Source organism: Falco cherrug, chromosome 12 (assembly GCF_023634085.1).
Source record: "Falco cherrug isolate bFalChe1 chromosome 12, bFalChe1.pri, whole genome shotgun sequence".
Lineage (NCBI taxonomy): Eukaryota > Metazoa > Chordata > Aves > Falconiformes > Falconidae > Falco > Falco cherrug.
Window position 1 is genome coordinate 13,127,684 of NC_073708.1, and position 252,787 is coordinate 13,380,470.

General features: G+C 36.7%; 1 protein-coding gene across 4 annotated transcripts; it reads left to right on the plus strand.

The window, feature by feature from the left end:
* Window positions 1-78,359: 78,359 nt before the first annotated feature.
* On the plus strand, window positions 78,360-238,664 carry COL11A1 (collagen type XI alpha 1 chain). 4 transcript variants are annotated; one of them, XM_014287417.3, is made up of 68 exons: window positions 78,360-78,806; window positions 95,669-95,836; window positions 100,877-101,090; window positions 103,525-103,687; window positions 116,391-116,519; window positions 129,741-129,857; window positions 130,129-130,275; window positions 130,478-130,573; window positions 132,769-133,014; window positions 135,574-135,636; window positions 137,225-137,266; window positions 137,626-137,688; window positions 141,632-141,706; window positions 143,846-143,929; window positions 144,181-144,237; window positions 148,229-148,282; window positions 149,675-149,728; window positions 149,844-149,897; window positions 150,480-150,533; window positions 153,630-153,683; window positions 153,796-153,840; window positions 155,154-155,207; window positions 155,296-155,340; window positions 155,782-155,835; window positions 156,304-156,348; window positions 157,701-157,754; window positions 160,953-160,997; window positions 162,422-162,475; window positions 162,553-162,597; window positions 165,903-165,956; window positions 166,890-166,997; window positions 169,786-169,839; window positions 172,803-172,856; window positions 174,992-175,036; window positions 175,167-175,220; window positions 175,314-175,358; window positions 179,280-179,333; window positions 180,196-180,249; window positions 184,386-184,439; window positions 185,370-185,477; window positions 186,234-186,323; window positions 186,616-186,669; window positions 195,078-195,185; window positions 195,650-195,757; window positions 196,815-196,868; window positions 201,000-201,053; window positions 201,796-201,903; window positions 205,432-205,485; window positions 206,398-206,451; window positions 206,551-206,604; window positions 214,249-214,302; window positions 214,787-214,894; window positions 215,083-215,136; window positions 215,426-215,479; window positions 216,698-216,751; window positions 221,769-221,822; window positions 222,820-222,927; window positions 223,012-223,065; window positions 227,693-227,746; window positions 228,956-229,063; window positions 229,642-229,695; window positions 229,783-229,818; window positions 229,928-229,981; window positions 230,806-231,055; window positions 233,276-233,388; window positions 234,216-234,284; window positions 234,934-235,167; window positions 236,913-238,664. In XM_014287417.3, the coding sequence occupies exons 1-68, from the start codon at window positions 78,692-78,694 to the stop codon at window positions 237,057-237,059; spliced, it is 5,571 nt and encodes a 1,856-aa protein (XP_014142892.2). In that variant the 5' UTR covers window positions 78,360-78,691; the 3' UTR covers window positions 237,060-238,664. The 4 variants fall into 4 exon arrangements, with proteins under 4 accessions (XP_014142892.2, XP_027653972.2, XP_027653971.2 ...); XM_027798171.2 differs by lacking the exon at window positions 132,769-133,014 and having other exon boundaries at window positions 78,361-78,806; XM_027798170.2 differs by lacking the exon at window positions 129,741-129,857 and having other exon boundaries at window positions 78,361-78,806.
* The last annotated feature ends 14,123 nt before the right edge of the window (window positions 238,665-252,787 follow it).

The window sequence follows — 252,787 nt, forward strand, 5'->3', positions numbered from 1 at the left end:
TGGTATCATAAATACACACAGAGCTATTCAAAACATTAAACTAAACGTCCCAAAAAGCCTACAGCTGAGTTCATGCAGACCAGACAAAAAATGGGAAGTTCGGTTACTAAAGGGTGAAGAGCAACATTAGCTTTCTTTAGGAAGATTGTAAAAAAGAATTGAGTTTAAAAAGAAGAGAAACAATTGCCCCAAAATTATGTTTTCTTCCCTCTGTATTTCATTTCAGGTGTTTCCAAGAAACAGGGGTGGTAAGCAACAAAGCTGAGACAGAAAAGGATAGGCAAAGGGAGCAGCAATGAGAAGTATTAAGAAACAGAAAAGGAAATGGAAGAAAAAGAAGGTGTAGGCCAAAGCAAATTCTGTTTTGTGCAGCATCTTGAAGGCAAAAGCAAGGAGAATGATGTGGGGAGTAGGTGGGAAGTCAATAAATGGGTTCAAGATGCTGAAAGGAAAAGTATTTAGAACAGAAGATTATGGTGATGATTTTAGCAGCAACACCTTAGACTTGAACGAGAAAGAACCTAGCCAGGGGAAGGCAAGAGTTGTCAAGGAGATGATGAGGATGAACTAGCAGCACAGGAAAACTAGAGAGTAATAAGACTAAGTCTCCAAAAATCCATACACTGGCCAGATTTGAATCTACTTTACTGGGATGTATCCTTTGGCTTTTCTGGCTAATGTGGGTCTATGTCAGGGCAAAAGACATTATTCTTTAGTAATACCCAGATTTATGCTTTTATAAAAAAATATGTCTTTTGGTTGTGCCTCAGTACTTTGTGAAAATGAAGACAAAGAACTGGGAAAATTATATTTTATATTATATTGGTTAGTGGATAGATTTCCAATAGGACAGATACATATAGGTTTCCTATTCGCTCAACGGAATGAAATATCACCACATTTACAACAAAATCTCATTTTGCAAAAAAGTTACATTTTTTGCAAATGCACCAAAATTAGTAGGTTAGAACAACTGTTGCTGTCACCCACATTTCTTCCCTTACTTTAGTCACTGTCATTCCAGAGGTGCCAAATAAGCCCTTCTGGCTAAAAATTCAAAGCATGCAAGCAAAAAAATAAAATAAAACCAACAAAAAACAAACAAAAAAACCACCCCAAACAAAAAAACCCTTACAGCTAATCATTAATGTCTTGGGTCTAATTCTACAAACATGCATGTAGGTGATTTACTTTTCTGGGATTATTTCTGTTACTAAAACTCCTCATGTATGTAGCTTAGAAGCCTGGACCTGTTCTTCACTTTTTCTGCCATGTGCTGGCAGTGTTTTAGTAAGGGAGACACTTAAAAAAGATCCCAGACAGGCGTATAAAGAAGTCCAAAGGGAGCAATTAAGAAATGGCCCAAGCACTGTAACAATTAGGACAGCAAGGTTTGTTCTATAACTAAAGCTGGTGACTTCTGTAGGAGCTATATAAATGCACTGAGAGCCCTTTTAAAATTGCTCAGCCCTTTCCCTCCTTTTCGCAGATGAATAGAGCTATTCATTTCAATGGAACTTTTGTCTGTGTGGGTCTGGAAAGCTGTCTGAGCAACTCGCACAGCTCCAGGTAGCAAATGTTTGTAGAATCCCAAACGTTAGACAGCCTGTAATACTAATCTGGATGGCCTCAGCGCAAAATAAAGTGGCTCAGTAGAGATCACCCACTACAAAGACTAAACCAAAGTGATTTGCCATACCAAATAATTAGACACTTCTAACAGATTAGAAAAAAGAATCAAAGAAGAATTTATATTCCTTTGCCTAGGGCAACATACAGCAGTATTGGCAGAGATTAAAAAAGGCACATGGCTTTTAAGTGTTGATGTCAAAAGAGAAAATGCAGGTAAGGAAGTCCATCATTAAAGATTCAATGTGGTCTTCACTAAACCAACAAAACCAATAAAACTAAGTGTTGATGCACTTTCAGATGCACAGTCAAATTGGAAGATCTAACTCCTTTGCCACCATATGTACTTTATTTCCACAGACTCACTTATATCTACAGTATATCAGTTATAAGCAGGATTTGATGAAATACTCTTTAGTATCCAAAAAGACATGTCAAGGATTAACATGACTAACTCATGCAGTGGAACACAGGACATCTGTAAATTTATGTCATCTATTTGTCTAACAGCTTCTTCCTCACAAGCTCTGCCTGTCTCCCATGTAGTTAAGATTTCATCATGCTTTTACAGCCATGAATAACTCCCTCTCATCTATCCATCATTGCCTCTATTCATTTTGTCCCTTTCTGGTCCCATCTCTTTTGGCAGCCTCTACACAACGTTTGCCACTTCAACTCAGGCGAGCCAGGGGGTTTTGTTTTTCTTTTCTATGCAGCTCCCAGTTCTTAAGAATTACCCATGAAGATAGTTCCTCCCTGACATACCCTTCAGCAAGGCTGATAATTAGTGAAGAAGTAGAGACACAACTACGGAATAGTTGTTTTGTTTTTTTTTAAAAGCGCCTGTGACAAATCATAGCAAGGTCAATGCCAACTTAATCATTCAACTTACATGTTGAATTAACCTTTTTTCCTTTCTGTATCCCACAGTTTCCCTTCTGCCTGTGTAGTTCCTGATACATTGCTGACCTTATCAGAGAAAATTATCAAGAGCACATTTTGGAATTGCTACAGTTCTTGAACTGTTCCTTTGCATAGGAATAATTCCCCTGATACTTGATTGCCCTTGAGGAGGTGCATTTAAGACCCACAGAGCACACAATTTTATATCCACATTGAAATAGCAAAAATAAAGATTTGTTTTCTCAGTAGACCTTTGTTACATGGGTACTGTATGTGACTATCTCTTTCTAATATAGAAAGGTACCTGTTTGCAGTGAGAAATGATGCATTTTATTTACAGCTGGATTTTAATGGAACAGGTTTAAGTAGCTTCCAGCTGTCTTTGTAAGGACCTGTCAGAACTTTCCTCTGAAAGGAATCTGGAGATATTCAGGAAATAGCAATAGCTTTAATAAATCATAAACTGAAACCTGTGAAAGCTGAAAATACTCAGTACATGAGGTTGGAGGAGGAGGGAGAGAGAGAGAAGCAACGGACAGAATACGATTTAGGTTTAAAAAAGCATTTTGAAATATTACACCTCCTGTTGTGCAAAATTACTCAGAAAGGCAACAATTATTTCAAAACTTGTGCTGGGGCACAAAGGTGATGACAAAAAACATCCATCTTTGCCACAGGTGAGTAGGTCATGTTTTGCCTGACACATCTCCCACTCAGTGCCTCTTTGGATATGTACAGATACTTTCATACACAGATATATGTACTGGAGAAAATACAGGTATTTACAGAAAATGTACTGTAAAAAAACCCCAAATCAGTCGGAATAGTCATCCTATAAAAAAAATAACTTATATGTTTTAGGGATACGTTTTGCCTGCACCTCTTACTTTCAAATTTCCTCGCTCTCCCGCTGGCTCAGGAACCTCTTACAGCACAGGAAATAGCTACAGTTCCTAGGGAGAGACCAGAGCTAGTTCACAGAGTACACACGAAGTGAGTGCTACAGCTTTTTCTGGACTCTTTTGCAGTCCCATTTCCACATTATGAAGGGAAAAGCAATTTGTTGCTGGGGTACTCCAGAATACCTGATAAAATATCATTGCTTAATACCAACAACTTGCTTTTAACATTCTCTACTGGTATGCTCAGAATATGAATTAAGTTCCTTAGAGTAGTTTTAAAAAAACTTAATGAAAATGGACCTTTATCAACCAAATAAGAAAATTATTTTCCTGTTTATTATAATGACACTCAGGAGGTCAGATTCAGTTATCCCCACATAACCCCACTGAACTTGCTCAGTGGGGTCACAGTGCTGCAAGCCAGGGCAGAGCTTAGCCCAATGTGTAAATTTCAGGAAGAACAAACCTTCGTTACAGAGCTCAAAAGAATCCTTGTGCTCTCTGAAGGAAAGGTATAAAGGGGTGTTTGTTAATACTAGTCAACACAGTCCACTTTCTGGAAAAAGAGGGGGGATCTTGGTAAGAACCTGTGGATCTCATACCCAGCAAGGCAAAATTTCTCAACAGAAAAAATAGCCAACTAGAATTTTAAAAAACACTACGTGCTCTGTATATCTTTATAATTGTATGACACATTCCTATGGGATAGACTTCCTGCAGGAAAAATCAACAGCTCAGTAACTGACACTGTTGTGTAGGGCTTTTAACTCTTGATCATATTTTTCCTCTTTAATACAAATTTTATTCTTTTCAGAACTCAACATGCAGCGTATTTTTCTTTTTTTTTTACCAAACCTTATGTCGTGCTAGTATCTCATTATCTGTGCAAGTCCTGTTTACTCCAAATCCTAGAAATTGCTTTAAACTTATCTCCTGGTATATCACTCCAGAGGAAGAAAGAAACAGAGAGAAAAAGAGGAGAGAGATCTTTTGTATGGCTTTGAAGAGAAAATTAGATTTATTTAAAGAATATTGAAGTCATCTTACACCTGTGGGTGTCTGTAGGTCTGACATAAAACCAGAAGTGGAGGATACACTATTTTATTTAGTATTTTGCCACCCTCACAAATAAAGCCCATGTTCTCACCATATCAGTCATTTGGTCTTGATTACTGCCTGGAGAACATGCAGGTGAGACCCCCTCATAGGTGAGATAGCACAGCCCCTGGGCACCCCGCAGTGACCATGCAGGACACTGGACCACGGACAAGGATTCCAGTTTGTCGCAGCTACTGCCCTTGCTCCCATTTGCCTAAGAGCTTATTGTCAGGAGATCTCTTTCCCTCCTCCGACCCATCAGCACCGAGTTAATAGGCTTCATGGTTTTGTGACATGCAGAACATAGGTGGGTTTGTAGGCTTGCATGGAAGGTCTTTTTTTTTTCTCCCCATATTGTCCCAGTGTAGACACAGCATGACATTTGCATTGTTTCTTGGGCTCTGCATGCCTGCAGAGGGGGCCAGAGAATTTAGCAGCCTCCGACTACCTTCCAGCGAACGTCTCATTTTAGAAAACCTGTGAACTATACAATACTTTGAACAGAGACAATGGGAAACACAATGTAACTCAATGTTTTGATAAGGTATTGTCCTCTAAGGCAATCTGCTCATCACAGTTTTTACTTTGGTAAAAAAAGTAAACCACTTTCAGTGCTCCTGACTTTAAAAAAAACACTAGTTTTTCTTGTTATCAGTGGTTTGCATTTTTCACTTCAGCTTTTGTGGAATGTGTACCAATAAAGTCTTAATGATCTTTGTATTTTTAAAGAATTTTGTCAGAAGTTAAATGCAATATGTCTTTCCCGAACAGTATGGAAAACAGAAAAGAGAAATCATGATCCATCTGTAAATTCTCTGTGTACCACAGTCATTTATTACTTCATACTGAAATTTGAAATATGAGAACAAAGCAGAGTCAAAGCCAAATAAAAAAGCCACACCAGAAAGGAACATCTGCAAAATTCTATGAAAAAATGCACAAATGTTATGAATTAAACCTTTTCTGGCTTTCCTTACAGCTGCACAACCTCACACTCAGCAAGACAGGAAGGACTATCGAAATATTTTCTATTCAATCTTAAGAAGCAGAAGCTCATACCATTTATTTGAAACATTAAATAAAAGTCTGTGTGCTGGCGTACTCAAGAAAATATAACAGCTGATAAAGAATAAAAATGGGAATCATAAAATGCAATATAAAGTGCAAGTAATTTCAACTTTCATCTTTAACACAGTTTTTACTATGCCTACAGTTGATTTTGCTAACAAGTGGTAAGGACCAGTGGAGAAGATGGTGCATCTCATACCGAGAGGGCATACGGAAACTTTTGCAAAAAACATTTTTTTGATTGGAAAACACCAGCTTGTGGAAAATGAAAGTACTTATAAGAACAGGCATGTTTCTGTGAGTTTTGATTTTGGTAAAGAATCCTACAGAATTTCAAAAATAATGACGTGCTTTTTCAAACACTTCTTTGGACATACCAAGTCATAAATTTAGGGGGAAAAAAACCCAACACCACCACCCCCCCAAAAAAAAAACCAAACTGAAAACCCACCAAAGAAACAATAAGGTTGAAATGGTAAAAAATCAGAAGTCATTTACATTCATTCGTAAACTCTTTCAGTCTGTTGGTTTATGGACCTTTTCCAAAGAAAAAGCTTGTCTTAGTGTTTAGGAAAGGAAACCTTAAAAATCTGGAGAAATATCACAGATAAACTGCTTAACAATCAGAAACTAGCTGCTTACACTGAAATATGGTCTGCACCACTGAAGACAGTGTGAGAAGGATTGGGACTCAAATAAGGCAAAAATTTCTAACCACAGAGCAGATATTACAGGGCAAAGCACATTTCAGGAAGATTTTTGGTGGTAAAATTTTAGATTCCACACTTGCTCATTCGTGGATTAGTGTAAGAAATCTAGTACAGATATTTATGTTACCAAGCACTTAACATTCCTTAATGCATTTCTAATATCAGCATAATAATAATTTAATTTTGACAAATATTAATTTGAAACTCTTCTTGTCCAATATATTATCTACTGTACTGTAGCACTTTTCAGGCAGATATTGTGTAAGTGGATATGACCACACTGCATCCAGAAGAAAGGAGTTTGAAAAGGAATGACATCACTGAAATATGCTATGAAACCTTTCTGCAGTGGAGAATGAAAAGTTGCTCATACAAAGTCTTCTACCAAAGGACCTCTCAGACATCACAGCTGTCATGCCATTTCCCTTGTGAAATGCCCTGTGAAATTGAACTTTGAGTTTTTCTTCATTACACATTGCTTTAGGGACTCTTAAGCAAGAAAATATCTTGTTTCCAGAAAATGGGTGGATACTGCAAAGATGTCTGCAATCTTTCTAGGTAGATGCACAATCTCTAAGGAAAGCTATAATGGAAAATAAATGCTGATGCTAGGGAGACATTTACCAGTAGACAGAAACATTTCCTTATGCTTACCTATACTCTCACTTATAGTTTTGTGGGTGAAACCACAATTTATGTATAAATAAAATAGATGACTTTTCTAAAAGGTAAAGGTTATCCCAAAAGAGTTTGGATATTTCTACAACTGACACTGAAATAAGAAGCAACAAGAAGAAAAAGCCCCAACCATCAGATAAACTTTATACAAGGCAAATATTATGTGTTTGTGATAAGTATTTTATACCTAAACCATTGCTATTAAATATAGTGAATGATGTATTTGTATATAGGTTTATGCTTTTGACAAAAATAGATTTCTGTAAGGTTGGATATTACGTTTACAAAGTCTATGCTGCTACTGAAATGGGAAGTACCTGCCCATGTCAGAGAGTAAGAATCTTTCTTGAAAAATAAGCTGATAAATAATTCATCAAGTATGCGTCAAGTGAAACCAAAGATTTGCAGGATCAAAATAACTAAACACAGAGAGAGCGCACCAAGTATTTTTTACAGCATGTTAAAGTCATGCATAGAAATGAGCTGCTTCAGAGGACACAAGCTGTGTTGTATCACTGCCCTTTTCACCACATAAAGATGGAAGAGACTGTTCATAAGTAGTTATCAACACGCTAAAGAAAACCCAGCTCCCTGTTTCTTACCTCTGACTTACTGTTTCTTCAAACCTAAAATCACTGGGGTATAGCACCACAGTGATCCTGTGTCGCTTAGCCCACAGGAGGAATGGAAATGCTAACTGACAATGACAGTTACATTCAAGCCTACAAAGAACCGCACGTCAAAGCTGCAAATAGTAGTGACTCCTTGGTCACCGGCTGCATAGCCATGTTCCAGCCTTTAAACCGTTGCACATACAGCCAGGGTTGCAGTTTCATGATATTAAGATATTTCTAAAATCCTGGAGGAGAGTTCTACATTAAAAACAAGAACATGTGTATAGACTGCATAAATTGAAATGTTCACATTAATTTTCACAGATAGGGACTTCCCTTAGCTGGCTCAAGGGTTTATGTGCTTTGCGGTCAGGGTAAAGAGAATTGCTGTCTGTATTTGCAGTTCAACTTGGCACTGAAGTAGCAAATAAACTTTGCTTGTGGCTGCTTTCCAAAGTAAACAGAACTTTTATCTCTACTTGAAACTTTTATTAAAACAGTGAATATCACATCTAGTATTTATAAATTCCTTCTGTCCTGCACTAAAATGGACTATACAGTAGGATAATTTGGGTAATTAGTCCAAACTGAAACCCAGGTCAGAGGAAAATTTGTGCATAGTGCAATGTGTTAGGGTGGAGGGGTGATCAGATCTTGTGCTTCTCTGTTCACCCTCTTAACTCTACAGTCTCCAGAAAAAGAAACTTGACCCAGCTACAGTTCTCCTGGGAACCCTGCTCTGGCATAGCTCCTTTTCTTCCATTCACAGTGAACCTCCTTTTAAAAGTCATAATCTGCCCTGGAATCTGGTTTTGTATTTTGGGTCAGAAAAATACTAGCTCATTCTTCTATTTATTCCACAATATGTGATATACAATTTTTCTGGTGCCATCAAGTATATTTAACACCCAAATAAAGGTATTGGGACCAACTTTTTGAATATCTAACTCTTACATAAAGCTTGGACTCTTCCGTGTATAGAAAGAGCATTTAGTTAAAGTTGGATCCTTGATATTCAACACTGGTAATACAATGTTCACTGTTTCCAGCCATTCATGGATGGGCTCCAGATATTTCCCTGACACATAAAAGACTTTTATTTTATTTGAATCTCTTATAGTAGCTGGAAGTATTTTTCAACAAAGGACCTCACTCAGGGTGATATATTTGGTGAACAGGCTTTCCAAATAATTTTTCATGAGCCTGTACTGTACTATTGCATACTGATAATGTACATGGTTAGAGCTGATGCACTCAGCACAGATGTTCCACCAACAGAAGTACTTCAAGCTGAGAAATTGCATGTGATTAGTCATACATTATTAAAAGAGACCCCCATTTTACCTACCAATCTACTGAAAACCTGTTTATATATCTAGTTACTGTGAGAAAGTGGTGAAGATGAAATAAATATTACCATGCTATGAAACTGAAGTAAAAAGCAAACTCCCGTTTTGTGGAGAAAAAGAGGAAAGATTTTAGAGAATGCCAGTTGTAACTCCTTGGCTTCTGTTCCTTTGACAAAACAAAACCAGACATTTTGAGTGTAGGCGGGCATCGATTTGCATTGGGGGGATAGATGGTTTGAGCAATACTCGGTTTTGTAGCACATGTTCTCCCTTTCACATGTTAGAGGAACTGCAGCAGCCCTATGCAGTAGCCCTGTCACACTGTAGCCATATCATCCCCTGTCAAACCACAGTATCCTGGAAATTAGGGGTGGAAAGATGCACCAGGTCTATTGGTTTGTCAGTGCATTTTTTTCTTCTTTTTCCATATTGTTTCCTATTTTTCCTTCATTCATTGTCCAGGTGATCTGGAAGGACAAGAAAATTTCCAGAATGGCACATTTTTCTCCCGAATGCTCTATTATTTTCATCTGTCACTATCACTTTTCTCCTATTTGTGCAAAAAAGTAGTGGTTTTATTCCAGCTATTGCCCACAGTAGCAGAGTCAGCTCAGAGTCTTTAATGATACAGTACTCCTCTGCTTTTATTACAAAATATCATTTTTTCAGCATGGCACATTCTTACATCTGTGCTACCATTTCTCTGTTGCCACAAGTCATCTGAGAAGAACACTATGTTACAGAAGACGAGAGGTAGGCAGAAGCACGGCCACACTGATCTGGGCATTTCTGTCTACGTAGCCATGGCAAAACTGAAGGACCTACATGAAAAGCTAGTCAGATAACTGGATGTCAGCCTGAGGTGGTATCTGTGCTGCCATGACAGCATAGGCAGCTCAAGACTGGCATTTTTCTTTCAAACATGACTTATTTGAAATTCCTTCCATTAGTGACAACACTGTAACAAGCCCTTATGAATCAAACCGTTACTTACATCAGTTGGATAATGTCTGCTCCCCGTTCATGATGAAGTTTTTTAAGCTAGAGAATATTTTCCTCATATAATGGCTCCTGTGGAGCACCTGCCTTTAGTCTTTCTGTCCTGTAGGCTAGGAAGAAGGGCAGCTTGCAGAAGCATGTGTTTTGCCTTATCTGCAGCCTGAGTAGATTCTCCAGGAGGAACTGAGAAACAGAAAGAGGCCCAGGGGTCATCACTCAATACCCCCATGCCTCTCTGCATTAACACACTTGATTTCAGATGTCTGTTCAGGACTGGATTTATAAGGATGTTCCAGCCCTTTGGATCTTAACTAAAAATAACTAGAAGATTCACAGAATGAGACAGAAATAATATAGGAGTGACACAACTTCCATTAGAAATCTTTAACATAAAAGAGTTTGTGAAGAGAGGCATTCTCTTTCCACTAACATGGAGCCAATCGCACCTCTTTCATCATCCTGTGGTTAATGCAATCAGAAATTACCACTGAATGTCATGCATGGATATATAGAAACAACAAAAGGCATTGGCTCAGCTTCCCTTTTGTGCAGAAACTGACAACTTCTGATGTCTTTTTTCCTTTTTGTTATGGTATTGCCAATCCTGAATGAAAGAGCTTACGGATATATAAAAAGATTTGGATGGAAATATAATACCTGCAGTTTTGTAGTTTGTTATTTCTAAAAACCAAAACCACCATGCTTAGACTTTTTAAATTGAAATCTTCAGTTATGCCCCAACCACAAAAACATGCCTATGCTATCATGTGGATCCCAGCAATTACAGTTTGTTTCTATGATCTTAACTGTATAAAATCTCCAAACAGCTATTTTGGACAAAACATATTTCTATGTTGTTATTAAACCTTTTAAGATCACTTTCTATGAATTCTATTATTTCAAATAAACAGGATGGTATTTCAGAGTGGATTAAAAAGCAGGCAATTTAAACAAGTTGATAATACCTGATTGGCTTTGTTTCGAAGACTGGATTAGTAGGTGACAGTCTCAAATTAATGCAAGTATCTAGTCAAGGTCTGGCAAGCCTGTGGCTGTTTATGTCCTGCCCATATCGGTATTTCCTCTCTAAGCTGCTCTAAACATGAATCCCTAGTGCTATGAAGTATGCCAGGCTCCCCTGTCTCTGGATTCAGCTTGGATGCATTGGGGTTTGTCATGCTTCTGCCAGCTAAGACTAGAGACTTCTGTTATTAAGCATTTTTATTCACTGTATATGCTACACTTTCTTGTCACTTACTATTATTCCTTACGCAGCACTGAGTTCCTGGTGATGTCTGGGTCATCAGAGGGATATTTGTTAATGTATCTGCTTACACATAAACCATGTATTGAACAGAACAGTGGTAAATTTTTTGGAAAATATTATTTTAAAATTACATGTGCTTCAAACCATGGCAGGATATAAGAAAATTGGAAATAAGCCATAGGGAAAGTAGTTTAACTGGATGCTTGGGTATCTACCTAGCATTATACATTAATGGTTTGAGAAAAAAATAAATTATTTGAGGAAAAGTTTAAGAAACTCAGAAAATATTCTTTCATTCATACAACCATGTTTCACTAGGCAAGGATTTCAGGTAAAAACAAATGGAAATTAAAATTTGTATCATCCTAACTTTAGGTTGGTGTGGCATGGAAGCAAAAGCAGAACATAGCAGCAATAGAAAAGATACCCAGTGTCTCTTCTAACAAAAATTATGTCTGCTAATATTTATGGCATGAATTTTTCTTTCTTATGAAATTTGTATCTATTCACCCCATTTTTCCCTGAGGGAATCTTGCTTTAGTGATGACATTTGTTTAAAGAAAGATTTCACCTCAGATTGCAAACAAAATCTGCATTTCATAGAATCATAGAATGGTTTAGGTTGGAAAAATACCTTTAAAGGTCATCTAGTTCCACCCTCCTTGCCATGGGCAGGAACACCTTCTACTAGACCAGGTTGCTCAAAGCCATATCCATTTGATAGGGACAATACAAGAAAGCTGGGAAGACTTATTTTCTTGGTCTTGGCAATGAGCTTCTCATACGAAAAAATGATACATTTTTCTTTGACCAGAGTGCTTGTATTTATTATTGCTTACTCAAGTGCTTGAATAAATGTGAATATCAATGAACAAACCTAGGATAAATATGAAGCTATGCTTTTTTCATGTAGAGTAATATTAGCTCATATGTTAACCTGTATTCTTTTTTTTTCACAGAGTTTAGCTGTAAGCAGCTGTCTACATTTCATCCTAATTATTTTTTAACTTGTATTACCATAAATCAGCCTTGATACATTTATTCAGTCTAGAGTATTCCATAATGCTTTCTTATCAAACAATGTCTTCTTCAAACAGGCCTGAATTTTGCTTCAGTACTGTAAATAAATTCAGCTCAATGTTACATTTAAGCAGTATAAAATTTCATATATAAACAAAAGGCATGCAGCAACACATGATGGATAAGGTTTTCGAATGGCAATGTATTCCTTCATGTATCTCTTTAGTAAAGATTAATACATCTTTCGTTTAAAGGTTTTCAACATACTGTCTTCTGTTTGAAGTTGATTCCCACCAAAATGAAATTAGTGTCTGTTTTGTACTTTGGTGTATAGAAGATGATAAAAGCAGGATTCCACCTAACCCCGCGATTCCCATCCCATTAAAGATGGGCTACTGGAAACTCTGGCTTCCTGATTACTGACAAAATCATTCAGATCACAGAATGTGTTCTGGGTCAGTCTCTTTTCTTGGTTGAAAGGAAGTGACAGAGGTCTGTACAAAACTATGGTACTCTGAGTTATGGATCCAAACCTAGGAGCACAGTATTCACATGTGTAAGTGAAATAAAGGAAGAAGATTTATGAAAACTGGTTGAGTGACATAGGGCCATAAATTCATTTAACTTCCAGTATCAGAAAGCTCATTAAATAGAGATACATTCTGTTGGTATCCAATTCCATAGGTTTCCATAAGTATACAATTTCTGGAGGCAATTGTGTTTAAACAATATGAATGGTATTGACAAATAGCTGAAAGTAATAAATTCTAATACAAATAGGAGACAGTTTTTCCATAATTTTGATGGTTCTGACTCAGCTGTTTTTTGCTGAGACACTTCTTGGCCTATTTCTTTCAGCAACAAATTCACATTACAAATCCTAGGCATCTGAAAAGTGCAGGTATGTCAGATTTGGTGGCCTTGGTCTTAGATTCCATTGTCAGCCATGTTTCAGACAGAGATATAAATGTAATGGCAGTGCCATGGTGGTGTAGCACAGTAATGACCTATCTAGTCAGTCAAAAGTGGTATAAGAACACTATATGGTAAAGTAAGCACACCAGGTTAATTAGATCAGATCCTCAAATGCAATTTGTCTTTTAAGAAATGCCTCTGTCTTCCTCATTAAGCAATGGTAGGAGAACCTATTTCAGATGGTAGTGTGGTTAATGTGTACTTTCTTAGTGTAGTAGCTGTTCTGTCTTTCCTGTCATGAGGATATATGGATTTTGTCACTCTACTCAAGACAGAGTAGTAGGGATGTTCTACCTGTTTTTGTGGAGGCAGGACAAGGTCTTTATGGGAAAAAGGAACCTTATATTTGCACCTTAAAAAAAAAAAAAATCTAAATAAATTGCAGAACATAAAATTCTAGTTAAACTCCTCTTAGTCTTTGACACTTTGTCTACATTTCCCTCATCTTCCAAGACAGATTTAATCAATAGTCCTCTTAGCCGTCTACTGGTAAATGTCTGCATAACTTATAAGCCACAAGCATTCAGGACAGATGAAGGAACAAGCAGTACCTGGTTAAGACAGAAAATAGCAAGTGTTTATGAAAGGTACGATGAAGGTTTTCATGCAGAACAGTTTATCCAACTGTGAAAATATTAGCTGGGATATTACTGAGCGGGTGCTCCAAGCAATTTTGGCCACTGACCAGGATAAATGGTCCAAGCAGAGAAGCTGCCTGCAGATTAGTTACATATGGACAAGACACAAAGAAAGAAGAGAAACATGACTTGAAAAAGCAGCATGTGGGTTGAGAGATTAATCCAGCATTTCCTGAATTATATTTTCCTGTGCCCTGCTCTTCAGTGAACTCTACTCTTCTTCCGACCTTCTCAACTAATCCCACCTTGCACTGTTGTATGCGTTTACACCATCTACAGTCACTAATGTTACCACATCACTTTCTTTAGGATGCTGTCTGGTTTGAGACGCAATGGTATAATTGCTAAGGAAAATTATCACAACACAAGGAAGGCACAGGGTTCAACTATATCACCACATTTTTTCACTGAATATACTATCTTGAAATCCCAGACAACAAAAACAAAAAAAAGGCTTTTCTCCTTCATATGACATCTCCCTCAATAGCATTTTCATGCCTTTTTCCACACTTTGAATGTAATTCTTACATTTGATTCAATTGTAAGTTTATATCTCGGTCTTTCTGCACTCATCAGTACTTCAGACTCTCCACTGAAGGCCCCTCTGAGACCTTGTCAAGCATCCCATTGCCATTCTGCAGTGTGCTCAAAGAACAGTTTGAGTGAGGTTTATTTCAGACAAAGTAAGAATGAGTTTGTTTAGCTATCCTGACAGGCTGGAAAGACCTCTGTGTTCTAGGATACTCCTTTGTGTATTGGCTTTTCACTTGAGGTTTGGGTCTGGCTGAACACCTTTACACAAAGCCAATATTTTGTCACAATCTAGCAAGCAGTATTTAAAATCACTGTAAAAAAATTATATCCTAAATCCAAAAGAAAACTGACATATCCTGAAATCCATACAGAATTAGATGGTCTTGATTTTATACGCAAACTGCTCAGGTACCGTTCAAGGTACAACAATGTGAAACATGAGGTACCTTTGGGTTATTTTCATTGACATGTATTAGAATATTCTTTTGTGGCTGATAATTTCAGAAGCAATCTGGAGATCCTTCATTACTGTTTCCAATACATCCATCATCTCTAAAATATTGGGTATAGCATCCTTAACTGCTGAAGTAATATTGCACAGAAACCACTGAAATATAAACCTACCACAAAGACAGCTGAAGTTTTGCAGCATTCAGGACACACTCTGCTCAGCGCTTTTCATATCACAGAAATACAGAACTCTAAGAGGTCTTCCTTGCAGAACTCACCCCTTAGTGCAATGAAGCATTATCAGCTACACATAGACGGGGATTTTGTTTGGCCTTACTCCCAAATGAGAAGGATTACATGTCCTCAAAGGGGTAGCCTGGTGTAGCATTTGTTTCCCATTAAGGTATTCTTAATAGTTTTCCTAATTGGGATTTCCTACTTAGTTTTCCTGACATATAAACTAAATAATCCTGTTGTAAATTAAAGATCGGTGTTATGATTTTGTAGTTAAAAGACAGATGATCAGCTCTTTAAAAAACTTTTGAATATTGCTGGATCTCACACTGTAACATAACATTTGATGACCTTTTTCACAAATCTTTAATAATTTTGATTTTGTCAACATGTGATCACATTTTCAACTGTGCCAACTGCAGTATGTTGTAGCTTCTCAGCAGCCTCTAATATTCTCCTATGGAAAGCCTGATTTATGGTTTTCATACACAATAAATTCAGTTTATTATTGCTAACAGTTGTATGCACACTGGTATCTCCATCAGTATGATATACTGTCTCCTTGCTATCTCATCTTTTAAATATTTCTATAAAGTAATTAACAAAGTGTTTGAAACCTGCTCCATACACCCCCACTTACATACCTACATCATCACACAGACTTCCATGTTACATTCCAGCCTATGTACAACCTTCTGCTCTGTAAAATAAACCTAACCAGTTCAAATGTACTGTCTATTTCTATATGTTATTTAATTCCCAAAACAGTACGACTGCAAGGCACTTCTGACTCTATCAAGGATTTTCTATTATTCATTCTTGCTTTATTTATTTTAATTTGTAGAAACAAGTAACAAACTTATTTAATTAGCAGCAGCACTGATTACTTCTACTTAGTATTTTTTTTTAATGCAGTTCTGTACTTCACAGTTCATCATGCTTACAACATGTTTTTGTAGATGGTTGCTTTGCTATATGCATGCTGTGCTTCACACAACCATTTTAATGTGGTGTTTTTATTACAAACAAATCTGTTCTCTGCTGAGCATTTATCACTTTTTATGATCAGTTCATATTTCTTAAGTAGATACTCTTTTAACTCTTCAATTGCAAAACACTATTTTAAAATTCACGTTCCTGTCCTGTAGTAATGATGACAGAACAGAAATGGAGTTGTAATTCTCTGTCAGAATGATAAAAAAATTACAAAGGTAAGGATTTCAGTGGGACTGTAACTGTTAAAATTCCACTTTCATTCCCTAATTAGCCCCTGCATTTCTTAAAATTCAAGTATTTGTTTTACTTTCCAGTTCTATACCATAGTGGTTAATGCTCTCCTCTGTGGACCATTTTTAGTAGGTATGCTATACCTTTCTCACATCATAATTCTGGGTGGCTTTCCCAAGTGATTAGAAAAATTGCAACTCCCTATTCTCATTCTTTGCCAGGTTTCTATTTAGAAAGAATACTTTGATTACTCCATTCTTTCCAAACACTACATTTTTCATTTACTAAAGATACAATAATAAGATATAACAGTAGAAGACTGGTATAAGAACCTTTCAGCTAGCCTAATTTTATACTAAGTGCCAAAGCTATACAAAGTTATAATTCCAGCCTGGATAAAGGCTATATATGTTGATCTTAATGACAACTGCAACCGAGTTTTAGGTATAATTATGTCAAACTCCTTTCAAAAGTGATTCTTTTTATTTATCTATTTGTTCTGAGACTTTGGGGGGTGGGGGTGGTCAGTGTGGGTGTATGGATGTTTTTGGTTTGTTTTTTCTTGTTTGTTTGTTTACTCTCCACAAAACTGCATGTCTAGTGGATGTTATTCGCAAAGGTCATTTGAGAGGCCCACAGGACTTTGAATTCCTTCAAGCTTCTTCTCTGACATTAAATCTCTCTTGCCAAATGCAAGCATAGAGTTATATTTCTACTTAGTGAAGCATTTTAGGCATTAAATTGTTGGTTACTAAATATTAAACTTAAAAAAGGAAGTGGTCCTTTTACATTTAGCTAAGGTTAGTCAGTGAAAATTGTAGATTTGAAAGGTGTAGTTCTATATTTATTCTAAGCTGAATCCACTAAACCACAAACAAATGGTTTTATAGTCTCCTGCTTCTAGAAAATCAAATAGAAGCTTGCAATTACTTGAACTGGTCACCATCTGCCCCAACATATCTGCCACCTTCAGCAGGAGTCAGAGGAGCCAGAGGAATAGGTATGTCTGTGAAGTAGATTAGCATCCTCGAGGCTTAACTTATTTCAGAATAAATTTCCTTATTTAAAATCTTGTTCACAGTGGTATGAGGAATTGAGAAGCATTCATGATGTGCTCCTACTTGAGCTCCTACTGTCAAAAACATTGGCTTATAGCACTAACAGGGAATCTTTCCATTAATTTATTTGATTTGGAGCAGGTCTTGGAAAAAAAAAAAATAATTTCTCAGTTCCCCATAGATTTGGAATTGTATATGGTTGTAACAGTTTGTTTCTCTTTATCCAATTAAATGTCCATGGAAACCTATTTAAACAGGTTCATCAGTAACACAAGTCAAACCGTATAAAATGTAGAACAAGAACTGGCATCTTTTAGCAGCTTGGAAAATTCAGAAGCTTTAGAGCCGCATAGAAACCAGTTCTGTGGGAGAATGCTGAACATTTAAATCAGAGGAATCATTCTCAATGGCACAAAAAGGCAACAAAATATCCTATCATCAGGATTATATATATATATATGCGTATGTGTATATAAGCAGTTGTATGCTTATTTTCTGTTGGACACTACTGAAAACTTATCTATCTTCTGTATAATCAACTTCCAGTAAAAAAACTGGAAAGAGCAGCTTTTGTCTCTGTGAGGAATATTTATCACAAAAATATTTTTACCCACACATAAAATGTTTCAGCACATTTTTGCAGGCCCTTTAGATAAATCACAAGAATTTGATTACTTTGTTAGAAACACTTGTTTAAACTAATACCAAATCCTGACAATGTCAAATGATTAAACACCCAATAAAGGCCTGAACTCAAAATGTACCATACTTCGGGTGTAGTCTTGTGGATAGATTGTTTTCTTCTCCTTCAGTTAATCTGTACTATATATAATGCATAATTACTTCCGTCTGACATACCATTTGTGTATGTATTCATATGCAGATTTACCTAGTGAAATCAAAATAAAACGTGAAAAATTTGGAAGAAAAATTAATTAGATTAATGAAAGCTCTTTTTTCAGAATACACAACTATTAACATTCATGGAAGGATTAATAAGGTGTATTTCTATCACTTACCACATGCTGGGTTTTCTTAAGTGATTGGTATGCTGACTGCTCAATTTTTTTCGTTTATTCTAACAAACTTTTATTGTCAATTAGTTTATGAGCATATCCCATACAGTTCCATGATAATTCTTCATGCAATTTGCATTTTCTTTTTAACTGAATTTGTGAGATCTCACATATTAGCAACAATGTTCAAGAATTGGAGAATTAAAAATCTTAACTGCCTGAGAAATTCCAGCATTTCAACACCTAAATTGCTCCATCTCAATATAGATTATAGAAGAAAATAGTTTCAAAATGGCAATTCTGAAAAAATCAACTTCAAAATATTTTTCTTTCATGTTATTTTTGTGGTATTTCTAGAACTGAATGACATTTACTTCAGCTTGCAAAAGTGACCTGAAATGTTTTGGGTTTATTAAACTCATTTTTACACTAAAATTAAAACTGCAGCATTACACTTGCAGTAGTAGTGCAGCTCCAGATCTTGCAAATCTTTATATAAATTATGGCAGCTTTAGGCCACCAGGGAGTCCTCTTTAAGATGATAAAGAATCAAAGCAATGTACTGAAAGCACAACACAGTTACTATATTAAAGTCTTTTGAAATAGCAGTTTAATTCAGATCAGAAATAATAAGCTCTGATCTTTTAAAGAGTTTAAATCATTTTGAGTTTCCTCATCTGAAAAAAAATTGCTTAAAAATATTAACATCCATTAAAAAGTCTCGCTTGTAGAAACTACATTATTGATTGAAAGTGTATTGTCACATGACATTTCCACCCATTTCTAGTTTAAGCATTGTATAAAATGCTGCCTCTGCCAATTAGGCATGCATCAGTCCTTCAGCACAAAGTCATTTTACCATAAGATGTTCTAATGTAAAAGGCACGACATTCATGAAAAGAACACTGGGTTTGGCAGAGTGAATATTTAGTTATTCTTTAGGCTGTCATTTGTGGGTTTATGAAAGAACAAACATTAAAAAAGAAAGGCGTTCTCTTGCAAGTAGAGAGGGATACAGATGATTACAATACAAAGTACAACATAATCATATATTTACTGCACAAACCCAGCCACAGAAATATATAACAGAAATATATACATCCATTTTGAGAGTTACAACAGATGTTCACCTATTTGAAGGCCAACAGCTTTCCCCACCCCCTTAAAGCCCCGCCTAAGAAAAAAACCCAAAAAAAACAACAAACAACAAAATCAAAACAGATGCACAGACACTTTTCCTGTATAAGGATCTCCGTTCCCCAGCTACTCAATTTGAGGTGTTTGGGTTATAGATTGACTTAAAAGACCTGAAAATGTTCATGAGGTGCAGGTAACTGCTTTATAACTTATTTCAACCATTGTGTTGTAACAGTTTTGAAAACTGCCAAGCTGCAGTAAAAGCCACCCCCACCACATCTTTTCAAATATCACATGCAAAGCAAAAAAAAAAAAGTTTTCCCTTTTTACTACCCAATGATTAGGTTATTTGCCTGTGAAATTCCAACCAGGTTCCTCTTCAGCCTGACAGGATTCAAATGTATATTCCCAAGTGAGAGACGTGGATGTTGGAGCCCATTGCCATGACCAGGAATGCATTTTCCATTAAACAGACATAGGCTAAAATTCAAAAAAACATCTGGAGAGAGATGAAGTAGAGGAAGGACTGCACCAGCACAGAATAGGTTATGGACAGGCAATACATCCCCTGCAAGGCAGGCAAGGAGGGGAGTGCGCTCAGGAAAAGAGGGGAAAGCACTCACTTCCTAGGTAAATACTATTAACAGTTTGCTCATCTGCAAAAAGGAGCTAGACCTGAGACTTTGCAAAGTACCTATGCTTGAACGGCCTAGCTCCAGACTATAAAATCCCAAGTCACCTCTAAGTAAACTGTCTGCAAAACAGGAATTAAGATTTATATCTGCCTTCTGCATTTGTTGTAACTCTAAACAGCTGCACACTAAGCTAATTCAGGTAAAACATTCACAGATTTCAGTTGGAAAAAATAATTTTTAAACATATAAATTGTCATATAATACACATTTACAAAAGGGCACTTGAGTCTGAAATATATATCAAATATTCAAGAAGTCTGAGTCTATGATTCTAACTCTAGTGAAAAGTACCACTGACATCAGTAGGGTTGTTCATCTCAATGCTGCTACCACTAAAATTGTCAGTGATGTATTTAGAGTCAGTAGATTCCTCCAGAACTCATATCTAAATCAAGCTCCTGAGGGAAGGAACATTTGTGGTTCTGGGCAGAGTGAAAAATGGTGAGAACACACTCTTAGATACTAAATGTGGCTACCAAATAAATTAAAAAAAGGAAATTATTAGATTTTTAGAGCATGTTATTTGATAGAACCTAATAATGGGCTTTTCAACTGTGATTCTGAAAAAAAGTATTAATAATCACACAAGAAATTGCACAGATACTTGAAGTTAGGCATATGTGCAAGTGCCTTAGAGACAATTCATTGTACTCTTGCTCATGTTAAATAATTCCTTTACCTTTTAACTCTGCCTGGAGGAATATTCTTTAGCTAATCTTTCTCCCACCTCAGTATTGTCTCAATATCAGTTCCATGATGAAGTATTTATTACTGATTAAATAATGACTTTGGGGCAGACTGTGAACCAACAATCACAGAAAAAGCTCTTAACTTTGCCTACACTCTGGAAAAATATTTTTTACTGCACCTTAGGATACAGTTCTCCAGGGGTGCACCATGACTAGATTCCCCAGCAGTGGGTGATAACCCCCGTTTGCAGTCTGTATCTACCAAACTACGCTACAGAACTCTACTGCCTGCCCCCCTCTATTACCTCTGAAAGGACACCAGGCCAGGCTCAGGGAATACTACATGCCCAGGTGGCATGGTTTAACCCCTTCTGGCAACCAAGTACCACACAGCCACTTGCCCACTCCCCTCTGCCCCACGCCACAGGGGGATGGGGAGTCAGATAAAGGTAAAACATTTGGGTTGAGATAAGAACAGTTTAATAACTGAATTAAGTAAAATATAATAATAATAATAATTGTAGTGAAAGGGGGGTAACAAAAAGAGAAATAAAACTCAAGAAAAAAACCCAAGTGATGCACAATTGCTCACCACCCACTCACTGATGCCCAGCCAGTCACCCAGCAGCAATCCCTGCCTCCAGCCAACTCCCCCAAGTTTATATACTGAGCATGACATCATATGGTATAGAATATCCCTTCAGCAGCTTGGGTCAGCTGTCCTAGCTGTCTCCCCTCACAACTTCTTGTGCCTCTCCAGCCTTCTTGCTGGCAGGATCTAGAAGAAGCCGAAAAGTCCTTGACTTAGGGTAAGTGCTACTTAGCAACAACTGAAAACATCAGTGTGTTATCAACATTATTGTCACACTAAATCAAAAAAACAGCACTGTACCAACTACTAGGAAGAAAATTAATTCTACCCCCGTCAAAACCAGGACATCAGGTTTATAGATATGAACAAAGATTAGTTCATTTGAATCGCAGGGACTCACCCAAGGAAGTTACAACCTTGCTCTAGAATTAATTCAGAATTCTTTTATCCTTAGTATTTCTTTTTCACATTTAATAGTGGTATGGAGCATGATATGAACAGCAAACAAGGGTTCCCTAGCCAAATACCTTGAAAATGTTGCTTTGAAAAATCTAATTCTTCAGAAAAGAAGGATGCAACTTCTACAGCAAGTGCACTTCTACATGATCAAAGACTATATTTTTGTTTCTGATTCAGAAAAAGGATTGTTCAACTAAGAATAAACTGTAAAAAAAAACATTAATTTGAATTGAAAGGAAAAAAAATATTTTTTTTCCAAAATAAGATATTGAGTCTTAACAGTTTTATTTTAATGAAACCTTCATGAAATGTGATAAACAGGCATTTTTAAATTAAAAAATATTGTAATAAAAGGTCCTGAATAGTTCAAAATCATATATTGTGCTATACCTAAGGTTCTGAATCAATACCTCCCACTACAGTATTGAGAGCTAAAATAGCAGAACATTTCACAATGTTGCTTAGCTATGAATAAAGTGTTTCCTAATTTATAGTTAATGGAAGGGCTGGAGGAACAGGGGGAAAGTAATAAATATCCAGTTATGAATTATCGTTAGGTAGGAATGATCCTTTCTTTCCATGTTTCAATATTAAGGTCTATTCTCAAAGGACAGAGATTTTGAATTAGTCTGAAGAAAAAAACCCCCCACAATAAAAAAAGTAGATTTATCTCCCGTTGTTATATTCCATAGTTATCACAACAATTTTCAATACACCTAGCAGAGCTGGGCTACCTGACAGTTTCAGGGGAAAAATCTCTGCTTAAGTCTCCAGAAGATAAATACTGGAAGATTTTAAGAATTAAGTCTAGTTATTCCAGAGCTACTGGGTGATAAAATAACAAAGAGCCCATCTCATTTCCTGCCACTTTTTCACCGAGTCGATCCCTTCCTTGTAAGAAGGAAGTCCTTCTGAAACTAGGGAGGGTATTTTAGAAATTAAGTACAATTTGACATACAGAAAGGGTGGCAAAACTAGACCTGTTCCAACCAGGTAAATAAATATTGTGTGCCAGCATGGAAAACATGTATTGGTAATTTACTTCGTTTATCAGTTGTTCAAGCAAACCACTGAAATTCTGGAAGTACTACCTTCAAGCAACTCACCCTACAAATCTTCCTTATCATGTACAGGACTCAGCTGCCTTTTGTAGGAGAACCTTCACTGTTAAAGGTTGCTTATCTGAGTAAAAGTGAAAAAATATTTTATTTATCCTTTTGTTTTTTAGGACCAGACTTTACATGAAGTCATGAACAAGAAGGACCTTACAGGGTTTGTCCTGTAAAATGCAGCACAAAAAGCTGGTCTTAGAGTTTACAGCCCTAGCTTTCTGCCACAAAGTAGAGCCACATACATGTAAAAAACACACATGAAACTGTAAAGGAAGTAAAATTAAAGAAATAATAGTGTGGGGTCAATTCAGGTTTAAGCATGACTGCAAGCTAGAAGAATTTTTGCTCGCTGTCTCAATAGGCAAACTGCAATTCACACACTGTCCTCATTCCTTAGCTCTGAGTCAGTAATTCACCAGTACAATTTCCCATGGTTTGCAAGCAACTAAGAGATAGCCTATTCTTCTCTGTCCCTATCACTCTTACCCCAGAGCTCAGGTATGCTGAAACAGGTCACTCTGATGCCTGTTCATACCAAAGCCTGGCTATAAAAAGCACAGAACAGCCATTCACATCACTTAGTCAACAATTCCCTCCAAATCTGCAGAGACAAAACACTTATTCTCCAAAAGCAATATATTCCTGTTAAGAAGTGTGAATGAATTGAATAATTGTAGGGGTTTTTTATTTGAGGGGGCTGGAAATAAAGGGTGAGGGCACCACTCCTGCCTTGTCACTGCTGCTGTTTACTTGCTACTGTTGAGAATGTTGGTAATGCCTCAGCTTCTCAGATGTGTCTATATAGGAATACAAGAACAAGAATTTCTTTGTGTTGTTTTCTACTTTTCCTGTTTGCCTTGATAGCTTTATTTCATTATTTTTAAACCCAGTGTGCATTCCCACAAGTTTTTCCCATGTCTGCAGTTATTTACTCATTTTCCCATAAGAGGAGACTTAAAGAACTCTAGAAATTAATTGGACTCAGTTCATGTACTAGTCATTATATATATATATATATAAGATTTTTAAAAATGGCTTTGCTGTTGCCAGTATCGACACAATCAATAAACAGATTCTCAGGCATGGAAATAAATTTACCTGAAGGAAAGAAAAAAAAAAGTTGCCATGTTTCTATTGTTCTTTTAACATACTCAAACGACTTTGAGAGGGAAAAAAAAAGAATAATGCTCTAGATGCAATTGATGTTCTGGTCCAGCTAGTGAAAATATGCTGTGTAAGTCCAGTTCCAGTTTTCCTTTTTTTCACACTGAAAAAGCCTTCTATTTCTGTAACTAAATACTGCTGTTCACCTTATTCTTGGATACATAAAATGGTGTCTTCCTCACTAAAAATTAATTAGGAGCTACCAATTGCACCACCTGAAAATTCCCTACTTTACAATTCAAGGAGAGATACTTACTTTTAAGAGCAACAAATTCTTTCAGAAAAAACATAATTTTTGGAGGTGTTATTCTAGGAATACTGATGGAATCCTCTTATTAAATATGGATATATGTTTGCATTCACACTCAGCTAGATTCAGCTAACTTGCCACAATGAATTATTTTAAAGGTCAAGGAGCAAGCAGTTTCTATCTACAGAATTGAATAATGATTGAATAATCTTTTTGGATGTTGCCAGTATTAAGTGTTTCCAGATTTTGGCTCACATCTCTTTTTCTTAAGGTCTAAGGTGACAAGTAAATTCAGCTTGAAAGACATATGAAATACCAGTGCCAGCAAATAAAGTCAGTAGTCTCAGCACATCCATCAACACCATGTGTTGGTTCTCAAAATTGGATTATGTATATTTTCTGCTTTAGGTCTCCTACTGTCCATTTCTAAACAAAGGAGTGGGAAACAAGACTGTAGTTCTCTTCCTAGGAATCTTTTTTTTCTTCTTTGTTTTATAAAGCTATTTCTTGTTCACCCATTTCACTTAGATTATTATCAAGTATTCAATCTGATGGTAGTGACCATGTCATATCCTTTAGCAACAGTGAAAGGATTTTAAGCAATGGAATGGCTCATAGGAATGGTAGGGATCCTGCCACCATGTATTTTCAGTTAAAAGAGACAACACAGGCTCAGATACAATAAAAAAAAACCCGCAAACAAACAAACAACATATGTCATTCAGTTTCGCTCTACTTTTTACACATATCTTATGTCTGAGTTATTATTATCAACCATTTTATGAATCCAATGTTTACTCCTCAAGATGGGCTGGGGGGAATTTGCAAATAAAAACATGTATTTCAGGTAGAGAAAAATTAAAAATTTAGACTATATGCAACAAGGTCTAATTTTAGAGGTCTAACATTAGGGAAGTCAAATGGGATTTTTTTAAAATTAATGTTGCACATTTATTTGGCTCTAAACCTTAAAGCTGTAGCTTTATATATATATATATTATTATATATATATATTAGCCTTTGGAGGGTGATTAGATGGAATCTGCCTTGTTTTAGCTCCTTGCAAGACCCCAGTCTGTAGATGAGTTTTGTACAGATCAATGCTGCCTGTCTGCAAACACAGTCTCTTCTTTTGTATTTCTCAATTGGTATACACTCTAATTCAATGTACATGAGCTTCAAGGAAAAGAACTATTAAAGAATTTATGATAATGAAATTTCTAGCATAAGGGGAAAAGTAAGACACATGCTTTCATATTGACAAATAGGTTATACAATGAGTACAGTTTTGCTTAGGGAGGTAAATATGCTTGTATTGTAAACGATTAGGTCCAACAGCAAAATAACATGTCTGGGTCTCTCTCGTGACAGTCTGGAGACTGGAAGGAATAACCACAGTAATACGTAGTAGTCATTCCATGGACTGACATTTGCTGTTAAAGCAATCACTTTAACACAAAACATTGCATTTGGACACAGGAAACATTTTGCAACAGGTAAATCAGAAACTATTTTTACAGACTGGAAATATTTATTGTCAATATGTTATGCATCTATGTAGACTTATTGTATTTCCATCCAGGATCAACATGGGATGCCAGATAATATGGTGTGTGAAGGCAAAATATTGTTACAGAATTCAGTGCAACAGTTCCACTTCTGAGACTCTCTGTGTATTAACTATGAAAACTGCTTATTTCAGTTGCATCTGAAGTATTGCCTCTACCAGAAATCTCTCAATTTACTAAAATTAGTCTTTAGAACATATAAAAATATACTATTACAATGTCTGTGAACTCATTTACATAGGTAGCATGAATGAATCTAACAAAGAAAAATGTGATTTACCCAGATCACAATTAATAATATTTTAGTTTCATCAGGAAGTGATAAATATGTTATGTTGTACCTCAAAGCTTGTATTTTTTACAGAGGCAGAATATTCTTCAACAGAACCTGAGAACCGCCGTACCAACCTATATATATCCCTCAGATTCTATACTAATCAAAGTATTGGTGTCAAGAAACATGGTCTCAAAACAGTTACAATTTCAGTATAATTTAATTTTAGTCTGGATACTTTCTAATTTTGGGCAAGCAATATCATTGTATGCTGTTAAGGAACTGCAAAGTGCTTACCTCCAGTGAGATACAGACAGGATAAAAGCCAATGGGAAATCTGGTTCCTAGCCTACTTTTGCTTGAGATGAAATCCCACCCCCTCTGGAAGTTAAGGGGAGTTTCACTCTTGACTTTAGTAGGAAGGATTTAATATCTGTTAATAAAAGAAGACTTCATTATTGAGCTCCTTTTATTTTGTATCCTTTTGGCGGATACCTTTTTAAAAAGGAAATAAGATCCGTTCAGCCACAGTCCTTAGTTTTGCAAAGCTCAGGGGATCCAATTAGAAGTAGAGAGAAATTTAAACAGCTGTATTTTGCCACTTAACCAAGGAAAGCTATTTTGTACCAGACACATAAAAAAGCACATTTAATTATAACAATGAATCTGCCAGCATGAAGGAAGTTGAAGTAGCATGGTTAAAAAGTAAAATTCTCTAATACAGTACTGTTCAGTTTCATGGGCTTTTAAACTCTTATCTGAATTATTCACATTAGCCAACTGAACCATATAATAATTTATCATGATTTTCCCTTTCTAAGTATGGAAAAAGCAATATCTATTTATACTTGTTCTACTCATTCACCTGTTAATTACACTAATTGTGAAATCCAACAGAATTTCAGTATTTAATGACTGAGATCAAATACAGAAAAGCATTTGATAATTCTTTCTGCTAGAGTCCTTCTAAATTACAAAAGGAACAAAGTTCAGTGCTGTTATTTAGTTACACCTGAAAATGTGTCTTGGACTCTCTACAATCATTTTCTTCTCATAGACTGGATGATGTTTCCAGCAAGACGAGTCCAGACTCTGGATGCATACTCTCCTGACTTTATAAAAAATACTGGCTCTCTGCCAAACTCAGCTTGCTAGGGCTCCATCCACACTCTAATTGGAAAGGGAAAAGCCAAGATCTCCAAGCAGAATTTGCTACAGGAGAACACACTAACTCACAAGGTAGCCAATAAAGGCACTTAAAAGATACCACAAACTTTTAGGGGAGAAGCTCAGCTGAGCCGAGTTCAGAATATGAGAAAAAGTTGAAAAGGAATCAAACATCAATTGTCAAGTGGCTCTACTTTTAATATGCCTGTACCTGACAGATTGTGTCCTTCCAGGAGAAAAACCAAAATACAATCAAAGTTAGTATTTACATTAAACAAGAAAAAGTTATCATGAACCACCATGATGGACAGGAGAGGAAGACCAGAGACTATGATGAGCAGAAGTACTAAGTGAAGTAAGTTTTTGGACATGATCACTAGCAGAGTCCACTTCTCTCCCATTCTCCTGGTACTACTGTTCTTTACTTCTAAGCAGGTCACTTTTGTAAAGTCAAATATCCAATGTGTGGAAATAATTGTGTGCAAAGTATCTTTTTGGCAGTTCACTTTTCCTCAGAATGATCCCTCCAGAGTTTTCATGCCATCATTCACTTCTTATCTACTTTTACTGGTTTCTTTCTCTTTGCTGAAAAAATTCCTTCAATCATTTTTGCCAGCATTGTCCAGCAAATGTTATGGTGATCCCTGAAGTGTGTGACAATTTACATGAAATGTTTCATGCTGATTAATTTAATTATTTTTTTGAAATGAGAAAACTGGAGACTAGTATGGGATGTTTTCTGCCAAAAATGAATCTGACTCCCTGGACTAAGTTTTCATGAGAAAAATAGTGGCTAGCTCAGACTCAGGCATTAGATGAAAAGAGATAACCTCTCAGGTAAAAAAGAATTTCAAACCCTTCTATTGCTTTATTTGTGAAGCATTAATTAAGTAAAATATGTCAAAACAGAAGAGCTGGAAATAAGCAGTGATAAGCAAATGGCCAAGTGTGTAATTTTTGGTATAGACTGTTGAACTGTTACTTTTGCACTTCTCTCAGAAGTCTGATCTGGGCAAAGCATAACAGCCAAGTGTGCAGAGTTGGGACAAAGCAGAAATAATGAAGTGTTACAGCCCAGTAGGGAATATAGGTTAAGGATTTAAACAGGCAAAAAAAGAAAAATGGGAAGGGCTGATGTAGAACAGTCTGTCTGCCAGAAAAGGGAGTAGTCAAGAGGGAAAGGCACCTGCAGTAGTCATGTCAGAAGAGGCTAGCCAGACTTCCAGTTAGGACAGTGGCCAATCATTTATTAGTATTTTGAAAGTGGATTTCTGTTTAAACTACTGTAAAGCCAAATCAAATGTTGGAACAAATCCTGTTCACTGGATTGAACAGTGAATTTGAAAAACTCTGAAGTGATCTGGACAAGAAAAAAGACAATGTGGAGCTGTGGATATCCCACAGGGAACTTTTAAAGATAGCAACAATAACAACAACAAAAACAACAACAACAAAAAACCCACAACAAAAAACCCCACATAAATGTATGCACTACAAAACTGCAGAAGAGTTACTTATATCCTGAAAAAAGTAATGACCTAAAATTATTCAAGCACTGTAGTAATAATTATGCAGATCCAGTATAGGATAGTTAAAAGAATGACAAACTGCTTACAATAACATCTAGAGCAACATGAGGGGTATGAAAATATTTTTCTTTGGATCATTTAATCTGCAGAATTATTTCCTTTCTTCCTGTTAGAAACTGTATACTGAACTGAATGAAGCCATGATGCAGAACTTTGCAGAAAGCAAGCAGGAAGGAAATTAAGATCCCTAAGGTAAATAGGTGCAATATGGAGAGAAAAATATAAGATTTAGATCTGCAGTCTTACTTTCCAGTCAACTAAAGAAAATGCAGCCATTTTTTCCTACCTTTATTACCCTTCCCCCAGCCCTAAGGTTTTAAATGGGTTCCTGATAAGCACAGAAATGTTTGATGCATTTGAAGAATGCACTGAAGAATCTGAAGTTATTGAAACTAGGCATTAAAAAGACAGGTGATTCTGCCTGAGAGTGATAGCTGTTAAGTGTACTAAAAAACATCACACAAAAATTTAGGCATAAACAGAGAGGTTTGCATGCAAGAATGAACAAGACTGCGAAATAAAGGAAGTGTGGTACTACAAAATTATGTTGCCTCATTTCATGAGTGTAACGACCCAGAGTCAAAGACCAATGTCAGGTTTTGGGCAGAGTGGCACTAGGTAAACACATCATAAAATGGCCATTTATCTGAGCCTATAGACAGCTCAGCTACCCTAGATCAATATATTCTGCTGTGAAGGGCAGCCTGCCAGATTAACTTGTAGAAAAGCTGGGGAAAATTTAAACAAGGCAACAAAAATCTATGTATAATTGTGTATGAAAGCTGGGATCTTGTAATGATATAACTAAAGTGCTTGGGATTTGTGAGCCTAGCAGTGTGCTAGAAAAATAGTCTCTTGTTACACTAAAGCTAAGGATGGAATTGGTTCAATTGGCTGCTGCAAGGGCATTATTAAAACCCCCCTTTTTTTTGTTATGGGCATTATTTTCATAAGTTGGCTTGCTGCATTTTTATCTCCCAAAATGAACAGGGTAGGGTCATACAGACGTATAAGAGATAAATTACTCTAATTAGGACACCCTGTGATTAAAAATTGAATAACAATAAAACCCCATAAATATCAGCTGTTGAGAGCAGTCCAAGAGGTAGGTATTATTACAGGAGTAACTGAAACATTTTGCTACTCTACCGGAACATCAGAACCGTGAGCCCTTTCTGTTCAACTTTCAGATCTTCCAGATAGCTCAGCATACAGAAATTGTCTGCTTCTAACATTGTTTCCAGATGTATTCTTGGCCAACTTTCTTCTTCTATTTGGACTAATCTGAATGACCCGAACCTTGGGAACACAATTATACTCTGGGATAAAAATGCTATTCTCTGCTAATAAAGAACAAAAGTTTGGAAGGCAAATATATGTGGTGACTTAACATCTAAGATGCTCTTCATCCCAGAATAAAGGGCAGGAGGAATTTTGATTACTCCACCCATACTTGAGTTTCTATGCATGTACACATTCAAAAATATTCAAGGGGTTAATTAGACAGCTTCTGACTCAGTCTTACAGCAATGAATGTCCACTGAATCACAGATTAGCAATTGTGTTATTATCATATTCTATCTTATTGGAGAAAAATAGACTAATTGGAATAAATATGACTGAGGTAAATAATTAAATCAAAGCTATAGACTTTGCATTTCAACAATGGTAACTAATCTCTATGGCAGAGCAAGCAGGACATATTGATATTATCAGTATGTGGACAATAACTCTAGTATGATGCTAGTGTGTGTGACACATGCTGGTCCGTGAGCAGTACAACCAATATGCAATAGATCTGCCCAGAGTCTACTTTCAGCCCACATCAAAAACGCTTTGGCCTAACAGTGACAGGAGGCTGGAAATGGGCTGCAAGAGCCAGGGCAAATAAACATGGCCAGATCCCAACAGCTGTCATTCCCCAGAGCCCCATGATTGCCTTCTGGCCAGACTGCCTCCTTCATAAAGCCAGACCTGCAGCCAGTACTTAACAGGAGGGGACTGGTGGCTTCCTAGGGAAAAACATCACTGTTAGTATATCACAGATCCCAGAAACTATTCCACTGACCCACAAAAACTTCAGAAGCTTTAGTTTAAGCAATATTGCTTTAGACTAAATTCAAATTTCAAGCAACTGGATTCCATCTTCCAATGAACCACTAAGCTAAGAAATCTATTGTTAGTTCAGTGGGAGAATATTTCTTTGGACCAAACGGATAAATGAGTAGCCAGCTATAGTAAAAGGAATTCTCTGCTGAACTCATGTCACATACCAGGTACACATCTTTCATCTAATATGAAGTATATTTCACCATTACACAAGAAACTATGTCAAAAAAGAGAATAACACAATACCAACTGCTAACCAGTTTTATGTCAGCCAGTCCAGCCCAACAAAGTAGTGAAATCTAGATAGCACAACACTGCTCACTTAGCAGCATCCCAAGCCTTACCAGTGTCTACTTTCATTACACAGTTAATTTGTACCATTCATATTTCAGTTCTCAATTTACAATTATTTTACAATTTACTTTTGGTTTAGGTCTTTTACTGTATTAATTATGTGGGCAATTATTCCAAACAAAATTCATTCAAGCTACGCAACCTATGCATGAACTTAATTCAACCCACTTGATGTACTACAGGAATAAAATGCTGAGAAAAGGCTTCATCTTGCTGATGGACACCAGGCTGTTCAGAGTGAGTGTTCACTGGGAAGAAACCAGTCCCAGTTTGCACTAGAACCAGCAATCTTGCAGTGAGCTCAGAAGCAGTTTGACTCTCTTCTTTATAAGAACTGTTCTTATAAAACGTTTCTTTCTACTCTTGATGCTGGATTCCGTGGATCTGTTCCTCATGGAAGAACCATTCAAATGCAGCTCTCAGAAAACTATAACTATTAAGATCATTGTCTGCAATTTCCAGCTTCCCTCACATATGATTAAATATCAAGTCAGTGTTACATAAACACATAAAATGAACCCTCCTCAGCATTCACAAGCAGCATATTAAAATCATTTGATATTTTCAATTTAAGGCGATACACTAGCTTTTTGAAAATTAACTTGAAAAGGTACAGCATCTTTTACTGTAAATACATCCAATTTGGTTATTCAAGTAATTATCCTACATAGGAACCAGAATCACTGGTTCCCATTTATTCAGAAGTGTTGCTCCTTCCAGTGGAAGGCTACTATGAGGTCAAACACATTTCACATCTCCTTTTAAAAATTGATGTTTTCTTTTCCCTTAAGGGTCAAGTTAGTTTGCAAGCAGTATAACTATTTAGCTCACTAGGAAAATGCACAGAATTTGCTTTTGCGAGCACTTGAAAAAAACCAATTCAGATAATATAGCTACTGAAAGTGAGCATCATTATTCAACTTTATAATAAATACCTGTATGGTTGCATTTCTCAGGTATAATTTGAAAATAGCTTTCCCTCTTAATGTCTGATTTCTGCACCACAATTATTTTTTCCCTTCTTGAGAAGGTAAAGGTGAAAAGACATGAGCTCTCAGTAATCTGTATCCCATCAAGAATGAAGTTGGCTGTTTACAGCTGTGGAGTCAAGTATTGCTCTTTCAGAAATACTCCCTAAGTATTCTTGTTTTTTGGTTGGCTTGTTGGTTGGGGTTTTGGGGGTCATTTGGGGGTGTCTCTCTCTCTCTCTTTTTTTTTATTTTATTTTTTTTTTTTTTATAGGGAGCAGTATTTTTTAAAGTCAAGAAAGTAAGTTGCATCACCATAGGGGGATGTTTTGCCCCAGGAAAAGTTTAGCAAGTATTTGAGAGGGTATGAAAATTTGCTATAGCCTGACACAGAGACTGATGATAACTGAAGTCATGCATCAGTCAGCTCCCATAGCATTTTACCTGGCTATCTGAACTACTTTTGCCAAAAATAAAGCCATGAAAAAGTATCAGAGGGCAGTGCTTTAAGTTGATTGTTTCATGCCCACACAGCTAGAGTGCTTATATTGGTTTGTTTTTAGAAATGAAATAGGCTGATACATTTTCAGTAGGGGGGCAATCAAACACACTAGACCAAAAAATCAGTGAGTTGGATAAGTAAACAAAATATATCAATGAAACTTAACTCTTTGGCAGTGGTACCGGTGGATTCCAATGGAGCTGTGTCTGGAAAATTGGACTCCAGGGCCTAAAGGAATTAATTTTTCGTATTTATTTTACTTTCCTGTTGTAGATCTGGAAGTTTGTGTTGTTAGATCTCCCACTCATTTTCTTTCTTCCCCTAAGAACTGGATAGCAAGTCAGGAAAAAATAGAAAATATGTACTAATTACACCGTAGGTTGGAAGACTTCCTTTCAACTTGCTACTATAAATAGAACAACAAACAGCTATTGGCATTATTCACTGTCAGAAAGGAAATTATTTCTGTGATTATTCTACATATACTTTTTTCTAAATGCACAAAGTTACTACAATACATAATGAGTTAATTTTATGTCACATTACTGTTATGGAATATCATTTCACAGCATTATAAGAGTACTTGCAAACACTCCTAAAAAAGAGAATGTGAACACTTACATGTGGTAAGGCCATTTACTAACAAGGACCTGATAACAACACCCTTCTGGGACACAGCCCATTGTTTTGGGAAAGTAGTAATCCTAAATCCAAACTACAAATTACAATCACTGTTGGCACTGCATCAAAGTGAAGTCTTTGTTTGCAAGCATAGCTATTTTATTTTTGTCTATTGAATTATCAGAAGAAATGAGCCCTGGATCCTCTGTGCAAAAGCTAATCAGAAGAAACATGACAACTTTCAGATTGACAACCTTTAGAGAAATATGTAAGGCTTACAGTATGTTTTTTCACTTTTTATTTGAATGTGTGGGCTTCTAAGCACCTAAGCAACTCTCAAGTTTAAAGTGGAGTTTTACTTTTAAAAATCCTCTCTAGCCATTTTATAGAATCATAGAATGGTTTGGGTTGACAGAGACCTTGAAGATCATCAGGTTCCAATCCCCCTGCCATAGGCAGGGACACCTTCCACTAGACCAGGTTTTTAATGTGCAAAGACAGATAAACTGTCTAGAACCCAAAAATAAATGTTTCTCTTTAAGGACTTCATTCAGCTCATCTAAAGCAAAGGGGGAAATCCTCATTTACTTCCTAATATTCTGAATGCAGCTTAAATGAGTACAAGCTAGCAGATAAAAGTCAAATACTACCACCTCATACTAAAAACAGTCAAAAAATCCTACAGATGGCTTGTGCATATTTATATTACTTTAACTAAGGTACGATTTTTAAGTTGAAATTGGTCTATTTGTAGACAGGTCTTTCATCATGAAGAGGTATTTTAAGGCAACACACATTATTACATTGTGCCAATTCTCTGTCATGGACATGATTTGTTCTGATTTGACTAAAATTTTAATCACTCTCCAGGAAAGCAGGTCCTTCACTGATGGCATTCAAAACCAGTTCTAATACCCAAGCTGCCTTGTGAATTAGAATTGACATTATTTTTCTAGCTCTGAACACAAATACAAAGCATTTTTATCTTGCACAGCTGAAAATGCCAGTTTTCTATGCCTTGAAAATTAACAGAGATCAATCTCAAGAAACAACTTCAAACTGTATTTACTTTTAAATGGGTAAAGTGCTACACGTAGATGCAGATAAGCAATGACTTGAACTGAGCTGAGAGGCTTTCAGAGCAGCAATTATGCTAAAAATTCTAGATCGAACCTAAATCAAAGAGTTTGAGAAAATTTTGTTTGAAGACGACATATCCTATTTGGTGTACATACAGGGATGCCAGACAACAAAATTATATCCTTCCATTCAACAAAGCACAGGTAAAGACTTGGCCAGAAGGCTGTATCACAGTGGGCATCCCACTTCATGTACAATGTGTGAAGAGAATCCAGAAGGGAGAAGTACAAGCTTTTCAGATGTGCAGAAAGCTTGAAAGAACTGGATTTATTCTCTGAAGAGCAGACTGAGGAAAAGGTGCATCGAAGGACTCTAAAGCATGCTGAAAAAGCAAGCAAGTTACTCTTCATATCCACAGTAAGACCAGATAGCTCATTTTTAACCTGTGAGGGAACTTTCTAGTGGTAAAGCCAATGACACTGACAAAAAATGAAGATTGCAGGGTATGTTCAGAACTTGTAATTTTCCTCCCTTGGGACAGAGATGAACTACAGCATTCTAGGTCCTTCAAGCCTTATTCATCGCAGACCTCATAATAAAACAAGATCGGACTCAAACATGTGTGAGCCTGAGATAACGTATATAAATACAAATACATATATAGGTATGAAAATTATTCTCCTGGACAGGCATCACAAAGCTAGTCTATTGCTACTTCTTCACAGAATGTGACTTGCAGCTCACACCTAAGTGTGAATTACTCCACTTTTAGGTCTGTACTCCCTTAAGTCTAGGATAATAACATAATTTAGTTTACAAGGAACCCCCAGTTCCAGAGATCATTTAGTCCAACCTCATGCTCAGAACAGGCCAATTTAGATCAGGTTCCTGGAGGTCTTGTATACTTGCATCTTGATTATCTCCGAAGACAGAGATCCCGTCACCACTCTGGGCAGCATATTCCAGTATTTAACCACCCTCATGTTAAAAACTTTTTGCCTAATATAAAACTGGAACTCCACATGTTCCAACTTGTGCTCATTGCTTCTCATCCTATCGCTATGCACCTCTAAGTCTAGTGCCATCATTTCTATATCCCAACTTAACAACTACAGTCAAAACACATAAGCAGGAAGATAATAATCTAGACTGCTAATCTAGTCCATGTGGCATGCTTGGTTATTCCAGACTGAGACACCACTAGCATTCTGGTAAGTAACAGAATATAACCAACTTTGCTATTAAGTAAAGATACATCCACTTTTATTATATCGGCTTTTATTCACACATTAAGCAGAGAGGGAATTTCACAGGACCTAGTTCCTCTTCTGAAAGCTTCTTCATTGACAGCCTTCACTAGATCCATCTTCTCTTTCATTGCAACCATTTTTTTCAAGCCTTCCTGACAACCTGAGACTAGACCTTTAACTATTATAGGGCTTTTTATGAATTTCACTTGCTTTTCTTACTTTGATAGAGGTTACAAACCATTATATGTATATATCCTTAAACTTAACTTCAGAGGAGTCAACACCAAATATCAAGAGATGTAGTGATGGCTTTTTTGCATGTCTAGCAACACTGCTAATGAGGTAGTTTTACTAGGCCCATTATAACATTACTATGATAAAAATGGCAGATGCTTGATGAATTATTCATAAACGAGTATTTCAATGGGTAAGCATGACCAAGCTTGTCCTGCAGTAAGAATCATATGTTAAGCTTTCCTGGGGTTTGCAAGTTTAATTTTTCTAAAAGTATTGCCTTTAATAAATTTATTAGTCAATGTTGCTAATGTGTTCTAGAAGCAATTGGATATTCTCTTACATAATAAATACATTTATTCTTCTCAGCATTTGTCAGGTCTATTTAGGTACAGTTTATTATGATTTATTGGATCATACAATTACCCCCAAACTGGATTAGGGAATCCTTAAACACTACATGAAAGATGCAATCCAACTTCCAGTCAGTCTGGCATGAAATTGGTAAAGTCTGGGAATTGTAAATCTAAGCTTTTATACTGCACAATTAGAGAATTTTTGAAACAAAAACTTAGCTTTGTTTCCAAATCTCACATGTGAAGCTTCTACTTGGTTATTTAAGATGATCATAGTAAGTTTCTTGTATGTGCATCTGTGGCTTATTACCAAAAGCTAGTAGGATTGAGTTAGTATGGGATGTACCCAATTTCTTTCCCTAGTTAACATATTTCACGCCTCCTGCCCACGCACAAGCACAGCCTGAATATTCTATAACTAGTGATATTCATGCCACTTGCCCGTGTCCAGCCATACTCCTAACTATAGAGACATTTTCTGCTTTGGGTCTGAATTCTTATCTTTCTATAGCCTGAAAAAGTAGAATCCTGTAAAGGTAAAAATAAGCATTTTGTAAAATATACACCAGCTTCAGTGTCTGCCAACTTTATGGGCCAATATACTCATTAGTAAGGTAAAATAAAAAAAGAGTAACTGCTGGTAAGATTTTGTCACTAACTTTATTATGTAACAAAGACATTACAACACCATCCTAAAAGGAAAGTATGTATTTTTCTGGGTTCTCACACATGGGATATAACAGGGGCATATGTGAAGGAGTTAAATAACCTTCATTCCTGGAATTCTTAAATCTTTAATCATGTTTTAAAAAAAAAAAAAAAAGAAGAAGAAGAAGAAGAATTTAAGTTGCATTTTGTTTTCCTAAAATATCTACCTTAGTCATTATTGCAATGAGGAACACTACAATCTTAGATACAGTTGAAATAGCCATGCAGCAAACTATGGAAATAGATTTTTAAGTACCAGATTTTGTTCATACATTTTTCTTTCAGTGATTTATTTAAAACAGTTGAAAGATACAGCAGTGGTTTTGCAGTAATGAAAATTCCACTTCTTGTAGCACTTGTGTCTTGGCTCAATAGTTGCTGATTTGCTCCCAAATATATTACATAATAAAATGGAATTTCCAGACAGAAGTCAGTACTTTACAGCTAGATATATATCAGAGGAAACCCTTCTACATTTTGACTGCTAATTATATGCTAATGGTTCTTGACAGAAATACTTTCTGGGTTACATTTATTTTTTTGTTCCTGTGAAGACATTTAGAGAAGACTTTATGGCATACTTCCATTTTGTTTTTCACACAGTTTCTAATGTAAAATCTATTAATCTTTTACTGGGACAAAGTGAAACTTTATAATAAGCAAGTAAATTTAGACTCCAGAAGTCTTTTTTTTATTATTAAACATTTTTTCCTAATGTTGACAATTTGGGGTTTAAAAGGTGAATTCTGAGGATGGTGTACATCAGAAGTAGCAGAAGCAGCATGTTTAGCAACCAAAACAATTACTGTTTGATGGTGAAGCAAGGAAGAATCATCATCTCGGAGGTACGGTGGTTTAGTATTCAAGCTTAAATATTGGATCCATATGAAATCCAATATTATAAACAAATGATCCACAAAGAATTAGTAGAACTTAATCAAACTTACTATATTGAATTTATCTCAGAAATTAAAGGGAGGAAGTGGAGGGAAATCCCAATTTTATTTCACGCGAAAAAAGCAATTAAGTTTTCAAGAGACAGTTGTATTGATCACAGAAACTACCACTCCATTTTCAAAATATGTTCCTTCTAGTGGATAATCTAACAAGTAACATGGCAGAGCTTGAGTGAATTAATGTCAGCATAAACCATTATGTGATGATCTAAATTGTATGAAACGTGATGGTAAAAATATAGTAGCCTGAACATAGTCTAGTGAAATCACAGATGTTCCAAACTGAGTAGAAGATCGATTTGTAAACTTGGGTAATCAGACTGCCATAATGCAATTAAAATGTAAATAAGCCCACTACCAAATGCTCAGGTTCATTGCATAGCAAAAGTTATAAAACATGCAATCTATCATATATCAAAGTCTACAGACGTAGAACATTACATAAAAGAAAGTTAACCAGCAACACTTGAATCTTCCACATCACCCCTTGAAATTAAGTGTATTGGGTTTGCATGGCAAGGTTTTGGTAGCAGGGGGGCTACAGGGGTGGATTCCGTAAGAAGCTGCTAGAAGCTTCCCCTATGCCCAGCAGAGCCAGTGCCAACCAGCTCCAAGACAGAGGCTGGCTGAGGCCAAACCCATCAGCAATGGTGGTATCACCTCTGTGATAAAGTATTTAAGAAAGGGAAGAAAATAAAAACTGTGCAATTGCAGCCAGGGAGAAGAGTGAGACTATGAGAGAGAAAAAAATCTGCAGATGCTAAAATCAGTGAAGAAAGAGGGTGAGGAGGTGCTCAGGTGCCAGAACAGAGATTCCCCTGCAGCCCATGGTGGGAACCATGGGGAGGCAGGCTGTGCCCCTGTAGCCTGTGGACGTTAATGGTGGAGCAAATATCCACCTGCAACCCATGGAGGACCCCACACCAGAGCAGGTAGATGCCAGAGGGAGGCTATGACCCATGGGAAGCACACAGTGGAGCAGGACTTGTGACCCCACAGGGAACACACTGGAGCATCCTGTTCCTGAAGGACTGCACCCCATGGAATGGACCCACACTAGAGCAGTTTGTAAAGAACTGCAGCTGTGGGAAGGACCCACACTGGGGAATTTCATGGAGGACTGTCTCCCATGGGAGAGAGTGCACGTGGCAGCAGGGAAGGATGTGAGGAGTCCTCCACCTGAGGAGGAAGGAGCAGCAAAAACATGTGATGAACTGACCACAGTCCTCATTCTCCGTACCCCTGTGCCACAGGGCAGGGAGGACATAGAGAAAATTAGGAGTACAGTTTAGCCTGAGAATAAGGGAGGGGTGGGCTGAAGGTGTTTTTAAGGTTTGGTTTTATTTCTCATTATCCTATTCTGATTTAATTGGCAATAAACTAATTTTTTTCTCCCCAAGTCAAGACTGTTTTGCCCATGACTAATTGGTGAATGAGCTCTCCCTGTCCTTATCTCGACCATGAGCCTGTCTTTAAATTTTCTCTCCCCTGTCCGGCTGAGGAAAAGGAGTGATAGAGCAGCTTTGGTGGGAACCTGGTGTCCAGCCAGGGTCAACCCATCACATTAAGCAAGATGTAGCAGCAGATGTAACTTAAAGAAGTCTAAGCAAGCAATAGATCTATCTGCGGGGAAAAAAACACCTCTCAGCCAAAGTTAATGATAAAAATAAAAAAGAAATTAATTTTAACTGAAATTGAGTTTTACACAGAAATGGTGACCTTTTGATTAAAAACTGTAAACAAATGATTCAGTTTGTCAAAAGTAGCATGATTTACTTTTCATTGGATGCTTCAAAAAACAGAGGTACTTTCTTCAACATCATAATATCACCAAAAGGTTTAATTTTACCTACCAAAGAAGAAAACCCCATGACATGCAGAAGTTTGTCAACAAATAGGTTGTGATTATCCATCAAAACAGACAAAATATCTGTCCTCTGCAACGATACTGTTGGATGGCCAGTTAAACAAAAACTTAACAATAAAGGCATTAGAGCTAATTTTATTATATGAAATAAAAATAAATGAAATTAAAGGATATTTGTGAAAATATATTAATAATAAATAGTTCACAAGTTTTCATCAAGTAGTTACCTCTGTACAAATATTAAAACAGTGAAAAATTTAGGTGATATATGCCCGGTAGAAAGAAAGCCAAGATATCTACAACAGAAACAAAGCAGCGTTAAGTAGAAGAAAAACATGAATGCTAAAGTTTCAAGACATCTTGCTTCACGACAGAACTTTATAAATGCTTTTGCATCATGACTATTCATCGATCATGTATGAAATTTAGTATTTTAACTTTTCTAGTGTTTAAAAACAATTACATCTTCATGGGCTCAGTATTAGGTCTCTTTAGATCTAAACAGAGGAAAAAACAGAAAAGTACACATCAGCAGTTGATATCATTAGGCTAATTGGTTTCCCTTGTTTGCATTTTCTTCAAGAAATGAATTTTTTCCCTCTCCTATTGTTTTAAGTTAAAAATAAATATATTGTCATAATCTTGCTTCAGCTTCTTTTTTCTATACAAAACACGTCAGAGATGTCTTTCAGGAGATTCCTCCTGTGCAAGATACAAGCCTGGCACCACATCCTACCCTTGGTTTCCTACGGGGACAAGATACCGGAATGCTGAAAAGTTAATAAAGAAATTGTCCATATATCCAGTCTACCTCCTTACATTCCTTCTCAGTAAATGCAGAAGAATCAGACTAATTTAGTTAGGCCTCGTCTAACAGCTGAGTTAAAATATACTTCCAAAATTAATTTAGAAGGCAACTATGTATTGAGCAACAAACATTCATCCATATTTTTGACCATTAGTTTAAATTAAAAAACAGTCATTCTAAATAGAGAAATTGGATCAATTACTATCTCTTGGACTAAGGTATTTTATCAAGTAAATATTTGCCCTCCTTTTACTTGTATTTGCTAAAACAAAAAGCTCCATCCCTTTTATCCAAAATAATACCACTTGGAACGGCTGGCATAAGATGCAATATAAACATTTAATGTAATAAATATATCTCAGTTATAGGAGGAGCTCTTAAGCAACATTTATTTTTTGTGGGGGAAAAAAAATAATCTAGTATTGCAATGCAGTGCAATTCAGGGAGTAAAGTAACAGGGTAAAACTAGCAAAATATATTATTCAAGTGATCTTGTACACAAATGATACAGTTCTTGAATACTTTAGTGCTTTGTCTTGATGTGTATTAAGTCAGAACCATAGTGTTACCAGCACCACAGGCAGTATGGGTGCTTTGACACACCACCAGGCAGGCTCAGGCTGCAGGGGACAGCGAGGGCCAGAGGAACACAGCCCCTCCTGCTCACACAGCTGCTGGCACAGCCTCAAAGCTAGTCAGTCCCTGGCTCATGCTGGTGCTCAGAGCCACAGCTCCAGCAACACAATTAATACCTCCAAAAGACATGTTCTGCCAAGGAACTTTCTCACTGGGCATTTATTTCACTCTCCATTAAAAGGTGAATCTTTTTTGAAGAAGATTTTAAAAGCTTGGAAAGGTTGTTTGGTTTGATTTTGTGGTATTTGTTTTTGTTTTCACAGGCTCTAAAAAAAATAAATTAATTCTTTCCAGCAAATGCCAAAGGAAATAATTTGTCCTTCCCAGACTGCTTCCTTCAGTCTTCTCATTCTTCTCCACCTTTCAGTTAGCTCTCCAGATACCACCTTCACCACAGGTAGCTCCTAGCTCTCCTGTCCTACACTGCAGTACTGATATCTACAATTTAATTAAGAGATCTAGCTACAGTTGTATGTTCATGGTGGCTGTGAAATAAATAAGAATATTCCTCTAGCTATAATTTTTCACACACACAAAGTTTAGTTTTTCAATCCTTTCTTTAGCATTTTCCATAAACACAGAGTACCTTAAGGTCTTTATGTATGAAACTAAGACATAAAAAACTCTTATTTTCACTAATAATTAAACTTAACCTATCTACTAGCACTCTGATTGTTTTTTGAAAGCTTCCCTTTTTATAACCAGAATCCTGGATCTCCTTCTCCCAGAAGCGTGAACCAAATGGAAAGACTTTATTTTGAACCTAACCCAACTCCAATTCCTCCTTCACATATGAGAAAGCTATCAAGCAGTCCACATGGTGTTCCCTGAAAAAAGTGAACTTTAAACACCTTTATGGGACCCAAATGTTTAATTCAAAAGAGTATTAAAAATGAAAAAAATCCACAAACCAAGGGATTTTCCATACTCGTTCCCAATCTCTTTTTCTCTCTTCTTCCATCATAAAGCCCCACAGGAAGAACAGTTATGCTGACAACAGTGCACAGAATAATAGAAGTGCATATACTTAGCATTGGTCATGAATTTAAAGTCTGAACTGAGCAAGTGGCATCATGTTTTGTGAAACCTCTGAATATCCCAAAAGGAAGAGCCACCATTCCCTCCTAGGCCTTTTTTAATTTTCTGTCCCTCAGAGTCCACTCTGTAGACCTCCAATCTGCAGTTGGTATAATGTTAATTTGTCAGAAGTGCTTAAAGGCATTTCACAGATGTAGTGAAAATAAAATTTTGCTTCTCTGTGTATGAGCCAGAGGTGATCATGCCAGTGGATGAGGTAAAGCGAGCTATTACTGTAAGAAGAAACTAATTGCAACAGATACTGCATTACACATCTTTACATCCTTTACCTGCACCAGCAACAAGCTCTGGACTAGACCATGGATGTTTTGTCTGAGGTAGGTATCTACTTAGACCACACCTAAATTCAGTTCTCACCTCTTATTTCTGGCACTTAAACTAGTTGGACATTACAAGGTGAGTCAATAGCCTGTATATTCTCCACTCACCTGGCAAAAATGAGTAAACAAAAGAAGCAAAAGAATAGTGCTTTAAGAATATTTTCAAGGCAATTACAAAATCATCAGCAGACAAATGTTTTCAGCTGAAGCATTTCCTTGGGAAAATACAGGTTTGGATCAAACAAAAGTCATGATAGTTTTTGAGATTCCAGAGCTAGAAGGCCAAATGGTCCACTAAGCAAACTATGAATGGGAAAACAAGGAAAATTGGTATCAGTGGGAAGATGAAGAAAATCTCCTAGGTATCAAAGGAAAGGCAAAAATATACACACACACACCTTTTTTTTTTAATAAATTAAAAACAAACAAAGAAACAATAAGATTGGGCATCCAAGAATGTGTAACTGGAGACATTCACACATAACTCCATAGTTTTCCCCCAACACTACACAAAGCCACCTCTTGAGTGAGTTGTAGGATCCTTCTTGAACCTCAGGACTAATTTACTCTTGATAGGTCCAATTTTAAAACAGAAATAGAACTTTAAGATTCCAACAGTAAATATTAATTGATCTTTATACCCAAGTGTCACAGGTTTTTTCTAAGTTCTTGGAATAATCTACTTGTTCAATTGGTGGCACAGAATGTGTCCTCATTTGCAGAGATTTGTTTCTCTTTTCACTCAAGCAAGACATATTTCTAGAGAACTTTGGATTTCATAGATTGTAAGTAACAAAGCCAAGGTTTTAGGTAAACCATTCACACTGGTATATATATGAGCAGTGTCCTACAAAAATTAAGAATATTTTGCCTTCAAGGAATGATTCCTCAAGTGATAGTCAAACTTATTTCTTTAAACTGCTGTGAACTAAAAATCTCGCTTACTTTCTGCTACTTCAGTTCTTCTGGAGCAAACAAGTCCTGTAGAAGGGTACCAGCTGGTTCACTCATGCTTGCCCATTATGTAATGTTGGCACTAAGCTGGCAAGAATCATGGAAGGACAGATGTCATGAGACTTACCCTGACTGTAGCTAGAAGTCAGATGACGTTCACTGTTACCTAGCTTGCAGGTCTCAGGCAACTCTGCTGATCACTTATCCCTAACATTACCCATGACTGTTTCCTATAAAGTAATTCCTATTGCCCATTCCCTTCCTGAGGTGTCTCAGCTAAAGTAACAGAAACAGCTGTCAAACTACTTAGTATTGTTAAAAAAAAAAATCAGCCAAAGCCTCCTGTCTGTTCCAATGAATCAGCTAGATTTTAGCATGCCCCATGGTGTTCATATCTCATTCTAAATTTCTAAACATGGCCAAAGTTTTCTGAAGAAACAAAACCCCAAACTCAACACACTAAATTCTCTGTTCATCTCTGCTTGTATTAGCCAGTGTCCCAAACTGCATTTTCTCACTTGGATTACATACATTTGACAGCAAGGTTCCAGCCTTCCAGTGTAGAGTGCTCTTTGCTCCACCAAGGAAGTGAGTTAGCAAATACTGCACTAGATGGCATTTCTAAGATTACAGAGTCTATATATTTGTAAGATCACCTCCACAAAAGGAACTGGTTTACAAAATTTTATACCTTTGTACTATTGTAATATTGAAACAAACAAAAGTAATTAATTTACCAGAATTACTAATCAAAATATTGAATTCTGGAATATTTCTGACTTGATCCTTTTCCCCATTTATCCCACCTACCTGAAAGGTCACCACTAATCCCAGGCAAAGTGTTAAATATTTTTAGATGACCTGTAGCTTTTGGCAGCATGTTTTGTATTATATCTGTAACATTATTCTGTAACATGTGCCTTGCCTAAATTTTGCAGTATAGTTAAGTGGTTAAATATTTGCAGCACTGTGACTACTACAGTCATGAGGCACTTCGCTGTCAAAATTAAACATCATTAGAAGATGAAAGAATGGTTTTGGATTACTTTCAAAATCAGAGACTGAGAATTATGTGGCCTATAGGCAACTCATTCAAGAATTTCTCCTCTCAGCCAAGTAAGAAATAAGGCTAAGATAACTTCTTACTATAGTGTTACCTGTTGCTTTTTTAAGTACCAGTAGTTTGGTTTGTCTAAGTAGAGCAACAGATTCCACAGATTTTGTTTAGTCTACAGGTCATCTTGTGGGCAACTATTTCAAGAACATATGCCAATAGTTAGCTGAATAACTACTGTATGCCAGAGGCTGTAAGAGGAAAAAAAATCCTTCCACTTACTGTGATGAACACACTAATAATAGGAAACAAAGAGATAAGTACACAATAATATTCTGAAATAGGTATTTTATGGTTACAAATCAACATTTTTTGCATTCTGAATCATTCAGGTTTTCTGCCAAATATTTCACAAATTGCCCCAGAGGCAAAATATTCAAAGTGCCTAAGGAATGCAGATGCCTTAATCAGTTTTGAAAATGTGACTCAAGGTAGTTGGTTAACTGGACACATTTGAAATTTATATTATATCCTGTATATTTAAGGCACATCATGCCAGTGACTGTATTAACATCTTAAAATTCAAATAAAACCACTATGGGTACGCAGCCAAAATCCCTCATATTCTGTAATGTCCAGAAGACATCTCAGATCTTTGTGAATTCATGTGCTTCAAAAGACATGAGCGCACACAAGAAATTTCACTCAAAAGTTCCACCAGTAGAACACATTCTACAAAATGCAGAAACAAGTTATTGTGGGTACTCCTAGACTCCGGTTTCATATTAATCCCTACTTAGTGACCATATCCCAACTTTACAGGTCAAGTTTTGAGTCCTGTAGATGCTTCCAGGAATGCATATACAAAGCTGTCATTTTGGCTTCACTTAATACCCATGAATTGTGTTACTCAGAATGAGTCAAGCAAATGTGTGCATAAACTATATAATTTGCTGATTGCTCTTCCCATTTCTGTTTTTCCCCTTTTAGCTAACTCTGACCCAGCCTGTTCGTCCTCCTTTTGTCTTTTCAGAACTGCACATATAATCCATAGTAAAAATCAACAATACTATCACCATCATCTTCCTCACATCATAATGGTAGTAATTATAATTACACTTCTCAGGTAGAAGTTCCTTTACCAAATATATCCTTTACTTAAGATGTAATTAGAAGCATGAGTCAGCTTTTCGCACTTAATTGTGAAGCATCTGCCACTGACTGCTATTTGTCTTCTGCATGCCAATGTATACGTTCACAAAATTAAAATCAGACTAAGATAATTCTTCACCAAGAAAAATGCGAAAAATGAACTTCAGAATCCATAACAAATCTACATCCACATAACAGCATAGCCACCCTCATCTCCCTATGAACCTCTGCTTCTATCATAATAAAAAAGAAATGAAACCAAAGGCAACAAGTAATAAAAACAGAGGATAGATGACAGCAGCCTGCTAGCAGAAGCATTTTTGCCTCCACTTCATTCTTTTTTTCTGTCACATTAATTTGTTCAAGCAGTGACAAGTAGAAGCATAAAATTAGCATCCACCACATGTTATGCAAGTGTTTCTAGGTATATTAGGCACAGAAAGAGAGAATTTACAAACTTGGGCTATGTTTTGCAGATCTATTTGTTTTGCTGTGAAGTATATTCCAAAGAAAATAGTTTACCCCACCAGATAACACATCACACCAATCTGAAGTCAACTCATACTACCACATTTTCAACATTAAGTCTTATATCAGTCAATGAGTCCTACCTAAGAAACACACCAAAGGGCAGGTGACACTAGCCCAGGGCGCAAAGCCCCAGTCCAGGCCTGACCAAGACGGAGAGAAGTGGGCAGCCATGGCTACCTCATGCCAGCCAGAGCTGTGGCAGGCTGGCACAGCTGCCCTCCCTGCCCCAGAGGGGCTCAGGCAGCCCTGTTCGGGAGAGCTTATCTGCCCCGGTCCGCCTTGGTCTGCTAAGGCTGGTCTGAGGTAGGTCTCCAGTTTCATTGAAGGAACTGAATCAAATGTGCAAAAGGGCGGGAGAAATCATAAGCTGCTAGGTTTTGGGTATTTGGTTATGTGGGGGGTGTTGCTGAAAGTTACTCACAGATATTATTCTTGCAGACTGGGTTATATTCATCCTCATCTAACAAAGAGAGGAAGCAATTTTCATTGCTTGTCTTATCTTCCTTTCTCCATTGATACCTATAAGTTCTTTTTGGCTCTCAGGAGGCTTTTATTAGCAGGATTTAAAAATGTTCCTAGGAAAGTTTCAAGTTTACATTGGTACCAAGTGCCTGTGGCGAGGCAGGGGCAGCGAGGGGCTGCAGCCCCTGTGAGGGGAGACGGGCCGCCCCGCACCGGGCACAGCCGGTTCCAGCCGGTTCCGCACCCGCCTCTGGCTGAGGGACGCAGGCGCGCTCCGCTCTAACCGGTAGCGCCTCTGTCAGAGTGTGCTTAAGAAAGGGCAAAACGCCACAAAGACGGTGAGATGTGAGGTAAAAAGTGTTAGAAACAGCCCTGCGACCACCAGGGGTGGAGAAGGAGGGGGAGAATGAGGTGCTTCAGGCACTGTAATAGGGATTTAGGTATTTCCCTGCAGTCTGGGGAAGACCCCTCACCAGTGCAGGTGGATATTTGATTCTTTGCAGGCACTGCTTTTGCCAGTGACTTTGCTAATACATTAGGAAGAAAATGTCATAGGGTCTTTGGCAGCACCCCTGTGAAGTGCTAAGGTGGCAATATCAGAGAAAACACCTGCCTCTTCACCAAAGCACCAGCCTTTGGCAGACTGCTCATGAGCTCTGTTTCTACCTCCGCCCATGCAAATATCCAGCATAAAAAAAAATTCCTGCACACCAGGCCCTGTCCCCTGCATACATTCCTCTCGTAACCCAAACCTCAGTCTTCTTCTCGTGTACCATCTACTCTTACTCATCTTCTCTGTGGGTGGTGGTGTCAGCATTTTGAGATGCTTGGGAGAAATAAATTACAAGTTAATTCTGACATTTCAAATATGGCTTGCCTTGCCGATACTACAGTGGGCCTGCATCTGTGTGTGTGCATGCTTGCATGAATGTGCAAAGTTTGGAGTTTGTGTAACTGATTATTCAGAGGAACACACAAAAAAGGAACTTCCAGAAAAGGATCACACCTAAACCTTTTTTTCAGTATAAAGTGTTTAATTCTTAATTAAAAAAAAAAAAAAAAAACAGAAAATTAATTTTTTCTCAAGAAGGTTTATTTTATCAAATATAGAGATTTCATTCAATTATTTAGAGTTAAAAAATAAATCTGTAATATAAATAATGTATTTCTGAACAGCAGATTACCTAATGGTATTTCCATGACCTGAACTACATAACCATACACACCGTACAACTTTCCATTGCATATCAATATGTAAAAGTTTTTCTTTTTAAATTAATGTTATATTTTTTCAAAATATAAAAGGCTAACACCATCTTGATAAGCAAGTTCTGTGAGGTAATGTTATGAAGTAAATAACTAGCTGGCTCAAATACAGCATATAGCTTTTCTAGTCGACAAGTAAACTACAACTGTTTTTTTCAGATGTGCCAAAATGGATACCAGGTGTCCAAAACCATTAGTCTACTGTTGTGTAAACAGCCAAACATCTGAAAATCTGATGGGAATTAAAGGTCAGTCTGCTGTAAAGAAGCTTGCTTGTGAGGACCTTGATATTTATTGTTTCCATAAGTAATAATTCAATAGTCCAGTTAGTATTTTATATGTTTATTTTTCTAAATAGAAGGCATGTTATAATTCGAAAATTAGTTTTAAACATTAGTTTTTAAACTGAAATTCTGACTGGCTGCACAGATGCATGTATGCAAGTAAACTGTAACATTCCCAGCTGTTTAACAAATTTATGTACCAAGCCATACAATTCACCACCTCACTGGGAATTATTTTCACAGGAGTTCCAACATGGTATGCTTCTACATAGTTTTTTTGCTGCTTTTCTCACAGATAACCTTGACTGTACAATGACACTGTCTTAGTGCTAGTTATCTCACCTAGAACTGATGTTTAACTTTTTTGGTAGAGACTGGGATGAACTGCCATTTGTTTCTTTTTCCTATATTTGATATCTGTATGGTTTTCCAACAAAGATTTGACTGTGTTTTGGAGGTCAAGAAACCCCCCATTAATGTTTTTTTCATGACAGCCCACTAGTGCTAAAACTGTTACATATAATTACATGTAATGTTTTCAGTTTATCCATTTTGAATTAAATCATTAGAAACTGTTTATTTCTAATGTTAATTCTTAATGAAGTAGAAAGTGAGCATAAAGGAGTTGGGTTCATACATCATACATCTCCTCTGCTGGAGACATAATCAACCTTTTTATATTGTTTCGAATATGGATTATTTGTTTCAATGTAAAAGTAACAAGTTTCACTAGAAATTAAACTGAGATCTGTCCTATATTCTTTGCTTAAAAGTTATTACATCTGTATCTTCTGAATTCTACGTAATATCTGTTCACTGAAGAGTTGCTTCATGGCAAGTAATAAAGAAATAAGCACACGTGTATAGCACCCTTGTAGATATGATCTGCATTAGCTCTCCTTCAACTTAAAGCTGTGTATCTGGCATTCTGTTTATCCTTGTGTGAGATAAAATATCTGCCATCTATGCTTGTCTGACAGATCCTCTCAGCTGTCACTTGTATGCTCTTGTCAGAGACATCTTATGCGCTGTACTCTGGTGAGGCTCACTCCCCTACTCCAGGCAAGCTTCCAACTTTTGCCTTGCTATTCTAACTAGAGATCTGCCCATGCAGCTCTGTTTCATTACCAATCAATGTCCATTAATAATACCACTTCACGTCATCTCAGTAATTGAAATACCATCATTACTTAAATAAAAGACAATCAAAACCTAATAGCATACCACCCTTATGCTGCTAGACACAAAGGCAAGTCAAGTAAAAAAAAAATAATTAATCAACTTAAACCTGCAGAAATAGCTATAAACAAGATTTACCAATGTTCTGATTTCTGATATAAGAAACATGAAATAAACTTAGCAGGGTAAGTATACACTCCCTTATAATGAGGTTTCTAACATCCAAAGTTTAGTTTTATTCATGCTGATGTGAATCTTCATCAATTCTACTGTTTTTACAGATAGCTGCTCTGGATTTGCCCTCCTGCAGCCAAGATCAGCATGTGGCCCCTTTGAACTCCATTCTCTCACTTAAAAGCAGCTGATCAGAAGTATGTAGTTATTTTATTCTAAGCTTTCCAACCTTCTATTAACTCTTTTGTCTTTTGGGGAAATTTATTCCTTGGATAGCCCTTAAGTTACTATTACCCCTTTCCTTGTTAATTCAGATATATATCTAGCAAAGGAAATAACCAGTGTGCTGAATCAACTCTGAACAATACTGAAGGTATTTTCTTAAATGCTTAATTTTTATAGGCTCAAAAGTACAAATCTTGCACTTTCTAGGTTTTGCCTGACATTCCTGTTGGGTCTAGCACACCACTATCCAGCCTTTTATCCTACACAGAGATAACTACTGAAACTGACTGAAAACTCTCCACTGAAGAAGCCTTTAGTAAACAAACAAACAAAGCAAACAAACCAACCCTCCATCCGGGACCACTTTGTTAATTTCAGTTTTCCAAGTCTTCACTAGAATCAGAAAGACTTAGCTGCAAGAAAGAAATTTCCTTCTCTTGTTGAAATTCAGAAGTGTGTAAGTCAGCACCACTGTGGTTCTAAACTCATCTGTCAGTTTGAGAAGTTTAACTGTGGTCACTCGTTCACTGTAACTACCAGACAATTCAGGAAAACTGTTAAAATCAAATTATTCCTTTTCAAGGGCAGGCAATTCACATGGTAGTGTGCTGAGCCACCACCAAGGAATGCTCTGGATTCTATTAATACAGAGGCAATTTTGTAGCATTTTCTCTAAATATGTAGCCTTACAAAAAAGCCTTATTTTCATGTAGCTAACAGTGGAAAATGTGGCTAGAAACTTACTAGTTAAGCATAGTTAGTAACTTTGGCTTGAATAAAAGGAGAATTATGGTAAAGCTTATAGTTTAGGAATTAGCAGTTAGATCATAAAGTAGGCTACTGGTAAACACTAAGTATTAAGGACTGCAGTAATACATGCCTCTGTTATTGACAGCAAGAGATGAATTCACTATAGTATGTAGACATAAAATTATTAGACCAGGATTCAGTTTTGATGCATGTGTTCATGAACTGGGTATTCATTTACATCTTAGTTTTTTCTAAAAATTGAGTTTTTCTTACTTGAACATGTGACAAATATGGAAGAAAGGATGTAATATATTGCTTTTAAGATTGCAACGCCTTGCAAACTCTTGAAGAAAGCAGACCTTATAGGCATATATCAGTTCATAGTAAATGTTTTGAAAGAAAGCTTCCAGATTTCTCAACAGCTTTCTTTCACAGAAAGGCATACAAAAATTCTGTTATATATACTGAAATATTTTAGATGACACAGGAGCATTACATTTCTTAACTGCATATTACACCAATACATCTTTTCCATGGCTAATCAAAACTAGAAAGCAGTTATAGTAAATCTGCAGTCAGTATGAGGGGTTTCAAACTGTTCATCTAGAAAAACATAGCTCCCATTTGCAATCCAAATTCTGCAGTGCTCACAAGAACTGTGACCTGTGAGATCTGCCCTGTGTTAAATACCAACCCTCCCCTGTTACACACACAGAGTTATGATGTGATTTCACTGTGTAAAGGTGGCAGAACACTTAAGGCTTTGTGAAGAGGCTTGTGTTTCTCAGACTGAACAGACTACTTCAAATATGCACAAAACATAATGGGATCTAAACTATTACCAAAAATGTAAGAGATATTAAAATTACTCTGGATGATTTTCTGAAAATTATAGTTCAGTACTCAGACATTCACAAAAAGACAAATACAAGTCAAAAATTATTAAATACTGACTAGATCCCTAGCACACACATCTGAGCGCTGCTACTAGCAATCACCTTTCACAAAAGGATATTTCAGTATCACACTAAAGTGCACGGTAACCAGTTAAAGAAGAGTTATGGATTGTTTACTGGACAACAATAATTTCAAAAGATCAAGACTCTTCAGCTTTTATATGAGTTGCTCTAGACATAAAATACAGAAATCAGAGAAACTGTCAGGAATTATTTCTTACTGCTTCTTATAATTCAAAAAACTGGCAAGTCACCTGGAGTTATCAGTCAGTAAAGTTAAAAATAGGAAATACTTTCTCACATATTGTATCTCGAAATGGTAGCATTCGTAGCATTCATAGCTGCAGCAAATGGATTAAAAAACCAATTAAAAAAATTGGTGTAAAATAGGTCTGTCAGTAGCTTTCAAACACGATGGTGAAAATACTTCCACTTTAGAACATCTTTAATAGTAGATCCCTAGAAGCTGGGACAGTGCACTGGGAGTTGTTCTTACAACCCTGTAAGCTTGTACTCCAGGCCAGTCGCTGGGACAGGATACTGGGTTAGATGGATCTTGGATTTGACAGCAAGGCTTATTTTTGTATAACTGCATGTTAATGCTAGAAAAGCACCGTTGCACTTTCTGAAGATACTAGAGAAGGAATTTAAGTTACATAAATTATATAAATTAAATTTTTAGTTTTATATTTATTCATAATATTTTTGTGATAATTTGTAATAATAATTCATAATTGGTCATAATAATTTAGTGATAAAAATTCATTTTATGTATTATAAATTTAAATCTTAAGTCTTCAATTTAAAGTTGTTCTGTCGCTGGCTATTGTATTCTTCCTCAATAGACAGGAAATCTTGTCTAGTTCCTGAGTAGACAGAATAAGGGTCCTGGGAATAGATGGAGTTTCAGAATGGAAAAAACTGAGAATTACCAATTCAAACAATCATTTTCCTGTCTTTCAGAAGCCTTGTGCCTTGCTGTATAATACAATATAAACATGAGCTCTGTCTTCTCTTAGCATTTTCATTTCAGTTGATAGTAAAGTCTGTCTCCTTATAAATAAAAAATCAAATTAAAATTAAGTTAACACATTACTTTGGAAGTGAGTTTTATGCCAATGATAAAAATGGATCCAAATCACGTGCTATTCTTTACTCATTCTATTACATTATTTAAAAGAACTAGCATGAATGGCCCATCACTTCTATTAACCAGAATCCAACACTTAAAACTGACAGAATATAGTAATTCCTAAACTGGAGCTTTCAGTCTATGTATGGCCTGTTTTCTTCCATCTCATGCTGTGCCTAGTGCTCCAGGAGACTACCGGAGCTGTCAGCATAGCTGCAGAGCACCTCTAAGAAAAGTCCTGCTAGTGGTCTGGCACTTCGATGTGGCTAAAAGGAGTCCTACCAATTCAGATAGCCAGGCTGCTGGAGGAGTTAGCAGCATAACAACTCTGGCACTGCCTGGCCCAGGAATCAGCAATGCAGTATTTTTCAGCTGACTTCCTATGGAAGGACTACATGGTCATATGTAGTACAAGCATATCTCTGGGTCCATCAGAAGGGTTTTGCTCAATTCCTTCTGTAGCTGGGAACAATGACTGAAGGTTTCATAGGCAGCTCTAGAACACAAAGCCATAACAGGACATCCTGAAACTGCTACAGGCAGAGGAGGAGGTGGTTCTTAGCAGCTGACTGAAGGAGAGATGCCTTCTGTATTCTGAAACCTGAACCTAAGAAACAAAACCTTGGACTTTGACTAATCGTAACTCAAATCAGTCCACCCTGAGAAGCTTCTGTTAGAGGAGAGTTCAAACTCCTCCTTCTCATCTCTCTCCCCTATCCTAGTAAGGAGAGTTTCTCCTCCCCCATTCTTCATTCTCTCCTAACCTTGTCTGGAGAAACTATCCCGTCCACACAGGGACAATTCCAGCTTAACAGCTTGCTGTCTGTGAACTTTCGTGGCTGTTCTAGTGACTTGTGCTTATCACTACCAGAGCAACACGAAGTATCCACTTTCTCCAAAAACTGGAGGTGGGACTGGAAAATGGGATAAGCCACCTCATGCTTTAAAATTTAAGAATATTTTCAGGGATTTGTGGATTTAATGTGTTTCCATTCCTTTGCAGATACAATTAAGCATCAGAAGTAGATGATGGTTAGGAGCCATCCATACATCAGAGATTCTTTTAGTAGGACTTGCTCCTTCTAGTAAATGTTTCTCTTAAACTGTGCAGTTTACTTAGTATTCATGGTGTTATATGCTTAAGATATTTTATTTTCCTTTCAATGTTTCTTTCACAATGTTTTCCTCACTGTTTTTATCGTGCGAGACTTACACTGCAAATGCTGGAGTTGTGCCAAGACAGTTTCTTCTTTTCTTTAAAATTAATGCTTCTATCTTCTTTTTTTCTTTAATTGAATGACTTCAGCATATTCAGGCTGTCACTAAAAGAGCTAAGCACCCCTAGGACTATAATGCTTGCCCAGACAAATGCACATTCCTGTCTGTAAAGACCTAGCCGGAATGTCTAGCATCAGAATTTCACATTTTGTGCAGTCAATTCTATTTCGTATACTAAGCCACAAATGTATTACAGTTAAAAACAGCAGAAAGTCTGTTCTAAATTAGGTGACGCAAATACAGTAGTAACAGAAACCACAGAAAAAGCACAGATGTATAGAATATATGTACATTCAAGGCAACCAATATGAAAGGCAGGTATCAGTTAAAATGTTTTCTGAAGTCACAATTTTAACAAATAGTACTAATGAATAAAGCAATATATTAACTGAACAAAAAGGCAATGCAAATTTTTATGTTTCCCATTTACTGAAGTTCTGCCAAATATGAAAGCAACAGGAACGGGTAATCCCAGAATGTCCTCAGTGAAGACATGCTATATCAAAGCCGGGGTGTCTTCCTTTAAATGTACAACTGGAAGACACAGTGCAATATGAACTGCTAAAGGCAGCAAGCCTTGCAAAGCAAGTCATTTAGACTCACAAGAGAAATCATTTACCATGAATAAAGGAGGAAAAATGGTGATGCAAGCACAAAATTGGACACTAACACATTTTATACTGTAAATCTAACTCCTTAAGAGAACAAGACGACTGCCTGCATCAATCTCTTTTATGAGCAGAAATACCCAAGATGGATCTAGCTCTAATGTAGAAACAGAACCAAATGCCTGACTATATTTTTTTATATAGAAGTGTTCTATTCACTAAGTAAGACTGCTGTGATTTGATGTAAAAAAACCCCACCCTTTTGCTTGCATGATGAGACTAAATCTATACCAGTACATCAGTGGGTTAAAATAATTCAGTCACCTTTTAATATAACAATGCATGAAATAATTGGATTACTAATAGAAAAAAAATATTTTAATATTTGGAGTATTTGAAGTAACTTGTCATTTGTCCAGCTCAGTTCTAGCCAGCTATGGTTCTAGCCATAGTACATTGTTTCAATTGTTCAAGGACAAAGGAAGTTATTCGTAAGAGGTTAGTGTCTGAAGAATCTACATGTCTGCTGTGGTTTCAGATTTTTTAGGCCAAGAAAAATTGCCCTGTTGAGGTGATAAAGTCTTGATTTATATTAAGGAAGTTCAGTGATTCAAGAGGAGATGGCACAAAGACTAAAAAAGCTCTAGCTATTCACAAAAAAAAATAATCCTGAAGAAGTATTGAAGAAAATAGCACTTGCAGGTTTTAAATCAACTTTGGAAGCCCTACAGAAATGTTCTATATTTAGGAACAAAAGCAATTAAATGATGTGCATTATGAAGTACTAAGGTAAACACTAGTAATGCAGTAGTTATGCAAAATTACTATTGCACAATCACTAGTTGTCTCGGAAACAATTGAGAAACTAGAATCTTTTCTGCTGAAAAAGGCTGGCTACTTAAAGCAAGTATCCCCTCCCCTCCTTGAAGGGTGCCATAGGGTATTTATCTTGCATCAGTACTGACACTACAGACAGACAGTACGCTTTAATGTCTTTTTTGCATCCCACTAAGGAAAAGAAGTCAAAGAAAGAATGTCCAAAATGGCTCATTTCTTGTTCTGTGTCTATAATCTAGCTCTTTCCTTTTTCCCTTTGTGTCTCTCTAGAGATTTGTTTTCCCTCCCTTATTTTTCTGTAGTATTTCCTTCTCCTTTATGAAATACACAATGTATATTTAAAAATCAGTTCTCACAGAAATTATTCTCACAGATTCTTCAAAACAACGTGCCAATGTAGTATATTTTAAATCATGTGAAACTTTAAAGATAGCCTGTCTTGTCATATTTGATTAAGATTAGTCAACATAGCAAAGGTAATAATAACTTACTATTCTTCAAACTTACATACTTTTTGATAAATCAAAAATATTTCTTTAAATATTGTAGCACATCTGCTAGATAGTTCATCCTTGCTCATTATGCTTTTTACCAAAATAAATATTGAATAGTGTAGGTGAAGCTAGAAGTTAAATATAATTAGTATTTGATGTTGAAAAGAACATTTCTGTAATAATTTTAGCGGGCCTGGCCTGACAGTCAGCCCATGATTCAAAAAATGAAGTACGTAGCATACAACAAGACTGACAGAATAATTAGATTTTTACCATCTGACATTTTTTTTACCTGTCGTTGCATTTGGTTTCTGCCAGCTGTCCCAAACTGTCAGCTGGGGTAGCTTGGCAACAAGGATAAAGGGGTTTCCCCCTCCCCCCATCAACCATTCAGTGTTCTTATATTCAGGCTTAATACATAGCTAATAAATGTCTTCCCAGCTGCACCTGCAAATAATATACAGATCTGTTCTACTTTCAATTAATTTTATTTCTTAATACTGCAAAACAAGCACCCTTAATATCAGGAAATTTCCTAAGGAAATCCTGAAGTTTTCAGATAGGTACTTCCCAATGAAATAAATTAATGAGATTTAAGCCTAAAGCAAGGTCTTCAGTTCTAATCTATTATTATGCCCAGACACACATGGGTCCTTTGGAAGTTGGCATCAATTTTTTTGCATTGTTTTTCTTCACATTTTAATTAACTTCTGCTTTTATTAATGAAGCTGGAGTGTAAACTAAATGGGATTAGAGTTTTATCATCTACATATTTGTAAAGTACAGTGCAAATTGAAAGCAAATCTCAGTAAATATGTAATAATATGTATTTTGGGAACCTGTTGCATGGCTTCCCCCTTTACACCTGAAAGGTTCAGAAGAATAATATAAGTGGGACCAAACTGTGGGCTCTGGTATACCTTTATCAACCCACAAGAAAAAAAGAATAATAATAATAAAAAAAATCTTCTGAGGGCAGCAAAATTATCCAAGACTTGCATTGTACCAGGAAATGTGGATCAAGACAATTCACTTCCTTCAAAACCAGATGCTATAGTAGGCTGTGAATTTTTCAAATGCATTCTGAAAGATGTTTCATTAAAAAATTACACAAAAATAAGAAAAAAGAAATCCCACAAGCAGTATATATTATCAAACTATCTATAAGGTACAAGTATTCCAGGTAAAGGCTTTCACCTAAAGACCCTAAGCATTTCTTTTAGGACATACATTCAAAATTAAGTGGTGCAAAGAAGTATCAGGGGAAATGAGAGCTCTTTTTACAAGAAATGACTAAAAATACAACCTGATTCAGCCTACCAAAGCTGACACTAACAGAGAATATGATAACTTTCTATCAGTATACCAGGTGAACAAGTGGCTGGAGGCAAGAAGAGTAACCATGTATTCCCATAAATAAATAGGTATAAATGTAGCCATGAATAAATGTAGTCAGCAAATCAGAAGGGGTTTTATTTGGGTTTTTTTTACATCAGAGGATGGCCTTTCCTTTATAGAAACAACTGAACTCATCTGAGGCAAGGCTTGATAAATTCACAAAAGAGAATGTATTTTAAAAGTTGCCTGGAATACCAGATTAGACTTTGGGAAGTCACTTCTTGTAATCCTGTAGCTTTACTTTCACATTATCCTGATCCCTATGCATCCAAACACTCAGCTTGCTTTTTGAAGCTGGCTGTACTTTCAGCAGAGGACTTGAGCTAGCTAATAACTGCATGTACTTTTTTAAAAAAAAGAACAAAGAAATAAGATACTTCATAAATTATTTTAACTGTACAACTTAAATGCCAACACTTCCTCACACCTCAAACAACTAAAGAGATGCCTATAGCAGCTGGAGGAAACTATTCTCTCCAAAAACGGAAGGACAGTAGGAGGGCTATTATGCAGTTGTTGATTGTTGTCCCAGATTTGATACAACTGTAACAAGCAGATCATTTCATAGCACAGACAGCAGGGGGATAAGAAGTAGGTTTTTCCCCCTCATGTTTCCACACACCAGTTTTCCTCATGTGACACCAGCTCAAAACGCAATCTGTAAAAACCACACTGCATCTCATTTGTTTCCTTTAAAAAGAGAAAGGTTGTTATGCTGGAATATCTATCTGTTGATCACTATCACTCTTTCTCCCACATGAAACTTCTGTGGGGTAGGGCCATATCATAATACATAAAAGGGGAGGATTGGAAAATGGCCCTACTGTGTGATTAAGAAGAACACATGCCAGTGTGGGAGAGTATCTAAGCCCTTCTGCTAGCACTGAAGTGTCATCTACTCCCATGTTCTAAGCTAGAATGAGAAATACAGGGAATTAGTAGTAACCTATCTTAGTTACAACTCTTGTATAAAGTTGCTTTACTTTCGTGCCAGACATTACATATCTTTCATTTGGTATAGATTAACCTTGCTTAATTCTCATTCCACAAATAGAAATCAGCATTTTAAAGAGAAAAAAAAATATTTTTTTAAAAAAAGCTATAAAACTTAAATTTTTCTTGAGGTTTTACAGATTTCTTAACCTCTGAAATTCAGGAATACTTTCCTAATGTTTTAATGTTTTTCTTGGTTAATCTATGTTTTGTAGTATCCATTTTGTTTCATGACAGTGTAAAGAAAATGCAGGAAACTGTACATAATTATATGATTCTGGCACTGTAATTTTGGTCTTGTGCATCTCAATGATCACATTCCTTTGATATACCAGAGTAAGTTTTAAAATGCTGCATTTAATGGTAAGTCTGGTAAGCCACAATTGTAGAGCTTGGTAATGCTTGCTTTGGCTTTGCAGAGTGAGATATCAAAGTGGTATAAGATCAACTTGCCATACTTGGCACCATCAAGTTTTAAGTTAAACTTGTATCCTAGGTGAAAGGATAGTCAAACAAAACCATCCCTCTGGAAATAGAAGGGTACTGTATATAAACTAGAAGAATTATTGGTTGTAAAGCAGTCTGGACTGAATATAACAAACTCAGCTGGCTTGAGCTCAGGGAGCCGTTTCTTTTCCTTCATAACAGAACTTTTTTTTCAGAAGCTGGAGACCCCATGTTTAGCTCAGCAAAAAATTCTTAAATGAATTAACTATGTGTAGGTTTGATAGCGTGTTTACCAAGACTTCCAGATGTGTATTGTTCTGTCCACATACCTTACACAAGTATGGTGTGGCTGTCTGTGTACTACCCTACAAATATGAAATAAACCAAAAGCCTTCCCTTTAAAATAATCTAAAACCCAGTTGTGCCATAAACACATTTCTAGTCACATAGAAGAGATCTACTATCATACTAGCTCTCACAAAACAGCTGGTTTACCCCATTCTAAAGTAATTCATTATGCGTTTTCCTTCTTTCTTGTTGGTAAATGGGTCATACTGTCTATCACCAACTTAATTCTGTATTTCAGTTACCAGCATTTTCCTTCTCCCATTGCTATTTTCATCTTCTTTCATGGATTGAACTAATTTATACAATCAAAGCTTCCTACTTCAGGTCATTACTATTACTTCAAGGCAACTTCCAACTCAAATATATATCCACCCTGGGTATAAACATAGCTAGTTGAATGTGGAAGTACAAGTCAGTGTAAGGAAAGGTTATAGAAACAGCCCTCTGTACGTTCAAATTTCAGCCAGTGTGTTCCACAAAAATAACACTTGTGAAATCATTAGCTTGGAGACGAAATAGCATAATGCTTGAAGCATTCAGTTAACTCAGTCTTACAGCCTGAATTTATGATTTATAATAATTACTTAAGAACACTGCTCAGCAACAGAAGAATAAAGATGGAAAGACGCAGACTGTATCTATTTTATCAAAAATGCTTTTAAATCAGCCATGACATATTCTTCACAATACCAGGAAGGGAAGCTTTACCTAGAGATCCCGACAACTGTAACTGGGGTTTAAAAATATTGTTAGATGGATGCCTGCCTGACAGCAAATAAATTTTTTTTGTACAGACAGACACAATTGTGACTTGTATTTCATACGCTCCCAGGAGATAGGTGCTCTGCTTTCTAAAGAGTCACAGTGTGAGTCAGTCTTCAAGTCCTGCACAGGTGAACAGAAAGACCAGGCAAGAAGTTAAAGGGGTGCAGATCCTGACTTGATTTACACGCAACATGGTGGCTGAAATTTTTCAGCTAGAGGAGGAAATCCAGTTAAGATTTAGAAAAGGGAGTAAATAATTTGTCCAGTTTATTGACATGTTTTCCAACAATCCACAATATTTTACCCATCGTAAAATTAGGTGATTTTGCATTTTATTAAAATAAAAGTTTAGAAGCCTCACTTTATTGCTTTGAATGAAAAGCCTGGTGAGCTCCACTACCCAGTCTTACTTGCTTTCACCACTGCTTAACAAAGCAAGAATTACTATTTTGTTCCTTGTTGTATTACTGTAAATGCCTATATGGAACAACTCAAATGCAGACTATTATCCCAGCTTAGAAAATATGCACAGTGTCAGCCTATGGCTATATGGTTTGCTATGGTTTCTTAATCTATACATTTCAAATATCTTCTCAAGTCCCCCCATGCCTTTCTTTCCCACAAATACGACAGCAAAAAGTTAAAGTTCTAAAATACTTGGAAAGTAACCCTGGATTAGTTATTTTATGTATTTTCATACATAATTGCAACAAGGTTCTACTGTTACAGCAAGCTTTTTGCTTCTCTTTTCTGATATTACAAGATTAGAGTGAAACAATATTGTGATAATGATTCCTCTGCTGCTTGTACATCAAACCCATACTACCAGCTAGTATCATCAAACTGTACATTTGTTACTGTGGAATAATTTTCCTAAATTTCAAATTATTTAAAAATCTCATATTATATAGGATTATTAAGACCACTATCTTAGTTATTTTCAGACATGAAATTGAACCTTTTCTTTGCAGAATAAAAAAATTACAGATTCTACTGTGGACAGTTCACAGGCGATGTCAATTTTCCATACCACCTAATAGCAATAAACTAGTGAACAGTAAAATAGATGTGTATTGACTACATCTAAGTCAATCTTTTCAGGGTCACTTGGGTAAACACTAAATCACAAAATCACACTGCAAACACTGTATCAAAAGGCTAAGTAGACAAATTTATTCAGAATTAGACTTCCATAACTAGGTGTAATTTAACTCGCTTTCTAAAACTCAGTAGGTGTTGTGCAGTTCAATTCTGAATGACATTTTTTAGGAATAAGGTTTTTCAATTAATTTTTAACTTGTATCTTTAATAAATCTGAACTGATTTTTCCTCTGTAATTTTACAGACAAATTTTAAAAAGTGCAATTCAGTGTTAGTAGCTGAAAAACACTAGATAAAGGGGGAAATGATACTAGTAAACCTAAATGGACATTCTACACTAAAACCCTTTTGGAATAGAAATAGCATCTTTGCCTAAATATCATTTAGGTAGAAATTTTAAAATTTGTTTCTTTTCCCTTCCTTTACCACAAACCATTTTTCAAATGAGAAATAGGAAAAGCAACAAAACCAAAATAGAAAAGCACCCAGGAACAACTTCCATTCTCTCATCAATTTTTCTCTTCATTCATTATTTTGAAAAAGTGGTGATAAACTTTATATATCATTGCTATTTTTGTTTGGTTTGAGTAATAGAAAAATAGAATTGAAATACTAGAAAATTATGAAGAGCTTGCCTGTCTCCTGCCACTACCCTGAACAATGTAAAGGGGCAGTGACCTATAGGAATTACAAAACCAGTAAGTTTTAAGAAAATGCAACTAAAAATATGGTATAAAAATGTATGGAATTCACTTACCTCTTAAGACTGTTGTTGAATAATACAATACTGAAGCAGTAAAGGAAGATTCATTTTCACACCTGTCAAAAAAACAGTAGGCAAAGGACTCCTAGTAACATATTGGCAAGGACCACAAAATTTCATAATATGGTTATAATAAACACCCTGATATGGATATAGGAAAAAATATCTATATTTCAGATACAATGACTTTCTTAGATTTGTAATGAGAAAATGAATGGTAAAACCTCAGTTAATGAACACCAAATCATGTGGTTCTGATATCACTTACTGATTACTCATATGGAGCTAAGTCTACTTAATCAATTGTGTAAAACTGGTATGAGGATAAGATTATGCTCTGTATTGTCTGAATTAAAATTTTCTTACAAAGATATCTGTGCTTGAGAACTCATGCTTGTGTCTATTTTACCACCAGTTTCTGAATACTTATTATACAGTGTATATATATTCCACATAGAGCAGAAAGGAAGTAAAGTCTATATGATTTACCACCACACAGGACTTAACAGTTAAATTATGCAAGATATGGCCCAATGATAAGTGATGAAAACTTCATGGTAAACCATTCATATATATTCTTTTAGAGCAAGCATATGGCATTTTTAGGTATTTTTCTCCACTTAAACCATTTAAATTGAATTGTATTTTAAAATTCCTGTGATTTCAAAATAGATTGGCTTAGTCTGATGAGTCTCATTCTGCAGACTTTGAAAGAAGAGAAACAGTATTACTGAGGAATTGCATTTATTGGTTGCTTTCAAAAGCAACCAAATCTGTTTATTTTATATAGAAATGTTAGGCTTTAAGTTCTGGAATCTCAGAACCCATTAACTTAGAGTAGCTTTCCCTTTTTAATTGTATCAGTCTCCTAGTTCTAGCACTCACTGCTTGTTTCTTGCTCTAACAGATCACCTCAAAGCAATTCAACATTGGTCAAAAATTGACTGTTGCCCTTCTGGGCTTCAGGTTAGCATAACTGTGAAGTGAAAACCTGTAGCTGGCACAGGAAAAAAGGGAAAGGTATGTTTTTGTAGCAATTTATTTAAAGAAAGAGAAAGTCAGCTGACAGACTGCTCAAAGGTTTGGGATGTTACAGGCATGTTGTGGGAGGCTGGCTGAAGAGGCAAATGCAGGTGAGATCAAAGATGCATGATAAATAAAGTTTATCACAGGACTGCATAATTCATCATAGGGATACCAACAGTCATATGCTAAAAAGCAGGCAAAAATACAGTTCTAGCTTAGCCTCACGACAAGGGTCAACATACTTGCCTTAGAGGAGGCTGCTTGTATAGCCCTGTGTGACAGGGTAGTAAGCAAGCCAGCACTTTAAGGCAGAACTATCTACAACTTCCTTAGAACTAACACTTCAAAAGCAGCTAAAGGCTTTCAATTCCTAAGCTAGGTTTTCATAGAACCCAAACTGGAGCAAGGTAGTTTTTCAAATAGACAAAAAGGCAAATCTGTCAAAAGACAACTTCAAATACAACATTTTATAAACAATCTTCTCCCTACCCTTGGTACCTGTACGTCCAAATCCTTCTACCCAGGTCCAACAGTTTCCAGTTTGTGGACTACAACAAATTCAGCATTCCTTTCTAAAACCTAAGGAGACTTTCCTTGTGCCTTCATGAGTAACTGTATGGCTGCTCCTTGCCTCTTGTAAGAATTTCTCAGGTCCTCTGCATACTCCCCAGCTGCTTCAACTGAGCTGCGAACCCTTTGCCAGCTGAGCATGGCCAGTAACACAGAAAGTCATTCCAGAGAAGCACTACCATCTCTTCCCTTTGTTCACCTGAACTTAAATCCCTCATCAGGCCTATTTACACCTTTTTATAAAGTGTAGTACACAACAAGCTGTAATCAAACAAGTAACACAATATATCTTTCATCATACCAGAGATGAAAGATAGTGGTCAACTTTTAATTTTTAACTTTGAAAATCATGTGATTGCTGAATTTAGCTTGCTTACTTTCACAGTGCAGCAGGATGTTCCATACCACTCTTCCCTCCCTGGTTGTGCTTCCTGGTAGTACTACAACAGAGAATCCTTAGAAGTTCTCATATGTGGAGCTCTACATGGCTTTTCTTCAACATGTGCTTAATCAAGCAGAACTCGCTGATCTCTGTTCTTTTCACTTAAAATGATACTTTTTAATTTCACACTCAAATATTTGCTGGATGGATATAAGAGCATATTTTTGTTGCAGGCAGCAATGCTTTAAAAGGAGGAACAGAAGGGCAGCATTTGTTTTTTAAAACAGGTCATATTTTCCCATGAAATGGCCTTTACTGGTATTAAGACAGTTTGCTGGGCGTGGGTGGGTTGTTGGTTCATTTTTTTGGGTTCTTTTGCTTTGTTTATTCAAACTCCCCAAGCACAGGTTTCACATAGACCTATGGAAGGCTGGCATGGGCTTTAATTTTTATTACCTCTTAACACTTAACAAACTTTCTCCAAACAAATTATCAAAAACCTTGGATCTGAGTGATCGACCAAATTATGACCCTTAGAATACAGTTTTAAACTGATTAAATGCAAGCAGCAAGTTGTTAAGAAATGATGGACACATTTTTTAAATTGAGAGACCTAATAAGTGAGAGGAAGCAAAAACACTGATCATGTATTTGTAAGGAGAATTTTTCAGAAACAAAATAATTACTGCGTTTCTTGCTGCTGTCTTCTGCATGAAAAGAAGCCACTGTTTTACAAGCCAGACCCTTTTGCCTTTGGGGAGGGGAAGTCAGGAACAGGGAAACTCCCTGTTGAAGGGACAGCAGCAGCATTCCCATGCCTGCAGCCCATTCCTGTGGCTCCCACAGCTGGAAATTCAACAGAAAAAGTGGGTAATGCAAACTTGTGGTCAGGTTTCAAAGTCAGTAGATTGTACTAGCTTGACGTGTTTGAAATCAAACTGTGCATTCTTTCATTCCATTTTTTATTGTTTGATCGATGTAGGTGTCTGAAATTTTAAGAATATCTGCTGTGACAGTATACTATTGCTCTCTCCACCACCACAATGTTTAAAACATTATTTGTGTTCCTCTTTCTCAATGCAGTATTAGATTACATTTCACAATATGACTAACAGTGTAAGGGTAAATAATATTAAATAAATTAGCAACTTCATTTTGTAGGGTAATTTCATACGTCTTTCTAAATTATTTTCTCTCAAAAACAGTAAGTCCAGTGAGTTACAGAAATGTATCACAAAAATAAGCTATCATAAATTATGTTTCTAAACAAATAACAGGATGATAAGCTACCATCTCTTTCCCATTATTTCTTATAATAAAGAAACAGCTCCGGAGTTTTCTTGGGAATTTAAGACATATTCAAAGCACATAATAACATGTAAATTCTTTGCAGGCTAAGGTGAGCCATCGGGGAAATGATGCCTTGGAGACAAAGTAGTTCTGAAAAATCAACCCTGACAGAGACGAACAAAGTGACAGACCCACAGGCAACTCCGAAGTCAGCAGCTCTACCAGTTGTGAAGTCTGCCAAGAACATAACATGCCCAGGTATTTCCAGCTGCTTGTTCATTATTCTCATTCCTGTCAAAATGCATCTTTCCTGCAACACTGTCATTCACAAAACATTCACTTTAGGCTCCAAAGGCAAACGGGCCAAATTCAGAACATTAATAATCTGACATGAGTCCACTGAACTCAGTAGTTATACTTGCTTATATTCATGAAGAAATTTGTCTTAGTATCTTAAAATGCAGGAGATTTCGATCCTACTTAATTAGGTGTGAGTTAACATGGGTTTGTATAAATTTAAGGGATTATTTCAGAATTTAAAACTCCAAGACTGGAGCTTATTTTAGATACAATCTGAGATTGTTCTACTGGGTTTTAGCATCAATATTTCATCAACCTCTTTCCCTGGGCATTAGCAGCACAGGCATCACTGAGTGGTGGAGACCAAATGTCCACTTTCATTTAGTGGTTCTTTTCTCCCAAAGCAGAGCACTGTAGGTAAGTCTTACTCTGCTCTTCCTATAGGTCTTTCCAGATTTTTCAATACCATAATAATTTTGGGTCCAACCAGAGTATCTACAGTGAACAAGTCTGCCATTTTTTTCTCTTTTTCATCCACTTCGACTCTCCTCCAACTCAAAATAATAGTAATATCATTCCAGTTTATCTGTGTCTTAGTCACCATACAGATGCCTAAGAAATATATATTGATTCTACTTTTCATATATAAAAACACCACTTACATACAATGATTCTAGAAATGTCTAGCTACCTGTTAGTAGTTGGAACTAGTAAAAATTAAGCACCTGCCAAAATACTAGAAGGATCAGAGCCATAGCTGGCTTGCAGATGTGGGAACAAATATAGGTTGGATGTTCTTACCTAGGGGAAAGTAAAAGACAAGATCGCTCTATGTCATCTGGAATGAATTTTGAGCTTTCTACATACCTAAAACCAAAAACAGATGTAAAAAGTCCTCTTGGCATAACAAAGCCTAATTTTGAAAAGGCTATTGTCTGCAAATGTGATGATCCATAAGTCTACCTTTAGGACTAAAGGATTCTGAGCAATCTAGGGATAATAGCAAGGTAGCTAAATAATCAGTATCTGGAGTCAAATGTATTTTTTCCCTCCATTTCTCAGTCTTGCTTTCATATCTGATTGTAATTTGGCAAAGAATTAGAAGATTAAACCATATAATAATTTTTGGAAAATTACTGTCATCATCTGGAATCAATCTGGACACAATAAATTAATCCTTAGCATAAAATAAAGATTGCTTCCTACACTTCAGAATCTGCAAACGTGCAGTGTAGGTGCTATAAGCATATCTGAATCTTGATTTCTCTGAACATTGAGAATCTACACTAATACTAAACCTGGCACAGAGAAATGATTTCTGATTTTGATGTCTGACAGTAGTAAAAGCAAATAGGCATATTTTAGCCTTCATGATTTTGTCCACTGTATTTCAGAATTTCTGCAACCTGTTTATAGTCATTCAACAGTACTACCTTTTGGAATGTTCAGATTTTACTCTGATCAATGTTTTGATTTAGCAATCTAATTTCAAGGCATTATATAAAAATGCATCACTTTTTTTTAATTATACCTATATAACTTTATGTATATGAATAAGAAAAATATTTACATTTTCACAATCTATGTGAAAATTATTAGACTAAAATGAGACTAAATTTAATAATATAAATAAATATTAAATAAAAATAAATAAATAAAATATTAGACTAAATTTAATACTGAAATAATTGAATTCTGGACTCAGTAGAATCTAGTGAAGAGTCTTATAAAGTATAAAATTTACTTAGTATTATGATACTTTAATATCAGTAGTCAAGTCCTTCAACCTTGATTGTCCACATCACATAACTCATAAAATAATATTGTAGTGGAAGAAGTAACATAATGGGACATCCATTTCTTTAACTAAGAATCCAAATGTGAACTTCCCTATTCCTATCTTTTATTGTCTATTTTATAGTATCTAATGAAATTAATATTAATAAATTAAGCTAGATTTTAATCTAGAGGTTTACATTTAGTGTTTTTTTCCAGTTCATTGTTTTCACCTTCCTCAACTATCACTACACTAGTAGACCTCATTACTTTTTGCTTCAGTCCAGACTGGCTACAAATGAATCTAATTATTTTATAGTTTGGGCAATGTGCCTGGCAGACAGCAGGGCTTGGACACCCACTGCTGCTTTGAAGATATATGTTGAAAGGAAAACTCGACATTTTTATGATAAAGTTAATAATTTTCAGGGTATTGACTAAAAAATAATCACTTTCTGGAAAAAAATCAAAATATGGGCAGTTGAGATTATTACAGACTGCAGTAGAGTTATTGAAGCCTTGTGAGCACCTGTTTGATATGTTTTTTTAAAGTGCTAAGGGGAGATGAATACCACTAAGAGTGAAGTAACAATCAACATATTGATCATTTAGTATAACAGACATTACAGAGAAAAAAAGTGAACCACAATTTCAAGATATCATCAAATCAGACAAAGTATATGCACAGATGTTCTGCTGGTCCTGCATTTACTTATTCTTTTGTGATTCTCACAAAGCTGCTATATTCTCCTCTGTTGGTTCCAATATCAGATGCAAATATGCACGTTTTACTACATTAAAAAATGATTAAAATAACAATTTCAACAGACTTGCCTTTTCAATATCCATACAAATGCACAAACAACATGTAAATATGCTGCCTTTGAGAAAGGAATTACCTGCTCTGCAGAAAACCATGTCCATGGACAGGAAGCTCAAGGCAATTTGGCAGTATCAGTGCAATCCTTGTTTCATTATTCCCTGCCACACGAACTACTCAATGCCTTCTGGGAACTGCTGTTAACACACACAGCCCACTGGCCTCCTGGGACTCATCTCCAAGACTTTGATAGGGCTGCCTCACATTTTAAAAGGGCATGGTCAGCCCTAAACAGATTTTATAAATCTTAAACAATTAAAAGGCACCAAATCCAATTAAAAGCTTTGCCATGTCTTAATTTTAAAGTTAATACACATAACCACCTTCCTCAAAGGGATTTCTATCTTTTTCTGTGAAAAATATAGAATTATGTCTAATGAAGAATTACATGGGAATGCACATGATTCCGTTTTCATCAGCCAGTACTATTAAAATGGCCATTATTTTATGAACTGACATGGACAATGAGAAATTATTTGAACAAGTCTGCCAACACTTTCAAATTCCATGGCAGTTGTCATTTGACAAGCCCTGTGAGTCTTTTGACAGGATGTGTTATTTTGGAGGAATATGAGTTAAATATAATGAGATGTAAATACTTATTGAATAATAAAAGACTAATGTATTTTTCTTTTCTTTTTATTTATTTATATGCACATTATGTTTTGGTCCTTCTCTTCACAAACTTGGGCAAGAGAGAGGGCAGGCATGAGACAGGGAGCTACCTGAGACAGAAGACCTCCCTGAAATGTTACCTTTATTTTTCTGATTGTTCTTTTTCATAGAACAGGATAAACTTCTGTTCTACTCTGAAGTACTGTAACAAGAGATTCAGTTGCAAGGTGTCTATGTATAGGAAGAGGAAGTACAGGACTGTCATGACTCAGCACAAATTAATTTGCTGTTAGCTATTCACCTTCCTAGTTCTTTCTGTCTTAATTTCCCACAGTTAAAAGGAACTGTGAGGGTGGTAGCATTAGTGTTGCCAGAAACTAATAAACATGCTACAAGTGCGTGACACATGTAGACCATTAGTCTGTGCCTGCACTGCCTCCTTGTGTATTAGATAGGCCACCAGTACTCCAACACAAAACAATGCCACAAAATAATGCAAAAAGGGACTGTAAGAGGCCTTTTATAGTTAAGCATCTGTCTTCTTAATTTGTCACAAGTCATAATTAGAAGTGAACTGTGGCATGTAGATATTGGCCCACCGCTTCAAGAACAAAACTGATTAAAGCAGAACTGATCAGGGAGACTGTCTGATAATAAGATAAACAGTTGCCAATGAGAGTAACTGAGCCTGTCCAAACTGTCCCCTGTTAGTTCCCCCAGCCCACATATCTGTTTCAACTGGTCTGCAGCAAAAGGAAGTCTCACATAAATTGTAAAAACAAACGAATGAAGGAACCAATTAGATACCAGCAATTAAAGGCAAATATTTCAATGTGTTGTGTTGCAAAATCATGACAGACTTATAATAAAAGGTAATTTTTAGTTGGCCGTTGAATAAATTCAGAAATGGCAATCAAAATGTAGATTTCTGACAGTTCTGCTGTGTAATGGTAATATCTAAAAACTAGACAGAAACTAAGAAACTAATTCCTACACTAAATATATATGTCTCATTTTCAGTTGTCCTAAATGAGGAAAATTCTGGTATCCTTAATGTGTTGTTTTAGGAGACATATTACACATTATACTAATTGTTCTTCTTTTTTTTTTTTTTTTTTCTCTTTCTCTCTTGAATTAAGTATAATTATGCTTACAACAGGCTATGGTCCTGAGAAGAAATTCATGCAAATGAAAAAGAAATGGTGGGCTGCTGTATCAATTACACTGCACTCTGCTATAGAGCATCAGTAGGTGAACCTTGAAAGATTAGGGAGTTTAATTGAAATAAATCCCAAAAACTTCAGCTGAATTACCAAGTTGAGCTGGCAATGCTGCATGATACTTGATACTTCCTGCTGCTTGCTGAATAGAATGGAAATGTTATGTTGTTTATATGCTGTAAAATGCTATTTCAGCAATATTTTTCTCTCTACCAAGGGAGGTGCAGGAAGATCAGACTATTCTACAAGACAGTCATGATTAAAATCCAGCAAAGTTAATGAGAACAGGAAAGGCAGTGATTGCTGCTTTTCTTCAATGAACTTCATAGGTTGATAGAGTTTTAACATTCTCTTCTAACCTAAGGCCAAACACATAGCACATTCCCAGAAAAATTCCAGTCAGAAAATCTTCCATTCACAAATGCATGGTCCTATGGATTCACAATCCACAGAGAAACTGATGTCCCAGTCATACCATATGCTGTAATAGGTCATCTATATCAACATCAGGACAGTGCTTACTTTCGTGTATGTAAGGCTATGTCAAGCAAGAGAGGAGGAACTTCATAGAGAATTACAAATTTGTCAGACTACATCTATCAATGAAAAGAACAAAGTTAATGGAAAAAATGTGGTCCATAATTGTGGCAATATTTTATGTAAATGCAGTCAGTTAGTTTTCCTCTCATATAACAATATAGATGCACACTGATAAAAAGGAGGGTTGGGGAGCAGAACAGGTGAAGAAGGCAACTCTGTGACATGATACTATCATAGTAGCAAGAGGGTAGGGGACTCAAGGAAAGAACAGATGCCCTCATTTTGTCTGCACAGACAGGTCAAAGTCAAGCAATAAACTAGTTTTTTTCCAAACAATCCTGGTCTCCATTATGACTAAGTAAACAAAAGTAACAAAAAAACCCTGAAAATAATGCATTAGCTTCTGATAACATGAGTTTCTTTCGTCTCCCTTTGATGCACAGAGAATCTACATGGGGAGGGTTCTTCATCCTTCTTTTCCTAAATCACAACTCTAATCAGACCAATAGTCACAGCAAACGTGAAACTAAAAGACTGACTCCTATTACTGTCTCTGAAGCTCATCCAAAATCAGCTGAAATTCAGTCTCTCCAAGTGAATTCTTCTCAAGCCCTACTGTAATACACAGCTAGATTAACCAGCACTTACAACAAAAAAAAAGGTGATGCATTCTCATAACACTAGCAAGTATCTGGGAAAAGCAAGTCTTTTTTTACCACCTTAAGCACTAAACATAACCCTAGTCCTAAACATTACTTTCATTGCAGCAACATGATGGATCCGTACTTTTTTTTTTTGTGCTAAGTTGTAAACTTAGGTGTAGTCTGGTTGGCAACACTTACACCATATCTATACTAAGACAATGGCCCATGAAAACATCAGTTGTTCTTATCTCAATGAGATGTGCAAAATCCAACAATTACCCAGCATGCTCAAGTTTTCATTTCCTATATGATACCTCCTAAACACACCCCAACCCCTAATTTTATATAGTTATCCAAAAGAATAACATGATGATTCCGTACAACATCCTGTTACTGCAAGCTTTGCAGAACCTGGCTGTAAGCGTGGGTCTTGAAGATATTAGGAATCTTTAGGATTAATCCTAAATTCCTATGCCTCCTACCCTAACTCTTGCATTATTAATAACTACAGGATCAATTATGAGAGGAAAAGCCAATGGCTTCTATTCATATGAGCTGAGTCTTATTAATTCTTATTTCTGGGAACACTGTAGATTCTGTCATAAGGTATGTTGTTTATACTTAGTCATCCATTTCTAAAACCCTACCCTTAACCTGTTTTAAACACTAACGACCCTCTCCTCAGGCAAGTATTCCTACAGAGACTGACAGAGGAAAAGATAGTATAAGGCTTCTAGCAGTACCTGCCCAGTTCTCATCTCTGTAGCCTCTGAAGTCCAACACTAATTTGTAAGTTGTACATAGGAACCTATTGATGTAATACAAGACAGTATCAGTCTCTGGTTTTCATTTGTACTGTTTCTATGCTTACCTTCAGGGGACTTTGTAGAATAGAACATTACTCAGGGATACAGACATATTATACTAAATAACCTAACCTCCAGTGTAATAAAAGACTTGTTCAGATCTAGAGAATGAATTCCAACTGTAAAAGAAATTATAGACCCTTAGCTTATTTCTCCATCTGGTGTAGAAATACTATTTTCTCTTGAGGAAGAAAAGGACGAAAGGCTTTGGCTGCTAACTGCATTAGCAAAAAGCTTGCTGCCAAGATTTTTGCATTTATGAGAAATAAATTTACCTGTTGATACTTTATTTTCCTAAGCCTTAAAGCCTCTGCCTAACACTAGACTTATTCTCAGCCTACAGAGTCTAAAGCATTGGCTTCTGTCAGTTGGTATAAGGCACTGGCTTTTGTCAGTGCCTACCTCCTTCTTATTTCTTTGTTTCCTGTACGTTCAAAATGCAAATGGTAATTGTGACAATTTAGAATGCAAGTATCATCATTAAGCCCATTTCTAATAGTAGTTTTATTTTTAGGAAGGGCACCAGTTTCTACAGGAAATTGCAACGCAGTACATCAGGTTCTATTAATACTTCTCTGCTACTCATCTTTGGCAGTCTTGCATAGTTGAGCATTACTCAGGGTTTAGGACAGTTACGATTCTCAAATCCTAACACTATTACTCAAACACTAACTATAACTTGAATTAACTAGCACATAAGGGAGTAACATCCATAGTTAAAGACAATATTAGTTGATAATTTCTACCAACGCACTTAATGGGGGAACTTGTAGTATCATATCCTGAGCTCTTTGCTAAAACCATCAGCCTAAACCTAACTTTCATATCTACTTCCTAAACAGATAGCCTACTAGTTCCTATAGGACTGATACAGCTCAAGGCACAGGTTTCTATCAATACAATTACTATCTCAAAGGATCAGCAGGGTCCAGGAACAATCCAATTTCTTAAGACTTCAAAATCCTCAGCCCTAACCCTGTGCCACATCTTTTCCCCTATTAACAGTGAGTGACATGAATGCCTACAGGGAGAGACTTCATCAGGTATTGCTTTCTATCAACAGCAATCTCTGCAGTTTACAAAATCCAAATTCAAAAACAAAAGAAAATTTCCCAGACTGTGACCAAATCCCATATATAACCTCTCTTATATAAATTATGGCATGAAAAGGGCTGATCACTGTAGTTTAAATCTGTAAGGAGTAAAGGGTTTTCTGACCCAGGACCCTTCAAGCTTCTGGGGGGCTATCAGATCCACATTAAAGTTCCTGATAATTTTGTTTCCAAAATTTTATTTTAACTTCCTACAATAAACTAGTATCTTTACACTTCATATTCCAAACCACCGACTTAATCTTATCCTAATTCTAATTTTATGAAACCTGGCAGTTGAGTCCTAAATTCAGTTTAGGAAAAACACCGTACACCTTTATGTTCTCTCCCAGAGAACTCTAGAGGGGAGCAGGAAGTGATGCCAGAAGCAGAAAGGAAGGAGGATGTAGGAGCAGACAATAGAAAAGGAAGGAATGGCTACTAGGAGCCTAGGCATCCAGAAAGATTTGATAATTCTACATTGTAAACTACATGTTACTGCACAAGGAGGAAGCAATCAGCTGGCCTAGAATTTGCCTCAGTGGCACTGTGAAAAGGTTATAGTTAGGAATTTGTTAATGCATATTATTCTGTTTAACTTCTTTATACCTATCTGCAACTCACTTTCAGAGCACAAAATAAGTTTAATTTTCTTGGTTTTCTAAGTGAGGGCTTCAGCCTTTGTTTTATTATCAAACTTCCTTAAATACAAAAATATTCCTTGTTTCTGTCAACCAAGTTCTGGCAGAAGGATTATACTTATTTATTTATGAGGGATCATCCCTGAAGTAAAAGACAACAAAGGTTATTGTCTTGCTCTTATTCAAACTTGTTCTTATCTTCACGATCCTGAAGAACAGGATGCAATTTTGATAGTTTACATTTTTAACTCTCAACATCAACCATATCAACGAAAAGGGGGATAAATCCCTGCAGCAAAAGAGAGGTATAAGCTCCTACCAGCTACAGCCCCCTTCCCAAATCAGCAGACTGTCTGTTTCAAACAGTATGCATGCCATTTAATCTTCTAAATCCCTAACTAACCTTAATAAACTTTATTCCTTACACAGGTCTAGAAGTTATAATCTCTCATGTTGGTGTTTCTGGTGGCAGCTCCAACTAGTGCACATTCAGTTTAAAAGGTAAGGCATTTTTCACCAGAAATCACACAAATTCAGCCTTCAATATACATACAGCAACAACTATGCATCCCATTTGCAGCCACAGCACACCCCTGCTTTTGGAGCTGTGTAAGGTTGCACAGTGCAGCTGTACCAAGCCGCTCCAGCTTTTCCTATGTCAACTGATGAGGCTTCTTTACATTCTCAACAGGAAAAATATTAGTAATACTAATGTTTCTGTAAGCTTTTGGCACCTGAGCTAATGAGTACTCAACTATGCTGTTTTGTATCAAATTTATTTTACTATCATCTGTCCTTCCTAGTTCTTGGCAATCTGAAAGAAAGAATCAATGGAGACTGAGCCATTCCCTAGCCCAAAGAGTTTGGTGAGGGAAAAAGCCTTGGCTTCATCCTGCAAAACCTTAGACAATGGAACTCTGAGAGTTCCGTGAAACTGTAAGCTATTACTGGTAGTAGCAAACGGTATATTATACTTCTTGAAGGTAGAATCATGGAAATAATTACTGTAGTTCATTTTGTCTATGTGCACACATCCATATATTTATCTCCCTTTAAAACTACAGAAAGAAGCCCACCAGCATTTCACCTAGCAGAGCTCATTCCCTAACATCCATTTGTAAGACATGGTTTTTTGCAAAGGTTCACTTCACTGAAGAAGCATAACTCACTTTTTTCCCAGTATTAATCATACAACAGAAAACTTAGAAAACACAAATCTGCACAAGAACTGAGACAAGGATGAAATACCCTACATAAATCAAAAGAATTAAAGTCATAGAGAAGGCAATGAGTGATGACTTTTAAGACAGACATTTATTCTGTGGTATTCACTTCTACTGTGAATACTTCCACAGTATTCTGTTCACTGTGCTGTGAACAGAACTGGAGAGAAACGTTCAAATTTTAGAAGGCATCAACATCTGTGTGAAGCTAGAAACAAAGTCAAGTTAATGTCCCTGAGTGATGATACATGGAAACAACAATAAAAGCATACTCTTCCTTACAGTGCATTGGTTATTCCCAGTGAAATCACCCCTTTATATACAGAGAGGTCTCTTGCTTTTGGTGATGTCAAGGAATATGCTATGAAAAACACAGCATGACTGCAAGACAGCCAAAGAACATAACATTTACAGTTACATTTCATTATGGCGCCTATAGTCTGAGGAATGTGAAAGCACGGCTGCTGTGATTTTCTTGTAAACTATAGTGGTCCAAGAAAACATATTCTCTTCCCGATAGTTCCTAACCCCTCCCCCTCTCTGCCCCAAAATACAACAATGACCCATCTGTGCACATACAAGAGAGCAATTCCTAATATTAAACATGGACTAATCTGCCAATGTTGATGTATCAGGGACAGAACATAATGAATGTCACAGTGCTTAGCCTTTCTTTTCACTAAAACTGTCTTGAAGAGTAATGAGGAACAAGAAAGCTGACGGAAAGAACAAACCACTGTGGATCACAGTCGATTTAAAAAATAACATTATTCTCTTCTGGTTCTCTCTGAAAAAATATTCATGTTTTAACCCTCTTTCAGATTCAAGAGAGAACATATTTCTCCAGAAATTACATTTAAGTGTTGAAATTTTCTACTAAAAGTTTTTTAAGAATAATTTTATGGCACTCGTAAAGCTTATCTATGCTTTAAATTGTTATCTATTATTTTGACATATTTTCATTGCACCTAGGCTGCAATTACTTCACTCTGTAACACCATCATAGCAATTAAGAAGATTACAAACAATCACTAAAAGAATAAGTTAAAAGAAAATCAACTTTAACTGATTTTGACAGGCTGCAAGATGTGGATCTTCACCTAAATGGCACGCAACTTTTCTCTTGTAAATGCAGAACCTGATGGTAATTTATTACATGTCCATGTGACTTGATATGCCCGCATGCAAAAATAACCGAGCTAGCTCTAAAAAAAATATGGTTCTGGTACTAGAATTAATATAGAATTATACAGGATTATATACTAATATAAGCATGCTACCTCACCTGAATTAATATATTTTCCTTCTAATGCCTCGCAGGGATCTAAAATTATGCCAAGAACTCAGCACTTCATCATATTTGTTCTGCTTCAGACTGATGCAGGGCCACAAAAATCAGTGGCTATCCTTCCACTGACACTTTGGGGGCTAAACCACATCTCCTAAAATTTCCATAATGGTAAAGGCACTGTCTTAATTTACTATTCTCTACATTGTGAGAAGATCTGTTCTTTTTCACCACCTATGTGAAATACTTCCATTTCCTATCTTGGGCAGACACAAAAATCTTTCTTTTTACTGTTTTTTTTTTTACTAAGATACAGTTTAGCTGTATTCATTTAGGCTAACAGGAAAGCTCAACAAATGTCAGAGGCGACAAAGTAGCAAGAATGGTGGTGACAGAAAGATGTGTAATTTATAAGCATTAAGAGGAAACTTGAAACTTCATACCATATGAGATTTTCTAATGACCAAGTATTAAGTAAAAAGAATAAATTGACATTGGAAATACCTACATTGTAATGAAGGAGGATGAAACATCAAGGAATTAACTTGATCTCTTCTGAGAAGCATCTAGTAAACGAGTGAGAACAAGACAGACTTGTAGGGCAACAATAATAGTACAAATAATTAGTTCCTGACTTTTGGGGACCTGTATGTGATTAGGGTTTAAGACAGATAATTGTAAGACCAGTTCTGAAGGAGTAAGCTTTGATACAGAAAATTGGGCTAGACATGGCATTTTGAAGTGCCAGAATAACCTTGTGCATCTCTTCACAGAATGGCACCCAATGCACAGCATTTGAGAGCTTAGATGTAACGGTGCTGTGCGCCTCAGTCCCCTCATTTGTACATCTAATGACAATGATGCCAACTTCAAAAAATCAAGGACAGAAAGAACTATATTAATACAGTGCAGTGAAATGTAAGATATAGTAGGAAAGGATAATACACTTCTGAAATTTCATTTGACCTGTAAAAGCAACATGTATATTGTGGACAAACCATACGTTTATTAATTGATGTAAGGCATGAAAGTAGAAAGATCACAATGAAGGCAGATTTTAAAAAATTGATATAGACTTCTACTGAAACGTGACCATAGTTCTCTCCCATTTCCTAGGGGAGCTGGGGCAGAACCTGATCCCTCCAGAGGATCTCGACTGGACCTGCTGCAAGACTCGACGTTCCACCACCTACGTACAGGTCGGTCCCCGTTACCGATCGCTGCACAAGGGGGATAGCAGGGCAGGAGGGGGCACGGGCGGTTTCTCGGGGAGGAGCTATGGGAACCCTGCTCCCCGATTTCCAGGATGTGGTGAGAGGGGAATAGGGACGCTGTTCGGTGGCGGGCTTTTCCATCATCACACCTCTCCCTGCTTCCTTACGGCGTCCCGAAAGCGAGTCCCCCAAGGCTGTGTGAGCTCAAGCTGCGCCCGCCCGAAGGGCCACCCCGCAGCAGGCCTTCACCTCATCGCCCCGGCGCCTCTCTCGCACATTTCTCCCCTCAAGCACCCCCACCCGGCGTCCGCCTCCCGCAGCTTTCCGCTTGCCCCTAGTGTCGCTCCCCAGCCCATCCCGCTCGCTCCTCCACCGCATCCCCGTTTCGCGCCGGCCGCCCCTCGCTCGAAGGGCAGCCGCGGCCGACACCGCGCATGCTCCAGGCGCCGGGGCCCGCGGCGCGGCGTGGGGCGGCGGAACGGAGGGGGCAGTGGTGGTCCGGTGAGGGAACCACCCCAGCGGCGTCCCCCGGCTCGCTCCCGCCCCGCCGCTCCCCGAGCGCTTTCGGGAGGGCCGCTCCCTGCCGCCCCGGGGGCCGGCGGTGCCGCTAGAGGCCGGTGGCCGCGGAGCTGCCGGCGCGCTGCCGCCGCGGCGGAGGGCGGTGCTGTGGGCGGCCGGGGGAGCTGCGCGATTGGCCTCCGCCTGGCGGCTGGCTTGTCAGTTGGGCTCCAGGGGTGGCCCTGGGAGCCTCTCGCCCAGCCCTCTGACGGGATGAAGCCTTTAGGGGGATGCGGCGCTCTTTGCATTTTGATTAAAGCCCCTCATCCCTCTTCAGTCTGAAGGCAGGGCACCAGGGAGGACGGGTCGGAGGGGCCTGCGCAAGGCCGGGCAGAGAGGGAAGGGGGGTGAGAGAGAGAAATCCCCCCTTGGTATATCACGTATGGCTCTATAGGAGAAATCATCTCTGGGAATACAGTGGAAAGGACGGAGCTGGTATAAATTGAAGGCACCTGGGTTTAATTCACACTTGTGGGTGCCCGGTATGGAGATGCAGAGATGGTCCACAAGGTGGAAAACGAGAAGGTGGCCCTGGGACTCGGCTGTAACCGTGTTCATCACCTTCGCTATCCTTCTCCGGGCAGCAGAGGTCAGAGGAGGTAAGAAAGCAAAGGGGAGCCGGGGAGTGCATCTACCCTCCACCCCTTCGGGAGAAGGACTCAGAGCACGGCTGGGGCCGTGTTTCAGAGGAGACTTGTCAGAGCGGCTCCCGGTGCTGGGGGGGGGGCGAGAGGGTAGGAAGGCGCTTGGGGCCGGCTCGGGGCGCGCAGACCCGCAGGGAGCCCCCGGCAGCACAGGCAGGGGACGGTCCCCCCCGGGAGCCGCGGGGGGATGGCTCCTGTTCAGCCTCAGCCTTTAAGTTTGGATGTGTTTCTAATGCGGTAAAGGGGATGCACTGGCGGGGTGAGGAGATGAAAGAAATACTCGCTGAACAGCGTGACTTCTCTTCTAGCACTAAACTCGGTTTTGTGGAGCGTGTGTACGGTTTTCAGTTTTGTTGAACTTAACAGAGTCGTTACTCTGGTCAAATTCATCGAGTTGTGGCTGAAATGGAGCTACAAGTATCTGCTTTCTTCTCGGGAGGGGCGAGGAAAGGAAAAGTTGGGGGGTGGAGGCTCTCTGCTCTGCTTTTCTCCATTCTCCGCTTCTTTATTTTTTCCTTTGCAAAGGGTTTCAGTGGGCAAAAAGTTTTCCAGAACGCGAGGAGAGGAGAAAATCTATTTGAAGCGGCCCTCTGCCAGGCGTTGAGAGCAGCTCCCGGCGGCAGCGGCGCCCCGCAGGTGGTGGGCGCAGCGCCGGGCCCGGAGGTGCCCCGGCGGGGGGCGCGGGGGGAGCCTCGGGGGGCTCAGCGTGACGGTCCCTGGGCTCCACACGGGCGGCGTCAGCGCCGCGGCGCCGTCCCCAGCGTCCTCCCCCTTTGCAGCTTTCCTGGGGGGATCGAGTGGTCCCTTAGGTGTCCGTGGACCTGGTGGGCAGGGTGCAGCCTGCCGGGGACGTGCAGTGGGAGCAGGAGCCAGACGGCAGCTTCAGCTGAAAGGAATCGCTGCCTCCCCCCGCAGTGCTCCCCGGCACGGCACAGCCCTCGGCCGCCCGCTGTGCCATCCCATCTGGGTGCCGGCGAGGTGCTCTGGCGTTTTGAGATGGGCTTTCACATTCGCGGAGCTGCAGTATATAATCTCTGGTGATGGGAGTGCTTTCCGCTCCTACCGGGGGTGGAAATGGTGCTTCTTTACCCTTCCCTCCCTCCCACCATAACCTGCAGGCGCATCTAGGGGTCAGTCTAGCCGGACTGAGGTTTTTATTTTTCTGTGGGTCTGACATCATGAAGGAGCTTAACGCTTCGAAAAGAAAGGCTTGATCTTTATGCATTTATTATTTTAACGAGGTATTTCTCGATCTGAATTCCCACTTTCTGAATCAACAGGCGTCCTGGAGGGAGCACGGTGAGGTGATCAGTTTCCACTCAAGTCCTTTATACCTGGACGCAACCTTGACGGTGTCAGATCAATCAGGGCTTCTGCCCCCTGCTGGTCCCGTTGCTGGCGGGGGTTGTAAGGGGTCAAATTTCGTCCCTGTTGCAGTTCCACGGACTTAACTGGGGTTGCCCCCGGGGTGAATTAACCTCGCAGAGCTTCAAGGGTTCAGCTCCTCATGACTATGTTGAAATAAGTTTCTTCGAGAAGCCATACTGTTCGCAAAGGCATGATAAATTTCTTACGCCACTTTTCATGTGACCATTCACAGTAGAACAGATTTCATGAAGTAGGATTTATGTAGATTATCTTTACATAATGGGTTGGATGCAAATGAAAAGTTAAAAGAAAATCTAAAGCCAAGCAGCTCAGGAAAAATCAACATAAGTTATCTGGTGCTTACTGAAATATATTCAGCAACATTAGGCAGACTAATCTGGTTTTGGTAACTGTTAAAAATTAAAAAGCTTTATTAAAAATCCTTCCTCTTGCCTTCTATATAAAGGACATTTCAGGAAAATAAAACTACAGGCTCCTCATGTTTGTCGAAGCATTCTGAAAAGAGCTTAGTTCTTGAACTTTTCTGAAATACAGTATGCCATTTGCTTAGAACCTACAGGGAGCTGTGTGTTTAGGGCTTGATCTGTTATTGAAGTCAGTAAGAGTTTTTCCATTGACTACAGAGGGAGTAGAATTTGACCTAATTTCCTAACAGAGTACAAGCGAGATATTGCTGACTCTTCTTTCATGTATTCTAATCTTATTTAAAGTAGTTAAAAGATAAAACAAGATATAATTATTCATATTTTTAAAGTAGGAGAGGGAAAATAGGGAGGAATAAAATAAAACAGCATACGGCCGCAGGTAAAAAAATATGACTAAATAAGAGTGTGGGTAGAATATGAATCATTGCCCTTATAAACTTTGTTAAATTAAATCCTATATTCAATTGTCTTTTCATAAACTACTCCTATGTAAAGAAAATTACATAGTGTATTCGTATAAAGTGTTAATTATATAGCAGCGGCTTCTTTTTAAGACAACAGAATTCATTCCATGTAGAGAAACCTCAAAAGATTCCTAAAATTCTTGACTTTTTTTCAAGTTTCTTTATTTAACACAAAAAAGAACAAGAAGTATGAGGTGTCTTTCATTGTACCAAGAAAGGGGGTGTGAAGATCTGATTGGGCTCTTGAGTTATTTCTTCTTCAGACAGAAAAAATTACAGAAGTGAGAAGAAACTGAGTGGGAAAACTGGTGACTCATAATTTGGTCAGCTCAGTGCCCACCAGCTCTTAAGCAGCTCTTTTTAGAAAATATTTTTGCTTTATGACTTGGCTAAAGTAAACAAAATTCAGTATTTTAAAAGACATCCTTTGATTTCCTTTCCCCTTCCTCACCTTTAATACTAAATCTGTTGGTAATGTGTTTGGTATGAATAAACTCATTTAGTCGAAATGGCATGGCTTCAACACTATAAATTTTTTGTAAGGGCCTGGCATCAATGCACTATTGTGATGCTGATTTAAATTTCATGGGCAAGAAATGAAAAATCAGTCTTTTTATTATTTATAAGCTTTTTTCAAGCAAATGGAAACCCAGCTCTTAATCTGAGTGCAAAAAGATTTAGAATCCTTACTGAAAATGAGGTTATGAATCTATATATAGAAAATACACTTTGGATCTTCTGTGTAACAAGCAGATTTGTTTCTAATATAGAATAGATGATTCTTACAGTCATCTTGGGAAATACAAAGGTTCCTTGTGCTTCCCACACACAGGCTTGGAAACTAGTGGGAGTTCTAGGTGCAGAAGGAATGCAGAACTGGGCCCACTACTGATGGCAGAAGGAGAGTTTTCTTTGTGGAAACACACTTAATACTGTTTCTTGTTTGTAATTGCTTGGTAAGTTACACTGGGGAGATAAGGATCCGTTTCTTGAATGACAACTGTTTAATGTGTCTGGCTAGTCTAAACCTGTACAAAAAGGTGTTTTAAACTAGTAAAGGAATAATTTCTCAGAACTGTTGGTGATGTAAAGCACATTTGATTCCAACTGATCAACTCACTTTTAAGGTTGAAAAAGAATATACAGGGGGTTCTCAGATAAATATTTACAAATTGAGCAAAAGTCATTAAATCAAAGGGCAATTTCACTAGATTCAGCTAGTGGTCCTAGCTGAATTTTTTCTGAGTCCCAGGGATCAGCAGGTGAAATGGTCCAGTCTTCCCAGTATAATGCAAGAGAGACCTGCATGTGTCTGTTTTTCTATATAATGTAGGCATTTTTTTTTATTATTGTTTCTAAGGTAAAATAATTATTTCAACTTCAGCAGCATACATCTGACACAGAAAAATGACTGGTATGTGTTGTAGATTCTCCAGAGCGTGAACCTTTACATTTAATTTAGGACACTTCACAAGGATCCCGGAAAGGACTATTCAGGCTGCAGGAAACTGTCTATTTACTAGCTCTGCAGAAAAGAAGTTTCGCAACTTCAGTTTTGTGTATATCTTAACAAATGTAGCTGTATATAAGTACATATAGAATACCCACAAATATTCAGTGGTTTTGGGTTGAAGTAATCTCTGTGCCTAGCACCTATTCCTGGAATGTCACTTGAAAAAAATCTTTGGTATAAAACCTTTCCTGGTGCTATGGTGCTTTCTGATTGCTTATTAAACAACAAAAAAAAAAACCCAAACAAACCAAAAAAACACAAAAAACCAAAACACCCCAAAAAACCCCAAACCAAAATAATTGTTGGTAAAATTGGTTTACTATTGCAGCTGTAAAATGTAGGAAAGGAGCTGTCATACTCAGTTTTACAACTGTCTTGCCCAAAGTTATTTGGTCTCCTCCAAACAGGGCCCTTAATTCTAACAAGGCTGCAGCATAATGAGAGCCATGACATTACTACTGAAGTGAAGTTATACCTAAAACACACTGGAGCAATTATGTCTCTCCCGGATTTGTTTTGTACAGTGGTGAACAGTAGGGTTTCCATCTGCCAGCAAGATTAAGAAGTTGCTTTTCTTTTCTCTGTAGAGCGCTCTGCTTCTTTTCAGAAAAAATCCTCCCAGCATTGGTTAATTTATCGTTGTTCTGAGTATTTGTTGATAATAGGGGGGAATAAATTAAGCAGAGCTTGGGAGAAATCTCTGATGTCCTGAGAATGTGAAGTCTCATGCAGTGATAAAGATTTGCCCTCTGGATGGGCACAATAGAGAACAGTGGCTTAAAAGGAATTAGGTGAACACACATGCCTGTTGCAAGGGCTTATAACTGTACAACTCACTATTAAATACCAAGTTTACACACTGTAAATGTAAGGATTAATTGTCGACTTGGTTATTACAATAGTACTAGAATCTGGCAGGACTTTAAATTGCTTTTAGCACATTATCACACGTAAGGGGTTGTAAAAACTTGTAAATTCTGGGTCTGGGACTTCACTGTATGTCAAAGCGTTAATGCATACAGTATGTGAAATATTATTTGGCGGAGCTGATATATAGAAGCAGAGTGATTGCTGCAAAGCAAATTAAAAGGTGTATTATAAAATATGACTGAAATAATGAAGATCTTGATCCCTCTATGAATCTCACTGGCAGATAAGCTTTGCCTATAATACAAATCAACTTAGTATATTAGTTATGAGTTAAATTATGGTCATATTATTAAAGTTTTACTGTAGTCTGTTTTACCTACACTGTCCCTTACCTGTCTTTTTTCTCAAATGTTCATAGTAATCCAATAGGTTATTAAATTGTAATATTTTAATAAAGAAAAAATTCAAGGGTTTACAGCCTTGCTGTCTGCTTAAGTGGAATTCCTGCTAATATCAGCAGGATACAGAATTGGGTCTGATTTCCTTGCATTGCTTTCAAAAGGGAGATAATACCTTTGACATCAGTGAAAGTATGCTGAAAGTTTTTAGTTGTATGACTTTAAAAAAATGATTTAGTTGTTCATCAAATTAAATAGGGTTACTTTAAATGGCACAGTTTGTAAATCTTGTCTTTAGCAGTGTTTTGCTTTTTTTTTCCTTATAGCTGAAAAATGTACAAATGTTCTACATTTGAAAACTCCCATTTATTAGAAGGCATTTTTGAAATCTTTTGGGATTATTTCTGAATACTGTGATTGACAGCTTTTTAAGTGGGATCAATTTCTTTCATGTTTAATTGCTGAGGAAACACCTTGTCTCTTCCTGTGGCAGTGACCATTTTTAGACTGTGTCTTTTTTTGATATGGTAATAGAAACAGGATACTCCAAGAATTTAATACTTGTTTTGCTGATTTTCACAGCTGGAAGTACTGTCTCCACTGTCTGTACAAAAAGAACTTTTGGAATCTTTAGCAGAGGTCTCAACATAGTTAGGCACTTGAACTGCATTTCTGGCATCATCTGCTGTGGTGTGAAATAGGAATAACTCCACAGAGTATTGAGACAGATGTTAAAATATTGTAAACTGATAGATCAGTACAGGTCTGCACCAGATGATGAACTATCCCAATATTTTGTGAGTAACAAGTGAAACGTTTTGTGGAATCAGGATCAGGTTGTTAGTGCTTGATTGTGGTCAGTATTGCTGAACAAGTGGTAAAAGTGCAAGCTATCTAGTCTCAAAGAAGGTTTTAAGTCATAAGAGTCACATTTTGTGGTGAAGTATATAAAGCAAATATGAAATGTCAGTCCTAAAACCTGCGTTATACTCCAGAATTGTGCAACCTAACAAAACCTAGAAATAACTGTTCTCATTTTTTGCTGAATATTTTCAGTAAATAAACAAGCCTTGCAAGCTAACCTTATTAAAGATCTGAATGTTTCAATATGGTGTTTAAGTGGGTTTATGTTTATTTTTCTTTTTTTACTGTATAACTGTTAGAGATTGGTCTTTAAAAAGAGATATAGTTAGTAGCTAGTATCAAAAATGCATCCCATATATGCACAGACTGTCTTTATTGAAATACTATTATGTATTTAGTGGATTTTGCAGCATAGGAAGTCAATGAAAATTTTCCAAATAACTGGTGTAGAAACAGAAGTAGCCAGTTCTGAGCAGTTTCATACAAGCCCTGTGTTGGGGAAATAGTCAATCATAGGCCATTTAAAGCATTCCTGTATGCATCTGGATAATCTCTAGTTCTTGTAATCATTAAATATGAAAGCACTGCAATAACACCTTTTTCTAAAAACATCACCAGTCACGATCCCAATTACATAATTCATCTAAAAGCTGATATGTAGGAAAAATTTTAACAGCTAAAGCAATCTTGAAGTGTCTCTACAAATATATACATAGGCAAAATATATTCAGTGAATCTCATAAATTTATATTTAGGTGCCTAGGAAAAAAACAGCTTGATTTGCACAAGTACTATGTAATTACTTTAGGCAGCTTAATTGGTTTCATTTATGTACCTGGAAGATGCTCTGTAACTCAGATTTGCAGCCCACAAAACAGAGTTCATTTTATCCAGTTCTGTAAAGTCCTTTGGTTGACATCTACGAAGAGTATTGGAACCTTCACAAAGGACATTGCAGAACCAATGCTTTTGTTGGTTTTTCCCAGAACAGCCTTCTGTTACATGTCTGGGCTCTCAGTAGAGAGCTGGGAGGTAGGTGATTCTCAAATTGCCAACCCCAAAAGCCTGTGAGGAAGTGCAGATCTGCTGAGAGCTAGCTAGTAGGACATGTGAAGGACAGAGTGTCTGATCCTGTGCTGTTGCTTAGACACCTATGGCAGAAGTGCAGGGAATCATTGCTTGGGATGCAGAAACTAGTCTGCAGTGGGAAGGTAATGGAGTCCTTTCTAAGAACTGGGAAGCTCAGTGAAGCATTTTGGGCATAACATGCTTCTGAATTCCTGCTTTGGGATGTTCTGCTCCTGTATTAATGCTTAACAGATGAAGAACACAGTGAATTAATAAGTATAGATAATAATTGTATGTGTTTCTGTTTTTAAAAGATATCCATCATACCTGCCCACAATAAGTAAAAGTGTATAAAGGTAAAAATAAGAACAAAAGTATCCATACCAGATTAGAAGTAGCACAGATTTCTTGTAATAGATGGGTCAACAACCTAACAGTTTAACAAACCCAGATTCTAACGCTGTAGTAAAGGCTTCCTTATTGATAATTTGGTGAAGTGGCAGCATTTATTAATCTTTCTGCCCTAGCAAACTTAGGTCTAGCTAGTAAACTGAACTGCTTGCTAACTGTTGATAGAACCAGAAGCTAGACTAATAATCTAGGAGAAGGAATGCAAGGAGGGGAAAAGTTATCAGGTTTCACAGTAGGACAACTACTGAAAACAGCTTGACAAATGGTAGCTAAAATAAACCTATGTAGAGGAACTTTGACACAATCTGTATTTAAGACTGGTTTTGAAAGAAAAACATTTCTCCCTTTTTCTGGCCTGACAGCACTGTTCTGAGAGGACAACAGAAGATACTGAAGACCAGTTACCCTTTCATACGAGTTCTTGTTCATGAAAATATTTTCACCTCTTACATTCATTAAGGCTTGGACCATCTAATGCATGTCAGTTAGAAACCTTAATCACAGTAGTTTTTATCTTTACCCACCTGTAGAGTGCATGGAGAATCCTTAAAGGACCACTTAGTTATGAAGATTCACAATTTTAAGTAAATAAACTAAATAACTGTAGGCTATTATGCCTTTAATAGGTAGCATAGTTTCAAAAAACTGTGGAGCAGCCAGTACATTCTATTTAAGTCTTAAATATATACTTAGAAATCTAACCATAGGTAGCCTATTTTGAAAGTCTTGTCCACAAATATGAGTCCCTTCATCAGTACCATCAAAATACACATATTTTAGCCTACCAGACTGTAACAACTTCTACTCTTTGAATGATCTGTCACAGTGAAATAAAACTGCACTAAACTTTAAAAAAAATCACTCCATTTATTTAGAGGCATGGTTTAGTGGTTGACTTGACAGTCCTGGGTTAACGGTTGGACTTGATGATCTTAAAGGTCTTTTCCAACCTAAATGATTCTGAATCTATGATTCTATGAAGATTAATGTTTCAACACTCTTTAAATTTTAGTTTTGTGGTAGTTCCATTGGAACATATTACTGGCAGGATGAAACATATTTCCATGGAAAAATATGGAGTAAAATCATAGTAATTTAGAAACGTTAGTCTCCCTAAATTTCTCAGATAATTCTTTTTACTGGGGCAAATTAAGTTCTTTTCTGCTCCAGGATTGTATCTCACCCGTTAAGAGTTATTGATTGTAACTCTTACAGGCTATTTTCAGAGGCATCGCTGATAAATTTTCACTTTCACATAGATTAAAAGAAGGTAATTGCTGAAGAATTATGATAACTCAAGAAGTTATATGTTTATTATATCTGAAAAATATATAATAATGTTTATTATAAAAATACTGTTTACTATACCTAAAGAAGGAAAAGCCACAGTTGCCAAAGGTATTACTAGTATAGTGAAGTTACACACTCTGTTTGCTTCAGCATATCTGTAAAGTAAAGAATACTGGCTCTTTTTCTTTTTCCCCTTCAGTTATTTGCATTTGAAGTATGTCCCCCAGCATGCAATCTGGGATCATCTTGTAAATTATGTAGGTCAATGTAGCTTTTAAATAGGGAAGGCTCATTGTGCCTGAGCTCGCTCTCATAAAATTAAGAGACTAAGACCCAGGAGTTACAACACCAAAATCTAAATATAATAGGATTTCAACTTCTAGGCTTTATTAGGCATTTGAACAAAAAGAAAAATATTTTGTTCTAAATGAGTCATCCCCTGAACAATTTTTTACAGGAATGAATTTTGCAGCCAGAAATTGCCACCACCTTTTCCTGTCAGCCCTGGAGAGTTTCACTTTGAGGACTGACAGCAAAATCCTTCCTTCTGAAAATGCACGTGATTGTTTCTGCTGTATACCCTATCTTCAGTAAATGTCTGTCATGAAATATTTAGTCCTTGGGCACCAGCACCTTTAATTGCATCCAAAAATGCTTTGCTGTATAGCTCATAGAAAGAGAATAGATGTCAAGTTTGGTATAGCCTATCTAAAAAAGCTTCAGGGCTGTATTCATTTCTCACTGTAGCTTCTAAGTTCTGTACAGCCTGTTCTGTATAGAAGAAAATTCTTCTACAGAAGAAAGCTGTCCATTCTTGACTTCCTTTGTTATCTCTTAAGGAATAATCAAATTCACTCAAAGGAGCTTCCAGTTCAATGAATAATATCTTTTCCATCTGTATGTATTCCAAGTGTACTGAGGACCACTACATGCATCTGTGATAGGATCACTCTGGGTGCTTTACCTCTAAAGATCTAAGACCTGAAATGCTGAGTGAGATCCACAGTAGTAGAGAATTGCAGCCACTCATGGAACTGACCCAATAAACTGCTCCTCAATACAGCTTTATGTAGGAAAGATGGGTTAGAAACCTGATAACCAATTAGCCTATATAGGTTAAAAAGAATTTCAGAGGAAACACTCACAAGTATGCAGAAATTTTTTTCTTCTGCAAATAAAAAACATTTCTAGTAATAGTGTCCAGGTCATTTTCTATCAATGAAATGCATCTGACACAGAATTTGTCAACTGATTTGTGACAGCAACAGACTTAAATTGCTAGTAAGATACTGTGAGTGGAAGCTGATATGTATTCTAAGAAACAGGAGCTCAAGTGTTTCATATTTCGAAGTGTAAGTTTATTGACACATACACATTAACTGCTTAGAGCGACAGAGGATGGAACATTCTACCTACGTGAAACAATAAAGCTCTATTTTCAGTGTGTGTTAATGGCCTAACATTTTAATGCCTAGCATTTACATTAATGTCACTCACTGCGGGCTTAAACCTATGTGATTTAAGTAAGCCTATATGGAGAACTTCTTATGGGTTTGGATCATTGCTGCAGTTGTTCAGTAGCTAGAAAATTGTAAAAAAGCATCTGTTGTAAATCAAAACATTCTCATAAATGCAAAATTGTTAAAATAAAGACAATTAACCTTACAACATGATTGTAGCTAGAAAGGTAATATGTATAGTTTTTACCCCTTTTTTCCCCAAACAATTGCTGCTGGTCTAATTCCAAGGACAACATTGCTGGCATTAGATGCTCTGTTGATCCACTTTTTTTTTTTTTTTTTTGTACAGTTTGCTGTTGCAGGGTTAGATGGGCTTTGTCACAATGCAGAATTTTAATGGTGGCTGCTGAAGCACAAACGAGAAATTTTGCCTATCACTAAGATATTGTTTGCCATGATCTCTGTTACAGACAGGATACCTACTTTATAAACTAAGAAGGCATGATTAAATACCGTTACTTTAATTACCATCTGCATTTAAATAAATCTAAATGTTATGAACCAGACCTGACCATTCCAGTGCAAATTTTCTTGCATCTGATAAAACTTGTCACTGTCTTGTAATGTGTATCCTTTTATCTAGGGTTATGTGGTTGGCTACAAGAAGCATTCCCATAAAGCGATGTGGAAATGCTAAGCATTCATACTGAAAACTGAAGTCATCCTTAAGGAGGCTTGATGTCATATCTTGAATAAGTCGTCAGCACAGACTGTGTGTCCAAAGGGCTTTAGTTTCTGCATTGTTGTACAGTTTCTCAGTCCCTTGTTTCTCTGATACCATAACCTGTATTGTTATGTGTCATGGTTTCAGCTGGGATAGAGTTAATTTTCTTCCTAGTAGCTGGTACAGTGCTGTGTTTTGCATTTAGTACAGGAATAATGTTGATAACACACTGATGGTTTTTGTTGTTGTTGGGTAGTGCTTACTCTAAACCAAGGACTTTCAAGTTTCCCATCCTCTGCCAGTGAGCAGATATACAAGAAGTTGGGAGGGGACGCAGCCAGGGCAGCTGACCCAAACTAGCCGAAGGGATACTCCATACCACAGGGCATAGACCTGGGGGCCGCTGATTGCTGCTCGGGGCTTGGCTAGGCATCTGTCAGCAGGTGGTGAGCAATTGTGTTGTGCATCACTTGGTTTTTTTACTCCTTGGGTTTTATTTGTCTCTCTCCTCTCTCTCCCTCTCCTCTTCATTATTATCATTGTTGTTGTTATTGTTATTTTATTTCAATTATTAAACTGTTCTTATCTAAATCAATAGGTTTTACTTCTTTCTGATTCTCCTCCCCATCCCACCACGGGCTGGGGGAGTAAGGGGTGTGAGCAAGCAGCTGCATGGTACTTAGTAGATGGCTGGTGTTAAACCACAATGTTACGGTACCTGGGAACCTCCTCCGCAGACAGTTTCCACCAAGAGAAAAGGAGACCCATATTATGTAACAGATTCCAGCTCAAATGTATTAGGAAGTCAAAGTGAAGGAAGCAAGTCCTCTGATCTTGTATAATAGTTGCTGTTTATGACATGATAATGTATCATAAATGAATCTGCTGTTTTCACAGCTTCTACTTAACTCCAGAAGTCGTCACATTGAACAATGGCAATAGTTGTTAGGTATAATGCTATATAAAGGCATCAGAATTTGATCCATATATGTCGTATCAATATTAATAGGAATGATATATTACAGATTTTATTTCAATTTAGCAAATGTGGAATGAAATGAAAGCTATGATATTTTTAATTGTGAATATATGACGAAAATGTAGCCTAGATTTTCACAGAGGTTCTTTTTCAATCTATAATTGCATTATATTTTTTAGAATACGTTTTTATTAATTCATTGACTAGAATGCATTGTCATGGCCTTTAAAATAGATGTATCATTGTATATATAGGAAGTCCAGCTTGAAAATGCTACCTAAAATTGGAAGCAGGTTTTTATATGCATTATTTTCCTCTCCAAACAAAAAGGAAACACATGAAATTTCCCTCATATAATTCACTCCCGATATTCTGTCCTGACAGTGTGAAAATGTGATCTAGCATCCAGTTTACAACTACCAAACTCCACTGAATCCTTTTAATTTCCAGCAGAGATAGGCTGACAAAAGTTGGGGGTGTGTTATTTCTTCTTTTAGTTAACATGATTTGACACTTATTTTAGTAGAATTTAAAGCAGTTTAGAAGATTTTTATATTTCTGTCAATCTGTCTTCCCCCCCCCCCGCCCCCCCCCCTTAAGGTTCTTACTTAGTTCAGATGGAAGAAAGCTAAAAGGAAAGCAAAAGAAGACTAAATATGGGTTTGAAGTTATATTTAATATGAAATGTTCTGGGACAAATGTTCTTATCCATACCACTATAAATATGGCAAGCTCGTTGAGTGAATGGATGTACTTCAGACATACCACAGTAATGAAGACCAGAATTTGGTTCTACAATTTTAAATATTGCAAATTACAAGTTATTTCAGGTCTTGAGATGTTACGCCACTAATTTTTGTGTGTGCTTTACTTTCTTTATTTGTGAAAACCAGGAACTTATGCTGGAGCTAAGTGATTAATAGTTTGGTATCTTGAAAGGTACTAGGACACTCAGTTTTCCATCTCATGCAATTCTGCCTTCTAAAATAGGATTTTTGAAAAATTCTCCTTTGCCATTGCAGAAATCCAAGCACTTTTAAACACTACCTCTCTGGACACTACTGTATAGTCTGTTAGAGTCAGTGAAAGTTGCATGTCTCTGAACTTTTTTGAAACAGGGACACATGCTGTTGAATTTTGCATTATAATATTAAGTGAAAAGGTTGATCCCCTGCAGTTGGTTTTTCTATCAGTGAGAAAGTAACACAGTAGCAACTTGCTTTCTGACTGCTGTTTGAAACTCAGGAGAGCTTAATCTGAAAAATGCAGGCTTCCCCCAATGAACACAGACTTCTTTTCAAAAGGTTATCTTGTGGCTTTGTTCAGCTTGCCTGCAGGAGGTGGCCTTCAAGCAGCGGAGCAGTGTGGCCGTAAACATCTGCGTTAAGGAACCCACTTTCAGGTTCTGGATCTCACATTTTGTCAAATTTGCCGTGGCAGAATTGAGTTTTCAAAGCTGATGTCTGAGTTTCATAAGAATTAACTGCACCCCAAGAACTGGTGAACAGAGCTGTTTGATGCTTATTGGTTATCTCCTTATCATCTTAAATCTTAGCACCGCATTGGAAGCATACAAAAGCATTAAATAATATATTGTTAATTTGCAGTTTTCTTTACTTCTCTTATGAGAAAGCTTTCTAAGGAAAATAGCCTAGAAGGAAAAATCATTTAACTAACCTGCTTTAGGCACACTGTAAAGGAAGTTCTTGTGAGAGACCATAGATTTGCCAATGTATGGGTTACATTAATGTTGTCCCATATAAATATAAGATGTAATCTTAATTTGTGGACCATGCAAACAGGCAAAGTGCATGGCCTTAGCACCAGTGTAGTTTCTGGCTATTTCTTACCATTCCCAGAAACTGCATGGGAGCAGAATGCTAGAGAAGAGGCAGTTATCAGGAAGAGCTGAAGCTCCCAGAATACAGTGACACTGGGCACTGCAGAGCCTACAGAAACTGGCAGAAAGAAGCCACAGTTTCACCTGATAGCTTCCAGACTATGCTTTTCCCTGACTTTGTCTTTCCCTGATTTCTAAGCAGGCTAATGTTGGGTGTGCGCGGGCTTCTCCATCATCCTTTATTCTTCAAACAGGTTAACTCTAACCAGTTAGGATCTAAGTGCTGCGGTTTTTCAAGAGCTGTTTATTTTTGACTGGATTCCTACACGTGTGCTTTGTGGCATATTGAGAGCAACTGTGTCTGGTGCTTTCTGTAGAGGCATTGAGTAGATCATCTGAACCTACACAGAGAGCTCATAAAGAATTTTAAGACTAATGTCATGGCAGCCTCATCAGGATTACTGAACACTGGCTCCAACTAGGTTGCCATAGTTCCAGAAAATGTGAAGAAAACCTGAAATTCACTGAGACAAAATTTCCACTAGCAAAAAGAGGGTGTTTCTCTGGAAACCCCAATATAAGGTAGCCCTATGCAAGGCTGTAGGGAAGAAGTGCTATACATAGTGAGCCCTGTTTTCAGCTGTAAGATGGCAATAATAACTGTGAGGAGACTTCCAGGCCAGCATCCTCCTAGCTAAAATATAGGATTGGCTGCATCCTAATGTGTGCATTTGATGAGAGTTGAGCCCAGGTTAAATAATGACACACACAAAAATCTTGCAAGAACACTTATGAGGAACAGGCACAAAATCAGTCTGTTTATTTCACAGACTGAATGATATGTTGGTTTATATCAAAAGCAAATCTCTGTAAAGAAGCATATTAAAACTTATCCATTCCTGCCTGGTTTATCTAAAGACGCCTAAAGGATTTATTTACTTTTTAACTGTTGGTCAAACTGGCTGTCTGACGTCTTTTACATAAATTAGGGAAGCAGTTTCTGTTACTTGTGATCTGTAAGTATTTAGTAAGTCAGTCATGTTATCTTTGGATATAGAATAATTACCTTTTTTGCATAATTTCATATAAGTTGTTTCTATGGCAAGTTACACTTCTTGAAATCCTTTTAAACTGACTAGTCTGTTTGCTGTTTACATTTTGTGAAGCACAGTTTGCAGAAATAATGTCTTCTATGGACTGTTAATTAAATGTTCTTATTATTTGGAATTTGTGGTTTGAAGATTGTTCTATTATTCTGTTTCTTGTCTGGACGGTTTTTAGCAGCAAAACTAGCAGGGAGTAAGGAATAATCTTGTTTATGGGTGAATACTCTCCCAGTCAGCCAAGCAAAGAACAGGCATTATTCTAAAAAATAATGAAGAATCTGGTACAAATTATAGAAGAGAGCAAAGGAAAAAGGAATGTAGCAGTGGTTGACTTATATAGTGACTTGGAATTTTTACTAATATTTCCAGTGACTGGTTCTGTATTACTTTGTTGATTCAAATTATTATAGGTACTGCAAAAATAGCCATTGATTACCAGAAAAAAGGTGACTTCCTTCAGTATGATAGTAACTTGTGTGTAATACCTACAGAAAATACATTATATCCATGGTGTTATTAAAAAATAGGCTTAACCGCAAAGTTGAGTTCTTTGTATTTGGCAATGCCAGGAGATAAATAAGATGAACTAGTTAAACTTTGATAGTGAATATACTAAAGTGACTTCTGAGATACTACAGTGACAAAAAATTAGTAATACTGCCTAGAACTGTACAAATAGTAAGAAAAGAAGGTACAGATGTACCATCAGTGACTGTAATTAGAATATCACTTTGCCTGTGTTTTAACACTCTTGTTGTTTGCAAATAGTTATTCAAATAGTTGAATATTCACACACAATGAATTTTGGGCCTTAAGTTTATATTTGTTGATACATGAAATTAATGATAACAAAGAATTAATTAGCTATAGTTAATGCCACAGTGCAGTTCAAAGACATGAAGAATCGTCAGATTAACCAAACACATTTCTCAGCTTTAACAGTAAAAGTCATGTAAAACTTTGTCTTTCCAAATGTGATTACAAGTTTGCCATCATAAAAAAGGCAGAATAGTCCCAGTTAAAAAATGGATTGTTGAAATCCTGTTTTCACTCAAAGAAATAAATTAGTGAAGCTAATGATCTGTAGGGAGTATGAGAATGAATACCTTGGTTTTTTTTCTGAGAAAAGATATGCAGCAAGCATACCATGTTCTCTCACTGCCTCTGCTGAAGTGCTTGTCCATTCAATACTTAGCCTTTCTGCCATGGTGATTTTTTATAGATTAAGGCTTTGTATATGTTATATATATTGTAATATATGTATTATAAGTATGTAATATTTGTAGATTAAGGCTATATATATAAAAATAACTTTGTATCTATCAGTGCAGAAGCAGCTCGGGATTTCAACTTTAAATTGTTGGATGTGAGCATAAATGCAACCTGATTGTACCTGAGTTCTAAAGTACAAAGCGAGTTCATTTGAATTTTAACTTGGAAATAGAGAATAATTGTGATTCAGTCCATTCGCTCCTTGCAGGCAAAGCAGATATGTTTTTGTTTCTCCAACTGGATGAGAAACAAGATTAGCTTCTTCCTTATCACTTTGTGTCTGACAAAGCAGTCATATGTAATCAGAATATAATATCATGTTAGCAATGGAAGAGTTTCTGATAGCAGATTATTAGCAGCTCAATGCTTCTGAAACTTTTGTGTAAAGTTTTAAAATAACTTCTTAGCTCCATTTCTTAGAAATTACTCATTAAAAGAATGTGTTGTACGTTTCAATTACCAAGATTCTTTGCATCTGGGAAACAGTGATTTTCAGTTTGTAGTCAAGTAGTTTGAAAATCTGATCGTAACAATTACATTGGATGGGATGAACTCATATATTTAAAAATGAAGAGTCCTGTTAAAATAGTATTCTAGTGTAGGAGTAATTTGCAATAATTCAAAATAGGAAGCAGCTACTGCTATGATTATACATATGCTGTTGCAATGAAATTATCCTTTTTAGAGGCTTCATACTGTAGAGATGCAAGACGAGTAACTTTATTGGTTTTTTTCCTCTGTCAGCTGAACCTGTTGATGTGCTAAAAGCGTTAGAATTTCACAATTCACCAGAAGGAGTATCAAGAACAGCAGGATTTTGCACAAACAGAAGGGATTCAAAAGGATCAGATGTTGCCTACAGAGTTTCAAAATCTGCTCAGCTAAGTGCCCCAACAAAGCAGCTGTACCCAGGTAAGATTGTCAGAAAGCTATTACTTTGGTAAACTATCTTACTGCCTATGTTTTTTATGGTATCTAAAGCACAGCATGTAGTCTATCACCAGTACCAAAACACTTCTGTTACCCCTAGAGCTGGGCCTGCCTACAAATGCTAGGACATATCCTTTATCCACTGAATGAATCAGTTTTTATTGGCTTCAGTTATAAAGCTCTTCATCAAATTATATGTCACTGGCAGAATTGGCCTGTAAGTCATTTTACCTGTTCTGTCATGATGCAATCTGATGGAAAGCTTATTTGCTAGCTGTGGGAAGTTACCTTCAGTTTCAGTAGTCCATTTAAAAGCAATACTTCCTGGAGTAATGCTGCAGTGGTAAAAATTAGTTGTGGTTGGCCACTGCAAAAATCAGTCTCAGAAGTACCATCTGTTAAGAATTACCTAAGAATATCTGGGAATTTGGGAAACTAAACAAGGATAGTTGTGGATAACAGGTAATGTGATTCTATCTTCTCTCAAATTTCTCTGAAATGAAATAATCATGTTTTGGAAAATATACTTTGCATGTTGAGAAGAGATCTTTATTCCATTATTTTTCTCTCACTTGTCTCTTGACGCAAACTCTTGAGGAAAATGATGAGTATTAAAAACCAAAATCATGGAACACCTAATTTTTTCTGCTTTGATATATCATGCATAGTTTGAACAAGTCTGTCTATAAACATACAGATTCGATGTTGGCAAAGAAAAATACTTTCTTTTTTGTCTTTCAAAGTAGAAATCATATAGATATCATCCAAGATCTATTAAAGGGGGGAAATACAGATTATTTATAGTAATAATGCATTCCCGCATTCCCAGAGCAGCATGGGAAACAGCTATACATAGTTTGAGGATAACCTACATGCTCACCTAACCCATCAGTTTACTTTTTTATTCATGGAAGATCAAAATAAAATTCACTACAGATATCATGTTTATACTGTTTTTTAACACAGTTCTTCAGTTTTTAATATATCCTCTCGACAAAGATACACATAGTAATAGAGCTATCCAGCTGAATATATTACTCACTAAATGGCACATTACAGTCTACATGTCCTGCTGGTGTTCATGTATATAGTTAATTATTACTTCACCTAAGTAAGGTTAAAAAAATATGGGCTGCTCTTTCTTTAAAAAATGCAAAAATAATCCATCGTATTGAATGATTGCACGGGTTGGACAGTGTAATTAAGTCGGCACCTTCATATCCTGAGTTTTACAATATGTGTCACTGAAGCCAAGTGGTACAACAAAAACTTTAAATGAGCATTTAAATACAACTGGTAAGAATATTAAACTGACTTGGAATCACTGGTATTTTTTAAAGTTTAGAACAGTACAAGCACCTTCTGCTAAATCAAAACCTAAGAGCCTGGAGCTGGAAGTCTGAGAGCTTGGATTGACTTGTACTTATTCATGAATCAAATTGTAGCATAAAGAGGAGATCTGGCAGCTGCAGTAATAACTGTTCATATGATTCTTGAATGCCAGAACAAATAAGTACCTTGTGTTGCTGGCTGACACGTATGTTTCTATAGACTTTGCCTTAATTTAGGTACCCTTCTTATTAATGCTTTCAGTTTCTGCTGGACAACTGGAATGAGTTTGCTTGATTTTACCAATCTGTTGCAACACTTCTGTGTGCAGGAGACAAATAAAAAGCATTGCTCAATCACAGTATAAAAAGAAGCCACCATAAATCTTTGCTTTAACGCAGGAAAGTGTCATGCTGTCCTCTACTTCAGTAAAGAACCTAGGAACAAGTTTTTGGAGATGATTATGGTAACTACTTCCTTTGGAATCTTGTGAAATAGGCATCCCCTCCCCACCACAAGAAATTATTATTTTTCAGAGATTATTCTTGGAGATATTTGAGTGATCATGTCGCTTTTTCTTAGTGCTCTATAGTAGTGGAAAGACAACAGAAAATATCCAAGACTGAGTTGTGAGACATAATTTTAGCTAAACAGTGCAAGTTGTAATGCATCATATGCTTGTGTTAATCTGACTTTTATGACTCATCAGGAAGTATAGGTATCTTTTAGCTACTGTAGCTCAAGGGGAGATATGTATGGCAAAAGCTGGGAGCATCAATATATCCATCTTTTAAAAACTGATCTAACGATATTTACCAGCTGCCTAGAATATAACAGGCATTGATTTCACTGCACTGGAACGCATTATATAATTGTAAAGATAACTGCTTAGATTTTTGTTGTACTGTTTGTTTATATGTTCTTAGTTGTCTTTTACAAAAGCATATAGGAATGACAGGAATGGCAACCCAGATACATACAAAGTTTGTTCTAGCAATTTTCCCTGCAATTTTTACTTTTGGTTATTGTTAAAATAGAGCCATACCAATAAATAGAAATTAGTTGAGAAGACTTTGATAACTATTCCAGAAATGTGTCCAAGTACTATATATACATAGCAATACATAAAATTTTACATTAGTGTCGTTAATTATTTTTTTTTTACTTTTTCAATCAAAACTGTGTTTGGAGGAAATTTACTTATAATTACACAATGTAGATACAAGAAAAAATATTTGGGAATATTATGTCATAGCAGTGATAACAGAAACCACTGAACTGAGGCACATGACTCATTTTCAGCCACCTTTCTTAGAAAGCTCTCAGGTGGTTTTTTTATAGGATATTATCCGTTTGAAGAGCACTTGCCCAGACTAGCTGAATTAGTGTCACCTGCCTTAAGCATTTTGAACATATTGTGTTCAGATTAACAGTGCTGGCAGGTCAGTTGTTCAGTGCTTTTCAAAGCATTTCTTTGGCCTTTGTTGACAGTCATATTTTCTCTTTCTTTTTCTTTTTTTTTTTTTTTTTGGTCATTTGTTTACTCTGATGTTGAAAGGTATAACATACAGTTTAGTTTAATATGTAAACCAGCAGTTTTGCTTTGTCATTCAAAAGCTTGACCAAAGGCTCAGCAGAGTAAATGATATGTTGCTATTTATTGAGCTTTGATCCCTTCAAAGTAAGATGTCAAAAGAAGCCCTAAAGCTGCCTATATTACTTGAGTGTTTCAACAGTCTTCTCCAAAAACAGTCATAAGTATGGTAGAAAGCACATGAAACAACATTGCAGCAGACAATATAGTAAGTGTAAGACTAGGGATTTTCTGTTTTAGAAAGTAGTATGTAGTTTAAAAAGCAGTGAAGATTTTATGGGTTTTGTTTTCATATTGTAACTGAAGAGTTAATGCCATCAATATCTTGTCTTCATGGAAGACTCTAGTATCCTGAAAGAGTTCTCCCGCAAGACCTGTTTTGTCATATTTTTTCATAGAGTTCTATGTCTGTTTTTTCATAGAGTTCTAGAACCATTTAGGTTGGAAAAGACCTTTGAGATCATCAGGACTGGCAATTTAGACATCACTAAATCATGTTGCTCAGGACCCCATCTACCCATTTTTAATTACCTCCAGGGATGGTTACTCCACCACTTCCCTGGGCAGCCTGTTCCAATGCTTGACCACCGTTTCAGTGAAGAATTTTTTCCTAACATCCAATGTAAACCTCCCCTGGCATAACTTCAGTCTGTTTCCTCTTGTCTTGTTGCTAGTTATCTGGGAGTAGAGACTGACACCCCCCTTACTACAGCCTCTTTTCAGCTAGTTGTAGGGAGCAGTAAAGGTCTCCCCTGAGCCTTCTTTTCTCCAGACTAAACAACCCCAGTTCCCTCAACCATTCCTCAGTAAGACTTGTTCTCTAGACCCTTCACCAGCCTCATTGCCCATCTCTGGACGCGCTCCAGCACCTCTATGTCCCTCCTGCAGTGAGTGGCCCAAAACTGAACATGGTATTTGAGGTGCAGCCTCAGCAGTGATGAGCACAGGGGGACGATCATGTCCCTTCTCCTGCTGGCCACACTGTTTTGGATACAAGCCAGGATGCTATTGGCCTCCTTGGCCACCTGGGCACACTGCTGGTTCATATTCTCCATTAAAGAATCAATTCCTAAATCAACTTTTGATGTTCAAGTCTTATGTGCTGTTATTCATTACAAAAATGTAACATTATTTTATTAAAACTTATTGTATGTTATTAAAATGTTTAAGAACATCGTACCCACTCTCATGCACACAAAGTTGCAGTTATATTATTGCCAACACTATAATTAGAGTCTAATTCCTCTATTTTTTGCATGTCAAATTCAGCTGAAGCCACACGGATCCGATGTATATTCTGAATTCTAGAATCTGTCTTACACTTCATTTGTATTAAGCGGAAGGGACTTTCACATCAAGTAAAATGCAGATTTATCACCAGATTCAACAGGAGCAGTACTGAGTAAAAACTTCAGTCCTTCTTTTATAAACAAGCTATATCCACTTTTAATTTTGTTTATTTTTAGTCGTAAAGGCTAGAACAATGATTTATATATAATCTCTACTTCAAAGAGAAAGCATCAGGGAATAAATGAAAATGAAATGTTCTTTGATTTTTGCCTAAAGATCCTATTAAATAAAACTAGTTATGTATTTTTTCAGTGTTATACACAACATTATTCCAGAAATTCTCAAATATATATATTGTGAGAAAGAAATAAAACAAGTGTTTGTCAAGGGAAATGGAAGTACCTTGGAACATACTAGCTATAATATGGATACTTACTTTGTTGCGAGAAATTGCAGTGCATAGTTTTAAATTAGAAGATTGCTAAAAAGAATATGAGTAGAAAAAAAAATGAATGTGAAACTATCATTGTTCTTGCATATATTGTATTATTACAGAAACTCATGATGGATTTACAAGTTATGTTTATAAGAACCATTAAGGTATATCTTTCAGGAATTAAAGTGAGACCAGAAAGAAAAAAATAGTTAAAATTTTGTAGTGTCATTTTTTATGTATTCATTTTTGAGAATTAAAAACCCCTAGTAGTTTGGGTGCAGGACCCTCTGTGCTTATAGAAAAATGCAAACCTTTAGAGAATGGTATCATCTTTTCTCAATTTGTAACTGTGTATACGTCACTTTGTTTACAGGTGGAGATTTTCCAGAAGATTTTTCGATATTAATGACAGTAAAACCCAAAAAGGGTATCCAGTCCTTTCTTCTGTCTGTCTACAATGAGCAAGGAATTCAGCAAGTAGGTGTTGAAGTTGGTAGATCCCCTGTCTTCCTGTTTGAAGACCAAAATGGCAAACCTGCCCCAGAAGACTATCCTCTTTTTAGAACAGTCAACATTGCTGATGGCAAGTAAGTGTAAAATTTTAAGATGAAAAATAATACCACAGACCACTGTATAGGTGATTATGGTCTTTACAAATAGATATTTTAAATACTTAAATACATCAGTAACACAATTTCCAGCTAGCTGGACAGCTGTGGTACAAAAAACAGAGAACCTTTGCAGCAGAATACAGTTCTAGCTTCAGATGGTGCATACAACTACAAATAAAGCCAAACCACCTTTTTTATTTGCCATGTATATAAATCAAGAGTAAAGAAATAGTCATAGAAGTTAAACACATGAGAACTAAATGGATAAAGATTCTTCCTGTGCAATACAGAAAGAAACTCTGTTTTGAAAAGGACTTGGGGAATAGTCCCAATAGAAGAGCTATTTTTCCCATTTGAAAGTGATAGGCAGAGTGAAGACAAGTTGACAAGACAGCATAGAATTTCCCCTATTCTGAACAAAACCAGCAGATAAATAAAATAGTTTGGGATGTCTATATATAAGGAAATTGGGGAAGAATAAGCTGAACAATTATTCCTAAGTGCTGCAAGTGCCTCAATAAAGGCAATTAATCTCAAACAACTATTGTGTTATTAATGCAGTTTTTAATTTTTTGTACCTAACTTAGCTTTGTAGACAAACAGTCATTCTCTGGGAATGTCATTCTAGTGCTTGTAAAAGGATATTCATTCTTTTGAAGGCTTTTTATGTATTGTGCTGTAGTCTCCAGCAGCCACAGTCTCCAGAGATACATAGAATATATTTTTTATTAAAGCAAAAGAAAACAAATTGGTAGAGAAGAAAGGGCAAAAATTCAACTGTAATGAAATATATTTATAAAGAAATAAAGGATAAAAAAAGAAAAATATCATTGTCTTCTAGCCCTTATATTACCAGAGAATGGAATTATACTATGAAATCTAAGCCTGATACATTTCTGTAGCAGAAGGAGTGATAAAACAAAGTAGGAAACTTTTTTTTGGCATTGACTTCCTCTAAATGACAAAGATTTGACATGGAATTGAGAATTTCACCCAAAATGTTGAGAAACTGATAAAAATTAAGAAATCAAAATGAATTTGGTTTGGTACAACTTCCTGCAGTGAGACTATACAACTTCTAAATCAACTGGAGTTAATCTTATGCACAGTGAACTGTGATTTTGTGCTTTCAGCTTCTACATGCTTTCAAAAGATATACCAACAATTTTCTTTTGACTCAGCTATTTTATGAAGGATCTAGGACAACAATCTTCATCTCAAAATGAGATATATTTAAAAAGCATAAACAGTGTAATGTGCCTAAGGATGCATAGACAGTTTGCTTTTATAATGATAATGTTTAACCGCGTTCCAGAGAAAACATGGAATTAGGGTTCTGGCTCAGTGATGCTGTTTAGCAGTCAGATTCCATTAGCTTCGAGGTGTCCCTTTTGACATACAGAAGTTCTTTGTAACACTGATCTAAGCTGTCTCTCTGATTTAGACAACCTCAGGGCCATAAATGCCAACTAAAATAATTTGATTCCAGCCTTCCTCTTACCAGTCACTAATATGACGTACTTTGACACTTTATGCCCTGGTCTATCAAAGATTCTTTGATGCTTTTCTCCATATTACATTACAGAGTGGCCTGCTCTTGCTCTTACATATTTAAGTTGTCATAGCAGGAAGGCTCACTAAATTAATGTGGTCTGTCATGATAATTAAGTTTCCTGAAGCACCTAGTTGGACAAATGGTACAAAACTTAATTCTCAGATGTCTTTAAAATAATTTGTCAGTATTCTGAATCACTACTTTCACTTTTTGGTGAATATTTATGTAGGCAAAGGTATTCTTGCAGGAATATTGGCAAGCTTTTCTAAGTATATGTATCTGGAAAAGCATCTGTGTTGGAACTGTTGTACAGCTTTGAAAGATCTCTATAGCTATGGGATACATTCAAATAAGCAAAAGAACACTGTAAAATTTTGGTGATAGATCACAGAACAAATAGTAAAATGGAAATAACTATGAAAACAAGCTGCTGACTTAAATATATTTGCACAAGTGATTCCTTAAGTAATTTGGAAAATCGAACATATTAATAAAAACCTGCAGTCAGATCATTCAGTCTAATAAAATGTAAATAGTGCCCTCACTTCAATTGAGTTTACTGATGTTCTCTGGGTAAAACTTCAGAGAAGGTCATCTTCAGCTTCCTCTTATATAGGATATTCACAATGAGCTATGGGTCGGATTCCTTTGTACTAAGGGACAGAAGTTACGTAGTGCATAGACAAAACATTGTGTACATTTGCGTATGTATGAAAGAAGGAGATAAATGAAGACATTTAAAATTTTATCTGTGACTCGATGTTGCAGAAATCTGTAATAAACTAGATAAGGCAACAATGACCTAGTTTTAAAAACATAAATTACAGTAGAATTATGTTGCTTTCTTTTTAATAGGTGGCATCGAGTAGCTATCAGTGTGGAGAAAAAAAGTGTTACAATGATTGTTGACTGTAACAAAAAAACAACAAAACCACTTGAAAGAAGTGACAAAACAGTTGTGGACACCAATGGCATCACTGTCTTTGGAACCAGGATTCTGGATGAAGAAGTTTTTGAGGTAAAAATCAATACTGAACAAATGGAATTGAGTGATTTTGTGTTGAGTGAACTGCTTAATGCAAATCAGAACTATTTTTTTTTTTTTAGGGTGAAAGCTGGTATAATATAGAAAACTAGATTTATAGAACCTGTTAGGATAGGCTGAAGTAAAAGAGAAATATAAAAGAGAATTGTTGCTGCTGTTGGAAGATATGCAATTTTCTACCCTTTAGCTTATGCTGTATCTGGAAGGGGCTTGGTTTTTTTGTCTTTCTGCCTAATATTAGAGATACCTGAGATATTTAGGGGAATTAATCTGGAAAGTAGAGTAGTATAATACTGAATCATTTTATTTCTGTCTCTCATAAACATTTAGAGATATTTGTGCATGTTAACAGTATTTTGGAGAAGGGCAGAAGGACCTGGAAAGTTTTATGTGTAATATGAATCCATTATATTGTTTATCCCACTTTATTACTCTTTCCAGTAACTGGAACATACTTTGGCAATAAGGACATATATGTTTCCATCACTTACTGGCCAAGAAGTACATATAGGAAGGGTAAAATGCCTCTGAGGAAGTATGTGACTGCCAGTCATGAGGCCTTTCTAGGTAGAATCCTAATGTCAACGATTATTTTTACAGGCTAATAATGAAACTTCTCTAAATCTACACTAATAAGGTTTGGGTTTTTTTGGTAATGTTCTTACACAACAGTCAAAACTGTCAAATTTAAATTAAAACTGAAAAATAAGAAAATGCAGATCAGTAGTTGACATACATCATACACAGAACATCTGTGTTCCATAAATGTCCAGAGTTGTAATCCTAGATTTATGCAGAGCATATGGTTGAGAAGCTGCATAGGGAGAGGAAATACAAATATTGAGTGTAACGCTGTGGCATTGTTATCTTTCATTTCCATGGAAGTGATGAAACTTGAGCTTTTTGAATGGGGTAATTTTTGGCACGATTTAATGGGTCAACCCATATGATATGTTTGTTATTCACAGCCTAATTTATCTGTAGTCCCCAATACAGTTTGTAAGTCTGAGGGACATTATTGAAGATGAATTCCACAGGTGCCTTATCTGGGGTGGGAGAAGGACTTTTTGTGTCCACGTGGGATAATTACTTTCAGTTTTCATTTGTATTTCTTTTTTTGGTCAGAAACCAAGTCCCACAGTATTTGGTAAGAAATTGTCAGAATATGTAAATGTTAATATACATAAGTAAAAAGAATTCAGAGAAAAAGCAATAGAAGTAGATAAGCTGATAATTTGTTAGTGTTTTACAAGTGATTTTAGATTCTAATACAAACTAAGGCAATGGGCCCTGGCTTGTTCTTGCAAAGTTTGTAACTATTTTAGAAGTTGTAGAGGAGGAAAGTGCACAGTAACTAAACACTGGTATTTGTTTTCCAATTCTAAATAAAGACCTGTCTGAAGTTACAGAGGTGCTGCAGTGATTGTACATAGCTCTTTGAAAATAAGTACAGTGGGTGATGATATGTGCATAAAGGAAGATACTTGTTTTAATCATTTGATTTAAATAACATGTTGAATAAAAGAGAAGCATGCTAGGGCCCTTTGACCTCTGAAGTTGTTGACATTTATATTATATGTCATCTATATTTTAAAGTTGTAAATATTAAATGCTCAAAAAAAAATTTGTTAAAGGGGGATTAATAACATTTCCACGGGAGTAAGAAGGAACGTAGACTATCTAAGGGGTAAATAAAATGATAGTTCTGAAAATTTCCTGTTATGTCAGCTTTCTGTCACAAAGTCTATTAGCCACTCGGAAAGAAAGATGAAACTGAGTCATGACAGTTGTATATACCATTCCCTCAACTCTTTCAAGCCCTGTAGAGGAAAAAGAGATGGGAAGGAATGTAGTAGAACTCAAATATTTTTTGGTTAGCAGATGTTGGAAGAGTTAGTAAGGCTGCATGAAGACATATTTAGCAAATTGAAATTGGCACTTAAAGAAGAATTAGCAGATTAATTAAAGAAACCCAAACAATAACCCTACATTTTTCTTGAAGTCAACACAGACGTGAAGATATAACTTAAACAGAATATGTTAGAATGACTGAAAAATACTTTTCTCTGAGGGTTTCTGGCATGTATCGAAGGATGAAAAAGGAAGCTAGTGATCTTCTGTCAGATTTTTCACTGAAGTCTCCTACACTGACATGGCAAGTCAGTGCTTCAGTTTCAGCTGAGACCCACTAAGAAGAAAGACAGCTTTGGGCCCATAAAAGAAACATGCAGCTGTCTGTAAAGTCAGTTTACAGGCTGAATCTTAACATTCAGCACTGAGAACAGCAACACTTCTATGATGTGTAGCATCACTGTACATTTCTGTATTCTTTCAGTGATTAGCTTTCCTTACTTAACTGATTGCACTCCTTTTCTCTTGCTTTATTCAGAGAAATCAGTCACATTCTTGTAAGGCTGCTCTTGTAATTGTGGGGGGTTTAGATTTAATCTGAAGTCTGTTACTTAAATTGGAAGTTTAGTCTTTTTTTCTTTTGGGATAAGTTTCTGCTTTCTCTTTTACTGTACCACGGGTACATCTATACCTACGTTCAGTTCTTAGCATCTTTAGCTAGAAATGTGCATGTTGAAATTAGAATGCCCTTAAATTTTAAACAAAGTACTGTACCATATACACTTTTAATGATGTGTCCTTCAAAGTCTGACCAAGCAAAACATAATTATTTCTTTTTTAGTTTGAGTTTTTCTACTCTCCAACCAGCATTCCTTCTGTTTTTTTAACCAGATTTTAACCATCCTTTAGCTACTCCTGCTACAATTTCTGAAGTTTGGGGCTGTTCCCTGAAGTTTGTCTCCTGCTTGAAAGTTTCCTGGTTGTGTTGTAAATATTCTGTTTATCTCATTCATGGTAGCACAGAGTGATGTTTGATGGTTCCATAGCTCTCTTTGGTAGTATTTCTGTGTTGTGAACCCTGGTATATCTTGAGACCACAAAAGGCACTGAAGAGACATGTAACCCAATGTGACTTACTCTATGTGCAGGAAATTCCAGAAATTAGCATATTTACGCATGACATTAGATTTGTATGTTTAAGACATAAAACTGTATAACAGACTTTTCATGTGACATTGGATGTCTTTATTAGCTTACATGTAGGAAGCACATTAAAAAGTACCTAAGTGTATAGTGACCTGCTGGAATTCACAGCACAGAGTGTGAGAAGGATTAATATTTTATGCATACATCACAAAGGCTATTTTATCTTGGGTAATAATGATGGGCTTCATTATAAGCCAGTGATCTGATCACAGGAACGGTGGAGTACCCTTCAGTCTCCTCAAACTGAATGGAAATTCAAAATGTAGAAGTAATGAACCTGTAGGTAAATATAATAAAATTCTAGGTTTCAGTGACCTACTAGTTGAGGATGCCAGGCTTCTGGTCCTGAACCCATTCATACAGCATAACACAACTGCACAAAAACCAGTTACATCATTAAGGTAATTCACTCCCATTGAAAGCAGAGTTCAGCACTGTCAGAATCAGAGCTGTAAACAATTAGATACATCATGTGTTCCTGTTCCCTTAGGGTGTACTTCTAAATCTCTGTGAATTCTGGTGTATGCACATGATTCAGAAATAGATATTATTATGTGGTATTATCCTGACCTCATGACAACTTGATTGTATCTTTGGAAAAAAGAATTACTTCTTCAGTCCTAATGCTCTAACATATTTGCATGGACCATTCATTTAGAATCCTCAAAACAAATATTGTTCCTATGAGGAATATTTCACACTTATTTTAAAACTGTAACATCACAATGGATCAAATATTCTTCTCTCTTTCTAACTGTTATTTTAAATTTGTAATACAACAAAATTTAATGAAATTGAATTCTTGGCTATTTTCTTCTTCCTGTTACTAATATTAACTTCTGTTTACTAAGCAGTTTTCCCACCTTTGTTCTGATTCTGGCAGTCTGACTGTTGCTAGCACAACAGTATCTTATAGTACACTGGGAAATGTTAAATGCATACATTTTAATCAGTTTGGTATGACTGCTTTGATATAACTTTCCTGTGCTGAAGATCAATAATTTCTGAGTAAGTAAGCACACTGGGTGTCTAAAGACCAGGTAGATCACCACTGAAAGAAGGAGAAGGCTGATTAATGTCCTAAGAGCATGCTAAATGACTACCTAATTTGATATTTTTTCTATATTCAACAAACAGGATGTTCCTTGGTAAGTTTACCTACTGGTGCTAAAGCTCAGAGGTGTTTTTTAATAGTGCTCTCAGAGAGATCTTCTGTTTTACCTTTAAAAGCATTTTCCAAACCTTGCGGGGGGGGAGGTTGGGGTAATATGAGGAAATTCCAATTTGGAGTTGCCTGCTGTTCATTCCTGAATATAAGTGTTAATCTGAGATTCTATGACATTGTGCTCAATTAATATGGAAATCAGTATGATGTCACAAACAAGATACTGAATACAAGCCAGCACTAAGCATCAGGTGCATAGAAATGCTTGAGGAGCTAATTGTAAACTATGAATGTGCCCTAAAATAGTGAAATTATGCTGTGCTGTCTAGAAACTGTATTATTACTAACTGCCAAATTATGGGACCTCAGTTTACACTGCTGAGTACTTACTTAAGTGGATCTGTTGATATCCGTGGGACTAAATGTAAATGCTTGTTTATTACAGACTGACACAGTATGCCTCAAATTTTTACAGGTGTCATTTGAAAGAAGGGTTGGTTTGTAAGTGCTTGCTGCAAGGAAGAGAATTCCTAAAATAGCATACAAAAATAATAATAAAAAAATTAATCAAATGCTGGTACATGGCACCTAGTAAAAGAATTTTGAATTGTATCCACTGAAATATGTTTGTAGCTCAAATGTTTGATAAATACCAGAGATCTTTTTATTCTTTGCCAGCTTTAAGGATTTGTCATTTCTCATTTAGTACTGTTGGTGTGAACAATATAACAGGTTTTTATAATCAGTATTTTATAATGAGTTAATAACTGAGTCTTTATGCAGAGACCTTTTTTCCTTCAAAACTCCCCACAGTCAGACCAATACAATGAATTTATAGGCACTGTGCTTTAAATCAGTATAACAAGACAAAACCTCATGTATATGACTCATTTAAAACCAATGAATGCTTTAACTGCACACAGTTTGAGATTAAATCCTTGTAGTAATCCTTTTTAATAAAGGGTTTAGATTTTGATACTAGGCATTAGCCCGTTTTCATGAAAAAAAGCTTTCATACCCTCATAGCCTGAGTGAGCAGATGAAGACAGAGTGATAGTATCTTCGCAGCAATACGATTTATGCTACAGATGTCTTCAGATGAGTAACCATCACTAACAAACTAACTATCTGTAAGCACGGAAAGTCCGGTCTGCAAGTGCAGAAAGGCCATTCATTTGTGTGCATAATCCCTGAAGAAGTCAGTGGTAGCAGAATGGGTAGAGCTTTTACTGACCAACTAAAGTTGCTGTATGGCTAAAGTAGATTAGGGAAGCTAGCCCAAAGTAAAACTCCCCCAAAGGCAATAGTGTGAATGATGTGCCATCAGTATCCTCTGTTTTGTACTATCCTGTTGAGCTGCACTGCTAGCTAATGTACACATAACCAAAATTATTCCCAATATATGTCACCTTTAGTAATTCCTAGTGACCCACTAAATGTTTGGTGTCAGTCAGACTAAAAAAAAATAATGTTTAACATAGATGGACAGAAACAAAAAAATGGGATAGGTTCCAGGCAAAAATATTTAGAAGCAACCTTCTAGCTATCAACACCAGAGAAGTAGCCAACTTCCAACATTGAGAGGAAAATAATAAAAGAGAAAATAAAATAAAAGCAAAGCAAACAATTTTTCCATTTCAGAGGCACCTAATAAAAAAACCAGCATTTTTTTAAAAAGCTTTATATTTGGCTTGGTTTGTTTTGCCCCTTTTTTTTTTTTTTTTTTTAATCTGAAAGAATGGTGGTTTGGTGTTTGTTACTTTTTTATAGCGTTTCCAAACTTATGCTTGATGAAGAAAAATAACTAATTGTTTCCCTTGTTTCCCTTCCTTATCTTTGAAAGCAGGAGGGAGGAGAAAAAGAAAGCAAAGCTCTGGTAATTCACTGGAGTTCAAGTTCATTTTTGAGGAATATTCCCAAGAAACAAAGGAATGGTTATCTGACTGAACTGTAATTACATTTAGAATTAACAACCTGGGCTCAAAAAATACTACTTGTTACATCAACTCCAGCAAATTTTACAGATAAAATTTATTATTATCACCTCATTTAATATTGTGTGTAATATGTTTAAGTTTTAAACAATAGCTGTAAACTAGGTTTCAAAGATAAATGACAATGTGAAAGATGTTCAGGTCTTTTACCAAGAAAATAGAATGCCCTTGGTCACACATACATGTGTGTGTGTGTGCATGGGCATATGTGTATTATGTGCATGTGCTGTATATACAGGCATTGTAATAAAATCTAATTTCAGAGCCAAGGACTGCAATAGATTTGGTCTGTTAACAGTTTCATTGTTATAATTGGTATATCAACCTATTTCTTAACCAATCTGAATATATATTCCTATAACCATGGAGTTTCAAAGAATCAAGAAGAGACATTGATTTCTATGGAGACTTTGACCTGTACAGAATTCTGCTTTCACAATTTATTGCTTTTACAGCGTTTCAGTCTGGCAGGCTCTAAATATCTTTCTCTAGCTATATTATGCAATGGGCCAGGGTTATGGAATATTGTATTAACGGCCCCTGGAATTCTTCTATCCCTCAAATCTTTGCAGGAAGATTAAATGAATTCTGCAGCAGGTTTTTCTAAATTCTGTAGTAGTAATATCCAGGCTGTCTAGACTTTTGTTCTTTGGAGTCTATAGTTGTACTGTCACATAACTAATTAAAGTTGGCATATATACACAGGTTAGAGTTTCTGCCGATCTACTGAAGAGTCCACTCTGTAATTCTTAGGCTTTAGCCATCATATTCTCCTGAGTTGATATAATGCTTAGCATTGGTTTTATTATGCTTTTTTTCCACTGTTTGGGTAGTCATCTTTAAAATCTAATTATTCTTATAGGCACGTAACAGGTACTCATTTAATTCAGAATCTGAATCAAAGTATGGTATTTTGCCAATACCAACCCACCCACTCTTGTTGTGGATAGTCTTTCCGAACCTTTAATATATGTTAGACATTTAAGTAATTGCTGCATTATTTTTCATTAATTTTTTTTTGTTGTTGTTACTACGCTGGAAAAAGAGCAATAAGCTTTCTCCTAATGAACCATTCTAGAAAATCTCATAATTTTACAGTAAGAAACAACAACTTGAATTCTCAACTCTGGTCCAGTCACATTATTATGTAGCATCCTAGTTCTGCAACTACCAAGATCACCTGTTCTAAGAATTTATTTTTTTTAAGTGTTTTGAATAATTTGGAAGTTTGCTTTTGTGGAGAGGGTCTTGCAGAGCTTCTGAAGTAATGCTTACCTGTTATTCCGTGGACAATGATCACTTTCACCTGGCAGGATTATTGTTTTATTAAGATTCTTATGGAAGTGATGTCCCAAAAACCTGTCTCTACAACTGAACTGTTTGAGGTTATTGTAGAACTAGGGAACTAGACTAAAAATTTTTTAATACTGGAAAAAACAGTAATTTCAGTACTGATTATTTCAGTACTGATTCCTTCAAATAGTGCCCTTACAGCCTTGTAAGGGTTCTTACTTCTGTCTTTTTAACAATTCTGGCAGTAGAGATGTGTTTTATCAATGGTAGAGACTTTAAGCTGATAAATAGACTATAAATGGACTACTTTATAGTTGTACTTCTCTAATACACTATATTTAGAAAGATTTAGTAAGATTACATAGTTAAAAGGAAAAAATAATGTTTCAAGTAGAGTGATAATATCAAAGGTTTTTTTATGTAGTTACTCTTAAGATAATAAGCAGCCATTAACATTTATTGCTTATAATAATAAAATAATTCATTCCTTACTTCTCAGGCCCTCAATGATTTACATCAGCGAGAAAATCTGACACCATATCTTGCTGGAGATTTTCCTTATTCCAATTTCTGCTGTAGAATCTAAGGCTCTAAAAAACTGGAACCAAATATAGTGATTACTACCATGATGCTAACTAAAACCATAATTACATCGAGAGAAAGTTAATACCATCAGGAACAGAACTTGGTAGTCTACTGCTTTCCTGCAAATTTAGTCTCTATTCTCCTTTTTTCTTAGTGAATGCTGTATTTTTTTCAGTGTTACAAACTTTTCATATCAAGAGGCTACATTTTCAGTGCTTATACCCCACCTTTAGCATTACACGTGTGCGAGGTGTGTTTTTCAACAAGTTCTGGAAGTGTACATTACACAAACTTTCTTACTCTAGAATGGCACTGTGGAATGTCTGTGAGATTCACAGAGGAATTTTCAGTGAGTGATTTCACCACACACTTCTCATTCTTAGCTGGGCTGTTCCTCGTTGTAGAATAGTTGATGTGAATGAAAGTCTGTGCGGCTGTCTAATAGGCAGGCATTCAACTGATCCGAGCCTATTCTCCTTGTACCTCTGTAGCCTGGTTCTCCCTATTTGCTGTGGCATGCCACAAAGAAGCAAATGTTTCCTCAGGTCTAATTAACTCCTTTTAATAGCCTTGGAGGATTCTGCAAAGAGTAGTTATTTGGTACCTTTTAGGACAATGCTACATAAGTAATCCTTATGTACCATGTTTTTGTGCTAGACTTAACTGGTGGGCAAGATATTTTATGATTCTCGGACAGCTTTTTTCATCTAACTATGTGGCTGTTTCAAGAGTCTCTGTTTTAAATTATGAGCACATTCCCAAAATAGAGGAATTAGAATGTTCATAGACTTTTAACTATTTTTATTCAGTGTTGCAATGAATTACTCAACTGTGCATTTGACTTTGTGTTGGCTTTGACAACAACTTAGTGTTTATTTCAATAAAGTATTTGTGATCCAAACTAAATATTAAGACTGCTAATTGATCCATTCTACTTACAAGTGATACTTGTATGCTTAATGTTAGGTATGCTTGAATACTGTGCTGGATGCTCCCTTTCACCTCTGGCAACTAAGACAGAGACCTCTCTCCCAGTTGTCTCATTCTCATTTCTAATATGCAAGTAATACTAAATAGCTGATAAACACTGTTTAAATACATTGTATTAAGTGTTATCAAGGATAAAATTGTTATAAGGCAGCAGGTTTTTCTTCTTAAGGCCTAATAGGCTTTTAGTACTTTTTGAGGCAAGTTAAGCATGCACATTGTTATAAGTAATAAGACAAAAAAGTGGCTGTGTGTATATGTCTGATAACCTTACCACAAGTTCTCTGCCTCTGCCTTCTACTGTCATCCCACTTATCTGTGATAACAAATCATGTTGGAAGACTGGCTCAGCAGAGACATCAAACATTTGGCTTGTATAACACACTATATATCATCTATCAACTTTGGGAAATTTCCTGAGCAGTCTTTCCCAACAAAGGTGGTCATGACAATTTCACAGAGAAGGAAATAGAGCTAATCTATGTAGAAAGCTGCCTTTTGTACTTTTTTTTTTTTTTTTTCTCTATGCACTTTTTAGAGTACTTCAAGGATGCTTGGGTGTATTTGTAAGTTATACTCTGTTCTCCTGCCTTCTTCCTCATCTTTGCTCTCCCTTTCATCTTCATCATTCTATCCTGTGAGACTTCCTTCTTCCTTGCATTTTTCGTATAAGAATAATATTCTGCACATATTCATATATGTGCATATATACCTTAATGTTTGTTTAGAGACCAACTATTAGAATTGTTAATAACCTGTGACTCCATTTATCCATATATTCATTTAAAGTTCTTGGGACTTGTGCAGATAGATCCTTAAGTGCCTGATTTGTAAGTCAGGTCATGAAGTACAGCCCGATTAAGTCTTTGTAGTTTATTTGCAAAAAACTTGACTTTATAAAAATTATTTAAATTTCGCAATTAAAATCGAAGAATGTGTTTGTGAAGACTGAAGTCATTCTGTGAAAAATCCTCAAAGAGAAAAAGTGCAGAATTGTCCAACAGATACCTTAGTTATCATTCTAAGTCACAATAATTAAATCCTTAATAACGCCTGTGGAATTTCATGCACTGAGATGATTGACCTGATCTGAAATGAAAGCTTTTCTCTGACTGGTGAAACAGCACTGCCAGTACATATCAGAAAAATACTCAAGTCATTTAATTAGCAAAGGCAGATAAATAAAAACAAAAAATGAAAAAAGAAAAGCTGTAACTTACTGGAAATACTTTTATAGCAGATGTTGAAGGAAAAAGGAAAATCAACATTGAGAGGCCAAATGTAAAATCAGTAAACTTCTTACACATAAATAGCCAGTAGCAATTTATGTATACTGTGCAAGACTTCTGAGAGCCTCCTTCTGTGTGGACCCATGACAGGCAGACAGGCGAGGTTGGGAAGTATAGTCAATGGATCAGGAACAGCTTTAACCAATTTAGGGACATTTAAGCCAAGTGGTAACAACATGCTGAGTGCTTCTTGCAAACACACAATCCAACAAAACTCAGTGCCAAAATTCCATGGCATTCAAGATCAGCACAAAACAAGCTCCAGAATACTGGCTATATTCCCTGACCTTGGTTCTCTTAGCATATCATACTAAACGGCAGTAGTTTCAGGAGCAGTTTTGGCATTACTCACACTAGCTGGCACAATGTATCCATGGTGATCTATATGGGCATCTCAGAAAGCCGTGTGTGTTCAGGGGCATATAGTAAGACAATGACCTGAGCTTGACAGGATGAAGACAGGGGTTCTACACATCCATCTCTAATGGTTGCTGCAAAAGCATTACCTCTTTTTTGTCTTCCAGTAGCTAATTCTCTCTACCTTATTCCTCTGCTTCACTTCGTTTTAATTTGGGTGGTGAAAGAGGAAGGGCAGGGCACTATAGAAACGCTTTGCTGGAGATAGGAGATGCATAGCCCAGGCTCACAATGACTGTACAAAACCCCTGAAAGCATCAAACTCTGGTGGAAGTAGTGTAAGGGATCAAAGGGGAAATTGCTCTGTATGTGTAGCAGGTTTTGTAGGAAGATGTCCAAATTGGGAAGCATTAGTGAGCTAAGGAAAATGAAAGAGACAGTCCAGAAATACTGGCAGGAGAGAAAACTGCTGCATTTGTAGTATTTCTGGAAGCTTAAAAAAATATATTCCAACTCTAAATTAATCTGAGACACACATGAGAGTGTAAAGTAAAATGAGTTGAGAGTATTGTAAAAGTCAGATTTATAATGCATAGCTGTTATGTGCTAAGAAAATAAGTATGTCATATTTTATGTAAAATGAGTTAATAAAAATGTACCATAGAACTAGGAAAATTGCAGGTTGGTTGATTTTTTCCATTTTGAGGTTTTTTTGCTTTTTTCTGTGGTTTTTCTTTTTGAAAGGAAGAGGCATTGCAAAATATTCTTTACTATTTAAAAGTATTTTCCAATTTTGTTGATTTGTTAAAGGCTACTGTTCTGAAAGATGTAAAGCAGTTTTGGAAAGACTGAGATAATTGTGAATTTTCCGAGCTGTACCTTCCTGTCAGTTACTGTGTTTTCTCTTTAAAGACAAAACATGCACAGGTATACTAACAGAGTTGTTCCTTTGCCCCCATTTTTTTCTAAAAACATAATAAAATTACATTAGAAGTATATAAAAGCTTAAAAATCCTCCCCTTCTGGGGAAACAGTGAGAGATTGAAGTTAATGGATTTTGACTAAGACCATGTGCCAATTTTCAACAACCTTTTTTTTTATGACAGCATAAGAAGCTCCTGAATGAGGAAATTTATAGTGGAAATGTTGGCAGGAATTTACCTAATGCTGTTTAAATGGTACCACTATGTTAAGAAATGCACTGGATACCAGACAGCTTTCTCTGGAAAATGATAAACATATAAGGTCTCTGTAGGGGATCTCAGCAGAGCCATTTTTATTATCCAGAATAGTGGGTCTCTTTACTGTGATGTTTTTATGCATGGTATATGGGAATAGAGATGAAAATACCATTTGTTAGACGTTGATCATTTTATTTCAGCATATTCTATAGTGTGTATTTACATAGTGCTTACTTAATTATTTTTGTTCCACTAACTGTTTCTCTGGTACAGCCTTTTTTATTTTATTTTGTTGCATTTTCTCCCTTCTTTGAGAGTACAAATGTGATACAAACTCTTAGAATTACACTGTTGATAACTTGCATGCTGAGCTGCATGCTGGTAATAGGAAGTGCCCTGAATTAAATCTTAGGAATTTAGACTGGTTCCCAGCAAAGAAGTAAACAAACAGCATGAAAATGACAGAGCAGGCGTTATACCTTCCCACCCTCTCCTTTCCAAACCAGAGAGTGTTTTAAACTGGAATTTTGCACCTAGTGCATTCACTACTCATTTGCGTTGTTTTGCCATGTGAACAATACTTAAGGTGTTTTCCAGAATATCAGCAGAAATTAAGCAGACATGTTATTTATAACCACAAATGCTACTATAATATCTAATATAAGTATTGTGTGCCTAGTTTGGTTTTCTGAACGAAAACTTTGTACTTCTGATGAACTGTAGATGACCTTTGTTTTAGTTATTTAATCTGCATATACTTTCCTGCAGGGTGAGATCCAGCAGCTGCTGATTATAGCTGACCCTAGAGCTGCCTATGACTATTGTGAGCATTACAGCCCAGACTGTGATTCCCCAGTGCCCAGTGCTGCTCAGGCTCAAGATCCTCAAGTTGATGAGGTGAGTAATCAGTATGTATTACTGGATTTATTGCACATTAGTGGTTGTGCTGGATACAAGTCACTCAAGGAGGATTTACAGCCAAATGGTGTGCATTGTTCTAGACATGAGGGAGGAAGTTTGCAGGAGTACATTCATTTTTTGCTATCTAGTCCTTTTTGCTATCGTCATTTATGTTAGGCATTTGAAGGAACCTATCACACTGGTGTTCAAATAACCAGCACGCTCAATGAAGTTAAATTGTAAATCCTTAAAAAATGATAGCAATAAGAGTTTGTTTAGTTGTACCTATTTGTCTTTCCTGTGTACATTTATGATTTCACTGATGCTGAGTACTGCAAATGCCACATTTGAAAGATGTGGGAGCTATGCGTATTCTGTAATTGTAAACTACTTCTGCTAGACATGCCATATATTCTAATGAGCTGTCTCCAGTGTACAAATATACACAAAATTATTTCAGCCAGCTCCACTCGTAGGAGGTAAATATCAACAAGGACAAAACAGGGACAAGAGAGGGTTGGATTTTTTCCCAGAAACACAAAAAATGTTTACAGAAACCATTTGTTACTGTAGACAGTTCTCACAGCCGTAAACTGAGTAATTCACTGAGGGCAAGATAGTTCTCAGATAGGGTCTCTGAGGGTCAGCAGTTGTATGTATTGTTGTACACATTCTAAATACTTGCATCAAACAGTGTGAAGTGGAAAGCTTTTGCAAAATGTAACTACTCTTAATTGAACTTGGCTCCAGACAGTTAGCACTCAACTGTGTGTGATCTGACTAGTTACTGTTACTGACTGCTCAAGAGATCACCATTAAAAAACGCTGAATTTTTCTCACATGCCTGCTTTGAGCCAGTTTTTAGACAGAACTTTTCCTAAATACATGGTAATTTTATTTGTTGTTACTATTTATTGTATCTGACTGAAAATTATGTCATCAAGTGACTAAGGTCCATAGGGCCCAGAACTTATTTCAAAGGGACTCCCACATCTGTTGCATCAGAGGTACAGTTCAGGATGTGTAAAGTCAATTACATACAGGCAGAGGCCTTTATGCTACATTACAGTGTATGGAGTCTGGTCTCTTCATGAGGACACCCCAGGACCTTCTGTCTGTGTGCCTGGCTATGTGGATCTCCATGCACTGTATTTCAAAACAGAATACGCTGAAATCACATTGTTGATATTTTATGGGAACAAAATATAAAATTAACAAAATAACAAAAATAACAAAAACATTCTTTTTCCCTTATTATTAATTTCAAAGAAATTTGAAATTTTGCTTGAGAACTTTCCTGGGCTTTGCTGCTACATTACATAGCACTCTGATTCTTTTTCTGTTTCTTGTGTGAAGGCCTGGAAGGTTTGAATAGGCTAGTGCTTTTCTACTTTGAAGTAAGACTGAAGAGTAGTCAATCTAATGAACTGATCTTTGTGCGAAGAGGTTGTTAAAATCATCCGTTGGTCTCTTTCTTGAAGAGGAATATATCTAAATACTTAAAATGCTTTAACTAAGGTAGCAGTACTGTTGCCTCCAAACTCACCTCACCTCCTAAGCAGGAGTTAACATGGCTTAGAGAGATTGCAACGATTTGCTTTCTCTGGCCACCACTGATGGCAATAATGGCTCCTGTCCTTTAGTCCAGTGCATGTGGACAAGGCTTGGAGTCCACAGAAATTAGTTGGGATCAGACTGTAGATTCAATCTATTCAAGATGAAGAAGAATGAATACTTGTGCTCAATTATTAGCAATGACTACTGGTGAATTATTACAGTGTAAATTAATGTTTCTGAAGTATGTAGAATATGAATAAAGTAGCCCAAGGATTACATTCCCTCCGTGACAGATGACTAGCTAAATCTCTTGCTGTCAGATGTTATGTTTATACTGTATTAAAGCTGTTTAACACTAGCATCAGTTGAGAGCACTCACCTGTAGATCAAAATAAGCCTCATCATAACCATAAAAACTAAGTGCACATATACAGTTATGCGCTCATCACATAGAATTCCAAGTTATATACTGTGCATCTACTGAAAACAGTCTGTAGGCACCAAACAAAGAAAGGGAACCATAAAATCAAGCAATTGACCCTGTTCTCCTTCACATTCTGAGTAGAGAACGTCTACAGCCTAATGAAGCTGCCACTGGAGACAGTAAATATCTTATTGTTAAATTCAGCAGCCATTGCAAAAATGCTCTTGAGGTTAGTGGGTTTTTTTTGTTTTCCTGAGGCCTATTTTTCTGTCCTGTGATAATACATATCATTTGTGGGAGTACCTACAGAGAAAAAAATAAAATTATAGATCTTAATTTGCAGTGTGATATTTTAAAATTAATTTGAAAAAAAATGAAAAGAGCTAAAAGATTTTAAAAATGGAGAACTGCCATTTCTGTTTGCTTGCATTTATTGCTCTGAGTGGTGATTGAATTATTTTGCTTTCTGAAATAAGACACAATTTCCTTGTTGCTATCCATGAGCTCATATGTGTAACTTTGTATGAATATTCCCAGCACAAACAGGTCTGTTTAACCTGTTGTGTAAGAGTACTTATCAGCAATGCTACCAGTGCAATGAACACGCAATAGAATAAATGACTGACTTGCCCAGAATTATAGAATTGTCTGCTAAATGATAAAAAGCAGCTTGTTAAAGCAGACTACTTTGTTATCTTTTGTTATAGATAATTAATTTTAAAGAAGTAGATGAAACAAGTCTTATTTAGGTACTGGAGAAAGAGAAGGTAGCAGTGATTTTTTTTTAACTGTTCATTGCAAAATTAAAGAAGGTCTTAAAAGATAAAAATATAATTGCAGCCAGTCTATATGGAAAACAACTATTTCAGAATGCCTGATTACGTGTTTTTAGGAGACTGCAAGTTTGATAGTTATATCTGGTAGAATGTATAGACTTGGACTTTTGTAAAGCTTCTGATTTGTCAATATAAGATATTTGAATGGGGAAAAAAAATACCAACAAAAAAGGCTTTGTATGGTAAAAGTACCTGACAAACGGATTCAAATCTGGCTACCTTATTTCAGAAATTATTATAAAGAGAGAGCTATCACTGAATAATGTTTTAGTAGTTTCATAGAAACTAAGAAATTTCTATATTGTTAGCAATACAGAATTGAGTGTTAGATGGATGCTATTAAAATTTGTCAGTCATGATACTGCAGAGCAGTAAATAATGATGATAAAACAACCAAAGGCAATGTTACATACATACAAGAAAAAGGAATAAATGCAGGGCACACATAAAGAACTAGGAAATATACACTGCAATGCAGCCTCCTTGCATGTGTTAACAAAAAAACCTTCTGTATGCAGAAGATTGTCACGTCTGTGGGCTTCATCTGCTGTTATATCAGCAAAATAAATTTGGTGGGTACATGACCTACCAGACTAGGATACTAATCAAGTTGATAGCCAACATGAAAAGACTGCTGCTTAGCTAGGTTGACTTCGTTGTTTGATCTTCCATGTTTTCGCTCAAACTCTTGTGACAGAAAGAGGGAAGAGAGAACACTGGGCTAAAGGCTAAGCAGGACTGTGTCTTTCAGTGTCAGCTTTGGCTTAAGCCAGCAGAAGCTGAAAATTTTTGTTGGACAGTAGCCTTAAAAGATTCTGGTTATTAAAGTAGGGAAATGGTTTGTACATGAGCACTCCATGCAAAACAAGCAAAAAAATACAGTGCATGTCTTGGTTTGCAAACAAAGGAATAAGAACACTGATGCAGTGCTATTCCTCTGTATGCTGTTGGTTGAAACATATACTGGAACATCACGTAGGGTCGTGGTGTTAGTCACTAAAACAAATATTGGAAAAATGAAGATTATTCAAATAAAAGGTACGTAATTGTTGTGACTACAGGAGTTGGAAGTCTTAATGTGTTTGTGTTGTCATCAATAATGACAAAAGCTTGAAATGCTGCTTGGTTAGCATATTCAAAGAACCTTCACAAAAAGAAAATACCAGCTGTAGACAAATCGGGGTGGGGGGTGGGGAACGAAGTTAGATAATTTCAGTTAGGAAACAGATCTATTCAAATTTTTAGGATTGAAAGAACAAATTACCAAAATGCCCTATCTCTAGATGTCTTCAAGCCAAGCCAAGGATAGATAACTGTAAAAGTTTTGGGAAATGTCATTCATACGTTAGTTGGCTGAGTTACAGGGTGACTGTAAGAAGTTTGAAAGTATACAAGAGTTAGTTAAGGTGATCTAATAGTCCCTTCTGGCCTTACATCTCTGAGCCTTTGAATTATTGCAGACCAGAATAAGAAACTGATACTTTGTTTAGAGGAAAGAGGCAAATTATGTGATTGCAGAGCCTATTAATGTGTGTTTGCAGCACTGACTACAAAACCCAAAGGAAGTGATTGACTTTTGTCAGTGAAAAACAGTGTATTATGTCTGTGGAATTCCACCTAGGAAACTGAATGGGATTTATCTTGATATCTCACACCTTTATATTCTCCTGGCAAGTTCATAGCCTGGGAATGAAGTTATTTTGAAAAGTTGGATGATTTTTAGGCCACTAAAGAAACATCTAGAGAGAAAGATTTGGCTAAGATTATGTAGATTTAAAAGCAAAAGTACTTTGTTTAACTGAGTGTAATCCTCATTGCTTTAGGCAGTGTTTCTTTCTGCAAAGGAGCAAACAATCACCTACCCAACATTGCAGGTTTTGAGGCATTTCTTTCAATAGTAGTGCTGGCTTAAATGTTTCTGTTTCCCTTTTTCTACTAGTTTCCACCATATGATATAGTTCCAGTTCAGCTGATAGAATTGTTTATGCATTTGTTGGGGACAAGGTCTGAGACTTCATCTAGACTAAAAATAATTTACCAACTGTTTAATGGGAAAAAAGAAGGAATATATTGTAGTGATCTTCCATTAAATGAGCCTGAGGATGCATGTCACATCATTGCAACATCAGGAGTACAATATTTGCTTTTTAAAAATGTTTGGGTTTGTCTCAAAGCCTTAAGACCTTGACTTTGCTCTCATGTAGGTTTACTAAACACTGATGTATAATCAAAGTGTCTTTATTGATGATACCTTAAATGCTGCATTGAGATTTTCTTTTTCTTGTTCATTTTCTTTTTACCTTAGTATCAGATACAAATGTGATTTGAGTGATGCAACAGAGAGGATTTCAATGCCTACTTTTTACTTGCAGGGTCCCTTCATCCCTGAATTAAGTGAGGTTCCCCTAAACAAAGCTCAGAAAGAATCAAACATCTCACAGTGAAATTCACAAAAACAGCAAGCTGTGAATAAAGACGTAGACCTAGCCAGTCTACAAAGGGAGGATGTATGTTAAATTCTGCCCCTCTCTACATGTTCATTCACCTGTGCTATCCTGATCCCCATGCCATTCTCCTACGTAAATCATGGTCAACCTCCTGCATCCTCTTCCATCACCTCTCCATTTAGGTAGGAGTGACCTAAGGACTTCAAGATGTAAGCTTTTGACCTGGATGCTGTATTTCCACTTCCACTTATAATTATATCAGTCCCTTTCTGGATTCAAGTAACTGTGATATATGTCTAAACAGGGTTTATTTAACTGGATAACCTTTAACTATGTTTTATATACAGGCTCTACAAAATTCTGTTGAACTTAGCTGTTTGCCAGAACTGTGGGGCTTTCTGTGGGCAGTTCAGGCTAAGCCACTAGAATAGAGATGCATGTGGGTGACATTCCTGTACAGAATGCTTTTATTCCTTTGTGTTTTGTTCCAACTTCATCAGATGTCATTCAGTCTGAAATTTGAAAATGAGAAAGCAATAGATTAATAGTGATATACACACTTTACTCTGTTGTTTATTATTATTTATTTCCACCTTCAAGACATGCTTTAATTGATATATGCACCAGTTGTCCTTGTTCTTGCTTGTGAATAGCTAGGTATGAATCTCTGTAATTTGTCAAGTAGAGAGTGATGACCTCAACAGTAGTCACTACACCAGAAAGGTGTTGCCTAGAAGTTGCTAAAAAAATTTGTGCTGAATCTGTAGTTACTTCTGGAGGAAAAAGAAAGAGTATCTGATTTTAGAAAATGTTCAGATTTGAGCACAGCAAGGGAGAGAGAGTGCTTCCCAAATGGACCAAACCAAATTATTACTTGATGAGCCAACTCTCAGTTCTCAGAAATTCCAAGCAAAGAAAAGTCAGTGTTCGATTTACAACAGGGAGGAGATTGCCAGATCTTTTAAGGAAATGTATTGTATCCTGAAATAACTCATTTTGTTGCATGTTATTGTCTTATGTCAGGAGAGGGTTGCTAGAGAATTCAGTTTGTTGCAATTAAATAGCTTTTGGATAAAAAGAATTAAGTGGAGAACTGGCCAAGACCTTTAGAAAGTAATTAGAATAGTGCATTAGCATGATTTCTGTCTAGTGTCACAATCATTTGACCATGAAAAATCTTCCTACGTACTGCAAATTCTGGAGGGTTTTTACGTAGAGAAAGCAGACAAACTAAGGGACCAAGAGCTGCAAACAAGTGAGCTGGTAGGAAATAGGGAGAGGAAATGAGTGAGAAATGTGACTTTTCTGCACTAGATTGTTATCCTTCCATCATAGAATTTTACGGACTAAATCTGATCATTAGCAATATGGTATCTTTATGAACCCTGCAATGTATCTGAATGGCTAGCACCAGTGGCTCCATAGTAACTCATTGAATGTTGAAGTTAAGTGATAGGATGAATTACTATGGAGCCACTGGTGCTAGCCATTCAGATACATTGCAGAGGTCATGAACTCAGTGGAAAATTGGCCATTTGGCTGAATAGTGTCTTTGGGGGCAAAGGGTCTTTTATTTTGTTGATTTTATTTAAGCTTTTTGTTCTATTCTGCTGTTTTTTCAGAGTTTTTTTTTTATATATACTGATCTTTAAGATTAATTCAGTAATCACTAAGTTTGTTTCATGCTGAATGTATAATTAGGTTTTAAGGATCAAATATAGGGTTGAAATTATATTTTAGAATTATCAAGATTACTTTTCCTAAGGAAGATATGCTTTTCTTAGTTAATACCTTGTAAATAGTCTGGCCTCTGTCTAGTTTTCAAAACCCTTTCTACTATAAACAGAAATGTATTCAATTCCATTCCAGTTCAATCATATATGCTTGGCCAGCTCACAGAAATCAGAGCAGGGGAAGACCTAGCTAGTCTTCATCTTCCTTGATGTTGGGCAGTATATTTTCTAGAGTGTCATTAGGTCTAGTTTTCAATGGACCCAGCTATCAAGCTTTCATCTACTGCAACCCAATAAATTAGAGAGTCTGAGTTCTGCTAAAGAAATTGCTCCCCAAGGGAATTCTGCTTCCTTTGTTTTGGACCTATCCCAAATTAATGGATTACTTGAAGAAATGAAATGTTTGCCTTTAATGAAATGAACTTGGTAAAGTAAAGGTGCAAATGGCTCCCAGATACGTTGACTTAGAGGCTTCAGGCATCCTTAGACTGTGTTATTTTAATGTCCTTTCAGGTGTTTGGCTGATCAGAAAGACTAGTTTTCTGAAGAATACAGAAAGATAATTATTTTCATGTTTAATTTTGTGTTTAATGTCATGTTTAGAACAGCAGTTACCTAACTTATGAGTTGTTTAAAATAGTGATTTTCCTCTCTTTTTCTTTGTATAGATATATAGACTTTTTCTTTAAGCAGTTAATAAAGAACCTTAAGTGACTTGTTCTCCTTTTGACAAAGGCTTTCTTTGGAAGTTGAAGATTTTGTGATTATCTCCTTGATTTTTTCACTTTTATGATCAGTATAAGGACTGTGTGGTAGAAGAAGCCATTTTTTAAGTCTAACTTCATTGTGCCCTAAGATTGACGTATACTACCATTTGTTTATTTATATTACCACATCTGATTTTTAAAACTCTCATTTTGCTTGATATTCTTTATTTTATTGCATTTAAAAAAGTATTAGCAGGCCCAGAATGTTTCAAAGTCATCTTTGCCTCTTTAGCTAGCTAGATGATTCAATATAGTCTTTAGGCACTGGAAAAATTGAGTTTATGACAGTTCTTAGGTTTAGGATTTAGATTATTAGTTGGCTGTAATTTGGAAAGGTAACCCAAAAATTGCTAAAGTGTACATTTGGAATTGGGTGGGTAGGTTTTTAGAGTATGCGTAGCAGAAGAATCCGTTTTCAAAGTAAGCCTGTCTTCAGAATATTTGTCATTCCACAGTTGAAATAAGCCTTGCATGCTGCTGATCTTCTGCTTCTAAAATTCATCTGATGAAGAAAACAGTTCATCTCTTTAATTGGAATTGCATGATGATCTGGTAGTGTAATATAATCACTCCGGTAAAAAAAAGCATGAGGTCATAGTGGAAAGATTTTCTCCCATCAAGAAACAGCAGGTTTTATTCTTCCTTTCATTTGTAAGAAAACAGTCATATGCAATATTCATTACAAGGATGGCTGTTCTGTAACTATTGGTGGTCTTGCAGGAAAAGAAAGAAAAACAACAGAAAATTTCATCACATTTGAAGTATGCCTTACCTGACGTCTCTTAGCTGAAACCTCTCACCAAGTTCCATCTATTGTCCAAGATGAAGATATAATTTTGGATCAATCCCAATTCATGGGAAATCACTGGGGAGGTTAATACAGTTGTATATATTTTGCTATTGCTATGAGCACTTGATGAATCTCATCTTTGTTGTCTCAGATCTTTAACCATCTGTAACATTATCTATCAGTATCACGGTTTAAGTAAACTCTCATAGACAAGTCTCTTGATCAGGATTGAAGTTATGCTGCACAGCTGTGGTAGGTATATTTTGCACTTGGTTAATTCTGCACTCATAGAAGGATCATCAGAATGATCCACAAGTTGAATGCCCCTCGAAATCCCATTCCAGCTTCTTGATTCTCTGGCTGTGTTCCTGGCCAATACTATCTTCCTTTGGTATATAGCTAACAAAACAAATGATGCTCTCTTCAACTACATTATTCACATCTGTCATACTTGCTTTCATTCCCTGCTTTGATTTCTTGCTGGAGTTAGTAGTCTTGACTAAATTTAAGAAGTGGCAGAAAATACTTTTCCATTTGCATTAATTTTGAAATTCTAGATGCTTTCTCCTATATTTTAGAGTCTACTTATTCTCTTTCCTTTGTTTAGCAGTGCAACCATGACAGATTTCTTTGAATGCCCTAGCTTCTGTGAACTAATAGCACAGCCTGAGATGGCATGGGTTTTGCACCCAGAAGTGTTAGCATCCAAAATGTGAAGGCAGATTTCTCAAGGTCTGTTGAAGCCTCAGGCTGAGTGGGTCATACCACCTTTCTGATAAAGGTGACCTTGTAGTTGTGTAGTTCCAGAAAAAGAAGGGATCTTGACTGTTAATGGCAGAGTAAGTGCAAGATGCCAGCTTCATAGCAGGTGACTAAAGCCCCAGTATTCACTCCATTAAATCTGTTCCTGGTGTTTGTGAATTTAGCCCTCATTTAACTGGCCACTCCTTCGTCAGTCTTCATAGTCTCATCTAAAAAAGCCTTTATGAGGTTGAGTTGATAAAATCAAACTGTGGAGTAAATCATATTTCTAATTTATATCTTTACACCAGTTAGGGATATAGAGATGCATTCCTTTATCTGGACAGATTTTGGCTCAGGAAGTACACCTGGAAGATTTTGCATCTGTATTTCACTAATTGGAACAGGACCTGTGCAGTACAGTACAAAACATATTCTCTCTGTTTATTGGCTGATGTGAAAGTGTAGGGTTGCTGGTCTATCAGAAACATCTGGAAAGGAAGATTGCTAAGAATAAGGTCTTTCTATGTAGGAAGTTTACGGCTACTACATATTCCCCCTTGTACCAGGGGGACTACAAAGTACTGCCACTTAGAAACTACTTGAATATGATTTCAGCATGGTGGCCCCATGTCCTAGCTTGTAGGTTCAAGAATTTCCATAACACCCCTCTGATACTGTGCTCTTAAAAAGGAAGAAAAAAATCCATGGAGAAGATCTTCACTCGATTGGCAGTAATCTGATTCCAGCATGGCAACTGGCATTCCGCACTTCTCATCTATTCCTGTTCTTTGTCGGTTGCAACCAAATGTACCACTGTATTTGTAATAATATTTTACATGTGTTAAGAAAGTTTCGTTTTCTTTAATAGAAATGAGCGAAGCACAATACCTAAAAGTATTTTCTACATGGTTATGCATGATGCAATAGATCTTTCCACATACTCATGCCTTTTTGCATGAGAGTTTTCTAGTTCTCATTCATAAATGTCTGGCTTTCCAAACTATGCCTCTGGCAGATCTTAGCACAAATATCAATCTATTCACCACTTTCTTTTTTAATACTAACATACTTGGCACAGATATTTTTCTTTTTATTTTCCAGTCAACATTTCTATTTAGTTTATGGCCTCTGAAGAACTTTTTGTAACCCACTGTTGTAATTTTATTAGTCACATTGTTGGCACAATTCAGCATAACCATTCAGCTTACCTTGAGGAAAGCCATACTACAGAGATTTGAAAACCAGTTGTAATACTGAACACCACAGAGTGATATTTTAATGTTAGTTGGTCAAAATGAATGCTTCCAGTTTCAAAAGAGGTCTACAATACTTAATAACTTCCAGACAAATAGATTCCTTTTTAATAAGACAAAATCCTAACAGCATATTTAAAGTTAAGTCCAGCTAATGAAACAGTAATTCTCTCCCAGAAGTTCCCTCACCTATCCCTTAAGATACTAGATAATATTTAACATGGGTAGTGTCAATTATTTTGGTACCAATAAAAGTTAGATAGAGAGTGTTTGATTCATGTTGTTTGGCTGAGGAAGCATTTAAAGGTATGTAATGGGCTGTCACTAGTAGGATGGAATGACTGAATTTGAAGAGGTATATTCATTAAAGAACACATTTTTTTCTTGTAGATCAACCTAATTTTCATAGACTTCTTGACAGAAGATAAACTAATCAGATTTTATGCATTTGCACACGTTTTTATAATTTTTAAATAAATACAGCAATTTCAGTGCTCTTCTGTAGCTATTCCAAAGGGCGGGGTTTATCCATGTAGTTATTTCTTTTCTTTACTTCCTTTATGTGACTGCTTATGGTCTCCTAGAAACTTGTTACTGTGTTTTCTTTTCTGGATGTCAGTGTCATACTTCATTAGAAAAAAGTTGTATTGAGTTGCATTTCCAGAACTATACAGGCCAGCAAACATGTTTTTATACATTTCCACATCTGTAAAAATGTATCATCACTGCCCATGAGGCCCTTGGACAATACCATTTACAAGTCAAAGATGTTCCATTGACTTCACTGGGATTAGGACTGAATCTTAATTTGCTGTACAAGGAGAGAATAATTACTTTTTTCTTACCAAGTGTAAGTCTAAAATGCTGCTGAATTTGAAAAGTATAGATAGAATCAACTTATTTCTGTAATGCTGATGATACCACTGATGAAATCATAGTTTACGTTATATAACAGGCAGATATAAAGTGCCAATATACTTCACAGAGAAGATATTCTCCACGTAAAATGATAAATGGTTTGTTATTTAAGTGTAGCTTGAAGTTTCTTATTAATGTGCAATATAATTTTGGACAATTACCAAAAGTATACTACATTCTTTCTATATGTTTATCAAGTCTTATGACTAACCAAGTTATATGTGCATGGGTGTAGAAATAATCAAAAGGACAATCAAACAAAAAGCATCTTACTTATTAAAAAAATCTGTATCTTCTTTTTAAGAAAAGATATTTGTCATAGTAGGAATCTGAGGAGTCACAGGAGTGAAGTAACAGAAACCCATGTAAGGGAATTTTTAAGTGATTAAAGCCTTTCAGTGTTAGTCACATACTTTGTGAGTAACTCAACTTCTCCTTTTTTTCTGTGCACTAAAATCATGAGTACAAGAACTGTACCAAAAGTCCTTGCTAGAGAAAACAGGTAAACCAGTAATTTGGTCACGTGGTAGAATATATCTTTAAATATGGAGATCTGTTTTAACCTCATTTATAATTTCTTCTAAAATGGCTATCTCCTGATTCTGATGCTTAGGACTTTTATGAATCCTCAGTCATTTGGAAGTGTAACATGCTAATCCCCTCAGCAATCTAATGAAACAAACAGATACTATCTTCATATTACAGACAGTGACACTGGCTTGTAACAGGAGAGAGGAGATTTCAGAAGTGGCTAGGCTCACATGAGGCACACTAGAGTATTTCTTCCTAAACAAGGGAAAGTAGACACGTGGCCAGATTCTGGCCACAATTCCACCTTCCTTTGGCTCCCTGAGGATGTAAAAAGAATTGGTAGCAGCCATGAGACTGCTTTAATTTACAGGACCACAAGTTCCTGTAGCTTCAAGCATTGATAGGAGCCTTCTTTTCTCAGCCATGATGAGTAGTACTTGGTACACAGAATATCTAGACCAGTGTCTTCACGGCACAGCCAAGATTACAGCTCAAGCATTCCTGGCTCCCTAGATTGTGTTCACATTACACAAGCCAATTCTAAACACATTTTCTCTTCTAAAAGTTTTGTGGCCCAAATCTTCATTTGAAACTAGTTATAGATACAGAGCTATGGAGCAACTTAGAGCAGCTGAGGACCTGACCTTTAAATGAAATGATACCAGTGAAGCGTTTGCTCAGGCAACGTATACCATGGAACTGCACTGGTTTTGAGAACTCTTCAGCAAACAGGAGGAGGATAGCCATGGTTATTTGTGAGTTGTGGCCTCTTTCCTGTATGTGTAATTATTTACCCTATTCATGTCAGGTACTGGCATGTCTCCACTCTTCTTGTTACCTGAAAAAGTACAGGTAAAAGAGTATAGGTAAAAATCAGCATTATTTGCAATTTAAAATTTAAATAAATATATGATTTCACAAAGATCAGTCAGTGCTCCCAGTAATCAGAATTATAGTTGTTTATTCTGTGCAGTCCAATAAAAGAGAGTTTTTTCCTGGCACTACTACTTGCTTTTTTATTACTTTTGTGTCATGCTTTGAAATAAATAAGTTATTCATTTGGAGGAAAAAATATAATTTCTATATTGAATTGTTCATACTACCTTAATTTTCTTAAGCTTTACTCCTAAGTAAAGGTTAAGATGCTTTCCAGTATTGCTAATCTAATTTGCTACCACTAACATGGGAATGCCTGATATTTTTCCATTTGCAATGTAGTACACACCAGAAGATTTTATCGAATATGACTATGAGTATGGGGATGCAGATTATAAAGAAACTGATTCTGTAACAGAGGGACCCCCACTGTTTGAAGAGACAGTAGCACAAACAGAGGTAACAAAGTCTGATCTGTTTGTTGTGTGGTGTCCAGCTGTCCCCTACCACGTGGTTTGTCAGTTTGTGTCTTCTGTATATAAGTTTAATGTTTTCTTTTCACTCATTTCTTTGCTCTGTAGCTATAATACTTGCTTTCAGTTAGAGATGGAAGGTCTCACAGCTGACAGCATTCATCTCACATTTCATTGCCCTTCTTTCATTCATGCTTTCTCAATTTTCTTTTCATTTTATTTATGTTTTCCCATTCCATCTTTCATAACGTTTGCAGAAAAAGAAAGCCATGGTCAAAAAGAAGAAGAGGACAGTGGCCGCTAGCTCAAAGGACAAACCCCAAAAGGCCACAACAAAAAAATCTGAGAAATATGCATCCAAGAAGAAGAAAAGTTATCAAGCAGCAGCAAAAGGCAAACTAGGGGTAAAGGTAGCCAAGAAATAATCAAGATCTTTCCCAGGCCAAGACTGGAAGATCTCTGATAATAAGAAAACGTATACCTAACCCCACTAGATGAATTCATCTGGCTAATATTATAACCTGGATAAAAGTGATACCTCTTGAATTTTTCCTACAGGATTTTTTTTTTTTTTTTTTAATTAATGTACTTTTTCTTTTATGCTAGGCAAACATTGTTGATGGATTTCAAGAGTATAGCATAGCTGAAAGTGATTATGGGCCTCAGACAGAAGCTCCCTCCAGGACTACTGAAGCAAATGAGGTAATAAGGACTCTTGAGAAAATGATAGGCAAAAATACTTGCCCACTAGGTGTCAATGATTAAAAAAACACAAACACATTTTAAAAGTATGAATGTCCATCTGTGTATATATACATACCTATAACGGCATTTAATGTGATTTTATGCTTTCTCAGCCAATATCAGAACCTATTTTCTTGGGCAGATCTCCCATTAATTCTGTAGATATCTGCCAAATCTTTAGAGAGCAGAGTTCATGATTCTGGAGATCGTTCAGTGATATATGGTGTGGGAATGCAGGGTTGCGTTCAGTGTGGATATGAATGGAACTATGTCTAGTATAAACTAGCTTAAATACTAGACACAGTCTTGATCTTATAGGAAGTGAAGTCTCTAATTTTTTCCTGTAATTCATAAGATGCAGCATAAAATAAGCCTAGCACAAGACAAAGAAAGGCTGCAACCATAGCAGCATATTGAAGTTGAGTCAGAAGCTGTCATTTCCTTTTAGTAGTTCTTCAGCTAATGAAAACAAATTATTTGCTTTTCACTGAGGTTCTATTCAAATGAAACATTGTATTTTGAACAGTCAAAAAAGATAAAATTATTTTGACTTCTGTTAGAAACCACATTTTTAGAAAGCTGCGATGACAAGCCTAAACATTATTTTAAGATTACTACACCTAAGCCAATGTTGATTAATTTCTGCATATTAATGCTAATTTAGAAAAATGGTGGCTGAATATAAGAAATATTGTTTTCATTTTTCTTTTACATTTTAATTTCAAATGAAGATATGTTGCTTCAAAGATGTACAAAACTGTGCTGCCCCCTCCCCCCAAAAAAAAAATTGAAGAGAAAAAGTGTCCTCATTTGTTATTTTGGTTTTCCTCCTATGTATCTTGGAAAGTGAAGGCAAATTAAGGTATATTTTACTTATTCTACTGTAAACTCTTCCTGTGTTAAATCTCATATTTACTTCGTACAAGTTGATTGACAGAGACATATTTAAATCATTCTGTTTCTTGGACAATTATAGGCCAATTGTACAGTTGTAATGAGGTATATTCAAAGCACTAAATGCTCTCCTTAGTGAGAACAGTTCTACATAAAGGCAAAATTTGGCTTATAATTGGTTCAGATCTGCATTTACTCTAGCTGTAAGGCAAAAGTCATACTCCTCTAATGGAATTAGGCAACTCTTAAATTAGAATCTACCCTTCCATTGTAATTGCAGTATATTTTAATATCAGGATTAAATCAAAATATATGTAATTACTCTGGATGTTGATTAGCTTCTCAATATGTTTTTTAAGACTGTACTGGTTCATTTTGTCTGACCATCTAGAATACCCATCTCATATTAGCAATATCTAAACTTTGACTTCTTTCAAAATTATCCTTTCAAGAGACCTCTGTAACACAATAAAGCAATTCTTTTTGCCACCCCCCCCAAATGGTTTTGTACATCACAAATATACCATTATTTTAAACTGCTTTGATGCTTTTAAGTTGGTTGCTTGGTTTGACAGTTTACATACTTAAATATGAAAGTTTAGATTTCATAAATGTTAAAATTAATCTGGGTTGTGCAGGTGGAATTTGACTCAGGCAAAAAACATAAATTGTCATGACAGACATGAACCATGACTTTTAGAGTGATAAATTAACTGCAAAATCATCTAGAAAAGAAGTTGAAACATTTAACTCATCATTGGTATTTATAGATGCAAAATAATGAAAGTTCAGCTTAACTAAAGTGATGCTTGCACTTCCTCTTCATTGTTATTGTAAAAATGTCTGAACTTATTCACTGCTCATTGCCTCATTGCAGTGCATATGTTGATTCATGAATGCTTGCAAGTGTGAAACCAAGCAGGAAAATTAAGCTATATTTGGCACTACAGTAACATTAAGCAAACAGTACACATAGCATACTGGGTATATTGAATTCAATGTTTCTGGAAATAATAATTAAAAAAAAGCGTATGAAAGCATTATTTCTTTGTACTACTTATACAAAGATCTTTTAATTACTCTGAAAGGCTGGACTTCCCCTCCTTCAGACTCTAATTAAAAGACAATATGCTGTAGTTCTACTGTTCTTTCTTCCTTTGACATGTCATCATGGTGGATCAGCATATGCTTACATTGCTTTACTAACAATAACCCACGTATTCCTCCTATTCCCAAATCTTTGCTACTGATGTGAATAGCAAAATCCTGTTGAAGAAGTATTTGCTGAAGAATACATAACTGGAGAGGATTATGATAAAAAAAATGAGGAAACTGAATATGGAAGCAGAGGAGTAGACCTCAGTGAATCTGATCTGCTGGTAGATGGAGATTTAGGCGAATATGATTTTTATGAATATAAGGAATATGAAGAGAAACCAACTGATTCCACTAATGAGGAGTTTGGTCCAGGTGTTCCTGCAGAGACCGATATCACGGAAACAAGCGTAAGTTGATTGGAGGCATAATGCAGATTAATTTAATTTAGTGATTCTTCTATAGTTATACAGTCTCAGAACTGTACAGACCCTGATCCAGAGCTGCTTTTGAGATATATTCTTGCTTTTAATAGGCTTTGGATCAAGCCCATCCTCTTGTTTTAGCAGTCACGAACTTTTTATTTTTATTGAATACAAGGGTTTTGTCTCTTTTGGTGAAGGGACCAAAGCAGCTGAAGATGGGAGGGAAAGGAAAGGAAAGAAGAGGTGGAATTCCAAAAATAAATGATACAATGAACAGTTTTAAAAATCTTCCTAAACTAGAGCTAAAGCTGGAAAGAATACAAGTTCTAACGCAGTGCAAGTACTGTAATTAATATTTTTATATGATTACCCTAAGAAATTGAAATGCCTATAAGTGTCTAGAATCCTATGGCTTCTGCTTCTTTCCAAGGAGAATGTTCATGAGTGGGAAATGGAGGTCTGAACTCTTCTGTGGAAATCAACTTAGTCAATGGTGACAGGTTTATGACCTTGCAGGAGTGATTTAACAGCTCAGTATATATAAAGGAAGATAGGATGACATGGTGGATCCTGTGAATCATGCTCTTTTTTGTGTTTTATAGCTTTCTCTTTCTCTCTGACTTAATCACAGGCTTGACAGCAAGGCTTTAATTTTCCTTTAGTTGTGCCAAGTTCCTCATTTACCAGTTTGCTGGACTGTGGAAGCTGCAAAGAAAACTAATATAACTAAGACTGGAAGCAAAATTAATCCCTCTTCAGATTTTTAATTGGGAAGGTTCTGAGTATAGTAGGAAAGGAGAATTTTGTTTTTAGTTTTTGCTCAGTCTTATCTTTATTTTATCCTCACAAACTCAATACTTCAGTTTACAAAGGATCCAAGAAATAACAGCAAATGCTGTGAGGTTGCTTTTCTCTGCCAACCTTGAAACCCATACTTCTGTATTTCATTTATCACTACTTTCTAAACCCTGTTGGGGTCATTGTATTTTTTAATGATCCTTATCTATGCAATGTGATACAAGCTTACTTTTTTCCTTCTAGCCCAGATGGGGACAGTGTGGCAGAATGACACAGAAAAGGTCAGATTATCTGCAAAGCAAAGAGCCCATAAGGCACCATTTGTGCCTGCATTAAGCAAATGACTGTGTAGACTCTATCCCCTGGTGTAAATTTCAACTTAAAATGCCTTGCTACAAAACTGAAGGAATCGGGAAGCTTGAATTAGAACCCAGGCTCTGACCTGTGCCAGCTTTATTATAAATTTCATCTGTTGAACCAGAGATATCATATCATTTTCTGTTGACATATGGATTTATTTAGAACAAGTGAAGTTCTACCTTAGATAAAAAAGGCAAGATGAAAAGCATTCGGTATCTGGAAACTCAAAAAAAGGGGCAGTATTTCCAAAGATGGAGACCTTATGTCATTTTTTTACAACTATTTTTAATTAATATAATAAAACATAATTATCTATATCTCTTGCTACTGGATTTTAATGAACTACTGCATTTTTACTAGTGACACCTGTGCCTTTATAAATCAATAAAAAATGCACAGGCCATAAATCTATATATCTGTTTTTCCTTTCCAAAATATTTCATATTGAAGTACTGTAACATTATCCTTAACATTTCCAGATCCGTAGCTATTTTAGTGTTAATGTGGAATCACTCGACTGAAATAAAAAAAAGCATTTCAAATTTTCATTTTATCAGAGCTGAATTTAATTTCTAGTGGTTATGTTTGCAATCAAGAGAGGTACTTCTGAAGAGAAATAAGTATCTCAAAATTTGACAAAAAAAAAATAATTCTTTGTTTGAAACTTGAATCTGTGTTCTGCCATTAGCATGTGTTACTGACCTATTGGTTTAGACACTTCTGTTATCTTAATCCTGAACGCAAACCTTCCCATAGAACTGATCCAAAAATAATGTTGTAGTTAATGCTAATTCATGTAGTTAGGAGGCCTAACTGGCTGTCCATGAAATATTATTTAATGTCTACAGTGTCACTTAGCTCCTTTCCCATTTATACCATGAAGTCACAGACTCTTCTCAGACTAATTTAGGTGTTGTGGACATCCAATGAATTAGGAACGTGAAGGGTACTGTCTATATGGGACCAAGGGATCTTTCTTTCCAGCTTACTTTAGGCTTGTTTAACTCAGAAAGCCATGAAGAATCATTGTTAATTGCCAAGAATATGTCCATTCAAATAAGAAAAGAAACAACTTTGTGACTTGCACACAGAAGTTTTAGATTCTAAATCCAAAGTCCTAATGCAAACCATGTCCTGCAAACTATTGCATCTCGTTGGAAACGAACAAATTGACAATATCCAATAATTTGACAAATATGTATGCATATTTTGCACTTTCCATTTCTCAGGTATTAAATATTTTTGATTGATATAGTTTGTTTATTTCTCATAGCACAGATCAGTTCCAGCTTTAGCTTTCAGTTACAGGTTGCTGCAGTTCTTTATTGTACCAGGTCTTTAGGCCTTCTACTTATTTTCATTTTGGGGGCTGTTTTTACTGGCCAGGTGACTGGACATGGGGCTTACGGAGAAAAAGGCCAAAAGGGGGAACCAGCTGTGATTGAACCTGTAAGTACATATGTGGGTGAGTTTTTCTTTAGTACTATATAACATAGGTACACTGTTGGTACATCATGATCAAACTGTGTTGTTCATGATAGGATGGCAATAACCTTGTCCACGATCTTTGAAGCAATCACCTGCAGTGTGGACAGCATAACAGTGGTAACAGACAGTAGCCTGTTCAGCCTTCTCTTCCAGTTACACAAAGCACTAACCCCATGTTCCTTAAAACGAGGAGAATCTTGCACAGAGGAAAACAGAGAAGAAATCTGCTCTTCAGGCCATTTAGTTACTACAGTTTGGACAGACCTACAGAGATAGCTTCCAGCTTAGGCGCAGGTAATTCTGTAACTACACGTTTCAGCAAGGCAAGGAGGTCTGTCTGAAAGGTTAAATAAATGCTTGTATGTTTAAACCTGGGCTGGTGCAATCAAGCTACTGAGAAGTTTAACTAAATACTTTCTTCAGAGGTTACAACTTAGTCATAAGCATGATAATGGGTCAGTAGCTTACAGAATTTTTTTCATCTTTAAATAGTAGTATAGTAACCAAACGGCTTTTATAGTAGAACAAAGTTATACTGTAGCATCATGTTTGATGGTTAGAAACTAAAATGTAATTGAATTTTTAAAAAGACATAGATTATACATAAATAATCATTTTATACTGTCTAGCAGAACTTGAATGCCAGTGTGCTTTACTCTTCTAGAATTTTCAAGGACAGCTTTCAAATACGTGTGTGACAAACAGAAATTAAAATTTAATGTGGTTTTTATTTCATAGAAATTTAGGTACAGAAATATCAAGGGAAAAATTCGCTTAAGTTGAAGCCTGATAAAATACTATGTTGTGTGATTGTTACCTAAAAACCAAATGTCTGGATTCTGTGATTCAGAAGGTCCTTCTTAATTCTATGTTCCTATCCCAGTATCAGCATTTGGTTAAGTTACTGATCACCAAAGTTAAAGCACTACAATAATGAGCAAATTACAAGTCAAGATTGTGACCTCTCCGTCATGATCTGTGAAGAAGCTCAGAGTGTGTTAGCTCATAAAATGCGTGTTTTTTTTAAACCATTGCAAGATACATTTAGTTTACATCCATAATACTGAAGAGGTATCCACTGCCAATCTCCAGCATTGTTGGAGTTCGCTACAGCTAGCTTTGAGCTTGTTTGTCCAGTCCTCCTACCTATGGAAAGTCAAGTACAAGTGAGAACCATATATTTGTAGGTCTTACCCTGCACTAGAATTTGGACTAGCATCTGCACTCAAGAAAAGGAGCTAGGAGGTGCTATAGGACCCACAAAATAGAAATGGCCAGAGTTATTCACATCAAATTCTTCAATAGCATTAATTAAAATCTAAAAAAAAAAATATGTTATTTTGAATCAGGTACTGAGATCCCTTCAGCCTATAAGTCTTACTTTTAAAATGACACAATTCAGATTCTAATTCTAGTAACTGGAGAGAAGATCGCCATAAAAGTTTATCAAAACACCAAGAAACGTTAACTTTAGTAGTTCAGCTAAAAAGATGTTTTATATTTTCCTCCAAGACACAATAACTTTAGTATCTTGTTTCATCCCCCCTAGGGTATGCTCATTGAAGGACCACCGGGACCAAGAGGACCTGCTGTAAGTAGAATAACAATTTCCTTTTATTGTATTTGATTTATCCGCTGTGTTTGGTATTTATGAGTTAACACAATTAGTGTTGGTCTTATTATAACTCCTAAATAGTATATTTGGCTTAGCATTTTTACAAGGGAATAAAAAAGGATCATCTCCAGCATTTTCAATGACAGTATGCTACAAGCTGAGCACACATGAAAATCAAACTTTTGAATGTTGACTATAAATCCATGTAAAAAAAATAAATATGCTGCTTTATAAATTATTTTATCCAAATACATGTTCAACCTAATTTTCAGGAGAAAAATTAGTTCAAAAATGCTGCAAGTGTTCAGCATAACAATGTCATTAATTTTCCATAGGGTCTTACAGGTCCCCCAGGTCTACAAGGTCCTGTTGGTCCTCCAGGTGACCCTGGTGAAAGGGTAAGTCAACAGATTATCCTGGGTATTGATGGTATGTCTTGCTCTAATTGCTACAAGAGTAAGTGGGTTAGATCCTGATCTGAAATATATACATACAGGTTAAGAAAATTCAGTGGAACCAAGGCTGATTTACTTAGCTGAGCAAACCAACTGAGAACCTGGACAAACATTTCCTTAGTGGTAGAAATATGTACTGTAAATACAGGGAAAAAGTTAAGTTCCTATTTGTCTATAATTTTCCAGTTTTATGTGAATTATTTTAAAATATAATAAAGCAATAGGTACAAACATTTCATATGCATTTGAATGAGTTTTTAAAAAATCAGTATGACCTCAGCTATAACATGTAGAGATACAGGGAAAAACAAACTCTGCAGTATCAAAATACATGGAAATACTGAAAGTGATGGATAATATTTAGATGATCTAGTCTGAATTTATTGGCCATATTAAATAACATATTGCATGAGAACCCTATCCAGACATGAATATAACTGAAATTGAAGATATTATTTTAGTCTTTTCTTACTGAAACAACACAGGTTTTGAACAGCCTAAATAAATATATTTCAGGAAAATATGCTACCAAAAAAACTTTCCTGAGTTTTATGAGTGATAGTTTACTGATATGTCTAGCACGTTCATGCTGTATTTGTGTAGAGGAGATGCTGAGAAGATGCTTTCACTCCAATGAATAATGATAACATTAAAATCCTAACAGTGCTTCAGCTTGGTAGTAAGTCAGTATGCACACTTCTTTCATATTTTTTTCCTGTAGGTTAACTAAATAACATATTTTGGAATTGAAACTTAAAAAATGGGAATTTTAACACATTGTAATGGAATAACTACAGATGGTACTCAGTTTTTTAACTGTTTGCTGAATTCATCATAAGGAAAATCTTGACTAAATGCATCATGTGCCTGTAATGAAACAGACTTAATGTTTTATTTTAAAAAAGGACACATTACACAAATAAATAATTGTAGATATTAGTTACAAAACTCATGAGGACAATAAGTATTTCTGCAACCAGATCCTGCTGTCAGATTCCATCTTAATGAAATAACATTTCTGTCTAAATTTTAAACATATGGGGACAGGTTTGGTTTCTTACTTAAACAACAATCAGTGTGTATGAATAAAGGCTCTAGTTCTTGCTGTAACTATTCTGACTGCTTCTCTTCTTAGCTAAAAGATTTAGAAAAGTAACATTCTGGAAGAATTACCACTCAAGAAAAGCACATTGCTTAATTTAAAAAATCCTCCATTAATACCTACAATAATTGAGAATGTTTAAGCAGAGAACTACAGAACAATTAGTTGAGAAATCCACGACTTTATGCAGTTGCCTTTGGTCCTTCAGCTTTTGTACTTAATTATTATATCATTCTAATTATAATAATGGGTATAAGACAACTGAGCAATGAAGGAACATACCCTTCTGGAGAGGACCATAAGTGGTCTCACATTTACTTACTGTAAGGATGAATTTCACTCATATAAAATAGTGCAATGGAAGAAGAAACTGAAAAAGTAATCTAATCTTCGGTTTTGTCTTCAGTAGTCTAATCTTCATCTTCTGATCTACTCTTCCAGTTCTAATCTTCGCAAAGACTCATAATCACATGGTGTAAAGTCACTGCAGATCAGAGTTAAGATACTTTGGGTGCCTTGCAAGTGCATTTAATTAATTTTTTTTTTATTTTTTTAACCCTATACTCAAAATTGCCTGGATGCATAATGTTGTGGGTTTTTTTTTAACAACTACAACATTTTATTTGATATTTTACATGTGAATTATTAATTGGGTAGGGTTTATCTGTAGTGTGTTTTTAGTAGGGAGTTATTTTCTGATGCTTCAGGCTTTTTTGAAAAAAGAGGTCAAACAGACTCAGTAAAAGACTACTGATCTTAGTTCTTGAAGAGAGGAAAAAACACCAAAATTTTTCAGGTCAGCTTTCCCATTGTTTTTTTCAACTCCTGAGCAGCAGAAGGAACCAGTTAAGACAGTTTGGTGTTTGTTGGTCTGTCATTGCAACCCTGCAGAGTGTTGTACTGGTGAATGAGTACTTTGTTTGGCAGACATGCACCAGGCAAGTGAGCACTCCCGATGCAGGTCCGTCCTGCCTTTGACAGCTTCAACTAGTAAAAATGCAACATGCAAATTGCTGGGAGGAAAGGTGCAATTATAAATCTGCTGTTGTCACAACAGCGTGTTGGATCAATAATCACAGGCATCATATACACACATTGGTACATTTCCTCAACTCCACCTTACATAAAAAGTTTATCTCTTTTTAAACTGTCACAGAGAATTAGATTTCATAAAAAACAGAATTCAAGTCATAGCTGCAGAACATATGTAGCCTTTGAAAATTAAGCCTATTCAAAGCACTTAAAAAGAATCACCAATGTTAGTTCTCTATAACAAATAAAGCAAACACAGGAACACAATGCAAATCTGAGCTTAGCCCAATCTCTGATATCATGAGCAAAGCCTCTGTAATTAGGTACTCTATATTCCTGTTTCAAATATAATTTGTACATAAAATAGTTAAAGGGAATAGCTTTCTTCTTTATTGCTGAATGTCTTCTCCAAACTCATTTCTTTAATTACCTCACTAATCATGAATAACATTCCCAAATCATTTGCAAAAAGAATATCAAACCTCCAAGTCATCTCTCTGGACTTGTGCGAAGCATTTGACACTGTTCCGTATGACATCCTTGTCTCTGAATTAGAGAGGCATGGATCTGGTAGATGGACCACTTGGTGGATAAGAAATCGGTAGGATGGTTGCACTCAAAGAGTTGTGGTCAATGACTCAATGTCCAAGTGGAGATCAGTGGCAAGTGGTGTTCCTTGGGTCAGTACTGGGACTACTGCTGTTTAACATCTTTGTCAATGACATGGACAGTGGGATCAAGCGCACTTTCAGGAAGTTTGCTGACAACACCAAGCTGTGCAGTGCAGTTGAAACGCTGGAGGGAAGGGGTGCCATCTAGAGGGACTTTGACAGACTTGAGAGGCGGGCCTGTGCAAACCTCATGAAGTTCAACAAGGCCAAGTGCAGAGTCCTGCATGTGGGTCAGGGCTATCCCAAGCACAAATACAGGCTGGGTGAAGAATGGATTGAGAGCAGCCCTGAGGAGAAAGACTTTGGGGTGCTGGTTGACAAGAAGCTCAACATGACCCAGCAGTGTGCGCTTGCAGCCCTGAAAGCCGACCATGTCCTGGGCTGCATCAAAAGAAGTGTGACCAGCAGGGAAAGGGAGTTGATTCTTCCTCTCTACTTTGCTCTTGTGAGACCCTACCTGGAGTACTGTGTTCAGCTCTGGGGCCCCCAACATAAGAAGGGCAGGGACCTGCTGGAGCAGGGCCAGAGGAGAGCCACAAAGAGGGTCAGAAGGCTGGAGAACCTCTCCTATGAAGACAAGCTGAGAGAGATGTGTTGTTCAGCCTAGAGAAGAGAGGGCTCCAGGGAGACCTTATAGCAGCCTTCCAGTGCCTAAAGGGGCCCTACAAGAAAGATGGAGAGGGACTTCATTCAAGGGCAAGAAGTGATAAGGGGTAATGGCTTTAAACTGAAAGAGGGTAGATTTAGATTAGATATTAGGAAGAAATTCTTCACTACAAGGGTGGTGAGGCACTGGCACAGGTTGCCCAGAGAAGCTGTGGATGCCCCATCCCTGGCAGTGCTCAAGGCCAGGCTGGATGGGGCTTAGAGCAACCTGGTGTAGTTGAAGGTGTCCCTGCCCATGGCAGGGGGGATGGAACTAGATGATCTCTAAGGTCCCTTCTAACCCAAACCATCCTATGCTTTTTTGATTGTATGGTTCCATAAGTGTGTCACGAATACAACTGTAAGTGTGTGTGAGTGATTTAAAAGGCTTGGCTTATATAACTATGCTTTTGTTCTCATGCCTTCATTCTCTTAGGGTCCACCTGGTCGCCCAGGTCTCCCTGGTGCTGATGGTTTAGCAGGTCCCCCAGGTACCATGTTAATGTTGCCGGTAAGTTGTATTATGATTACAGGGTAACCAGCCTTCAAAAGAGGAAGTTTATTTCAAGAAATGTAAAGATGTTCTCTTTTTTCATCTGATTTTGTCTTTGGAATGAGAGATGATACGGAGTTTCTTGTATGGTGTAAGCATATAATATCGTATGGTACCTTTTTTTTTCTTCAAACAAACATACACTTTAGCTCCTGCATGACTGCCAGATTGGAACCTACAGGAATGTATTACACTCTGAAATGCTCCTTATATTTTCAACTGTAACTATTATTTTCTATTATGTGTCCTAAACAAGGAGTTTGCTGTTGCACAGAGGCCATGTATTCCCAACAGAAATGTGTGCTTTCAAGTCTCTTTGACATGGATAATTTTAAGCATTCCATGCTAAAAAAATGGACTTCAGTGTCCTCTTTGAAGAGTCAGTGCATCCTTTGAATAGAAATATATGCACGTAGCCAGCTCTGCTCCCACTGGAGTCAAAGCAAAACACCATCTGTTTTAGCAGGTGGAGAAATAAGCCCAAAGCTGTTGAAGTATCTTGCAGCTTTGTGGTGTGAAAAGTACTATGTGCATGGAATTCATTATTCCTAAGTGTATATGAAATATCTGATGAGTACTACCATCCCAGAGAATTGATAAAACAACTGTAAATGAAGGGGCAGAATTTTTGCTAAGTAAAGCAAACTAAGTAAAAAAAATACCAGAACTGTAGTTGCTGCAGTTCTGATACAGGAGGCAGGGCTCCATCAGTATCTATAAGGAAAGGATGATTTTGTGGTTTCTTTTCTATTTATGAAATGATCAATGGACGTTTAACAAAATAAGCTAATTTTTTTGACCTCATCCTTGCACCAAATTCTGTTATCACAGCTGGCTGTATAACAGAAATATTCGCTTACCAATAATTAGTTGATGGAAAAATGCCACTGCTCCTCGGGGAAATTATTCCCAAATCATTCTTCCATCTGTGATTGCTGTGCCAGCAGAGGAAAATTTGTCTTTCATCAGTTTGTTCCATTAAAGTTAGTACATGTGGACTAATACTTAACCTATCAGTCACTTCGAAAAATCTCACGAGCTTTATTTTTAGATGTTAATGAGTCTCACCACAAGAGGTTTACAAAGTCAAACCAGAAATTTCTCAAGAAGTAGTAAATTGGCTTCAGGTCTCCCAGATTCTAGCCTAGTATTTTAACCACAATCCAGACTTCTTTTCTTTTTCTTTTAGGTATTTTTGCTTGGAAAAATATTTTGAAAAATGTAGTTGATTCCCATTATGTGCATCCCCACAAAGCACCTGGCCTCCTTTCAAATGACAGAAAGCTTGGTAGTTCTCTTCTCATTTTAGAGAACTCAGGTGCTTATTTGTGGGGCTTAAAGCAGCAAGTTTTCCATCACTTTCCAAAAAATTTCTTCCATTCTGATAATAATATGACTGCAGGAGAGAGACCTCAGTTACCATGCCAACTCTGGGTGTAGGCAAACTGGACAAACTGTTGAGGGCAATGAAAGATTCATGGCCCTGATATCCAGGCCTATGCCATACCTTTAGAAAGCCATACTTCTTGTTGCAGCTTAGTGTCTCTGCAACACTGGGAAGCTTCTGTGAGCAGTTTCATGAGGAATAAAAGTCCAGCAGTGCAGGCATGAGTACTTAAATTTTATTCTGTAATTTATTTTGAAATTGTCAGAGATGACACGAAACTGTTTCATTTTAGATACCAAACACTTTTCAAATTGAAGTCTTTCTTAAATTGAATGGTATTTTTCTGTGGGTAGCTACCAATTTACAGAGAATTCATTAATCTTGATACATGTTTTTAATGGGGTTGTGCAGATAATTAGAGTCCATTTTGGCCTCATTTTGAAACAAACAAACAAGTAAACAAAATGAAAGCCAAAATCTTATGAATTTTGCTCCTAGAAGGTAAGATTTGCACTTGGCTTCTAAACTTACCATGACTTAATATTCACGCTGGATCCAGCAGCCTCAATGCAGCAGTCTTCTGAAGTCAGTGGAATGAACTAAAGACTGAGACCCTGTGTCTTTCAAGTGGTTTACACAGTTGCAGCAAATAACAAATATGGGTTTAATTTGATAAATTCTGAATCTTTTTCTTGTTTTGATACTTGCAGTTCCGCTTTGGTGGAGATGGTGAGAAGGGCCCAACAATCTCAGCTCAGGAGGCTCAAGCACAAGCTATTCTACAGCAAGCTAGGGTGAGCACAAGAAGCCTGCAAATAAAACTGCCACTAGGGTACAGCTCAAAAAAAATTTCCATTTTAGGTCATGCAGGATGTGAAGTAAAGAGCTCTAAGCATCATCTCATCACAGTAGTTATCCTTATTGACAACTGAGTCAATGTGGGGGGATATTCATTAATTGATTATGAAAATGTATTAATATAGAATTTTTATGCTGGCTGGCACCTTTTTCTTGATATCTGTTGTACTGTTCTATGTTTTCTCAGATTGCTATGAGAGGTCCCCCTGGTCCCATGGGGCTCACTGGAAGACCAGGTCCTGTGGTACGTAAACGAAGCAGCGGCACAGGCTTAAGCACACAGTAACTCAAGTCCACAGATCTCATTCTGGCCTTGCGTACACCTCTGTATTTGTACTTACTTTATTTGAAAAGATACTGATATAATTAAAACCACAGTTTTTATTCTTATTCAAGGTCTACAATGCAACCTGAGTACTAAATCAGTTTTTATTGTAGATTTTTGCATGTTTTGGTAGAGCACACTGGTAGACTTACAAAACTAGTCAATACTTTTACATAAATAATTATGTACACCTTTACATTCAGTCATCGCTGTAATAATATTTATAAAATTTCTTTTGATAAATATGAAACTCAACAGAGGAGATATTAAAGCAAGAGTGTGTAGAATTACCTTGGTTCACTATTTAAGCTGAATCTGGAAAGTTCTTAAGAGTCATTCCTATAAACCAATAAAAGCCATGCAGGTTTCTAAAAGAATTGTACTTTTTTACTTCAGTCCTGAATTTGGCTTGACTGCTAATACCAAACAATTTGGAAAATGGCCCTGTGGATGTTGAAAAAGCTCAATATCTGTACAAAGTCTGTACGTGGAACACAACAGCTTTTGACGCTAACATGCAAAACAACTTTTTGATCACAAATAGGTTTGCCTCTGTAATCTCTACAAACACTTTAAAAAGACAATACTCTCAAGGAAAGAATAAAACCAGGTAGGAAGCTCAGCAAGCCAGAACCACCTGATAAGTCTGGCAATTGCAATTTCCTCTTTTAGGTAATGAATACTTTTCAGACTCAATAGTCCACTAAACAGCATAATTTAGCATTTACCATCTTTCAAAAAGCTATTATAAAGCATCTGTACTATGAAATAAAAACAAATGCTGAAGCCAAGATCATAAGCTTTGTAGAAGACTAGTCTTTTCTAACTTTCTCCCAGATGATTTTATTTATCCTCTGATGTATAGTGAAATTTACTTCTACAGTTAGTACACCATCTATATCTGAAAGATCCACTTAATTTGGAAACTTACTTTGTCTACTGTGATAGCACAGCTAGGCTGGCAAATATTTGGCCTCTTAAATGTTGATTTTTGTCTGCTGTAATTTTTTTTTAAATATTGTCATTATGGTGATGGACACAGAGTGACATTAGCATCTTTCATTGGATTAGACAAGCATCTAGTTGCAAAACACAGACAAGAATAAAATTGTGCTATGGAGAAATGAGAAATGAAAACAAGTGATTGCTGGTTAACCAAGAGAAAAGGATGAAGCAAGTTCCTGTTGGTTGGAAAAAGTGACTGCAGAGATATGCCACTCACAACTGCAACAGCATACATAGAAGAAGCAATAGAAGGTGCTGGAGGCCACCTCGTTTTCTCCTTGCCTCAGAATGCAATAGCATTTTTTTCCAAAGTAGTTTCCTTCTACTCATCCCAGCTGTGAAGATTTGGTCATAACTTAGAAGTGGTGAGACCACAGTATAAAAAATATGATTCCTTTCCCTTCTTTTGCACTTCTTTCCTTCTTTAATATGATGCTTCAGCAAAAGCCCATAGCGGAACACTAACAATTTAGTTCTCCCTTTCCAACCTCCTCTTTTTCCCCTCTTATTCTCACCCTCATTAACGTACAGTGTCTGTTAGTTTGAAAGTGGGAGATGCACGCAGATGAACATGAGTATAGCATCCTACCATTAACAACAGAAAATACTGGCCAGGTTACTGTCCATCTCTTTGTGTGTAATTATTGCAGCACAATGCAACTAAAGGTTGCCTAAATGGCTCTTGCTGCTATTTCTTCCAGTGACCCCTTTTATGCCTCCCTGGGTTTTCTTTGTTAATAAGATAATTATGTACCTTGGAGGAATATTTTAGTGAGCATAAGGAATATTCTGGATCATGTTCTTCCACAATCCTAGCAATTTAACATTTTCTTCAATGACTCTTGAAAGCTACATGATATCTCTGTTGGCTTGTTAATATTCTGCCTCATCTTCATATAGCATAAAAAAATCTGTTACAGATTATGCTGTACTCCAAACTGGCCAGTCTCATGAATGCAGTCTGCTTATCTAAGTGAAATTTGCTGTTTTCTGGTAGTTTTTAGGTAAATATGCCACCAGAATCTCACTTGGTCCCCAGAAACTGAAATCACTGGACTTGAATTTTTAAGCGGACTTATACAAGAGCAATTCTTTTCTAGAGGAACTATTCCAAAGTAAATAGTTGCTACCAAGCAGAGAATTTGGCTCACATACTCCTGATTAATCACGATTAGGTATGCAATACCTACAAGCAGTCAAATATGTGGGGTCTATTTAACAAACTAGTACACTATTTCCAACAGTGTATTTAGATCAAGAGACCTGCAGGATAACATTCAGACTATACAGAAAAAATAAATTCAGAACTGCTGTAACCAAGGAATTAATTTGTAAAGACTGGTATAATATTGACAGTGAATTGTGTACCTTTAACTGAAGTATAAAGCTGGCCTCATACTTTCATGTTTCAAAGACCTTCATGGAGAGTTCAACAGATAATAATAATGGTTGTTTTGCTTCTAAGCCACCAGGAGGCTCTAGAAATCCAACTCTTTGATCTGGCAACCTTTTTGGCCTACAGTTCCAGAAGCACAGATTTTTGGTCTGTGAATTATTTATGTGCCCAGATTATTTTAAGAATGAAATAGTTGGAGGTTTTACTCAACCTGAACTGTGTTTTGTTAAAATAATTTAGTAGCCAATAAAATACATTTGGAGACATATCAGTTATTAGAAGTCTTAAGCATAGCAGTGTCAAAGCCGAAGTCTGACTTCAATTGAGTCTGGAGTTCACCTGCTTAATTAACATGGCATACAAAATTTCTACCTAGAAATATTAATCAATTATATTAATTAAAAGCAGAGCTTACATCCATGAAACCCAAACAGACAGTCACCACCTACCAAAGCCACTGTTCTCTCCACTGCCAGTACCAGCTCAGGATCTGATTTTCAGTTTGCTTAGGACTTGATTCAATACCTGCAAGGTCAGTGGGAATCATTCCACTCCAGGATGCTAGACTCAGCACTAAGGCAAGCCATGAGACAGCTTCTTTCTTTGAATCGTCGCTATGAATATAGAAGAATTATCAATTTTCCAAGGTCTGCAATATTTGTTTCATATTAAATACACAATTTAGTTATGACCTGTTTCATAGGTCAGAAATGCAAAAAAATATTTTGCCCGTAACAGTAAACTCCAGTATGTTCCTTCTCGGTGCCTCTATTCTATGTGAGCATGTTGAGATTTTTTGTTTCATTTTGTCTATTTTTGTGAGACCACTACAAAGAAAACACAAACTTCCTTTGACTAGTTCTGCCCTAATTTCCATGTGCAGCATCTTACTCTGGATGAAGATCTGGTTTAGGTCTGTTTGTGAGTAAAACTTACTCTGAAAATCTGTATCATTTAATGATAGTAAAGAGGTGCAGTTATATAGATTTTCCACTTCTTCAGCACCAGATGCAGAAAGGCTTTCATTAAAACATCAGTGAAGTTCATGACAAGATTAGACAGGATATTTTTCATTGACTATAGTGATCTTTGGATTGAACTTTGAGACTCAGTTCTATTTTCTGTACAACACAGAAATAGATCAAGGTAAAAAGAGGTAGCTTTCATTTTTCTTGCCTTCCCTACAGCAGATGCACTTCTCTTTGCGTTACTTACATTCTTCCTGTGCTCATATTTAGCTCCCAAATGTTAATGTAGAACAAAGGGTTACATTTGATCCCATTCAAATCAATGGGCATTTTCTTTGTGATAGAAAGATTTTTGGTGCAGTTAGGCCCAGTGTCTGGACAATGATTTATCAGTGTATATTGTAGATTCAAATAGTCAATTCACACCTCCTAATGAATAGGGGATTGGTTTTTTCTCCCTGTAATGTATAGAAATAGAAACTTACTAATTCAACAAGTTTATTTGTATATTTAAACAATTTATTTTGCTTTTTTTGTCAAGGGTGGACCTGGAGCAGCTGGTGCTAAGGGTGAAAGTGGTGAACCAGGTCCCCAGGTACAACAATATTGCCTGTTATGTTTGAGCATGTTTAAGAAAATGCATTCATACCACTTAGAAGAAATCAATGATAGGCTTTCCACATGCAATTGAAGAAAAATAGCCTTTACGATACTATCCTAATTAAATGCAATAGCTTGATTGTTCATTTTGAAATATGAAAGTAACAATCTTTATATTTTATATATGTTTTAATGTATGTATATACACAAAAAGAGCAATTATCGTATGTAGAGTGTCCTCCATTGAAAACCTGTTTTAATACTTTAGACTCTTCTCTGTTAAATAATCATATGTCAAGTCTGCAATTGTATGACCTTGGGCTGTGATCTTATAAGGTGTGAGAGGTTGAATTTAGTTGGTAATTTAACAGGGTATTTTCAAGAAACACATAACATAGCAAGAATAAGTCTTTAGGAATCAGTGCGTGCTTTACTTACCTTACCATTATATCAGCTCCTGTGCAGTGATGTTAAAGAGCACTGAAACACATTGAAATCTTTCAGTTTAAGCATAAAATAGGGGGTTCTTAAAGAGATTGTGCTAGGAGTCTCTGGAACAATGATTTTGCCAGATCTCAAGTGGTACCATGGAATTTCTACGTTCTACATTATTTAGTGCCTGTCTTAAAACGCCACATGGATATTTGCAGAAGAAAAATAAAACAATTAAGCAAAAAAGTGCTTTGAAGAGCCAGTCTTCCAGTTTGCTTCCTTGCATTTTTAGTATTTTTTATCTTCCTACTCAGTATTTTTGGATGGTTAGTCCTTACCATTGCTGTTTTCAGTCCTTACCATTGCATTTGGATGAGAGATGAGAAAGCTTCCACAGAAACATAAGCCCACACAGTCATCAGTGAAAGTTACATGTGTTTGAAAAGTAGAATTAGGTTTTTCAGTCTGGGGTAATTTGGTCTCCCTGTAGTTAAAACTGTGCTGTGTAAAGCTAAGACAGAATGTGAGCTGTTCAGCAGTTCAACTCATGTTTGTGTATGAGTTAGGGATCTGAAATAAGCACTCTCTAGTTTTCAACAAATAATTATTATGTGACTGAAGTAATTTTGGCGTGAGAGGAAGAAGGGTTTTCAAACCACAGCACTGAGATTTTCAAAACCATGAGAAGAATGTAAGCTTGTATGTTAAAAGGACAAATTATGCTGTGTATAGTGCCATCTCATGAAAACTAGTGTTCACATTGGTCGTGCTAAGGCCAGTTTGGATGCCTGTGTTCTATTAAAACTAATGGGAATTTGGAAATGAGAATATATTTCCTGCAAAAAAAAATTGCAGCTTTGCATGTGTAAAATCTTACCTTGTTTCTGAGGTAAGATGTTTAACTAGCTTTTTGCTGACTGAACTTGATTCTAAGAATTACACTTTTTACACTCAGGGTCCCCGTGGTGTTCAAGGTGCCCCTGGTCCAAGTGGAAAGGCTGGCAAAAGGGTAGGTAGTTGTATGGATCAATCCTGCTCTGGGTAAATAGTTTTTATTTAAATATATTCAAATATTAACTGATTCCACTGCATTTTCAAATGTTTGCCCCTCTGGGTTTTTTCAGGGACGTCCTGGAGCCGATGGTGCCAGAGGAATGCCAGGAGAACCTGGTGCAAAGGTAAATAATGAGACTTGAGGCTTTATTTCAGTCTTGGTGTGGGCTGGATAGATTTTATGTAGGTACCACAGTTTCTTCCAGGCCAACCCTAAATTCTTCTCTCAAGTGAAAATACTGAGGTTTCAGATATCTGGGTTAGATGCAAGAGCTGCAAATGAATCATCCGTTTAAAGTATGGTAATTAATGGTAACAGCTAGCAGTTTGACCCTGAAGTAACTTGATTCTTGGGGCATGATTCCTATCCCTCTGAATCAGTTTCTAGTTGCAGAGTATCAGTAATAGTAAAATCAGTTTTGCAATTGCGAAGTGCAGCTACAATCAAGCTTTTCATTGCGATGTGGACTTCTTTTTATAAATACCATAATTACAGTGCAGTGAAACGGTATGGCATCTTCTCTTGCTTTAACACATAGAAGCAAATTTTGTGAGTTTGATCTATGTGCTCCTTTCCATGTGTTTCATTCAATAACAAAAGCATATGTATAACCAAGGGTAGAAGTTAACTTTTAGAGGGAAGGCATATTCAGAGTAATACAGAATGTAATAGTCATTTATTAAAGCTGTGATTTCTTCTTTCCTAGGGTGACAGAGGATTTGATGGTCTTCCTGGCCTCCCTGGTGACAAAGGTAACAGGGTAAGAAAAAACATATATATTTATATAATAACAAATTGATACTGTCACAGAAATAATGCAGTATTCATTAAGAATATCACTAAGGACTATGGGGAAAGTTAAAACAGAATGTCAGCTTTTCAGAATAATATCTATATTGTCAGGTAATGTATTCCTCATTAAAAGTCTTAGCAGTATTAATGAAGAGACAACAATTCATATATATGTTAATGGTTTCAATATATTTTCTGAAATCAGATCACAACTTCAGCTGGGTTTTGCTTTAATTCTTAGTTAAGGAATTTGCCTGTTGGATTTAAAGTGATTGTTAAAGGAAATAGTAACAGGAAAAGGAAATCAGCATGAAGATTCTATATCAGGAGCGTGACAAATTTTAACCTTCTGAGAAGCTTGCTCAAAAAGTGCATTTATATATTTGAATTGCAAACTGAATTGTTTAGTGTGGCTCGTTCCAACAGCTGCAGCTTAAAAGACCAGAGTCAGGTCAGATAAGTTAGGAAAACTTGAAGTAATATTTAAAACAACTAATGTACTTGCTCCTTATGTCATACCAATCTATAGGATGAGACTGTATCTTTCCCTACAATGTGTAGAAATAATCACAGCAGGGGATTTCTGCTTCAAAATATATTCCTAACACAGATGCTAGTAACAGCATATTCTACTGCATGCACTTCCCTTACTGTTGTCCTGGTAAATGCAATACACTGTAGAAGAAAGTGAGTGGGAATGTCAACAGAACTATTCCCATATGTGCTAAAGCTTGGTGACCAAGGAATTATAGCTGTCACCATTCAATGGGTTAGCACAGTTGCTGCACTTCCCAGAAAATCTCAACTGTGTTGGCTACTGGCCCATAACATAGTCCTTTATAATAGCATCTAAGGATACGCTTTTGAGTTCTGTTTGCAATGGGAGAATAACTTTTAGTGTCGTACAGAAATGTCTTGATCATCTTTCATTATCCCCTTTTACTTAAAGAGCACAAAGCAATCAGCGCATGACATAATTGAAATCCAGCTTGATCAGCAGGTGACCACCAGAGGGGGATAGACATTAAGCTCTTTGCCACTACTTCACACTTTGAAGTCTGAGCAGAAATCAATTCAGTCAGGGAATGTGTCTGCTTTCCAACCTGGGATACTAGAATTGCCTGTCTGGGACCTTCCATGTCATAAACAATTTTTTTCTTGAAAGTCTGTTTTTTTACATTTCCTAAACAATTTTTTAAAACCCCACTAAAATAGAAGAATAAGTTTGGTTTGAAATTTGCAGAATACTAATGAAAATAATTACTTCTTTTCATAGTTTCTTTATTTCAGTATTTAAAAATCACAGCATTCTCGTGTTTCTAGGAAATCTCCTGTAAAAGTTCAGACTATGATCTTTCTGAAAGCAGCTCCACTCCAAGCCAGATCAGATAGCTGTAGCTGTTCGGGTGCATATATACTGACAGCATATAATGCAGGTATTTGGTTCTCTTCGGGTTGCAATAAAGAGCACAGAAAGAACGACAAGAAAACCACTTTTTCTGCTGTAGCTATGTTTCAACTGTAAGAGAATTGATGTTGAAAACCCTTAACTTTGGAGTAGAAGTTTTAGGACTACTTTCAGAATTAGTCATATTTGAACTGAGTTCCAAATTAGGTGTTTGTCTGTCTGAGGTTATGCCTCTGTCAAACGCAAGTTGTCAGACAGGAGTTACTGGATGATATTCTCTGACTTCCAATGTTGGGCAGATTAGGCCATATGGTGTAATATTCCTTTTAACATCAGTATCTATGACTTTGAACTTTTGATTTACAATATGTATAACCCTTCTCCAGTATAAAAGCAAGGCGTTATATACTAAATGAAAAGGTCTAAGGAAAATGAAATTCAGCCTTTAACAGAAAGCTTGCAGGAAAGAATTAAAAGAACTGAGAATGCTGATAATAATAGGAAGTTAAGTCAACCTTCACCTGGATATTAATTGGAAGCCAGAGCACAGATCACATGTCCTATGTCATCTTTCAGGAGTGTCATTTAGCATGTAGAAAAACTCATCCTTTACCAGCAGATCATGTTGAGTAGTTCCAAAACTTAGCAAAATATAGAAACCGATGTATTGATTTGTCTTACAGGTATGAAAGTGCGGTTCATAGAATTTCATTTTCTCTTCCATGGCAACTCCAAGTTATAGAGGACAGAAAGGCAGTAGAATAAAATCTGGACATCCCTAATATTAGATAGCTCTGGGGTATGACAGCAAGTTACCTAACATTCCCTAGGAAGTTTTAAAAGAGTAAAGAATAGAGCTACTGAAAAGTGACTCCATTTATATCTGCTAGGATCCACAGCACTGATAAAATTAAGGAAAACAGCATGAATACTTGGTTGTTGTCCAATGCCAGAAGGAAGTCACAGTCTAAAAACCCACTGCCCAGAAAGAGGTCAGTCAGTGGTGTTTGAGCTGTGTAGCACACTAGTCCTCTTTAGAAATGGGGAAAGAAAAATAAATCCTAAAAATATGGTCCAGAATTGACTGAGGCTCTGCATATAGACTTGAAAAGCCCTAACCTCTGAGGGGAAGTGTGGAAGTCTGGCTGCCTTCCAAAGCCTCAGACAAATCAGTCCCAAGGCTCTCAGTGACTGGTGTCAGGGTGTGTGGTTCTGAAAGGTGGTTAGTGAACTTCACCGTGTATATTACAGGGCCCAGCAATCGGTATATTAACTTCTGACCCATGTACACATGCCTTATTTTACTTGCATTAATACATTGCGTAGGGGGAAGGGGAACGTGCTGTTGAGACAAAGGAAAATGTGGGTAACTGCCTTTTGTAGCAGTAATTTGTGTATGTTCTGGGGCCAAGAATAGTTATGGAATGAAATTTTACAAACACAAATAGTTCATTGTTCCAATAATGTTAATTTGTTTTTATACTAATGTAATAAAAGACTTTACTGAGTACTGTAACCTACAGATTTGTATCATTGTGTCAAGACTTGTTTTGACACATCAGACTTCAGCTAAAACATTTGTTTTCATTTCCCTTTCCATCTATTATTGCTTCAAGCAACAGATGTATTACTTTAATGACGTTCCTTGTCCTACAGGGAGACCGTGGCCCACAGGGACCTCCTGGCTTACCTGGTGAAGATGGATCCAGAGTAAGTTGCTATTTACACAGTAAAATCTAGAGTGAATCTGCATGTAATGGAAATACAGTCATGACACGTTCTTTTTTTTCCTAAAGCTTCTATTCCTTTTGTACAAAAACAGGGAGAAGATGGGGAAGTTGGACCAAGAGGTCTCCCAGGTGAAGCTGTAAGCAATGCTTTCTTACTCTGTTTCTGTTACAAACAAAAATCACTCTCAGATTTTTTCCTTTTTACTGAACTGTTCTGAATTACAGGTATAAAAATTACACTGTGTGTGTATATATCGAATACTGATTCTGGCTGAAAAGTAAAAAAAATGAACAGTTTTGTTAGGGGTAAAACATTACTTACAGGATTAACATTGTCAGGGATATATCCAGCCAAGTATACACAAATTGCATAATCACAAAGGGTATTTCTTATCCTATTGTATAAAATCAATCACTGCAGTCCTTGATACATGAGAATATAACCAAGTCTCTGTTGCTATGAAAATGCTTTCCAAAGATCTATTTATTAGAAAATGAGGCCTGGCTTCTTCTCTTTTTTTCACACTACTGTGCTTCATTGTGTATTTTTACACTTGTTTCACATACAGAATTTCCACTGCTGTCAGTTGGAATTCTGCAAGTGCTGTCACTGCAGAGCAGAGTTCTGCATTGCAGGCAAGAAATCAAGCCTCAGAAAGAGGAATTTTACCTAAAATGTATGATATACTGCTGCCTACTCTCAAAGTAGGAAGAAGTCACTACAGAGTCAGTGTTAGTGATTTGTGGCTATATCATACACGAGGAGGCTGGAGACTCATCCCTGCCTACTTTAGCAGCATGACATGAATGATGACACAAATGATGAAAGCTGATGTTCATTTACATAGTGTAATCCAAAAGATCATGTTATAGACCAAATCTTGCTCACCTTATTTAGGAGAATAGCCCTTGGTCTTTTGCGGAATTTTTTAGGGATGAGAAGAACAATTCTGATTTTGGTTTCCAGAATGCCTTGCATGTATTATAATAAAAATATTAGTAATTTTTAATTATTTATTGGATTTTTACTAAAGATAAAAGCACTGTTACACACTTAGAATAATAGGATAGAGTATGACAGACCACCGTGTTTTCTAAAGACAGGAATACAAACATGTATGCTACTATTCAGGTCAGAGCTTTAGGCCAAGACACAGCTGAAGCTTTAGTGGAAGATGCTGTGCCAGTGTTCTGCACCAGGAAACATAAATAGTTATTGCCTCTCTCTGAAATGACCGTACAGCAGCTAAATCAAAGCTCGGCCTTCCACTGGCATCCTGTTCAAACATATGGTGGCCCTCAGGAGGATCTATCCTTTCTTCCTTTCTTTCTCCCTCGACCCCCATGCTGCCTTCCCCTCATCCTTCCTACTCCTTGCCCAGTCCTTCTCCTGGGCTTCCCTGTTCAGAAAAAGTCATGCAGATGTTGATAAGTGTTTCTTTTCTTACAGGGTCCACGGGGATTACTGGGCCCCAGAGGTACACCTGGTCCCCCTGGCCAACCTGTACGTATGAACTGGTTTGTATTTGCAATTTCCAGAAGAAAAATGGAAGTCCCTTGAAAGTTGCTCATGTTTATATTGTTTGCTGTAGGGCATTGCAGGTGTTGATGGACCTTCAGGCCCAAAAGGAAACATGGTGAGTAAGTAAGCTGGGAATTGAAAAGGGAGTGGATTCTAAGAATCCTTTCTGCATTTTCTTGTCCCTTCTACTATGCCATCCCTTCCATTTAATTAAACTTTTCTGTCAATATAATCAGACTCATGATGATTTTACATAGAAAAGAGAAGCCTTCTATTAGTTAGTCTTCAGCAAAAAGGCCAAACCATGCTTTCTCTCAAGCCTCCTTTAGCACCGTGGACTCCAGTAATTGGGTGCTATGTGTGGGCTGTTATTCTCTATTAAAGAAAAGGCCATGATATTCAATAGCATGGAAAAATGTCATACTGGATAGGAAGTCGGTGGCAGACTTTAAAGAGGGACAAACAAAGATGAGTTTGTATTCCTTTTAGTCCTGACAATGAAGATCTGTACTGCAGAAATGCAAACCTAATGCCCTGGTATTTTTTTGTATGGCAGGGTCCTCAAGGGGAACCAGGACCTCCTGGTCAGCAAGGCATTCCAGGCCCACAAGTAAGTGTAAAATAGCTCTCAAGAAATACGATGTAATGTGCAGCAAATGTTTAATAAATGGAAATTAGTAAAACATTAGCTTTTCATGTACAAAACTGATAAAGCTTCAAGGATTGTATAAATAATGCTGCAAATGTGCCGAGGGCAGTGGGAGCAGAGTTTTCAAGTAAGCTTTCAGAGGGATTTTTCATTCAGGAGAAAAATGACTTATTCAGCGTTCCTGGAATGCAGCAGGAATGGCCACACCTGGAGGAGGGTTCTGAATAGGATCTTGTTACAGACCTACTGCCAGAATAGTGGCTTGTGCAAAAGGCTCACACAAAACTCCTGATCTTACTCATAAGGGGGAAAAAAAAGGCCACTTATATTTGCCAGTGTGTTTAAACAGATTAATGAGGGACCTTTAGTAGGGTGAATGTATGTATATTGTTCTCCCTGGTTTCTCACACTGGTTTCTTTTTAATATAGGGGCTTCCTGGTCCACAAGGTCCTATTGGACCTCCTGGTGAAAAAGTAAGTTACAGTGGTATTCTTGTTATTTCACAGTCTGTTCTGTGCAACCACCTTGCTTATGTACTTAAGGTCTTTGCTATGTTTTACAGAATGGTAACCTAAGACCTAAAAATTAGCAGATCTTCCTGAAATCATCAAGTAAATGAAAAAACAGTGGAGGCTTGGCTTTCCTCTCATACATGCTTTTTCACAATTATAATTTCCTCCCTTTATTTTGGATTGATTTTCTGTTATGAGCTTCAGAATCCCATCTACAATATTAAACGTTGTGTACTTGTATGTTAATTAATTTCATAGCAAGTTGTGAAAATTATTTTTATTTATCTCTTTTCTTACAACAAAATTTTACCTAAAGTCTGAATCTGTTCTCTTTTTTTCAAGGACTGTATTTTGACAAAACCCTGCAGTGTAGTTGCCTTACTGTAGTGTCATTTGGTGTTTTTTTCCTGATCTGTTTGTATGTGTTCTTGTGGCTTTAACCATGTCTTCTGTTAATTTCAAAAATGTCACTATTGAAATTACTCTAACTTTACTTTTCTCCAATTTTTGCTGAACTCCTGCTTTATTGATTCTTCTTTGATTTCGCTCCTCTTCACTGTTTAGTGTATACGTTAGGAGAAATTGAAGGAGATTTTAGGAAACAATATACGTGCGTTTTACCTGCCTGTATGCATAAGAAATATTACTCTAAAAATTGGGCTAGGGCCACAGTATACGGATTCCAGAGGCTTTCACAAAGATGTACCATGCATTTCAGCTATGAATACTGGAGATCTGTAACATGTACTCTTTACCTCTTGTTCTTGTTGGTATCTTTCACATGAAATTCTAAATAATAGTTAAATTTTGTACACTGGAGAATTCTTCCCTACCTTGTGTGTGTGTGCATGTTCATAGGGAAATTCCTGAAGCTTGTTCTCAGGCAAGCATCTCAGTGAAAAATATGGGTGACTTGTATTGGCTAAAGATTGTAAGAACTGGCTTTGTGCCTATATATTGTATGATAGTATCTAGTATGATTGTATTTAGTTTTGCTGTATTTTTGTGATATCCATATAAAGGGATTTAGGTATAGCTGTATTTTATATCCTTAGCTCTTAGTCTCAAATGTATGGGATATAGGTGGCAGTTTTTCTCCTTTTTCTTTCCTGTTTTTTAATTATTATTATTTTTCTTATAGCTACTCCGCACCTGGGATGGGTTCACCAGTTGTTTTAAAAAACTAAAAAGATTTAAGGTGGTTTTCTGGCTTAGGGCATACCAGTCCTCAGCAAGGATGATCCTCCATCATGCTAGAAAATGATAGAATGTTTGCTATTGTTCTTAAGATGTATCTCTGTTACTGCATTTAGGGACCCCAAGGCAAGCCTGGCCTTCCTGGCCTTCCTGGTTCTGATGGGCCTCCTGTAAGTAACCAAATATTTCATTCCTTGAATGTTTACATACTTTTACCAAGTAATAAATATTTCTGGATATCTGTGTTGCAAAAAGAAAATGGAGAGTAAAAGCACTGGTAGTCCTAGTCGGCAACATTATAAAATCCGTCTAAAACCCCTGTATCATTTGAGCTGTTAAAACTAAGAGAATTACAATTTTGAAGCGGCTGCTAAAAATGGCTGTGGGCTTTTAAAATGTGTTCCCAGACGATGAAATGCATCTGAAACATCTGCAGGGATGTGTAAATAACCTAACTGACACACAAAGGGACAGATACTCTTTCACTGTAGTCCTACTATGTCAGTATGGCAAAGCAAATCATCTGTAAAAATGCTCACCACTTGTTCTCTCAGGAAATATATAACAGACTAGATCTTTCTTTGCTTCCTGACCTAAGGTGCATATTACATGTTTGGGCTTCTTCTTTCATTGTCTGCACTGGGACAGACCTAAGCCAAACTTTAGAATCTTGTGATCGCTAAGGAATTCAGCCTAGCTCTGAGGATGCATTCACTCACATGAACAGAGTGTAACCACCTGAGTAGCATTGCTTACAGTTCAGGAATTAAACTTAAATGGAATGATTGTTCATAATGACATGTATATACACTAGTTTCCTTGCACCAAAACCATCATCTTATACAACCATGAGCCATTAGACAGTCAGTGTGGCTTCTCAGACCATGTCTCTCCTCCCCATGCCATTTTTCCTTACCATTTATCTTTTAGATTAACTCTGCATTTTTTAAACCTGACTTTCAGCATGGTTTTGCAAGGATAAGAACAACAGAACTGACTGCAAGGGTTTCACTGCATAGATGCCTATATTATATGGAACTGTATATAGAACTGTACCCAGGGCTCTCACAACCTCCTTTACCCACCAAAGTACTATTTTCATGGAGAATGTTAAATATGAAGTGATAGTCCAGCTGGAAGTCTGCATCTTGAATCATTGTCTAAGCATTTGAACTTTCCCCCTTATCCTTTTCTGCATGCTGGGAACAATATTAGTTTCCAAACATAAGCATCGTTTTAAAGTCTGCATCTTCTTAAACTTAAAAGCAGGCGGGAAATGCTGTAGGAGATGATTGGGGGTCGGCACAGGTCTGTACCTGATACACATGCCTACTGTGGTGGGGTTGACCCCAGTCAGCAGCTAAGTACCCGTGCAGTCACTCTCTCACTCCTCCCACAGCAGGATGGGGGAGAGAATCAGAAGATCAAAAGCAAGAAAACTCATCAGTTGTGGTAACAACAGCTTAATAAGAGGAGCAAAGCTACGCACACAAGCAAAGCAAAGCAAAATAAGGAATTCATAAGCTACTTCCAACCTGCAGGCAGATTGCTTACGCTTATGCAGGCACGCATAAGGGTTACTTGGGAAGACAAGCACCATAACTATCAATGTCCTCTCCTTTCTCTGAGCTTTTATTGCTAAGTATGACATTGTATGGTATAGAATATCCCTCTGGTCAATTTGGGACAGCTTTCCCAGCTATGTCCCCTCCCAGCTTCTTGCTCACCCTCCACCAGCTCACTGAGGGGTTAGAATGGGATAAAGAGAAATCCTCCATGTTGTACAAGCACTGTTCAGCCATAACCAAAACACTGGTGTGTTATTGACACAGTTTTATTCACAAATCCAGAACACAGCACCATATGGGCTGCTATAAAGAAAATTAACTCCATCCCAGCCAAACCAAGTACACCTACCCAAAATTATCTCCATGCACAGGTAAGTTTGTTCAGAGGAAGGGCAGGAGAGGCAGGTTAAACTAAATCTATTCTAATTGACATGACCTATTTGCAGCCGTAGAATTACACTAGTGATTGAAGGCAATGAGCAGTACGATCCCAATTGCAGTGAGTTTTGTAGCTGCTCCTGCGATATCTGTGTGAAGTTCAGGTGGGAAGCTCAAGAGCATTTTTTCAGATCAGGAAAATTCTTGCTAGCTATTTCATTTCCCTATGTCCTTCTATTTCGAAGGCAAGACATTGCTAATAATACTGGAATTAATGCAAATCTAAAGGGATACAAACATGCTTTTTAATAGCAACATTTTTAAAGTCATTTAATGATCTAGAGACCTCTGATATTGGATGGAGATTTAAAATTTTGTGCACAAGAAAGCATGTTCTGGGAGTTCAGGGTTAAACAGCTAAGATAGCTACATTTTAAAAAACAAATAACAAATATTCAATATTAGTAAGACAAATTCTTTAAAAGAAAATTAACAATAACTGCTAAGCAAGTATCAAATACTTTTAATTTTAACCATTCTTTTAATAAAGAACATATTTTAAACTGTTTTCCAAGGCCAGAAACCTGAATATAAGCACCAGGGGTTTGTCATTTAAGATTAACAGCTGCATCAAAGTCATGTCATATTTGATGCACTGGAAACATTTTGGGATGTCAATGACACCAAAAATGAATGGATTTAGTAACAGGCTACATGTTGTGTGGGACTACATGCTTGGCAAAGCTAGAGATTTACTGCTCCTGTAATAAGATTGATGAACGTAAACAGAAAAAGTTTCTTGACTGACTCATAAACAATAATCTGTTAACCTTTAGTTTCATTAAATTACCTTTAAATTTTGCAGCATTTTAGTGTAAATTTTATAAGCAAGAAAAACAATTAATGTTTTGAGCACTGCAATATTAACATCAGTGATATAGAACAAAGACTAAGACATAAACATATTTTGTTTTTAAAGTTAATCACAGTTTAAAACAAAGACATAGAATGTTAAAATTACATGAGCTTTCTGGTGGCTTCTGCAATTAATTTCATAATCTTTTAAATAATTTTAGGGAAGTCTTCATGCTGTAATATTAATCACCCTGCTGTTTCAAAATCAAATTTGAGAGTGTCTTGCATTAAAAACCTCTTCCTGCTGAAGCATTAATTAAACAGAAGGGGTGATCAGGATATTCCTGAAAACATTAATATAACTACTGTCCAGCTTTTCCTTTTTTATGTAAATTAAATCAGTATTGAAAAGAAAATCTTTCCTCAAAATTTTGTGTATGTTCTAATACAGAAGAATGGTGATTAGTGACCTGAAATTCAAGTGTTTAAGTAATTGTGTCTTTATAATAAAATGTCACTACTGAAAAATTAGTATTTTCCAAATCAGACAAATTTCTCTTAAATCAGGGTCATCCTGGCAAAGAGGGTCAATCTGGAGATAAAGGTGCATTGGTGAGTTTTAAAACTTTTTCATTTATTTACATAGCTTTCCAGAAAACCTTTGGGAGTTTCTCAGCTTTGTGACACATTTGTTACACTCCAGGAACTGTTTAGGAAGGTAATAGAAAACGCATGACACATCCAAAGCATCTGTGTGCAGTAAATAAAAGTTGCATACAACTCATATAAATAACTTACAAATAGTTTGAGTTTATAATTCAGCTATATAGAGTACCACTAGGGTTCTTCAGAACCCCACTTCTTAAAATTTACAAATGCATGCATATAAATTGCATGTGTTACGTCACCTTCAAGTCAGTGGCAGTGAAAAGGAATTTCTTACTTCTTTATGAAGCACTGAAGGGTCTTGGGGCTCTTTAAAGTGTTCCGCTTGCTCAATATTGACCCTTATTTATCCAGAATAGCACCCTTTATAGCACCTGAAATCACTTTCAGTTGCAGTACTGATTTCACCAGCATATTACTATTTGTCCAGAGTGTTGTTACCTGTTAAAGGCTTCTAGATTTTATCCTGACTTCTTAAGAAAATAAAACTCGCACAGAGCATTTATGTTTTGAAAGTACAGGTGTGTGACCATTTGTTCCTTATGTCTTCTGAATTTATTGATCAATTTCAGCCAGATTTTGTAAAAAAAAATTCTCAGAGATGTTAACAATCTAAAGGTTTTGTGAAAAGACACAGTTGGAAAGGGGGAAAAGATTTTATCAATGGCCCCGTTAGGGAAAGATTTTGTTATCTGTCCATCTCAGACATCGGATAATCAACAAAACAGCTCACTTTCAAACACAGATAGGTATGTTTCCAGGCTTCCTTGCTTCCACTGTTTACAAAACTCAGTTTCTTTAAGCACTGCCATCGGATTGCATAGTATCAAAGTTAAGCATCTTTGAAATGCTCAGCAAACTGTAAACAACAATATCCAGACACCAGTCAGTATTGTTAGCACCATAAGGCTTTTAGTTTTTGGGTTTGAAATCTCTTTTTTCAAAGACCGTGATTTTTATTATTATCATTATTTTGATCTCTTCTTTTGACTTGTGTCATATCATAATCAACATAAATTTTCTCCATTAAGACACCACTGGTTTCTAATTGGCAGCTTTTTGTTTGTTTTTGTTTGTTCGTCTGTTAACTTTCCAATTACCATTGTTACAGATAATTTGTATTGTGGATAAATGTTTCCCAAATATACAAGTAGAACCAAGTTCATAATTCTATGAATAATTTTATAGCGACATTGAAGGGTGCTTTGTGATACCATGACTTTTCTTAGTGGCAGGCAGCCCAGTATTATTTTGATGTCTCGCACAAGACTGCTGCATTATAGTGAAAGAACAAGGATTGCACTCAGAAGAGAACTGCATGCTAACCAAGTACTGTACAAACAAAGGTTCTTTACTCCAATATATTTTAGGGGCCTCCAGGTCCTCAGGGTCCAATTGGCTATCCAGGTCCTCGTGGTGTAAAGGTAAGATTTAATTACTAGATTCTTCCCCCGACCCCGTTTTGAATATAGGCATGTGGGTAATTATATTCTTTCTTTAGGGAGCTGATGGTGTCCGTGGTCTCAAGGGATCCAAAGGTGAAAAGGTAAATCTGTCTGTATTTAATTCATTTCCCTTCTTTCACTGCAATGTCTTCTGTCTCCTTCACTGAACATCTTCTGTCTCCTTCACCACAGTGTGTTTTCTCTTGCAGCAGTGAGTTTATTTCTGCCTTACCCTAAGGACATTCCAAGCCCAATTCATAAATCAGTGACCTCCACGGGTATTTATACTGGTACAAAGTGAATAGAAAACCTTCAGTCGTTAGAATGGGTTTGGGTCATCTTTGCACCAGTTTAAGTAACTTCTCCCTAAGGTGCTCTTAAATAGAGAGACATCCCCTCTCTTCTTAATAAATAACTGTAGTGGATACTGAGAAGCTTGTCCATCAGAGAGATTTGTGGTGATGATACTGTTATTTTATGTTTTGATACAGCTGTAGTCTAGATTTTGTAATTTTTATGTACATCTTCCAATGGCTGCCTAAGTTCCAGGCATTTTTGTCCCAGATCTTTGGCTTTGCCAGTGATGGACAGTCCCAGTCAGATGCATTTATATGAACATAAAGAAAGCTTTTATGTCCCCCTGATACCTGCACATAGAGCTCTTACTAGAGCAAACACCATCTACTGTGATCTGTACCAACTTCTGATGATCCACAGTGGCTGAAACTGCAGTCAGTATTGGTTTAAATTCCCACTGTCCTCAGCACTCAGAATGAGGGACAGATAACAAACACCATCAGTCATACCTCCTGACCACACAGGCAAATTCAGCCTGGTGGCTACTCTGTGTATATTTATAGATATTTCTAAAGCAGAAGACTCTGTCTTGCCAAGAAGCTGTTATTTCAGCACTAGAGATCTGTCTCTTTGGCTCAGATGCCAAGAGCTGCTGTACATTTTCAGACTCTCCTAAACCACAGTTTGCCTAATCTGCATACTCGTTTTAGAGTTGCTCGTTAAATCTAAGCTGCAAAATAATACCTGTGGAGACTAGACAGTTAAAAAATCCCAGCTTTTTTCTTGTGCCTTATTGAGTAATTAATACCCAGCTAAGACAAAATACAGGACTCGCATATAAATAAGCGTAATGTATGTGTTTATATATGCATGTGTATCAATCAATACTGATTAGCATAATCTCCACAATATTTCTGTTTTTCTAAAAATTGATCTCACAGTTGCAGTAGGACACTGAACTCTAATGAATACCTCAGAAGGTCACACAAAGGTATTTCGCAGATTTTTCAGTGCTTTTAAGGTCTCTTACACAGGCCTTTTTTACTGAAACTATGCAGATGTCATTACATGGGAAAAAGCACTGTAAAGGCAGAAACAAATGAACTGATCATTGGGAAAGTCTCTATAACGGTCCCAGGGATATCAGAGGAGGTACATCTCTGTACTGACCAGTAAATGTGACTAGAACTCTTCAGCTATTTTATTTTTTGTTAACCCCAGAAGAGGAAATAGGGCAGTTAGCTCTCTCCTCCTACATGAAATACAATCAACCTCTTGATCATCTCAATAGCTGGAACCTTACTGGGAAAGCTGAAGAATGGTTTCAGTTCATATGGCAGCCATTTGGTCAATAATTGGCCAGCCTTTGCAGATACGTTGCAAAGTGTTCTCATATAATTTCTACTGTCCATGGCCACAACTTTTAAAACTAAAACTTTTTTCATGTATTCTGCACTCTACCTGTTTAACCTCTCTTTAAATTTTAAGAAAGACCACCTTGAAATTTCATTTTATGCAACATAAGATGACCATATAAAATTTTGTTTCAGCATCTAGAAAGCATGGGAAAACTGCTTTTAGAATGTTTTTTTAAATGAATGACGATGGGTTACCTCATCTTTTTGTTACATGAACACATACTACTGAGAAACTATATTTGCTTGCTTGTTTGATTTTTTAATTTTGATGTCTCCTCACCAATTTTGGGCTGCTCTACTAGCAAATCTATTTCTATCACTCTTTCTAAAGTTATTTGTTGCATGCATGTATGACTACTTCTGAACAGTCACAATGACTTTAGCCTTGCAGTGTGTCTCGGTTGCTGATCAGGGAGAAGATGAAGCTTTTGTGGCCCCATGATTACAAAATGCAAGTTTCTTTTTTCAAAGTGAGGATGAAATAGAAAGCTTCTCTTGTGGTTTTTGGGGTTTTGTTGGTTTTTTTATTTTTATTAACGTGGAGTACCATATCACTTTTTCCTGCCTTTATTGACAATTCAAATATTACTCAGATTCTATGTCAGCAATATTACTGCAGCATGTAAAAACCTAACAGCATCATAGTAAAATATTTTACTATGTGCATATTCATCACAATGACCTTTGTTCCCAGGATATAACTAAGCATCAGATAAAAAATGCAGTCAATAATCACTGTTGTCTGGATATTGGAACAGTAGTTGTATGATGAGTTAGTCTAAGAAAAAGGGAACCAAGAGCTGATCAGTTCTGCTAGAGCAAAATATGAATGACTCCACTGAACAACTCTGGAGATTGTATCTCATCTCACTCATACAGGCATAAATGAAACTTGTCTGAGTACTGTCTGCTTGTACTTCAGCATGAAGATCTCTTAAAATGCTTGAAGTAAATTCCCTATCAGAATTTACTAGACAGCAAATAAGTAATTTTCAGTAGGAATAACAATAATGTGCACCTGTTTTGCCACTGTATATGGATTCAGTCTCAATGTCCATTGGGTTTTCTACTTTCTCTCAGTCACATCAGCCAACGAAAGTAGGCAGGGCTCCATAGTGCCAGACATTGAACTGCTGTGTAGGGATGACTACTAATTATTTTAGGTTATGAGCATTAATAAATGTCTCTTATTATTAAGATGTCACAACCAGCTAACTGCTTTATTCGTTTCATGATACTCTTAAGACACTGGTTTAAAATAAAAATTAATTAAAAGGAGGCTCTGCTAACAAAAAGAATAACACTGAATAATTTGCCGGCAATTTTTTAGTGAATTGAATGGATGACCTTGTTAAGAGGAGTGATAATCAAGAAAAGCTTAGGAGTTAAGAAAGCACTTTGCAAGATAATTCATAATAAAACAAGAATTCTATTTTCTCTATTTTTAAACAGATTTTAAACAGCTTTAAACAGCTGTTATTAGGAAATTTCAAACTAAAAAATAATTTTTTATAGTGCATGGATACTTTAAAATAGCAATAGCCATATTCGGTTTTCTGGTGTCTGAAACACTCCCTTTATCTATGCAAATTATTTTAATCTGTAGTGAATGCATTTTTTTATGCTATCTGCAGAGAAAAAGAATCTTCTTTATTACTAAAATTTGTTACGTGCATGTCTGCCTTTTTTAGGGTGAAGATGGTTTTCCAGGATTTAAAGGTGACATGGGTCTTAAAGGTGACCGGGTAAGCATTTATTCACAGCCCATGTGTTCTTAAAATGTTTAAGTATTATTCTGAAATGATCACTGAAGTGAACAAATAAATTTAAACAAAAAATAAATTAAAAGCTAGTATCTTAGATTATTTCTATTTCCTGTGCAAGCACAGATTTGAGTTAGAGCTTTGGTTCTTGTGAATCAAAAACAGCACAGTTATAAAGAGGAAGGGAATGCTAGTCTTGGATATCCTTTTCATTAAGCTTCCTCCTAGGGAATCTCCTTTTCCAGATTCCAAGATCCCCAGTATTTGCCTGAGGAAAATTAATCTATCCAGGATAAAGATGTTTCCGTTCCAACCTAGCATCTTGCAAACCTCTTCCAAAAAGTTAGTTATTTATTTCAATGGACATTTAATTCCTTTCATAGGAAGTGTTGTGGAGGTTCTAAAAAGGCTCCTGGCCTGTATCTGTTGTCTGTATAAATAAATAACTGTGAAGATGGTATCCACATAAGTACTTAGATACAGGCATTTTTCTTTCTATGAACTGTCAGAGTGCCTTCAAACAATTAAAGGAAGGAAAAATAAGAATATACAGTTTCCAAATGCAGCTCTCTTCAGGCAAGGCAACCTGGCTCTTAACACATGTGATTGTAGTATTGGGTGCCTGATTTATATGTATTTGCATTTATAAGTGAACATAAGCAGTAGTATTTCCCTGATTGGAAATTGGATGTGTCTTTGAGCAACCTGATCTAGTTGAAGATGTTCCTGTTGCATTGCAGGGAGGTTGGGCTTGATGACCTTTAAATGTCCCTTCCAACCCAGACCATTCTATGATTCTCTGTTTCTAATCTCTATTTACATTTACTGAGAACTTACTTTCAAGTAATTTTGGGTAGTCGTTGTAATACATGCACAAAGGCAATTGTTCTGTATTTATAAGGTGATGTGTTTTAGGGAGAAATTGGTCAGCCAGGTCCACGAGGAGAAGACGGTCCAGAAGGTCCGAAAGGCCGAGCAGGTCCATCTGGGGACCCAGGTGCTGCTGGTCCAGCTGGGGAGAAGGTCAGTAGCCAGATATCAACATAAACATGTCATTGCCTCATAAGATAGATGGAGCCCATGATCTTCATTACTAAAAAACAGAGCCTCCATACCTGCAAAATCTTTAGCTCCCTAACAGTAGTTTTTATGAGACTCTACTGCAGCAGACCACTGGAGTTCACATTTGAATAATACTAGGATTTTGTAAGCATGCAAAAAGGCATTATAGTACTTCATCAGCATGTAAGGCAGCTAAATTCTTATCCCAAATTATGTACAGTGCATGCCAGCTAAGGAAAATACGATGCAAAGAAAATAGCTGGGCACAAAGGAAGATAAAGGTGCTGCTGGAAAGTGAATTAATATTCACAGTCATATTATGAAAAATTGTGACATGAAGATTGTGTTAAACAGAAAACATATCTCCAATAAAAATCCAAAAATAGGATTGGCAAAAGTGAAAAGGGGCTGTTAAAAGGGAGGACTGAAAAAAAAAAAAAAAAAAAAAAGATGGTCACATGAAGTACAGGAGAGAACATGTGCAAAGATAAATACAAATCTCTGTAGAATCTTGACCTCAACAAAGATTTATTCTCAGGTTTACTTAACTATTGAGAATTATTTATGAATTAATGTTCCTCACAGTTTTGCAAGATACCTCAGCAGCTATTACATCATTGAATTGATTCATTAAGTCATGATTCAAAGAACATATAAAATAAGAAACTCAGAACTAGTCTCCTACATGAATGCAAGCTGAGTTCACACCAGAAAGCCAATGTACTCAGTTTTAACTAGATCAGCAAAACAATCTGATACAATAAGAATCATATTATCTTCACCCACAATGTATTTATATTCTCCAGAAAGAGCTATATGTTTCATGGCAGTAGTTGTTTTCAGTATTGCTGACCCGACAAAAATTTGAGAATATTGGGAATCTTACAAAAATTTGTATTGTCATGATATCTGCAGATTAATTAATTGACTGAGGACATCTACAATATATTCCCTCTTTCTCAAGTCTTTATGACCCAAGTAAAAAAAGCAAAGTGAACCAAACCAAACATTGGTTTATAGTTGTTAGTTTTTAAATATGAATGTGAGTTATTTTTAGTTCTTCTTATTCAAATTACTCAATGTGAATATAGGTTCATGTTCTCAAGCATTTCATCTCTACTATTAGATATATGGGACTCCTACAGTCCCACAGGTCTAGAATCTGAAACCTTAAGTATCAGAAGATACTTGAAAAAATTATTGGTGTTGATAACACTGTTAGCTGGGCTTGGAGTTTTAATTTTCCCTTTTCTACAAATATTTATACCTTTTCTTGCCCATTGAATGTCAAACGTCTTTTTTGACTATTCTATGGATACTTGGCCAGAACAGAGTGGGTTAGAGAAGAGTTCTATGATGTTGGTCCTGTGATACTTACTTTAGTGTAAAGACTGGAATAATCTTTGTGACCCACTTTATTAGGGAAGTAAGTGTTACTGTACGACCAGTTATCAATGCTCTTATAATTCCTATGACTTATTTAATGCAAAGGTACTCCTCTTTCATAGTAATGAAAGTGCCAGAGTAGTCTCTTACTCTTTACATTCAGCTGATCCCATGATAAGAAAACTCTTTCCCAAGGTCTTGTTCTGGATTTGCCAAGTATGGTGCCAAAAATTGAGGAACATATCAGAAAAGAGCTTATAATAAAAAAACCCCATCCGTATCCACATTCAAACCCCAGGCAAATGGACTTGCTTTAATCATAAAATTAGGGACAAAACTTTCACTTAATGTGGCAAGAGTTTTATGTGCTGTCATGCTGCAAAACATTTCAATCATGGTAATTTGTGCAGCTTGTGTCAGTATGACACATAACTGGCAGCACTATAATTATTTTCATAAATCAAAGAATTCTTCTTTAATGATGTCTCAGCCAGACACATGCACTTACATGAATATGATAATACACCACATCGTTATTCTCATGCTGCATTTTTTACAAATGAACATGTTGATTTTGTCCAATTTCCTTTCCCATGCAGGTGTCTCCTTGCTGGTTTTCATTATCTAAGATTACTGCAGAGTACATTATTGTGGTGTATAATCATATCTTTTCCACTGAGACCAAGATGTAATAGTCTGAAATATAGGCAAATAGGCAAATTCTCCCTCAGAATCCCCATCTTTCAAAGACTGAAACTGTTTTCCCTTCCTTTTGAAAGTGGCAAACCATCACTCATCTTCTAGGCATCTGAAGAGACCAATTCAGTGGAGTAGGGTATTGTATTTCATTTCTAGGAATGGTTAATGTCAGTGTTGATCAGACTGCTCATACTGTTGCCCTTTCTGACCACAGCAGGTTGGTAAGATTCGTTGACAAATCTATTATCAGCAAATAGTCAGTGAGGTAGGATTCTTCAAATGCCTATTGATGAAAAATCTGTGAAAAACAAAGCAGTCATCACACAGTATAAATTAAAAAGGATTTCTTCTCACAAACCTATTAACACCTTGATTTCTTAGAGAATATTAATAGCTTAATGATTTCAGCCCCACGTCACTGCACAGCACTTCATAGAGGAAAAAAGGAAGACACTGAGGTATTGGCCTTGCTGAACTCATTCATTGGAGTAGGATTTTTATTTAAGTTTGCAGAACTAAGCCCACTGGTGATTAATAATAGAAATGAGAAATTGATTTACTCTAATGTATTTCATGAGGTATTATTGTGGAAAAAATATTCTCTACAGAAGTTTGCTGAACCACTAAGGAGGATAAAATAAAATTTAATACCGCCTTATTGCAGGGTAAGCTTGGTGTACCCGGATTGCCAGGATATCCTGGAAGACAAGGTCCAAAGGTGAGCTGTAAATGAGCTGTATATCTTGACTTTTGACATTAGTCACAATGGCAGTTATTTTATTTGTGTGTTTGGGGAAGGCAGGGTGTGGGCATCGAAGGAAGGGTCATTTTTTCACATTTCCTTTCTTGACAATAGTGCTCTGAAGTAAAACCTTTACAAATGTTGCATTCCCTAAGGTAGGCTATTTAAGGAGGACTATCTTTCCTCTTAACAATACTGCCTTTAAACCTTTGCCATCCTTTCATGAGTTGTGTTTTTGTGCAAGCATCAGACTAGCATGCATTAAAGAATTTGAAAACAAAGGAACTGCTGATATGCTTGAAAGAGAATGAGCACTATATTGACCACCAAATGGATGCTGATGGTGGTGGGAATTTTCTATGTGGTACAAGGATTCTCATCATGTTTTCCTTTTGCTTCTGTTAAGACAAATGTAACAAAACCCATCCATTAGTTGATTTATGTGCCTGCATCTATCCTTCAGCTATCTTTTATCTTTTGATTGCAATAGAAAACCATATAGGTGGTTTCTAGTTTAAGTGAAGACATATTTTTAAAACATTTTTATGAAACATATTTTTAACAAGGTCATCCTAACACAGCTTTAGGAAATGGCCATGCTAAATTAATGGCAAACTCTGTTTTCTGAGATTAGGAAGAAAGAAAACATTGAATAAAACCATAATTATACAGACATTTCCCAGTGTAGAGAAGGCCATCAAGGAGACATTGCATCTCCAGTCTGTCTCAAAGAAGATTCATCTAAGGAAATATCACAAGTAAAATATTCCCTTATCCCTTCTACACAACTGAACAATCAAACTGCAGTAAAATCCTCAGTTTTGCTCTACATTGGGATCTGTTTTTATTTTCAAATTTGAAATCATGATTTTTTGGAAGAAATTCAACTTCCTGGCTGGCTAAGCAAAGTGTGTTTCTGACTCTGGCCTATACTTTGGCCCTTTTCAGTCAAGTGAATGAACTATCTGAAGAATGTATTCATTGAACACTCTGTGTTAGTGAAAAATATCAAAATGGTCTATGAAAGATATTAATGAAAACTATTCACCTTGAGAAACATGGGGTTTTGCTTCTGTTTCTGAACTCCAATGTCTGAATTTTCAGTCTCTTTTTTTCATTCTCAGTTAGAACTGTCTTGAGAAGTCTAAGATAAAAGAGGATTTACATTATTCAGTTCTAAGAACAAAAATGATCTAACACTTCAAATAAAAGTCGATTGATTTTCTTTTCAGCAGACGATCAAGAATTTCATTACATTAAATTTTTATCACATTAAAACTGAAAACAATTCTCAAGCTGCGTTCACTGTTTGCTTTTCTCATTTGTTGCTTAAACTTCCAAGAAAGATTAATGACAGCTACAATACATCAACTCACTAAAGACTTGTTGTGAAACTTATTCACAGTCCAGTTCAAATTAACATAAGGGAGAGAGAAAAAAAGAAGCATCAGAACACTTGTTCCAGTGTGTCAAGAAGGTTCTTTTTGTTCTTTTTGTTGTTACTTACTTGATTTTCATTATTTTTCTTCTGACAATTGTTCTTAGAGTGCTGCCATTATCTGATAATTTTCAGGTTTTTTCTCCTGTCCAGCCCCTATTGATTAACACAATTGCAAAAAATACCATAGGTATAAGATATTTATAACTAAATAATGCTTATTAATGCCCGGTCATTGGAAGGGGTTTTTTTTCCTCTGGCCTTTTAATTATAAAGAACATGCTTGGGCTTCAGAGCGTAGAATTTTCACAGGTTTATTCACATTTTGTTATAATGGTGAAGAATTAAAAAAGGAAGGAAAAAGAAAGGAAAAAAAAGAGAGGAAAATCTCTTTACTTTTCTCCCACTAGTGAATATCAGCCAGGGTTTCATTAGAATCAGTGTCAGTGAAGTTGTACTGCCCCTAAGTTATTAATGCATAATGGGAATGTTTGTATGAAACAAGGTCATTAAAGGGAAAACATAAGTAAGAAAAAGAGAAAAAAGGAAAAAAATATTATTTCAAAGAAGAGCACCAAGAAATTCTATTTTATGGTTTTGTTATATATATTTTATTTAGCACTAAAATACTAACAGCAAGCTGCAGAGATATAGATGCGTTATCACAGCAGGGAATCTGGCCAGTAGTTTTAGTGGCTGACCAAACCAAACACTGCTTTGATTTTCATATCCAGTCACTTTAAAAGTATATTTTATCAAGCCTATCAGCTGTTTGACCCCAGGTCCCTTATGACAAATTAACACCTTGGCAGGTAACAAGTCTGCTGTCCCACTGGACCAGCATAGAAGAAAGCAGTACTGTTGAGATTAGACTGGACAGTTAGCCGAAGGAAAGAGGAGAAAAAAAGAGAAGGTGGAATAATGCCTGGAAGCAGTTTCAAGCCAGATAATCTTATAAATTATGCTTATTAGATGAACATATAAGCACATTACAAATTGCATGTATCAGTTAAATGAAACTGGCCAGTGGACAGCTTACAGTGAATAAAGCACCTGAAGTGATTTACAGCTCAGTGAACTGAATGGAGGACCATGTGGAAACACCTTACAATTATTTTGAATGAAGTTATTTTGTAAAAGAATTATTATACTGTGAGGCAACATGGCTTTGTTTGTTCCTCTTCATTATGATACAGTTATTTCTAGTGCGCTGTTACTGATAGTTTCTTTCCTACTTTTAAAAATGGTGTAGATTTAATGAATATTGTCTAATAAGATGACAAATAATGTCCATTCTATACATTGATTTTTCTAATGCATGCTGGACTGAAGACATTATGGTAAGTCAATTTACAGCTATTCATCAGAGCTGTCACACTTGCAAGTTTGACATGTACAATGTACATGGCTTTGCAGTGTGCTTTACATATAAATTAAATGTTGGCTATACTACTGTTTTGCTGTTGATATCCTCTGATATTTGCATTGGTTTCTTACACAGGGCTCAACTGGTTTCCCAGGATTTCCAGGTGCCAATGGAGAGAAAGGTGCAAGGGTATGATAATTCACACTTGCATGACACTTAATTAACTTTAGAACTCAGTGCTATGGGAAGTCACTGAAACCTAAGGATACAAGCTACAGTCTAAAGAACTATAAAAACAGGCTTTTCACACTTAAGATGAATCTCTACAGTTATGTAAAATAGGACCTACTGAGACACTCATTCTCATTCTTAAAGGTATTAATCTAAATATACAGGAACTTGGACACTTTCTCACTGTGTATGCTACTATAATTATATATCTGAAAAAGAGAAAACACCTTTGCTGAAGCATGTTTTGACAGGATAGCTGAGTGAGTTGGCAAGAACTATGTTCCTGTATCCTATGAATTATCCTGCTACCATGCAATTTACCCTCAAGAAAATTCAACTGGTATTTCATAAGTATTCTGACTTGCCATGAGCTTTTTTATAGGCTGAGCATTGAAAATACAAAATATACCAGACAAGATGAAGAACATGTACTATTACATATATTACAAAATGTAAAATGACAGCTTTGCTTCTTTGTTTACTTGAAGCAGGTGAGAGAAAATCTCTTACACATATTCTTCAAATTATAACAACGAAATATAGGTTAGAAAGGACAGTGTGCTGTTGTCTCTAAAGCTCAATTAAACATAGCAGGTCATGTTAGAAAGATGAAATTAAGAGCATGAATCGCCATTCATAGATGGTAGCAACTTAAGGTCAAACTGAATTAACGTATATAATTGTTCTTAAGAATCTGTTTTAATTTGCAGCACAAAACCAAGCTGGAATTCATGATTTATAGTTAAATTATGTGAAATCCACTTGCATTTGCATTGTTTATGTATGATTTAAATTGTTTTTGTATTATTTTAGCTAAGATAAACATATGTTGTTACGGATATACACAAGCAATAAAACAATGTTGAGTTTACCCTTGTTGGGAAAAATGAGATATGACTGCTAATAAAGATATCAGATTTAAAAAAAAAACCAACAACCAAGCAAAATAATAACATCAAATAACAGACTTAAAATTATGAAAATCTAATTATATTGATTCGTTATCAGGCCTTCATAAAACTTTTAATTCAGCTAGGGTACTAACCTCTTAATACCATCAAAATGCATGTATACTTATGTGTTACGGTGACCATCAATGAGACAATAACTCCTGGTTTTCTAATGGGAATCAGGTATTATTATTATTAATTTTGGCTAAAGGCATATGGTTGTGGTTTGTGCTGCCATGCATAATGGTACTAGGAAAGACAGTCATTGTCCCTGAGAAGTTCACAACTGTGTTGCATTTTAAGAACAACACGTAGTTTTTATTTTGATAAGTGAAATAAAATCAATATATATTAAAAAAAACCACAAGAAAACAGGTGTGTGCATTTAATTGGTTTCCGATAAAAGCAAGCTTTATGCTAAAATATCAATGCTGATTTTCTGTTGTGGTTGTGTTTTATTACCTCACAAATTAGAAAGTACCAGTCATCAGGTTTCTTTTTCTATCTGAAGAATACTCTTTTGAATTTTAAGCTTCTTTGTGTTAGATTGCACAGCAATAGTAATACAGAGTCTAACAAAAGAAATCTATTGAATATGATTAGGAGATGTATTGAAGCAAAAAATTAAGGAGTAGTATCCTGGCAAGTTCTGTGTCTCTGTGCAAGTGTGCAGAATCCTGGTAGGTCTTTATTTCTGTTACAAAAAAAAAAAAAAAAAAAAAGGCTTGCCCTTTCTTTTCTGTTAACTGGGGAGCTGTCCATGGGAACCTGGGAGCTTTTGTCTTCAAGGCTATTATTATATTGGAAATGATGCTGAGTCCTTTAGACTACTGCAGAGAGACTCTGCTTATTCTGTGCCATCTTCACTACTATTTTAACGCAGTTTATAATTCTAATGCCTATGACAGAATCTGACTCTGAGGCAAATTTAGCACATTTAGCTACAAGTCCCAGTGAACTCAGAAAGACAATAAATTTTATCAAGGACCATGATTCTTTAAATTGAAATGTAAAGTAGATACTTAAAGACAAAATAACATTTAAACCTAAGGGAGTTGCATTTTGCTCCGCTTCAGTAAAAAAAAAAATATCTCACAAATACAATGCCTGCTAAGATGATTTCTGTGAACTTTTTCTCTACAGGGATTACATGGCAAACCAGGCCCCAGAGGACAGCGAGGACCAACAGTATGTACTTTTGCTTTGCAATTTAGAGGCTTTCGTATATTAATTGCCTCCATTATATTGTGAAGAATTATTTTGATTTAATGATAGTATCCAATAATTATCATCAAGTGCATCTGTGTTAAATTGACAGGGTCCAAGAGGCTCAAGAGGTCCCAGAGGTCCTACTGGCAAACCAGGTCCAAAGGTAATTGTCAGGTACACTGTAGATTGGCTACAGGCTGTTTCTTTTAAATTAAATAGAGGTTGAATCCTTTAACATACTGCCTTTCCTTTCTAGGGTACTGCAGGCAATGATGGTCCTCCTGGCCCACCAGGTGAAAGGGTATGTGAAAGCTATTTATGTACATGTTGGTTTTCCCCACTAGGTAGCAGTGTGATTTGAGGGTGGAAGGGTTGTTTTATTTGTAGTTCTCCCCCTCACATCTTTTCCCTTCTTTGATCAGAGTAACCAGAGCTAACAAAACCTCAATTCCAATGGTGCTTTTCACAAAGTTATGAATGGGGTAGCTGAAGCTCACTGAAACTTCTTCCATCTGTAGCTCAGTTTTGTACATACAGGACACAGAGAATACATACATAGTTTATATTATATCCATGCACTTTGTATTATGCCCTTGCAAATTACAGTTGTACTTACTAGCCTATGCTCTTAAGAATGCCCCATTTACTGCAGCTTACTGCTTGTTTATTGGATTTTCAGATCACTTAAGCCATCTCCAGAAGCTTGTCGAAGCAGCTGACTTTTTTGTTCTGATTAGCTAAGAATTCCCTTCAACCTACTTTCTGCATGCTTGAGAAATCCTAATGTGCTTGCTAAAATAAAATTTTCTGCTTGCTATTATCTTACTAATCAATACACAAATTCAATATACAGTTGGCCCATTACACAGTGGTATATAGAAAAACAATATTAATAAATCAGATTTGTAATTGCAACACTTGAAAACCAACTCAGTTTAAGTGGACATGCTCTCTGCCAGACTGTTTTTGCAAAGCCTAAGAAACTTTTCTTTTGTAGTCATATTTCATTAAACCACTAACCTTTTTCAGGTAGAGAATCTATGAATCTTTTCCCAGTACCCACTCCCAAGTCCCAGTGATCTTACTCTCCTGGAGGGAGGTCCTTGTGCATTTTCCCCTGCTCCATAATGTCACTCTGTTACACTATTTGTTTGTTGAATACATGCTCAGTTAGTGTAACAATACTGGCAGAACAACAGCAAACTGATTTTGCTAGAACAGCTAAGCAAACTGGAAAAGGAAAAAGGCCACTTGATCAGACCACATGGTTTGATTGAGTTGATTACTGGAGATAAGGACATCCATAAAACTAATGATAACAGGAGCATGATGTGAGTGTGTTCTAGAAATCTCAATTTCAGTTTCTGTGTCTGCAGAAAGCAATTAAGGTTAATTTTGTTTGGCTTATCCTTAGCAGTTGCAAGCAGAGTATTAATAAACATCTGCTATACATATGTAAAGGATCACACATGCCTGCATATCTAATGTCACATTTTTCTGCTTAAGAAAAGGATTCCTTCCCTTTTGACTGAAAGCCAAAAAAATTAATACCAAGTGCACTGGAAATAAAAGTTAGTAAACTCATCAGTTTAGCTCTTTTATTCCTGAAGCAGAATGTTACTTAACTGTCTGAGACTGGTTAGTGGGGCAGGACAGTGGTTCTTGCGGTAAGAGGAGTAAGTAGAATAGAACAGTAGGTAAGTTGAGGACTGAGGACTAGACCGTAGCCAGTACATATGCAAGGCAACACTCCAAGGGAGGCTGCAGGAAGTTGAAAGTACCTCTATATCAAGCGAAAGGCAATGTACCAAGTGGAATATGAACAGCAGGAATAAGTGAAAAGTTTGGGTGAGACAAGGATGACGTGGCAAGTAAGAGATGTGGGCAGAAAACTGGGATTCAAGAGACAAATGATTTAACTGGGATGTTGGATGCAGAGAACTAGGCACAATCCAAGGAAGGAACTTTAAGTTCTTTTAAGCTGAGGAGGAACATCAGAGGCAGACCACCAGAATGTGAATAGCAGTGGTGTGAAGGAGGAGTTTACTGACAGCTCCAAGAGGGTATGAGGAAGAGAAGCCTTGGGGGACTGAAAACAATGGCAGATCAATCCAAGATGAATGCACCCCTGGAGAGAAACTGATCAGAGCAAATAGCTGAAGAATCGCAGAGCATCACATCTCATATCATTTATGTAATGTGTGAGGTATCTTATTTGCTTCCCAATAGGGGTGAATGTCAGCCAAAAACCAGAACTGTCATTTCTACTCTGCTGAGAATATTTAAAGTACCACACACATAAACGTTAAATAATCTGTCCTGTCTTGCTACTGTTAAAATGGAATTTAATGACAAAACCCAAAAATATAATTTTTATAACATGCTGTTAATATTCTAGTGCTTTTTCTCACATAATCCATCAGTCCAGTGGCTTGAAATCTGCAAAGCATATTGTGAATAAAAAAAATTATGCAAATCTTTCCTTAAAAGCCCTCAAGATGTGCAGATCAAAGTACAGTGGGAATTTATGAGGAAGAAGGTGGAATTAATGGTAAAAGTTTGAATTGTGCTTTTATAACCCAGTTCCTAAGAGCGACCACTTTCTTTCATATATTTTGGCCAGTAGCTGCGTCAATTTTAATAGTTTTCCTCTATTAAACTCCTTCATTGTTTTGGAACCTTTATGCTTTATGTTATACCCAGAAGCAAATGAGGAAAGGTCATTTGTTCACAGAGACAGCAGAATAAAAAAAAACCCTAAATCCTCATATGGAACATATTTGTGTGTTGTGGTGGTTTCAGGAACCACCTTACACCTCTTTTGCAAGAGAAAATAAAAATGACAGATAGTACAACGAGATCACAAAGATCCTTTGCCTAGCAAAGTTGACTCTTCTTAGTTGACTCAGGTTTCGTATTACAGTATAATCAAGGTCTACCCTGGAATAAGATACACTTAAAAGCAAATTCTCCCAGGTTGGGCACAAGGGATCCTTTCCCATAGCTGTATTTGCACACTGCTTCACCTACTGCAGGAGGCAGCCATGCTCTGGAAGTGAGCCTGGGCTCTAATGAAGGAGGCTTATGGAACTCAGAAACGGTGCTTTGTCAGAGGAGCAAAACAGTAGCATAATTTGGGAGATGTGGCCTCCTGCTTCAAGTCTTTTGCATCAAACCAATATCTCTAACATATTTTTGATAGCTGATATCTTCACAAAACTGCACATATACCAAGTAGAATAGGATAAAATCTTGCTCTATATGACAGGGGTACATGGTTCTGCTGTGGGACCATGTAGGTTTTCATGTTGCTACTCTTTGACTTAGCACATTAAAAACTAAACAGGAAAAATTCTTTTAATAAGCTGACATAGTCCCTTTCAGCATATCAGCAATAAATTTTAAAAGCTGGCCTCCATTTTGTTTGGTGACAACTTTAGAAACAGTCATGTAAGTTAGTACTTTGTGTAAATATGTGTCCAGATGTATGTAGACATACATGTATGTACACATGTGTATGTATATACATGTATATATTCACACACAATGCACTAACATGATCATCTCTAATGAAATCTGTAAAACCGTGCTGCGTGAAAATTTCCTCTCTCCATGTAGATCTGTATATACAAAATTATATAAACAAAATGTTTGTGCATCTTTTTTTTTTCCCAGCTATCTCAACTATTCTTCATGATAGCAAGGATGTTGTATTTAGTCACTGGTAATTCTGGAAAGCTTATTCTATTTGGAAGTTTGTACTGTTGTACTGGCTTGAAATATTGTCAGAGTGTAAGAACAGCCAAAGATTAATGTTGGACTGAAATTTTAAAACCCACCAAATTATTGATTAATTCCAATGTTCTATGCTACATAGAAAAAAAAATGTTTCTTACTCATAGTTGATTAGCACTTTATTATGCACAGTTTCGGGGGTCAGACGGCGACATACTTTATATGAATAGGTTTTTGTCTTTCTTATTGCATTCCTACACAGGCAGTATTGCTTTCAGGAAATCCCCTCCACATCTATGCATGTGAATTGTTGCTATCAATGTTTATGGTAGTGGAGCTGAGGCTTTATACTTAAACCAGACATTATCTGAAGAGTTCATATATTTTATATTTGAAGTTCATGTAATGTATAATTGAAGCAAACTTTTCAATCCAGTGTCATGACAGCTAGGGTAAAACTTTACTTGTTTGATTGTGTTTATACTAGGGGCCACAAGGGCCTCAGGGACCGGTTGGATTCCCCGGACCAAAGGGACCTCCAGTAAGTATTTTTTTAATCAAGTATGTAAACAGGAATGTTATTTTTCATACAGTGTTTCTGAAGTGAATATTTGAAGACTTTATTTAAGGAATGGTTTATGTACAAATTATAAATATGCTTATTGAGCTCTAAAGCTAAGAGAAGAACTCATATATTCAAAATGATCATTGGTGCAGCTCATATGGCATTCAGCATGATAAACTAAACAGAAAATCTTGTAGTATGTTGATGCCAATGTCCAGGTGACAGACCGAGCTTAGGCAAAATACTACTTTGCTGGTGTGTATTTTCTTTTAACAACTGATTCGTTGAGGAAAAAATGAAGGGGAAGGAGACATTCATTACTACAGAAATGTACAGAAGTAATAGCACATTTGAGCTGCAGCCTGAACTAGTTATACTGCTTTTCCAGTATGTTTCTGCTCGTGTGAAGTATAAAAGCATCAAACCACCCCTGATTTTTTTTTATCAATGCATTTGTTATTTTTATTTCCAATGCCAAAAGGTGAAATTTCATCAAATACTCCTGCAATTCTTAGTCTTGTGTTAACTGAGTCATTAAGCAAAGAAAAATGGAAGGGAGGTACAGGGATTTTCTATGATTTCTGAATTTACAGAAATCCAATTTGAACATGCATTTGACAAACTAACACTCACTGTCCAAGCAATTGCTAACACACAGCAGGGAGAACACAAGGAAAGTGTACTATTCAAATCACAATTAGCTGATAGAGGAGCAGTTAAACTGTACTGAAGACTAGTCTAGAAAGAAACAGAGATCAGAGGTTCTCAGAGGTAATTGCACACTGTTTTTCAGAATTAAGGATGGCTAAGAAATGTTTTATGTATTTTAAAATTGCAGGGGCCACCTGGAAAAGATGGCTTGCCTGGGCACCCAGGACAGCGGGGTGAGACTGTAAGTAAATGTGCTCTATGTTAGTGTTGTAAACCTCCAAAGGTCATGATCATATGGTCAAAACTAAAGAAACAGAGACAACAGAGAAAAGGGGAAGAGGCTGGGACTGAGAGGTTATATAACTGTAGTTTTCTGATGGTTGATATGTTGGGCATGAGAAAGCTTTATTTTGTTTCCATGCTACAAGGGTGAGGTTTCTTTTTGCTATACCCTATTAGTAACATCACAATGAGCTTAAATAGTCAATAGAAGTAAAGAAATTCGTATTCATATCTCATTTTTAGAAGAGATTTGTCAGGCGATTACTAAATTGTTCTTTTCTCACTGAATGCAATATAACATAAGTAATAACATAACAAAAATTTACTAATGATAAGCAAATAGGAAACTGATAAGCTAACACCTTTGGAAAGTAGGATCAGAAATGATTCAATCTGTGAAAAAAAACCTTAAATTTTGAAATTGTATCCTATGTAATCCCCCTAAGAATCACAATGAGTAAATTCTGGTCTAGTTCTGTAGTGCCAAAACTTTACTCCTATCCCACTGAAATAAAATAAAATTCTTATTCAGATTTTTCCGAGCTACAGAAAGCCGCAAATGAATTTAGAGAAAAAATTTCTTAGCATCTCATTTCTCTACATTCGGTTAAATACGTTTTGTGTTCCAGGTTCAATGGAAATCTGTTAGTGACTGCTGACTCACTTCCACTGCTGGAAGGAGGAGCACAGAATGTAAATTCTGAAAAACTGTATTTTCTTATGCTAGTACTGTAGCATTATAATGCTTTGCAAAGATAGTGGCTTTTTAGTGTGTGTCAGAAATATTATTGACTACTTCTTTGTTCTTTTTCTTTACAATGCAACATATGAAGACCAGTCTTGTGTAAGACTGAATTTTAATCATTGTTTAGAATGCAGGAAGCTCAACGTTGTTCTTTAGTCTGATAAAAATAAAAAACACAGTTAGTATTTTCCCTTTATTCTTATTTATTTGAACATGAGCCAGTTATGTGCCATTACGACAAAGAATGCCAATAGTATCGTGGGCTGCAGTAGGGTGATCTGTCCCTTCTGTTCAGCCCTGGTGAGGCCAGGAGTATTGTTTCCAGTTCTGGACTCCTCAGTACTAGAGAGAGAGCGAGGCCAGCAAAGGGCCGCTAAGATGATTAAGGGACTGAACCATCTCTCCTGTGAGTAAAGGCTGATAGAGCTGGAACTGTTTAGACTAGAGAAGAGAAGGTCCAGATCAAATTTTCTCTAAGTATATAAATACCTGAAGGGAGGGTGTAAAGAAGGTGGAGCCCTGGCTCTTCTAAGTGGTGCCTGGTGACAGGACAAGGGACAATGGGCATGAACTGAAACATGAGAGGTTCTACCTGAACATCAGGAAACACTTTTACACTTTGAGTGTGACTGAGCACTGGAACAGATTACCCAGAGAGCTTTCAGTCTCCATCCTTGGAGATATTTAAAAGCCATCTGGACATATTCTTGGCCAACCAGTTCTCAGTGGCCCAGCTTGAGCGGGGCAGTTGCACCAAATGACCTCCTGAGGTCTCTTCCAACCTCAGCCATTCTATGATTTCTTTATTTCACTTACAACTAGAAAGGAAAGATACAAAATACAATGAAACTATGGGCTCTGCTACTGTGTGATGTTTGGGCCAGGTCCTTCTGGGTTCAATCAGTACTATGGTTCTCTACTTTTGGATCCTTTGAGTTTAGTGGGGTTAGACTGATACATAACTTGAGTAACTAGGAGCAAATGCAGCTTTTCATTAGGGTTGTTTTCTGCCCTGTGTATATTGATACTTGGGCCAGAATTAGTTTTAAAATATTTTTCTCCCATGGGCTCTCATGTATATGTTTTAGTAGAAAGAAGAGATTTTTTAAAAAACAAAAAGTAGACTTGTTGACTTTTTTTTTGATTACTATTTCCATTTCAGATTTTTTTAATGTATAAATCAAAACTTTCATTGCATTCACTGGTAAATCAGGGTCTTTAGACCTCTGTTTCTTATTTAGGCATATATCTCATTAAAGTTCAGTGGTGCATGTGGGCATTACAGCAATTAGGGAATTAGGCTAAGAGACATACTCAAGCTTAATAAATTAGTCAGATTCCCAGATTGCATTTTGCAGCTTGCTTATGGAATAATAAGCATATATTGACAGCAACTGAGGTAAGTGTTAGTGGAGAAAAAGTTACAGCTTTTTCCCCCAGTAAGCCATATGCACTTTGAAGAACTGCCATTGTTTGCTGAAATTCTAGACATAGGAGCAGTAGTATCATGATAAATAATTTGGAATATAAATGTAGGAATAAACTTGATACTGAAAATCAGTATTAAGCTAGTTCCTCCCTAGAAGTGATTATCAATATCAGTGATATCAATCTCAGATTGACAGGAGGCATCAGCTGCAGGAACTGTTAGATTGTCTGGTGTTATGCAAGAATTTAGTGTTTCATGTCTGTGAAAGGATAGAATAGAAATATACTAGCAGTTTCATTTATTGGAATCAAAGGCCTTCTTACTACAATAAACTCAGATTTATTAAATTATCTTTCACAGAAAATAACAAAAAAAATCGAGGCTAATTAGGCACTTAAAAATACACAAATGAGACATTAGTGTAAAAATTTTAATACTAAATATTTTAGATGAACCTATGGTATGTTCAGGTCATCTTGAGTATTTGGTGCTGAAATCTCTTTTGCCTAGTCTTTTACAATCCTAAATCTGTAGGAATAGATAAGCTGGTGACCTAAGAGAGAAAGCAGTATAATGAAACCATTATTATCATCAAGAGTCATTGAATATACTGCAAAGTATGAATGCATTCTGCAAACTTGAGAATAGCAGGTCTTCTCAAGGTACTTGCAGGAAATGGGTAATACTCAACATTCCTTTGTCTTTCCTTACAATAGGCTTCAGAAGAAGCTTTGTGTAAAGGAAGGGACACATGAATGATTCCCTCTGTAGCAGTTCTGATTTTCAGTCATTAGAGCAAAGGGGTACTTTTGTATTTGTTTTTAGTCTGGATCATTTCAGAGGTCTGAGAGAGAGTGCCTAATCAGTTATGGGCCAAAATGAACCATGATAACGTCTGGCTGGCAGCAAGAAGATAATCAGATTGAGGAAGGTAAAAAAAGCTTAAACTGGATCTGATGGAATGGGGCAACTGTCAGTGAGACTGTGCCCAGAGGAATGCTGAGCAGCAGGGCCCAACATTTGTAAGAAGTATGGGCCAGATGACACCTTTGTTTTTACACAGATGAGCAGGGTAGAAGGCAGATTCAGGCCGTTAGGCAGGGGATACTATGTGGAACCCTAGATGTGATACAGCAGTGAATGTACTCCTAACTACGCAGCAACACACTTCCAATATTTGAAAGAAATAATTTAGCACATTTCAAAGATACATTAAACAGTGCTACTATAAAGTGAGGCTGTCACTCAGCTTATTGACTAGTTTTGGACTGAAGTCTGGGGCCACTAATTTGAAAATTGAAATTCTGTAAAATTTGCCAGTGTTCTGAAAAAGTGCCCCCAAAACATTTCCTTTTTGTTCTCTGCTTCCCAGGTTTTGTCATCATATCAGTTTCTCATTAACTTTGTTCTTTTTGTGACACTCATGCTGCCTTTTTTACCATCTCTATATAACCTTCATCTTCACTGGATCTCTATTTCTTTTTATTTTCTTTCTGTCTAACCTCCCCTTTATCTTTAACGCCCCTCCAATTTAATCTATCTGTGTCTTTCTTTAAAAATCATTGGTATGTCTGGCTTTATGATTCATAATGTATATATGTATAAATGTATTTCCTGCTGTTTTTAGCTGAATCACTTATGCATTCAGGCTCACCTAATCAAGTTCACCTAGAGAGATCTGTAACATTGACTGGAATTTTTACTGCTGTACCACCTCAGAGAGTCTGGAACTGATAGAGATAAGAAAGATCAATCAGTATTTCACTTCTAAGTATACACAGGGAAAAAAGAGTGTCTCGGTTTTATTTCCTAAATAGAAGGAATGTGTGACATGGAATTTCTCTTCTCTTCAGCACAGATATGAATTTTGCTTTTCTATATCTTGTCCTGGGTAACATAGTATTTTATAATTATTTCACAGGGTTTTCAAGGGAAAACTGGTCCTCCTGGTCCTGGTGGTGTTGTTGGCCCTCAGGTACCTCATTTAATCTCATAGTTACATTCATAAAACCAATGTTTAGTGGTTATCTTATGGCTAAAGCGGTTGTTTTGTTCTATTAAAAGGACCTATTGATGGGTATATTAACTTTTGTAACAAACTATGCATAACAACTTTAGAAAAGTGTACATGGTGATCATCAGTGATTCCACAAAATATGCAAATGTTGGGCTTACCTTTCCACTTCTTTTTTTCTGTGATTTCTTCATGTGATTATGGATTTGGTGGTTTAGGAAGTCAAGAAGGCAGAGGTCTTTGCCATGAAATAGTTCAGAATGAACAATAAACATTTGACTTTCTCATCAGAGGCCAAAACTGAGTTACTTTTAGATTGTGGAGAGGTTCACTATCAAAATTTCATTCAACCTAATCTTCTATTTTTTCTTTATTTACTTCCCCCAACAAAATCAAGCATTTGGATTGCATGAGCTTTTTTGGGTAATACCCTCAGTGAAAATTTTCTGCTGGTGAATCTGAAGAGATATCTTTCAACTGTCCTGCCTTCCAATTCATATTATTCAGAACAACAACAGTACAGTGTTTCAGAACAAGCATAGTACATGGATTTCCCTCCCATGTCCTTTCTGTAACCTCCTCCCATACGTGGATACGCACTGTGTTTTAAAGTTTCACTGCTTAAGGAGCAAGGTCAGGATTTCTCTGGAAGCTGTACAGACATGTCTGCAAGCAGAATGCAATGCAAGACTTATTTTATAGGACAAAGATATTTTGTAAGTCAGCTTTGCCTGGAGGGAAGTTAAGGAATGTATGCTAGCCAGTGGTAATGTTTTGTAACAGACAGTCATAACAGCTGGATATTAAGAATCTGTTCCTCCTCCTCCCACCTCCACCGACACGAAGACATTGAATACATTGAGGTGGCTGAAGTTTTACTTTTGTGCTTAGGGTCCCACTGGTGAGACTGGCCCAATTGGTGAAAGAGGTCATCCAGGTCCTCCTGGTCCACCAGGTGAACAAGGCCTCCCAGGTGCTGCAGGAAAAGAAGGTGCTAAGGTATGATGTGGCTTTGGGAAACAAATTGGAAGGTACAGATAAATTGCTGGCAGTTTCACATTTCAGATCATCCTGCAGAACATGCAGAATAAAATCAGAATATGCAATATAAAATCAGAATTGACATGTTTCACCCAGAAGGATTTTGAAGACTGGAAGATTCCAATTTTATAGATGTGTCTGCTTCCACTGAAATAATGATAATTCTCTTGAGCCAATAGTTAGTATTTTTGCAAAAACAAATTAAAAAATATTTTATATACACCACACATTCACAATGGAAATACATAGCAATGGCATGTTCACACCATGGTGGAAAATTATACATTGGCATTTAAAGTAGGATATGTCATACTGGCTAAAAAGCAAAATTGCACTTACCAAATTTAACTCTGTGCTTATTTTTGGCCGCCATTGGGGCACAAGAGAAATACTACTTCTCTAGTTACTATGTAATTCTATTCAATCTTCCATTTTCAGTGGGCATTGTAAATTTTTAATGAATGTATCTTTAAACATATTTTATGTTCTGTAACTAATACTGTGTTTTGTCAAAGCTCGTTATAAATTTAACCATACTGATAGACTATTGTATGGAAAATCTTAAAAGAGTTAGTGGGTGAATAAGTGGGGGCTTAGTCTTTTTTGTCACTACTATAACTAGGATCTGGTATTTAATTTTCATTACTCATTTAATGACTAACATAAACATTTTAAACATATTTTTTTTTAATCAAAATGTAATATATTTCCAAGGGTGACCCAGGCCCTCAAGGAATTCCTGGGAAAGATGGACCAGCAGGTCTTCGTGGTTTCCCTGGAGAGAGAGGCCTTCCTGGTGCTCAGGTATGATATAAGCATATAGAACAATTGACATGTGTTTCTAAATACAAGAAACAATGGATTAACTGTTGTATTTCATGGGATCTTCTACTGTGCTTAAAAATGAATGAAATAGGAGAACAGACTTCAAACATCCAACATTTTAAATATCATTGGCTATATAAGCAAAAAGAATTTATTCAGTTTTTTGTCTTTCAATATTTAGATTCTTCTTTTTACATGTGTTAGAAAAATAACTCTTGAACTTTCCAAAAAGAGATCAGCTTTTTTTATTATTATTATTTTCATTTTTTAGGGTCCAGCTGGTCTGAAAGGAGGGGAAGGCCCACAAGGCCCACCTGGCCCAGTTGTAAGTAAACATAATAATTCTATGGAAATATAAACAATATTCTAGTAATTTTTTTTCTTTACCTGCTGTAATGTTTTCATCAACGAAGTCTGTAAAACAGCAGACAGTCATTCAGTGTGACCAATAATTATGTTCTACTAATTATCCATACTAATAAACATTCAAGGAATGTGAAGGTTGTGAATATCTGAAACCTTCTGCTATCAGTAGGAAAGAGATTCACTTGTTGCTTGCCAACTACACAATTACTTGTCACTTACACAAGGTATTGTTGAGATGAAAGAGGTTTTCCATATTGGAAAATCTATTGATAATAGGTAGTGGATTCATGCTGTTATGGTGGGTTGACCTTGGCTGGGCACCAGTGGCCACCAAGCTGTGCTATCACTCCCCCTGCTCAACTGGGCAGGAGGATTAAAAATATGATGAAAAGCTCATGGGTCAAGATAAGGACAGGGAGGTCACTTGCCAATTACCATTACAAGCAAAACAGACTCAACTTTAGGAAATTAATTTAATTTATTACCAATCAAAGAGTAGGATAATAAGAAATAAAAACCCGAATCTTAAAACACTGTCCCCCCACCCCACCCTTCTACCCAGGCTCAACTTAACTCCCAAATTCTTACCTCCTCCCCTCAAGCAGTACTGGGGGCGGGGAATGGAGGTTGCAGTCAGTTCATCACACAATGTCTCTGTCACTCCTTTCTCCTCACACTCTTCCTCTATTCCAGTATGGGGACCCACCCACAGTCCTCCACAAACTTCTCCAGCATGGGTGTTTCCCATAGCCTGCAGTTCTTTCCAGACTGCTCCAGCATAGGTCCTTTGTACATGGTGCAGGCCTTCAGGAACCGAATGCTCCAGCATGGGTCCCCCATGAGGTCATAGGTCCTGCCGGAAAACCTTCTCCAGCATAGGCTTTCTCACTCCATGGAGCCACAGGTCCTGCCAGAACCCTGCTCCACTGTGGAGTCTCTATGGGTCACAGCCAACTTCACGCACATCCATCTTCTCTGGTGTGGGGGTCCTCCATGGGCCACAGGTGGATATCTGCTCCACCGTTAACCACCATGGGCTGCAGGGGCACAGCCTGCCTCACCATGGTCCTCACCAGGGGCTGCAGAGGAGGCTGCTCCTCCCCCTCCTTCACTGACCGTGGTGTCTGTAGAGTTATTTCTCTCACATATTCTTTCTTACTCCTCTCTTCCAACTGCTGTTGTGCAGCAGTTTTTCCCCCCTTCTTAAATATGTTACCCCAGAGGCGCTATCACCATTGCTGATGTGCTCAGCTTTGGCCAGCAGCAGGACCATCTTGGAGCCGACTGGCATTGACTTGGCTGGACATAGGGGAAGCTTCTAGCAGCTTCTCACAGAAGACGCTCCTGCAGCTCCCTCACTAACAAAACTTGCTTTCAGAGTAATTTTGTTAACCAAAACCTTGCCATGCAAACCCAATACAGCTGTGTTCCCTTTGTACAACTGCAGTTCACTCATACAGATGACACACATAATGTTAAAAATACTGCTGTTGCTCTGCGTAGCCTAAGCTAGCATTTAAATATGTGGCATTATTACTTTTGTACCCTTATTATTTCATCTAATGTTTTGAAACATATACCAGCCTATGTGTGAGTTTTGGTACATTTTAACTCATTGTGAAATGTTCGTTTTGTTTAGATTGGGATAGCATAATTTTTCCTATATAAAGAAAAAAATAAATCATAGATAAATATTCTACTTCAGTAATTTCAGTATAGTCACGAAATGTGACATGGTCTGTTTCTTTCCACCACAATTTTATATTTTTTTATTTATTTGCTATCTTAAAAAAAAGGTTTGAAGACAGTTGTCTCAATCTATTGAAGTTTTTCACTCACAGTTTGGAGACTTCAATTTACTTAAGGGAAGACATCTTAATCCTGTTTTAAAGTGCTTTGAAATTGGTACAGGGAATGATATAGCAGCAGTCACACCACACCATTATTTTTACTACAGTATCTACATTGAAAAAAATATCTTTCAATGAAAGTTTAGGTTCTGTAGGAAAAGGGAAAAATTGTAGAGCCAGCTTAAGAACTTTGAGAAAGTATGATGAGCATTGTAAAAACATACCTTATTTTGGAAAATAGTAACATGCATCTTGAAATTGCCCATTGAATTCCATGGGAAAATAGATAATGCAAGAATATAAGAATGCTTATTCCTGATACCATTTTATGAATATGAAATGATGCGTTATACAATTACTTAAGGATTTTAGAATATAAGATGACCAAAACCAACCATTGCCTTAAAAACTTTATCTTTACTGTACTTCTTGTATGGACTGTGTCTGTAGACAGGATCAGTAAAACTGCTTGCTCAGCTAGTAACAGCTATGTAAAATCATGTCATGCAGTAATATTCCTTCTCAATATTTTAAGCCCAACACAGGCATAAAAATGTATTTACCAATTTTTTGTGGTGTTGTAGTTGTTTTTTTCTTTATGATCATTATAGAAAAGCAGTGATAAGTACTTATTCCTCAAAAGCAGTAAATTATTATTCCTTGAGTAGTGTGACTAGGCTTTTTCTAGATGGTCCTGTGCTTAACATTCGTTTATATTTAGAATTTTGTTTCATGTTTGGATTTCTACTATTTATATGTCTGCTGCCTCTTTCACTGTGGTTTCTGGTAGTTATCCACTGAAAAGTATTTGAAGTAGGATATGCTTAAAGTTACCTATTCTCTATTGCTGTTTGTTATGCAAGCAAGTTCTACAAGGATGCACTAGTATTCAAAACATGGTACAGTTGTTCCCAAATGTGAGTTGTGTAGGTTTTGACAGTCATCTTGTCAACTTACTTCTTTCACTCAGTGCAACTAAGTAAGAAAAAAAATCAGCACAGCTATTCCTGTTACACAAAAAAAGTAATGGAGGAGCTGAAATGCTTTTTTTTTTTTTATTTCAAAAATAAAATTCTCTCATGTCCCTGCAATTCATACTGTGATTAGAATGCATTAAACAAGGATGAAAAACCTGAAAATTAGTATGAAGATTCTTGCTTTTGGATTAATTCTACGTTACTGGAAAAGATCTGCTGTAGCACACTTTTTAAGCTTTAGTTCTTGATTTCTTAGTACATGGTACTTGCATTCTTAAAATTATTTTTTTAATTCTTAATGCCTTTAAGCTTCTATTCTTTAAATCAAGAACTTGCATTTGTGATTTACAGTTCTTCTTAACACCACGCAGTATGTATACATTCAAAAAAGACATCAAAACAAGGTGGCTGGGAACGGAATGGAGTGGAGTGGAATGGAAGCTAGTAGGGGGAGTCAAAAGGGATAACATCCCACCCCATGTGAAGAAATTGAACTGTTACAAGAAAAGATGAATCAAAATCAAGAAAGCATAGATAGATCAGAATAGTCTTTTCAATCTAAAGGTCGTGTCTTAATTTTTTGTTAAAGGAGCCCCTAAGGCTGGACTAACAAGTAGATAGCTACTCAGGTGCTTTGAACCAGAACTGTTCTGAACATGTACAAACCAGACAGCACAAGCATACCTGACATTTAATACACACCACTTTCCCAGACAGGGTGCCCACACAGTAGCTGTGCCACTACTATCATAGCTTCTCATAAATATGCATCACATAGGTGCTTTTGCCTCACAACCTTATCTTGTTTAGTGATGGTTGTCCATGTTCTGAAATACATGTGTTTGAATTTAAATTTAGGTGATCCATGTTTTTCTATTTGTTATAGGATATGTATATGTCAGTGCGTAGGTTCAAAACATCAGAGTCTTTCTGAGGTGAATGTCTAAATCACCCCCATTTACCATCCATTGGCTGAAATCATGGAGCTCTCTTGGAGCTCATGAACAGTATTCCTTTCCTGAGAACCTGAATTGGAAGAAACATTCCAGGACCGCTTCTAATACCTAGCAGCTAATGGGAGTTCAGTCAGTGCCGGACAAGAATTATCATGAAGTTTATTCCAGAAATACACAAATTATGGGTGTCAAGAGCACAGTACCAACTGCTTCTTCACTTTATAAATCCATTCCTGTTGGGGCCACGCTCCCTGCTAAGGTAAACAGTCATAGAAAGAATCACTTAGGAAGCTCAAAATTTTTTGCATATTGTTTTTCCAGTCTTTGAAAAATAGATGTAGTGCAGCAGGAATTGTGAGCAGAGTGGAAAGACAGTTTGAAGGGTAAAGTTATTTAGGGTGTGTGGTTTTTTGTTTTTTTTTTTCAAATATACTTTGAATTCACTGTAGTGCAAGCAGGCCACTTGAGGCCCAAACACAACCACACTGCCCTGAGAGTATTCCAGAATTGGAATTTTTTTCCCATTTAATCTTTAATTACCAACTTGCTATCTTCAAAGTGTTTTTCAGTGCTTTTTTTTTTTCACGGTAGCTCATAGCAGACCATGAGCATCAAATATTCTTAAAATATTTTCCCATCTATTTTTAGCCAACAGAGGGTACACACAGAAGTGTAATTATAATGGAGTCTTCACTTGCCATTTATAATAGGAAGCAAATTCATGCCACTGGATGATTTTCCTTCAATTGCCTGCCAGTACCAATTGCTTCTAACTAGCATATATAGTGAATCGTAAGCTTTATTTGGCTAGCACATACATCTGCAAGCATACCAAACAAATGACTGCTCCAAATACTGTGTATGCCAATTACTGTGCTTAGAGGGATTTGGACAAAAGAGATGCATGAATGCACTCCAGAAGAAGGATTTTTTTTCTGGTGGTTTTTGTTGTGGGGTTTTTGTTTGTGTTTTTTTTAACAGTTCTCTTTTATCTGTTATCTTTGTCTTTTGTTTGTTTTCTTCCTTTCTCATACTACTGTGTGGAATGCTGAATGCTGATGAGAGAAAGCTCTTTGGAATGTCAAGCAGTCATTTTTCATTAGCTCATTTAGGAATAGGATGCCCAAATTGGACTCAGAGTAAACCAGCTGTAAGCTACACAGTTTTCAGTACTGCACTATCTAGAGCAATGTTCCTCTGTCTGATAACATTTTTCAGCCATGGGGATCTTCACTTGTTGAACATTTTGTTAACCATCAGTAAAAACTATTGCTACTACTATGTAATGTATACAATGAGTATAATTACATATCTCTTTACAGGAAGTGAAATAAAAACAAGGTTACTAATGAGTTTATAGTCTGTATAAGAGAAATACAAGACAAAGCATGACACTTCCATTCTGTAGAAAAGTTTTTAAACCCCCCCCACAAATTAATAAAAAGATTTCAGGATGTGAGTGCCACTGCAAGACCACAGGTTAACAAGGAGTTTAGTAACAAAAGGGGATTGTTTCACAGTGAGATAGTGACAAAAAAAAAGGTGATAAACATAAAAAGAGAGAACAGACTTAAGAAGCTGCCTAAAATGCTTTTCTGAGTTGTGGCTATAATTTAATGTGTTGTGCTTTGATCAGAGGCCATTCTTACAAAGAAGTGAGAGGATCCTTGAAAACAGAAGGTATACTTGCTGTTAATAACTCATATGAAATTTATGTAAAACATAAAAATAATGCAAAGATAAATATGAAAATTTGGCTGAGTAAAAAGAGCTACTAGAAATTATAGCCACTGTTAGTGTCTGCTGTCTGATACAGGAAAGATCTATGAGTTAGTTGGATTATTTTTTTTTCCTCTGTGTTCTTGCATCCTACCGATGAGATGACCTAAAATTGTTAAGCTTATGAGAGCTGACAAGATCAGAGACCATGGTAGTATGGCTGCAAGGTACTGATTTTTTCTTGTTGATTTCACTGAAGTCTTAGGAACTAAAATAACAGTATTCTAGGCATTCATCTAGACTTAAAAAAAAAAAAACCAACCACAAACCCCCCCCCCCCCCCCCCAAACACCAAAAACCAACACCTGGAAGGATAAAATCACCTATGATTCCTGCACACTTTTTTTGAACACTCATGCAGAGTTAGATCTTAATGAGATAATGTGTAAAAATATTTGGAACAACCATTCAGTATTCTCCTCTGTCATAGCCATCTGGAGGGAAAAGCACCTTATTATGGATTTAGTACCAGTTATGCTAATGGGGTCAGTCCAGGTAAAGTATGTTATGAATAAAATAAAAAAATTGGGCCCTCATAGGTGCAAGCATCTTAAAACTCCAGTGGTTCCAAAGCCAGCAAATTTCATCTTGCTTAAACATAGGAAAAAACCTGGCTATTCAGAACCTCAGGCTGCAACATCTATTACTTATCCATTCTATGATGTCACCCACTTCCAGTATATCAGTTGGAAAAGTGAAATTATCAATAACTTTAAAGTGTTAGGAACTGTCTTGTAGGTGTCAAGCTGTAAAACTGGGGAAATATTACTGTACAACAAACAAATCTTTAACAGTGCTCTCTTCATAAAAAAAATGTGTATATTATTTAACAGACAGAAAACAAAAGATGCTGCAAAAGTGTGAAAAATATATAAATTTAGAGGGACAGGAGAGCTCTCTTTTCTTTTTAGTTTCCAGTGAGTCCATACATTTCAAGGCTAACTGTGCTGGTATTAGTGAAATAGTTTTTTCATTAGACTTGTAAGCACAAAACTGGCTCATATGTAGAATATAATGGATCAGAATACTCTGTTGTCTTTGTTCCCATGCTGCCTTGTCTCCAGGACACAGGAAGGATGTGCAGCATCTGGAATCCTCAGGAAGTATCAGGACTGGCAAAGCTGGATTTCCTGTCAAGAGTTCTCAGCCAGTGATGGTGCAAAAAAAGCACAAGAAGTTCCATCATTCTCCATGCTCTGCCTGTACCCAGGAGAGCATCATGTTTCTTTTTCCCTACAAATGCTGACTCTTGCGAGGAACAGGAAGAAGCAGTTTAGGTGCCAGTTAACCTGAATCAAGAAACAGGAAATTTTCCCCTGTGCTATCATGAATCCAATTCACAAGAATACTTGCTCAAAATCTGTGTGTGTGGTCAAGGATATATCAGGAATTCGAGTGTAAAGGTCTTTTGCTTCCTGTCATTTTCTTGCTGTGATGTGCCTCCAAACAGGTGCCCATTTCTTTGCTTATGAGTTAGAGAGAACTTTGGTTGTAGATCACTGTTTGGAAATTAATCCAGCATGCAGAAAGGATTTAAAATCAGTACTCCACATTGTGGCTTTTTGACTTAACGATAGGCAAATATGAATAGACCAAAATTTAACATTTTTATTCTGAAATTCCATTTATTTGAGTACAAGTTCTAATCTATACTGTCTTCTGTTCCCTTATAACTTCCTAGGAAGGATTTTTAGTATCAGAACACCTTGTTTCCTTTCCTTTTTCACCTTCAGCTCTACTGTATATGCCATATGTATTTTTTAAAAGTGCAATAAAAGAGTGGAAAAAATTAATCTAGGTACCTCTGTTTTTAGAGCACTGCAGATTTTTACATACCTAATCATTATGTCCATTTTGTCTAGTTAGCTCAATCCAGCAGAAACCATAAAGACACAGCTCAGAATATAAAAGGTTACAGAGCTTGGCTCTGTGGCAGACTGACATATTTAAAAGAAAAGTTGGCTTTTTGTGGAATTGCTATAAGCCCTACACTGCTTCAAAAGAAAGAGAGAACATGGCAGGTAGAAACTAAATTTTCACTTATGGATGTTTGGGTAGTTTCAGATAGAAAAAAACTTATTTAGACAATTAAAAGAATATAGTAATAACAATGATATGACTCATTTAAAAGTGGCTGTTATTGGTGTTAGAGTAAAAATTATTCCTCTCTGCTATTATTCTCTGTAGAAGTATATCCCAGAATACACAATTCCAGTATTTTTCCCACATAGAGCACCTGTCTTTTCCCCTTTTATCTGCAATATTAGATTTTTAACTTTTTCTGTTCTTCTTTAAAGATACCTGTGCATCCAAGCCTCCTCTGTATGACATGTCAGATTAGTCATTATACTTCAGTGGATTTTTACACAGGTGATTTGAAATGCAGAAACATACTGATCATCTCAGCAATGTGCATCACAAAACTTGACAAAAAATTTTGATTATGGTGTGGGTTAGTTCTGCGTTTTAATATGGTGAATATTCATTCATCAAAGTAGTATGTTAATTTATTTTAGAAACACAGAGTAAAACTATTCTAGAAAACAGGGTGAAGCACACTTCTATTATGATGAACAAATACAGGAGGGGGTATTTATGAAAAAAAAAATAATTAGTGTTAAATATGAATTATTGAGTATGAACTTGTTCTTTCAGCCTTTTTCTTTTCTGTTGAATGTGTACTCTTCCACCAGATGGAATCTCACTGAATAACAGGATTCTTCTTTGTTGACCTGGGTCATGAGAACCACCAACAGTTATTAGGGCTATATCAGAAATCTCTTATACACCTTTGTTTCTTTTCAGGGTTCACCAGGGGAACGTGGAGCAGCAGGCACTGCTGGTCCAATTGGACTACCAGGTCGTCCTGGACCTCAGGGTCCTCCAGGCCCTGCAGGGGAGAAGGGTGCTCCCGTAAGTAATCACAGGGTCACATAAAACTATCACAGCACAGACTTTTCATCCCAGAATGTTACTTTTTTCCATTCTAGTATTTGCCTATTAAACATATCCTCAGAATACCTGACTACTCTTTTGTATTTAGAATTAAGTAAAGAGTAAAAACTTTTTTTTCATACCCTCTAACACCCAGGAAGGATTAAACCCATTATTATCACAGCAGGGAGTGAATATAATAAAAAAGTTTGTCAAATCAGTCTTTCATTAAAACTTTTGTACCCAGCCACTGCGTTAGAGTACAAGTGTCATCAGCTTCTGTTATTACTTCGTATAATTTTCTGATACATTCTTTTCACTTTATAATTTCCTTTCTGTTGGTATTTTTTTTTTAATTTTGTATTGGTAATGTGACTGCCTGTACTGAAATAATCATTAGTCTCCTGTGATAATGTGGATAACTTCCTTTTCTTCAAAACCAGGGTGAAAAAGGTCCTCAAGGTCCAGCTGGACGTGATGGAGTACAGGGTCCTGTAGGACTTCCTGGTCCTGCTGGTCCTAGTGGTTCTCCCGGAGAAGATGGTGACAAGGTGAATCGTTATAATTGCTATTAGTACATCTGTGAGAATATGTGTCAGTACAGTTCTCTGGTTGTAGCTCTCCTCACAATAAATACAGTGACAAAGCAGCTCTTACCCCTGCCTCCCCCAAACTCCCTCCACCCACTGCAAAAAAAACCCTTCTATAATCAGATATCTAAGGGACAGATGTGATGGGACATTGGGATTTGTGTTCAAGAGCTAGTAGACCAATATTTATCCTGGCAAGGAAACAAGGATGAAAGTGTGACAGAATAGATCAAGGCAGATGATGTCAAATTTGATTTTTTGTCTATTTTAGAAACTTGGTTTGCTGAATGAGTAAGATAAAATGTTTTCAGTAATGTACAGTGATTTGGAACCACTGTGAATAGGTTGAGGGTGTCAGAATAATACATTTGCAGCAGAGGTACTCTGTTGACTGAATTTAGGACATGGCACCTTTCAGGCTCATCTTGCATGTTTTCTTGATCCAGTACTGTTCTGTTAGTTAGCATAGCATAAAGGTAAAGACTTTGAGGTCTCTTTTTATATTCATGAGTGTTATTCATCCCACAGAGAGTATTTTCTGTGGTTTAATTTAATTGGGTTTTTATTATTGTATAAAGAAAACATTTTTTTCTGACATGGTTTCCTGGTGATTTGCATAATTTTGAAGTTTTGAAATATTGTACATTACAGTGAGAACTACTTATTCAGTCACATACAGTTAGACAAGACTGTAAATCAGGGTGCTTTCCTTGTAAGTTCATGTTGAAGGTGATGTGTGGAACACAGTTTCCTTTATTTAGAGCTCAGTTGCACTATACTTCAAAACCAGGTCTTGTTGCCCTTTGCAGTATAGCAATCGATATCTGGATGAATATGACATACCATTGATTGATGCAGAATTGTCCCCTTTAGGCCTTCACACTTGAAGCAGCAGCAGCAGAAAACACAGAATAATCATATCAAAAGGAACATTTAAAGATACTGTGATATTGACTTCAGCTAAGTGTGAAGGAGAGTATTTTAAACAAGAAGTTTAACTTTCAACTTTCAATTACAGGGTGAAATTGGTGAACCGGGTCAGAAAGGTAGTAAAGGTGACAAGGGAGAAAACGTGAGTAGCAAAATACTTTGTCCGTTATGTTCTTCATAAATAAAAAGTATTCATGCATGAAGTATGCATGTAGCCTTGCTACATCAATGAACAGAAACAAAGACACACTTCAGAAATGTTTCTTCAAAATAATGTTCATTTTTAATGCAACGCTAGAGGTTTGTACTTACAGAGCCATGCATATATTTAGTATTTCTCATATTCCTTGAGCTTACAGAATAGTTAAAAAATAGATAGGCAAACTACATTCCTAAGCACCCTTTTTATACCATTTTAATTCATCCTTTCTGTGTTTGAGCTGGGAGACACTAAGGATATACATACATTCTCTTACTGTGTTTAACTTCACTGACTGGATTGTGTCAATATACACAGCTTTAGCTTCTTAGCCACAATTGTGAACAATGTGAAGACTCAGAAGAGAAATCTACTAATATAGTTTTAAATTTTTTAAAGACTGTCTAATTCTGAAAAGCATGTGTAACTGATTGCAGCATTTTAAAATAGTGAAGATCTCAGATGAAATGGCTTGTACAAGTTTTCAAATATCACTAGGCCTATTCGTGAATTTAAGACTAATCAGGCTTCTACTGATTTGATTTGAAATGTTTTTGTCTTCAAAAGTATTTCTAAAGTTCAAGCACTTCCTCTTTTGATTGAGCCCAGAACTATAAAAATAAGCTTTTTCCACCATAAAATTTGAAGCTAGAAAGACTACAACTAGCTGTTTTTCTGTTTGATTTTGCTTTCTTCCCCAAAAATTCAGAAAAGGTTTGTTTTAATTGCTGTTAAATTTCAAGATAAACTGGTGCTTTTTTTGAATAATTTTCCTTAAGAAACAATAAAGAAGTAATTACAGAAAGATTTTTTTAATTATTATATTTCATCAATGTCACAGTTAACAAAGCTGAGAACTCAACGTAGTAGTATTCATAACTAAACATATTTACTATCTTGAAAACACTGCTTATTGTGATTAAGAACTTATAAAGCATCATAAAGGTAGATTGCTTCTAAAAATTACACAAAATTTATGGCTAATACATAATCAAATTAGGTTTTCTAGGAGAATACATGCAAATCCAAGCAAATCACAATTTTATGATAATTTCATAGAAAAAATGTAGTGACAAAATGTGCAAAAAAATGACAAGCTTTTTTTTTTTTTTTTTTTGGTTTTTAAAGGTTAGCTTGTCCTTTTCAGTTATTTCTGCAAGAAAGACTTCTGCAATTTCCAGACATATTTTTGACAATCTTATTAGATCAAATCATAAGTTCTATAATGAACTATTTGTAATGCCCTGTTAACACAAGGAATGTAATATTATGCATATGGATGAGACAACACTTCTATTATAAACCCCAGTTTTCCAAGAAACACACATATAAACGAATTCTAGGGAAATTCTGCTTCAGACTAAAATTATTCCTGCATAATCTGAGAGAATGTTTTAGTTAACTTGGCAAAATTAATTTAACAAATATAAACATTTTTAAGTCAGTCTTAAAACTATGGATTTGTTCCCAGTTAACTGAAAGTCAATCTTAATATATTTGCTGTTGTAGTTGTAAACCAGTTGTGGGACAGACAGAAATATATGCAGCTCCTCTTTGTCCACCTAAAGAAGTTCATAACAGTACAGGCCCTGTGTACACAGAAAAATCTGGTGTTTAAAGGAAAGGGCAGAGAAAGCATATGAAGCAGGTCATGCTCCAGTTCCACTTCAGGCTTTGCGTGCAGATCATACGCATATCCTTCTGTTTCCCCTTTGACATGCCTCTTCATTAGAGATGCTTCTGCATCAGAGAAATTCAGAAAAAACACATGCTGCACCTTTCTATTTCAGATCATCCTGGCATAGCTAGTTATGCTGAGCATTAGACTGTGACCATAGTCCCCATAGTGAGTACTAATGTATTTGGGCATGTTCCAGCGGACCCGCTTTACAAATAGTGTCTGCAGCATAATCGTTTGAAAATGTATCCTGTACTCTCAGTCTCAAGGTTTAAGGCATTTGGGAATATAATATGTTTTCCATGAAATACAAGATTCAGTGTTCAGGCCTGCTTAGCTGAATGTTATCCTATTTAAAGTCACATGTATTGAATCCTATTTGCCCTCAATTGCAGTCATTCAACCCTGACAATTTCAGAATGTGTTTGTTTCAAATCTGCTTTCCTTTGAACATGCTGACAGATGTATATTGGGGCAGGGATGACAGACCTTGTTGGTCACCTCTGAAAGATTCTGAAAAGGAAGTAAGTGCCTAGTTCTTGAAATCACAGGACATAAAGAACAGATACTCACAATACTTGGACACCCACAAAAGCCTTGATGGGCATTTAGAGCCTAGTCACAGCAAGGACCCTGAACAAAGAATTGGTCCCTCTTTCCTGTTTAAGAAGAGCTGGAAACATCTTCAATTTCCTGTTGAAACTAACAAGGTTTTATGTTTCAGGGTTTAACTATACTATGCCTAACAAAAAATACTATGTTGCCATATCCTAGCTGGGGACAGTACAATTTTATTGTTGATGCACATCCTTTCTTGGTCTTCAAAACCTCCATGGCTACCACAGCTGCCTTTATTAACTGAAGATTCTCTCCTGATGATTCAGATCAGTCTCTCTCCATTTGCCCTCCAGAGTAATGGAAAAAAGTCTAGCCATATGTCCAAATAATTTCTCATTAATCAATTGCAAAGTACCTTCCAACAATACTTTATATCAAAATAAGAATTTAAGTGAGATAAAAAATGTGTAGATCTCATTCTGGGCCTATAAAATGAAGGAGCAGGTAGAAGCATCCTGCAGAGTGTAGAAGCAATCTGTTCCAATGTAATTTTTTGTTTTAATTAATGCGTGCTAATTCCCTTTCTCATGGTAACCTCCCCCAGTCAATAGGAGCATTTCTAGGAGTCCTTTCATTTACGTATGTCACCATAGAGGCTAAAAAGCTTTGCTTCACCTATTGCCATCAGGTATATGATGAAAAGAAAATTATAGAAGAAAAGAAATACATAGATTGACACTTCAAACTCCCTAGAAAATAAGATACTCTTAAAATGTACATAGAACCCAAAAAATAGGCTATGAGACTTAAGAAGTCTTTTTTCTTAATCTCCCTATAAAGGACAGAATAATCTAATTTTAGCCCTAGCAAGGTCTTTAAATCCAAGCATTATTCTGCACTACATCAGAATTCCCAGCCTAGAAACTGTAAACAACTTCCTTGCCATCTGGAATAGCATACTAGAATTCAGGCATTGCCAGGTACATGATTTTATGCTTTCTTAGCTTCACTCTTTATCATTCTAGTCTCTCCAGCTGGTGCAAAAAACAGACTCAAACTACCACATAACTTTAGCCTCATCATAAACTAGTATCTTGCATTCCCATACTTGGTTAGATATCTTCATCACGTCACATCTGCATAACTGACTTCTAAATTATGTGCAATATAACTTATTTTTTATATAATAGAAGGTTATTATTCTGTAAGAAGACCGAAGAAATTACAGAGTTCCTCTCAGAAACTTATTTTTTTACCATTCTGTTGAAAAGAGACTTAATATCAAAGAGAATGTGACTCCTGATGCTTAGACTTTTTCATGTCTGCTGGAGGTCAAAATAAGCTTTGTGCTGTTGCAAAAAAACCATTTCCAATTTCATAAAAGTATTGAATAATTCATATGCAAATAATAAGCATTCCATTTAAAGATAGATTGTTAGATGATGCTTTAAATGTTGAGGTTTTCTGCACAAATCTCATTGAAAGGTCTGGTATTTTTAATTGTGAAAAAATTGTGAAAAAAATATTTTACATTTTAATTCAAGTTTGCGTGGTTTTCTATTTTAAATATCCTGAAACATTACAAATGTGCTTTCAATAAATGCTGGTACTAAATCTATTTTACATATGCAAATCTTGAGTTTTTCGGAGCTAAACAAATACAGATTGTTTGTACTGAATGGAAAAGACTTGTGATAATTCTACATTCTCTATGGAGAAATGTAGAAATTCTTAATAGACCTTGATCATGCAAATGGGGTTGTCTCTATATTTGCTTTCAATTTTATTCCAGATGCCATAATCACTGACTTTTCCTTTTGGATGTTTGTTTGATGCAGGGTCCTCCGGGTCCACCAGGTCTCCAGGGTCCTGTTGGTGCCCCTGGTATAGCTGTAAGTAGCTTATTCAGAGCAAACCCCAATCTTGCCATAACTCATCTGAAACCTAGAAGCTCTTTGAACTGCATGCCCTTACTCGGGAATGTATTTCAAATCACTATTAACAGTTCTGTCATTGTCCCCTTACATGCAGTTGTTTATTGCAAACAAGCCTGCATAGGTGTTATTTTATTGCAGATTTGCAGCCAGGCAATAATTTGAAGGAATTATTCAAAATGAGATAGTGTAAATAGTGAATGGGGCCCATCCTTTCAGTGAACTTGTTTGATGGTATGTATGACAGTCAGTAGTAAAATCAGCTCAGTACCAGATGCATTTAAAAGAGGGTATCTCTTTTCAAAACCTACCTGATACAGGGGGATTGATTTTGATTTTTATTTAGAAGGCTTTGAATTCTTCTGCCATGAAGATTGGTAGAACTGTATGCTGCTCATATTTACTAATATGTAGGTATTCGACAGCTAGAATGCTTATGCAGATGTGAAAGAGAAATGGTATTCAGTGAAAAAAATTGTGGGTATTATTTGTATTATTTTGTGAGTATTACTTGACCACCATTAAACCAGGGCATATGCTGTTATTCTGTCTGTATAACAGATTTCATTCAGTCAAGGTAGTGTACATGCATTTGTAAAGACATTACACATGTTTGGAGTCCTCTTCCAGTCATTTCCATGGAGCTTTTGCTGTTATTATCAGACCTGTGATACTTTTGTTTTTTGCTGTTTCTGAACAGGGAGGTGATGGGGAGCCAGGCCCAAGAGGTCAGCAAGGGATGTTTGGGCAAAAAGGTGATGAAGGTCCTCGAGGCTTCCCTGGCCCTCCAGGCCCTATTGGCTTACAGGTAAATTCCTGTACTATTTTACCCTGATCAGAACACTGATTCCTGTGTCAAAAGCTAAATGAGTATTGTCTTCTATTAAATAAATCATAGCATCAGTTAATAAGAACTGAAAGATCCCATATTCATAGAGGTCATGCATAAATAACAGATTTAATGCTGAAGGAGATTGATAGGATGCACTGAAAGTAAACTCCTGGCTACCATAGGCTTTAGAATTTCATTCAGTAATTCATTCATTTATAGAGTCCAAAAAATTACGTTTTAACAAGAGCACTTCTTTTTACTGGAGATACACATTTTAAAGAAAAGATTCAACCTGGTGGTGTATTTAATATGTCCTAGTCATTTACTGTATTTTCACAATAGGTTTTGGCAACATAGTGTGTTTCTCAGTGATACCACCGCAGACACTACTTGTATTCTGAAAGATTAGCACAACTCCATGATGCTTATACACTGCTGCCATCACTGGCAGGTTCCTATAGTTTCATGTTTCTTCCTCTTAAAATTATTACTTGATGAGTCAAAAAACACAAAGCGAGCGTACAGTAAAATGTAGGCTTCTCACTGCTGCATCCAGAGAATTACAGCTGAAAAATCCTGCTTTTTGAAAAATTTGATTTGCTTAAACATACAAAACAGAACAAGATGTTTAGGACCTTTCATTCATTTCCATGTAATTAACATTAGAGCACAGAGCACTTTGAAACTATTTCTAATCCACGCATTAAGCTGTAATGTGAATCATATCTTTTAAAAAATGGAAAAGTATAGCAGTAGTGTTTGAATTTATTAAACAGTATTTCTCCTTTCTATCCACCATGCATAAACTGACTCATCTTTCACTAGCCAAACCTTAGCCTGTAGCTATCATTTTTTAAATTATGTTACATAATGCAGTTCACAAAACTTACAATGAAGTTTATAAAATACTGTAAACCTCCTTGGAAGATAAACGGTTCATTACTGCACCAACACCTATGTCTTGTGTAGATTCATATTGCCTTTGAAATTGAAAATGTCTTTATTTTCAGAAATAATACCTCAGAAAAAATATTCCTAAATTTTATTATGGATTGTTTAGTTTTTTAGTATTTTTAAAAGAGTGAAATAAAATTATCCTTATTTTTCTTTGATCTAGGCTACTGTTTCAGTAGATGTTTTTCAACAAAGTCCACCTTCACATTTTAAGTTTAATGTTCACTAAGCTACAAAAATATAAAAATCAATTTGAAATTAAATATTTCAAATGAGGAATTTTATTTCTCTGATTAAGATATTAATTTGAATTTGTTTGTCCATGGACCAAGATCCCATATTTTCTCATGGTATTGAAGTACCACTGAGAAATCAGGAGTTTCTTTTATTCAGTAATGCAGTCCTTATGGTAATTATGAACTGTTCGGGAGTAACAACTTTCTCTGTCTTATATATAATATTCCATGGTAACTATATCGTACTTACTTCAGTTAAATTCTACTGATATTACTTACATTACACATTAAGTAAAAGTATTTTTGTTCATAAAAGTGAAAATTGGTAATTTTGAAATTTTTTTACCTTAATTGTGAATTTCCTTGCTAATTAATTTTGATAGTATTTTTAAAAATAAGGAAGTTTCTAACAAAATGAGTTGGAAGTAAAGAAAATCTGAAAAACTCTGTGGGCCTACCTAGGTTATCTTATAGTCAATTATGACAATTTTACTTAAATTTTGAAACATTAAATGATAAACACCTCAATTAATTCTTACCCAAAAGAACTGAAAGCAGTCCCAAAATACCATGTCCATTAATGCATCAAATACTGATTCAGTGAAATCAGTGGGAATAGGATTTCACCAAATGGCTTTGGAAAGTCTTTTCCAAGACAGAAATATGAAGTAAATCTTTAATTGCCTTCAAATTTTTCTAAATACCTCCTCTGTAAGCAGTTGAATGAGCTGTTTAGGTTTGTCGTGACCATGATTCATAATGGATAAGGCATTCAACTTTTTAAACTAAATGTCTTTTCATGTTCATGAGGTAGAACTGAGTGGACTGTTGGCAAATGGAAGATATTGTTTATTTGAGGTGGGATTCTTCCCTCTGAATATCAGCTCTCTAAAGACTAGTCATCTAGTCCAAGTCTAGGCTTCTGCTCTAATCACTCTTTAGAACAATTAGCTACAAAATCATTATTTGAAATTCCTTACAGTGCAGGAAAAAGTTGAAGTAAATTCAAATTTCATTTGTTGAACTATTACAAGATTACAAAAAGTAAACATGAAGAAAGTTAGAAAGTAATAAAACTACCTATAATCATAACCCTGGCATTACTATTCAGCGTGTACTGTAGTCAGTACCTGTTACTGAAGATAAAATTATCAGCTATGCACTTCTATTTTAATAGAATAGAGTCTAGTACTTTTTAAAATAAGCAAGTATTATATAGAAAAAACCCTATGTCACCATATAAGCTAAAGCCAGCTTTTCTCATGCTGATTATCTAAGGGTAAACAAGCTTTCACAACCACAACACACTGACAGGTCAGTCAAGTTTTCACAGTAGTAGACAACAGAGACATACATCATTTCTAGAAGAGGTATATCTCTGAATTTTGCCAAGTCTTTGTACTGTTCAGATTGTGTCAAAGGAGGGGGTCAGCTGAGGAATGGATATAGAGTTGGCTAAGTTTGTCTCATACTTTTTTATACAGCTTTGTAGCAAATATGGCAAATTGTGCTTTCCAATCTGGTTAGCTACAGTTTGACAACATACTTTGAAAGCAGCAGAACCCAGGTGGTGAAACATAGAACCAGATCGTAATGTAATGTAAGTCAATATAATGCTATTGACTTTAGATCCAGGGGATCTGCTTTTTATAGAAGCCAAGTTTGATCCTACATTTAGGAATGCCCAGCTTAGTGGTGATAGTGCTTCTAGCTGTGGTAACATTATACTAGATATCAGTATTAACATCAGCTATACTTTCCTTTTCCTGGTGTTTGTTATAAGTCAAACTTGGACACTTTGCTTCTAAGGATATGTTTGTATAACCCGATGTAATGCCTCTCAGTAGGATTTATTGCCTCCACTGGACACCTTAATAAAGCAGTTATACAGTTTCCAGTACTTCAGGTTGCTGATACATCTTTGCATAGCACTTCATTATGTTGCACTGATCGTGTTTTCTTTACATATATACGTATAGCATAAATTAAATTACCCAGACGCCCACCCTGGGGGCTAGATAATGATGGTAGTGCTTTTGAAGTCAGCCACCCTAGCATTTGTGCCTGGGCTTTTTCAAAAATTTTCTGCCTCATCTGGTTTAAGGATACTAGGACTATCTATACATTTGCTGTAATATAAAAACCTCTTTTTTTTAATTTTATTTTAATGCAAATAGGTTTTATTTTCTTGTTCCCCTCTGCCAAGTTCCCAAGTTTCACATGTAGATCTGATTTGTATTGTTTCATATTGATTTATAACTCATCATTCCAGGTACCCTACTCACAGTTTTCTTTTCTGTTCTATGTGTTTTAGGGGCTGCCTGGCCCACCAGGTGAAAAGGGTGAAAATGGTGATGTGGGCCCAATGGTAAGACTTCCTCTGCATTGGTCATTCTGGAGGAGATAAATATCATCCATTTATTACTGTCTTTTCACTGTGGCTCACAATTTTATAAGCTGCTCCTGAATTTGGTGCCTGAGTATGAAACATTTTGTATCACAAACTTCCTCTGGGATTTACTTCCCTTTCCCATGTCTGTCCCATCCTTAATATAGAGATTTATGTAACTTAAGAAAATACTCTGAAAAGTAGCAAAGCAGATGCTGTGTGTGTCCAAGACAGGACAGTGGTAAGCAGGTTCAGGAAAGAAAGAGAAAAAGGAGAGACCACTGCATCAGAGTTTGGTGCAACTTTTCTGAAATTCAGGGCATTGTACTTAGCCTCAGGTAACTGCAGGCCACAAGATGGTAAACACTCTTCGGTTATGTTTACTGTTTCTCTGGGTGATCTTGAAACTACATTTCCCAACTGTTTATACTGTTGAGAGAATGCCCTCTGGGCTGGTCCTGACTGAAATGCAGGGTATCTACAGTATACATTTGCCTCCAACACCCTATGCCAAGCCTGTATGCTTTATTATTGCCCATCTGTAGGCTCCATGGTGCAGTACTGCCACATGGCTGTTAACAGACGTACAAGCTGCTCAAGGGTCTTTGCATAGTGGAATGAGTATGCAGGTAACCTGCAGGGAAAATACAATGCAGGAAACCAATCCTCAGGAGTCAGATCATTTCCAGCTCAGATACTGTATGACAGCCTGGATCCCCTGCACCTTGTGAAATCATGCAACGGGTAGCAATCTGGCCCTGCTGTTTCTGTAGTACTGCAAAGATTAAAAGTCCTCTACAGATCGACTATATTATTTGTCATTGGCCAAAAAAGCCCCACTGGACTTAATCTTTATGATTGTAACTATATCAAATTGTCTCTTTGATACAGGGTCCACCTGGCCCTCCAGGTCCAAGAGGTCCCCAGGGTCCTAATGGAGCTGATGTAAGGAATAACCTTTTTTTTCCTCTCAGTAATTCAGTAATAAGTGCTATATTTGGGGTAACTTTTTTCATTTATCATTTATTTCTTTTATCACTGTAGGGTCCTCAAGGCCCCCCAGGCTCAATTGGCTCTGTTGGAGGCGTTGGTGAAAAGGTGAGTGTTGATAATAACCTCCTAGGAATAGAAAACATTGGAATAAGAATATGAATATACATTTTGATTCTGCTTTGGAGCTACATGGGTATATTACAGTTTCCAAATATCCTTCATTGATCTAGTAATTGTTAATAGTTATCTAGCTGTACTAATGGCTGACTTACCATGGTTGGTCTTTTTATTTCACGTTTTACATCACAAAAATATTTAAAAAACAGAGGAAAAAGCTTTAGCGCAGAAAAGGTATGTTTCAGGTGAAGGATTAAAGTAAGGTTATGGTTATTTCCTTAACTACATAGTTTGATGTCTACAGTAACATTATTGGTTTCAAGTGTTTTTCATTTTATACTGCTGTAGCTTAGAATATCATATAACCCTCTATCTGGAACATTAAGAATATAAGCTATTATCTAATATATCAGTGGTAAACATATCTATGAGGTGAAGCAGTCCTGAAGCATCAATATGTATCTGCTCCTCATACAGACAGAAATAGTTCAAATAAAGTAAAAAATCTGAGGATGATTTGTGCTAGTTGAAAACCTGACTGAAGACTGATGCTGTATGACATTGATTCATCAGAATTTTGTTCATTGCTATTTTCAGTTCTCTATTCAGAACATTTCCTACCAGTATAGGGAGTGGTATGGGGGGTTTTGTTTCGTTGGGTTTTTTTAATTTCATGCTTTACCCAAATAACGTGTCAGATATATCCTTTTTTTCTTAAACGAAAGATATTGTATGCAATAGACATAATGGCTTTTTTGTGCGTGCTTTCATTCATCAGTGTAAACTATTATAAAATGCTCAGCAAACACAAAATATAAAAGTCTCTTGAAATTCCTATTTATGTTTATTTTACTGAGTTAGATGACCTCAGCCAGCTTGTAAACCTAAAAGCATTTTGCTGTAATGTTACAGAAATGTTACAGATTTAGTATTCGTTTTTTCTTTAATTTTGCATTTGGAAAGAAGATTTTGAACAAAGCATAAGGTGCAGGAAACAGAAGATAATTATATTCTAGTCCACTGTATAAATAACTTATTGAGAAACTATATAGATTGCTCTTGAATATTTAAAAAATTGCCACAGAGTATCATATGTATTCAATAAAACACTGATGTCAATGAATCCTAGAAAAGACATCCCTAGGAATGTCAGTATTGATAGCTTTTTAGAAAGATCACTGTATTGATAACATTTCAGAACATGAAGCAAGTTTTTCCTTTTTATTCCTGTCCCATCAGATATTTAAATTTTCCCTCATCTTTCTCATACACCATTACTGAGCTTCTGCACTTCAAAAGTCTTAACTTCTGCTTGCTTTCATTTATCCACATATTCTCTTTGACACAGTGTACCAATATTGTACCTTCAGGTACAAATCCATCAGATCTTTGAATTCGCAAATAATGACTCAAGTACCAGGTCAATCAAAATCATATATATTTGTTATGATTCTGTTCTTGATCACTGTCCAAAAGCATGTCACTCTGCTTCACAGAGCTTTTAGGTATTCTTTTCACAAAATAAGGAAGTTCCCATTATTTTCCCAGGATCATTTGTATGATTAATAATAATAAAAAAAATAATTAAAACCTGCAGTTTGTGCTATGGTTTCTCACAAACTTCTTGTCCACACCCTGTAATAACAAAAGATCTTTCCTATAATGCTCTTCAATATTGTTGACATCTACTATAAAATTTTGGTTGTCTATTTTTTTCACTTTTCTTTAAATAGCCCTTCACTTACATTAGGGCCACGCCAAAAGGAATCACCAACTTCTCATCAGTATGACCAAACTATTCTTTGAGTAGACTCTTCAGATGTTTCATGATTTTTTCCTACATGTCCATCAAATAAATCACTTACCAGTGCTCTGGGATATGGTAGGGTACTGGAATAATGTAATATAATATATGGCTTGATGGAAAAGTATCCAACTTTGTCTGCCGCCTTTTTCTTTTGAGATCAAAGGGTATACAGCCCAAGAAGATTAAAATATTAACTTTATACTGTAGGTTTTTCACGGTAGCAAGGTCATGTCTTAAGCTGACAATGCTTCATTGCATTCCCTGTTTCTCAGTGTGGCTCTGAGCATCAACTCACCTCCTGGTAGCAGTGGCATTCTTCTGTCTTCAATCTTTTTTTACCTAAAACTGCCTAAGGCATACAAAACATGATGTCCTCCTGCTTGACTGTATTATTAACAAGGATATTCCCTCTAATCTCCCAGATTTGTGATGTTGTTCCTCCAGCCTATCTTGAAAGAGAGTTTGGCCTCATGAAGAGCTGCAGGATTTGTTTTTCTCTCTGGGAAGAGTACCAAAAACATGTCTGAATTTTAGCGTTGGTAGAGATGGCAAAAAAAGTTACTGGAAAAAGAGAGTCTGTCAGCAGAATACAGAAAAAAATGGGCACTGTGGGAAGAAAAATTCTTCCTGTGAGCGCTAGAGTACTGAGAAAAATGTTTCTTATGAACCGCCATATCCAGGATTGCACCCATAATATTCACTGCTTTAAAAAAAACCCTTGTATAATATTGTGGCCCATTGAAGTCAATAGGAATTTTGTCATTGGTTTCAATCACCTTTTTTAATTTGTACTGTTTCATGATCAAATTACATTCCGGTAATTCTATAGAAACATTGACTTATATTGAACTCCTTACTCCTTTGTTTCTCCCTGTGACTCTTCTGTGTGATTTAGAATCCCTATTTGCAATAATCAGCCCCCCAAATTTAATTCAAGAACATGAAATTCAGCCTGTTTATCACTGGTTGTCATTTTTATTTCCTCTTGCTTATTTCCCATATTCTCTGCATTCACACAGAGAAGCTTCCAAGTATATTATTTTGGAAGTTTTTATTTATTCTAATTACTTTTCCTCCTCCTCGAGTTTTAGTACATGCCAGTAATTTTCCTGGTTAGGATACCTTCCTTCTTAATTTCAGTTCCATTTAATGAGTTCTGCAAGCTTAGAAATGATAAAGAGTTGTTTTGTCAGGAGGAGTTGCCTCAGTGAGAGGGCAGTTCACACTTTTAAACAAAACATGCATTTTCTCTTTTCCTTTTCTTCCCACATATTTTTTCCCCAACATTTTTATTATGTCAGCATGCTTTGGCCACTGCATCCCTTTCAGGAAAGACGTATCAAACTACAGATAATGTAATGCAGTGCTGATTGTAGAGTGTGGAAAAACATTTTGGCATCCTCCCTGTCACTGTTGGGGAGTGAAATAGATTTGCTTACTTTCCTATTTGAATGGTTAGACTAGGAGATACTGTGTTATTAATATTAGGGTTTCAAAGCCCCCTTGTCTTCTGGCAAAACATAAACAAATTTTTTCACACTTAGTGCCATGTATTTTTAACTAGCTTGTTGTTTCCTCTGCTGAAGACACAAAGGCCTAAATGTTCAAAGACATCTGCAGTACAAATGTGCATGTAGCCTTGCATTATTAATGCCTGTAGCTTCCATGGAGCAGTCTAGAAGTCTTAAGACTTGCACTCAACAAGAACTGTTTAAATCCAGCTTCCACCCAGAGATTCTTCTCTTTGTTGTGCTTATAATTAAGAAAAAGTGGGAAATCCAAATGTACCAACACATGATTAACTCTAGTTAGATATCAAAGGCCTAACGTGCAGTAAGTTGCTCACGACTCCTCAAAACTGGGCCTTAGGTGTTTTACTTTACATAAGAATTTACAACAGAGAGGAAACAGAACAAGTAACATTAACCTCATACTTCTCTTCCACAAAGCCTAACAAAATAAATTTGTCTTTCTAATTTAGGTTAATCTGTGATAACTGCACTGAGTACTGTGCCATTCTTCCACACTTTCTTCCTTCCATAGCATGCATTAAACTGGCAGAGTTAATGAGTAATGCAAAATTAATGTCTTGCAGAACCTAAGTGTTCTTTCTGTAGCCTCTCAGAGTTTCGATCTGTTTTACTGTAAAGTCTCATGTTAAAAAACCACTACATTCGTCTGGGTTTATACTCCTTCCTATTATATAATTCTAAAATAATTTTTAAAATAGTATACTAATAAGTAGTCCAACACAGTAAATAAGTGAGATCAATAGTTTAAATGCTTAATCAGTCATTGATTTATACTGCAGATGGAAGTGAGAAAAGAAAATCAATTGAGTATTCTGGCCCTGAGTTTAAGAACATGTCCTGTAAGTTTTCACAGACATCTTTATGTGTGCATATCATTTTTCTGCACACCTGTGTACAGACAATTGCAAAGATGCTTAATCAAGATGTGTCTAAGACAGTTTATGCTGCCTGAATATCTGACCTAACAAATTACTTTTAATAACTTTACATGACTCACTGACTTGATCTCTTCTCATTCTTCTCCATCTCTCCAACATGCTTCTAAACATAACCCCTCCCAGAAAATATAGGACAGCTTTAGAACTTATCTTTTGATTAAATTTAGCTCTCCACAGAGCCATAATATATGTAACAATCACACATGCATACCTATGTGAAAAGGGATTGTCTTCTGGAATCACAATTTTTCTCTTTTGTTTGTTTGTTTTTGAGGATAGTAAAAAGGAGCAAAAGTGTAACTGAATCTTTTTCACAACCCAGTCAGTTGCAAAGTTGCCTCTCATTCTTACACAATAAATCACCATGTCCCAGAATTTAACCAAAAGGTGTCAGCCTTCCATTCACTATCTCTTGGTCTCTGTGCTTTTTATGGACAGCTCTACACAACTGGTCATAATAAGGAAAACAAAGGATTTTTAAACTACTGTCCTTAGTCTGATAGAAATAATTCTGCTTGCTTAATCCAAGGCAGTTTTCAGAATAAAATGTGTCGGTGGAATGACATGACTTTGCAGGTTAGAATGTCTCTTTTTGCTCTTGAAATTGTCAGAGGAATGCTTTGCCTTAGAAAGACATGCTAAATTTTGAAAGATCTGACCTGATAAAAAAAGAGGGGAAAAATTCTAGAGGTGGAATATATCTACTATTATATCATAAAATCTATTTCCCAAAAGAACATGAGATATTTCCCATGGAGAAGGTGTACCAGATTCTGAATTAATACCATCATTACCAAAAATGCAAAGAAAGACAAGGGCAAACAAAAACTTACAGATTGCACAGTTTTTAGTAGCTATAAATATGCACTGTGTAAATATATATCAGCTACAATCTTCTCTATCAAGACATTGTTTAACTCCCTTAACAGCTGACTAAAACAAATACAACCTTTCATAGTACCTAATATTTGGAATATAAAAACCAGTGTCAGAAAAAACAAGGACTGCATACAGGGAAGAGTAACATTTTTTAATAGAGCAATGATTTAGAAGTATTAATGTGAAATGAAACTTTAACTGGTCTCATCTTTCACAGATGCCCTTTAAGGGGAACATCTTGACATTTTCTAGCCCTTCCAATTTTGTTGCCTTCCACACTGCTGCTTATTGGGGAGTTACTATGCACAGAGCTCATATAGGTTGTCTGGATCTGCCAGTTTCAGCATGCGTGCATAGCAGGGACCCCTGAGATCCCAGGAGCGCAGTGTTCCCCCATTGTCCTCAGTATAGGTCAATATGTTGGAGATGTGTTTTTCAATGGCATGGGTAAAGAGCGGATTACAAATCAAATGTGAGTCATCATAAATTACAGTATCATTTGGCAGAGAGGCAGAAAAAGAACTCGTTCTCTGAGAAGCTTAGAAGGGGATTATACTGGCACAAGTGCTTGTCAGGAAAGACTTGGCACAATTAGTGCTCAGATGTCACTCGTTTAGTTTGTCCTGAAATGGGGACACTTGTTGAAAGGGTCTATGTTGTGGACTCTGTTAGATATAAAATATCTACTAACTTGAATAAATCAATTTCTTGCTAATTCCAGACCTCATTCTCTGTTGCTACGTAAATCTAATTTGATTGATACTAGGCATGGACAAAAAAAACCCAAACCAAAACTAATGATGCTGCAGTTCAGTAAAGTTCATGCAGAGGGTAAGGAAATTATGGTTATGAATTTTCCTAGGAAACATACTTAATGCTTATTGATCTGATGTATCCTCTAGATGATTATTTTTTTTTAAATAACAAATACTGTATCACTGAAGCAAATGACTATTAAGTACTAAAAGGTATCATTAATGTTTAAGATTGATGCAAATTTAAGTATGTCTAATAAAACATACCACATTTTCTAAAGGCAAATTCACCCTTTAAAAGTGCCCTTTCTCAAGGACATTCTAATATTGCTTCTAAAATTGTGGTTATCTGTTAATTATCCTATTCTACAATCCAGTTGGATACTTAAATCCTTCCATTCATCTAATGTAATATTTATATTGGGGCAAATTCTGGTCCCAGTGAGGTCATTGTACTACCATTAACTTGTATGAACAAAAAGTTCAGTATCTACACCAAATTTGTCTAAGATTCATATTTTATGGTTTATACTTTTATACTGTCTGCATGGAAATGACAGAGATGCATTCAATATTGATTGAATTGTCATAGAATAAAGAGTGGCATGCAGGCCATAGAGGATATGATGGATACACAGATTTATTCCAAATCTGTGGTTTGAGTTCAGCAGAGGGGACTAGGTGAAATGCACTTTCAGCACTGGAGTACTCTTGTTTATAGGTATCATTATTGACAAGGTTCATTTGGTTTGGAAAGAAATACATATTGGGGAAAAAAAATCCCATTAGCAGTTACATTGAGAAATCCTTTGGAATAAAAATATACAGAACTCATATCTCAGAACTCCATGACAATCATAAAGCAGATTCTGTTATCCTTTCACAAATTTGCGTGTCTGTGATGCTAATAACTAAATATTCTACTAACAGAGTAGTTTTTTATAAATGTTTATTTATCAGACCACTGAGCTAGAAAACAATCAGTCATAACTAAACTTTAAAATTAACAATTGCAAAGACAGTCACTGAGCTAATGCTGTGTATTAGCTCAAAAAGAGACTAAATTAACTTAAATGTTCATTTATTCTTGTATAATCTTTGACTTGCACAGATTTCTGTGTGCTGTTGTCCTTAAAGCCATCTGCTTTACTAAACAATTTTCATCACCAGTAAATACATAGCGTACACCTTTGTAGCCTGTGGTGAAAGTTTTACTGTTATGCTATAATCTTATCCTTATGTTTTTCCTTATATGATTTTTTATTCTAAGTACCTATAGAAACAGTATCTTCACTCCATTTACATTAATTTCCGATTAGTATGCTCTTACTTGTAGAGACTTGCTTCCAGGAAAAATGTATTTTCTAAAGAAAAAAACATACAGAGTTGATAGACTTTGCTTTTTTTTTGTGACTAGAAAGCAAGATGACAAACAGGAAATTTGCAATATATGGGCTAATAAAGGGGAAGATCTTACAAAGCCCAAGGGAAAGTTAGATCCCTGTCTCACAAAAACCTTAGTTTGATATATTCTCTCTAAAATTTCAGAATCCATTTCTGCAAAACTGTATGTAACTCAATCCCCTTTAGGTAGACCCAATAAAAGACGGTTCTTGTAAGCTGTTCACATGAAAAAGCATGAGAAGAACATGTAATAACAGAAGTAAAATCATAGAATTATGTTCTCTAATGATTCATCGATTTATCTCACGCATTTACAGGGTGAACCTGGAGAAGCTGGTAACCCTGGGCCTCCAGGAGAATCTGGAACATCTGTGAGTATTTTGGTTTTCTCTTATTATTAACCTTTATTATGGTGTGTTTAATTTAGAAAGCATTTAATCAGATTTCTTGTGTAATTGTATATGTTTTCTTTAAGTTTTTAGTGAAGAACTTATACCTTTAAAATGCAATTTGTTTCTGTATAATTATAGCTACATCTTGTACTAACACCTACAGGACAAAGCTGAAGCCTTCCTAAAAGAATATCTATTGTTTTCTTCCAGAAGTATTAACTTTGACATGCAAGTTTTTCTCTCTGAAGCAGTTCCTTGATGCAAACTGGGTTTGCACTGTTGGCACTTGACCTGAGATTTATAGGTTTTTCAGTCTGAGTCTGAGGTCCTAAATTCACATTCAAATGCCAGTATTTATTAAGGAGTAACATTGTCGAGGTCTGAAAGACAGTTTTGCTATTGGGATCTCTTTTTAGCCATTCAATTTCCAGATGACATTTTTGTGTTCATATGTTTTCCGCAGGGTCCAAAAGGTGAAAGGGGAGAAAAAGGTGAGGCTGGTCCACCTGGAGCAGCTGGACCACCAGGTGCTAAAGGACCTCCAGGTGATGATGGGCCCAAGGGTAACCCAGTAAGTGAGCTTAATAATTTTAACACAAAGCACTGTGAAGCACTGCTGATGTTGTGCTACGTACAGAACTGTATATAATTTTCTACATTTGAACTAAATTCATTACATGTTTCATAAAATATTTGTGATCATTGCTACCTGCTTGTTAAAGGATTACATGTTCCTTGTTATTTTCTTGATTTATCTAGGGGCCAGTTGGTTTTCCTGGAGATCCTGGTCCCCCTGGGGAACCCGGTCCAGCTGTAAGTATACTTAAAAACCAGGTTTAGGTCCTAGTCTTGGTTTGTACTAATTTCTAGTTAACCCTGCCTCTTCTTTGTCTGGGAATGAGGTCTTGCCTGTAAGATCTGTTGCTTTTCTGTTCGTATATTTCTTAAGGCTTAAAAAAGGTTTAGAAATCTTTAAGAAGCTTGAAAACTAACGTCCTTAGGAAAATGCTCTGTAGAAAGTGCTGTTAGTTTTATATATGAAACTATGTTACTTAATGTAGCTGAAGTTTGTATCTTGTTTATTTTCCTGTGAATTATGTAGGGTCAAGATGGTGTTGGTGGAGAGAAGGGTGAAGATGGTGATCCTGGTCAACCTGTGAGTTGTTTCTGTTATTTTTTTTCAGCTGCGTGTTCTTTTCTATACTAACAAAGTATCTTTTGATGAATCAGTAGTTTCTATACATTCATACTCCTAAAAATATTTTCTAAATGGATGCTTTTTCTATTATACCGAAAAATATCTATTAATTTCCTTGCAGAGATAGAACTGCCCATATTATAGTAACAATCAGAAGCAAGAGTTCAATTTCTTTTAGAAGTAGAAACAAATGATGTGTTAAGGATTTGTCCTGGAGCTGCTGAGGAGCACTAAAATTAGAGCAACTCTGAGCATAACAAAAGGAGAGCTGCAGCCAAATAATCTTCATTAGCTGACCTGATGAAATGAAGCAAGATCTTGATGTTTCTGCTTTAAGAAAGCTAAAAAGTAGCTCAGCAATACCCATATTAAGCATCAAAGTTCTTATATTTCTGTAGATTCCCATATTACAATATCATAAATTTAATTTTTTTTTATTGAAGAAAAGGTAGTTTTCATTTTGGAAAGTGTCTTTCTAGCTCTGGAAGTACTGATTATCAGGAAATTATCCTATACAGTACAGACTCAAAATAAAAAATGCCAGCACATTGAACATATGGTTGGAAGTAAGTTATAAACTCAGGTTTACTTGCAAACTTCAGGAAATTAATCACTGTATGTCTGTCTTAACAATGAGTACTTTCAGAGAAAGTTCCTGAAGAAAAGCTTAGCAAACTATTAGGAACCCTGAAATAAATAAGAGTATCACAGCTTATCAAGATGGAGTAGCCGTCAGTAGCCACACATGACTATCAGAGCAAAAAGATTTTTCAAGAGAAGGCCACCCATGGGGTAGCTAACTCGCAGATGTCAGTGAAAAAATTTAGTGGAAGTAACAACTTCAGCACCTGAGAAAGCAAGAAATTTCTTAATGGAGTTAGGCAGTAAGCTAACACCATATGTTACTTCTGTGTGGCCACTTCCTGGTCTGAAATGTTTTGTTGCAAACAGGAAGAGAAAAAAAGAATGACTGCAGTAACAAAAACTGTTAAGAATTTCAAAAGACCACCCTAAGAAAGGATTTGTTGAATAAACAGGTACACTTCCATGTGTGTATTTTTGGTACTTTCTGTCTGTCTGTTGGAAGGGGCCAACATATTATGGAAGTTTGTTGCATTTAATAAAGATTATAACTTTCTTCTCTGTTTCCATTCAGTTTATAATTTTCCATTGCAGGGTCCACCAGGTCCTTCAGGTGAAGCTGGCCCACCTGGTCCACCTGGGAAAAGAGTAAGCAATTTCTCATTTTCTCTTGTACATGTCTTTTTCTGAGGCGCTATGTTCTAGAGAATTTCAGCTACTTGTATGCTGTTTGAAGTTTAAGTAATGTAATAGGAGGAATGAAAAATAGAAACAGCAGAAAAAAACCCTTTAACATGCATTACATGGAACATGGGAACAAAAATAGGTACAGAGGAATGTATTCCTTACCTATAAATGCAGTTTTTCTTTTCACCCAAGCTAATATAGTGTTTGCTAGGGTAAGAATTTTGTGTCTGCTCATAGATGTGAGTTATTATGAGAGTAATACAAGATATCATCCCTAGGCACATGGCTGCTACCAGGGAACAGGAAGAATGTGTCTGCTTTGGTGTCTTTAGCCTCTGAAATAAAATAATTTCAATGCAGCTTTTGTGTAAACCTATGTCATCCCCTCTGCATACAAAATTAACATTCAGACATTTCTGTAACTTATGAAGCTGTTTCATTATTTCTAAACTCTTTGAAGCTTCACTGGCTTTACAAATACAGCTAATCAAAACCAGCAAATAATGTTACACTTACAGAACTGTAGTAGATGCATCAACCTTTAGGTCTGCTTCAGAGATCAATTAGATGTAGTTTTTACACTTAAAAAAAACAAGAGAGGGGGGCATCATAAAATGTAAGCTGAGAGCTATTTAACAAAATGCGTTAAATTGCTCTTTTTAATAGTCTTGAGTGAACTGACATGCCTGATTAGTTTTATCTATTTTACACAATAATCTATTCGCTTCACCAACTTGCAAAACACTTATAATGCTGTAAATCATTATGGTAGCATTAGCAACCTTATCGCTAGACCTGAAATATGGCTCGATTGAATATTAGCAATTAGTATGTTTGTTTGATGTCAGATTAGAACTTCCTATTTTATTATATAGAAAGGCAGTAGCTCATTCCTAACAGATGGGATTTATTGAATCTGATTGTACCTAGACAAAAAACACTTTAGAAACACAAATATCATGTCACTTGTGGTTTGACACAGTTTAGGGAAAATGTATGGCTAAATATTGTCAAGCAATCCCTTTCCTGAATTCTGAAGAAAACATTTTGTAGAATCAGATTCTGTTACTTGAATACCTGAATGTTTCAAGCTTGTAGGGAGTCTGTACTGTATGTATACCAGAGAGAAACAGTGAAGTATTGAAAGCTTCATACTTTGCTGGCAGAATAAACACAAAAAATGCTCTTCATTAGTTTTTGTCAGTTCTATGGTAGAATCAGTTTCAACAGAAAGCCCTAACAAGTGTCCTTTCATCCAAAAGGAGGTACCATTTCAGCAGTAATACCACTGTCTATGGAGGTGCAGCTTTGGCTATACTACTAGAAAGCCGCATTCCACCATGTTTTTTATTTTGCTGTCTCTGAAACAACAGGCTGGCAGAGCTCAGGATTCATGCTTTTAATCTACTCCCTGGAACTCCTCAACTGTACAGTCACTTTATTTATTCTGTTACTAATTTTCATTCCCCTCTTCCCCTCTATTTTGGAACTGACCTGGCCTCCGTTTCACTGCCCAGTCTTCTGAAATTACATTTATTGCCAGAGTTTTCAGAGTTTTAAACAATCTGTGTTTAGTATTGCTGGTTACAAAGAGGATCCTCTGGCTTTCCCTGGGAAGCAAATTCTAGTGAAAGACATGGACATAAATGCAGTTTTCCCATTGTATCTAAGAGACCAGCTACAGACACACATAGTGACATTCAACTATCAAGTGAAGGCCAAGAATAAACTATTTTTCCTGGTTATTGATGGATAACAGTAATAGGAGTATTAGTTGGTGAGACAAGCAAATACCAAACCTGTTTGACTGTTGTGCTCTAAAGGCTTTGATAGTAAAAACCAGAGCCTTGCAGGCTAAGCAAGGGTCTCATAGACAAGCAGTATAGTGAATTTCTTTTAAGCAATACCACTTTAGGAAGTACATGTCAGAACAATATGCCTATTCCAGATTCCTACTCTGAAGAAGTAAAATGGACTAGCATGCTAATGACCACTTAGCTCAAGTCTAAATCAAAATAAAAGGTTAAATCTATGGATGAAACAAAAATGGATCATTAGAGCATCCACAAAATTTGTATCCTAATATATTACTTTTCAGACCTAACAATTGCTCTTCCAAAAATATTTCTAACACTGCCTGTCCGAAAGTTATAATACACCAGATACTTTCAGTTTTATAACAGAGACACCACTGTATCTTCAGAATAAAGTTATTTTAATGATATTATGAAGTATGGAAGAGCAGACAAAAATGCCCAATAGGTTCACGTAGCAAAAATTGAGGGCATTTTTTTTTCTGTATGAGTTCTTTTGTCTTCTCAGTTCTACATAAAATGTATCAGGCAATATGTCCAAACTTAAAGTGTAATGATCATAAAAATCACCATGATAGCTGGAGTGGTGAGGGTGGGGAGCCATGCATTAATTTAAAATTATTGTTATTGAGATCTTTTCTGTCAGTTAAAATTTACCAGGCACTCCAACAACTCAAGTGTAGGAAGGTAAGATAAATAATAATTAGCAGTCTTTCTCTGTAGAAGCACCATCTGTGCCATGCCAGCAATCACAGGCTGTTAGAAAGAGCAGTTCATTTAGCTGCTTTGCACTTGGTGCAGCATTGGCACTGTTTGATAATGAATGCACCCCCTTTGTCTGGCAATCATGATTCATTGTATTTGTAATGTAGCGATCACAGTGGGTTTAGCCCTGCTAATTCATGTCACAGCTGCATTTCTAGATTATGCAAAGACCATATTTTTCAAATACAAACTACCACGCTCAACCCTTTTCAGTTTCTTAGATAGGGTAGATTATAATCCATATGGGAACTTGAGTGCAAGGAATTCTGAAGCAGTAAAAACAATGGGCATGTAAATCAATTAATGTAAGAAAAAAGTCCTGTTTCTAAAATATTCCTGAATTTGTTTATATATCTGCTAATTATTTTTCTTGTTATCGCTGCAAACTGTGATCCACCAAACCAATTACAGAGTACACAAAGAGGTATATGCATCAGAAATTATTATTGGAACAGCAGTGATTTAAATTATTCTTCCTGTTTTAAGGAGTCAGCAATTGGACCACACTGCCCAGGGCTTTTTAGCTTCTCTGTATTCTGAAGAGGTAAAACTAAGTCCTTTACCACTTACAGCTCTTAAAAATACCAAAAACAACAACCTGTCGATACCCACAACAAATGACCGAATACCAATGTGGGTAATTCAATTCATTTTGCATAACCTTGGATGGAAAGCCTGAGCTATCTCTGTTGGCCCAAAGGTTCATACAGTGCTGCAGATGTTTAGCTCAACCCTGGAAAAAGCTTAATTTCAGAAGTAAATGAATGATAATATACTTGTATATAAATAGTTATAAAATTAACATAAATTTCCAGGAGTGGATGGTGAAATATATCAGGCTATAAAAAGTTTGGGCTAAATTCAGCTCTAGTATAAAAAAGTGGTATTAGGTCAAACTCTCATCTAAAACCCTGAGCTTACAAAGCATACAGATAGATGCTTGACTGGAAGAACAGTTCATACCTGTAAAATTAAGAATGTGGTTTAGTGCTTTACTTTTAGGGGCATGCATGTTTTTATCTGTTACGAAGTAGAAATTAGTAAATAAATGGAACTGATGGAATTCTTCTTGTTGCTGGTCCTTAGAACATTGGTTTTAATTTCTGCATAATAAACCACTTGCAGCATTAATGAACAGATGAGTCTTAGGAGGTAATTTTTATAGATTCAGCAAATCGCCTTGTGATTGATCGTGCTTTTGCTTTAAGCTGCTCATTGATTGACAAGAAATAGCTACTTTTAATAAAGACATTTCCCAGGCTAAAACTTAACCTTGTAGGAAAACAGTTGGTCCATTATCTTGAGTACGTCTTTTCTAAACTAAGTATATATAAGAGAACCATTTTCAGAAGAGTACATTAGATTCTAGATACTGCTTCTGTTCATAATTGAAGCCATGAATATTAATTCCCTGACCTGAAAATCAGCCCTTGATAATTTTTGGAGGAGGAAAATTTCGTTTTATTTTTCACTGAAACCTTAAGAAAAGAAAAGATGGGGGACATCAGCAATAGGTAGTCACAGTGCTGCCGGACAACTGCAACTCCTGTTCTGTGACCTTCACCTGAACCTTACCCCATCTCTACATCCTCCTGCACTACTGAGTTCTATGTTCTTAGTCAAACAGAGCTTTTGTAGAGCAACAGCAGGAAATCTGATACTAAAAGCTATTTGTAGTCAGTATCTTTATTTCATAGAATCATAGAATAATTTAGGTTGGAAAAGACCTTTGAGACCATCAAGTCCAACTGGTAACTCCGGACTGCCAAGTCCATCACTAAACCATGTCCCTGAGCACCACATCTATGCATATGTCATTCCTTACAACCTCTAGCCATGTGATATTTTTTCCTTTCATATTTACTGCATAATATTAAGACACGTATCAATTTTTGACTGTCCAAACGTAATCAAAGGGCTTACTGACCACATCCCTGACTTGTAGAATAAAGAACTATATGCCATTCTGTCCACTGTAGAATGACAGGCCCTTTTGGAATCAGTGGATAAACTACAGTGAATAGATAGAAACCAATGCAAAGCAAGTTTAAAACTATTATTGTTTACATGAATTAGTATTGTTCTTTTCCTTTTACTTTTATATCCTGTTTTGATTTTTTCCAAGCTATTTCTTTGGTTTTGACTTCATCATATCAGAGGTGTTAGGTGATGTATATTCTTTTAGATATTCTAAAACGCTAGAAAATTTTGTAAAATGAAGAACTGACATGACAGATTGGGACTTTCATCCTGTATTCACAGGATAATTAAGAAAGAAATGCAATGTTCTTTTGTTAGAATTTACTACTTATTAATACAGTGGAAATTGCACTTTCAGAATTTCTTCACTGGCAATATTTTAGAAAACAGATTATGAGCTCAGTCTCCATGTTTTACAGGGACCTCCTGGAGCAACTGGCGCTGAAGGCAGGCAAGGTGAAAAAGGTGCAAAGGTAATGCATTCAAGATTTTTTTAGGAGCATGGAAGTGTAAACTATATATAAATGAGAATTAAATTGCTTATCATACACTGAGTGTGAAATTTATCAAAGTAATAATAGACAAACCATAGAATACAAATTAAGACCCATAGTTAGTAGCAGTACATGGTGGACTCTAACCAATGCAGGCCCAACTTAGCTCACCCCCCAGAAAAGCAAGCATATGAAGCTATCAAATCTTTTTTCAATAAACTGTCCTGTTATTGCAGTTTAACCCAAGCCGGCAACTAAGCACCACATGACTGCTCACTCACATCCCCCCTGCCGCCGGTGGAATGGTGGAGAGAATTGGAAGAATAAAAGTGAAAAAACTCATGGGTTGAGATAAAGATAGTTTAATAAGTAAAACAAAAGCCATGCACACAACCAAAGCAAAACAAGGAATTCATTCACTGCTTCCCATCGGCAGGCAGCTGTTCAGCCACCTCCAGGAAAGCAGGGCTCCATCATGCTTTACACTTACTTGTGAAGACAAAACACCATCACTCCAAATGTTCCTCCCGTTCCTTCCTTCTTTTCTAAGCTTTATATGCTGAGCAAGATATCATACGGTATGGAATATCCCTTTGGCCGGTTGGCGCCAACCATCCCGGCTGTGCCCCCTCCCAGCTTCTTGTGTGCCCGCAGCCTACTCACTGGTGGGGTGGGGTGAGAAGCAGAAAAGGCCTGGGCTCTGTGTAAGCACTGCTCAGCAGCAACTACAACGTCTCTGCATTATCAACACTGCTGCATTATCAGCACAAATCCAAAACATATCTCCCTCGTAGCTACTATGAAGAAAATTAACTCTGTCCCAGCCAAAACCAACACATCTGTGCAGAACACTGGTTTAGAATCTTTTAAAAAATGGAGTGAGGAAACTTTGCTCTCACTTTGCAGCTTGTATATCCCTACAATGCCAAGCTTAGTCAGCTCTTCCTCTCTGACCTGTTGCTTATGTTCTTTCTAGGGTGAACCTGGTGCAGAGGGGGCTCCTGGAAAAACGGGTCCAGTTGGTCCACAGGGACCTGCAGGAAAACCTGGCCCAGAGGGTCTCCGGGGCATTCCTGGCCCTGTGGTAAGTAAGTGGAGTATATAATATTATTTAAATGTTGCATTTCTTCTATATCCCCTGGTAAAGCAGACTTTATGCCTTTTCTAGGGAGAACAAGGTCTACCTGGAGCTCCAGGTCAGGATGGCCCTCCTGGGCCTTTGGTGAGTACCTTTCCTTTCAGTGCCAAAACAGGAAAAGCGCCTTTTAAAATATACATTAAAGTGTCTGTGCATTTACAGGAAAATGAATGTACAAGTCAGTTCTTAGCACAAAGGCACTATTCTTCTGTGCTGGTATCATTTGATATGCAACTGCCTTCTAATTTTACTGCTCTACTTTAGTAACTAGCTGTGCTGAATGCTGCTGAGTTATACCAAGTAAAAAGTGGAACAAGGCAGTGTTAAACCAAATTCTTGAAATCTCCTGATGAGAATTAAAAATAAAAATAAAATGAATGACACTTACAATCAAAAAAATCTACTTCTGTCCCCACATCAGCAAAGCTTAATACCTTAAATTATTTTGTTTTCTTAGCAGTGGCAAATTTTGTAACTCCATTGATTTCAATGACTGCTAGTTGAGGAAAATACTGTTCATAGGGTAAAAGTTTAGATCATACCTATTCCTTAGAAAAAAGTAAATCAGAAGTAGGGCCAAAAAGGGACTTCTACAAAAGAAGAAAACATGCTAGTTTTATGAAAGTGAAGAGCTGTTGTTCATTGTGGCAGTCCTAGGAAATATGATCCATGACCAAAGTATTCAAAAGTATCTGAATGAACCAAGCTCCCAGTTTCAGGATATCTAGGACATACCACAGTTCTGTTATGTGTTAAGAATACAACTAAAGCAAGGGAAGCTTATAGATGACATATTATCAAATTGTATCTTTGCTTCTATTTACATTTGTTATTTTAGTGCACTTTTTCAAACAAGCTGAAAAAACAATACTGAGCACAAACTGCACAATATTGGTGTTCTTATTTAGCAGTATGTGCAGAAATGCAAATCTAAACTATATGTCCAGCAGGATAATTCTAAACATGCCGAGCAAAGGTGATTCAATTAGTGGAAATATCTCACGTCCCTTGCTTTCTAAACCTGCTGAAATAAGGTTCACCTCTGTTATCACAGCTGAGGGACATACTGGAATAAAAAGCTTTGAAACAAAATATAGACTGTTTTAGTTTGATGCAAAATAAACAAGTGTTACACTTTCAAGGTATTTTACAGTTTACAAGCAGTATTATCACATACTAAGCAAAATCCACTCTGTTATTTTGGCCAGAATATACAATCAGGTTACTTTAGGAGGGTAGGGCAGTAAGGGGCTATCCTCTACTTTAGGAATTATGTGGCTTTCGAAGGGGAAAAGGAATGCTGTGGGTAGGAAGTGTGAAGGAAATCCTCTGTTCCTTTTCCTGTATGGACTTAGAGGATATAAAGGATACAGGTCCTTAGGTAGCCTTAACACTGAAAGTTTTTGTGTAAGCTGAACTCAAAATTTTTTCAAGAGCATTCGTGCCTCCCCAGTGAAAACTCAGACTCTGAACATCAACTATAAATTAAATCATTCATGCTACAATATGCAAAGAATCTCCCTTCTTTTTTTCATTTTCATGTCAGGCTTTTCCAGTATATAATAACTAAAGTGGAAAAAATAGGGAATTTAAACTAAAATGCTGCATAAAACAAGACTTTTACTCTAAAACAGTCTTCCACCTCCATGTGCATATGTGAGCATGAGCAACTGCCTTTTCTTTCATTGGCTGGAACACTTTCACGGGTGAAAGTATTTGGGTAACTATTTATGTTTCCAACACAACTTCTTAACCTATAAGCAAAGAGTTTCAGAGCATACATTTTTATGCCCCACACACTAGAAAGACTTTTTTCCCAATGAATAGTGATCTGGTGCATAGGTGTATCCATCAATTGCTTCTGTGTATGTAATTACAGATGGTATTATAATGGCATCTACATAGAATTTCATTTTTCTCTGTCCCTGAGAAACAATAATGAGCAAAAAATGTACTGAGGAAACCTTACACTATAGCTCTTTGTTGCCCTTCATTTTAACATTCTAATTTTTTCTAAAGTCTCATGGATAACATAGTGCTTGTAAGTCAAAGGTTGGAACAATGAATGAGAAGCTGCAAGGGAAAGGACTCCCCTGTGCTAAGCCCGTAATAAAAATCTCTTCTCTCCAAAGAGTTTATGATGGGAATACCACTATAGTTTTTAAATTATGTGACAAGTTAAAAATAAAATGCATGGGGACAAATCAGGGAACTGAAAAGCAATCTCCTCAGTTACAATTCTGTGCTGAAATCTAAAATCCAATGAACAGTTATTCAGCAATAATAAGCATCCCTTTCCGACATGTCAGTCACCAGAAGCCTCCAAATACATCATCAAAAGATCTCTCCTCTAACATCCAGGAGCTTAAATACTCAATTCAAATCTGAAGCTGAGTGTATTAATGAACTACAGAGTCCCAAATGCACAGTCTTCCTGTCAGCTCAACAAGAACTTCTTTTAGATGCATTGCTGCAACGTAAAATTTTATTTTAGATTTTAGGAAAGTAAAGTTTATATGTAAGAGTTGCTGAGGTTAGGTCTCCCTCCTGCCCCTTCCTCCCTCCATAGTAGATTGCTATCAGGAGAAGAATAAGAAAGCAGATTTACAGTAGAGCACAACAACTGCAGGTGAAAATGTCTGATTCTGTATTCCAAACACTTGAAAATTTCACTTTTCACTCATGAATTATGTATTTGCCTAGGCTTTTGCATCTAATGATATCCTGAAGTAGAGATGGAAAGGATATGCACTGAATAATATTTTGTACATGAAGTGTTACGGCACTTTTGAATCTGTGCCAGGTTGAAAAGGTCACTTATTACTGCTATCCATATCATAACTTCACAGATGTCCACTGCCAGCAGGAGACTAGTAGTGATGAGATACTGACTTAGTCTAGCAGCTCTGCGCCTAATGCATACACGTTCAGTGTGAGATTAATAGCCTCTGAGGAACGAAGGCCTTTTCTGTGCTTGCATATGCACGCCCTGGCCTGAATTTTTCACCTCGTTCTGTACAAATTGCACAAAACTGGCATTGCTGTTCTTATGAACCCGAGAAGATTTCTCAGATCCCTCAAAATTATTCTAAAATTTTAAATAAGGATTAAAATATTAAAACAAAACAAAAACTGCAGAAAAAAGCCAGCCAAGGAGATTTTAACAAGCTTCCTATATAATCTTTTTCTGTGCCATCTATCCAGCTGTATTTTTGACTATTGGTAAAATAGTATCTTTAATGAATTGCTCTTATGACCCCAGTAAAGATAAAAAAAGCACTATCAGGGGGAAGGATCTTGCGTCAAATTTCAAGAACAAGATTATTCAGTGGTTTTTTCAAATGTGCAGAATGTAAGACCTATCCATGTGGACATGTTTATGCTTCACAGTGGTTTCCCAGGTAGCAAGACTGCAATGGAGTTTTTCAATAGATTCTCTAAGCATCAGCTTACATTGGAACCACCTGAAAAAAATCAGTGGTTTTGGTTGTCCCCTCCCCACACCCACCCCAGAAATACGGAAGGGCTTCTAGAATGGTTCTGTTGATCCTATGTCCCAGCATATTTCTGTTTACAGAAATCTAGCTGAATGGAGTAATGTTTAGGGACAACTGCAGATAAAACTTAGAATAAAGAACATTTCTTACTCAGTTTCATAAAATAACATATGTCTTTACTGTGCTGCAGAAAGGATGGCTCGTAAATCCAAACTAAAAGTTGTAAGCTGCTTATATGATATGAACCATGCAACTACCTAAAAACTATCAGTTTAACACCTCTGTAAGTTAGGGGTATTATTCCTATCCAACAAATGATGAGTGGAGTCCCAAAGAGACTAAAAAAGTTCCTAAAAGTATTTCGGATTGCCCAGTCTAGTAATGCAAAACCTAAGTAATTTCTATTACTAATCGCATTTACGAAAGTGACAAAGGGCCATCAGCTTGTACATGTCACACCTCTACTAGCACACCTAGATCACATTAAGTATGCTTGCAATGTTGAGTAGAAAAGACTTGAATATTTAGAAAATATAGATTTAAATGCATTATTCATGGTCATACAGGATTTTCAGGTGGCAAGTCAAGGAAACCATAATCCCAAGACAACACCTCAAATGCTGAAACAAAATATGAGGTAGTACTCCAACAAAAAAATATTGAGGAGAGGTTACTATATGCAACCTGATTTATATTCTGCAAGAATCTTACTGAGCTGTAGTAAAGTGGGAGAAAACAAATTAAGAGGATACTTTCCACTGTCCTATGAAAGAAAGGGTTAAAATAAGCAACTAAAATAAGGTACAGCAAATAAGGTGGAAGTAATAGTTGAAAGCGTGTAATGTAACCACAAGCAAAATCAGGCTCATCAACAAAAAAAAAATTTGATTGTGGTGGTGGTTTTTTTTAGTATCACTTGCTTCACTGGATGCTCTCAGTGCTCTTTAAGAATTTAGGTGACCCTCTGCTTCATAGATTTCTAACCATACAACCCTTTATAGATTTCTAATTATAAATTAAATGCTTCAGTATCATCATTATGCTTTTTTAAACATACATTTCAACTTCATCTTGGGTTCTAAATCACATCATCAATTACAACCATCAATGACTGAATGACTCTGACTTATACCACCTTTAATAATATTTCAGGAAAACATGATCTGTGTGTTGTGTTAAAACTATTTTCACATTATTTCCCTTGATTTATTTAGGGTCCACCTGGCTTGCCTGGCCTAAAGGGAGATCCGGGTTCCAAAGGAGAGAAGGTATACGTTATTCATTGCTTGTGCCTTTGTAATTTTGACCCAGTCTAAAAGTCTCTATAAAATTAGCAGAAAGAAACACTAGGGTTTTTGTATCAGAAAGCAAGACAACTTGCCATGTCTGTCAGTCAGCTTCTCGAAGCCTTAACAGTAATTGTGAAGTTTTAAGCCACATCTGATATCCTGGTGATATATGGAAAGAAAAAGGTTACTGCCTGTGTGGTAGGTAATCTACTGACCATGTGATTCTTCCTTGCAATGAAAATCCCAAAGATACTGATGTAAAGAGAACTGTTGGCTTTACAAAAACAAAGTAGAAATGAAAAGTATTCAGGTTTTTTATTTTAAAACAACAAAATGTTAATATTTAACAGGTATAATATTTTCTTTTGAAATAATGGATTGAGACATCTGGGATAACATTTTCTAATGGAGTTCCAATGAGTTATTGGTTGCTTGTGTCTTAGAGAAAAAATCTGTAGGGAAAGGGACGTGAATATCATTATATCATGTGAATTTCAGTTTTTGCTTATGTGCTTAAATCAGTTGTTTATACAGCTATATTACATGCGGAAACAAATGTGCAACTCTATAATAGGCTTATAGCATCTAAATGTGAAAGCTGTTACGAAATTTGTATCCACAGGCATTGTTTGTTTGTTCTAGCAGTTTCAGTAAGGACTGTTTTAAATCCCTTTCCCTGAATAAGCAGTCACAACTTGCAAATAATCTCAAAGTCTGAAAGACCAACTAACAGCAATGAATATGCTTTCAGAATAATTTGGTTTCAGGTTAATCGTTGACTAGCAACAGTGATGACATTTGAAAGCTTCTGGGGAAGACAAATGCCGTAACTCCAAATGTCCCCCCGCTTCCTTCTTCCTCCCCCAGCTGTACATGCTGAGCAAGATGTCATATGGTCTGGAATATCCTCAGCTGGGGTCAGCTGTGTCCCCTCGCAGCTTCTTGTGCACCCCCAGGCTACTCACTGGTGGGGTGGGTGAGAAGCAGAAAAGGCCTGGGCTCTGTGTCAGCGCTGCTCAGCCATAACGAAAACATCAACACTGTTTTCAGCACAGATCCAAAATACAGCCCCATACTAGCTACTGCGAGGAAAATTAACTGTATCCCAGACAAAACCAGCATAGTTTGCAGAGCACATTTACTTCATATATGTTGAGTTTTAACTGTATTTTCTTTTGTCTTATTTAGGGACATCCTGGTTTGATTGGCCTGATTGGACCTCCAGGAGAACAGGGTGAAAAGGGTGATAGGGGTCTTCCTGGCCCACAGGGATCTCCTGGAGCCAAGGGTGATGCAGTGAGTAAAACATACTTATGTTTTCATTCAAGTTCCATGCAAGCAAAGAGTACATATCCCAGTCTTTCTTTTGCCATAAACATTTAACACTCAGAGCCTCCTGCTAGAAGTTACAACTTTCCTAGGCATTGTACAAACACAGTGAACTTAAACCAGCTTAAAACAAAATCATAGTGTTTCAAAAGATGACAGAAACACATAACACAGAAGTTAGGGATAAGATAAAACTAGCAGCACCAATCTCATCATGTTTAACTGCACTACCCAAAGTAGCTTCCTTTCTCCTAGTTATGAGCCCTGTTTTAAGGCACTGTAAAGTGAGGTTTCCGAGCCAGTCTGAATGGGAGCACAGTTGTGACTGTAAGTACTGCAGTGTAAGAACAACTACAAGCAACTCAAACTGTCACTTAACATTTTAAACTTACAAACTGTTTTGGACCCTAGCAAATGGCCTAAATCAAAACTCATCAGATTTGGATGCTTATTAGGACTACTTTATTTCATATATACGTATTTTTTAATCCAGGCCAGTATGTAGAATACTTTAGTTCTGTACTTACTCTTTTATTCTTTCTTAGGGAATTTCTGGTCCTGCTGGTCCACTTGGACCCCCTGGTCCTCCTGGTTTACCTGTAAGTAATTTCATCCAGTCCTCCTGTTCAAAACACTCCCATGTTTTGTGGAATACACTTCAACTACAGTTATGTTCTTGCCCGTAGGGTCCCCAAGGTCCAAAAGGTTCCAAAGGATCCAGCGTGAGTAATTCTCCTCAATACTTTTTGTTCTTTTACTTAACTTTTGTGTACGTTGTTTTTTAACATGGTGTAGCATAGTCAACACTGCATTTCTTTCTTCGCTTTATAGGGTCCTGCTGGTCAAAAGGGTGACAGTGGGTTACCTGGTCCACCTGGTCCTCCAGTAAGTAAGAATTCTTATCTGACATTCATGCACATTACACTGACATGATGACCCTGTTTTGACAAGGGTAGAAAACCACATTTGTGAACTTGCAGATAAGGAAAATATTAATGAATGTTTGAAAATTCATTTTTCAGGAAGCTCAAATCCACCAGACACAGACATTGACTGCACTAAAAAAGCCATTAGAAACTTAAAAGAAACCCAACACAAAAACTGCCACAAACAAATAAAAAAACCCTCCCTTGCAATAATTATTTAATGTGTTATACTGAAGCACAGAAAATAGAAGCATATTGGTTTCCCCCTGTTGATACTTTTCTGTTCCTACTATTTCTTTCTCATATCAGAACAATCTAAAATGAAAACAGTCCACATCTGAATGAAGTGTTTCAATTTCTTGAAATGAGATATTGCTTTATAGACTGCAAGTGGAATTTTAAAGTTTTATCATAGAAAATATCCAGAGTTTACACTTGTCATAGGCTATGCCTGTGCTTGAGGGAATTGTCAGTGACGAAGAGGCAATTGCAAGTCAGTTCTGCACACTTAACTTATGTGAGGGGGCACACTCTTCCCCAAACAGCAATGTAGTGAGAAGTCTTCAGAGCACAACAATGGTTTGGCCTCCTACAGTCATTTTGGTCTGCAAGTAAATCACAGCACAAAAGCATAAATCTGAAGGAAATAAGTGAAATAAATAAATACTTTGAAGAAATTCTATTCAAAGCATCTCCAAGCCACATTCTGTGGTCTTCCTCTGCGTATTTTTGCAGCTGAAAAACAAAGAGAAAAGGTAACCAGATATGTTGTTTTTCACTCAGGGTCCTCCAGGTGAGGTAATCCAGCCGCTGCCAATCCAGTCACCCAAAAAGACAAGAAGATCTCCTGATTACATGTTATCTGATGCTGGTGATAATATTCTGGATTATTCTGATGGAATGGAAGAGATCTTTGGTTCATTGAACTCGCTGAAGCAAGACATTGAGCATATGAAGTATCCGATGGGCACTCAGAATAACCCAGCCCGAACCTGCAAAGACTTGCAACTCTGCCACCCAGATTTCCCAGATGGTATGTTAATATTGCATGACAAATGCAAACAAGGCGGAAGTTATGATCTGCCAAGATACTTTGACAGCATAATTAATTATTGGTAGATGGTTAACAGTTTCTCAATAAATAGTCTCATTAAATCCATTTTTGGAGGTATAAAAATTTATAAGATATAAGAGATGTTCTCTTGGTAAAAGCCAAATTCTTTGAATACTTAACCTGGTCTGGGTTTAGATTTAAAACTTTTTAAAACACTAAAAAAAATTGTTGTTTTGAAAGGTGGGCCTTGCATTTCCAGAATTATCCAGACAGGAAAAGGATGAAAGATTGATGCTAGGTATTTCAATGGAAAGTAAAATCACAAATGTCAGCATGCTGGGATAGCTAATACCTTCTTTTAAAAGAAATAAGAATTATTTTTGTAGCTGTATACTTTAGCTTGGTATAACAATATAAAGTAGCATTGGTATTATATGAGATTTATTATTGATTATGCCTCTCAAATTTTACTATTCTTTCACCCTTAGAATAATTTATTCTACTGCATGATCACTGTTCTATATCATACAGCAAATAGACATGCAGGTTTCTCTGATACTGTTTAATGCTACTAAGTACTAGCTTAATAAAATGCAGAGTAGTATGAACAAGACATTGTGTTCTGAAGACTTATCTTGATTTAATTATTCATCGTTTTCTTCTTTTTTTCTGAGTTTACTGCTCCAGAAAGGTTTAAATGAAAGCCAGCCTTCACAGAGTCTTCATCCTTCCTTTTTTTTTTTTCCTATTGCAATGGATATTTTTCCTAGTTCAATGTAATATTTTTCTGCTTTCAAATGGGAGGAAAAATAGATTTTGACAGTTTAATAATATTTTATTGCTTTCACTCTAGATAGATCAAAACAGATGGATGCCTTGAGGAGTAGTTATGCAGTGTGTGTGCTATATGAAAAGTACATATTTTACAATTCAGTACCCTCCATAATAATGAATGTTTTTTATGGAACACATTCACCTTCTTCACTTTACCAGTATTTGCCTATTATTTGGAGCCTTATTCATATAAAAGTAATCTTATTTTGGTTAAAATAAAAGTAAATGCATTCATTAAGACATAGAATTCTCCAGGGACAAGAGTTACATGTAGGAAAGACTGTTTTCAATAAATATAGCCTGAATCAATAGAATTTTAAAATACCATAAATGCTTTGTCTATTCCCTGTATTCAGAAGACAGAACTGGTGAAAGGATTTGTCATTTGTCTTTGAAACCTCCAGTATTTGAAACTGGATTAGAACAGTAGTGTCAGAAAATCATTTGCTGTCCTGCTGTGAAACTAGCTGGAGATAAGTACCCACATCACAGAAATCACCATTATAATTAGAATGGTAGATTTTAAAAAGCCCTGATTTTTAATGGACCTTGGATTGACTGCAACTCTTTCATGCCCAGCCTTCATTAACCCTAGCATTGCAGGGCCTGAATTCTCAATCATGCCAGACTGCTGAAATTATGGGAAGCCTCATACAACTTTTAACTGTCTTTCCCACCATGTCACCTAACCAAGTATTAGTTAAGGTGCTTTTATCATCTAAAGCAGCCTGAAGTTTCCCTAGTGCTGCAGCTTCATAACCCAGTAGAAAAAAACCATCTTTTCTTGAGGTATATCTCTCTCAATGGAAGCTTTAGGTACTTGTGCCAGCTACAGCCTCACCAAGCCCTGTGCGGCCACCTTTTTATGGAGATAGGTATATAAATTACTCCAGATTTTGCTCTCTGACCTAAGCCATAGCTTATTTCTGCCTAAGAGTGCCTCTGCTCTGTTTTTGAGGGTGCTGCCGTCACAGGTACACATTATCCTTCCAGTTGAAATACTGAAACGGCCAAATTGTTGAGAACCACAATGTATGTTTCACACATAATGTCCTTCCTCCTCTAAACTGAGTCTCCTCAGTTCCTCCAAAACTTTAGCAGTAGCCTACAAGAGAGTCATAGTTTAAAGTAAAATTAGACAAAAACAAAAGGGCACAGATAAAAATAGACTTTGATCCTGGTGTTCTTTCATAAACAACAATAGCAGCAGCAAACCACAAGGCAGAAAAGAAAGGGTTGCTTTCTCATCATCCAGATAAAATAACTTTGATACAGATTTTGGAGGACTGATAGGCAGCAGTAAAACCTGCACCTTCCAAATACCATTTCCACTATATAAGGCAAAAATTTTCTCATTTGTTTTAGGGGAATATTGGATTGATCCTAACCAGGGCTGTACTGGAGACTCCTTCAAAGTATACTGCAATTTCACAGCAGGTGGGGAAACTTGCATCTACCCAGATAAGAAATCTGAAGGAGTAAGTACCAATCTGTGTTTTCAGCTGGGTGTTGACAGATCCAACTATGTTGTTGCAGTGTTGACTGAACAGGATAATTATATTGTCACATTTTCACATATCTGTCTTTCTGGTTACACTGGAATTCACATAAATCTGAAGTGGTAAAATGGTACATAGAGGTAACTGGTAACTGTTAACTTTGTTAAATGCTGTTTGCAATTTCACTGTTTTGCTTAGTTAGGGGACCTATGCACTTGCTTGCTAACCTTTCACTCCGTTTCAGAATGCAACATAACCATGCAGCTAGTTAAAAGTGCATAATCTAGCATTTGACACATAAAACCTAAACTCTTACTGTGTTTCTCTTGTGGGTTCATATTTTCCTACACAAAGTAGATGTAAAACGCTATGTGTTAACAGTGTCATTACTCATTGTTATAAATTACCTCTGATGGGGCTTATGGTATAGAGGAGGGCTTTCTAAAAGCTTGCCTAAATGGAAGAGATCTATCAGCATCAACACCAGTAAAAACTCTAATTTAGAAACTCTTCACAGGAACAATTTATTCCAGCAGTTTACCTGAATCTTAACAGATGACAACAGCCTCCCTTAAACAGAACTAGCTCTCTTTATAAGCCATCACCTTGGATTCTGTTTAAAGTCACTAATCTGAAGGCATTCTATACAAAAAAAACCATCCTATTTTACAGCTTTAAAGAGGCTGAGATTTCAGAAAAAAGAACCATTCTTTACTAGCAGATGTGAAATTTGTCCTAGGTAATGTAAAATCTTCTATCTGTTAACACATTTTAAATACTTCTGTCTCTGCTGTTTTACCACACAGGTTAGAATTTCATCATGGCCAAAGGAGAATCCAGGATCTTGGTTTAGTGAATTTAAGCGAGGCAAACTTGTAAGTTGTCACTGCAACGTAACAGTTGTTCATAAATCAAGTACATGTTATCAGTGATCAACAGATCCAAAGTAATTTTATAAATATTTAGATAATGAAAAAATGTTTCAAGCCCAGTCTTTTTGCCCTAAATGTTAAAGCAGCTATATAGCTTCTTGCTCCTGAACAGTAGAAGCCTGCTCTGTATTGTCCCACAATGATCCAAATGGTCACCCGCACAGCTGATGGTGAGGATCTAGCTTCTGGCAGACTACCCATCACCACTGAACCTGCCCCACTCTAGGTAACAGGAAATATACTGAGTATGCAAAGATGAGACTGTAGGCCAGCTTAACTTTATAATTAACTAAAACCAGATTTTCCAAAGAGGTTCTGCTATTTCACAGTATATGGTAGGAGTAATTCTCTGTCTTTCCCAATATAATGAAGCTAATATATGTAGTTCTTAATCCTAAATATATTGCTACAACATGAAAAATCTATTTACTGAATCATAGCTTTATTGAACTTAAAACTGCCTAAAATGTTGTATGTTGATTATTTTTTTTAATTAAGGATAGTTACATGGGTCTTTTGTCAACAATAATTTTGTTCTGCATTTTAACAAAGGAAACAGATAAACATACATGTAACTTTTTATATTTTCCAGCTTTCCTATTTGGATGTTGAAGGCAATTCTATTAATATGGTCCAAATGACATTCCTTAAACTACTGAGTGCCTCTGCCAGACAAAATTTCACTTACAACTGTCATCAGTCTGTAGCTTGGCATGATGCATCATCTGACAGCTATGACAAAGCACTAAGGTTCTTAGGATCGAATGATGAAGAAATGTCTTATGACAACAATCCTTACATCAAAGCTCTTCACGATGGCTGTGCAGTAAGTAGAGGTTCAGAAGAGTCTTTACAAACCCAACTTCTCAAAGTAGAAAACAAATTCATTTTTTCCACAGCTTTCTTCTGAGAAAAGGTTTCAAAATACTTTATTTTTAATAGACTGCCTTTTAGTAGGTTTTTAACTACAGTACACTAGTCCCTTATTTAATTTTCATATATGTACAAAAAAAACCAACAAAAAAACAAACCAAAACCATAAGCCAAGCAACAGAAATGGGACAAACCTGGCGTGGATACAGGCTGTCAGCACCTGATTGTGTGCTGAGATTAGACTATGTGCTCGTATGAACATAGTATAAGAGAACAGAAGAAAAAAAGCATAGTAAGGGGAGGCAGCCCATCAGCAGAATATATTTATACTCAAAATCAAGGCATATGCAGACAGAATATTTAGTGAATACAGTAAAAACGTGTATGAACTAAACCATATGTACGTACCCAAACATAGTGAATTAATTGCACAGTTGGTATGTGACTTGGTATTTTCTTTTCTCAATTTCTGGTAGTCAAAGCCAGGTGGAGTTTGTGGACTGTACCTTTCGGAAGCTTCTCAGGTCCACTGTAATCCCTGGAGCTGTCCAAACATGCATCAGCTCTCTAACCGCCTCTCCAGCAGGGTCTTTGTAGGCATAGCAACTGTTCTTCTTTTCAGAAACAGAATAGTTTGTACTGAACACTTTGAAACAAAGACATCAAAGGAGCAAGTGACAGTTGAAGCCTCATTAATTATTCTGGGTTTTTATATGGGAATCTTTTGAAGGCAGTTCCTGAGAAGTCAGTGACAAAGAATCAGAGACCTGAAAGTGCCAGGATACCTACCTGGGTCGGAGACAGAGATGCAGCTCAGGTAGATGCAGTGTCTCTTCCCCTCAATAATGAGATTCTAATACGTAACTGCTTCATGTCGGCCTTTCTGTATGTCCTGTAGATTTATTCTGCTTTAGTTATCCACAGTGGGTGAGTGTAGAGCTCCAGAGAGAGCTAGAAGTGATTTAGGGTGTAAGTCCATCACTAAACTGAGAACTCAAACTTGGATGCTTATCTAAACTCCAAGACCCTGGCACAGCTGAAAGGGGTCACAGCAAGGTATAACAGACTATCTCAATGAAGTGCAGTCCTGCCTGATGACTAACGTGATAACTTGGCTGAATGGTATTTAGAGCAGCGAGAGCCTTTGTTAGGAAGTAATAAGGGTCTGCCTTCAAACCTGTTATCTAAATTCATCAGTTAGCAGTCCTGTCAGACTACTACACTCTTTCATGTCAAAACAACTGCTGTAATACTTTGTGAGACAGTTATAATCTTTCTTCTTAGAAGTGGATCTTTCTTCTGTCTTTCAGAACTAATCAGTGTTTTTTTTTTCACAAGGAAGACGTGCACTGCTATGAGAATAGTGTTATTTTTTTTATTAAATAGTATAAATGTGAACTCATCATTCTCTAAGAAACATTAAAGGTCTTTTAGGTAATTTTTCATTTGTAGACCTATTTTAGTAAGTCAAAAGCTATGGGCTGATCTCTTTCTAAAATCAAAACCATTCAATGTCACGTTTTTAAAATAAAATCCTAAGAAAACATAAACTTTAGAGTCTGTAATATCTGGTGCATGAGGGGGCAATAATTTTTAAATTCTATACTTCAGAGATAACCTATGAAGATCTACAGCACATGCTTACTGCTCTAATATATAACCATGTTTGCTATTTTTTTTTTTTGTCTTTTTTAATAGTCACGAAAGGGCTATGCAAAGACGGTGATCGAAATCAACACACCCAAAATAGACCAAGTGCCTATAGTTGATGTGATGATCAATGACTTTGGTGATCAGAACCAGAAGTTTGGATTTGAGGTTGGTCCTGTCTGCTTCCTTGGTTAAGCTTTAGACAAAATCAGATCAACAAAAATGTTGCACTTTGGTGCTACCAACCCACTTCATGCCACATGCAAGTTTTGAATAAGGATGGCATAGAAAATATGTCTTGCTGTGTATGTATGTCTTATCTAGAAAGTAATTGTTGCCCTTGTAGGGCCAGAATCACATGACTTAAACTTATTTTGCAAAGATGCTGTGGCACAGACAACATAGTGCTTGCTTTAGGAACACCCCCCTTTGGATTCCTTTGGTGCTGTAAAAAAAATTAACAACATGGTGCTCCTTCCATTACAACAGAATTGTTAAGAAAGTGTTTAATAAACTGTAATTATTCTATGTACAGTACTATACTGTTATTTCTCTGTCCATTTCCAAAACTTGCATGTGTCTCTGAATTGCATCTGGCTGTTATTTTATAATTACAAAATTACACTGTCAATACTGTGTATGTATTCTGAAAAAATAAAGCTGTAATTGCCAGTGAAGCCAATTCAAATTTCAGATTAAGAATAAAATCCCTTTGTATATATTGTTGTTGAAGAGCTTTGTTATTTGAAGTCGCCAACAAAACTTAAGGTGGCAAAACTGGAAGATCTTGAGCAGCACACTCAAACAACTCTTTTCTGCTGATATCACTTGTGATTATGAATTTCAATAATGAAAGCATCTTCAAAGGTGCTGTGTTCCATGGTGCTATACCTCAGACCTTTTATTTTCTTTTCTAATTCCATAATTTCATAAGATACCTGTATATATCTAAAATAAACAAGTTTATATTTTTGGGTGGGGAAAATATGTAAGAAAAAACCAACTTCTGTGTAAGAGATCTGTTAAAAATCTGTGAAGTAAATTAGTCATATAGTTTTCCTTTTTTTTTTTTTTCTTCAATCTCATCATTTGTTTCCATTGTGTTTATTTGGTCTGCATAAATATTAAAACTGGATTCTAAAGTTATTTATGGATTTTTGCAGTGTTTACTTAGATTTTTATGTAAGCAATGATGGATGTTTGCTTCCTGAACTGGATACTAAAAGTTCCACAGAATGGTCCTATACGTTATTTGCCCATCCCATTAATATGAATTATTTTTATTTTTTCCTGTTATTTCACCTGAAGGCCAGGGATGCAATATGTCTAGGTCATGTGATTCTCCATAGTTGCTAAGCAACATACGAGGGGACTGCTTCCTGCAGAGCTGTCTTTGACCCAAACTGTTACAATTTGCTATCCAAATCTCAGAAAAAAAAAAAAAAATAAAAAGAGTTTGTTTGGCCTTCCCTCTGAACATTTTATTCAGATAGTTGGAAGTAGAAATTACATTTTAGCTTTACAACACAAATCCTTTTGTAATTATTTTTCATAATATATGTAAGACTTGAAAAGAAATGTTTGTTTCTATTTCTTAAAAATTGTTAAATTAAATAGTATTAGTTTCTGCTGGCTCATTTCCAACTGGTATTTTCTTATGCACGTTTATACATGTAAAAGTGAGATTTCAAAAGTCAACTTCTTGCTGTTCATGTTTTCTTTTATTTTTGAACCAAAGTTTGTAACTGTCACCTCAAAGAGGAAAATACAAATTTTATTAATAAAATCAAGTCTTGTCTACCTGGATTGGTCATTGTCTTTTTTTCAATGTCCAAATCTCACCCACTTCACTCTGCTTCCAGACCATGTAGACTCAAAAAAAAGAGTAATCTTACCACATGTCCTGGCAAGCATTGGGAAAAGTGTTAATTGAAAAGAAGCTGATCTAGCCACCAGCAATATGCAGCAAGGCTGACAAGTTCGCATTTCATTCGAATGGATTTGTAGCTGCATCAGTCCACATAATACTATCAAACACAAGATAGGAACCTGATATTCTTTCCCCAGCCACCCTCTTACAACCTACAATGTTTTAAGTGCTTCACAGTCTCATGCTTATCCTTGTAGAATCCCATAAAGTCAGTAAATGACCCTATTTATTGATGTGAAATGGATGAAAAGAACTAGAATACAAAATTTCCAGTACCTTGTTTTAATGTATCCTTCTTTCAGGTAGATAGTGGAACCAGAACTGGTGATGGATCCAAGCTAGAGACATCACATATGTGACCTGGGACCTCCTCTAGAAACGTTTTATTTCTTTTTAATCTGCTAACTGTTCTTTATGAAGTCTGCTTATGTCCACGATAGCTGTGAAGGCAGCTTCAGTAAGTTTGGCAGAGGAGCAGGCACTTCCTGCTGCTCAAGCGGGCTAGGTTAAGTTAGGTGCTGAGCTGTTCAGCCCATCTAAAATAAACCACCACTTATGACTCATAATAATAAAGACGGTTGTGATTTGGCAGTCAGGATTAGGCTGCAGTAGAACACTGTTTCTAAGGGTGCAATGATGTATGCAAGAAGCCAAACCAACCCATCTCACTACCGCTAGTTATTCTAACTCCTTTGTCCATTCTGTTTCAATATACTGTTCGTGTTCTCTCCTAGTTTTTGCTTGAAGGGGAAAAATTGCCATTATGTATTTCCGCTTTCAAGCAAAAATTATGCTATTTATTTTTCTCTCAACAGAAGTCTCATATTAGGAGTGCTTTAAAAAAACACCAACAAACAAAAAGAGAACTGTTCAGAACAGAAAGAAATTTCACAGCAAAACTCACACATTGGTCTTTCTGTGAGATAAACTTCAGATTCTGCAGCCAAATCCTAGTAGCCCTAAAAAACATAAAACCTCAGATTTATCATATACTATTATAAAAAAAAAATATCCACTCCAAAACTATGCAAGCTAAATTCCTTACTCAACCAAGCCCATAAGAAGAAAAGGAACAATAGTATTTTTCATATAAAAATTACAAACCTATGTAATCATAAAAAGATTGCAATGGCTTATGGCTTCTGGATTTTAGAAACTGACAGAACTTTGATGTTCTGTGATCCTGAGGTTTCACCCTACCTCAGGGCAGACCAGGCAGTTTTTCTGGAAAGTTTGCTTTGAGCCTCCCCCTAAACGGAGAAAAGCCATACTGGAGTTGGTATACGGTTTCTGGACTGCAAATACAGATGCTGCTGTCATGTTGCATGGAAATGGAGTTAGCAGGCACACAGCAAACACAAGCCAACAAATACTACAGATTGAGGCAATGTTCTGTCTGGAATAACACCAACATACAATAGAGATTTAAATTATAAGCTACGCCTCTAAAGGTATAAACTGTTCTGTCTGTAGACATATTTTCTTCTCTCTCTCACTCGCCTTTCCTCTTTCTAACACATGATAGGGCAACACCAACAAATCATGATTGGCACATCTCTTGGAAAACTTCCTAACTTGTAATGAAGATTATTTTTTTTTCAGTCCAAGTGTACAGTCATTATGGCTAACATCAACAGTCGCCTTGTGACACAAAAAAGCTACCATCTGTTTCAAAAAATAAGCACAGTTACTTGCTTAAGATTCTTCCCCTTGGCAACAAGTTTGTTAATTTTAAGATGAAGCTTCACACGCTAGTGACCAGTAGGAGATGCCTTAATAGCAATTGATTTTCTATTACAAGCATACTTATTTTTGTGTGAATGGATAACTTCTATTGTACATGCACCAAAAATAACTTGAAAATTACAAAGACAGGATATTAAATGTCAAGTCTATTATATTTACCTGGAAAGATGTCTTATTTGTGTTCCTTTTTTAAGCACAGAAATTATCAAAGAGGCTCATTGTTAATGTCGCAAAAAGCAATGCCAAGATGATTGCAAAGGAACAGACTGCTCTAAAGATATTCACTTTGTTTTCAATAAGGACATCAAAGACGATTACAGTGAGGAAGGCTGCGAGCATACATATACTCAGACATGCTTCTCTAGCCAAAATTTGGCTTAGTTTTTTCTCATTTATGTGAATGAAGGCTCTGTTCTAATGAGAGAGGATGGAGCCAAAGCCTACAGTGCTACCATGGCCATGCTTTGTGCAGGTTCTCTTAGGAGCTTTGCCAGACCTTGACTGTGTTTCCAGTTCCTCAAGGGCGGAGAAGTGATCTCCGTCAAAACATATCTAACTTCAGTAAGACAGAGAGGAGTTGTCAGGAATTCAGCAGCAAGACTGGCAACCAAATGTCTTTCCTATCTCTGGGTATGATCCAGGAAATTATTTTTTTTAACATCAAAATGACATTGCAGCTAAATCTTGGTGAAGCATAAAAGAACTCCAGCTTGCACAGCGATTGAAGTGCAGATTAAAATTAAAATGCAGTCCATCCAATATGCTATCATGACATTATATACTACTAAAGCATAATTTATATGAATAGGGGATGACCAAGGGCCCGGTCAGCAGGTTATGATAAAATCCACAAATAAGAAGTCAATGCATCTGTTTTCTCTTCCCTTTCTTGATGATGCCAGCTGTTTCTGTTCAAGTCTAGAGTTTACTCTCCAGGAAAAACCTTGAGTCCGTTATCTGATTTCCTTTCATCATCATCAAGTAATTTGCATTTTGGTGGATGATGCTGACTACTTGTTTGCCTTTCAATGTCTAGTATACATTTTATGAGCTATTACAATCTAATAGTAGCAGTATTTTTCATTTTCCTGATTGCCAGCCATTCTATACCCAAGTGACTAACATTATTGCTTTTCCTCATACTCAGCTGGTATTTTCAGAGAAACATAAGGTTCAGCAAAAGTAATTACTCAACCAACCTCCTCCATGATTTTAAAACAAAAAACATCTGCCACAAACAGCATCAATAAGCCCTCAACAGATAACAAGAAAATGGAAAATTAATCACTTTCCAAATGATACAGTAAGCAGAATAGCTGATGGAACATTTATCATCATTTCTCCTGTGTCCATTAAAGAAGATTGGCTGTAAGTACCTGTCAGAGTTCTTTCACAGCTTGCAAAGCCATCCTAATTTTGTGCTCTAGCTTTCACTTTATGCCTTAAATGGTGGTCAGTAAAATTATTTGCAAGAAGAAAATCAGACTGATTCTTCTGTAGCCCCACAAGTTCTGCAAACTGTATCTTCTGCTGTATTTTCACTAGAGTAAGGATGTAATGAGTAATTAGAAGAAGCTTTCCAAATTTACAGGGCTGAGACAACAAGGCTGCCCAGAGTCATGAGGTCATCCTAAGGACCAGAAATTAATACAAAAGCCTCCTACCCAGTTAGCATCTCACTCCAAAATGTCTCATAGCCAGAGATCTTGAAAATGGCCACAGCACACTATGTGCTGTGACAACAGAGGCCATAGGGTTGTGTGGCCCGCAGAGGATCAGCCTGCAAGCTCTGGAGTTCCCTAGCACAGGTAAAAAGTAAACACGGCTAGAGCAGAGCCATAAACCAGAGTTTTTAAATGGAAAATATTAACTAAATGTTGAAATTGTGAACTGAACTCCAGAAGTGACGTAACAGAGAACAACAACATTCCAGTACAATTAGCGTTTCTGAAACAGAGATAGTAATTTCTTACTTGTTAGTTTACTCAGACTCTTACACAGAAAGCCCAGTGAAGTCAGGTAGAGTATCATCACCAGCCCAAATAACTTCTAGAGCAGGCACTGTTCATTACAGCACGTAAAGTATGTTAAGTGAATAACAGCTGAAGAGATTTAGAATGGTTATTGTTATTGACATAAAAGCTCCTTTCTATCAAATATTAACAAAAAAACAGGTAAGGTTTGATATTCTATTCATATAGTCTCTTGAGCCTATGCTTCTTTTTTATTAGAATATCATCTCCATGGCAGCTCAGGAAAAAGTAGCTCTGCTTTGCGGTCCTATTGCCCAAATTGGCTCAGAAGATAACGCAGCACAATGTGAAGGCTCAGGCTCTGGAGAGTGCATAAATATATAATCTTCATAGCATTCACTATTCAGTAGCTTTCTGATTTGGATGGATATGGATCACTTATCCCTTTGTTATTTCTCAGAAGGATTTTAGAAATATCCACTATGCTCTAGGCCTGTAGACTTGCTCAATGCAGATATTAAGATCAAAGCTGTTTACTGCCAGAAAGAGCCAAAACTGGAATTTTGTCAAAAATTTCCACAGCACTCCCATTTCTGAAGAGAACAAAGTATGTTTCACCTGCCCACCTCTCCCCTCTTTTTAATTGTGATGTTTCCATTTGAAATTATAAGGTGGTTTTCTCCAAACTGACTGAAAATATGTGATTGGTGGGAGGAAGTCCACTGGTATCCACACTGAGGTTGTTTTCCCCTATGCTGGGGACAGGAGCCGAGTACAATACTGAAGCTGAATAAAGGCATCTGTATAAAGGGCACAGTAAAACCAAGGAGAAACAGTTCTCAGTGTACAACAGAATGGAGGAAAATGTAGGGAAAGAAAGGAAATAAGGAAGCAGCGGGGAAATAATGGGAAAAGGATGATGAGAGCTGAACTTGGCTCCCTCCTTTCCTCATCCAAGGGCAGAAGGGTGAGAAATCTTTATCACCCAGTCTGGGAGCATCCCATGCGATTGCTGGTATTCAGTAACAGTCAAGGTTTGCTTCATACAGTCATTGCAAAGGGGTATGGGGTGGGTGGGGAGGGGTGTGTGTGGGGTGCACCAACCCCCTAGTTAGGAGGCAGCAGCAAAACTGGTTTATAAAAAACTACAGTCTAGTAGCCGAGACTGCAGGCCTCTGTGGGAAACACAGTGCCACTAATACCTGCGGTACTGGCTGCAGCCAGGTCCCTGGTCTCTTGTTCTCCCTCCCCTCCCTTCACACGAGCACCTCTGTCTTAGACATTCTGAATTTTCTTCCTCTGCAGGAACTCTATTCTCCTGGAGCAGCCTCATTTTATTGTGGGACTAATAAGTACAGGACATCTGAAAAGGCGACAAGAGACTTAACATTTAAGGTCAGGTACTTGAAGGAGGGAAAAAGGATGATGGAGGATGAGCAGCCTTGGAAATCAATATACAGCCACACTAACAGGCTGCCAGGCTCACAAAACATAAAGCTTGCCTGGGCCATCCAGACTAGGAACAGGGCTGCTCAGTTTCTGCATCCTTTTCCTACCGCAAAGAAACATCTAGGTCAGACAGCACTGCAGCCTTCCTACTGACTGTCTCCACAACAAAAGTCAGATGAAAACAATCAGCTCACGTTGATGACGGCGCAGAATATCCCTCTGCATATTAAAACTGGTCTATTTAATTTTCTAAACACATTAACCTCAAAACAAAGCCATAATATCCTGAGGAACCATATTTGAACTAGTGTCACATCTTTCCATGGAGAAAAGCAATAAAATAAATTTTTTTTTTTTAAAAAAGGGACAGTACACATGAACTGATGATATCTGAAAATTTTCCAGATTAAATGATTCTTGACTATTTCAAGACATTATGTAGTTTTGCATGTGTGCATTCATTTCTCATGTTTTGCATAATCTTTCTGATGACTGTATGCACAAGTGTACCATGTAGAAACAGCAGCCAGGCAGTGTGATTACTCATTAAATTTAATGAGTGGGTTAGAATTATGTACTATAAAACTACGATGAAAGTGAAATCACAAATTTGAAAGCCAACTAAGGGCTGAAACATATGCAAGCACAGTTAGTTAACACTCTCTTAATATGCACAACGATAAATACTTCATATAGATATACAGCAAATTTGGATTCACATTACCCAAGTGGAACTCAGCTGTGATGGTGTATGAAATGATACATTTAAATCTAATGAGACGCATAACTCAGAGGACGCAAAACCAACAAAATACTTGACGGCTCTCTTGCCACACTGGGATATTTCCATGACATGTGTCGCGACCAGCAGGCAGCATGCAGCCCTTGCTGTGCAAACGCGCCAAAGGTTGACGCCTGCTTTCAGCCCCCGGTGACTAGCGGCGGGCAGGGCTGTGAGCACTGCAAGGGAGGATGGCAAAGGAAGGGAAAGATGACCAAGCACGGCTGAGGAAACAATTGCCCCAAAGCCCTCCTTCAACAGTAAGGACACTCATTTGGATGGCTTTTGTGAACAAAACTTCCACCCCTGCTACGGAGAGCGTTTGGGCTGAAAGCGGGAGCGAGGGTTCGCTGTGGGCCGCCTGGGCTGAGCCCCGGCGGGAGGGGAGGAGCAGCACCAGGGCTGGCCGCCGGGGCTGGCTCGCAGCCGGCAGAGCGGCACGGTGAGCCCGCGGCTGAGGGAACGAGCAGGCCGAAACGGCGGGGGCGAAACGCCCGCGGAGCGCCCCGCACCCAACCGCCGGCCGCGTCCAGCCTGCACGGCCGCGGGGAGCGCGGGTCCCGCAGCGCCGGCCCGGCCCGCCAGCCGCGCGCGGGGAGCCGTTAGCCGGCGCGCGGGGAGCCGTTAGCCGGCGCGCGGGGAGCCGTTAGCCGGCGCGCGGGGAGCCGTTAGCCGGCGCGCGGGGAGCCGTTAGCCGGCGCGCGGGGAGCCGTTAGCCGGCGCGCGGGGAGCCGTTAGCCGCGCGCCCGCCCGCCCAGCGGCAGCACCTGCCGGTCCGTCGCGTTTCCCGCCGCTTCACGAGAGGAGGCTGCGCCTCAGCGTAGGGGTGACGGCTCCGAGCGTGTAAGGTAACGAGAGAGAGAGATGTGCCTCCATGTATCTCTAGCCACAAATTCCTATTTTAAATCAGTATTTTTCTCTCCTCAGTTCTTGTTTCTCCTAAAAACATCCCATTAAGAACGTGCCAGTTGTAGATCCACACATTTTTATAGCTCTGCACGTGGAAGCAGTGGATTCAAGTTTAGTTATTACCTCTGCAGAGGCATAAGTAAGGCTAAAAACCCCAAAGCCAACATGAAATAAGAACCTTGCCTTCCCTTTCTGGCACATGAACCCATTGCTTGTCCTGTGACTCCCTGTCCATGGCGCAGAGGCACCCACTTGTGTTTTCCCCTGTCATGCCATACAGGCACTTCCCACAAATTAGCACCAATCTGAGGATTATTCTCCGAAGAGCCAAACGTATGCAACGTAAGGTGAGAAACCTTTTTAAAGAGTAATGGGTAAAAAAGGTGTTAATTGTTTTCTTTACCTAGGTGTTTCTGTGGTAGAAAGCTCTGCCCAGTTCTGCAAAACCTGAAGAGCTATGGGACATCTGACAACAGGTATGCAAACAACTAATAATATTTAAACAACTTTATAAACTAACTAGGGATGTGTGTCCTTAGTTCTGAAACACTGTTTAAAAGAGTTTTCACATTGAAAACTCTTCATTGAGACATGAGTCATATTAAGCAGCTTTGTGGTGGATGTGGTATCTCCTCTTTCATGTAATCTCTTCCTCTGAAAGCTTTGATTGAAAATGAAGCCACATTCAGGGGTTTGTGGTTGAGCCTGGGAGCTTCCTTCAGTAAACTCACTCCTGAATTAATTGCTGCTGGAGCTTATCATCCCTAATAAAATTTCCAGGATGTTTCCCTTATTATCTTCATCTGCCAGGTTACTTTCATCTTTTTGACATGACACCCATTAAACGGTGTAAAAGAGAAGTACAAGCATCATTACTTAAAACAGAGAAGACACACACAGTGCTGTTACTGCCCACAGGTCTGCTTTTGCACTTGCCAAAACATAAAGGACATTTCACCACAACTTTTAAGATAAAGAGTTGAAAATAAGGATTCCTCTTGTCCACAGTCTACCACCTTCAAGGGTATGCCAAGGATTCTTCTATGTTCACAGTTTTAGGATGTTTCTACCAAATGTGTACAACAAAGTAAGAGATCTGTGCCAGTCCTACATGTAGACAAGCAGCAAATTAATAGTTGTGGTCTAGCCTGGGCCCTCAGTTCTCCTTAGCTGTGAATTGTCTTAGGCAGAGGGCATGCTACAGAAACAAATGGAATCATAATTCTTGCTCAAAGTATTTGGCTGCCAGATAGGCAGGTGGGGATTGTAAATTAAGACATTTCTGAGCAGGGGAGGACTCCAGTCTGTGGTAATTCTTAAATGAACACAGCTGCAAACCATGCATACTCCCTTGTTACCACTGTTCCTATCTGAATTGCAAGAAAAAAAAAATACAAAAAATAGTCTTACCCTTAATAAGCTAAGTTCCAGCTATGCAGGAATGCAAGGACACATTTCAAACACCTAAGGATGAAAGGAGAAAAAGGTAAGTTAGTTTTGAGTTGTTTCCCTTCTGAAATTAAATACAAAGTCTCCTAGATGGTTTCAGAACATCTGAAAAAAGTTCACAAAAATGAAAAAAAACCCCACCCTTATTTTTTTGTATATGCTTTTATGAAAATATTATTGAAAAAATTCCTTGTGCAGTAAATATAAAGCTTGATGTATCATGCAGGTCTCTAAAAGTTTTAAAACAAATCCAAAGAAACTGTTTCAGTAGGCTTACGTTTCCTGCACACAGGTGCAATACACTTCACTTTTCAGCTTTTTAGAAGCTTTTAGATGATGTTGGGGGAAAATACCCCTTCAGTCAATAACTCATCATAAACATATGCCAGTATAAAACACACAAAAGATACTTTTATAGAAATGACTCACATCAATATAAGTTCATAAAAAGATAAAGACACACTCTTCACTGTGGTGATGGCAACTACTTATAAAGGGTTTTGATCTAATTTTACATCATTTCCATGTTTTGTGATGGTATCAAACCAAGACTGCAGAGAGCTACTGAAGGCTGATACCACAGTAAGCGAAAGGGGAATGAGAACCATTCTGCTCTTCTGACTGCCATTACTGTTAATGTGATCAGTACCTTGACAGATGCTAAGAATCATTTTGCTGATTGACTTTTCTTCAAACCCGAGGCTGTGGGCAATCAAAGCAAATACGAACATCTGGCTAAGCTTTTGATTGCCATGCTCACTGATACAGTGCACCCAAATAAGCAACAATTAGTCAGTACAGCTTGTGTCAAAAGACCCATCAAGTTAATTCAAATTAAGTCAGGATAAATTAAATCCAATTGGCATTCATGCATATTTGTATGCTTCGTTTAAATAAGCTGCTTCAGCTCTACATTATCCTTTATTTACAAGGAAAACACATGCAAAGTTTTGTGATTTAAGTAAATATTTTCAAAAGCTTTTTGACTTCTTAAAGCCAAACTTCTGGGAAAATTCTATGTCCTTTGGAAGGGCATTTCCAGACTCATAAAAATGTGTTGGCTTTCTCAAGTTCTTATGTCTCATTTGCTAGTAATTTTCACAAATTTGGAAAAGTTATTCAAAAGCATTTTGTCACTAACAATTTCAATAATACCTGACTAGCAATTGGGTAAACTTAATAGCTAAGATGGTGGTCAAAATAACTGCCAGGCTTTAATATGAAAGGGAAGTCCTAGAAGTGAAGATTAACTTCCTCATGTTTTCACTTGACTCTGAGTGAGGAACCCTGGGAATGTTGAGGGTTTTTTTTCACCAAAAAAACCTAACGTTCTTGTTTGGATTCTCTTTATTGTAACAGTACATACAGTTGCAGGAGAAGCTGAGATTGATTAAAACTAATCAAAGGCAAAAGACAAAGCTGAAGTTGTGTACTTGAATTTTTAAAAAAGAGAAATTTAGAAAAAGAAAGTCAACTGGATATTTTTAATTCTAGCTCCTTGCAGTTAATACATCTTAGCCTTTGCTTGGCAGATAAAGATACCATTGTTTCCAAGTTAACCTTTTAAAAATTTATTTGTAGCTTGGGGGTGGAAATCTGGTCTTGCTAGGAAAATAATGAGAGACTATCTGGCTGAGGTGCTCTCAGCATTCAACTAAATAGAGGAGAAATTTACTGGAATCTCACCTAAATTTCAGCTCAATCTGACCTGATTCTAAAATCCTATTACAAAATCCCAGGAATTGTTCTACAACACATTCAGATGCGTTCACCTAAAGGCTAATGCAAACAGTGTTTCTCACACAACATCATGGGAAACGGGTCGCACACACAGCCCCAGCTGCAGCATTGCTTGTGGAACTGGTACTTCACTGTGCCTGTGGCTCTGAGTTCCCAGTGTGATCACAGCCAGGGAGTTTCGGAGCTGTGCTGGGAATATTTAAAGTGCAGATACAACAGAAGAAGGACCATGTCAGAGGAGAAGATCAGGTGAGTCTGTCCATGATAATGGGACTTGATATGCTGTGTTATCAGCTGCCACAGGTGCAATGAGAGTCCACTTTGTTTCGGAGCCAAGAAATAGGTTTTGGCTATTCATTGACTCCTGTGAGTATTAAGAATGCAACACCCTTAAGAACAGTCAGATCAATTAATTAAAAACCCCTTACTGTGCTGCCTTCATAAATCAAGGATTAGCTGTTGATCCATAATGTCAAACAGCCTTTTAGCAGCTATTTTCTTCAAGTTCTTTCCTTTAAAATACTAACTCCTCTTACACATCCATCTTCTGATTCAGAGGTTAAGAGTTCTGCTATTAGCATTACCTTTAGAAACAGATTTGATGAAAATCCCTTTGATGGTCTAATGATATGGTCCAGTTGCTGTCAGATGCACAGGCCCTTTACAAATGCTACTCAAAAATCAATACCAATCCTTCAATGCCTTCAAAGGATGTGGAGTCAGGGCCATAATAATAGTGATTTTCTCCAGCAAATAACTGTTCATGATCACTCCGCAGTGGCCAGGAAGCCCAAATTCCCCTCAATAACTTTCAAAAAGGACACATGCTGGGAAATGTAAAATCATCCTTAGCAAACAGGCCAGTAGCTGCACTTCCTGACTAGTCAAGTACCCACTTATTTACTCCATTGCTTGCTCATTATTGGCCTCAGATTCTGGAGAAGAAAGTCTGCTAAAAAAAGTAAGTTCCAAAATAGTAGGTCAGCATTTCAGACATGTTCGGCACACAAAGGAATACTATGCACCACAGGAGAATCTGCTGGCAGCTCCTCACTTTGCCCATTTTATTTAGGGATTTGAAAATAGACTGAGAATAAATTTTCAAAGACTGGTAGTAGGGGAAAAAATAATTCCAAATTATAAACAGCAAAGCAGTACTTGTAGTTATGGTCTCTGATATTTATTCTCTGGGTAAAGCAGCCTGCTTGGAATCAGTAGCAGGAACAGGAGAATACTTAATAAACTTTGATAGTGTGGCAATTACTTTATCAATAAGACATGTAATGTTACATGGACCATTTTTTTAATGCATTTGCAGTACCATGTGATGAATAAACACAACAAAAATATCAACATGCTCTTGCAATTTTTTTCAAAGCTTACTATTATTTTTGCTGTAACACAAACCAGTACTGATTTCAGAAATGAGACCTCCTACTTTCAATATACACCAGTGAGAAAAACAATCTCAGTGTAAATGGCAGTCTTCCATTTATTGACATGTGTGCAAACCCTTCATTAAATTGTATGTCCCTATCTAGCTACTATTGATTTTCTTTTGCATCAATTTATCAATAAGTTGCAGTATAGAAGGTATTAGCCATGAAATACAGATGTTCATTACTTGTGATTAAAAGTAACAAGAATTTCATATGAACATTTCCACACTGGTAGCTGAAAATTTTGTATTAGGCTTATGTAAATAAGCTTCAATAAGAATTAGAACACAACTCTACAGAAATGGTGAATGTGTTGTTCAAAAATTGTTGCTACAATAAATTAGTTTATGCTATGAGTTATCATCTGTCAGAGAACCAAACTTGTAAAAGTTTTCAGAGATTCTCATTTTCTGATTAGCATTGTGATTGATTTTACAGCCAAAAAAATGCACATTTTTATTATTCTTTCTAAGGAAATTTCATCTATGTGAGCTTACTTTTCTCATTTTTATGGAGAGCTTGGAAAGGGGAGTATGCGATACCTCAAAATACATGGCAGGGGGTGGGTGCGTGGGTGGGCAGTCGGAATCTGAAGCAATTAACTGTAAAGAAGATCGGAAATAAACATGGATGAAGTCCAAAATCTCAGGTCTGAAAAGGCTGGTGGGACTCCACTTTGGGGCATAGCTGTGCTGGTTTTATAGTGATTTTTGTCTCCTCTAGCAGGTCCATTTTGGCATGCAGGGGCCTTTCTCCTCTTCTGCTGTCCACACATGTAGTCTGTTTTCCTGCCTGTATAGTGAAGTGGACGTACAAGGGTGTGAGCAAAGGGTGTTAATGCAGATATTGTTAAGAAGGAAGGCAGAGGTTCCTCTAAATACCTTCTTGACAGCAGTTCGCAAGGTAGGAGTTTATGTCATTGTATTGCAGGCCTATGCTGAGAGAATGGACAGAGAATTGCCTGCTTGTGTGCTTCTCTGCATTTAATGAGAGATTTTCCTTCTCATCCTAGGACAGGGGCTGACACACTGCCAGCGTGAGTGCCGACGCAGTATGTGCTACAGCAGTGAAAGCCTTGTGGGAGTGGGGACATGAGCTCTTTTCCTACTGCCTCTGTGAAGTTTATTGTCCATGTTGTGCAGCACAGTGACAACTGCTGTGAAGTACTCAGTGGCCTCGAGCTTGTCATGCTTGTTTGTTATTCACAGTCTGACCAGAGTATTCACTCATTAGTACGGGCTGGATCTGTGGCCATTGTTCTGTCAACATGTCAGATCCAGCTGTTATCTACTAGGACTAACACTGCATATATATTTTTGTCTCTCTGCAATGGAAGCTAATGTAAAATTTTCAATTACTTCAATATATTTCAATTATTTCAACAATTTTTGTAAAGCTTTGCTTGGACCATATTTATCCTTTGTAGATGCAGGATGTTGCTGTCAAGTCTTTGACAGTAAGAACAGAGAACAGATCAATTAAAAGGCATTCTCAGGGCTAGAATTTTTAATCCATGTGTGTGGGTTGTATGTGCATGTTCAGGTTTTCTCTGTAATGCTGGTTGCATATTGGCATTATTAACTTGCAGCAAGTTCCCCATTTTCAAAATACTTGTGTCTATTAGCTAGCTATGCTCTCTTTTCTCTGAGGTTTGAATATCCACCAGCAAAGAGGATATTTATTTTAGTCTCAGTGAATGCTATCTAACCACAGCAAGTACGGCTTAAACTTGGTGTTATTGTGTATAATATCCAGAGATTTCATTTCCCTGAAACAATTGGAAACCAATTGAAATCACTTCAGCATTTCCTTATAGGAAGTGTTCCTAATCTTGTTACAGTTCTTATTGTTCTGTTCTGGATCCTCTTTAAGTAGTCCACATCTCTTTTTCAAAAATAAAGTGGTGCCAGAATTAGCTAGCTGAGACCTCACCTGTACTGAACAGAGGGGAAAAGTTATTTCATAGGCTTTATATGTCAGTCTCTTTCTTGCAGCAGCCTCACATTCTAAACTCACATTCAGTCTGTGACTCATTATAAGCTCCAATCCTTTTCTACCCTGCTGATGCATGGATGGTGAGACCATCTATATCGCACGTTTAATTTCTTTTTCCACAAGTAGGACTTTCACACTTATTGCTGAGCTCTGTTTTACAGCTTTCAGACCAAATACACCCCTCTATCTAGTTGATTCTGAACTCCAGGTGCTTTCTGTCTTCTCCCAACTCAGTGCCACACACAGTAAATGTGGCTTTAAGCAGTATTCTCTTTAACAACGTGGGAGATGGCACTAGGAATTTGCCTAGAAAATCTAAGTCTCAGCTTCCCTTTACCTCAGCATTGTATCCCTTGGAGAATGAACCACTGACAGCTGTTTCAGATAGGACATTTCAGCCACTGTGTACCCACTTAACAGCATTTTCCTGGAGTCCAAGTTTCTACGGTTTGCATATGAGAAAGTCATAGTGAACAGTATCAAAAGCCTCAGCACAGTCAAGATGTAACAGG

Excerpts from the sequence above, each read along its gene's own strand:
- COL11A1 (XM_014287417.3), top strand. The coding sequence starts at position 78,692 with ATGGAGATGCAGAGATGGTCCACAAGGTGGAAAACGAGAAGGTGGCCC. Across the intron at positions 215,137-215,425 it reads CTGGGGAACCCGGTCCAGCT|GGTCAAGATGGTGTTGGTGG; the intron begins GTAAGTATACTT and ends TGAATTATGTAG. Across the intron at positions 235,168-236,912 it reads CTCTTCACGATGGCTGTGCA|TCACGAAAGGGCTATGCAAA; the intron begins GTAAGTAGAGGT and ends CTTTTTTAATAG.